Below are 288,358 nucleotides of genomic sequence, written 5' to 3'. Positions count from 1 at the left end.
CTGTGAATTCTTAAATGACTTTAGTTCATGCAGGAGAAAATATGTGTTGATTTGAAAAAAAAGACAACCTGTTAGCAGCTAAAGAGTTCAGCGTTTTAACCAAATAATTAGGTCTTACAGTTCATGTATTCAGGCAGTGATTTATATATACTGAGTATAGATTGTGTCATCCAGGCGTAAATAAAGTTGCAGATAGAATATAAAAAGATTATAAATGGTGAAAAAAAGACTATAGATAAATAAAAGATGTGACTAAACTGACATAGTCAAACAGGGAATCAGAGCTCCTGCTACCTTTGTTTGTTTCCCACTTTGCTCTGTCTTGTCTCATCAGACGACGTGACTGCTTTATTTCTCTTGGCAGTTAATTTACATCAAGACGAGTTCTGAAACTGGAGATATAGTGCACAAAGACCTCAACACCAAATGTTCCTTAGTAATGAAGAAATAAAGTAACCATTGTCCAACACTCACCTACTTCTGAAAGCATTCACAGCAAAGAATAATAAGATGGATAGAAAACGCAGTAGAACAGGATTTCTGGTTTTTTTATCCAGAAAAACCAAGTATTCTACGATGTTTGACTGGAACAAAATTCGATGTTTGGGAACCTCATTCTGTCAGTTGAAACACACAAAACTGATTCAAAATCTCATTGATGACCTGGAACAGGCTGTGGGCCCTGCTGGTGAAAAAACCCTTATGGTTGCTGCGTTTCCACTGACCCTATAATTGCGCAATTTGACATTTGAAAAATAAATGGAAACTAACCAATTTCAAAATAAAACACATTTTCAATAGAAAGCCTTGCCACTAGGATGAGGTGGTTCTTTGGCCATGTTGCAGTTGATTTATTTCACAAATCTGCAGTGGAAGTCTTTTTCTGCATCACAAGAAACACTCAATACACCACTGGATGTTACAACTGATGCAAACCACAAAGAAGAAGATGACAGGAAGTAGTTGGATGATCATGGCACGGCATGTTCTTTAACGACGTCTCGTAAACAACCTTATTCATGTGTGATTTTGATTGCATTTCTTATGTAATGCAAACATCACAATTGTCAAATTGTGTTTTTTTTACATTAGTGGAACATTTTATGCCTATTTGTAGTGGAAACACAGCTGCTGTAGTAGATGTATGTACAGAAATTTTAAAGGCCGGACCAAAACTGTATCAAAATTCATCAAAATATTCGGGAGAAAAAACTTCCATCAACAGTCAATAAACATCACAGATTGTCTAATGACCCATTAAGCTCTCATCCTGAAAAAAAGTGTTCCCTTGCCCTGGGAGCCATGCTCATTAAAACATATTACCATGAGGGGATCCATCACTAATAGGCCCACAACCTATTTAGAGTCTTAACTCACAAGAGACAACCAAAATGGAATTTCCCCGGAGAAATGCTGCACTTGCATGAATATCCAGATTCCTATTAGTTTTTTTTTTTTTTTTTAGTAATATGTTATTGATCATGAACAGGGAGCAGTTCAGATTAACCTGCCCTCCCTGTAGGAGGTCAGGGGTCGGGCTAAGCAACTCATGAGGTTAGGGATCTGGGCCGCAGAGGCCGTGAATGGAAATCCTTCTACTTCCAAATATTAACACTACAGGAGAATTAGTAAATCATGCCGGTGTCATTCTTAGGAGAGTGTGTATTTATAGTTGAGGGCATGATGTGTTCATAAAAGAGACTCTGGCTTAATGCAGATTTAGTGGAGCTGCATGCAAACGTCTGAGCTGAGAGCCTAGTTCCTCCTCTATCAGCTGTTTCCACACAGCAGAATTTCCAGTTTCACTCAATGATTGCTGTTTTGGAATCACACACTCTAGTCTACAGTGAGTTTAAATGAACATATTTTAAAAAGCATCATTATTGTATTCTTTTTGGAAGCTGTTTTTAGTTTTCCATAGGAAAATTGCAATATCTTTTTTAAAATATGTCAATAATTTGAAAAGTGCAGAATGTATTTTGACTTGTCAGACTGCATTGTGTGTTTTACCGTCAAGGAAACATGAATGTTACCTCTGGAACTATTTTGTCATGTGTTGTGACAGGAATGGCCTGCTGTGATCTCTGTTATGGTAAGCTCCTGAAACCTGCTGGCCTACCTCTCTGTGGAATGACAACTGGAATTTTACCCTTCATTTCGTTTGAGGGCGAAAGCAAAACTGTTTTTCTGTTTTCCGTTTGTTGATGTTGGATTGTTGCCGTTCGACTGAAAAGAACTATTATCAAGTCAAAAGATAAAATGTGGACGGATCTCAGCCTGGTTTGATTTAACACAACAGTTTTGGATTATTGATAATAATATTATTAGACAATTAACTTAAGTTAACTAATGTGTAAAGTTAAGGCTACCAAAAAGTAGATTGGAAAAAAAACTCCAAACATGAATCACTGAACTAGAATGATTGGGTTTCTTGTCTTAAGAGGCAAAATTCATACAGCACTGATTTTCTGACCAGGTCAAAATGTGAGTTGTGAACACAATTAGTACCAGAGTGCACTAGCTGCTTAGTATCTGAATGCTAATGTAAGCTTAAATTAATAAACTGATTCTCCAGGGTAACACTTTAAGGATTAAAGGGTAACACTTTATTTGAAGGGGGGGGGTGAATAAGACTGTCATATACATGACATAACACATGTCATGAACATCAATAAGTCTTCATGAATTTTTATGACTGCTGTCATAAAGTGTCATTCGGTAAATAATGACACTTTTAATACAAAGTTGACATTATTCAAAATGTCTTCGTTATGACAACTTGTCATTAACCTCAATAAAAATGTCTTCGTTATGACAACCTGTCATTAACCTCGCCAAAAATGTCTTCGTTATGACACCTTGTCATTAACCTAGACAAAATTGTCTTCATTATGACTTGTCATTTACCAAGAAATCATGATCTAACATAAATTTGTCATAATAGTAGTCAGAATGATTTAATTATTACACTAGCAAAAGCTTTAACAAAACAATGATTAATATTTCCACTCCCTGAAATAAAGCAAAACAAGTAGGACAAGCAATAAAGATTTCATTAAGCTTTATTACACTGTCAAATGATTTAATAACAGACTCATTAACAATTTATTTTACATCAACTAAAGTGGAACAAGTAGCACCAGTTATGAATATGTCATTAAGTGTTATTAGCGTGTGATTAATATTATCTCTTACCTCAAGTAAAGTGGAACAAGTAGCAAGTTATGAAAATGTCATTAAGTGTCATTACGGTGTCATTAATATTAACTTTTACCTCAAGTAAAGTGAAACAAGTAGCAACAGTTATGAAGGTGTCATTAAGTGTCATTAATATTAACTTTTACTGCAAGTAAAGTGAAACAAGTAACAACAGTTATGACGAAGTCATTAAGTGTCATTAATATTAACTTTTACCTCAAGTAAAGTGAAACAAGTAGCAACAGTTATGAAGATGTCATTAAGTGTCATTACAGTGTCATTAATATTAACTCTTACCTCAAGTAAAGTGAAACAAGTAACAACAGTTATGAAGATGTCATTAAGTGTCACTACAATGTCATTAATATTAACTCTTACCTCAAGTAAAGTGAAACAAGTAACAACAGTTATGAAGATGTCATTAAGTGTCATTACAGTGTCATTAATATTAGCTCTTACCTCAAGTAAATTGAAGCTAGTAGCAACAGTTATGAAAATGTTATTAAGTGTCAGTACAGTGTCATTAATATGAACTTTTACCTCAAGTAAATTGAAACTAGTAGCAACAATTATAAAGATGTAATTTAGTATTACAGTGTCAAATGCTATGCTAACAGAGTCATTGATATTAAGTCTTACCTCAAATGAAGTGAAACATCCTGGACTACTTATAACTACCTTCATAACTGTAGAACAAACCCTTTGTACATTGGAATATAACAGAAGATAACTTGTTCTGAGATAACAGAGGGTATAACGTCTGGTCAGTATATTGTTACTCTGAAATACTGATTGAAAACTAAAACATAATTACTTATTCTTTAACTTAAGAAAATAGGTTCTTTCAACAGTAAAATTTTTTGCTTTGATTATGTCAGCCATCTCCTTCGTAATAGCCTTCCTGTAATGCTCTGAAAACAGGAGATCTTCTTCTTGTCTTCATTTCCTGGAAGCAGCTCTTTGAAGGTGTCCAGAAAGGCTCAGAAATTACAGCTGTTCTTGCAATAGTTAATCATGGTGAAAGCCTTTTCATGAATTCAAACTTTTTGAATCTCTTCTGGACATTCTCTTAGTCGGTGATTACTCAATTCATTGTGGTCACTTAAAAAAAAAGAACAAAAACAAAAAATGTCATCATATTCCAGCATTTATTTAAATACCATTCCAAAAATGTCCCTTGCTGCACACTGTCAGAATGGTAGACTGGCAGACAAATGCCTAGTTAACATGACTGGTTGTTATAAAGTGCAATACAATTATTTCTTAACACAAGTAGCATAATAACTGGAACTGAACAAAATTATTCTGATCAAATATTTGTCTGGCAGAAGTTCAGACAGACTGTCACTGTTATTCAGAATGCATCATTTAATGTATAGTTGTAGGCACGTGAGTATAGTTTTAGTTTTACTTAATGAGCATAGTATAGTTTTATTTAATGAGCATTCTAAATTATTTCTAACCAGATACTCTAACTTATGGTTGTTTGCAAGAAACTTATTAATAAATAAATAGATTTAACACCAGTTTTTAGTTGTCTAAAACATAACTTATTAACTCAGCTGGTGATTGTTGATTCATGCTCCCCATTCCCCACTTACCTGGCTGTCCCACCCCACTTCACATGTCGAAAATATTAACACAAATACGACTTACCTAATTTTCTTGGGGAATATTTCATCTGCTTCTTTCTCTTTGGTCAAATAGGAACTTCTTTCTCTGGTGGCTGGTCCTTATTATCATCCTCCACACTCATAGCATGTCTTCATTAGCCAACTTTGTCCCCCCCACCATGTGTCCTTAGGCTAGCCTGGGTCTTCATGTGGCTAAAGTTGCCAAAGCAATGAACACAAGCACTGTGTCACATCAGCCAAGTTGCTAAATAATGCACATAAAGGATAACTTTGACTAACATATTAGCTTTTAATTTGCTAGATTAAAATTGGAGGGAAAAAACAATTTGCCTGTCTTTAAAATATGTTTAATGCCGTTATGCCGTTACTGAGTTGCAGTCTTGGGGCCGATTAAAATCATCTCATGGGTCACAAATGGCCCCTTGGCCACAGTTTGGATATCCTTGGCTAAAACCACTCAATTTATGTCCCAAAGACATAAACTCAGCATTTGGTTCAGAAATATTCCAAAAGATTTTGTATTTATTTTTTAAATGTTTTAGTCAAAAATAATTATTTCTAATAAAGATATTATGTTTGTGCATGTTGGAAAATGGAGCTGCGCCTTAATAGTAGAACATGATATTGCAGTGCTTTTGTTGATAACAATATTGATTAAAGCTTACCCACATGTCCATTAATACCAGCTGCTGGTCATAAAAGACAGTGGAAATCTCTCTGAGGGGCCAAAAACAAATATATACTAAAAAGAAGAGAATGGAAATACAGACTAGCTGATGTTGCATCCAAGCAGGCCAAATGATTGTGATAAGACATACTGCGAGGCGTTGTGAATTGCATACCTCTTTGACAAAAATAAATTGTTGCAATATTGTGCTGTGGAATAAAAATGCATTCATACAAACCTGCACTGAAAATCATAAAAATGTTCTGGATGATAATTTGTGTTTTAGCTGCTTTTCTCGATGGTCTTTTTGAACATGCTGCTCCCTAAACCCTTCAAAAGCTTCTCTTTTCCACTCTGAAATTGGACATTCTATAACTGGCTTTTTTTTTTTCTTTTTTGACTCATTCCTTGGTGGATTTCTAGCATGTCGAGGATCATTATCCCTCTCAGAGGTCACCTTCCGGGTCAGCTTCAGCTTTCAGAGCTTTGCCTTCTGATATGCTTTGATGTCTCGCAAATTTCACGGTTGGATCAATAGCTGCCTTTCTGCAGCTAAAGGGGGGGGACAAAAAAAACAATAAGATGTCCTTCAACCTGCTTTTTGAGTTGTCAGTGTTGTTCTGCTGCAGTGTTTACAGTCCACTCCTCCTGACTGCAGACACATGCACTTTGGCTTCAACAGCTGAGTGTCATGTGATGAATCCAGAAACAACAGTCACATATTTTTAGAGCACTTCCTCTTATCTAGTTAGTCCAATTTTCATCTTACAAAAAATCTGTCAACAGAAGATTTTCTCAAAGAGAAGCAGGATTTAAAACCCTTTAAAAGTTTTATCTGCAACAAAAAGGAGCACTGAGAGGAGCAACAAATGTTACTGGATACTTGAAGTGATGATTTTAAGCATTATAACAGACATGATGTTATTTGATATTCTTTGAAGTTTTACACATTTAAAAGGGGATTTAATATGTAAAATGATGGAACATAAAGCAATTAGTTCACTTTTAAAAAGCAGAAAAGAATTAATGCCTAAACTTTAAGCAGTTAAAGTTGTCTAAACAACAAGAACTCCACCTTCCTTCCTGATGGATCAATGATCCCAGGTTTCTACAAATGGTTTGAAGAGACATTCTGGGGAATGACCTCTCAAAGACAAGGTAGCAAAAAACACCAAATGGAAATGTACTTTGGACTTAAGTAACACTAAAAGGCCAGAATTACTGCTAAAAAAGATTACAAAGTCACTAGAAACATAGCAGAATAACAGAAGAAGGTTCTTTATGTGAAGTCTGGACTTCAGCTGCAGGGTCATCACAAGGACCAGGAATGTCTAAAGAACTGGTCAAAAGTGTGCATACACCATGCATTCTTTTTCCTCTGATACATTGTTATACAACAAACAACTTTATCAATATGGGTGTAAACATATTGATAAATGTCAAAAAAATGTTTACTCTATTATCACAAATGTCTAGTTTTCTTATCAGTGTTAAGTGAAGTAGACTAATTCAAACTGCTGGGTTTCCTGGAACCAATCCGACTTTTTAATATAGTGAATCATTTGTAGTATGAAAGATTATCGAATTGATTTCCGGGTCTATTAATTCCAAAGTCGGTTTGGCCGTGTGTGTGGGGTCATTATCTGTGTTTCCATTACAAAACTTTGTGGATAATGTTGGTAAAAGACAATTTTGCAATTGCAGTGTTTCCATTAAATAAGAAATTAAATTAAAATCACACATGAATAAGTTTGTTCACACGATAAGTCATTTAAAACATGCCACACTCATCCTCCAACTACTGCCTCTTTTTTTCTTCATGGTTTATGCCAGTGGCAAAAATATATGCATATTTTTTTAAACAAATATGCAAGCTTTTTCACTTGTAGTATAGAAAAATATTAGAAAATTTTAAGTGAACTTGTAAATTTTCATTAATTTTTACAAATTATTGAATTAAAACAAGCTACTTTACTTTGCCAAAGCATTACTTTTAAGTTAGTTTTGGCTTAATTCAAGTGTCTAAAGATGTTGTACTAAAAATGAGACCGAAAATATTTGGTAAGAGTTTGTGTTTTTGCAGTACCTGTTTTCCTTACGTCCCACTTATACACCATGGGTTTGTGTCTGGGTTGCCAAAGTAAGCTCATTTCAACAGGGTATTTTATAAATTACTTCTGCATTTGAGTCTTACATCACTTCAGAGTTTATACTTTTACACAAGTGTATTTTTACTTCATGCTTTCGCTTCTCTCTGCTCTATTTTTCCAGTCAGAAAGTCCCGTCCACATCCGACCTTGAATTTTATAATTTTCCATGTCTTCTTTTTTCCAATCAGGGTCATAACCAGTAATGTTTACAACGAATTCCCAAACATACGGGTAATTTACAACATAGGTGGTTTTAGGTGAGATGAAACCAGGAAAAACAGAGATGTTGGACGTTGGTAGGAAAATGTAGACTCCACATGGTCAGCCTGTGTTTGTGATTCAAACCTGTAACCTTCCTGCTGTAAAGTATCGGGTGTAAACCGAGTTCCTGCTTTATAACAATAACAAATGTTGAGCTCGCCAGAAATGTCTCGCCTCGGCTCACTGTGTTCCATACTCCCATCAGATGATTCAAGCCATTAAATGCTACACCAGAAGATGCCTGCGAGGAACGCTTTGCTCAAAACCGAGGGATCATGTTCTTCCATCCTCCTTTTTTCATCTTATCTAAAAAGAGTGTCTGTATTATTACTTTCAAAAGGGGACATGCTGTTCTAAACACTGTGTCTCCCCGCTCCAAGGTTTTAATTGTTATGGAGAACATCCAGTTTTTCGATGTGAGGGCATCGGGAAGGGACTGACTGCCTGACTGACGGCTGTGTTTGAGGGAAAAGTAGAAATGATTTAAAATAATCAGGGACAGTTATGGTGGTGTAGCAGAGAGCATCTGTTGTACAAACAAGGACAAGACATTGTTTTGTAGTCAAGACAAGACATTTGACTTTTGGAGCTGGTTTCTGTCAGCCTCGGAAACACAGCTTGTATTTTGAAGTCTTCCAATGGAGGAAACAAAACATTGTTTACATGTGCAACATGCTATGACAGATATTGTTATTTGCTTGTCCTGCTAACAGTAGTTAGCCTGGTCCTACTCGTGTCTCCACATGTAATAATTAGTTTTAATATCAGTTGTAGACAAGAGAGAAATGAACACAGCATGGAGTTCTGAGAAAAGGTATTTGCCTTCATTTTTTCATTTTTTGTTTTTTTTTTTGTGTGGTTTTTTTTCACATATAACCCAGACCCGATTCCTGCAAGATCTGTAAAACCAAGAATTTCCTTAAATAGAACCGGTTTGACAACATGAAGTAGACCTCCTTCAAAAGAACAGAGAAAAATCTAAGTCATTGCCAATGCACACAAAACCTTGTTGATATTCCACTAATGTCAAAAAACAAAAACTTCTCAATTAAATTAGAAATGCAGTTAAAATCACATGAATAAGTTGGTGGTCACGCCATGAGTCGTTAAAAAGAGTCAAGCAGTCAGTCCCTTCCGGATGCCCTCACATGGAAAACTCCTTTTACCACTTCCTGTTGTTTTCCTTGTCTTTTTTGAAAGCAGTAACATCTGATTGTTGACTACACATTTTTTGTGTGATGTCAAAAAAGTGTTTCCTCTAAAATAAGCTAATTTCGATATGGCTGAAAAACCACCTCACAAAAATTTTTTATCAAAAAATGCGAGTTGTTTCACAAATGATATGTTTCTACTGAGCAAATTAATTTTTGTAATTCCAATTTGCACAATTTTAATATCAATGGAAGCACAGCTGCTGACATTGAGCAGCCAGGAAATCATGACAATCATTTGTCAGACTTGAACTCCAGTGAACTTCCGTGAATGTAATTAACCACATATGGAGAAAACATTCCAACCTGAGAACCTTCCCATGCTTACCAGAGCTTCCACAACTCTGGCAAGCATCTACAACTCATCAAGCAGGTTTAAAAAAAAAAAAAAACAAGAAAAATATTTGATGTACTGCAGATGTCACTCGCTTAAGTTGGGAAGAGACTCTGCAGAAAGTAAAGGAACATGATCTCTCCAGTCGGACATGATGGTGGTGCTGTGATTATGAGGGACTGGTTTGCTGTTGATAATTTGCAGTAACTGATGGTACTATGATACCAATGATGCTCCCTAGATGGAAAATATCCACTCCTCAATTCTTAAGCTTAAGGCCAGGAACACTTGACCTACGTAGAAGGTCAATGAAATAAAGCAGGGCAGCAAGCAAACCTCTGAAAAAAGCAAAATTTTGGAATGGTCTAGTCAATGTTCTGAAATCTGATGGCGATCTTAATCAGGCTCACAAACCCTTTAATATGATTGAATTAGGAACTTCCACTATTAGGTAATTACCACTGTTTGGGTGGCATTCTTCCCTTAATATATGTAATCTTTTAAAACATGCATTTTGTGTTTACTCAGGTTATCTTAATTTAATATTTAACCTGTTTGATGTAACGAAGAAATTCAGAGTGATAAAGTGAAAACAGAACAAATCTGCAAAGGGGGGAAATTTTTTTTGTAGCCGATACAAAAATGACAAGACTGTAAATGTAATTGTGATTGTAATTTTATTAACTAGAGTCAACAGAATCATTTGAGCAAATCAGAACACTGGGATCCTAAATGATAAAATGCATGACATGCAGGGCCAAATGTTATCTATGAATCCCAACCAGTTTGGAAAGTATAAATGTGATTAGGAGATGAGGAGAAACGTTTGCTGAAATCTGCTGCCACTTTTGTTGATTTAAGAGTCACGGTGCATTTGCTCTTCTGTCACCAAGTCTTTTTTTATTTTCAAAATGGAAAAAAACTCCCTCAAGGAAGAGCAAAACCATCAGGGGAAGTTGTGTTCCATTCTTGTCGTTTTTGTTCACCTCCTCATAGTTGCCTCTTTCAGAAATAAATCCCAACAAACGTAATTTATTATCTCTAAGATGACATGTTTATTTATAATTCAAAGTCTTTAGGTGCCTCTTTGCACTCAAAAGCGACCAATTTTAATGGAACCTTTTCTATATTGAAATGAATAACTTGAGTTTATTTTTTATTTCTTCATAACCTGGTTATTACCAGAAGAGAAAAATGTGTGTGTTTCTATTGTAGAAGAATATTGGTGAAGATTCCCAGCATATTTTTACGGAAATAAAAATGTAACATGTAGAATTGTAACCCTGTGTACAGGGTTAGTTGTGTACTAACCCTGTACACAACTAACAAGGTTAGTTGTGTAAACTAACCCTGTTAATTTACACAACAGGGTTGAGTTGTGGGGATGACTCAGCCTCTGGCTCAGGTTTCAGCTACAAAAATGATCTAAAGTGACTAATCTCTAATGACAAAGAGCTGCATCCTGGATGGACCCAAACCCAGAAATGAACCAACGTTGGGTAGGAAGAAGCCCACAGTTTTTACCCAATTTCACCCAGAATGATGAAAGTGGATGTAGAGAAGAGCTGAACAGAAGAGACCTGAACAACAAGGAATAATGTCTGACCGGAGAAATAGAGGGTGACCACTGATTTAAGTTCAAGTTCAAGTTGATTCGTAAAACACCTTCAGCAACAAGGTAGTTCAAAGTGATTTCCATTATAAAAGCATCATACAATAGCCAATTATTAAACAATCCATAAACTACTTTTTGTAAAATGCCATCATCAGAATAATCTAATCACATTAAATATGTTGATCAATGATCCGGTTATTATCAAATAAAGGAAACTCTAAGCCTTGATTTAAAGGAACTCAGTGTTTCAGCAGTTTTGCAGTTTTCTGGAAATTTGTTCCAGATTTGTGGTGCATAGAAGCTGAATGCTACTTCTCCATGTTTGGTTCTGGTTCTGGGGATGCAGAGCAGAACCAGAAGACCTGAGAGGTCTGGAAGGTTGATACAACAGCAGCAGATCTTTAATGTATTTTGTTGCTAAGACATTTGGTGATCTATAAACTAACAAAAATACTATAAAGTTTAAAGTCAAACTTGTTGTCAACTGACCACCATCTGAAAGTACAACTGAATTTTCCCTCTCTGGGGCAATAAAGGATATTTCTATTGTATTATTTTCTGTACTTCACTGGCAACAGCAAGTGGTTTGCCATAATGAAGCTTTGGCGCAAATTCAATCTGGAAGACTCTTTAGCCTCACCTGCCTCATTAATCAGCGCCTCCTTCTCTGCACCGTGGACCTATCTGCGTTGGATCAAGCCTCGCTTCGGCCAATCATCGTTCGAGCTCCAGTTGAAAAGGACCTCCTGGCCATGGCCTCCTCCACTTACCAGCTGCGATCAACCCACCTCTGCCCCATCTCCACTTTCTGCTCCTGGCTCTCAGGCCACATCCTTCTTCGACTGCCGCCACTAGCACAGGCCCCGGGGGGATTACATTCCTATGCAGCATCAGGACTGTTTATCGAGTTTATCGAAGATCCAGCTCAACATCCCCGGCTGGGGCCTGAACGCCAAAGGACTTTAATGTTTATTTGTCATTAAACTTTCTTTAATCGCTTTCTTTCTCTGTCTGAGTCTCTCCAGATTGAATTGAAGTATGAAATGTCCGCTATGACCACTTATACTTTGGACAGCATTTTCTCTTTGGAATCTGGTGTGGATTGTTGTTGTTGGTTGAAATGACCCACATTTTGTCCACGCAGAGTGTGTTCGCAGGAGCTGGGTTAAAGCGGGCATGTCCTAATTAAGTTTTCAGTTTGTGTAGCAGAAACTATGTGAAATCGTACGTGCATCCTTCTGTTGTCTTATCCTTACATGCCATCTCCATCAGTCATTGGGCAAGAGGTGCAGTGCATAACTGAAGGCAATTTATAGAAACCAATTAATCAAAGTACCTGGTGAGAACCTAAGCATGAATGGGGAAAAACCTGCAAACTCTGTGCAGAAAGACCCCAGAGCTCTGGTTCAAACCCAGGACCTTCTTGCTGCAAGGCAATGGTGCCAACAGCTGCTCCACCCTGCAGATATGTGTGGGATCAGTAAACCGCTTTAGCTGAAGCTGTCGCCAGCAGATCTTCTGCTTCATCTGTCTGATGTTATATTTGTAGACAGATGATCAGAAGCTGTAAAAACAGCTCATTCCACTGGGATTCTTTAGGTACAATTTGAGCCGATACAGCCGTCCCCACCTGCCTGCACAGGATTCCTGTTTAAGAACTACTGACATGACAATGCATGACTGATGGCTCACAAGGAAATGTTTGGAATCTGTCCGAGCAAAGAGTTATGAAACGCTTGGGTGCGGCTCATGTCAAACCTTTCCTACAAGGTGAATAAAGGTAAACAGAAGCATCACTGAATGCCCCTCAGCCGGGAACATGTGTTGCCCAAGATGAGGCCCCGCTCATGAGAACTGGGCCAAAAGCCTGTCTTTCCACCACACCCAGAGGACAATACCTGTTGGCTAAAATCATAAATGTCACACTAGTCAGGAATACTGAATGAGCTGCGGCACTGCCGGAGCAAAGAAGCCCAAGTGGAAAAGTTATAAAATATGAAGTTGATGGATGAGCATGTGTAAAAACATTATAGAGATACAGTATGTGTGCAGACAGAAAGATGAGTGAGCTCTGACAAGAACCAAAATAAACTGTGACTTACACCAGGAGGAGTCCTTGAACGACTAAAGAGAGGGGCTTTAGCTAAGCTTGAAGTTTCAATATGGGGATCTCTTGGGGATCTCAGAGGTTGACGTGTGCAGGTGTCTCAGGTTGCAAGCCTTACTTTAGCAGATAGTTCTCTGACGAGGCCCTCTGATTTACTTAGCACTGGCCTACTGAGTTTCCAATGGAACTCTTTTTCTGCACCTTGCAAAAGTATTTACACCCTTTTAACTCACAAACAAGATGTTAAAGACCAACAAGATTTTTTGTAGGGTAAACAAAGACAAATGGATTTCTTTTATTTTATTGGAATGCGTGACTTGGCTTTGTATTCCTGAGCCTGTCTGTCAGTGCTGCAGGAAAGTATCCTTACAGCGTGATGCCACCACCGCCTTGTGTCAGTAGAGTTGGGATTTTCCATGGTTTCAAAACCATGCATACTCTGAATTGCCCTTGTGTGGTTGTTTATTGTGTGTGTCATTTTGTACCCTGCTTCGTCCCACTGATTGCCCCTTCAAACCAAAAAGAATAAGGGGATTTAGAGGATGGATTGATGGATGCACCACATTCCAACCCTAGTGACTGAAAGACATTGCTTACACAACTGGGCGAAATGAGTTTCCTCCACAGGGCATCTGGGTTCTCTTAGCACTGGCCTACTGAGTTTCTAGTAGGTCAGTTACCTTACGTACTCTGACGTACTTCACCCCATGGAGGTACGCACATACTCGAGGCGAATTCAGTGGGGATACATTTTTTCAACAGCATACACCTATTTGGTGTTGCACAGCAAGCAACTTAGCAGGAAACCAAACTGTTGTATGGCTGAACAGGCAGAGACGAAACTGAGCTAGGAGTCCAACTAAATCATCAAACCTGCTGGTATCTGTTTTGACTGTGGCAAATGAAGGAATTTATTACTAGATATGGGTATCTGGTTAGGACGCCTCCCTGGTGAGGTGTTCCAGGCACTGGAAGGAGACCCAGAGGAAGACCCAGAAAACCATGGTGAGATCTTTTTTTTTTACTGGGATCACCTTAGGATTCGCCGGAGGAGCTGACCTAAGAGGCTGGAGAGAGGGACGTCTGGGATGGATGGATGGATGGATGGATGGATGGATGGATGGATGGATGGATGGATGGATGGATGGATGGATGGATGGATGGATGGATGGATGGATGGATGGATGGATGGATGGATGGATGGATGGATGGATGGATGGATGGATGGATGGATGGATGGATGGATGGATGGATGGATGGATCTTTTTCCCTGTGTATCATCTCTGTTGTTCATGTGACATTCTTTCCTCTACATTGCTTATTCCTCCCTGCTCTCTCTGCTTCAACATTTCCTTCTTTCTGTTTGCTGAAGATGTAGCAAACATCCCTGATGACACATTCATCTTTTTTTCCCCCCAGGTAGGTAAACACGACTCTCCCGCATGGCCTATGTTGATCCACCAGGCCCCTTCACTCACTGCTGACGTCAGGGCTGGAGAATGTAAACAAAGGCTGGGTTCTCCAGAGCGAGCCTCTCCCACGTTCCTTCCCATCAGCCACTGTTTACAGCAGGGTTCCCTGTGCACATGCAGCAGCGGCGGGGTGTGACTGGTGTAGGAAAGGGAAAGTTACACATCCGCGTGCGTCGTTGAGATCTGGCTCTTCGGTGGCTCTTGTTTGACCTGTCCACAATGAGAAGGGTTGGGAGTTTGACAGGGAGTCATTTGCTGCAGGAAAGTAAACAACTGCTGTGACGTGCAATAAAGGTCACTTTCCTGGTAGGATAATTATTACTTTACACAAGCACCCTCATATATTGGCATAGAGATTATTGTTTACAGTAACTTAACATAATTTGTTTTATACCAAGATATTTGTTTTAGCAATACAAAGCCTGGCCACAACATAGAGGGTCGTTTCAGCAGCTTGACTCCATTTCCTCATCATTTAGGTCTCCATCTTTATCACATCACTATGGGTGGGCAAAGAGAGCTCAGAGTAAACCTATGGCTTTGCTGCTATCTGATTGGAATGCATCCAGGACTCCTCACTTTGGTTTTCCCAGGATGACCCAGGAGCAACCTTAGTACTCAATGGTTCTCTGGAAAAGCTCTGGGTTTGTCCAGAAAAACTGAAAAGTAGGAAGACAGTGTGTACCTGTTACTGCCGGAGCTGAACAGGATGCATGGATGATTACTAAATACTGCTGTCATTATAAAGTCAAACAATTATCAAGTGTTCAGTTAATCAATTATTTAACTAAAAAGTGTAGATTGTTTTTTTCTGAATTTAGTAAAATTGAATTCTCAAGTCCATGTTGATAATTGTCCAACGGCCATGAAACCTGGAAAGCACAAGATCGCATCATCTTTGATGCTGCTGTACAACTGATGTAACATTTTAAACTTTATTTCATACTAGTGAAACAAGGAAGGCAAGCAGGAAGGAATAAATTAAGAAAAAGGGAATGAAAGGAAGAAGGAAGGAGAGAAGAAAGGAAGGGAAGGAAAGGATAAAACACTTAATAGTTTGATCTGTGTTATAAGACCCTCTGCATGCTAGATGCACAAACAAATTTCTGCTGCAGTTTTTACATTTGGGACATTATTTTTTATTATTTTCTTCATCATGATAAAGAAAGTAATGATAAAGATACACATTTAATTTGCATTAATTCATCTATTTTATTTGGCATTACAGAGTATGTTTTTTCCAAATAAATAAAATTTTTGGAACTTTCCCATCTCATGCCAAGTGTTGGATAATTCTCTCATTCAGGAACAGCCTTACTGATCTCTAAGCAGCATCACCAGAGTTCCCCCCTCCGCTGACCCTCAGTGTCACCAGGGACAGGCGGTACATGGAGAGACACCATGTGCACTGAAGCAAACCCTGCATCTAAAAACAGTTTGTCTCCATGAGGACGGATGCTAAAATCTTTGAACGTTTGAGCCAGAGAAAAAGAAAAAAAAAACAGAAAGGAGCCGGATCAACACGTCCTTTGAGCCCGGCCACTAATTAAGCCGAAACGTTTATGTCCAGTGATAAAGTGGGTGGCTTTATTCATTCACTCTTATCACAAAGGAAACATCAAATGAGAAGAATGCAACGTCTGCCTTATCCTGTAATGGCACATTGACAGGAAGTGATAAGTGCAGAAGAGGAGACATGGGAGGACGGAGGTGAGGAGTGAAGACATTCTTCTGCGTTCCTGCCCCTCCCGCAGCCTGAAGACTCCACATTCTTAACGCCATGGCAAACACACACCCAGCGACATGCATTCAACACACACACATCAATGCAAAGGCATACATAAACACACAACTCGCACACATTACGTTCACAGCAGGCTTTCAGAAGCAAATCCGCTCGTTGGGAGTGAGAATAGTAAAGTAGATGCAAAACTCCCTCGCTGTTTCAAAGTAAACGAGTCAGGAGAATCATCATTTACATTGTTGAATGCTCATTTTTACCCAGAGGTGTTGCAGCTGGACAACAGAACATTCATCACTGCTGACCAGAGCGTCACTCAGCGCTCAGAAATTGAAATTCTCTGCCATTTATAATATTCTATAAATATTACATATTTATAGAACCAGTCTGGTTGATCCAGTTCTATACTTTTTGACAACGTCAATCAAGCTACCATTAGAATATTTCTTGTGACTTTTGCTTCGCTTTGTTTTGTTTTGCAGCCTCAATTATTAGATTATTTCTAAATAAAGTTACCAAGTGACAGCCGAGCTAAAATACCAAGAAGTTATAATATGAGAAAGAACAGAAAGCACAACTCAAACTGTAGGTAATGTGAAATCAACAAAACGGAAAACCAAACTGCAGTGGGACCCCAGTATTTGTGAAGGTTAATGATCAGGGGCAACTGTGGCTGTGTGGGTAGAGTGGTTGTCTTGCGATCGGAAGGTTGTAGGTTCAATTCCAGCTTTGAGTGGTAAAAAATGATTGAAAAGTGCTTTATAAATTCAGTCCATTTACCATTACCATCAGAGTCACCCATGAATAGTAAAAATATATAAATTAGTCAGAACCCCTCCATTTTTTAACATGTTATCAGCCCTACTGGCATTTATTCTCTGTTTGTTTGTCCACTTTATGATTTTTGTCTGCACCCCGTAAATAGCCACCAGACTTTTGGCTTTTCAATGATTTATTTGGACCACTCCTTTCGCTTGGTTACACAAAAGAAAAATTCAGTAACTTTGAAATGATGCAAAAGTTTGACAAAAAAAATCATATCACAATATAAGCATTTCATGTCAGTCGATATCAATAATTATTGTTTTATGTATATCTGAAATATTACCAAACTGTTTTATCCACAGTTTCCTCTTGGACTCATTTCCACTCCCACCCAATCTTTTTTTATTTTTAAGCAGTGATGAGACAAAACATGAAACTGCTGCTGTACATTTTACACAACAGGTTGTTGCTAGGTTACCATATATTGAGTTAGTCAATGCCATCCCCCCAGCTTAGATAGATTTGAGCAACTAAAGTCTTTCATCTGCCTACATCCCCCAGAATCCTGTGTAGTTCTGGATTGGACTTCAGTGAAATTATTGGATATTCTATTCAAAGTATCTTCTATTGCTATTGATCACATGTCTATCGCGATATATGAAGCTACTGATTTATTTCCCAACCCTACTTGATTGTGTTTTTTTTTGTATGAAGGGTTAAAAGTCTGGGGTCATTGACCTGAAGGGTCCAAGGTCAAGATCTGACTCAAGTTCAGATGCTGCACCACCAGCAACCACAGTGAAGTGATCCTAACATCCAACATCACCAGACACAGCTGTCCACATGGACGAGTCAAGCACCTTCTGGAAAAACATTTCATCATCATACGAGATAAAGATGGAGTCATTTGACCCTCAACAAATGCTGGAGTCAAGGTTCAAGCCTTAACACGAAAGAAGACTGTCTTGACTGCTAAGCATGGTGGTGGTGGCAGCATGCTGAGAGTTTTGTGCATTTCACAAAGGGGATGGAATAATGAAGTACAAATGAGTTAGTGATCACTGCTAGAGTTTATGAGAGCCGGAAGGCGAATTACTCAATAAATCGGGCAATAGTGATTCCTCTGCAGGAATTTTTAAAGCCCGTCTTGCAAAGGCCAGTTAATTTGAGTTCAGTAAGTTTAAGTTGGCTACCTCCACCAGCAGAAGGATGGGAACCTAATCAGAAACCTCAGTTCTTTCCAAGCTGCACTGCTAGAACAATCAAGGGGAGAGAAGAGGAGGGGAGCGGAGGGGTGGGTGTCTGGATTTCCTGATATGGGGTTTCCCATGGAAACAGCTTTGAGCGCTTTCTGGGACATGACATCACCGGCAGCAACACAGAGGTGTTTTGATTCAGCCGGATGAGAGGGAGAAACTGGTGGGAAACCCCCCTCTGCCAGCACCACGACAACAAAAACTGCTCACCCCTTCTTCCCAGGACACGATGCAAATCAACTGTAAACATGAGAGGGTGGGGGGGAGCAGAGAGAGTGAAAGAAAGAAAGGGAAAGTTAGAGCTGAAACTAGAGTGTGGTACATAACAAAACAGAGCGGTGGCAACCTTTAAATGCTTAAGCAGGACTAAACTTTACCTCCCTCGTGGGGATTTTGTTCAGTGTCCCACAACAGAGGAGACTATTAATAGGTGGAATCAGTTCAACCTGCCCCTAATGGGGTGTTTGTTTTTTTTGTTTTTTGTTTTTTCTCAGGACATTGCTGAAAATAAAAACAGAACAGCTGATTACCGAACAGAAAGGAAAGCAGAAATTCCCCCCCTCTCTCTCTTTCTCTCTCTCTCTCTCTCTCTCTCTCTCTCTCTCTCTCTCTCTCTCTCTCTCTCTCTCTCTCTCTCTCTCTCTCTCTCTCTCTCTCTCTCTGTGTGTCCCTGTGGGAAGTTGGAGATAATCCCAAAGGGCGCATTCCTCGGCAGTGACACTGGGTTGTTTGTGACGCCAGTTTAATATGTCACCGGTGCCGGTTTCTCACGTGGATGAATGCGCACGGGCCGCGCTCTACAACAACCCCCACCGCCAGCCCTCTCCCCTCCTCAGCCACCGTGGGAAGGTGACAACAGAGAGCTTTCTTCCTGGATCAGCATATTTTCCACAGAGGAACGTGGCCTCAGAGCCTCCCCCCCACCACCTTCCACTGGTTCTGAGTGTAACAACATTACAGCGGAGGAGCTGGAAATGATGCATCAGGAGTTCATCATCATTATCATCATCAGCAGCAGCTCTGCCTTTGCTCTAATACCACAAGTTGTGGTGTGGTGACTCCAGTCCTGTGGTTTCTAACAGCAGCATGTTTCTATTGTTAGTATATGTCTTCACAGTGACGTGTGGCATATTTTGTCAGGTTAAAACTCCAAACGTCCATGTATTTTATTCGGATTCAAAGTGACAGACCAACACAAATCTGCAAGTACATGTGAAACCAAAGGAAAAGAGTGGACCCCTGGTGTTCAAGGTGGTTAGGGTTAGGAACTACAGCTAACCAGCAAACACTTGAGACCCACTCTAAAGATGCCTATAACTACCTATTTTAATCATTCAAGTACCACCTACACCTTAAAATGCATTAAAGGTGACATACGCAAAATCCACCGTTTTAGCCCTTAAATTCATTGTGTGGTGTACCTGGAGCCTATTGGAGTGCACAACCCTTGAAGCTAGTCTGGTGTAGATATGTTAATTTGCTGTCTGGGTAATCTTTTCCAATCTGTCACAGTGGCATATCTGGAAACTTTTTAAAGGGGGGCAATGGAGTGGACCTCCTCAGTGAAGAATCTGAAAACCCTCCAAATAGAGACAACAAAATGTCCACAAAAAACTGTGTAGATGTCCTTCGTCATTTAGTTATTTCGTATCTATGTTATTTATTTGTATTATTTTTTTGAAGTTTTAGTCTAAAACAGCAGAATTTGCAAGTAACTTTCAACTTTTGACGTCATTGCTAAATTTTAAATCTGCTGTAAAGGTCAGGCAGTTACTCATTATCTCAGCAGCCTCTTTCTGACATTTACTTAAGTAATTTCTTGGATGTCAACACTTTATTTTTATTTGAGTAAAAAGTAAAATGTGCTTTACTTTTATGAGTAGAAAGCCAAATACAATTTTTGGGTTATCTAACCTCTTATGCCAGTTTGACATAGCAAGTTTATCAAACCCACTGGCTTTCAAATTATAATTATACTTTTTTTTCTTGAATTAATATTTAATTTGAAGGCTATAAGAAATTTTTTACAAAAAGATAATTTAGTTTTTATAAGTGGAACTGTTAAACAAGGTCATTAACCTCTGGTTTACCAATATCTACAATCCTCCATTTTTCTTTCCCACAGCAATTTTGTCATCTGAGTTCAAGGATGCCGAAGTTACAAGTGTACACTTCATAATGTTCAGTTGGGTGTTTTAATCCTGGGATTCATGATCCCGTCCCCAGCATCAGGTTTCTGGAGCATTCGACCTTTAAGTGCTTCAAGTAATCAAACAGAATTTTAAACACTGGTCTGGCACTTCGAAAAGGTTCTCTGCAAGTATCAAAAAGGATTTAGAAGACTTAGTCTGTTTGAGGGCTCAGTTCATTGTGTCTATGGAAACGACGGACTCCGCAAACCAGTGAGCTGCAAATAAAATAATGCTAAAATGACAACAAACTTTATTTTAGATGTTAATTTATTGTGTGTTGATACGATGTCCTGACTGTTGTTTTGATAGAAGTGCCATCTTGCCTCTTCATGTTAGCAGATTGTCAAAAATTAGGAAAGTCTTACACTGGAACCAGGCATATAACATAATAAACTAAAGATGAAGTACAAACTGAGCTGAAAAAGAGATTTAAATGATTGTCTAAAATAAGAGGTATTATAGCTTTTAGAAATGGTAAAATTATACTAAATGAAAATAGAAAACAAGCAAAGAACAAATAAGATCATTAAATAAGACAAACACATTACTAAATGAACACAAAAATATATAATGCTAAGTGAACTGAAATAACACCAGTGATGATTAGCCTTAACTCTACCAAACACGTTTCTATGGATTTTGACCCTACAGGGAGGCTTCTACATGCTTCCTAGGTATGTGCTGCTCAAGTTCTTAAATGTCAACAACATTTGGGCAAATCCGTTACTTGCTCATAAGTACGGTCAAATACCATCGAGCTAAGTCTCTCTGCAAGATGGTAATATTTTCTGTTTTTCTGCTTTTCGAGAATAGAGGATAATCCTTTCTGTCAACAGCGTCATTATCCCGACGGAATTCCCGGGATAAAGTAGGAAATGTTATTTCCTACCATCTAAACCCCACAACAGACACATCTGAAGCTGACAACAGCCTCGTCATTGTAACCAGTGGCAACCTTGAAAGCACCCTGCTTTATTTCACACACCGATTATCTACCACTTCCCCCTTTAACGAGCACAACAATGGCTGTAAACAAACCATAAATAGTCTCTCTTCGGTAATCAACTTCTTTAACTGGGGCAAGTGGGGCTAATTCCTCAGAGGAACAGTCTGAGTGGCGCTACACAGGTATGCCAATAACCTCTGACCCTAGACAAGGCCTGTGATGACATGAAAGTTGACCTCTGGTGACCTTAGGGGTAAGCTGCAAACCTTGCGTGGGGGCTGTTCCCACAAAGGTCTCCGTTTGATGTCAGTCAGAGGGTTTTCTCATGGCCCTGTCGGTCAGGGCTGTTGATGAGGAGGGGGGCAGGAAGCTAGCTGAGGAGAGGTTGACCACACCGCAGCAGCTCTGTCTTCCTTTAACTGACCCCTAAAAATAATTTCTCTTTTCCTCCTACCTCCCACACACACACACACACACACACACACACGTCAGACTGCAACACATGCGGAAGTTATCCTTATTTGGAGAGGATTAAAAACACTCTGCAGCTAAATAGGAAGTCTGACAGATTATGTTTCATCGTTTGTTTATTTGTGGGGTTTTAATCCTGGAAGACCCGGACATAGAAAAACATTTTTTTTTTAAGTTCAAACTTGTATATGATGTTGTAGGAGTACTTTGGAGTTTGACAAAAATGCACACTGAAAAAAATACCCTTCTCAAAACATATTTAAAAACATATGGAAAACAAGGTGTTTTTCTCCTTTACAAGTGAAAAACTTACCAATGGAAACAGATTTGATAAATATTAAGGAATTATTGAAGCTCATATAGCTTGAGAAAATTATTTGAAAGTTAGTTCTGTAACTGCACTAGAAATTAGTGTGAATTTGTATTTTTATAAATCTAATAAATATTTTATGTTTTTCTTTGTTTTGAAACCTAAGAACAGAAACAAAATGATTCTTCTTTAAAAAAAAAAACAGTAGCATATATCCAAGTTGGTTTTTTCACGAAAGGTTATATAAGATTTGTGGCTCTCAACAAGCTTTAATTAGCCGGACTGAGGGCAGAATCGGCTCTTCGGTTTGTAAAGGTTGTGGACCCCTAGGTCAGAAGGCGAGGAAGAGGAAGTGTGGTCCGAAAGCTGTACATCAGAGCCACCTCTTACTTTAACTATAAATTCCTTGCTGTCAAATCCAAAGTGGTTCAAAACGACATCCCTGAGGGCTTCATTGTCCAGCAAGCTGATGGGGCTAAATGACACGGGCCGGCTGTGTTTGTGTGAGGGAGGGGATGCTGCTCTTCCTGCTGGGCTGTGGGGCAGCTTTATGACCACCCTGTAATTATGTGCTAATCTTTGTCAATCGTGAAAAAACAGCATGAAGCACCTCACTTTGTTCTAGATCTGCAGGCAACCCCCCCGACCCCCAGCCACCGTCCACTGAGTCCCCAATTGCAAAAAATCTAAAGCTGGACCGGTCCAGCTTTAGATCTCCTCGTCGTTCAAAGAGCTGCTGCAGGAATAGCTGTCAGGTGAAGATATACTGACCTCCATTTAAACTCCTGCTGATTTTCCTGACTCGTGTAGAGTGGGAGCAGGTGGGATTTGCAGCGGCAGCTGAAGACGTGATTGACTCGTCATGATGACGTCTGAGCAAAACAAGTTCTCTGAGCCGAGCCAGCTGATTGGACCTGTTAGCTGAGATGAGGACAGGAATACAGAAACATTTTTCACATTCTTATGGGGGATAAGGGGAGGGGGGCAGGTTAAACACAAAACTCTGATTTATTTAATCTCATCTCCCTTTAGTCTGATCCAGTACATGCAACTGCCTTCAAAATTCAGCAAATTAGTAAATAGAGTAAATACAACCCACTGATACAACCTGAACTTAAAAGGTGGTGGGATCGATCTAAAATATCGATAATATCACTATCAAGCCAGTATCAGTATCGTATCGATAATAGCGTGGTATTGATACAATACCGATACCAGCTTGATATCAATATTTCAAGCCATCAAACATTATTTTTGTATTGCAATTGCAGTTTCTCAACTTAACTCAAAAAAGATAATTGGTTTGATTAGTTCTCACACAATGATTTTTTTACTCTTAGGGGAAAAAAATCACATAAATTTGTTCTGTTTTTCTCATTATTCTGTTAATATGTTATTAAAGTATTTTGTACTCACCCATAAACTTTGTCCAAATTACGTCCCAGGTTTTAAGAAAATAATTCAAAGACAAAACACAAAAAGATCTGAGGGTCAGAAGTTTGTCGATAAGATCAAACTTAAAAATTAAACGTGTCGGCATTTTACCAGGATTGCATCGGCATCAGCAATACTGGACATGTGTTTACTCAACATCGAACCGTTACCAAAATATGCAGAAGCCATATCACACACCTCTGCTGAACCTGCAGCCATACATACAATCATATTCAATAACATAGAATATGTGTTCATGAGGCCCGTTTGTATTTTTTTTAAATTAAGCAGATTTTAAATATAAGATTCATTAAGCCCACATTTCTGTTTTCTTTAGACAATGTCTTTTATTGGTCTGATGTAATATTCTAATTTTATATGTCATTTCTTTAATTACCTGTAAGTGGAAAATCATCATAATTAACAAAAATGAAGGTTTTCAAATATCTACACGAATATAATTAATTTAATTAACGCATTTCACTTATTGTTGAAGTCTCTGAAATAAATAGACTTTTCAGTAATATTTGAATTTATTGAGTAGATCTGTAGTAGTGGCAGCCCTATCCTGTGGAATTGTTTTTGTGCTAATCGCTGTAAGGTAGTTGACACGGGGGTGGAGTTTCGGTTTCCAGCAAATATAACGACTCTGACCACACAGCTGAAGATTCAGTGGAACAGTTCAGGTCAAAGAATATTCATTTTCTAGAGTGGCCTACTCAAAGTCCAAACCCATATTCAATTGAAACTCTGTTGGAAGACTTGAAATTTAATTTTCCAATTTAACCTGAGTTTGATTTATTTTATAAAAAAAAAAAAGAATGGGCAAAAATATGAATCAGAGGTCACATTTGAAAGAAAATCACTTTTTATTATCTTTCTGCTTCACAAACTTGCACCAATTCACACCAAATGTATAAAACTATAAAACTCGTTGAGCTCTGTGGCCATAGCGTGACAAAATACAATAAAAGTATAAGAAGTGTGAATACTTTTGCGAGGCACAGTAAAATGAAAAGACATAAAGAGGCTAAATGTAATTTTCCCTTAGTTAATGTGTCAGGCAGGAAGTATCGTAACTTTCTGAAGCAGGCTGAGGGTGGAGCGCCAGGTCAAGGATGCCTTGAAAGGGCGCAGAGATAAGGGAAGTTATGGGAAGCTCCAAGTTTGTAGTCAGTAAGGATACAACATTGCATAAGTTTACAATATCAAGATGGGGTGGAACATGTGCTGCCTCAGGTGGATACCGTGTAGCGTCCTCTGCAGAAGATTTACAGCAGCAGAATGAAAGAAATGTTAGTTTCTTCATCGATTTGAATATTTAAAAAAAAACTAATTTTTTTTCCAATCCAAGGGCCAAAGCATTCAAACTCTGACATATCCGAAATGTAAATACTTGTATTTTTTTAATAGGTTGCAACAAAGATGTTTGTTTTTATTATAATGTAATAAAAAATGCAATATGAAAAGGAAATATCAAAGAACTGTGCATATTTTTCATGCATTTGAATATAAAGAAAAACTTAATTTTTTTTTGCAATTTGAGAGAAAAACAAAGTTCCAACTTTGAAATGTAAATATATGTTTTTTAAGTAGGTTGCAACAAAGATGTTGGTTTTTAATAATAATGTAATTTAAAAAAGCAATTTGGAAAAAGAAATATCAAAGCAATCTGCACATTTTTTTCTGAAGAAACATAATCTGGTGTTGTGCAACGTTCCTCTGGTTATGGTTTCTATTTCTCTAGAAAGAGGAAGTAATTCATAGAAATACAGCGATTGCGTATGTAAACCAAATAATCAGCCACTGCGCTGTTTTTTTCCACTCATGGTCTCTAGAGTTCCAGCATACAGAGGACGTCATTGTTAATGACAAAGTAGGCAAAATTTAGAGATGATCAAGTGCGTGGCCACATAGATATGTCAGTCCTGATTTACTGTATGAACCTGCTGCCGTGGCAACCTCAGTAACTGAGACTTCCAGATATTGGTGTGAGCAGCTGGTCCCAAACTAATAATATGTCCTTCTGACGGATGAGGTTGGATGGCTGTCATTCGAACCCTGCTGATCTATGCAGGCAGGAATATCTGCAGCATGCACACACTCCCAAAAACGTTTTTACGTCACAGGTCATCTCCGTTTACACACACCTCTTCAGGGCATCTGGTTGAACATGAACTCACTTCTGACTGCAACTTCACCACCACTTCAACATGAGGATGCAGATAAAATCATTTTAACAATGCAAAATTGTTCAATGTATTGACAGAAAATCAGTGGCCTGCTAAGGTATCCATGCTACTTGACAATTTTCACATTTTGTCACATCACAACTTGAAATTGTATATGAGTGTGAGTATTTCAGCAAAATATTCCACATGTGGACTCAAGGAGCTAACTTGGCACAGATGTTTCCTTTTTGCCTGTTGAAGAAAAAATGTATAAATAAAACAGAAAAAAGAATAGCATTAATTTCTTATAAATTCAAGATGGCGGACATTTTTCCAGATGGCTACCTACCATGGTCGCCAAGGCAAATTTAATATTTGATAAATATTTGCCAAATTATACATAACTGGGTCCACAGAAATCATGTTTACTGATATGTTTTAGTTTTGTCAAGATGGCTATCATAGTTATCATAAAAAATTAATTTTTTGACTAACTGAATATTTCAGACATATCTTTCAAATGCGGATACAAGGATCTAACTGGGCGCTGATGTTGCCAGTTTGATTTTTTTGAAAATGGAAAAATTCAAGATGGCGGCCATTTTTCAAGCTGGCCGACGTGGTCGTCGAGGAAAATATATTTTTGCTCTGCATTTGTCAATTTCACAGATGAAATTGACAAATGACATGTTGTCATGACTGACATAATTGGGTCCACATAAACCACGTTTAATGATAATTGTTAGGTTTTTCAAAATGGCTGCCATAGTTAAGTAAATGTTTGTAATAAAATTGCCAATCAAATTACTGTATTTGGTCTCAAATCCAGAATGGAAATCTAAAAAGAATCCTGTGCTTATATATTCAGTCCACCTGAATCCAAAACACACACAGTAGCATAATTAGGCGAGGATAACTGGTTGCGCTGGACTTTATAAATCAGATTAAAGGGGCCTTAATACAAATTCTTGAAGCAGTTATTTAGTAAATTTTTTGAAACTATGAATGAAACCATGTTGAAAACACTGGTGTTTGTTAGTAAAAATACACACTGCACCGGAGAGAAAAAGGCAGGGTTTAGAATAGATTAATCGTGAAATAAGTAAGCACTAAAAATTAGGAGACTATCGACAAAAAGGCAGAGATTAAAGTGAGCCTAAACTACTCAGGCAGATCATCCAAAATTTCAATCTGGATTCAGAATCAGCAAGACGCCTCTTTGTCTCAGGACGTCATGCTGGATGCAGGCTGGTGACGAGAAAGATCTGAATGTAAACAAAACCTCTGCTTTTTTTTTTTCTTTCTTTCCTGAAAGGAAAAGAGGGGGAAATAAAGAGGACACAGATTGCTGTGATTTTGCTCAAAAATGAAACCAGGCAACAAACAAAACAAAAAAAGAAGAAATAAAAACGTATTAAGAGTGGAAATTCCATGTTATTTATTTGCGGCATGCTGAACGCCTCCCAAACACAAGCCGAGCAGCGCAAGAGATGATTTGCATATAAGCAAGTTTTCAACTCTCACACTTTCAGAAGCTATCTGAGGAATTTGCCCCGGGGGGGTTTTTTGTTCAAACTCGAGCAAGTTTCATTCCACATACCCAGAATCACCTGCAGACAACCAGAGAAACGCTCCACTGACTTTTCACATTCAATTCATGACGCACGTGGCTGGATGGTAATATTTTTAATAGCATTATCTTATTGCCTAATAAAGCTTAACGATTCTAATTTCTTTGCGTCTGATTTCGCAAGTAGTACAAATGCACTAAAAAAAAAAAAAAAAAATCCAAGGAAAACAAAAGGTGAGTTGAAGCAGGAGGCGCGAGCATGCCATTCAGACAATGACATGCGCGGGAAAAGCAGGGTGGAGAGACGAGGAGTGGAGAGGGAAGGCAGGGGAGGGTGACGGGTAAAAAAAGAGGGGGGATGGGGCGGGGTAAATGGAAGTCTTTTTATCTCCAGTTTCCCACATCCTGTGAACGACCCACAAACGTGGCCACCCAATTTGAAAGAATGAGCGGAATGCGCCTTTTCTCCTCCTGCGCCGCTTTGATGCGCGGCGGCGCAGTTTGAGAGAGGGAGGGAGGCTCCACTGCAGCCAGTAAACTATTTTGTTTCAATGCGAAAGCGATTAGGGTAAATGACGGCTCGAGGAGATGAAACCCGAAATGATGAACTGCTTTCGGGCTGTTTGCGCCTCTTTTGTGTGAAAACAACTCTCTGCGTCGGTTTGAGTGCAGGCTCCAATAGGAGCAAACTTCTTCCGATGCAGAAAAAAAACTAAACATTACAGAGCAAACTACTCAAAGAATGAAGCCATTATTATTAATCAAGACTTTAAAGTCTGTTTATTTTCAAAGAACTTTATTTCAAAAGTTGTATTCGTGTACAGTCAAAGTTTCAAATTATTATTATTCTAGTCTAAGTATTTATATTAATTCACATTTATAATTAAGTAAATATCTAGATTTAATAAAGGCACATACAAAATATGAAATAAAGCACTTTAGTGATACTATTTGACATGTTTCATGTGCTGAAGGAGGCAGAAGCTTTCGGCTTTTGAATTTGCATCTCCCTCCAACATGAATCCCTAATCACGCATTATTCCAGCCCTTTTTGGCGCGTTTTGATTCCCGCCACGTCTGTCTGGCCCCGTCGGTTACGAGGCTGTCTCTATTTTCATCCTGTGATTGACGTGCTTGTCTGCGTCCTCATTGGCTCACGGAGGCAAAGGGGCGGGCTATGAAAGACTAAGGAGCTTATCGCTACGCCTTCTACTACCGCCTTATAAACGTCCTACCCCCAGCTTTTTGTTTCCAGAAGCCGGTGTCTGGCCGAGGCGTTGGTGTTTCCAATTTTGTGATCCGTCTCGTCGTTACTCCTCTGTTTACAAATATCACGGGAAACAACTGCGCTTTCGCGTCGGTTTCCTTTTAAAGAGAACACATCTATACATCGAGTTGTTGTTTTTGCCTTTTTATTTTTTTTTACTTTCCTGGACCACAGACGGATTTTGCCTTCTGTCTGGATGAGAGGATCCTTGCCGCATTTTTTTTGTTCCTGCAACGTGGACACGCAGCCCCAACAAGCAGCGCCGGGAGGCTCCTGATATCGGAATAAAACATTTACAACCGTGTTCGCCGACCTTCGCCGTGCTGGATTTGATTTAAGGAATGCTGCTGTCCAAACTGAATTCTCTGGCTCACATCTCTGCCGTGGATATGCCGGCGAAAATGCAGCTGCAAGTTCAGCAAGGTTAGACGCCCTGTTTTTTTGTTGTTTTGTTGTATCCCTCTGCGTTAACTGCGCTGTCCATGGAGTGGCGGGGGCTACAGCAATGGCTGGCCGCCCATTTCTAAAGCTTCGCTTTAGGGACACGTAGAGCTTTTGGCCCGCTCTGGTGTTCACCGGTTATGTTTCTGTGTTACAGTGAAGGAGAAAGAAGCTTTCGAGAAGCTTTATCAGGTCGGCACAGTGCTGGGGAGCGGCGGCTTCGGCACCGTCTACTCCGGTACGAGGACATCCGACGGAGCTCCGGTTAGTCCACTTTTCACCTTTTATATTTACATATTGTCATTTTAAAATGGCGGTTTTACACATTTTGTTGTTGTATACGTCTTCTAAAGCGGTCTCCTCTTTGCCATGCTAGGTTGCTGTCAAACATGTAGCCAAGGACAGAGTGACTGAGTGGGCAGAACTGGTGAGAAACTATTCATATTGTTCCGAAGCTTTTCCTTCTGTCACATAGTTTTTATTATTTTATCTAATTATTATTATTTTTCTTCAGGCTAACGGCTCGCGCGTGCCGCTGGAAATAGTGCTCCTGAAGAAGGTCGGAACTGGCTTCCGCGGCGTCATCAAGATGCTGGACTGGTTCGAGCGGCCGGACAGCTTCATCATAGTCATGGAGAGGCCGGAGACCGTCAAGGATCTGTTCGACTTTATCACCGAGAAAGGCGCCCTGCCCGAGGAGCTGGCGCGGAGCTTCTTCCGCCAGGTGCTGGAGGCCGTGCGGCACTGCCACAGCTGCGGCGTGGTTCACCGAGACATCAAGGACGAGAACATCCTCATTGACCTCCGCACCGGCGAGATGAAGCTAATCGACTTCGGTTCCGGGGCTCTGCTCAAGGACACCGTCTACACTGACTTTGACGGTATGTTGATTTAAAAAAAAAAGGCTATTTTTGCCCCCTGGAGAAAGGTTACATAGTATGTAGACTTAAGAGTTATGTAGCAGAAATTCCTGGGTTGTGTCATCTTCCTGCGCTCGCTCCAGGGCTGTAGCCTTGTCGCCCCCTATCGGAGGGAAGCGGTATTTTTACAACTCAAAGTTTGTAAACAAAGTCACATGTCTGCTCCCTCCCTCCCTCACGCGCTCCTGTCTAAACACAAACACAGCAAGTCACGCTGCCTGGCAGCTGAGCTCTGATAAAAGTCTTTATAAAAAAAAAAAAAAAACAGGCTTAGCTGGAACTCTTAAATGCTTTCATTTTCAGTATTATAACATAAAAAAACATTTATTGGCTTAAGGATGTTGTGTATCTTATTTTAATTACATTCTTGTGCTTCTAATATTAATACTAATAACCTTTATTGCTTTTTTGTCTAACAGGTACAAGAGTGTACAGTCCACCAGAGTGGATCAAGTATCATCGCTATCACGGCCGCTCAGCCACCGTTTGGTCCCTGGGCGTCCTGCTGTACGACATGGTGTGTGGAGACATCCCGTTTGAACACGATGAGGAGATCACCAAGGCACAGGTTCTGTTCCGGAGGAAAATCTCCACAGGTGAGCTCGCGTGCCTCCGCAACGGTCACACGAGTTGATGCCGGCGGTCATCTAAACAGCTCTCCCTCCCCTTCTCTTCCTCCAGAGTGCCAGCAGCTGATCAAGTGGTGCTTATGCCTGAGGCCTGCTGACCGGCCGTCCCTTGAGGACATCATCAACCACTCGTGGATGCAGAACACGTCGCCGTCGGTGGTGCCCTCCACGGTGCAGACGGAGAAGTCGCCCGCCGAGATCAGGCTACACAGCATTGCCCACGAGCCCGCCGCCTTCATGGCCACCGCCGCAGCCCGGTGAATGGGCTCACCCAGTCCCAACCGAGCCAAGCTGAACTGAACTGACACGTAAAGGCTTCGCATGACAAAGCGACCGCGGAGGCCTTCGCCGAGCCTCAGTGCAGGCGTCCAGGAGGGCGAGCTGAGCGGCACTCGGACAGCCCAAGTTACGCCATCTCTCGCAGCGCTTCGCTGGTTTTCTTCCATAAAACCAAGAGCAGAAGCGTTGGCGGCGAGTTCCGAAGAGAAAAAACAAAGTGCCTTATGTGAGATTGTTTTAGGCAATGGGAGCCTGAAAATACTTGAATTTCTAAACACAAACAGAAAAAAGAAACCTTTTTGTTTACTTCCTCTTTACAAGGCTTGTTTTGGTTTCCCCTCTCATAGGCCTAGATCAGTAAAGCCTGTGTAATTTTTTTATTTTACAACCACTACTATCACCACTACTCCAATGTCATTAGCAACCAGATGACCTCATAGCGCCGGCAGCAACTTGTGCAAACAAAATCAAGAGAAGAAGAAAAAACACTGGACTTACCTCAGTCTGTTTACTTCAACATCCACCTCTACTTCACCTTCCTCCTCCTCCTCCCCTTCTTCTACTTCCTGTGTTGTACTGTATACAAACACAGGGCTTAACTCAAAGTGTTGAGTCTCTTCAACCTGAATGCACACAACAATGCAACGCAACACACACTGAGATACAAACATCTTCTGCTCTTTAAATGCTCAGATTTTTATTTTTTTTTCAAAAGAAAGAAAAAATGTGCCTCACACAGGTCTTAAAAATTCGTTGGGGACAAAAAAACGTGTAAATAAGATATTTATTATTGTTGTGACAGCTCTCCCACGCCTAATGAGCTATTTTTTTTCTTTCATGGCAGAATTTATTTATTTATTTATGAGAGAATTTCGGCTGTCTATGAATGTATATATTTCATTCCACAGTCACTGAAGGGCCCACGGATTATTTAAGAGAATAAACAAAGATGGAGTTTTTTTTTGTTTTTGACCATATTTATTATGGCTTGAAATATTCAAAGAGCAGATTAGTGTGTGTGTGTAAATAAAGTGTAAATAATCCTGAAAAGCACTTCCATTTTTAATGTATGTAAACGTTCAACGTCTACTGATGGTAACCAGTGTCCAACACACACTGGTGTTTGAGTGAATGATGTGTGTGTGAGTGTGTGTATGTATGAGAAAACTTAGATTGTTTTTTTTTTCACCCACTTGATTTAGAATTGTAAATTATGTTAGAAGCTATTTTTATATGATTTCAATAAATATTTTTTTTAACTACGACTCTCGACTCCTCTGCATCATTTTTAACTGTCGCCACACGCGGGCTGTGTTTGTTGTGAACGCCCACACGAGATTAGTAGGTTAGAAGGTTATACAACTTCCTGTTTGACACTTTTGTCAAAAAACAGTCGGTGCGGGAAGCTGATGGGGAGATAAGAGGCAGATGGCGGCGAAAAAGGCCCGGAGTGTTTATGCGGTCGCAGAGATGTGAAAACAAACTTTATTACTGGGTTTGTTGACACTGAGGTGTAAAAACCAGCTTCAGGGTCTTAAGCTTCTTCATTTAGTTGTATTCACAACTGTAGGGGTGTGCTCCTGGCTTTATTGCAGTTTCTCTGCATTTCTTGATTTTGCCTCATAAACAATATTTGATTTCACCCTACAAGTTCTCTGGATTAACCTGTTAATTATGACATGCAACTAGAGTCCCATTCGCATATCCTTTCTTGTAAATCAAGTCAAACTTATTTGTCTAGCGCATTCCAGCAACAACGCAGTTCAAAGAGCTTTACATAATGAATAAATAACCAATTATGTAGGGAAGAACAAACAAGCAAAAAATGTATTTAATGTCAAGAAACCAAACTTGCACAAACATAATAATGTACAATGTGGGACAAACAATCTACTTCTACTGACCAGAACACAAAGGTCAGAAAAAAAGAGAACATTTACCAAATAATAATAATTTAACCAGTCATGCTCTACAAGCTCTAAGATCTTTAGCAGATTATTTTGTCAAACCTCCATGTGGAAAACTTCTTTTTTCCCTGATTTATAGTCGTCTGTACAAGAATGGGAACGAGAGGGCAGGCAGAAAAAAGAGGTTCAGTTCCTGTTCAGTGGACACTTGCTGTCCTTCAGTCTCACTGTGGCCGGAAACAAAAGCGGTCCAACCTTTGATTCTGAAGACGTCAGCCTTTCAGGTCACACACAGACACCAAACCTCCTTCTCTTAAGTCTGGGAATATTGGCACAGAGTCCTTTTTGTTGGCCTTGGGGATCAGGTCATTTCTCTCAGCACAGGTATGTAACAGTCCAGGCAGCAGGTTTCTCTCTGGGATGGCAGTAATGAGAAGTAAAAATCCATCCATCCACCAATTTTCTTCCGCTTATCCGGGGTCTGGTCGCGGGGGCAGCAGCTTCAGAAGGGAGGCCCAGACTTTCCTCACCCCAGCCACCTCTTCCAGCTCCTCCGGGGGAATCCCAAGGCGTTTCCAGGCCAGCCGAGAGACGTAATCCCTCCAGCGTGTCCTGGGTCTTCCCCGAGGCCTCCCTGACGATATCTGATGGCAAAATATGACCATCAGATACCGTTCCCCCACTGTAAAACAAGGTGAACGGTATCTGATGGGTAATATTGAGCATTAAAATACATTGCCCTGTTTTTATTTTTTATTTCATATATATATATATATATATATATATATATGTGTAGCCCGGGTGTAAATTTCTAGCTTTCACCGGTCTCTCAAACTCGTCATTAAATCACGTGATAATCCTGGTAATAGTGTCGCTCTCACGAGACTATGAAGCAACCAATCACTGCCCAGTTTCTAAGGTCACATGTTGTATTGCAGCCTATTGGCTGGCTATATTAATTTGAGCAGGAAGTTTGAACACTAGATGCATTGGGGGGAGCTGAGCAGAGCAGAGCTGAGCTACAGGTTTGTTGAGCGTTATTCTTTATATTCTTCACCTTATTTTATTCTATATAAAAATCGTCTAACTATAATGGCGCCATAGGAGCCGATTACCACCAGACCAGCCAGGAGAGATGTCAGTTGTATGTAGAGCAACCGGCGGATCTGGTGAGTGTTTGACGTAGCGGTTAGCAATATGCTTGGTTGTGTGGGGTTGAGTGAACCAACACTGGGTTGAATAATGAAGTTTTAATGTCTCTAAATAGGATATTGATTGGATTGATAATGAACTTGATATTTATTGAATATAGATTTGTGTACACATCAGAATGATTGAATTGGATTTCAAAGTTTATTGGTCCTGTTTATTTGTACAGGCCAGAAGATGGCGAGCTAAATGTCCAGGCCTAGAGCCATAAGAAAAAGATTGCACTACGTGTGTGAAGACTTCCGCTCTCCTGCCAGGATGGTAGGAGGCTCCTTGTAGCCTGAGAACTTTTTCTGTCTCATCTTGATTTCGGATTTCCCACCTGGGACCTAAACCACATCAAGGCAAGCACCTTACCCAGAGTCAGCCTGTCTTGGGATTTGATTACCCCAGCTTGGGGTCAACGGACTGAAGGGTGTGGGCTTGGTCAACTGTGGGGATTAATTTACTTTGGTTTTGTTTGTTTGTTTTCTTCCCTAGTATTGCGCATGTTTTGTTTTGTATGGCCTTTTAAATGTCTGTTTTTCTTGTTGGATTTATATGTATTGTTGTCTTTCACCATCAATATAACACACTGGCACACTGCAAATCTTCAGACTCCGTGTCTCCTTCATGAGTCGAGTGCTAGTCTTCTGAGAAACCAGCCCAATTGATCCATTTATTCATATGGCATTCTTTAAATATACTACATTTATTTCTGGCGAGCTAGCCAGGAGGAGGCAGTAGAGAGCTGAAGAATTGCAGTTTTTTTGCCAGTATGGACATTTTGATGAAATATGAGGTTAAAATACCTAATGCAGTGTTGATTAGATATGCAACAAACACAGAAGCTGATAATGAAGTAGCTGACTTTTGACTGGTTATGGACCAATGGAAAAGTTCAAATTTGTAACTGATTCTGACTCAGATTTTCATGATTGTATAATTTTTGAGTTTGTGTCAGGAAATGCATTAGAGAGGTTGCGTAAAATCTTGCCATACTCGTATAAGTGTCAAACTGGAAACATTAGTTATGAAATTGAAGAACTTTCAGTGGTTTGTTCTGAGTTAGAAACCAAAGAAAAAACTCAAGCTTACTTGAATGAAATGAAAAATTTGGCTAAGCTCACAGGTCAGGATTACACAGATGTTCTTCAGAGTGTAATGTCTCTACTGGGCCGGTCAATTACTGAACTTGGTCCAGCTTCTTTGAAGTCTTTGCCGGATAAAGAGGAGTCAGTCATGGCTACTCCCAGTACAACACCGCAGATGACAACGAAGGATACTGATTTTCTCAAATTGGAAGAAGTCACTGCAGACAGGGAGCTGCCACAAGACAATCCTGAACCCGTAACGGGGAACACATCACAAGCCTCTGGAGCTTTGCCAGCCATGTCCTTCTCAGCCCTCAACCCGCCTGGAGTGCAAAGGTATGTGGTTGAACACATCATGAAAAGCGAAGACAATGCAATACATATGTCCTCATTAAAATTGAGATCATTTCTGGTCGAACCCCAAGACCTTCACACGAAACAGATTATGAAACTTGGCGATCTGTTGTAGACCTTTTGTTAAGAGACCCGGCTGTATCAGACCTGCAGCGTTCCAGAAAGATTTTGACAGTCTATTTCCACCAGCTGCTGACATGGTTAAACACCTTCAACCAGATGCACCTCCTGTAAGTTATCTTAAAATTCTTGATTCTGCCTATGGAACAGTCCAAGATGGAGACGAACTGTATGCAAAGTTTATGGAGTTGTTTCAAGATGCAGGTGAAAAGCCATCAGTTTATCTTCAACGCTTACAAGTGACTTTGAACCATGCTGTAAGGAGGGGTGGAGTATTGGCTGTTGATTTTGAAAAACATTTACTGAATCAATTCTGTCGTGGTTGCTGGAATAACTCTTTAATCTCTGAGCTCCAACTTAAGCAGCGTAAGGCAAACCCACCATCTTTTGCAGAGCTGTTACTGTTGCTGCGAACAGAAGAAGACAGAGAAGCTGCTAAAGCCCAGCGCATGAAACAGCATTTAGGTTCCAGTAAACCCAGAGTTAGCGTGCAGTCACATGTTTGTACATCAGCTGAAGAAAAGAGTGCTTATGATAACCTGACTAGCATCACCCAACAACTTGCTAAGCAGTTAGCTGATGTACAGAAACAGTTGGTTGCTCTTACAACAGCACAGGCTGGTCAGAAACAGTCCGTTTTGCCGAAATCTGTGCATGTTTCCAAGTTCAAGCAGCCTTCGCAGATTAGCAAAAGTTCATCTCAATCTTCTCAAAAAACTGCAGTTTTACCACCCAAGCCAGGTTACTGCTATAATTGTGGAGAAGATGGACATATAAGACCAAAATGTGACAATCCTCCTAATCCTTCACTTGTTGTTGCCAAGAAGAAGCAATTTGTGGAAAAACAGAAAAAATGGCAGAAAATGAACCCTCACAATGCTCTGCCGTTAAACTGAACCCAGTTCTTGTTGAGGGACAAACGGGAACTGCAGAGGACCAGAAAAGTCCCACCAAGCAGACACCTATAAGATGCACCAATCTGTTTCAAGTAACCTCAGAGGCTACAAAGTTGCCACAAGGGCTGATTGGCTCAAAATGTACTGGTCAAGTAACAATAGCTGGTCACTTAGTTCAATGCCTGTTAGATACTGGATCGCAAGTGACCACAATACCAGTTTCTTTCTATAATCAGTATTTTCTCATCAACCAGTGAAACCATTAAATGAGTTGTTGCAAATAGAAGGAGCCGCAGGCCAAGCTGTCCCATACTTGGGTTACATAGAAATGTCAGTCATTTTCCTAAAGAGTTTGTTGGTACAGATTTGGACGTTTGTACTTTGGCGCTTGTGGTTCCAGATGTTAAAAGTGGAACTCAGACTCAAGTTCTGATTGGAATGAACACCCTTGATTCCTTATATGACGAGCATTTTAAAGATGAAAATGCTAGCTTTAGCCCAGCTAAGTATGGCTACAAAGTAGTTCTTCAGCTGCTTCAGTTACGTCACCAGCAAACCCAAGAGTCCAGTGTATGTGATGTAGGACTAGGCAGTGAGTCACCTGTTATTTTTCCAGCAGGCCATACCATCGTTCTAGAAGGCTATGCCTGTACCAGCTTGCTGCCAGTTAGCAGTTGGGCATTAGTTGAACAGCCTTCTACCCCCTTGCCAGGAGGTTTATGTGTGAAAAGTTGTTTGGTGTCATTGCCTAAACATGCACCTCCCAAGATTCCAGTGGTTATCACAAATGAGTCGAACCACAGCATAACATTGTCACCATCTGCTTCTATTGCAGAAATCACAGTATCACCACAGCTTCTGTCTGAGGTTTCCTGCTGTAGTGCGCAGCTCAAGAACACTGACAAAGTTGATCTCCAATTTGAATTTGGAAATTCTCCAATTCCTCCTGATTGGAAAGAACGAGTGATTGCTAAACTCAGAGAAATTCCAGAAGTGTTTTCCCATCATGACCTCGACTTTGGATGTACTGATCGGGTGAAGCATCACATCCATCTTCATGATGAGACTCCATTTAAACATCGTGCTCGCCCTATCCATCCAAATGATATTGAGGCTGTTCGCAATCATTTGCGAGATCTTCTGGAGACGGGAGTAATAAGAGAATCAGAATCTCCATTCTCTTCACCGATCGTAGTCGTTCGAAAGAAGAATGGGGATGTTCGGCTTTGTATAGATTATAGAAAGTTGAACCTCCAAACGGTAAAGGATGCTTATGCATTACCAAATCTGGAAGAGTCATTTTCGGCTCTCACTGGTTCACGATGGTTCAGTGTTCTTGACTTGAAGTCAGGATATTATCAGATACAAATGGAGGAAAGTGATAAGCCTAAAACAGCATTTGTGACTCCACTTGGGTTCTGGGAATTCAATAGAATGCCCCAGGGTGTGACGAATGCACCTAGCACTTTCCAACGCCTTATGGAGAAGTGCATGGGTGATTTGCACTTAAAAGAAGTTTTGGTCTTCTTGGATGATTTGATCATTTTCTCTGACACCCTAGAGGAGCATGAGAGTAGGTTGATAAAAGTGTTGCATCGACTCAGAAATTATGGTCTTAAATTATCACCACAGAAATGCAAGTTTTTCCAAACATCTGTGCGTTATTTGGGTCATATAGTTTCTGAACATGGAGTTGAAACAGATCCGGAAAAGATTAGTGCCTTAAAATCCTGGCCAGTTCCGCAAACTTTAAAAGAACTACGATCGTTTCTTGGCTTCGCAGGTTATTACCGCAGGTTCATTAATGGCTACGCCGCTATTGCTAAACCTTTGAATGACCTGACAAAAGGGTACCCCTCTACCCGCAAACAGGGCCGCAAAGCAAACATTCTAGATAAAAGCTATGATGTAAAGCAACCTTTTAATGAAAGGTGGACTGCACAGTGTCAATCTGCTTTTGACATATTGATTGACAGATTGACGACAGCCCCAGTACTCGGTTTTGCCAACCCAAGTCAACCTTACATATTGCATACAGATGCTAGCACCATCGGGCTTGGAGCTGCTCTTTATCAAGAACAAGAGGGAAAGCTACGAGTTATAGCATATGCCAGTCGTGGGTTGTCTGCCAGTGAAGCCAGATATCCAGCCCATAAATTGGAATTTTTAGCTTTAAAATGGAGCGTAACTGAAAAATTCCATGACTATCTTTATGGCTCCAGATTCACTGTCATTACGGATAACAATCCATTAACATATGTCTTGACCTCTGCTAAACTTGATGCTGCTAGTCATCGATGGCTTGCTGCGCTGTCTACATATGATTTTAAATTGCAGTATCGTGCAGGCAGCCAAAACAGTGATGCTGATGCCCTCTCTAGGAGGCCACACCCCAGACACCTGATCCACAGAGAGAATGGGCTATGGTGCAACAGTTCATCACAGCACATATGGATAAACCAGAGGATACTGCAGAACTCACCCCTGATGTGGTTGGAGCCATTTGCCACAGCTGTCTGCTGAGAAGCCAAAGTCCTGATGGTCCTTTGGAAAGAAACATTACTCTGGTGGAAACGATGAGTATAACTCCTACAGTCCTTCCTGATTTGTATGTTGATGAGTTTCAAGGATTGTCGGTGCTTCCATCATTGTCCCTTCATGACATCAGGGAGAAACAGAGAGCTGATCCTGTTTTGAGAGAAGTTATTCATCAGCTTGAAACGGGAGAAAAGATCCCTCCAACAGCTAGAGCTGAACTTCCTGACCTTCCTCTTCTGATGAGAGAATGGAATCGTCTTGAATTAAGAGATGACATCTTGTACAGAAGAAGACAGGATGGTGAGATTTTATCATTTCAGCTTGTGTTGCCAGAGGAATGTCGTCCTGTTGTCCTTTCAAGTCTCCATGATGATATGGGCCACATGGGGATTGAAAGAACACTTGACCTTGTAAGATCGCGATTTTTTTGGCCCCGCATGTCTGTAAATGTTAAAAACAAGATTAAAACTTGCAATCGCTGCATTCGCCGGAAAGCCCTGCCAGAACGAGCTGCACCATTAGTGACCATCCAGACCAGCCGGCCACTTGAGCTCCTGTGCATGGATTTCTATCAGTTGAACCTGATAAAAGCAACACTAAAAACATCCTTGTCCTCACAGACCATTTCACCAAGTATGCTATGGCCTTTCCAACAGCCAATCAAAAAGCAAAGACTATCGCAAAATGTCTGTGGGAGAATTTTATTGTGCATTATGGGTTTCCAGAACGCCTGCACACAGACCAAGGGCCTGATTTTGAGTCTCACCTCATCAAAGAGCTCTGCAACATTGCTGGCATTAAAAAGTCGCACACCACGCCATACCATCCTCGTGGGAACCCTGTTGAACGGTTCAATAGAACTTTGCTCAGCATGTTGGGTACATTGGAGCCAGAGCAGAAAACTAGGTGGAAAGAGTACGTCAAACCACTTGTGCATGCGTACAATTGCACCCGAAATGAGGTCACAGGCTTTACTCCATATGAGTTGATGTTCGGTCGCTGCCCAAGACTTCCTGTTGACATTGCCTTTAACTTGCCTGTCAAAAGTCCCTCAGCTCAATCACATTCTCAGTATGTGCAGAATCTGCGTTCTCGGCTGAAGGAAAGTTTCCAGTTAGTTTCCAAAAATGCAGAAAAGATGGCAAGAAGAAACAAGATTCGTTTTGATCAAAGAGTGAAACCAGCCCATCTTGAAGAAGGTGACCGGGTATTAGTGAGAAATGTGAGGTTCAGAGGCAAGCATAAACTGGAGGATAAATGGGAGACAAATGTTTATGTGGTGGTTGGTAGTATGGGTGATCTTCCTGTGTATGTTGTAAGACCAGAAGCGGATCCCACTGGAGGGACCCGAACTCTGCACCGTGACCTTCTTCTCCCTTGTGGATTTCTTCCCCAGATTGAAGAAGTTGATCAGCCAATTTCTACACCTACTTGTAGACCTCATACCCGCAGTCTCCAGGAACCAACAGAGGACCTGGAAGAGAGCCTGGATGAGGAAGATGAGTGGAGTGTGCCTCGGTTCTCAGTTTTGTCACCTGTGAAGGTCAGTGTTGAGGGAACAATCCCTACCCAGCCCATGAGCAGGGTTACAGAAACTGAAACAGAGATGCGGATTCCTTCACCTGATGGCGAGTCGTCTCTACTGTTGGATGCTATGGACCCACCATCGGACCAGGAAAACGTTTCTTCAGGAGATGATCAGATGGACCCTAAAGATCTACTTGAACCTGAGCTGAGTCCCCCTGAGGAAATTTGGAGTCTCATGGCCCGGTAGAGACGTTACTTAATTCAACCACATCCTCATCGCATTCCGCTGAATCACCTATAGCCACTCGTGAGGTTACTGGAGAATTAGAAGCTGAACAGCCAATTCGTCGATCTAGTCGACAGCCAAAACCAGTCCAGCGTCTGCAGTATTCTGCTTTAGGCAAACCACTAGCTTCTGTAGTGAAAACCCTTTTGCATAGTATAGCAACTGCTTATGATGAAATGTTTATTGAACCTGCATCTGCTCCCATATATTCTAATATCCAGGTGGTATAGCATGCATCGGTGTTGCATGGATTTAAGGGGGGAGGGTGTAGCCCGGGTGTAAATTTCTAGCTTTCACCGGTCTCTCAAACTCGTCATTAAATCACGTGATAATCCTGGTAATAGTGTCGCTCTCACGAGACTATGAAGCAACCAATCACTGCCCAGTTTCTAAGGTCACATGTTGTATTGCAGCCTATTGGCTGGCTATATTAATTTGAGCAGGAAGTTTGAACACTAGATGCATTGGGGGAGCTGAGCAGAGCAGAGCTGAGCTACAGGTTTGTTGAGCGTTATTCTTTATATTCTTCACCTTATTTTATTCTATATAAAAATCGTCTAACTATAATGGCGCCATAGGAGCCGATTACCACCAGACCAGCCAGGAGAGATGTCAGTTGTATGTAGAGCAACCGGCGGATCTGGTGAGTGTTTGACGTAGCGGTTAGCAATATGCTTGGTTGTGTGGGGTTGAGTGAACCAACACTGGGTTGAATAATGAAGTTTTAATGTCTCTAAATAGGATATTGATTGGATTGATAATGAACTTGATATTTATTGAATATAGATTTGTGTACACATCAAAATGATTGAATTGGATTTCAAAGTTTATTGGTCCTGTTTATTTGTACAGGCCAGAAGATGGCGAGCTAAATGTCCAGGCCTAGAGCCATAAGAAAAAGATTGCACTACGTGTGTGAAGACTTCCGCTCTCCTGCCAGGATGGTAGGAGGCTCCTTGTAGCCTGAGAACTTTTTCTGTCTCATCTTGATTTCGGATTTCCCACCTGGGACCTAAACCACATCAAGGCAAGCACCTTACCCAGAGTCAGCCTGTCTTGGGATTTGATTACCCCAGCTTGGGGTCAACGGACTGAAGGGTGTGGGCTTGGTCAACTGTGGGGATTAATTTACTTTGGTTTTGTTTGTTTGTTTTCTTCCCTAGTATTGCGCATGTTTTGTTTTTGTATGGCCTTTTAAATGTCTGTTTTCTTGTTGGATTTATATGTATTGTTGTCTTTCACCATCAATATAACACACTGGCACACTGCAAATCTTCAGACTCCGTGTCTCCTTCATGAGTCGAGTGCTAGTCTTCTGAGAAACCAGCCCAATTGATCCATTTATTCATATGGCATTCTTTAAATATACTACATATATATATATATATAATGCACTGGGGACTTGATCGAACGCCTTCTCCAAGTCCACAAAACACATTTAGACTGGTTGGGCGAACTCCCATGCACCCTCCAGGACCCTGCTGAGGGTGTGGAGCTGGTCCAGTGTTCCACGACCAAGACGAAAACCACACTGCTCTTCCTGAATCCGAGGTTCTACTATCCGACAGACCCTCCTCTCCAGGGAGGCTTAAGGCTTAAAACCAACAAAAAGCAAATTTTCCATGGTGGCACATTGGGTGGTAGCATGATGGCGTTCCTTTGTGATGCTAGTTCTGATTTGTTCTTGTTGACATTTGTTTATAGTTTCTTAGGTCGCATGTTTGGACAATTATTTCCTTTGGAGTGTGGATGCTTTTTAAAAAAAAACATTCGGACAGTTGCTACGATGAGAAAATGTGGCAACAATGAATTGTTTTTACAACTGGAAGCAGCTGATTAGCTCAAATAATACCTGACCCCAAATCCCAGAGGAGTTGAGAAAAAGAGGATTCATGGATGTAGAACAGGACCAAGGAGCAAAGAGAGAGAAGGAAGTTCAAACCATAGATCATGATGTCTCCGACTCCAATGTCTCTCTGCCCAACTTTCTAACCATATGGCCAGATAGATTTAAAGGGGCAGTACTAAATAAAATCTAAATTTTTGAGTTTTACATCATGTCATAATGTTATTCCCTCATCAAAACCATACCTGGATTCTTGTCTTGATTCTCTCATGCATGTTTGAGAAATCCTTTAATCTCCCTTTGCAACCATTCAGCTGTACAGAGCGCCTGGGTGGACCAAGCTCCGCCTTCGAGGCAAGAAGCTCCTCCTCTGAGCTGCAATTTCTAAACTTCCCCCTCACTGAGTACCCCTCTCCCACTCAGCTCCTTCAGACTAGCTAGCAGCAATTAGCAAGCACCAGGTGGAACTGCACATATTCTGAGCTCATTATAGGAGATACTTCTCAGTGAAACTGGTAAAAACATTGTAAAAGGGTGAATAAAGGAGCCATGACTTCCTGAAGGCAGAGTTTCATAAAGAGCAGGAGTTTTGAAAGAAACTGAGGCCCAATTTCAAGGTGTTAAATTACAAATTAAAATATCTTTTAAGCCATATTTGATATGGCTTATATATATATTATATATATTGCATTTTTATAACAAAATGCAATATACTATAGCAACAAAAGCAAAATAAGTGGATTAGCAGAGCAACAACTGATGATATCACCCAGGAAATGTTACTGTGGAATATAATCTCTGCCACAGTCTTCAGTCAGAGGTCTCTTCAGATTTGTTGCAACATTACAGCAACACAACAATTCTCAAAGGTACTTGGATGATGAGCAAAGATGATACTTAACTTCCCTTTGGGATAAACAAAGCATTTTTTAAACAAATGTGATTGACTCTTGGAGGTTTCTTATGGTGGTGACTTGTATAACATCCGGAAGTACGCAAAAAGTTCATGTCAGTTTATTGTTTTCCCAGTGGGTCAGTTGGTCTGGGTGACATAACGTCCAGTGGTCCAAAGATCCCCTGTGGCATCTGCGGTGGAGCTTTGTGGCATTATAGTAGTTATGCATACTGTTTATATGTTTATGTGAGAAAAATAAAAGAGGTTACTCAAGTGTTTCCTTTTGATGCATTAAATAACTATATTAAAAAAACAAGTTCTCTGCCTTTCTTTAGCCTAGAAGCAAATAATTTCAACAATCCAAACAGTGCATTATAATTCTCTGCCATTTTGAAAGATGATTCAACTGCATGTCTTCCTCAATCCTCCAAACGGGCTGCAGATTTTCACACAAATTAATCTGGACACCAGGGTGGTGATGTTGACCTGCAGGCTGTGACCCATCAGGGCTCCTGTTGTCTTGGATTGATGAGAGTTGTGGCTTTAATCAGTTGTGAGGCTCCTTTAAAGGGGACGGGGGACGGTTCCTGGACTCGGTGCTAGTCTCTGGAGACAGCGCTGGACCCCACCTACAGCCAGGAAAAGATTTACAGCTGCAGCAAATGAGGCTGGGCGAAAAAAAAAAAACAAACTGCTGTTCCCTTCAGTCCCAGTTAGTGTCTGTCAGGATGAGACACTGTGTGTTTACCTGCTGGGGTCTGAGTACATGGAGGGGCAAGCGGGGTAATAAAAAGGTGGAAAAAACTCCACGAGTTTGCAAACTGCTTCAGCAATCTTAAGGACACGCTTTCATTTGTATCACAAGAAAACAGCACTCACTCAGGAAGGCTAATATTTTGTGAAATATTCTGAGATGCTTGGATATATAATTCTATCTGAGCATCCACCTGATATACCAGTAGACTCGGTTTGTCTGGGGATCAAAGTTGCAACATTTGTTACATTTTCAGCTGCCATGTCTCACTTTCACACTGCATTGTCTCAAAGCAAACACTTTGAAGGACTTGTTCCCCTGTTCGCCTATGGGGGCGCTGCACCAAGAACAACTGAAGGAAACAACACAAAAACCTCTGAAGAAGACACTGAGCCACAAAATGCAAACAAAAATGGAGTGGCGACAGATTTTAGCAGTTGTAGGATTTCTCTTTTGTCTTTGGTAAAAGACCACGAGTCATTTCTCCCGCTAAAATTAGCACATTTGTTTTGGTGGTTTTTACCCAGAATGCCTTGCACTATCATCTGATTCCAGCTTTTGGAGCACCATCTACAAAAACTCTTTAAAGAATATTTTTGAACAAGTATCAGTTACAACAACATTTAATTTCCGTTTGGGGTCAATAAAGTATTTTTGAGTTGTGTTAAACCAAATTGAATGAAAAGACAGAAAAAAGCTGAAACTAAAGTCCAAACACCATTGATTCATAATGAATTAAGATGATAACAGACTAAAATTATTTTCCTTTCTTGTGTCAGTTGCCATTATCATATAATTAAAATCTTAGTTAGATTGGGAGCCATTCATTTTAGATCAGCATTTAAACTGGGCAAACAGTTTTTTTTTCAAAACTTCACTTTGCTTCTAGTGTCACTTGGATGTTAATGAGCTGTAAATCAGTTGCTATGACGATGCTGCTGCGTCTTTGCACCATTTACTTAGAATTTGTCTCTGATTTTTGACCTAACCTATGGCAAAAGTGTTTCCTGTTCATTTTGTTCTTTTTAAGAACAGCAGCACACTGACGAGCAAAAAAGTTACAATCTAAGAAAGTCTTTATTTTTGTGTGAATTAAAAAGCAATCTTCCATTTATCTACTTTCAGCAGGAAAAGACAATTACATCTCAGTAATGTTTGTTTTATGATGCAGAATTTCTGAAGAAAGCAGGTAATGCCTCAAGGGCTTTTCTAATGCTCCCCCCCATTGTGTCCTAAATTACCGACCAAGTAAAGCTGCAAGCTCAAAACTCATGGAAACCTCTAATCTGTAGTTTATCAGTTCTGTTTAGTCTCACATCAGCTCATGCAAAGCTTTTAGTCCGTATGTCTGCCCATTTCCCTTCAAATTCAAAAGTCTTTCTGCATGGATTTAAAAAAAATAAAAAATCGGTTAAATATAGACGAGGATCACACACATCAAAAATACAAGCTAAAAATAAAATCCCATCTTTAACATGAAAACAAAATGTCAAATCTTTTGATCTGCTGCAGTTTTCTTCTGTCAAAGTAGTGTGAAAAACACACACACACATAGCATTTCTCTGAAAGAGACCACAGCTAGCTTTCCACGAATGACACCGCTGATGGCTTCCCCTGTCATTCTGAGAACCGCCTGCTTATTGGGTGCCTGCGCGTCAGCTAGCGCCGCTCTCAACATCTGAAAATTGCCGCCAAAAGAAATGAGTTCTGCTTTCCTTACTGAGCAGGCCAGTGGACTGCAGAGTGGACACTAAACAAACATTCATCCTCCTTGGTTTAGAGTGATAGAACACAGAGCAGAGGAATACAGCAAGGTGGAAGGAAAAATGATACAAACGATTGTCTATTAAAGTCAGTTTTTAGGTTTTGCAACAGATTCTTGATTGGATTTTGATCTGGACTTTGACTTGACCATTGGAACACATTAATACTAAGTTTTGGCACTCGATTTCAATTTTTTAATTGTATTAATTGCTGGGTCTGTAGTTAATTAATCACAAATAGTGACATTTTAATCAAAATACATATCTCAAAATAAACAATTCCAAAAACCACCTTTGCTGCGAGAGTATTAAATAGATAGACAAATGAGCTCAACAACAACGATTCTGATTGTTTTTAATTTGTTTTTTAGGTTACTCCACAATCAGACATTAGCAATGTGGACCTTAGCTTTGGGAAAGTCTGTGCTGAAGCATCATGTTTAGCATCGAGATGCTATGTTAGGCTAACTCCTTTAGCACAATTTGAACACAATGCTAATTGTTTCCGGTGTCCCCTGGGGTTGTTTTTTTGAAACAGAAATGAACCCCCATGGCTTCGTCTTTGATCGCTGTCTGTCTCTTCTGCGTCAGATTTACAGATCTACCACAATTAAAAATTAGCATAATTAATTGTGTTAAAAAAAATTATATGTTAAACCCTGTTTTATTAGTTAATCAAACTGAATTATGGTAAAGTCCTGGCCCTAATGAATGTACTTCGGGTTTTTTTTCTGTTGTTTTTTTGGGTACGTCTCTCAAACATTTGCCCTCCAGATATAAAACTGTTACCCATTATTCTTGGATAGAAAGCAAATGTGAACAACCTTCCCTGTCTTTGCATGATGCTGCCACTGCCATGTTTCATCTGTGGGACACTGTGTTCAGAGTTAGTTTTATTCTTTTGCATGCATTCCACATTTAATGGGTTCCTACAGGACTTCTTCTAGGTAGAATAGCAGAAGTCTTGTTTCAGGCTAACTTGTATTCTTTTTTCTTCTAATTTTTTTTAACCTGTCTGACCTCATTGAGTCAGCAGTGAGCAACCAACATCTCTAAATATCTTCCTATTTCTTCAAAATGTCAAGCTAGTTTATCCAAAATGTTCTCTGTGTCTGCATGCACATCTGCATACCTCTTCTGTGGTATTGTTCGTTTAAAGGACTGTCAAATGCAAATCCCCCTGAGTTAGAAACAGAGCACAGAGCCGGATATTTGCATGGTGAGTCATTGTTACCCTGCAGAGTTCATTTGACTGCCTCAGTCCGGCAGTGAGTCACCGCGAAGCTCGGGTCTGCAGAGTGAGCTAGCTTTCACATCTACACAGCAGCACTGTGTTTAGAAAAAGACACTTTCGATAACATGGTTTTTTTTCTTGCCCACAAGAAGACCCCATGTGCGATAATGAGTCAGTGTCATTTCTTCTAAATGCAGCTCAGTGGCAGGAACACCACTGGCCCACTCGCGGCCGAAAGCTGATTGGCTCGTCTTCGACTCGTTCCCGTAAGTCGAGAGCCGCGGCCTCATTTGTGTGATAGAGAAACAGAAATCAGAAGGGTTGTGTAATCGGCCCCCTGCGCTTGTTCCACTTGCTGGACGCAGATCTCTTGGTTAATGCTGCCAGGAACTTCCTCTCACTCTCTCTGTCACTGTCTCCATCTGTACAGGCTTGTCTTCTCCTTATCTGCCTGATATAGAGGAAGGCACACATTCCTGTTCACACTTACAGGAAGGATGAACCGGAACTCATGGACGCGCCGGTTAGGCCTATTACTTATGCTTTTGAGAAATGCAAACAATTTAGATTGATCAGCTATAAAATGTGGCCAAAGCAATATGCTTTGAAGAATGTATTAGATAATAACCTGGACGGATTTTTTTAGGTAGCTCCAACTTTATAGTTACAGTATAAAGTTAATAATTTATGTTTAAATGAATCCAAATTGATTAAAAGATTACAAGCTGAATAGCATTGAATCAACCTTATTTGTAAATAAAGTCAAGCTTTAAGTTAAGCTGTTGACTTACTTTAAGTTTTAATTACATTATTGCCTATATCCAATCAGAATAGTCCATGCAAACAGTGGTGTTAATTGTTTTAAAAAGTCTGAGTAAATATAGCCTATACATGCTAATGGACAGCAGAGGAAGTAGACAATCCAGTGGATGACCAGCCTTTTCCAAAGCTGATGTGAGTAGTATTCTTTTCATTTGCTAGCATCAACAGCTCAGGAAGCTGTGCTGGAATGTCATTAATCAGTAGCTAGCTTTGGAATGGATAAAGCATCATGTGATAAGAAAGCAACCTCTGGGAGCGCGATAGTCTTAATCTTAGCACTAAAACCACGCCATACACCACAACCAAGAGCTAAGTCTAATATTAAGGCTTACTGCATTTGTTAAAAATAATTAGTTATATAGAAAAGCTTGATTCAATGACAGTTCAGAGTAGCAGACAAATATTTCCAATTTCTTCTTTGATGCACCATGACATTTCTGTTTCTGAAAAAAATGATGCTGAAAGTGCTCTAAGTTTCCACATATCTGAGAAGTGAGTATGATGTTATCACAACTTCCAAATAAGTTAAAAGACGTTAAAAATATATACGCAAATGCATCTGCGCCAGAAACTGTATACATAGTTGAATCAGATAATGCATAACAAAAATAAACAAGCACCTACTGCAGGGCTTCACTTTTTTCCTTCTTATGTGCAACAGTGGGTCTTTTAGGGAAGCTGTTTTTCAACAGAGCAGCATTACATGGGTCAGTTGCATTGTTTTTCAGTAACCCTGGTTTAAAATCAAGATTTATCAACCATGCACCTTCTCAAAGCTTGTCTGAAATATCCAAGTGATTCATATCTAAGCTTTAATACCCATAAATAAAATAAAAGCCGGTCTCCGTGTTGAAAAAACAAACTGAATTGCCACAATCCTTAGCAAGCTGCCAGTTCAAATTAAAAGCATCAGTTTCCTCTATAATTTCTCTCTCAGCAAGGTCGGTTCAACCTCATAAAAGGCACACACAGGTACACACACACGCGCACACACACAGGTATTGGCGGCTGATGTTGCTGGTCAGCAGTCGTATCACTCGGTCCAACAGAACTGAGGGTATGATGCTCCAGAAAGGTCGAGACGAACTGCCTCCTCATAAAGTTACACGGTGTTCCTGATGTCCCTGCTCAGCTTCAGCCCACCTCTTCCTCATTGTTTGTCCAACTGATGATTCATCTTCTATATATGTGTGTGTGGGGCGTGGGGGTTGAGGAGGGGGGTCGTGCTGACCTGCCAGCGATAGTCATTCACAGTAAATGTCAGATTGAGAAACTTTCTACCAATCAAAACTTTTACCAAGTATTCAGTAAAAGGAGTATCACTTAGTCTAACTAGGGGATAATTTTTTTTATCTTTAAAGTAGACCAGAGCCAGTGCCTAGTCTTTAAAGTAGAGCTATTTGTAGCTCAGTACTTGAGGACTTGCATATTTGAGGATTTTTCTGTGGAATTATTTGTGCCCGTTTTCTATTTTTTCCAGAATTCTTTGTAAAGTTTATCTAAGATATTCAAAAAAGAAAAAGTTCAGCTATTGACCTCTCTGTTTATTTTACAATTAACACACTACTTTGTGTTCAAGTAAAAACTTAAATACATCAAAGTTTGGAAAGTGTAAAAATATAATTGCTACAAAATGCTTTACATGTTGACGTGGATTTGATACCACATATATTAAAAAATAATAACTGAGCAAGGAAAATACCTGCAGATGTCAAAATTAAAACCTTGTTGTTTGATGATGCATACATACAATAAAAGGTGATTAAATAGAAAATGAGTGCACATGTTTTGACCAGACACGGTGGGATGTAATGTTTGGGCAGATGCACAAAGCTGTTGCAGTTTCAAAACTGGGTTTCTCAACAGCACATAGACCTGACTTGACTGGTTCTGTTTCGCCTCAGTGATGAAATGCAGCTCGGTCCAATCCTACATAGCTTCTATTTGCACTGTCACACCTCAAACAGCCTCCAGTGATGCTGCGACACTGAACAGGATAAAGCGGTAGTAGTTAATTAAATCAAGAAATGTTTCTCAAATGAACACTTTTCACATTCATCTGGTATTTGTCGTTGAGGCAAACCGTTCAATATTTGGATATGGATTAAACACCTTCCTTCCACCGTTCTCTGCTTGATCTGATTACCTCTCATTTATAGCTGCATATTAAAGTGACTAGTTTTCTCATGTCTCATTATACCAAATGTGTCCGAATAACTATTAATTCATTGAACACACAAATTCAACAATCAACAACTAAAAACAAAATTGTCATTGAGCAGCTGACCGCTAGCTACTGGCGATGCCAAAGTTAGCATTTGTGTTTTTATTGAGTCTGCACTGCATTTGATCATTTACAGTTCAAAATTCATATTGATTTTATTAAAAATTTGAATTTTCTTTTTCATAAATAGTTTTTGTGCTAGAATGTTGCTGCCGTCAAAAACAACAAAGAAGACAGGCTCCACCAAGGCACTCACAGCAACACAGTTCATAAAAAGTTGTGTCTTTCCAACATGTTGAATCCATCGCTCTTCTATAGTCACTCTCAGGCATAAGGGGCTTGTCACTCCAACGCCTGAATAATGACTGATAGATGATGAGCGCTGGGCCATGGCTGGGATATTAATATATTTGAATACAACTGTCTGTTTGAATTTTGACTGATCTGCCATAATTTTTAATGACTTATGGCATAAACAAGCTTATTCACGTGGTATTTTAATTTCATTTCTCATATAATGGAAACACTACAAATAACTGCAAATTGATTGGATTTTTTTCAGTGTAGTAATGTAGACAAAGACTTGTGCACATTTGTAATGGATACACAGCTGGTAACCGGATAGCGTCATACTTGACAATGAAGAAATGTCTTATGAGGTACAACTACAAACCAATGCATCTCAGTGCAGCCTTGGTTTCTCTATAGAGAATATTTATTGTCCTGCACACTTTATACATACAATACCAGAGAAACAACAATGCACTGCAGTTTCACTGAGCCTCACCCATAGCTAACTGAAAGACCAAAAGAAAAACAACTTATAATTGGAAGTAGTCATCCTTTTATTAGTGTTGCTTCTTTTGTTGCAGTGTTGATAGACATGGATGCGCTACATCCAAAAATAAAACTTTCTTAGAGTAGCTCCAGTTTTTACCAACTATTTGTCCTGCAAAAAAAAGGAAAGCAGCAGAGCATAAAATGTACTAATAAAAAGATGATTCACACCTTTTCTTCATGAGCCGCTTTGCTTCACTGAATGGGAATGCTTTCCTGTGTTTTCATGTGTGAGTAAATCCATCTGTCATTCTTACTCAGCTTACAGTCCCACGAAGGCCGTTCTGTTGTTGACTTTGTTTTCACATTTTTGTGAATGACTCAGCTGTGTAATGGGAGAGGGAGGGCGAGGCAGGGCAGCTTTCTGCCCCACCTCAGTGCTCTCTCAACAGTCAGAGCGGATCCCACGGTTCCATGGCCTTCCGTGGTCGCATCGCTCCTGCAAGCCTGAACAGAGCGGGACAACGAGGCCTGTGTAAACACAGAGTACCACCATGTTGGGCAACTGAACCTGGTGCAATTTTTGTTTCCCGCATAGATCACTCCTTGCTGATAAAAGACATTACTGAGTAAAATAACTGTCATTTTGAACATTCGTGTGTGTGTGTGTGTGAGTGACTTCTCCTACTAGAATGAAAGCAAACCAAAAAGTTTTTGCAAAAGGTTTTAATTGTTGCTGTTACTGTTTCAGTGGTAAAATATAATACCAGACAAATGGAAGTTCTGACAATGAACAACTCATTAATTTGGCAGGTTTCAACCCTTTATATGTGAATTGTGACATCAACTTGAAATAAAAAATTCCCAAACAGAAAATAAGCATCAGGTAACAAGTTTATATAAACAGCAACTAGCTTGATCAACAACTGTCCTTATTTGTTTTAAGCTACATTAGTCATAGCAGTAAAACAAAATCATCATTATTCCTTCTCCTAACAGGTTTTGACAAACTTTGCGATCTCATAAAATCTTTACTACTTCTTCCAAACGCAGGGCAAGAAAGAAATTATTTGTGTTTGTGTTTTTTTCTTTGTTGTAACAATGTTTCATGGCAACAAATCTAAGGCAGAAAAGCTCATCTAATTCTCTTTAAATGGTGCCACGTTTGTAAGGAGAATATGTTTGCGGTTCAGCGAGAGAGTTTCATGTAAGGGCTGTGTCTTGGAGAAGGCTTCCCAAGATTTCTGCTAATGCCAAACTGCTATTGGCGAAGGTGGTTTGATGGTTGACATCATCGGACATAATTGGAGGAAGTTTCAGTGCACAGAGATATAAGATTCAGCATCTGGAGGAAGACCCATTTCCCCTCTCTGTGGGACTGGAAGCTGTTTGAGATGTTGTGTTTCGCCCCTAACTACAGGACTTTGGATTGGTGAGGATGGTTTGATCAGCTCTTGCAGCCTGGGTCTGCTGTTCAATCTAATGCTGGTTAGGTACCTTTGCCAGTATCTCTTATTCTTCATGCCATAGATTCAACATGGTTTCAGAAACTTTCCACATTGGCTTCATAGTATCACGCTGTTCTTGTAGGTTCTCCCATTCCACGAAATCTCAAAGACGCTTCAATGGGAAGAGCATTTGGGGATGATTCAAGCTCTGTCAGATGGCAAATGATCCTGCTGGAAATAAACATCAGCAGATGGGTCATAAAGGGATGGACATGTTTAGCAACAATATTCCAGTAGGCAGTAGGTTTTAATTGAAGCCTAACTGTTGCTAAGTAACTCAAAGTGTGCCAAGAACATCTCATTCCACACCAGTTTACCACCAGCAGCAGCCTGAGCCAGTTATACAAAGCCGGATGGATCCATGCTTTGATGTTCTTTGGACCAGATTCTGTCCTTCTAAATGTTGAAGCTGAGAATGAGACTCATCAAACCAGCTAATGTTTTCCACTTGTTTTGCTGCGCCTGTTTGAATTGTAGCCTTAGTTTCCTTGGATTCGCTGACAGGAGTGGTATCCGTTGTGGTCTTCTGCTGCTGCAGCCCATCTGCGTCGAGGTTTGATGGTATTCTCCACACTTTGGTTGTAGTAAATGTTTGTTTTTTTGAACTAGGGTTACCTTTCCATCATCTCAGACCTGTCTACCCATTCTCATCTGACCTCTATAACTCATTAAAAAAAATTGATTGGTCAGAGTTATGGAAGACAACCTTAATTTTAACACTACTTAAAGGTGGGTACTATGCATTTTTTATAGTACCCACCTTTTTAGCCATTTAGGCCATTTTTAGCACAATCAAGTAACTGTGTTATCTTCAGTGGTCATGAAAATGCTGTAGAGATTTGACTTTGCATCATATCCATATCTGACACTTTGAAATCTGCCTCTGTCTCTTTAAGAACCTCCTACTAGCCGCATGTGCTGCAAACAACCCAATGGTGAATAGGCCCACCACGTCTATGCCAGCAATAAAATGTCTTAAACATTTCTCTCTCTGACTTTCTTACTCACTATCTGGAGGCGTGGCTAACACAGTCTGAATTGACATTGTTCACTTCTTCCACTGCAATTGCCAAACTACAACCATAGGCAGATTGCAGATCTAAAATATTACAGAATGTTGACATTATTGTTCACAACTCCTTCTGTTTACTGAATGAAATTCAACTTGAGAAATTGAGCTCCATGAGTGACGGAGGAGTGAGGAGAGATGAGAGATGAGAATCAAGCAGAATTGCCCAGACAGGTAATGGCTTAGCTACGTAGCTGCCAACAAAGCCAAATGTGTTGTGAGGGTAGTAGGAAAAGAACTAGAAAAACATTTCAGCCATGTCTCTAGAACAGTGAACAAGTGCTGAGGAAATGTTGATTCAAATTTTTTTTTTTTTTTTTTTATAGAATTTATTCATTTCATTTAAAACAAAACAGATGCTATTCATACAAAAAAGAATATACAAAACACAAATAAAATGAAAGGTAGCAGAAGAAGAATAAAATTCTTATTAATATCTGCCCCTTTTTCCAAAATAAACAAATTCAAACAATGATAATTTTCAATTAATAAAACATAACAAAAGAAAAAAAGAAAACATCAACTCCTTCTTGTACAACAATTGTTATGATTGCACATTATACAATTGTATACGTCTTCAACAACTTAACTTTTATCATTCTCTTAAATATATCTTTCGAGCCAGCATTTTTATAATCACTTTCCAGATTATTCCACAATCTTATGCCTTGTACTGATGTACATCGGTCCTTCAAATTTGTTCGAATCTTGGGCTTTACAAACATTTCTATACCCTTAAGATTGTAATTACTTACTCTCTTAACGAAGTATAATTGCATATTAAGAGGTAATAAACTTTATGAGCTTTATACATAACCTGCAAAATATTGTAATCAACCAACTCATAAAATTTCAATAATTTCAACTGACAAAATAAAGCATTTGATGGGTGATTATAATGTTTCTGGTTATACATCTTATTGCTCTTTTCTGCAAAATATAAATGGGATTTGTAATTGTTGTACATGCTTTCCCCCAGACTTCAATACAGTAAGTCAGGTGTGGAGCAATTATTGCATTATATAACATAAATAAAGCTTTGTCATGAAATAAATCCCTTACTTTGTACAATACTGCCATGGATTTGGCTATTTTTGTTTTTAAATAATTTACATGGGGTTTCCATGTCAGCTTTTCATCAATGATAACACCCAAGAACTTAACCTCATTGACCCTACAGATCTCAACATCATCGACTTCAAAAGGAAGATCGATAGCTTTATGTCTTTTACTAAAAAGCATATAATTCGTCTTATTCAAATTTAATGATAATTTATTTAATTTAAACCAAGTTTGTATCTTAATAAATTCTGTTTGTATCATCTCCATCATTTGTTTTATGTCTTTTCCTAAACAGAAAAAGGTAGTATCATCTGCAAATAACACACATTTAAGAAGCCCTGACACATTTACTAAATCATTCAGATATAAAAGAAACAACTTTGGCCCAAGTACAGAACCCTGAGGAACCCCACATGTAATGTTGCGGAGTTCAGATCTTGCATCATTCACCTGCACAAACTGCTTCCTATTTTCCAGATAACTAGATACCCACTGTAAAGCTGTACCTCTTATGCCATATCTATTTAACTTTTCCAGAAGAATGGTGTGGTTAATGGTATCAAAGGCCTTCTTCAAATCAACAAAAACACTAACACAATACTGTTTTTGATCAACAGCTTCTGTTATTTGTTCAATCAAGTCCATGATAGCCATTGATGTAGAATTTCCAGACTTAAACCCATATTGATTGCTACTTAATATATTGTGTTTATCAATAAATAAATTTAATCTATTTACAAATAATTTTTCCAAAATCTTTGAGAACTGTGGTAACAAAGAAATTGGCCGATAATTTGCAAACAAATTTTTTTCTCCATTTTTGTAGATAGGGATTACCTTGGCTATCTTCATGCCGTCTGGAAATACACCATTTTGAAATTCTCAATGAGTTTAAAACCAGCAGCTTTTACTGCACTCGTAGGCAGCCGTCCAAACCCCAGCAGTGTGAACGGGCTTCATTTGGATCCGGGCCAGATTATCTCAAAGCCCTTGAGAAACACAGATGACCACAGTTCTCTGCTTTCTGCCAGAGGAAAACAAATAAAAAGGAACATTCAAACCCAGAATGAAATGAGGACTTTTATGACTGGAGCTTTTCATCAAACACCCTCCAACATCCTCTTCTCCATTATTTGTCTTTGTTATTTTCAGTGAGTATTTTTCCCAGGCCTGGCTGGGAACTGTGGGAGTCCAAAACCTGACCGTGGTTACTCAGCGGCTCAGTGTTTGTCTCCAGGATGCTTGCTGGGTTTCCAGGGTAGTGGGAGTAACTTGTCTGCACCGGGGGGGTGACCCTGACTTTCTCTGTGACGGTTCCCTGAGCAGCTGATAGGCTGCGGAAGGGGGAGGCAGCGGATCCTTGAAACTGAAAGGTTATGGGAAGGGAAGGTTTAGGGGGTTCAAATGAGTGGTTCCGAACAGAATTACCCCAAAAAAGGTTCTGCTCGCTAGTGTGGATGGTTTGTTTTTAGCTCATGTTGTGTCTCTGGGTTTTCATAGCAAATGTCCATTTATCTCACTATGTTACCAAAGAGTTTGAGAAATGTTTTCAATCTGGCATTGTTCACTGTACAATAAGCTAGTCAACTAACCCCTTTAAATTTCCTTTAAAGGGGCGGTATATATATTTGAGATTTCCATCATGTTATAACATTATCTAGCCGCTAAAAGAACATACCAGGAATGTTGCCTAAATTCTTTTATGCATGTGTGAGAAATCCTTTAATCCCCATGGCAACCATTAAGCTGTGCAAAACACCTGGATGGACCAAGCGCCGCCTTCAAGCTTCCACCTCATGGAGCACCCCTTCTCCACTCAGCTCCTTCAGACTAGCCAGCAGCAATTAGGAAACACCTGGTGGAGCTGTGTCTGCTGAGCTCATCTTACAAGCTACTTCTCAGAGCAACACTGGTAAAAATGTTGTTAAAGGGTTAATAGAGGAGTTGTGTTGTGATGACTTCCTGAAGGCAGAGTTTCAGAAAGAGCAGAAGCTTCTTAAAGAGACAGAGACCCAAATTCAAGGTGTTAAATCAATTTCTTTTAAGACTTGTTTGACATATACAGTGCTTTAATAAGTGAATGTAACAGAGTGTCTTGATTGTGCTACAAAATTGCACCAAGTGCCTGGAAAAAAACATAATACTGACCCTTTAAGGTACGTGTGATGTTTGAACCATTAAAACAGGAGGCTATCTGCATTTTTAGAGGGGATCTCAACATGTCATGGATTTTTTCTGTGAATACTGTTGGTTCATCATACCATTTACTTCCTCTTCACAACTAAAAGCTACTCTGTGTTTGTCTATTAAATAAACGTCCAATAAAACAATGAGTACTGCATACATTGGAAGGGTTGGTCTGCCTGGAACATTTGAGAAACTCCTGTGTTTTATTCTAGTACAAGAGTCTAATAAGTAGCTTCAGATCTAGAAGGGAACATTTAATTCTGATGAGACAGAACCACAAATAGCTTTGGACCACATCAAATGCATTCAGGTATGTCAGATCTGAGGAATAGTCAATAACCTGAGGGCTGAACCACCCACCAGGGGGAAACGGCCAGACTGGGTCAGCAGGGGGGATTTTTTTTGGAGCCCAGTCAGGATTTAGGCGTTAAACCAGATGGGATTAGGAAGAGAAATCTTGTGCAGGTCAGCCCCTCTTGCAGCGTCCATCCCTCTGTGAGAATCGTGGATGCTGTGGGAGTGCCGCATTCCTCCCAACCTGACTCACCACGCTGCACACCGCGCCGGCTTCTGCCAAGATCTGTTAGCCAAGGGACGCTAGCATGCTCCCACTCCCTGTCATCTGAGGACAAACAGTCCCAGCCAGAAGATGATCTGGACTTGAAGGGAAAAAAGTGACTATAAAGGGGAGGAGAACATGCAGTCTGGATCAATAATTTGCCCCAGGAAGGGTGAACTGTGATCAGGCTTCTGTGTGTTCTCCATGTGGTAATATTTGTCAGTTCTGCTGAAAAGTGGAGTATGTTTTCTTTTGATGGCATTGTGAAACGGAACACGGTGTAATATTGCCTCCAGCTACAGTAATTCCTACTCTGTACAGTTCCAGGCTTTTGCCAAATAGAATTACTTTCACAATAAGCAGTTGTTATTGCCTTGCCAAGAGCTTGCAAGTAGCAACAGCGACAATGATGATGATGGCGGTGATGAAAAGGCTGGGTGGGTGTACCAACGGCAAGGTGAGCAAGATGAGAAATGTGATTAGCCAGGCTCAAATGCAATTAAATCTTTCCACCTTTTGCACAGTTTTTTTTTTCGTTTGTTTTCTCTTCGTCCAGCTCTTCCTGTGTGTCATAACAAATATTTGTCATAACCTCTCCGCCCACGTGCATTCCCACTCGCCCCTCCCTCCCAGCCTGGCTGGCTTCCCGTAAAGACGCTGCCTCTCACACTTCCTCATTCCTGAAAACCCAATAAAGAGCAGTGGTGTGGCAACGCTCAAGCTTCTGCCTGCAACCGCCGCCTGCAGGGGCAATGATCTCCAACGTCTAGAGATGAGCTACTTGGGAAAGACGGATGACGAGCCGGAGGCTTTTTCAAGTTGTTTTTTGTTGATCATCGAGCTGATTCATGATTTATGGTCGACGACGCAGTGTGCAGAAAAAAAAAAGATACAGGTGCAATAAACAGGTTTCACATGAGCAAGTGCGTTATAATCCCCTTTATGAATCACGTAGAACAACACAGGCAGGTGCAATCTTGTTGCAGAGTAACAGAAAACGTATAGGAACGTATAGGAACACAACTATCGCTTTCTTTTCCATGGAATCCCACAATTCCACTTGGATGGTATTCCCACGATTCTCCGTTTTAACGGTTCCAGCATCTCTAAGGAACACACAAGGTGGAAATTGGCATTTGTTCAATTCAGTTGATCTATATAGTTCCAACTAAACATCTTGTTCAAGCACATGCATACTCACGTTTTTTTTTTTTTTTAATCAGCTCTCGTGGCCTTTATTTGATAGTTAGTTGACAGGAAAGTGGGTAATGAGAGAAGGGGAAGACATGCAGCAAGGGTCGCCAGGCCAGGAATCAAACCTGCGACAGCCATGCTGAGGACTGAGGCTTCTATATGTGGACTGTGCTTAACCCCTGCGCCATCACATCACACCCATGCACACTCACATTTGTATTTCTACCCATGTTACGACTTTGCATTGACCTCCATTCATTTTAGTAACTGCATTTATGCCTAAAACAGACATTTACCTTAACCCTAAACATTACTAGTCTATTCATAACCATAACCTTAACTAAAACTGAATTCACACCTTGCCTCTAAACCTGACCGGCCATTGGTTTCCATAAGGCCCATCGGTCTTCAGAAGGTTAGTAAATATGCCAGAAATAGTCCTAAGTAAAATAGCTACAGAAGTACACACACTCATACATACACAGTTCTCTATGTATGAAAACTTGCAGGGACTTTCCATTGACTTTAATTCATTAAATTATCCCTAACCTTGACCTCAGTTCACACCTTAGTCCTAAAACATCATTTTGTTGTAGAGTCTTTGGTCTCCATGTGTTAGGAAAATGGTTCTTGTAATGTATCAAATACCACTGATCACACACAGACACACACACTGTGGATATAAAAAGTTAAGCACTTTAGTAGAAACGTCAGTTTTGTGACATATAAGACAATGATTGCCTTACACCTTTTATGTGACCTATCTACTTTACATTCATTTGAAAACAAAACATTATTAAAAAATGGAAAAAAAGCTGTGGTGTCCAGTTTACATTAATGTGCACAACCTTAAACTAATAAGTTACTGTGTTGAAGCACCTTTTGGGGTTTTTCCAGCGTCGAGTTGTTGAGCAGACTCACACCTGCCTTCAGACTTTCCTCATTTGCCACAACTGTAAAGTTGCCACAACTGTCAAGTTAAAAATCGTCTCTTCTTATGACAAAAGCAAAAACAATTCTATTGTAAAAACTAAATACTCAAAATTAAAATGTATGCAAAAATGTGGTTATTAAAAGATGAAACGTTTTTATTGTTGCTTAAATTTTCCATTTTAAGATTAATTTAATTCCCTTTATTTTTTTCTGATCAGTGCTAATGTCCTTTTAATTTGTTTTAAAGATACATCACCATCAAGCTGGTGAAATAAATCTGTGCCATTCTTGAATTGTGCAGTAGGTCCAAATTAAATCATTCTAAGGACCACATATTGTCCCAGGGCCCGCACTTTGGACACCCCTGGGTTAATTAGTTTCTCTATTTCATCCAGGATGTCCAGTTGGAGAAATGTCCATATTTGGGCATAAGGAAGTTGCAAATCAAATTCAACTATATGGGTGAATTCAAGTTCTATGAATACCAGTAATTGAAGATGATAACTTCAAACTCTGCAAAATAAATCTGGTGACACTCCTACATTTATTTATTCATGGATGGATGGATGGATGGATGGATGGATGGATGGATGGATGGATGGATGGATGGATGGATGGATGGATGGATGGATGGATGGATGGATGGATGGATGGTTAATCAAACTGAGCTTGTGTGATGTGGTTTTTGTGTTTTTGCTCTTTTATACTTGAGTTCCTGTTTTCGTCTAAATGAAAGGGAGCTCTTGATTTAGAAATTGATGACCTTTTAGCGGTTTTAACTGTTTCAAAAAGAACCCTCACTTCCGGCCTTTTTTTCTAGGACTCATTTCCACAGAACTGGCCTCACTTTTCTTAGACTACAGGAAGTGACAACAACTCCAGGAAGCAGCGACAAAAATGTAACAAGAAGCTACTTATGCAAAACCTATGTTTATCTTTCAACTTACAAATAAACTGCATGTCATTCTACTATTTTTTGTATTTGCTTATTTCTATTTGCTATTTTACTAGTTTACTAGTTTACTAGTCTTTAGAAGAGTGGGTTTTTGATGCAACCCTTTTTCATTTAGTCTCACACAGATGTAAGAAAATGGATAAAACTGTAGTGATCTCAACCGATCTAAACCAGAAATGTAGAACAGGTTTTAATTCATAATTCTGTTTTAAAATATGAGTGTTTCAGTGTGGCTAATACTGAACCTTCCTTTTGTCAGGAATTTTGTCATTCTTGAAAAACAAGCTAATTTAGCTCTATTTTGAGTTGAACTTCTATTCAGTAGATCTGTTTGCAACGTTTCATTCTTTTGTTTTTGTGTTAAATAAAAATGAAAAGTTTAACAAAAATATTGCACAAATGTAAGAACGCCTGTTCCCATTAGAAATGTGAGCAAATCTGTGTAGATATTCTGCTAATGTCAGGAAGACAAATTCCACACAAATTGCAGAGTTTCTATTAAATGAAAAATGTAATTAAAATCAAATTTAGATAAGTTTGTAGATGCAATAAATGGCTAAAAATCATAGCGGCGTTGGATGTAAACAGATACATAGGACATATAATTCATGCATGCTGCTGGCGCTCATCCTTCAGAGAATGACGAGCCGTTTATACTTGGCAGTTTTAAGAAATTGTAGTCAGCGATTTTACAGAACGCTACAGATTCAACATGTTCAATTAAAACATAAAATTCTCAAAAAGTTCTCCTAAAAACAAACCAACATCCTCCTACTACTTCCTGTTGCCTTCTTAGTCATTTCTGCCCACGGTAATGTCCAGCTGTTGATCATGTGACTTGTATGATGTGAAGTAATTGTTTCCATTGCTGTTTTGTGAAATAAATCTCAATACAGCTGAAAAACCACCTTATCCTAGCGCAAAACCTTTTTATAGAAAACTGAGGGTTTTTTTTTTTTCTGAAATTGCTGTTTCTATTAAGCAAATTTATTTCAATTTGTGCAATTTCATGGTTCATGGAAATGCAGCTAGTGTCTGCATTGCTGCTATGTTTGGAATATTAGAAGCATACAATAAGCGTACAATAATACATCATTATTGTATTTAACAACTCAAGGACCTGCTGAGCACAGAGCATGAGTTCAAGCCACATTCCCCTGAGTGACCACTTCAGTCAGAATCTTAACGACTTAAATAAACTTGCAACCTGGAAACCCAGAAATAACTTGTGCCCTTTTCTCTGACTTATTTTTCACACTTTTGCATTCTCACTGCTGCTTCTAAACTTCCTGGCAGTAAATGAAAACAATGTGATGGATTTCCTGCTGACACACTGCCGGACAAACAGGCTTTCCGGCTTCAGGCCTGATAGTAACTGCTGACTACGGACGAGGCCGTCGGTGGATGCTGACCGTCAGTTATACACAAACCCCCCTCTCCTCACCCCTGACTGTACTCCATGAACTTTCCACAGAGCTGTTTGTGAATCGGTCGTTTTCAGCAGAGGAAACTGGGGATTATGAGACTGACGATTATACACTAATAAAGAACTGGAGAAGGTACAAAAACAGGAACCGACCTTGACTCTTCCTGTGGGGCTGTTTTTTTTATGTTTGCCAGTGCAGAGGAACATTTTTGCTTCCTCTCAGCCTATTCAGGTGGACAATACTTGTGCTGTAGCTGGAATGTACATGGCAGCTCTGCCGTGTTGACAGTGTGTCGGTCTCTGGAGTGTTCTTGGAATCCTTCAGAGCGGGAGGACATGAACATTACAGAGTGCTGACACACTAGGAGGCGATTATCATCTTCATACCAAGCGAACATGGCCCAGCAACGCTATCAACACGCGTGACTGTCTCCAGACGGCGCTATTGTCAGATTTTTAACTCGGAATGCAAACAGAAACACAAAACAGCGCCAAAGAGACGGATTAAAGACAAACGAAGCAACTGATAGACCAGAAACTGTTTTCCAGCAACAGTCATTCAGAAAGTTTGTGCATGGGGGTCACTAATGTGAAAATGAAACAGGGAACTAAGCTGTCTGTCTGGATGTGACTAAAATAAAGGTCATAGAGTCTTACAGTGACTCTTAACAGAGTCTTGTTTTATTTGCTGTTTGGCTTTCAGGGCCACATTTGCTTTGCAGACTTGACCCTGGCAGAGGAACGGTGAGGTTCAGCTGTAAGGACGGGTTTGTGTAGAGTTACATAATAAGTGGGTTTCAGTTCAACGTGAACAACAGTCAGAGTCCCTGTTCCCTGTGTGGTGGTTGATATGCACAAAGGAGTCAGATTCATACCCACATTAAATTATCGCCATTTTTTAATAGAATAGAATATACATTTTTGATCCCCAGGGGAAAACGGCTTATTCATTGGCAAGTTACTCCATCTAAGGTATTAAATATTAATAATACCAATATAACTAGGAGAGATCAAGTTTATTTAAAAAAAAAAAATATATATATATATATATATATAGGAGCACGAGAAACTGGAGAAATACCAGGGCCTCAGAGAGGAACTGGAAAAGACCTGGAAGGTGAAGATCACAGTGGTGCCTGTGGTCATCGGGGTCCTCGGGGCAGTCACCCCCAAACTGGAGCAGTGGCTAAAACAGATCCCAGGAACAACATCAGACATCTCAGTCCAGAAATGTGCAGTTCTAGGCACAGCCAAGATACTACGCAGAACCGTCAAGCTCCCAGGCCTCTGGTAGAGGACCTGAGCTCAGAGGATGAAAGAGAGAGAGAGAATGAGACCACCCGCGGAGGGTGAAAAGGGAATTATATATATATATATATAAAGAGTGATTTAAGTAATTCATCCATCCATCCATTTTCTATAGACCGTTGTCCCTTAGTGGGGTCAGGAGGGTTGCTGGTGCCCATCTCCAGCTAACGTTCCGGGCGAGAGGCGGGGTCACCCTGGACAGGTTGCCAGTCTGTCGCAGTTAAGTAATTCAATATGCCTGAAATAAATACATAACAAGCACACACATGCAAATGTGTTAATATAAAAATAATCTATAAAGTGCAGAGGAAGTTTGAATTAAGCTGCTCAGACTTGGGCGTTGTAGAGTCTAGTGGCTGCAGGCAGAAATGATTTCCTGTGTCACTCCGTCGTCCACTTTAGTAAAATGAGTCCCTGGCATAATAATACTGATATTTACAAAAGCTTGTTCTCATTAAAAGCTGGGAACTGGTTTTCTTTGCAGATTATTTAATTAAAAGATAATTCAGACTTTTCAAGGGAGGTTCTTTTAAATGTTAGCAGGTAGCTCTTCTGGTGACTTCATTTAGTATTAATCCAGATCAATTGGGCAGCTAGATTAAAGTTAGCTGTTATCTTAGGGTGCACTCACACCAGCAAAGGCCTTTGGTGCGCTTGTTTGGTCCGGATGATCATTGCTTCCATTGGACAGAAACGTCGGGAGCAGGACTGAAAACAAGCAGAAAATGGGGGATCCTGTAGTACGTCCAGCAGTAGTGTTATCAGCAACAAAGGGCTCATTTTTACCACAATGCCCAGCAACTCATAAAGACCAAAAAGACTTTTCCCGTAGTTGGTTCGGCTCGAGGTCAGACTGTATTCACACTAGAAAGGAAATGCATCAGAGTTTCATTGGTCCATTGGACGCGGTCCAAGACCACATCAAAAAGAGGCTCCGGTTGTTTGATCCACACCAGAATACGTGTGAGTGTATTCACACCTACACATGAGGTCTGGACCACAGGGGAAACAAGTTTTAAGAAAGCTCTGTATTTGTGTTTGTGCATACTCTTCATGAAACACACCAAAATCTACCTCAGGTAGTCCTGACACATTAGGTAAGCGCAAGACACAAAAAGCAAGAAAGTCCTTCCATGTTGAAACTCAGCATGACCTGGTAGCTTTTCACTACGCTGTGTTTCATCACAAGCTGATATTCCTTCACAACACTGGAGCTGAAAATGATTTGCAAAAAAATAAAAATAAAAAATGCATTACACAAATTTGTAATTGTGACCAGCAAAATGTGCCAATTCAGAAGGCAGGTTAGTACAAGCCAAAGTACATGTGGAGGCATGTGACATTACAGTCATCATCAACAAAGAATTAGAACAAATTTTATGGAGAAACAAAACCCTGCCGAGACGACGTATCAGAGAAATGTTGCATATGAAAAATGATTGAAATGACAACATCTTAAAAGAATTTAACATGTTTCCGTTTACATGTCATTATTAATACGTTAGCTGGAGATAGGCACCAGCACCTCTCCCGACCCCACTAAGGGTGTAAAGAAAATGGATGGATGGACATATAAAATGATGATGTGTTATTTTTTAACATACTGGTATCAGCTCAATAAATAAAAATGTGCCGATATTATTAACTGATATTTGCCACCACCGTTTTACTGTTTCTCTGTATATTTTGGGAGGGAGTTGGTCTTGTAGTTTTTGTTGGGCACGTGATGCTGCAGAGGAGTGGGGAGCATAAAGAAAATGTCTTTATGGCTGAAAGGGAAGGATTATATAAAATAAAAAATATCAGTAATTGGCCATAACAGCATTAATAATTTCAGATATCGAATGCGGCCCAAATCTTTCCATCAGTGCATTCCTGTTGAATACCACATTTTGTTAGGGTTCAGTTCAAAACTGTATCTTTTCATTTCCACTTCACAAATATATGCAAATTTGTATATATCTATCATGTAAGATGTCAATGAAACACATAACAAAAGGCAAGCAGTATGAATGCTTTGACAAAGAAACATTCCTAAATTTGTCCACAGCCTGGAAATGCAGCACACAGGAAGTAAAAACAACCTTTCTGGACACGCAGATCTAAAGGCAAGTGTGGCCAGAAGCTAAATGTATCTTTTGTCGTTCACTGAGAACAATCAGTACTGATCTCAAAATTGGAAACTGTGGCCGAGGTACATGGAGAACCCTGGAGGCCATGGCAGTTGTACTTTTACTTCCAGCAATTCTTTGTTTGTAGGATGTGGCAGAAAATAGCAGGGGCGAAGTGGTGGGCGCTAACCGTCGTCACTGTGTCTCCTAGGATAAACACACACACACATATATCACATTTTTACGAGAAGCTGACATTGATTAAGCGCACTCTCACACACTGAGATATTGGGATCTTGCTGACACTGTCGCTCCACCGCTCTTCCTCTCCGCAGAGCTGGAGCAGTGAGGAGAGCAGGGTGACTGTGACCCACTTCCATCCTGCTGCGTCCCACATCCTGACTCTCTTCCTCTGTCTGTTCGACAAACTAATCTACACGCTGTCTACTTACACTTTAGGCAAGACAGGTCACTGGCTAACTGGGCCAACGGTTGTGTAACTGGCTTATTACACTGCAAAGGTTTAGCTTCAGCTGACAGAGCTGTCCTTTTTAAAGCCTGAACAATAAAAAAGAGCTGGTTGTAAAGGAGGCTGATTGATCTGAGTGCAAATTGGAAATGGAGTCGCCACCATATATTTACAGCCACTATGTAAAAATACCAATGATACAATGATACACATTAAGGGTGTTTTTATACCTGATAACCTGGTAGACTCGGTTTGATTGGGGACCGAAATTACATTTGTTATATTTTCAGTTGCTGAGGTTCACTTTCACACTGCACTGTCAGACCAACCCAACTCTTTGAACAATCTGTTCCCCCCTCATCTGTAGTGGCGCTGCACCAAGACCCACTGACGGAAACGACACAAAAACCTCTGAAGAAAACTCTGAGCGCAAAGTCAGTCTTCACAAAATGTAAACAAGAAAGGAGTAGCGTCAGATTTCAGTAGTTGTAGGATTTTTCTTTCTCGTCTTTGGTAACAGACCATGAACCAGGTTTTCCCGAGAGCAAGAAACGCATGTTTGATTTGGTTGTATTTACCCAGAATGCCATGCTCTTTTTTGCTTTTGCCACAGTCTCCAGTTTGCTTGGCGTTCGCATATGGATTTGAACTCACCAGCATTCACTTCACCCAGACTGAGCCCCGAGTCTTTAGGTGGGCCAGAGTTTGCTTTGTTGGTCGGCATCAGAGTTTGATTCCACATTCACACCTCTCTGACCAAACCAGACTTTCTAGGTAAATAAACTGGAGTTCAATTAAACAGACTAAACAGGGCTGGTGTGACCGCATCCTTAGTCTTTGAGATTATACCTTAAAAATATCCAGATGTGCCTCCAGTTAACTCAGATCTGATGAATGAGTTTATCAGATGCTTAATAAGCCATGACATCATAACATGGACTTTTCAGTTTTCCCAGAGGATGGTTCTTCTAATGGATCTAAACATCACTGAGGAATGTAATGAAAAAGGAATCTTTCATTTACCTGGCATTTAGCAAACAGACATGCCTCTGGTTATACTAAGAGAGAAAGTTCAGCCTGAATTTATGTCCCACATTAACAGCTAAATTTTCCCTTTCTTTTTATACAAAAGCTGTGTAAGAATCTTACTCGTCTGGATTAAACTATGTATGTAAGACACTCAAACTAAATAGCAGAATTCATTTGAATTCTTGTGACATTTGATAGAGTAAGGAGACGGAGCCATTCTAATCTGACACATGCAGGGTGAGAATTAGTGCTGGTTTTACAGTAAGTGCAGCGGAGTTTCCTGTATGGGTTTTCTTTAGTACTGACAGACACCCTCCATTCTGCCGGGTGACCCTCGTGCACTTCAAGAACGTGTCACCCATGTCAGCACATTGACTTATTGTTGTCAGCAAGACACAAAAACAGGAGGCTGATAAAATGAGAAGAATGCATTTTATTTCTAAGCTGTTATGATGGAGGTGCAAATTAAGGATTATGGATAGGTTCTTCAAAATTTAAGGTCAATTTTCTTTATTTACCACAAAAAATACCTCAAACTTGAGAAGGTAACAGCTTTAAGGATGCGAAACCATGAGGATCGACCATGGGGCCGACAGATAAGATACAGCTGTAGTTTCTAAATGTTATTAATGACACACACTTATTTAAACAGAAAAACACACAATTTAATCCTGCATCAGATAAAATGTCAACATTTTACAGTGCATTTAAGGTCAACCTCGTCACACTGAATCTATGACTGACTGATTTTTCTTTGACCTTGTATAGCACATTGGTTTTTACAGATAAACAGGTGGAGATGTTGTCTTGTTATTAAACCTTTTGTTATTAAACCGTTTGTTTTCATACTGGATATACAAAAATAGTCACACTTTAGGAAAGTCAAGTGTCTCCAGCTGACATAACATACATGGTTCTGGGTTGTAGAGATCATTTTTTTATTCCAGGAGTGTAACCACACATGGACAATGAGGTTAACATGGGGTAAGGTAGATAGGTAGAAAGGTACGTAGATAGGGTGGATGAGAAGGAAGGAGAGTAAGGATAGATAGCAAGATTAATAGGTAGGTAAGGATGAGAAGGAAGGATGTAGGTAAGTAGAGAGTAATGGTGTGGGTGGATGGGAAGGACGGGTAGCTGGGTGGATAGAAGGTAGATCACTAAGGAAGGGAGGTAGGTAGGCAGGTAAGTACATAAGGTCAGACAGAAAGAATGTAAATAAGTAAGCAAGTAGGTAGGTAGGTAGGTAGGTAGGTAGGTAGGTAGGTAGGTAGGTAGGTAGGTAGGTAGGTAGGTAGGTAGGTAGGTAGGTAGGTAGGTAGGTAGGTAGGTAGGTAGGTAGGTAGGTAGGTAGGTAGGTAGGATGTGGGTGGATGGGCAGGAAGGAAGACTGGGTGGGTGGATTGATGGATGGTAGGTAAGTAGGTGAGTAAGGAAGGAGAGGTAGGCAAGTGAGTACATATGCATGGATGTGATGGACGAAAAAAGAAGAGTTAGGGTGGATTAGAAAGGAAAGAAGCTAGATAGGTAGTTAAGGATGGGGAGGAAGGATGCAGGTAGGGAGTAATGGAGGGTGGATTGGAAGGAAGTAAGTTTGGGTGGGTGAGTAGATGGATGGTATATTGGTAGGTAGGTTAATGAGTAAAGAAAGAAGCAAGGAAGGTGTGTGAGAATGGAAAAAAAAAAGAAAGAAAGCAAGGGAGGAAGGTAGGCAAATAGGGGTGTATGGTATGGAAGGAAGTAGCTAGGTAGGTGAACAGGTAGGTAGGAAAATGGTAGGTTGGTGTGTAAGGATGGATGGATTAATGGAAAAGTGATGGTCTGAAACATATTTCTCAAGATGAGCAGGACCAGGAAGTCTTGTGTCATCTTTCAGCTGTCACATGAGCTGAAAGATGCATCATCGTTCCGTTGATCATCTAATGTTCCCAGTCAAAGTTCACTGACAGGCTAAAGGAGCAGCTAAAGTCCAAGAAAAACTTTGAAAGACTTGCAGGAAAGTCTTACTCACAACACCTTAACACATATGAAGAAATGAGTGATTTCGCAAGTCTGTAGTACTGTACTGCATGTCCTTATTGATGCAACACATTTAAATGTCTCTTCCTCTCTCACAAACTGTTCAGAAATGGACATTTTGAAAAGACAAAAATCCCAGTCTTGCTTGATAGACTGGGACCTGTCCTGTAGTAGTTGTGTAAGTCCACAAATGTTGTGAGTGAGTGATATATTTGTTCTGCCAGTCAGTTCAGCACCTGATTGGCAGTGTGAGTCATCTTTTCTGTAGCAGAAAAGATCTCCTTTTCTGCCATCACCATCTACAATAACCCTTTGAATAATTTTGGAATGAATTAAAATGACATTTTATTTCCTTTAGGGATCATTAAAGTATTTTTCCATTTGAATTTTGAATTGAATTTGATCACAGTTAATACATAAAGCTGCTGTAGTACAAACGCAACACTGGTTCCTTCTGGAGAAAGAATGGCTGGAGAAGATGTTTGCAGCTTATGCACATCATAAATAACTTGTATGTAAGCATTTTCATTTATTTACATTATTTTTTCACAGCAGAAAGTACAAAAATATTAATATTTAAAAATGTATTTAGTAATTAATATAACAGAGACGCCAAGTAATTTGCTAGTCACGGGAAATGTCTCCATACAAGTTTTAAGGATGGTGAGATTAAACCAGGAAGGAGATGTGTTTGGTTTTGATGCCATCTAGGGTTTGATATATTGAACTGCAACTAGCTAAAAGTGGCAAATTTTGGAGTTGCATTTCTCTTTACACATACAATGTAACATTTACTCTTTACAGTTAAATAAATTTAAAAGAATTGTTGCAGGGGCGAGCTTTCTTTAGACCAGGAGGACCAAACTGTGGCCCTTAGGATGATTTTGTTTGGCCCTCCAATCACAATTCATAAATGACCTACAATTGGCAACATAAGCAATTAATACAGATGGATTAAAGGTGGAAATTATCCAAAGCTGATGGAGAATAGTTTGATGCTTTGGAGTGGAGCTGTTGCTCAACTAGGGAATCTTAAAGAACCTGCAAGACATGCTGCTGGGAGGAAGACCATCTGAGTCTGGAGTATGACCCGACCCTGCTTCATAAACGCCGTAAAAAAAACTAGAGTCAGAAGAATTTTCAACACAGCAGAATCCTTATTGGTTCATAGATTCTCAGCAGAGAATCAAAACAAACCAGCATAACAACTGACATAAACACCCGGACAGCTCTTGCTTTGAGATGTCTTCTGGGTCCACCAGAAGACGTCTGGTGGACCTAACCTACCTTTGATGGGTGGGACGGAACCCAGGCATCTTGAAGGGATCCTCAGCTGCTTGTAGTGATCGGTTCAGTGTCCATGGTCGATCTGATGGTGCTTCCAGATGTCATTTTTCTCCTTAGTTGTAGTAGGGACACCAGCAGCCAAACAAACTGCCGTTCCGAGGTTGTGGTTGGGTAGTTCCTTGTCTGGTGCCGTTTAGACATAAAAAATGGCTTCCATAACTTCATCAGGGTAAAAACAAAACTTAGAATAAGGTTTCTGAAAAGTAACTTACCAAAAAACAGAGGCAGCGATTTCAAAACATAGCGCTCCAGTGGCCTACTGGTTCACTCTATAGGCTCTGCAATCACCAGGTGGGTCAATGCGCCAAATTACTACACCTCATCACACCTAGAGCATTTCAGGTGGTTCTGCAAAAGTTTTTAGTCATTTAGGCCAAACAGTTTACAGTGCAATCACAATGTAAAACCTGCCCACCTGCAACACAATAAAAAAAGACAAATCCCAACCTATAATAAAACTGTTACTAGCAAGAGTTGAGAGAAAATATGTACATTATTTGCTGTTTTTCTAAATTATTCTAAAACTATATCAGGAATGAACTGACTTGTTCTTAGAAAAATGCTCATTTTCAATTCTTCAATCCTACATTTTGATACAGGAGCAGTTTAAATTCTGTATGTCCTTACTCTTATGGAGAGTGAAAAGTGCCAAATTACAACAAATAGCATGCAATAATTTTTAAATGTGTCAGTTTATTAAAACTCTTCACTCTCCATAGATTCTGAATCCATCTTTAAATAATACAAGTTTATCCATAAATTGCTTATTAAAAAAAGTTCTCAAATCAATTTTTGATTAATTTATCCAATGATAAGTCAACATATGTGAATTAATTGTTCAGTTTAGATTTTATTTCAGTTCAAATCATGAACTCTGTTGTTCTGATGTTTCTGCTGCAGTGGGCTGGACCAGGACTTTATTTTCTCATCAGGATCCACAATTCTGCAGATCATCACCAACTTCAACTGTTAGCTGTTGTCATTTCATGGATCTGAATCAATTCAATTCAAAAATACTTTATTGATCACAAAGAGAAATTAAATCCTAGTTGATCCACAGTAGATAAACAGCAGTTTGTGGACCTTCAGAACCAGAACCAGACTGCAACCCAAACAGCATTAGCTTCTGGCCCAGGATTTTCTTCTGAAACACACAGAAGATTCACTATTCAATCATTTTTATACTGTTTGGTGTTTCCCAACCCTGGTCCTGGAGGCTCACTGCCCTGCATGTTTTAGGTGTTTCCTTTCTTCAGCTCAGGTGATTTCAATAGACAGGTATGAGCTGAACTGCAATCAGCTGAAATAGACCTAATAAAGCAAGCAGGGAAACATCTAAAACATTAGAGTTGCTGATGGCTGTGGGAAATAATAATCTCCTGTAGCAGTCTATATTACAGGCTTGTGAAGAAGTCTCTGACTGAAAACTGTTGTAAAACACTCATGACGAGAATGATGAGGGTTTCAAAAGTTTAAAGATTTTATGAAGAATCCCTGAACACTACCACACTTTAAAAGAAAAGACATCTATAAATGAGGAAGTTTTGAAAGGCCCTTTTTAACATGTATGAAATAGTCAAAAAGATGTGAAAGCAGTATAAAAAAAATAAAAAAACAGACAATCCAACTTTACATTAGATCCATCCATTTTCTTTATGTCACTGGTGTCCAAAGTGGGTCCTGGAGGGCCGGCATCCTGCATGTTTTAGTTCTCTCCCTGGTTTAATGCAATAGATCAAATGATGGCTCATTAGAGGCCTAAGAGGAACATTCTCATGCTGAAGAGGTTGTTACCACCACCAGGGAGAGAACTAAAACATGCAGGATGCCGGCCCTCCAGGACCCACTTTGGACATCACTGCTTTATAATTTTGGTCCAAAGACATTTAGTCCTTAATTTACTTTTCAAACCATTTTAATCCTGGAACTACTCTCTATTCAATTTCTTTGATGAATCTCAGCTGATAAATAAAGCTATGTTTTAATGTTGACATGATCACATCAGAGATAACAAAAATAGATAGATTTCTTTAAATTGTAAACCAACATTTAATTTATTTTAAAAAAGTAGCTGTGGATTGTTTAATGTCATTCACTGTCATTGCACACAATGTTGAACTGTATAAATCACATTGTCCTTTGCCATGTAGAAAAAAAAACACACTCTTTCAACTAATACATTTCTCCAGTCATGATTATTTTCTTCAATGATTTCAGTTAAAGCTACAGAAATCGAAAATGTTGAAAATTTACAGTGAAGAATAACTTAAGGGTTGAGCTAACAGGAAGTGCTTTTTATTAAGGGAACTTTCCTCCTTTTCTGCCATTTTCTATGAAATCAAAATAAGTAATATATTTTTACAGGACTTTTGTGAATAAAAAGCAAGTTTCCTTCAACTTGAAGTATTGTTCATATTTGGAAGCAATCGCACATTAAACTCAAGGCAGTTTAAACTTCCAACAAAAGGGCTACAATGTGTTGAATGAACCATGTTCACTCAACATACTGTTTAGTGTCCCTGAAGACTGATGGGTACAATGGTGTGTTCAGGCCAATGTAGACAAAAAAAAAAAAGAGTAGTAGTAAATTTGTGCCAAAAAACTCAGAAACTGGTAAAAAAAAAAAAAAAAGTCAAGGAAATCTCTAAGTTCTAAACAGAAAATATGCGAGAGAAATAACAGGCATTAAGAAGCGTTTTTTTTTTTTTTTTTTAAGGAAATTTCTGAGTTTGAAAAGTTGAAAATTTGATACTCAGAAATTTTGAGATATCAGAAATTTTCTAGAAACAAAAAAAACAAACATTTCTGAAATTCAAAAGGCAATAATTTTCCACCTTTGAAACTCAAAAATATCCTTTTTTGTAGAGAATTTATGATAATCTCAAAATTTCTGAGTTTTGTCTTGCTAATTATCCAGCTTTTCAAACTCAGAAATCTTTTAGATTTTTCTAGAGAATTTCTGAGATTAAGTTTTTTGGCGGAAATGTACATTTCTAGTGGCTCTAGTCTAGCAGAACAGCTCCACTCAAACTTTAAATCAGTCAACTCTTCCAGTAGTGTAATTAGGCTCCCCTGCCACCAGAGGTCAGTATTCCTTCTGATAACAAGCTCTCTGTAAAACGAGGAATATACGTTTTGTTTTCTTTTTAAGAGGGATATTAAATATTATATAGAAGGATTTTATGATCTGAAATAGAAATGTATTAAACACAACTCTAACTTGCACAGAAATAGAATCTGATGTCTCTTTTTGTGGACTCAGGCTGAATCAGTGTGACATGTTTGTGTGCTTTAGACGAGTAGAGGATTGTCCAGAACGGCCACGCCCGCGGCCACCCCCCCGTCGGCATGCTCTGAGCTCTTGGTCCTCAGCAGGTGACCCACACACTCGTTCATCACCATGTGTGCCCCCTGCCTGCAAGGAAACAAGAACACAAGAGAGAAACATGTTTTACTGCGCACAAAAGATACACCTGCTTAAAGTGCTCCCTGGTGGAGGGGGGAAAGAAAGAATATGAAGGAATGTGATTCGCTATTTTTGAACACAAGTGCAGAAGACTAAATATTCATGTTGGTCCCACAACTCGTGGAGATGAAAAAGTTTGTTTTCTGGCAGAAATTATCTCTTTTAAGCTGCCGTAAGCCAGAGACTGAGAAGTAAACTACAGCCGTGTAAAATTCTGTCCAGAACTGACAGAGCATAGATTAGTGAAAGTTAAACGTTCGACAATAAAACATCTTTATTGTGTGAAAATAGCCATGCACTGAAGAGAACAAACATCGTCGTACCTTATGTAGGCTCCAAACACTCCCAGTTCACTCAGACAGTTACTGATGACGAGGGGAGAGTCTCTCCTCAGTAGGTAGTTCTGAATGGGAGCGGGATTAATTTTATCCATCAGGATGTATGCCGTCCGCTCCGTGCTCCCCCTCACCTCCCTGAGAACCTTGACGATCTCCGAACCATAGATATTGTTACCTAGAGCAACAGAATGGATTAAAGTTCAACAGAACTGGATTTGATTAGAGCGGTCGACTTAAAGATGGAAAAAACTAAACCAGGGTCAGAGATGGGACTGTACATGTCTGCTTAGGCGTTTATCTTCTTTAACAGAACATCTCTGATAGCTGAACTGTGACTTGCCCCATTGATTTTGACTGCAATGGTGGAAGAAATGTTCATAATGGAGAAACTGACACAGACTGAAACCACAAGAATCACAAATGGACAGAAAATGGACTAAATTGATAAGAAATTATGCTGGATGGTAAACTGTCTCAGAAACAATTGCAATCAATGATAACACTGTCATCTATGAAACAATTTTCAACTAATACAATAATAATAATTGCTTATTAATGCAAATAACACAATCAAAGAAAAAAAATTCTAAAGAAAATCTAACACTGGAACTGAAAAACATTTTAAATATCCCAAATAAACAAGCCAAACAACAATTACTAAAATGTATTATAAAGTTTCAGTAACCAAAAGTGCATTTCAAAAAATAATAATCATTCAGCTTAGACAGGGAAAACAGGCCAAAGTGGCAGGTAGTGCAAACTACTTCATAGTGGGGGTCAAATGTTTTCAGCTTTTCTCAAAATTATTAAATAAGTTACAAAAAGAAAAACAAAAAAATGACTTCAGTTCTGAGCTGCTATATCTAAAACCTGCAGCTTTCAGATATTCAATGTGGAAAATGTGGCTAACATTTTGTGCTAACTTCTGAATTAGTGCAAGAACCTAGTCTTAAGTATTTGTTGTCCACATTTGCAGTTTACTTAAAACATTACCCACAACATTTTAAACCATGCAGGAAGAGTTCACCTCCAGTACCTAAAACTTTCTGACTATAAGTTTGTCATACATTAAGAATGAAACTCCAACTTAGAAGATCATCAGGTTAAATACAAAGTAGCTGATATATAAGGAATTACTACATGCAGATCCATTTTTTTAAATATGTATATTTACCTCCTCCTTCTCGCTGAGGTTTCAGAACAAACCGGTTTGGTTCTGCCAAAGCCATTGCTACAGTTTTGTCACCTTCTGGTCCCTGTAGACAACCGAACCACAACAAAACAAAAAGAAATCAGGAAAACTTTTTTTGTTGTATTTTACTAGCAAAACAATTGGATAAAAATTCCCCTTTGGTCACCATGTCTAGAGTGTAGAGGCCAGCAAATGTTTCCCTCATCTGTTGCACTGCCTGAGGCTGATCAGGGAAGAACCTCTCCAGAACTCCGGGTCGGGCCAACACCTGCTGGACCTTCTTGGTTCCTGCCAGGTGAGTGCTGATGTCTGGGCATTTTACAGCCTGAGAGCGCTCCATCATGAGACGAACATCCCAGCACTGCAATTCACAAACCACAAATCTGATTTTAAACCTCTACCGTCTCCTCCATGCGCTCATAAATATGCTACCTTTTTTTATTGTTTGTTTCTTTGAGTCATCTTCAGTTTTGATGTGAATTAAAGTCGGAAATGTCCGAGAACCCGAGGCCCCTGTTCACGCAGAGACAAACACAGTACATTTTCAGAAACGACTACGTAAAAATGCGCGTTGACACGATAGAATGGAGCGACACAGAAAGGGCTGTAGTAGGCCTACCTGGCCAATCGGTGGCGATGTAGCATTAACATGCAGCTATGCAAAAAACACAGAACAGCAAACAGTGCCACGTTTGTTATTGAGGAGCATTCGGGTCACAGAAAGATGGAACGCGAAGCTAACGTTTTGAAATGTATCCACTCTGGAACTCTGGATCAAAAAATGATCATTTCTGGTTTCTCCAAACGCTGAATCAGACAAAGAAAAACCTAAAATTGTTTTAGGTTTCGTTTGGACACAAACGATATCGGGTGAAATACATGCCTATTTTCTTCTTTCTAATCTGTGCTTCCTACTCTGTGAGCTTCAGCATTTCTGGCAATGTTGTTTGTGTTTAGTGTAAACGTTTGCTCTCTACTGGCAACAGTTACTGCCCTTCAACCAGTCCTTTGTGATATGAATATTGCACACACGCTGATATCGTGGTGATGAGACATTGTGCAGCCGTATCTTGAAAAATGCTCATCCCACTTTGTTTTTTGATTTCCCTAAACAGTACTGTGAGGCTCCAAATTAGATTGAGACTTTTCCTTAAACTCCACAAAGAGCAGAAACTGCAGCTCAGTTTTTGTCTGAACCAGTTTTGGGCCGAGTGCTGCCTGTTTTCTCTGAACCTACATTCCTGACTGACCAGTGGACACACTGACCAGCAGAGCGTGAAAACCGTTTGTTCTTCTTTGTTCACAGGAAACAGGAACATGATCAGACGAATAACAAATCACTGGACACAACTTTACAAGTTGACTTTTTAAAACATATAACCCAGTTTTCCAGCATCTTTGGCCTGGGAGAAAATGATGAGATAACTTGGTTTCAGTGTAGTCTTAACATCAGCATGGGTAAGGATGTGAAAAAGTCCTGCCCTCATCCCCCTGTCAGTTTGGGAATAATTTACTTGGGTTATACATTTATTGTGCATTTCAGAGTTTAATCAGTGTGGCTCTCTTACGTGACTCACCACAAGAAAACCAGGAACAAATCGCCAAAGCAGAAATGGAGAAAAAATAAATAAAACCACCAATTTCTGAGAACTTAGTGATTTTTTAAATGGCCAAGTATGCTAGTTGAAGTCATGAAGAAGAAACTAACCTCTTTAAATTGCAGCTTTTGGATGTTTTATAATGGTAAACTCTGAGTCTGAATTCAGTTCGTTTGAGTCAGTCTGAGCTGTTCCCAGGTGGGTGGAATTACAGCTGCTTAACATGCCGAGCTCCATTGGCTATTCACACACTGGTTTCAGCCAATTAAATTAACATTCAGTGGCCATAGGTAAATTTTTTTATTTCTATGTTTGACAGCTGAGAATCCACTCTTTAAGACTATGTAAATAACTCACATACAGGTCCTTCTAAAAAAATTAGCATATTGTGATAAAGTTAATTATTTTCCATAATGTAATGATTAAAATTAAACTGTCATATTTTAGATTCATTGCACACCAACTGAAATATTTCAGGTCTTTTATTGTTTTAATACTGATGATTTTGGCAAACAGCTCATGAAAACCCAAAATCCCCGCCTCAAAAAATTAGCATATCATGAAAAGGTTCTCTGAACGAGCAGTTAACCTCATCATCTGAATCAACAAAGTAACTCTGAACACCTGCAAAAGATTCCTGAGGCTTTTAAAAACTCCCAGCCTGGTTTGTTACTCAAAACCGCAATCATGGGTAAGACTGCTGACCTGACTGCTGTCCAGAAGGCCATCATTGACACCCTCAAGCAAGAGGGTCAGACACAGAAAGAAATTTCTGAACGAATAGGCTGTTCCCAGAGTGCTGTATCAAGGCACCTCAGTGGGAAGGAAAAAGTGTGGCAGAAAACGCTGCACAACGAGAAGAGGTGACCGGACCCTGAGGAAGATTGTGGAGAAGGACCGATTCCAGACCTTGTGGGAAGCAGTGGACTGAGTCTGGAGTAGAAGGTCAAGCCACTTTTGAACCAGATACAGCGGCAGAAGTGCCTGACCTGGGCTACAGAGAAGCAGCACTGGACTGTTGCTCAGTGGTCCAAAGTACTTTTTTTGGATGAAAGCAAATTTTGCATGTCATTCGGAAATCAAGGTGCCAGAGTCTGGAGGAAGACTGGGGAGAAGGAAATGCCAAAAGGCCAGAAGTCCAGTGTCAAGTACCCACAGTCAGTGATGGTCTGAGGAGCCATGTCAGCTGCTGGTGTTGGTCCACTGTGTTTCATCAAGGGCAGGTCAATGCAGCAGCTATCAGGAGGTTTTGGAGTATTTCATGCTTCCATCTGCTGAAAAGCTTTATGGAGATGAAGATTTCATTTTTCAGCACAACCTGGCACCTGCTCACAGAGCCAAAACCACTGGTATTACTGACCATGGTGTTACTGTGCTCAATTGGCCTGCCAACGCTCCTGACCTGAACCCCATAGAGAATCTGTGGGATATTGTGAAGAGAAAGTTGAGAGACGCAAGACCCAAAACTCTGGATGAGCTTAAGGCCGTTATCAAAGCATCCTGGGCTCCATAACACCTCAGCAGAGCCACAGGCTGATGGCCTCCATGCCGCATTGAAGGCTAAAAAAGGATTCCTGACCAAGTATTGAGTGCATAACTGAACATAATTATTTGAAGGTTGACTTTTTTGGTATTATAAACACTTTTCTTTTATTGGTCGGATGAAATATGCTAATTTTTTGAGACAGGGATTTTGGATTTTCATGAGCTGTATGCCAAAATCACCAGTATTAAAACAATAAAATACCTGAAATATTTCAGTTGGTGTGCAATGAATCTAAAATATATGAGTTTAATTTTTATCATTACATTATGGAAAATAATGAACGTAATCACAATATGCTAATTTTTTGAGAAGGACCTGTAGAGGAATGATTGAGGAATGGAGATGTTTTGAAATACCTGTTCATTAGTGTAGTTCTGCGGCATGTAACCATTCCTGAAGTACACCACTGCCACCTCTTTTCCATCCCTGAAATTAAAGTCAATTATTATTACCTATCCTAACGTCCAGTGATTGGCCGGGGTGGGATTTAACACATCTCTAGAACTTGACTTACACAAAAAGCCTCTTGTCTGGATCAAGAGATCCTGTTTTATAGACGTCATCAAACCGTTTTCTTACTGTGGGAATGTTTCTGAAAAACAGAGTTTACAACACATCCAATTTCTCCATTTACGCAGATCAGGTTTATACTTAAGTATAAAGATGCTGAGGAATTGTCAGATTTTCAGTCTAATTGCCCTATGGCCCTAACACTGGTGATCCCTGGTCAGATAAGTTATCAGTGAGCGTATCACAACTAAAAGCTAACAAGACACAGCAACAACAACACTCTTCAGCGTTAAAAAGGACTGTATGATGTTAAGAAAACATAATTGGCTGTTGAATGTTGTGATAATGATCATATCAATAAGGGTGTGCAGAGAGGATCCTCAGGGCTGAAGTTGCTTGCAACTTATACAGGAAAACCCACACATCCTGGACACAAACTGTTGAAACTTTAACCTTCAGGTCAGAAGCCATGTTTTCTCTGGAGAGTTCATTCATGTTGAAAGAAGACAGATTAGGACATCTGCGGGTTCTAAATCATGTAATTCAGATAATTTTGTTTGGGGTTTTTTTTCAGTATTTGAAGGGACAGTATTATGTAAAATCAACTATGTTATTCCTTCTTCAAAAACATAACTTGAGTGTTGCTTTGATTCTTTCATACAGGTTTGACAAATCCTTTAATCTCCAAAGGTCATGTTGTGCAAAACGCTTGGGTGGATGTAGCTCCGCCTTCTAGGACGAATGACCCGACTCTTACCTCTTCCAGAGTTCGCTTTCAATGTATCGGTGATCAAAGATGTTCCTCTGGACTTCCTCCACCAAAAACATGACAACCGCCCTGAAACAACAACAACAACAAAAAAACAACACTCATGGTAACACCGTCAGCTTCCATCATAAAAAATAAAGTTCTCTGACTAGAAAGATAACAACATAAAGAGCTGAAACTGTTTGTTAACATGGAGTTGACTGAAATAGTATTTAGCTGAAAGCGTTTGTGTGTTATATTGTATTATACTGTTCACTCTGGGGTTTGATCCGCTTTAACCACAGGATGCAAACAGTCAGCCTTAAAGTTGTCTTATTTGGATGTCTGTGTGGGTTACCTCTCTGATCCATACAGCTCCCAGGCTTTGGCCAGTCCTCTGGCCAGACCAGCTGCAGGGTTGTTGTCCAGGATTCGTTGACTCTCCTCCAGCCTCCCAGCCACCTTCAGGATGTGTCTGTGGAGCCAGAGGGAACCTTCTGTAGTCTTTACACAAGTTTTGTCCTCTTTTAGATTTTTAAAATGTTATGTTTTTGTCTTGATTAAACAATGCACTAAATACATTCAAGCAGGAAATTTCTTTCAACAAAAATCAAAATTCCCCTTTTCACACCAGTCACTTTAAAACAGGTTTCATTTTGTTACTTTAGTTTTGATTTGATCCTTTTGTAGACATCTGTTCACATATTTTTGGTTGAGACATTGCTTTCTCCTCTACTCCAACAGCTCTGCCCGGCTACGGTATGGATGGAAATTAATTATTTCTATCTTTGTTCTGTAAAAATACAAATCTGTGCAATCTTTTGCTGAACAACTTACCTGTGTACCTCTGGGGTTTGTGAGGAGAGGCCACCAAAGCTGGCAGCAATAGTATTGATCTCTATCTGCTTCAGAGAAAACGTTTGGTCCTCTCTCTGGTCCAACATGTAGTCAGAACGATTAAGACCCAACACGATGGACTGCAAAAAAGAAAAACAAGAAGCCCATATATATGAAGGTACTAATTGAGGTCCGGTGATGAACATTCAGTGCAAACAAAGCAAAAATCTTAAGTTAGTAATACCTTAAACGCAAAAGGTTCATGGCTTTTAAGTTAAATAATGCAGAAAGAGCAGAGCTTCAGTGAGTATGTAAAATATTATGTATGTTCCAGGTACATAGTGCCATTTTATAGCATAATCAAGTAACTGTGGTGTCTTCAGTTGTTATAAAAATGCTATACATTAAAAATGACTGAAAATAGACTGTGTAATTTAATGCCTTGAAATTGTTCCTCCATCTCTTTTAAAACTCCTGCCCTTTCTGAAACTCCACCTTCAGGAAGTTATCACAACATGGCTGCTCTATTAACCCTTCAACAACATTTCACTGAGAAGTAATTGTGGCTACAAGAGATTAAAGAATTTTTCAACCATCGATGAAAGAATCCAGGCAACACTCCAGAAATGTTTTTGATGAGGGAAATGACATTACAACATGATGTAAAGCTCAAAATAGTCCATTTTACTGACCTTTAAAAAACCCATCAAAGCATCAAAGAAAGTCTTAGCTCACCTCTTTGTTTTCAATAGGTTTTAAGTTTTCAATTTTTAAGTGTCAAATTTGGATTTTATGGTTTATAAACCATATTTTTTTTATACATTTTGATTACAGAGAGAATTTTATGCCTTACTAAAACAATAAATCAATAGAAATATTAAAAGTTTTGAGAATGGCACAGATCTGGTTTTGCCATTTTAACATTTTTTAGTTGTTCAATTTTTCAGATGGCTGTCTTTGAATATACATGAAAATCAAATGTAGATTCAATATTTCCCCATTGAATTTTCTTTATAACATTTGGAATTCAAACTAGAGTACTCCATATTAACTTCTGGGTCATTCTTATTTTCAGAGATCTAACTCAAAAAAGTTAGAGGATTGTTCTGTCTGATGGTTAAAAAAAGCGTTAAAACAGATTTTTAGTTCTAATCTAAAACAAACATTTTAAGCTAATGTTTGTAGCACACGTCTGATCACTTTGACCTCATTATGTAAACAATGTGAACTCTGATTGTATAAACTGAACAACATTTCAGTCACTGCAAAAACTTTTGTCCAGAACTGCTCATGTAAACGTAACCGTACCTGAGATCTTCCTTCTTTTAGGATCTGCTGGTGGATCTTGAACAACCTGGCAGTGAAATCATCCACTTCTATTGTGCTGTAAACAAAAAACAAACTCTTAAAGTCCTGACAAGGTAGGGAAAACAACATATGAGGGACTGTATCGGATTACACTGGGTTTATAATAGCTTTGGATTTTTAATTAGAGTTTAGTTTTATTTCATTGTGCCTTTTTGTTTTCCTAATTCAGTTAGTTTAAATAATTTTTTTCAGAGTGGGTTTGCTAGAATTATTAGCTAATATTAGTTAAATATTGTTTAGTTTTAATAGTTATAGGAGTAGTTTTACTTTCATACTTTGGTCAAGTTTTAGGTGCAAAATTCAAAAAGGTCAAAATATTATATTGCGATTATGAATACATCAATTGGGTATTGAATACAAAACAGAAGATCCTATTTTCAAAAAAATCTATTTAATTATTGTTGTTAACTGACTAGTGTTTTCTCACAATCAACATCAATTTCAAAAGGCTATTAAAAACATAAATATATTCTTCCATCCATCCATTTTCTATACACCCTTGTCCCTTAGTAGAGTCTGGAGGGTTTATATACATTCTTATACACTAAAAAATATATATTATAATTTTAGTTCCAGTTAGTTGTAAATCTTTCCCAATTAATTGGCGTTTTATTTATTTCAGTTAAGGTCAATTTCAGTTTTTGTTAGTTTGTTTCAGTTAACTATAATAACCTTGTTTCCTAGCATCGCTTTGCACACAAAAACATATCCATTCCATGAATTGCAGGCAGTGCTGCTGCATCCTACCTGGCTAAAGCCTCCTGCAGGAAGTCCATATCCTGGCTGATCTTATCCACCAACGTGTTGAAGTGGGTCTGAACCGCCAGAGCCTGAAGGAACACGGACTTAGGCACAGGCGAAGGGAAGAGAGTGAATGGAGCATATGTCACCAACTGCAAAAAAAAATTTAAAAAAGTTGGGAAATGTAAGAAATATATGGAAAAAACAATTACTGGGTCTGAGAGGAATTAACACAGAAAACTAATTGTGCTGAAGAGCATATTCCTGAGACGATTTCTCGGTCTGTTTCACCTGCAGTAGATCAGACTTAAAAGGCTAGACATTCTGTCAGTGCTTTAATGCATCTACTGATTTGACCACAGCAAGCTGGGTTGATAATAACAGTCTGAATGACAACTAAAGTGACATTTTTAAAAAAGCACCTCAGATGAGTTTGGACTCTCCTTGGTCCTCATCAATACTCCCTGAAGAAGTGCTGCGTCCTTTGCAACTTCGGCTAATTCTTTTATCAGTGCAGCGTCCATCATCACCTCATCCGGGATGCCCGAGGCCATTCTAGGAAAAATACTACATTCAAAAATAAAACAGATGAAAGTTTTATTACATTTGCTAGGTGTTTCTATTGCCAATCCATGAAAAAATGTATCATTACTTAATTGACAAGAAAAATCAAGTTTTGTTGATGAACCGACTGTGAATCCTCACATATAATAGTCATAATTATATATGATTATATATAATCATATATATAATCGTAGTCACTAATATAATTAGTGACTGTAGTGACCGCTATGCATCCTCTGGTGCCCGTGCGCTGTAGTGACCACTATGCACCCTCTGGTGCATAGTGGTCACTACAGTGGACAGCTGTTTAAAAGTCATTGTTTCCTAAATGCGGTGGTTTCTATGGTGGAATTGCATATCAGTCCTTAGAATGCTCTCTACTGCTCCCCTCCATTGAGTTTAATTCAGTGGCAAGTTGTTGTAACTACAAGTTAATGTCATCGGAGTCCAAGATGGCTGGCAGACAGACACACTCAATGACCACTCCTGGAATATCCTCTCAATCCTTCTATTCTAGGAGAATCCTAGAGGTAAAAAAAAATATGCTGACCTGCAGGAGTATCTAAGTAACAATATTAACTTAGTTTGGAAAATTTTATTTCACATAAGTAGGAAATTGTGATTAACCATGTGTCCAACACAGTGGACATCATGCATCACTGACTATATTTTTAACATAAGTAATATAGTTTATTTATTTTTCATTATAACAGTTTTGCTTGTAATTTAATTCATTTTGAGTATATCTATAAGTTAGTTTTAAAAATATACTTTTTTATGCAGATCAGTTGTAGTTTGTGTTAGTAAAATTATCATTTTCTCATACTTTTAGACCACAAGTGCAGCAAAGAATAAGGAACACTATAGAATAGTCAAGAAAATTCCCTCTAGAGGAAACTGGAAATATAGGAGATCTGGATGATGAAGGAGTTGCAGACAGTCAGGATGCTGAAAGTCAAGATGATGAGGGCCAGGATGATGGAGGACAGGTTGCAGAGGGAGGTCAGCAAGATGAGGGAGTTGAGGAAAATGTCCACATGGTACCTACTGAGAGAAATGTTCACAAGGGCCATGCCTGCTCTCAACCCCGCAAATATGTCTGGAAAGTCCAAGACAATAACTTTGATGGAGACCTGCCACCTTTTCTAGGAGAAAGAAGGATAAATGCTGATGGAAGAGAACCAATTGATTTCTTTAGGTATTTGTTTCCCTTAGATCTCATTGATGAGATGGTGCATAACACCAACATGTATGCACTGCAGAAAGGGAAAGAAAATCTAGCCGTGACAAGCGAAGAAATGCACATTTTTCTAGGGATCAACATGCTCATGGGGTACATTCGGTATCCTAGGACACGGATGTATTGGTCCAGTGAGGATGGCCTTCGTCTTGGAATAATTGCAGATGCTATGTATGTAAACAGATATGAGCAAATTCTGAGTTATCTGCACTTAGTGGATAACTATACCTGCCAGCCAGCAAACCAAGACAGGTTCTTCAAAAATAGCACCAGTGCCAAGTACACTTCAGAAAACATTCCTGGCGGCAGCAAACCCTGAAGAACTCCAATCAATCGATGAGTAAATCATTCCCTTCAAAGGCCAACTATCAATCAAGCAATACATACCAAAAAAGCCCAAACTCTAGGGAATGAGAATGTGGGTCAGGGCAGGGTCCTCAGGTTATATGTACAAATTTGAAGTGTGTCCGGGCTCAGCAATTAGGGGTCAGAGCAGTGGTCTGGGAATGGCTGGAGATGTAGTGATGCGCCTTTGTGATGACATATAGCACAAAAACCACAAGGTGTTTTTTGACAACTTCTTCTGCAGCATTCCACTCCTTGAGGTCTTGAAAGACCTAGGCATCTATGGCACAGGTACATGCAGAGCAAACAGAGTGAAAGGAGTGAGTCAGAAACTTAAGAGTGAAAAACAACTGAGAAAAGAAGGCAGAGGAGCCTGCTCTGTTGTCAGCACAAACAGTAACATCACTGTCACACGTTGGCTTGACAGCTCAGTCATCCACATGGCATCGACCTGTGCAGGTCAGTCCCCTGAAGACACGGCCCAAAGATGGCTGAAGAAAGAACAAACCAAGATCAGTGTGCAAAGACCCTACTCGATGGCCTTTTATAAGTAACACATGGGTGGGTTGGATCTTGTTGACCAGTGTGTGGCAATGTATCCCCACAGACGTAGAAACAAGCGGCGGTACATCAGAGTGTTCTTTAATTTTTTGGATGCGACTGTTGTAAATGCCTGGCGACTCTACCTGATGTCTGGATTGGAAAAGATTAATCTCCTCATCTTCAAAGCTTCTGTGGCCCGTGCGCTGATAAATTCTGTTCAGCAAAACAGAAGAGGAAGACCCAGTGGAGGCCCCACCTCCAGCAAAATGCAGAGCAGTGACCGAAGTACCCAGTGAAGTCAGGTTCAGCGCAGGAAATCACTGGCCTGAGCTCACCAAAGTCAAAAATGCAAACAGATGCCACGATGCTGCATGCACAAGGAAGACCAAATACATCTACATGCAGTGCCATGTGACACTGTGCCCTGGATGCTTTGCCAATTTTCATGTAGCTTAGGAGTTAGGAAAATGAGTTAGGAGAGAAGTTAGAAGAGAAGTTCTGGAGATGCAGGTGTTTGATGAATATTGTTCTCTAGGTTTGGACTAAACAGAAGGGCTATAGAAGAGTGTATGAAAGTATGTTCAAGTGCTTTTCAAAGCCCACAATGGAATAAGTGCTCATGGATATATGATCAAACTCAGATTAAATTATTCTTCAATTAAATTCATACTGTTCTATGTTGAGTGCTGAAGCGCATATAGTCCACTGTAGTGGACATTTCTGTAACTTCCGGAAAAAATAAAATTTTTGAAAATAGTTCATATTTGGTTTTTTATGCTCCAAGAAGAGTAAAATCACATTTTAAAAAAATCTTGACTCAGGGATTCACAATTCATGCATCAGAGGGTTAAAAAAGTGAGAAAGTGCTTCTTTTAAAAGTTAAGATCCAAACTCATCCTTAAGCTTTTCTCTTGTACACAAGCTTTATGCTCTGATATAACAGAGCATACATCACATTTTTCCAGTTAAGAAATTAATAAGAAATATTTACAGCACGAGTATCCAACTGTCCGACATAATAGTAGAATTGGAAATATTCCAAAATATTACCAAATTACACATTAAAAACCAAGAACTTAGAATAACAAAACGACCAACGCTTCACTACTAACGGCGTTGCTGAGGTTTAAAATAAAATTAGAAGACAACTAAGTTACAAATAACAGAAAAATCTACATAACATATAAGCACATTTACATTTTCTCTTAAGTTTTGTTAGCGAGCTCTAGGATGAAGCCACTGGCAGGTGATTCTAGCTTGTTAGCTTCCTACCTTCGCTAGCTACAGCTAGAGCATCGATGTGTTCGGCTCAAAATATTCACAGGAACAGTATATGGATACTGATATACCTCTTACAGTCTTTTAAATCCGCATAAAAAACGACGTCTTTGAAATATGCGGTGCGTCTGTGTCCTAATGACGTTCTGAATGTGCTACTGTAGACAACAGGTCAGCGTTTGTAATATTGAAACTGAACACGTGACCTTTCAGGTGCCCTCAAACATCTTAATTTCCGTGTAAAAGCCAAACAAAGTTCTTACTTAGTTCAGCCAGTAGATTCGACACATATAGCCCCTTTGAAATAACTGAACAAACTGTAGAGTTCCTGATTCATGGGTGAAGCTCAACGGTGCGTTTAAAGTACCTCAGAATTTATATTCTAAACTGAAGTAATTTGGATTTTCTCGCTTGGCATTTTCGGACAATTCATTTACTATAAGCAACCAAAGGTCAGGGATAAATATGTGACAGCACAGTAGTTGAAACGTGCTACATATATCCTTACGCTAATGTAATGTTCAGGTAATAAAGAATGTTTCAATGTTTCGTTATAACAATAAGCCAAAATTACAGTCTCTTCCGAATGCAGCACCTCACATCTATGTTCCACTAGCCAATGGCGATGGGTCAACATAAAACTGAACAACCAATCGAGTCTTTACACTAACAAAAGTAGTGTAAAGTGTAATGTTCGGCTAAATATTGCTGACCAAAGGTGATACAGCAGTTTTGCTTGTTCTACATCGTACAAGAAGAAAAGTCGGTAACCTGTGACGTAAGTGACTCATTTTTGGTGCGTTATTAATTGCATTTCCACCATTCCAATAGTTACTCAAATAAAACCACAAACAAATATACACTGACGGGATAAAAAGACTCATTTCCGGCGTTTTCCCCTCTCTGACTGACTGAGAATCTACTGTTTTGGGTTGGGATTATCAAAATTATTTCTAATTGTTAAATGTCACAATGATGCAAATACACTTTCTAGAAAGCTTTTTTCACCACTTTCTTTAAATTCAGACTTTAGTACCAATATGTAGGCCAAACCCGAGTGAGTTCTAGCAGTTCTGTCATGAACTGCTAGAACTGGAATCAGAACTTCAGCTAACTATTGTGTCAAACATATGGAGATAAACCTAACACATTCGATTTACGTCATAGAGTTTAAAACACTTTAAAGAAAGTAAAATTTAAAAAAGTCATTATTCTGAAGTTCAGCAAACAGACAAATAAATTAATATTAATATTTTCAGTTCAATCATCAAAAATATTTGGTTTCAATATTTCGTTGGTACAACTAAAGTGGATGTGCAGAATACATTATAGTATTGTGCAGAATCGTAAAACTCAGTTATTTATCATCCTGGTGGAAGAATAAATTATTTACAGCATGAAAGAACATTATCTACTGTCAACTTTAATGAAATAACAAAGTGAATATGTTCTGAAGTAGAAATAATGCCCATTAAATATATTATTTACTTTTCTAGATAGTTGCTTATCTGAATTATGCAACTTCATGGATGATCTGCAGCCTTTCTATTATGGGGTTAGTTCAGATTTAAACATTAAACTGTGCTAAAAGTAGTACTTGTGAAATTATATTTCCATCAACAATGGTATATGTGAATATTTTTTGTGTATTGTAATACACAAAAACAAAACTATTTAACTGTAATAAAAAAATAAAAATTTAGAGAATTATAAACCTGCTCCACACAGACAGAGGGAGCCAAAGTGCTTACTATCAAGTAAGAAAAAAGCTCTACCTTCCTACTTCCTCCTTTCCATGACTTCTCCTAAATACAGAGGTTTCTCCAGGCTGGTCAGCTGCTTGCAGTCAGGACTTTTGACCCAGCACAGAAAAAAGGGAGAACAGATTAAAAAAGGAGCAAGTTCCCTTGTTTTGCAATTTACTCAAAACACGTTGATCAGGAGTCACTGATGCGTGACAGCATGTGACAATATTCTCTTTGTGTTTGTGGTTGTGCTTGTAGATGGCAAGTGGCCAGATGTCGAGGGACGAAGCACTGGAATGCACCCACTGCAGGCATGCATGTCATGTGTTGCTCTACTCTGAGACGGCATCTCATCTGTTTGGCAGGATTCCCATCCGGTACATTGTTCTGGTGAGCACAGTTTAGGTGGTGACTTCCTTTAACAGTCTTGTGCATGAACCAAAATGAGCTCCTTTATATCACATATAAACATTGGCATCACCTTATTTTAAGATAAACCTCCTCACATTTCCCTGTGTCTCTTTGAGTGGACATCATGAGTATTTGACAGGCCTCTGTCACCTTCAACAGATGCAGATGCGCTTTGATGGACTGCTGGGCTTCCCTGGTGGGTGAGTTTCACCTATGGTTGTTTATAAATTGCTTAATTTAACCTGAGTATAAATCAGCCTCTCAATCTGTCGTGTTAAACCGGAACGACTTTAGAGGAGATGCAGATATCCATGGCTCACCTGGGAGAATTTGTAGACTGGAAAATGACTAGAAGAATCAGAATCAGCTTCATGACCATGATTAGTTTCACAAATGAGGAATTTGACTTTGGTTTCAAGCACTCACAGCAAATAGACATTAAGTATAAATATGTCAACTTTAGAAGAGATAAAATAAAGGGGAAAAGGAACAGCATGTGTATGTGTTTATGTAGCCATTTTTTAAAATAAAGAAAGGAAAAATTAAAGGCAGACTGTGATAGTGCAGACATGTTTATTTTGCTTTACAGTAGAGTAGCTGACTACTCAGGCTGTAAGTGGTTGATTGTCTCTCTGGTGGCTGGTTTTTGCAGATTCTACTCTGTAGCACCGACCTGAAGCTAAAAGTGTTAACAGTTTGTGTACAGTGGTAGGACTTCTGTCTGGACAAAGTCCGTGGGCAAGACATTTAATCCACCTTGCCTGCTGGGGGGGGGGGCGGTGCTGCGTGGCAGCTGCCAGTCTGCCCCAGGGCAGCTGTGGCTGCTATCCAGTAGCTTGTCACCATCAGTGTGTGAATGTGTGCATGAATGAGTGAATGAATGTTGTATGAAGCACTTTGGGGTCCTCTGTACTTGATAAAGTGCTATACAAGCACAAAGCCATTTACTATTCCCACCCCTAATACTCATACAATTGAGTGGCCCAGTCAAAGTTCTATAAGTAGTAAGGAAGATTGGAAAATAAATGTAAGTTTTAGATTTCTACATATAATGTGAACAAGTTAGCTTATTCTAACCCATCTTTATGAGCCGCCACCACATACTAAAGATATCAATCTTTCACAGCAAAGCAATAACTTTCACACATTGTCTTTAGAACAGTGCTTTTCAACCACAGTGCCGCGGCACACTAGTGTACCGTGAGTGATCGTCAGGTGTGCCGTGGAAATTATCCAATTTCACCTACCATATTTTCCGGACTATAAGCTGCTACTCTTTTTCCTACACTTTGAACATGCAGCTTTTCTGTGGATTTTTATTCAACCACCAGGGTAGTGATGGGCAAATGAAGCCTCATAAAGCAATGAAGCTTTCCAGCCTTTTGCTTTGCTGAAAGGTTCGTTACCCGATGCTTCATTCATCACTCACTAGTGACATCTGCTGGTGAAACTGTAACAGCCTTGTCACTCAGTTGGATCATACTTCCAAAAATTACTAAATGCAATATTGTCACGAAGTTTTCATCAAACTCATGTTTAGTAACAGGAGAATCAATGAAACCATATTTAATTGTCATATGTTTTAATTATTAAAATGATTTGTCGCCAATCTAATACTGGTATATGTTGAAGGTCAGTGGATGTGTTGGGGTTTCTTTTATGTCATAGACGGATTTGACAATAAAGACATTTGATGTTTTAGTGTCTTGGAAGTGCAGTGCCTGTTGGAGCTTTCGCTTTTTCTTGGATGTCTAATTGGCTCTGATCCCTTATATTTGGCTAAATGTTGAATTTTAGTTTTGCAACAGCATTAAATCTGTTTCTGATGTGATATATCTTTGCTAATCAGACTACAAATAATAGTGGTACTTTCCAGAAGGTGAGAAATTGGGAGGTGGAGGTGTTAATTATTGTTATCTAAGAAGAATTTTATTGTGAGCGATAATCTCAAAGAATTCCCAGAAGTCAGAGATTTTCCTCTTGCTGGCTCCATTTCAGACAATCAATCAAGTTTATTTGTGCAGCACGTTTCAGCAACAATGCAGTTCAAAGAGATTTACATCATAAAATCACAAAAATATAGTTATAAAAAAACATAATCTACAATCGAGAAAACCAGTAACAAACATTACATTTTGATGAGTACCATCATCAATACACATCAAATATGTTGGTCAATGTTAATTTTATTTTGGCCACTGAAGACAAATGTTCTCCTCTGATGCGAGACCAAATGGACAACAACCCATGAAGCAGCACGGCTCATCGCGCTTTTATTTTGAAAATCGACACGCAAAATGAAGCAGTCATGTGACCCAGGCAATGTGAGGCATCGTTTGTTGCCAGTCACGTGGTTTTCAGCAAGAAGCTGGGCTTCATGGGACACGCCCCCTTTTTACTCGGTACACGCCTTGAACCCTGGCTTCAGATAGCCCATCACTACACCAGGGGGCTCTTTAGCAGGAAGTGAATTATTGGAAGTCAAAATTGGAAATCAAAGAACGCGCTAATTTTCATTTGGAACAAGCACATGCTAGCAGCAGGCACGATGAAGAAATGTTTTCAAACTCATATGATGCAGCTTCTAAGTTGAGGAGTATCGATCTGGCAGTACTGGAGGGAAATAAAGCCGCTGCGTGTAAACTCGGTGTGAACAAAACCGGATTTGGAGACGGAGAACTGCGTCCTTAATATATCCAGCAGTTATTAGGACACAGCCCTCTGCTTGAACCAGAATTGTTCTTTGTTTACATGCACGTTTTATGTAAAAATTTAAAGTGTTATTAGTATACTGCTAATGCAAGACAATATTTAATAGTGAAAATTAGGGGGGCTGAAGTTACCAGCACTATTGCTTTGCATCAACAAAGACACTTCTCATTGAGGAATTAGTGTAAAGCTGCAATAACCTGGTTTCAGATTGATTTTATGTCTGATTACCTTCCCTTAATAATCTGCACTCTATTTACTTTTTTAGTTACGATATTGTCATTGTTTCTTTCTATTCCTTGTATTATTATAAACACTTTCTTACCGATGAAGGACTAGGCTGTAGTCCTTTCTAGCTTTGTTGTTTAAGAATCATTCAGTTGTCTTGTGTACTAAGGAGTCTTTTGGAAGTACTGGATTGCATTATCATTTTGATTGAGTAATGTTGACCCTTGCTTTTTCGACACATTAGTTTTGTTAACCCCTCCGAGGAGACCCTGGAGGAGGGGCTTACCAGGGAATTACTGGAGGAGTTGGGCGTGGCTGTGCCAGTTTCTAAGGAAGATCACGTGGAGTCTTGTTTTAGCCCTCCTCGTTCAGGCACCTATTCCTCTTCCTCCCACCTCATCCTTCACTTCTACGTGAAGAAGATAGAAGAGGAGCAGATTCGGGAGATAGAGAAAGCAGCTGCATCCACCGCAGCCGATCACGGTCTGGAGGTAATGAGCGATGAAAGGCGAGCAACTTTAAGGATCAGGTGATGCGCTCAGCTCCCACATCACCTCTTCCTTTTCTTCTCTCTCCATCCAGGTGCTGGGAATGGTCCGAGTCCCTCTTTACACCACAAAATCCGGCGGAGGACTCTCATGCTTTTTGTCGCACTCTTTCATCGGCGTTGCTCGCTCCCAGCTGATGAACTCTCTGCTCCGACTGCACCTGGTGTCCCCTGGGGACCTCCAGGAAGCTCTCAGGGGCTCCCAGAGGACGCACGCGGAGTCCGCTCAGAACCTGCAGGCGGCCCTTAAACTTACAGGGGAGCAGCCCTAAAGCACGTCGGCACGTGCACATCCTGGCATAAACTCTCATCTGAGCAGTTTGACCCTGAAACTTGCAGTTGCTTCCACACACACACCGATGACTCATCATTGGTTTTCAGTGCGTTAGCTTTTAAGCAGCACTTCGTCATTTCCTTTACCATTTATGGAGACAAATTCGGTATCTGGTTTTCAATCTGTTTCTGATTTAACATTGAACAGGATTGTTTGTTTTTTTTATGAAGTGCCTTATAGCGGTACTGCTGCTCCTTGAACCTTTCCAGATTTAGTCATGTTGCCACCGCAGTATTCAGTGATCCTGTTGGAATTTCATGTGAAAAGGCTAACAGAAAGTAACATATATGACTTTGAAATGGACAGAAAGGAATATATGGTTTTACACATTGCTATCAATAAAAATCTAGTGAAACAAAATGTCTTGAAGAGTTGGCTGCTCCAACGGACCGATACCAAGTAAATTCAGGGCTCATGTCGCCAATACCAATATTGATACCAATATTTATTATTCAGTTTTGAGGTCTAATCAAACTTCTGACCTTTAGGTTACTTGGTTGTTTTTTCTTTGAATAATTTTGTTCAAACCTAGGACAGAATTTGGACAAAGTTTATATGTATCTACAAAATACTTTAACAATGTGTGCATTTTTCCTAAACTAAGTGAAAACCTTTTACTGACCTTGTTATCTAGTTCTCGTAGAGTTAAGTTGCAGCAAAGCATTGCGTCTCTTTTTCTTTTACATATCACACATACGTTTAAGATTTAGAGCCATATATTGACAACTTCACAGCTAAAACCAATGGTGGATATCATCAGTGGACAGTTTTTGTTCAGTCGCTATTTGTGAAAAGCTGCTAGAGGCCTAAAGCTACTGCACGCCACTTTGTTGCCATACCTCATACAATTCTAGTAAAATAAACTGAAGCTTGTGATTTAAATGTGATAAAACATGAAAAAAGGTTGGGGAACATTTGTGCCTGGCAATGCAGTATGATAGGGGTGAAATACCAATGTCTTCAATTCAGTAACATTAACAAAAAAAAAACAAATATGACAAACGGAAAGACTAACACAGAAGATGTGAGGCTTGTTACCCTATATGGTTGTGTGCAGAGAGCCTTGTGGCTTGTCTCTGTCTGCCAGCATCAGAGGGGCACATCAGCAGAAATGTTTGTCTGCTGACAAAAGGCCAGGTAGAGAAGCCTTTTGTCTTGCTTTCGTGTTTCACATATGAAGTTATTACACCACAGCGCTGCATGAACGCTAGGATTAATTTTGTCCGTGCCATGCCATACGGCCTTACAGGCAAAGATTTGATTTCGTCGAAGTGCACCCTCGGTGCACGTAACCAGATGTTGGTTAACCTCATTCCCTGGTTAGAAGCAGAAGACAGGATGCTGCTGATTGCACTGAGTTCACATTCTATCCACTGAACATTGGCACTTGTTTTTTAAAATTTTGCTTCCTCTTTCTTAAGTTGCTGTAAAGCAGCAGTAACATAGGCAACTATTAATAATGTGCACAGATTGGATTATATTTTGAGGAAGAAATGGTGAAATTTGTAAGGGCAGCTGTCGGGAGATAAAAAAAAAAAAAAAGGAACACGTCCGCTGTAACAGACAGGAAACCCGGGGAGACGGGCGGCTTGAAAAAAAAGAAACAACCAAGTCTGCAGAGAAACGTCGTTCTTTCTTTCTCCGCCGCCATCACTTGCATCTTGCTGTTGTGGTAACACAAGGTCATCGTCAGCAAGCAGGTTTTGAAGCAGAGATGGAGGAACGGTAGCGCAGGCGCGGGATGGAAGGAAGGAAGGATGAAGAGAAGGATGGATAGATGGATGGATGGAGGGAGAGTGGGAGATGCTGAGGGAGAAAGACGGTGTATTCATAGCAGCAGCGGTATTTATAGCCGCCCAGAGGAGAGGAGAGGAGAGAGGGGGACTGGAGAGGGGAGGGGGCGTGGCTTGGGCTCGGGTTGGGGCTTTCTCACTGATGCGTACGGCAGTGGGAGGAGAGACGCTGCTCTGGCGTGAGCGGAGAGGCTATCTGGCATATTTTGAAAGATGGAGGGGGAGGGCTGTTTGTGTGTGAGTGCGTGTGTGTGTGTGAGAAATGAGAGAGAAGAGTACTGAGCTGGGAGAAATCTGTCAGATTCAAACACACTCCGCTCTGTGTGAGCACGCCTGCCTTCCTGCCTGCGTGTGTGTGTGTGAATGTGTGTGTGTGTGTGTGTGCAACCGTAAGTGTGTGATACAAAAAAACAAGGGATGAGAAGAGAAGAGCAGAGGAACAGCTAGAAAGAGGCAGAGGAGGACCACAAAGTAAGGTATGTACAGCTGTCATGCTGCTTGGTTATGATAACAACCTGTGTGTGTGCGTGTGTGATCCACAGAGTATGAGTGAGAGATGTTTATTTGTAATAAAGTCCTTCTAAATGCACCCTATTTTCCACTTTTTTTTTAATCACTTATGTAATGCGTGTGCACCATTTTCAGGCTGTGTGTTTACATGCTTGTGTAATTATCCTGAGGTGTTTCCTGTGGCCTTTGTGTGAACACTGCCTTAACCATATGGTCACATTCACAGCAAACAAAAACTGCATATAGAACTCAACACGCTGCTGCTGCTGTTTTGTTGTTTTTGTTGTTGTTTTTCTGCGGAGCCCTTAATTCCCCAATAAATCCCTGCCCTCATCATCTACACTGTGCATGCAATCAAAAGATGCAGATAAGCAATGCATGCTGCGAATTGCTGCCTTTCCCTCGTGCAACAGTGACGATGAGGAGAAAAACTGCAATATTCAAAGATTAAACTAATTACTAGCTTTTTGGGTTTTTTTTTAGCTAATTTACAACTGAAGTCCCAGTTGTCAGATCATGGTGCTCCTTGATTTCATACATATGCTCTGTGGATAATAATGAGCAACCTTATTAAGATCTAAATCCCTGACCTGAAAGAGCAACAAGGCAAAAAGGTTGCAGGTTAACACCTTAAGTCCTCCTCCCTCCTCCTCCTTTTTTTTTTTCATGAGCCACATTTGTTGCGCTGCATGTGCCTCCTTTTTGCTGCACTCGCATGAAGTGCATCATGTGTTACTTATTGGGAGCTGCCCCACTTCCTTCATGTGGTGGTTAGCCTGCGAGCTGTTGTGGTGGCATCTGTGACATAACGGGAAACTCAAGATGTTGCTTTTTTATTTGTTTCCAGGGGTGCTGCCAGAAATCTTGGGCCCCCTGAAAAAAATTTGATTGGGCCCCACTGCGCAGCTGCTGTTCTATTCTATTTGACCCACAAAAAGCATCACAATTTTAAAGGCTTGCAACCGCCTTGCTTTCTGTGGTCCAAATACTGATAATTAGTACAATATTTACTGCTCATGAATTTAACATCAACAGTCCGCATCCAGTATGCAAGTAGGTTGCTTAAATTTTTTCTATTAGTTTTAGATACTGAAATGTCTCTCCCCATGAGCAACAGTCAAAAGCAACATGCAACTACACACAAAGCAAACCAGACTTCTCAAAAATGCTATGTAGTTGCATTTTATTCAAGCTGCCGTACATAACTTTAATAAAAATATGTTTTCTCCATATTTGTTAAAGCTGTCATGATGTCGTAGCAGTTTATGAGACAGATAATCTGTGAAAACAATCTCCTCCATCTCCTTCCTGAATTACTATTACTGGTTAAAGTAATGCACCGTTCTGACTAAAACAACCAATCAGAACCAGTAGGACGCTCTTAGCGTTGTCAATTAGCTTCATCACTCACTGCTAAATGTGCTAATGGTGAAGAAACAACTTATCATTACAAGAAACTGTCTATCTGCTGTCATTGGTAGCGATGCTAACTAAACTGAGCATTCACTGTTTGAATCTGCACAGCTCTTTGCTATGATAGCTGCAGCACAGCACAAAATTGAGAAGGAGGAAGGATGAGCAGCACCACATGAGATTGTGATTGACAGCACTACAGCTCTCCTACCACTGACTGGTTGTTTCTAGTACTGGGAGAAGGCAGAGGAAATAGATTTTTCACAGATTACCTCTCATACCATACGATACTGTCACAACATAATGACAGTTTTAAAAAATATGTGAAAAAAATATTGATAAAAAAGTGACATACTGCAGCTTTAATCTCACTCAGGAGAGAACAGGTTAGGAGGGATGTGTGTTAGAGCTTCTGCTCACTCACTAATCTGTTAAGTGGTAAAAGGCACAGGGAACAAGTTAAATATATGAATATGTTGGTAATTTCTTCCTTAATTCATTAAATGCTAGTGAAAAGGAGGCAAACAGTAGTCCGTAGCTAAGATAATTATGCTAAATGGTTGGTAATCTCACAGTCTATTCGCCTCTCTTGGAGAAAAACTGGGTTATAAATGAACACTTTTGCCTTTTTCTCTCTCTCCCTTTCTCTATTTTGTTTTTGAAAACCTGATTTTATAACTTTTCTTAACAGCATAGTTACTGCCACAATCGCCGCTGTATTCAGCTGCAGCTTCTACTGACTGTAGCTGCATACGTCACTGTTAAACGCTCCAAGTAGGAACGAACCATTTCATGCAGATCCAGGGGGGTTCAGGGCAAAAACGGATGTGTGTTTTTTGGTCTGGGAGGGGAAACATTAAATTTTTACTGCTAAAAACAATCTTTGAAAATACAATATGATTAATTTTGTATTTGACAGGACCCCAATTTTTTTATTTATTTTATTGTCTATGAACAAAATATAAATAATTAAATTGCGGAGGGCCCCCTGCTGGTCAGGGCCTCTAGAATCGTCATCGCTTTTCACCCCTTTACTGCGCCCCTGTTAGTCCCCAAATTTGGATCAGGAGTTGCAACCCAGCTTTGGTCATTTAGTGAAAAAAAAAATCCTCCTTTCACATTGTTTTTACTACATTACAACAACAAATCTACATGTGTTTTTCTGGAATTTTATGTGACGGACCAGTAGTGCATAACTGGCTAGAAGGAAAATGATGCATAGTAAATAAAAAATCAAATTAATTACCCATGGCAACCTCCAACAGATTTTCCTTGTATTTAGCTCCATTCATCGTCAAACCCCAAAGAAGGCATTCAAACAGCATGATACTGCCACTACCATGTTTTACTTCAGGGATGGTGTTCACAATGTTTTTAATCTAGACCAGAAATACAAGACTTCCCAAAAAAGTCTTGCAGCAACTTAAACTTTTTTTTTCCCAAGAACATGTTATGGTAAAAATAAAGCAAAAATAAATAAAATAAATACAAATCACAACTTTACCCGCAGCTTTTCTAAAATGTGCAGAACATCAGTTATTTTAAGTTGCAAAAATCACAACAAAAAAAAAAAAAACATTGCACAATCCTAGAGGGACTGCTCGAGCTCTTTCATCCCCACATGCTTGCTGGTTCCCTAAGTGGTGCATTGCGAACTGTAAATATTATATTGTTATGGCTTTGTTTCAACAGCTGTTTTTTCTTTTTTTTAGAAAAGATATTCGTCTTTTCAGTGCTCTTCATTCACTATTGCTGTCTGACAAACCTCTGTTGCCTTCACAGAACAACTGGATTTTTTTCTGTCACAGAAAACCCCAAACAGGTTTCTCAATTCACTTCAGCTCAATTAAAAAGTACTTAATTGATCCCCAGGAGAAAGTAAATGTTGTTACTCTTATTATGCAGTTTTCCTCATACGGTTGTTGTGGATGCTGATGGCTGTGGTTGGGAAGGATCTCCTGTAGCAGTCTGTATTACAGTAAATCTGAAATAGTCTCTGACTGAAGACACTCTTCTGTTGTATGTCAGTTTCTTAAAGTGCTGAGTGTTGTCTGTAATGTCCTTCATTTTTTGAAGGATACTTCTTTTGGTTGTAACTTGTGGTGGGTCTTGATCATTTTTTTAAATTGAGTTAATTGCAGGCCCTGTATTTATTTTTATTTTAATTAAAAACCATATCTTGACAAAATAAGCAATATTTTCAATTCAAAAACACTTTTGCGGCTAAATTATTGAATAAGCTCAACAATAAAGATATTTATTGTTTTATTGTTGTTGATTGGTGCAAAGTGCGGCCTATGTATGCTAACTTTAGCATTGGGTGCTAGCTGCTACATGTTTAGTATTGAGCTACTATTTTAGGCTTGAATAGCTTCACTGATAGGCTAATTCCTATTAGACAAGTTGAGCACAAAAATTGCCCTTTCCAGTGTCCAAACAGATCAAAGCAAAAATTAACCCCCAATGAACTGAGAGAAGCGGCTTTGTCGTCCATCGATGTTGTTAGCGGATGTTGCTTGTGCGTCTGATTCAGGGGCGTACCAGAAACCTAAATACAAAGGTTGCCGCTCTGGACCATTGAATGTACATTTTAAAAAGTTTGATTAACTGAATTAAAATTTTCAATGCCTTAAAATCTAAATAATTAATTCATCAGAATTTACACATTAAAGTCCAAACTGTATTTGTAACATTACAAAATGTAAAAAAAAATGTAAGAGGCATAAATACTTTTACAAGGCACCGAATGTTCCTAATGAAACACATGTATGGTTCAGTATTCCTTTAGTAAAAACATTAAAAAATTTGATTGACAATGGACCGATGAACTAGCTACCAGAAATCTAACTCTAAAGCAGCAAAAAAATAAAAAATAGAAACTGCATATTTGTAGTATTTATATCCTAATAGTACAGTGTGTGCATCACAGCTCTGAGAGATACTGACTCATTCTTCTACACGGTATAAATAAGGATCAAAACTGACAGTAGATTCAGATATCATCAAGCTCTGTGTTTCAGCTGACTTTGGGAGTGTTCCAATATTGAAGAAGAATCCAAGCTTTGAGCTGTACTCGAAAGATCGATGCGTCCAGTGGGCCTGCCTACTCTGGCACACTGACCCATCTGTTTCATTTCAGTTTTCTTTTCCCATGTTTGCTCTTTACTGAAACCATCAGGTATGCATTTCATAAACATTGCCTGTATTGCTCTGCATTAAAAGTCAAGCATGTCACGACAAACTGCCTGGCATCAACTGCTGCAGACAGGGAGCAAGTCCGAATCTAAGAGGCAGTTTATGCCTTGAGTATGATGCAATTCTTTGCAAATATTCAATGTTTTCCAATCCATATCAAGCTAACATCTTCAAAATTTATTACATGTTCTGTATTAAGCGCTTACTGTAACTACTTGTGCTGGCGGTGTGTGTTTTAGCAGAGATGAGAGGCCTAAGTAGCTTCTGAAAGCGTGAAGGAACAGAATAATTCTCTGCTGATTGCACAGGAGTGAAAGGCTGTGGTGCCACAAGATGACAGAGCTTCCTGTTTCCGGTGATAAATGTTGTTTATTCTTGTCTTCACACTGAAACAAAGTGAATCTAAAAATGCTGTCAATGAAACCTGCTGTGGGCCCAAATTTCAAGGTGCCCTGCCTTTTGAAGGGCAGTCTGGTGAACCTTTTAAGGTTCTTAAAGATTTACCATGCATTAGTCAATAAATGACCATAATGCCTCTGCTGGCATTGTGTAAGCATTTTTTACATGTTCAATCAAAACATGTTTTGATTGAACATCCTCTTCTGGTCTGGCGATTCTTTTTTTGTTCTTCTCATTTTAAGGGTCTCCATAGTGGCTCATTGGACTCAATTTCATCCAGTCAACTTGCACCAACTCTCTGCATATTATTACTCTTCCATCGTTACATCCATGAATCTTCTGGTCATCTCCAAACCATCTCAGCCTTTCCTCTCTAACTTTAACCTCTTCCTCAAAACACCAAAGGCTGGGACTTAAATTGTATTTTTACTGTGATCATTTTCTGAAAGGAAAGGGACAGTGTTTGGTAGAGCCTGTCCATTGCCTTCCTATGCAATTCTGCTTGATTCTTATCTCCCTTCAGTTGACCTATTGAGTTCATCCTGGCCAATCAGTTGGGCAAGTAGAGGAAGTAAATGAACCAATTGAGTCCATGTTGGCTAAAATGCGGAGCAGTTAAAGTTACTTCTTGACAGTGGAGAATGGTTGTTTACAGCACATGCAATTTACATTTCTTCTTATTCCAAAGCAAACCTCCACTTCTCCACATTACTGTTGTGGACTGAAAATGTGCAGATATGACCTGGTGGGCCAGTCTGTCAGTCAAACCTCTCTCAGGGAGAGCAGACAAGGACATTGACTGACTTTTAGACCTTTGCTGAGATACATATCAGCCGATTACCAAAAATTAAGGAAATGGGTGCTGATAAATCGACTTGAAAATAAATTGGTGCATAATTTTTTTATGCTACATTTTATAACACAGTGTCATCTGCAGACACTCATACATTTTGCCTGACCTTATATCTTCCCTTTACTGCTGTAGATCCTGCAGTTCTGCTTATTATATCAATACATGAACTGACATTGCCATCCAAGAACCAGCAGAAAGTAATTAGGCCCGAGCAGCTAAGCGCTGCGAAGGCCTATTGTAATTATCTTTCTTTTTCTTTAGATTTTTTTTTTTACATAATTTCTCTTGGTATAACATATTTACAAGCAAAGGTTTTTTTAATCTTAAATGCAAAATGCATATATTTGTTCAGTTTAGGCTTAATTACTTCTCTGAGTCGTTCTTTCAGCAAATGGCATGTTGTAGAGTCTGTATACTCCAGTTAACGAATTAACAGTTAAAAATGTTACTAAATGAGTTGACGTTTGTTTCAATAATCAATTCATCACAGTTAATCTGATTGATTGTTTCAGTCCTACATTTAAGTTTGTGGTTGTAATGGGACAATATATGAAACAGTGCAAATATATTTTGCTATGCTGTATCTTATTGATTCCCGAATCAGCTTTAAGTACAATAAGCTCACCGTGTTTAAGCTCTGCCTGTACCTACAGTATCCACTTCAGTCCATCCATCGGAGCAGCAGCCATCACACCTGTCTCCAGCTGAAGTGTGACTGACAGCACCGATTAGCATGACATCAAGTTCGACATCTTCATTCACATTTCAGTGCTCTCCTGTAACATCTGTCACCAAGACGATACGCAAGCACCTGCATGCATCGAGTCCTCTTCAGCAGGCAAACGCTTTATTTTCCCAAAAGTGTCCTGGCTTTTGGGAAACAAGATCATCTGACCGACAGAAATTTGTTTCCATCCTTTTTATTTTGTCACAGCCAAAGTTTGGCTTTATCTGAAGTTTGCAGGGCTCAGAGAGGATTTGCTTCTCACAGAAAGCTGCTTCTAAGAGACAACAGAGCTCTGGAAAAACTGAACAAATTTGCTAAATGTTCTTCAAAGATACCCACAGCATAAAATTACAGTAAGCAGTCAACAAAGCAGAGGGTTGTGTGCTGTCGCCAGCATCAGGAAATCCCCTCAGAGTATCAGGACGTAATATCTGACACAATGTCCTGTTTGTTGTTGCTTCTTCTTGGTATTCCTGTTTTCTTTTTCTGAAGAAATTGGTAGAAAATTCCATGGAAATAAAGATCTATTACTGTGCATGATGCAGCATTTCCTCTCGTCATCATTTTATTTCATATTCACTGTGGATATCACATTCTTTCATTAACCATGACTTGAAGCATGAAAAGCTGCTCTCCAATAACCTCCATTTCTCCATCCTCACTGGCCTTTTTTGCTTGAAGCTGTTTCTTTTCCCTCCTCCTGATCTCTTTCTCCTACAACCCCCTCCTATTTCTTTCTCATACCATTTACTTCCGCTTTGTTCTTTGCAGATTAGGGTCGCACGCTGACGAAGCCCCTCTGCAGACTTCGGGAGTCTCTGGGCCTCGCCGCCTGATTCACAGAAATCTCTTTTGCGCGTATTTGTCCCGCTTCTGCATTTACTCTCCACTTCAGAAACCGTCGCTGAAACATGTCTGACTCACATCCACCGCACTGTCCTAAAAGAGGAAACGAGAGTACAGTTCATGGAGCACTTAAAGAGAAGGTGGTCGACTCCAGTTATGTGAGGCTGACGTTTGAGGCCATCTTTGTTTTCCACTTTCTTGATGGATCTCTTCAACGCTCCTTCCTGGTCTTACAGCAGACAACTCTGAACCTGTTTGTTACGTGGGATGGTTTGGTTTGGTTTAGTTTGGTTTGGTTGTCCAAATCCTGCTTTAGAATCAGTGAAAGCAATATACTTTGACACCTATGACGCGCTGAGACACAGGATGTGAGAAGTGAAAATGTCTTTGCTTTGAAGCTTGTGTATTTATGTCTGCGCTTATGTGTTAATTCTAAAAGAAAGACCAACTCAAACCACACATTGTCAGTCTTTAAAAATGACAAATCTTTTACAACAAACCTGTTATCCTGGCTGGAACTTCATTCATGCAGTCTGAGGTACATGTGTGGATTTCACTGAGGACTTCCTCAGATGGTCCAAAATCATTGATGTTGCATGTCTTCTCTAACGAAATAGTTTTCAAGTGTGAGTGTATACACAAGTACGCTTCTGTTAAATAGACATGTGAAAGTAAGACTGAAAAAGGAATGATGTAAAGATTGTGGTTGACAGCTGGTTAGGGTTGATTCAATGGTCTCACACAGCCTGACTGTCATTGTTTTTGTTGAGGCCAAATGCGGATATTCTACAAAAGTCCAGTTTCCAAAGTAAACCACAATCCGCTGATTGTAACTAGAAGAAAATGTCCACGGTCACTAGATTTACTTTCATAAGTGGAGCGTTGCAGCTTTCGCTACAATGCTCAGTTAGATAAAGCAATGGAAAGAGCTTTGATGTAGATGAAAATCTTTATTTAAAATTGCTTTGGGTTTATTTCAAATACAATGGAAACAGGGAGGGAAAAAAGTACAAAGGAGAAAAAATAAAGGAAGAGAGGTGGGTTGAAAAGGAAAGAGGGAAACACAAAGTCTGCTTCTACACATGCAGAAAGAGAGAGAGAGAAATAATAACAACATCGTCACTGAAAAGCACACGGTTCTAATTAAAGCAAGATGTATTTAGTAACAACCACAGCTCAAGACAGAATGTAGATGATTCAGGGGAGCCCAGGCCAGACCATTTAACTTTGTATGTTTTTCGACTGTGGAAGGAAGTCAGAGAACCCACACAGGAACATGGAGAACATGCAAACTACATGCAGAAAGACCACAGGTAAGAATTCAAACCCAGGACGTTTTTGCTGCGAGGCAACTACCAACTGTTTCACAATGCAGCCTTTGAGTTGAATTGGTGCTATGTAAATAAACTAAACTGTATTGAGGCCTGCTTGGTGGATGGTTACACTCCATTGTCCTATTGGTCTCTGTGTCGCCCCGTGAAAGACTGATGAACTGTCCCACATATACACCACTGCACTGCTGGAGATAGCACTCCTCCCCCATTGACCCTGCAGGAATACAAAGTGAATGGCTGAATGACGTTAAAGCTGAACAGAAATTTGCAGAAGAAGAAAGTATGATAGATGTTGGTACTGTCGTAATACCCCAAACGTAGCAGGAGAAATAGGATTGTCTTTGCTATTTCTTCAGTGTAGAGTTTTTTGTTTAAGTGTGTCTGCTATTGATTTGATTTTCCTCAGTTTTTGTGCTACAAAATTTTATTTTAACAAGGAAAAGTGAAAGAACAAGTACTACGTATTAGGGGCACAACAGTTTATCAGCGCTGATTTTCTTAATTTTGGGAGATCGGATCTCGGCCAGTACTTTTATGTGAAGTCGATCTTATCCACCAATCTTGTCTACCTCAGCAAATGTCTAAATATCAACCACTGTCTCTGCTGTGGGAGGTTTGACTGACAGACCAGCCCACCAGGTCATGTCTGCACATGTCCAGTTAACAAAAGTCGCCCCACTGTCGCCAACTCATCAACTTTCTTTGTTATATTTATATTTCTGACAAAACAAATTAGTATCAGCCAAAATGGGAATCAGAAGGTCAGTTGTTTTAAAAATCGATAATCGACCAGAAAACTGTATTTGGTAAGTTTAATTGTTACATATAAAAAATAAACAATTTTATGAAATTTAGCTTGAATTTTGCAAATACACGTTTATGTTTACAATCATTTCATAGCTTATAGTTGCTTGGAAATGTTTAAACTGACGCCAGCTCATTAAAGCGGTGGGACTGCTACTAACCCAGGATGACCCAGAGTAGATCATTAATAAATTAAAACCATCGTTTGAAAATGAGAAAGAGGCCACCACAGTACTTATGACGTGTTAATGTATTCCACATAAAGGTCATCTGTCTTCCAGGAGACATTCCTTAGTCACAGAAAACTTTTTTTTCTCACTCCGAGAATCATATTTCACTCTGATTCAATTTTTGCATCATTAGTGGAGTAATGTGCTAAAACCACAGGCAAATCAGACCAAAGGCCTGTTTGTTTCAGGCTCTTTAGTTGGTAATTCTCTCATCTTACGTCCCAATAATACTAATTCCCAGATTTTTTTGAAGTGTTGCTTTGACGGGCATCCCCAGCCACCGACCTCGAGGCGGCAAATGCCCTTTTTATTACTGCTGTTATTCATCACCTCTCATCTCCTCCATCCCCCCATGCTTCATTTTCATCACTCTGCTCTCTTACTGTCTTTGCCGTCTCTCTTCCCTGGTGTCACTGTCCCTTTCCTTTCTTGTCACCCTGATCTCATTTGCCCTCTTCCTCTGACTCTTTTTCTTCGCTCTGATCTGAGTAACCCCCTGGCGTCCCTCGCGGCTCCTCTCGTCACCGTATCAGCTCTGTCTTTAATCGCACTCTCTGTTTCTTCTTCTTCTCAGGCCCATTCACCTATGGATCAGGGACCCCCCCACCCTGGAATTCCATGGATAAATCGACCCTGCTGAGAACCGTCTATCGACCCTGATGCCGACACAGCGCTTGGAGCTGTAAAGCAAGAAGGCAAAAGAGGGAGGGAGACCAAGGGGGCCAACGGGGAAAGGTCAAAGACTACAGGGCTGCAGCAGAAGCTGAGGTTGAGGAACAAGGGCTTTGGGAGGGAAGGTCAAGGGTCAACAGATCAAAGATGATGACTTCACATGGAAAGCTGAGGAGGGAGAAGGGCAGCCTGGCAGAGTACGAGTCGCAAATGAAAGGTAAGTGTCTGCGTACATGCGCCTCTCCCCATGCATGAGTGCATTAAAGACGCAGTGATGCGTGATTGTATGCATCCATGTAGATCCCTGCAAACAAATACATCTTTATCCAACATAAATAGCACTTTATGGAGCTGACATGTCACAGAAGGTGAAAGGGGCAGTATTATGTATTTTCCAGGAACGTAGTGCCTTTTTATAACACAATCAAATAACTATGTTTATTTCAGTTGTTAAAAAAGAGCCATTTATATCAAATATGACTTAGAAAAAACTTTACCTTCTAATTTAACGCCTTGAAATTGGGGCTCTGATTTTTTTTTAAACTCCTGCTCTTTATGAAACTCCGCCTTCAGGAAGGCGGAGCAGAATGGTTGCTCTTTTAACTCTTTAACAACATTTTTACCAGCATTTCACTGAGAAGAAGCTCCTATAATAAGCTCAGCAGATGTTGCATTACCACCAGGTGTTTGCTAATTGCTGCTGGCTAGTCTGAAGGAGCAGGGAGTAAGACGGGGGTTAGAAGGGGAGGGCTGCTCTGTGAGGCAGAAACTCGGAAGCTTGGTCTCCCTGGAGGAGCTGCGCATTGAAGGCGGGGCTAGGTCCTCCCAGGCGATTTGCAGAGCTGGATGGTTACCATGGTAGATTAAACAATTGCTCAAACATGCATGAAAGAATCAAGACAACACTCCAGGTGTGTTTTTGATGAAGAAATAACTTGATATAAAGCTCAAAAACGTAGATTTTACATAATACTGCCCCTTTAAAACAATTTTTGTCTGGTAATTTTGCAACTTTATTCTGTGTTAAAAAGCTTGTCCTGGCGATAAGACAACAGCTTGTTTATGTTTGCTACAGTCTGGAATGTGCGTGTCGCAGCCGGCTGCCTCTCTGTACTGTACTACAACGGGGGGTATTTATAACTAGTATTAGCAATGTTGTCTCCTCACATCGAGTCAGCCTGGAGCAGTGTACTCAGAGCAAGAGGGGAAGAAAAGAGTAAAGAGGAGGAGGGGCGATAAATGAGTAGGAGAGGATGATGATTAAGGGGTGAAATGAGAAAAAGTAGAAAGTAAGGAGGGAGAAACAGAATGAGGGGTGAAGGATCAAATTGAAAGCAGTGACATCTCAGACAGCGATGTTTGTCATAGTCATTTTATATTAAAAGTGCACCGTAGTGGATCTGCTGTGTTTGCTTACAAGCTTGTGCATATAATGTCATGTTATGCTGGATTACTGCAGGCGATGATCTATAAATTGTAAAGTAGACTGAAACACACCTCTCAGAGACAGCATTTTATTCAAGATTTTTACACAAAGAGTCTTTCATTATTCAGGAATAAGACAGTGCTTAACAGTGCCTTGGGGGTTTATGTGATTCAAAGGGGGGCACTGCTAGCTAAAAGGTCAGTTATGCTAACCATGAAGCACTAATCACAAAACATTAGTTCTGCTAATGCTAAGGCACAACATAAACACTGTGTTTAGTGGAAGCTAATGCTAAAGTGCTCTCCAATTCAAATTATATCTGCCCTTCAAAGACTTCAACCCCTGAGCACCAATTTAATTTTGACCTCGTAATGTACATTTTCTATAATGCCCTTTGATACTGTATTTGTGTTTGTCTTGATTTTTAGTGTTAATGTTTAATTTGTTCCTGTTTCCTGTTTGAAATGAAGTTAGTGAGGAGAGGAGAGGAGAGGAGAGGAGAGGAGAGGAGAGGAGAGGAGAGGAGAGGAGAGGAGAGGAGAGGAGAGGAGAGGAGAGGAGAGGAGAGGAGAGGAGAGGAGAGGAGAGGAGAGGAGAGGAGAGGAGAGGAGAGGAGAGGAGAGGAGAGGAGAGGAGAGGAGAGGAGAGGAGAGGAGAGGGAGGAGAGGAGAGGAGAGGAGAGGAGAGGAGAGGAGAGGAGAGGAGAGGAGAGGAGAGTTAATAACCTAAACCTCAAAGTTATCACATTTTATTCAATTGAAAGTTTACAAAACAGATCAGGTAAATTGGAGCGTCAGAATGTAAGTGGAAAAATTTGCTGAGGGGATGCAAAGTTCGCTAAACATTTCAAAGTTAAGAAATGCACTAATAGTGCTGAACAAAAAATTAGCTTTGCAATTAGCACATTAGAGGAAGTGTGTCAAAAACTATGACAGACCAACACAAAGTAGCAAGGTAATTTGGAACTCTAACACTGCACAAAACATTTAAACAGTGCTGTTAGCATCATGGTGTTGGGATGTTATTCTTAAACAGGGACTTTGAAGCTGTTCGGAACTAAATACAGGATTTCCTACAGGTTTCACAAAATCTTCTGTGGTTGAATAGCTGCTAACTCAATCACATTATGACATATTTTAAACAGAGGAGATAGCAATGTTTTAGATATCGTAAAAACTGGTAGAACTTTGTGTTCAGTTTTCATTGTCATCCTGATAAAGCTCTGCTACATTTTCCTACAAAAGCAACATACAGACGCTTGTAAAGCACAGTTCTTTCATTGAGGAATGCATATAAAACAGTAAATCTGCTCTTTTTTCATGAAGTGCAGTGGAACTCTGTTAACTGCACTACATATTAAGGTTCTGAACAAAATCATCATGCTATTGTAGTTTCACTCAGCTTTGCTTCTAAGGAAGCAGAGTGTTCTCACGCCATTTGGAATACTGCCCAGCAACATATTCCTCTGTTTTCGATGGTCTTTTAGTGTTTTCCTCTTGACATTTACTTCTTTTTAGTCCAGATCTATCACTGTTTGTGATAGATCACTGTTTGTGATAGATCTCCTCAGGATGTGCAAATCTATGAAGACTTGACTTGTGACAGACAGAGAAGCATGGGAAGGGTTTTAAAAATAATCAACTGGAGCAGACTGTTTCTGAGAAGTAAAAAAAATTAAAAGCTGAGCAAAGACCTGACTTGAAACTTGAGAGATGCATTTTTCATAGATATAAATAAAGAAATGGGAACTTGTACTATTCAACTGTGTAAGGGTCAACTTTAAAATAGATACTTCGCTAAATGCTTGTCAGGTCTGTCTAACTAAGTTTGCCCTTTGATTGATCACAATTATGTTGTCCCAATCAAGATTTCTTTTTTGTCAGATACATTAAATGTTAAGAATTTGGCAATACCTACGGCCAAATCAGTCAAAATTAATGCAACGGTGTTAAATGCAGTTCAACTTAAGCGCACTCTGCCCCTTTTTGGATTTCTTAGCTAGAAAACAAATTTTAATGTCAAAGATAACCCATGTACAAAATGTAGTTTTAAAAAGATGATTTCACTTATTAAGGGAGAAAAGCTACTGAAACCAACTTGGACCAGATGTGAAAAAGTAATTGCCCCTAAACGTATTAACAGACTATTTAACAGAGCATAAAGTAGCTGTGTTTCCATTAAATACAAAATTGCACAAATTGAAATTACAAAAATAAAATTGTTTAATGGAAACACATCAATTATAAAAAATAAAAAAAAAACACAGTTTTCAACAAAAGGTTTTTGCATTAGGATGAGGTAGTTTTTCAGCCGTATCGAAGCAGTTTTTTTTACGTCACACAAATCACGTGATGAACAGCCGGATTTTTACTACTGGTGGAAATGACAAAGAAGATGAGAGGAAGTGGTAGGAGGATGATGGTTTGTTTTGGGGGTGTAGTGGGGGCTGGGAGGTGGTTTCGGTCAATGTGCAGCTGGCTCCACCAGGGCTCCCACAGCATCGCACAGTTCATAAAAAGTTGTGTGTCATTTCAACATGCTGAATCCATCGCTCTTATGTAAAATCGTTAACTACAATTTCCCCCGCATATGTAGCCTCTCCCAAGCGGGCGGTGCTTGTCGCACAAACGCCTGAATAAAACGCCAATGTCTCCTCTGATTGGCTGATATTTGATGAGCACTAGCACCATGGCTGAATTATGACTATATCTCATGTAACTGTTTACATTCTTCACTGGCATGATTTTTAATTACTTGTCACATGGACAAACTTATTCACATGTGATTCAATTTAATCTCTTAGTTAATTGCAAAATTGTGTTTTTCCGACATTAGCAGAATAAAGATTTGCACACATATGTAATTGAAAAGCAACTGGTATGTATCTTTTATTAGTAAAGAATGTATATTAAAATCTAACACACTGCAAATAAGCATATTTATAACTAGTATTAACTAGTATTAGCTGTTTATATTTTTAGTTTAATGGAAAGATTAATGACACCTCGTTTCAAAATAGCATCCTATCTCTGTTCACTGTGTTTTCACATGTCAGCATGTGGGTCATTAATATGTATTTATTCTGTCTTTCTCTCTGTCTCTCTCTGACTTACCAGACTTGCGGGCCCAGCTGACAGACCAGATAAAGATTTTAGACTCCCAGGTGGAGGTGAAGCAGCAGCAGCTCTCAGACCTGTCTGAGTTTCTCAGGCGCCGAGGTGACATCGAGACTGAATATGCAAGAGCCCTCGATAAACTAACCGAGAGGTTCACTCACAAGACTAAAAAGTAAGGGATGAGGTTGCCTTTCTGGTCTCTGGAGAACAACCTATCGCGCCTGTTTTGTGTTGTCAAACAGGCGTCCATTTAAAGGACGGGGCAGTGATCATGTTATTGTCCATCCATCCACAGGAAGGAGCAGTGGGGTCAGTCTGTGTGTCAGGTCTGGTCCGTTCTGCTGACTCAGACCCGTCTAGAGAGCCGGGAACACGCAGCGCTGGGGGACACCTGCTTTAACACGCTCACATTGAGCCTGACACACAGTACCGAGGACGCACACCGCCTGCACAAAAAGGTGAAAGCAACGTCCACCATCGCATACGCAACTTTACGGAACAGCAGAGCTCCAAGAGCTTCTTCGTCAACCTTTGTTCATTTGTTCCAGTAGTGAGATCAGCAGCCTCATTCGTTTATAAAGTGCACAGGACGCTGTTTGAAACTACTGCTTGCCAATGACGTTCTCTGAACCTTTTTTGCACTTTGAAATTTGAGCTGAATCTTAATTAGGTTTCAAGAGTTGTTTTAGAGCTTTGTTATTTTGGACCAACCCCAATCAGAAGCCTTTCAGCTTCTAAACTCTGAGATGTTATTGCAACTGATCAAAAAAAAAAATGGTGCACAACTTTAAAAACAACAATACAATATTGACTCCTTTTAGAAAGATCACACAATACCTCAATTATTTTTCTCAAAAGAAACATACTTCTTTGAAAATGTATTCTTTACTTTTCATGATTTAAAAAAAACATCAAAGTAAGAAAAATTCAAGTAAGGTAAAAGAAAATACCTCAAAGCAATTGGATATCTTTGCAAAACAACAACTGTCATCTTTTCCTTCCATAAGTCGGTCTTTCTTCAGTTTTATTAATAAATATGAGTGAAATTCTTTTTAAATTCTTTTGTATACAAGACTTCAAAGTTCTAAAATTTAAATGAATTCATTTTGAGTTACAGAAAATATGATTATCACTATTAATTAGGTTAAAATTAAAATTATGACTTTATTTTATGACTATGCTGTGAGGTTGAATATAAAAAATTTTAGGCGCATTAAGACCAAAATTAAACATTTGTTCTTTCTGTCTGGCATTAAATCAGAGTAAACCTATTTATGTCAATGAGGATTATCAAAAATAATTTGTTTGGTAAACTGCAGAATCATGAGCGAGGTAACTTTCTTCAAACAGAATTTACATAGATTTCCTTAGAAATCAGTCTCATGTGTTTCCTACTTTTTTCAACGTGTCACAAATGTCATTAGATCCAAACACTTCAACTGGAGTTTCATCAGAACAGAGGACAGATCTCCTAGCAGAGTATCATTAACATTAACCTGTTTTTTTTTTGTTTTGGATTAATGGATTCTTCTTCTCTGGGTAGTCTGTCATCCTGTGTCAACTACAGCAGTGCCCAAGTTTAATTAAAACATTGCAAAATAACTCAGAAACTTACAAAGCAATGACATCATCATCTGGGCTTTACAAAATTTTTCACAGGAATAATATAAATGTGAAGGAAGTACAAATGTAACAATCCTCTCTCTTGTTGTTCTGGCAAATTCTTAGACGTTTGTTAATATAGCTGGCTAATGCTAGTTGTGATCCATGTTTTGATATTTCTCTTTGGTAAAGTTGGCTCAGTACATATGTTCTTATCTGGAGCAACGTCTATCTGGCTGTTAACCAACAGAAAGGTGTTTTTCTATCTATATAGAACAGCAAAGTGTTAGATTAGCGGTTCTCAACGTGGGCGGTACCACCCCCCAGGGGGCGTTCAGAGGACGGCAGGGGGCGCTGGCGGACATTTTTTACAAAAGGGGGGCACTGGGATGCCTTTGGGGGGCCTTTAGTCGAATGTAAACTTTACACCTTAAATGCACAACAATGCCAGTTTTGACTTTGAGCAACTTGGTAAAACTGTATTGTGTAACATTAAACCATGCTTGGCTGCAGCTGTATCGATGGCAGCTCTTCTTCTATTCAGTGTTTGTAGCTTCTGTTAGCTTCTTGGCGCAGCTTCGTTCTCCTGCTACTGGTAGCTAAAATCACGACACCCTCACTGTGTATCCCTCTGAAAAATGAACCCATTTAAATAAAGAAATAAAGAAATCCCTCCATGGGTGATACCACGAGCCTTCATTTTGTAGCGTTATCACCGGTGCTGTAAGTGGTCCGGTATCAAACGGGGGTGATAGAACAACACAGCACTTTTAAATTTCAACAATCAGAATGCAGAAATTGCTTCCGTTGTTTTAAAAGGTTTATGTCAGTCTGCCTTTTCCCCATCGATACGCTTCCCGACCGCCCTGCACCTTAGGGGCTTAAAAAAAGAAGACGTTCACATTGCGCAAAACTCTGAAACAGGAGAAGCGGGACATAAAACGGAGCGACGAACTAGATGTGAATTATGGCATAAAAACAGAGAATCCGACGCTGAACAGTGAAAAATCAACACATGATGTGAAAAACATGACGATTAGGCGGCGCAGCAGGTGATGAGATTACTGATGGTGAGCGTCAATAAATGATAAAATAAATTTAGCAACAGGAAAGAAACTAAAGTGGACATAGCAATAAACCAAGAGAGGATAATACTAATCAAATGAAACTAAATGAAAATTAATGAAGAACAAAATGCAAGAATAAACTAAGAAACTAAAGTAAATACAGAGGAATAAACTGGTATGGTAAGACCTTTCGAGCAATAATTAATACAGAGGACTTTATGGCAAGAATAAACAGACACTATTTCCACATAAAAGGTAAAATAATATTGTTGAAGTGCCATGGGTTTGTTGAGACCATATCTACTACTGAGAATAAATATATCTCACAGACCATAACAGTAAATAACTTATCACTTATTTATGTTTTTAATTAGATTTGATATATTTATTTCTTCAATATTATTTTTCATGTCAGTGTTAATGTCATGAGGCTGATGACTCCATGACACTTTCAATTTGATTCATTAGGATTTGATTAAGAACAGATTTGTTCTTTGTAATTTATGTCCAGTAAAACTATGAATCTATAAATCAATAGACAGGTCTATATAAAGATATAATCCATGTTTCTGTCTCATATTTGCATGGCATTAAAAGGATCTGGAACTTTTGTTTTTCCACTGAAAGCTCTGGTTTTCACAATAAATGCCATGTGGGTGAAGTTTTATGGATGATACTCTGATGTCCCATTCTCCTGAAGGCAGCACAGAGCTGCACCACCAGAAACTGACAAACACTGAAGAGAAGAAGAGCTATGATTAATGTAGTTACAGTTCTATCCATGTTTAAATGTTGCAGAGCTCAGTTGTTTTGCAAATAGCTCAAAGTTTAAACTGGCATGTTGTTCATCTTTTATCTGGTTATTTTGTGGAATATTTAACAACTAGAAAATGGCACAAAATAAGAATATTTTTTTCCACTCTGATTGGCTGCTGTTAGGCCTACCAATTTTAAGTTGAATGTTCATTGCATTTTTCGTAGACGCCTGTGAAAATAATTTCTATTCCCATGACTTTTTTGTTCTCTGGGAAATTATTTTTGATGATAAATACAGAAACAAGCATAAAAATCAAAACATCTACAATAGTGATAATTATATTAATAATAAAATAATGGTCAGTGCAAAGTAGCCTGCAAATTCTTTGGTGGGGGGCGGTGAGGGACCTGGATAAAGGCTAGGGGGCGCTGGCCCAAAAAAGGTTGAGAAATACTGTGTTAGATTAAATAGTTTTTAATCATAGTGCGTCAGTTCTGAGCTCTACTCTGGTCTCTCACACACAGATGTGATGTGGCTTAGAAGGAGATCTGAGCCTCAGACAAAGCTGAGGTGACCAACTGGGCTTCTCCTTATCTATTCTTACTTTGAAAATGTCATGTACTTTCACGGACAATGTGGAGTCCGTGAGAGTACAGACTCCACATTGTCCATACAATGTGAACAATTGTACGGACAATTGTTTGTTGTCTTTCTGGTGTGAAAGTGCCTTTAGATTACATCCATAATTTGAGGTTATGAAGCTGAAGGTAAACTGGAAACAAAATGTAGCAAGAATATGTTTTTGAGTGTTTTGTTTTTTGTTAATTACTACATACAGTATATTTTATGTTTGTGGGAAACAGAAACTGCATTTCTATATCATATCATTTGAACTGACATAGGCTAGATGTTGGAATGTATATCATGGACTTCTGCTTCCAACTTTGACTTGATGAGTAATTAAAGGCACAATTTTAGTTTTTAAATCCTGCATTCAGTTCTGCAGAGGACATAAATATACTGCTGTGCTCTGGAGCATAAGTCAATGTATTATTTATGAGAAAATGTCCTAGCCAAAAGTAGAAATGAGCAAGAGGAATATGCTGGGATAAATAAGTAGCCTTCCCTTTTCTCTACAGAAGAAACCGAGTTGTTTCTCTGGCATTGAACTTTTCCCTTCAATATTCAAGTAAACCAAATCACAATATGTGCCCTATATCTTTCAACTGAGCTATCTTAAATGTTGCTGAGGTATTTTAATTTCTGTCTTTTTCAGTAACTGTTTCTCTGTACTTTTTTACGAGCGTTTTCTGTTCAGGAAATACTATTGTTGTCTTTATTTACAGTATAGCTGTAAAGGTTTTGTTGAGGTAAATTGCTGCATCAGACACAAGTTATAACTTTTTGTTGTTATCCATATTTTAGGTTAATACAAATACAATATTTTTTTCACTTATACTGTACTGCCAGTTGCAACTTCTGTTTTGTTTCATTAGCTTCAGCAGAAAACAAATGTGTAAACTAAGACTAAAATAAGATTTCACAAGTCAAAACTTTGGGATGACTAAAAACGCACACCAAAGTCATTTTCTTAGTTAACTGGCCAAAGGGTGTTGAAAACATAATTTTGAACTGTGCAATTATAACCCACAGTGCCACACTCAGTATTGTGTATAAGGCACCATTTATAACCAGAGGAAATACTGAGAATATAACACTTACTTGAAATCTATCAAAACATTTTAGAAAATCATCAGCCATACATTCATAAAATGACAGACAAGACCACAAAAATAAAAACCTAGCTGGCCACTATAAAAATGTCTTAATATTTTTTACATATACACTTTTCACATTTTCCGTTAACAATCTACACTTGTGCACGTCGCAGAGCAAAGAGGTGGGAATCCAGATGCAGGACGAGCTGCTAAAGGTCACCACCGAACTGCAGACGGTACGTAACACCAGTTATTAGACGGCGTGTGCAGACGGAGTTCAAAATCTGGCACGTTAAAAGGACAACACTTTTGATTTTGCTCACGACACGTTTTGTTGTTCTGCATTTCAAGGCTCTAAAGACCTACAACCAGTACCACACAGACTGCCTGACAGCTGAGGGAAAACTGAAGGAAGCCGAGCGACTGGAAGAAAGGCACACTGGGAAGTCGGCCGAGCTCGGCCCCGGCCAACTGGCAGGGCAGAGGCGGAGCTCCGTCAAGAAGATGGAACGGTTGATGGAGAAGGTGAATGTGAACGTCTGTTGAAACAGAAACAGTGAACAAAACCACAGGAAGTCTTGAAGTGAGGTTACTGCAGCGGAAACCACTTCCTTTTCCTCTTTGAGCTAAATGAGTTCAGGTGTTTTCAACATCTGCAAATGGAAATTTCTGCTGAGTTTTAAAAGTGAGTTTCCTGTGTTTTTTAAAAATATGATTTTTCCTATTTGTGTGAACAGAGACATGGAAAAATGCAGGAGACCCAGCTGAAGTGTACAAAGGCACGAAATGACTACCTGTTGAATCTAGCTGCGGCTAATGCAGCCATGAACAAATACTACCTGCAGGATGTCAGCACTCTCATTGACGTAAGGAACATTTCTGGGGATTTTGAAAACTACTCAGAAGTTTGTTTGCTTTTAAGTGCAGTTATGCTGCTGTTATGATGAAGGGTTAGGTTTGTGGTCAGTTTTGTAAATAATAAGCTCTATCAATTTAGTTTCATTAATTTAAGAGATTAAAGGATGTGGAGATGTCTTTTGTTTGCCAACTGTCCGGTGTGACCACTTTTTGAACATGTAGGGTCAGATTAAGTTAGCTTTCGTTTCTGTCTAAGTTGCACAACATTTTTAGTTATTGATGTGTCTATATTTTTGTTTAAAATATATTACATATAATCATCAAATTATCAAGTCAGATGTTCATCCAAAAACAAATCATCTGCTGTCACCCAAAAAAAAAAAACTTTCACTACCCATGGCCATTTTTGGAATAGTTTTTGGTTTTTGGATCTTAGAAAGCAGTAACAGTTAGTACATAGCAAAGATTTCTCAAAAACCTTCCACAAGACCTACATAATTTTCTCTTTGCTTGTTTCTCCTGGCAGTGCTGTGACCTTGGTTTCCATCTGTCCGTGGAGAGAGTGATGAAGTGCTACCTGGCCAGCAGGTGGCGCATTCAGAAGACGGAGGAGACCGGGCTGAAGCAGCTGGAAACTGCTGTGACATCCCTGGACCAGAGTGGAGACAGGGATGCGTTGCTACAGCAACATGATGCCGCCTTCTGCCTTCCGTTCAGATTCAACTATCACCCACACGAGGGTGACCAGGTACTGTGACTCTTTGTTGCTATGGTGTCCAGTGCCAAGATGAAACATCCTGGATGTCCAACATGAGCTAAAAGTATTTCAACCCACTTGAGGGTTTTCACTTTTAGTTGCGTTTGAGCCATAAGGTTTGGTGTAGAAGCATAATTGTGAAATGGAAGTAAAATGATTCATGAGTTTCAACATTTTACAGATGAAAATCTTAAAAGTGTGGTGTGCTTTTGAATTCAACTCACTCAAACCTTTGAAGAAGTCTTTTATGGGTGCGTCTCTAGAACTTTACACATTGTCAGACAGCAGATTTTGCTGATTTATTTCCGACATAGCTCCAGTTGTGATAGAGAGTGCCTGTAAACATCAACTTTCAAGTATAATTCACAATTAGATTTATGTCTGGAATTTGACTGGACCCTTTGAATACATGACAATCCTGTGATCTAAACCAGGGGTGTCCAAACCTTTATTACGTGGGCCAAAATAATCAGCTCGAAAGTACTTGCAGAGCTAAAAAAATTATTTTAAAAAACTAAAATCTCAAATGAGATTTCTTTTTTCTTTTCAACCACTCAACAATAAATTAAACATAAACTATTCAGGAGGGGAGGCAATGAATACAAATGCACAACATAGTTTTCTGTTTTGCGCTTCACAGTAATGTGATATGTTAACTTTATTACATAAAGTAATTTAGAAATATATGGAAGTCTGTGGAGATGCTTCATAGGACCATTGTCCCACAGTCCTAAATTTTACATTTAACTGTCCTCAGAGATATTGGCATGTTTTTGTGTGCTAAAGTTGTTTTTTCCTGTTTTGCCCTGTAAACTCAGCGCCTCTCGCCCAATGATGGCTGGAAATGGATCTAAAGGATTCCTCTAACCAAACCAAACCAAACCAAACAAACCATATTTTTTGGGTCACATTATTTTTTTGTAACTTTTTAGGTGTGTGAGGTGAGTGCGGAGAGCCAGGTGAGGTATGAGCTCGAAACCAGGTTCCAACAGCTTCAGTCTCGACTCGCCGCCGTCACCTTGGAAACAGAGGAGGTCAGTTAATACTGTGTTTTTTGCGTTATGAACAGCATCACTGCAGGCAACTTGTGTTTTTTTGGTCAAGAATTGCTCGATGGAAACACGCAAAACACAACTCGATCACTCCTTCCGTCTTTCCAGATCAGTAAAACGCTTAAAGCCACGCTTGCTGCCCTGCTGGACTCCATGTGTGACAGCGAGTGCAACCCCTCCCCCGACGTGTCCGCCAGCCTACCACACGAGCCACCTGGAGGAATCACAACCACGGCGAAACTCTCCCTCGCCAAGCGTCGAGCCAATCAGCAGGAGACAGAGACTTACTACTTAACAGTGAGTTGGACACATTTCACTAAATAAAGAATATTGAACTATTTTCCTAATGAGAAACCCCCTTTTTGAGTGATCTAGTTGTTGATATCTCTCTTTTTTTATTAATTTAGAAAGTAAAAGAATTCCTCAACAGCAGCTCTCTGGCCTCCAAACTTCAAGCCAAACACGATCTTCTACAAGATGCCATACAGAAAGGTGCTCTTCATATGTTTGTGCAGCGTATTAGAAACAGCTTAAACCCAACATTACTAATAATCAGCGTGGAGAATTGTGCAAAAGCATTACCAAGAATCTGTCTGCTTTCATGAGGCCCTTCAGGCTAACAGAGCATGATGGGCAGAAATGATGAAATAGCCGAACACTAATGGTTTTTACACAGTTCTGTGGAAAATTTATGTGAAACAAAAGATCATGACTAATCTTTCCTCTCATGGTGTTTCATCCTGTTTTAAAGTTATTTTTACTGTGCCAGTACATGACTAAGCTGCACTCTCTCTTGGAAACGGCTTGATTTTGATAAAAGATTTGAGTCCACCACTGCTTATTGAATTATTTGTTATATATATATATATATATATATATATATATATATATATATATATATATATGTCACAGAATATTTAAATTTTTTTCATTGTAGATCTCAGTCAAATTCCGACATTTTCCGTAAAATCTGACCATTATAGTTATTTTACAAAGAGGAGGGCATAAATGTTTCTATTTCTACAAATAGGAACATTTCAGCTGTAATTGCATCAAATAGTGATTCAATAAAGCATTGATTTGTTGAATCACTGGACATACTTTTGGTTTTATTTCTAAATATTTATTTCTAGAAATTAAATCATATGTGATGTTCCTTCCACTTTATTCTTGCTTCTCACCCAGATTTGACCTTTTTCCATAAAATGTCACTCAAATTATTGAACTTTGTTTTAATTAATGTGACAAAGTGTAAAAAATGTACATTGAGAGTGAGATTGTAGTTGCTTAGGCACTTTACTAGCATTCATATTGCATTGGTTTACTGCTACACTTGTTAGTCTTCCCTGTTTCACACTTCTTCTGTATCTTCCTTCCAGCGGAAGCCGTGGACAGTGACCCCTCCAGGTAAATGGGCTCCATGCGCATTTTCAAAAACAAAAGTGTGCCTGAGAGACGACAGCTGAGAAGTCGAGGGGAGAGGCAGAGGAAAGACATGGAGCAAATTTTTAAAAATTGATCATCATAACGATAAAAAAACAAACAAACATGACATTACAATGCATAAGTATTTATTTATTCTCAGTTTCTTTATTACATTTTACTTCCAATCATTCTAATTGTTGGAAAGACTTTCAGAAACACTGGGAAAACTGTGGATACATGCCACTTTACTAAAAAATTTCAAGAAAGTTAATTGGAAGGACAAAGTACATAAATTAGTGGTGTTTTAAAAACGTTTGCACAAATCTGTTAGACATCATTATGTCTTGATTACCAGCATTTCATTTGTTATATTTCCCAGAATGCAATGTACTACTCGGTCAGTCCGGGTTCGGAAGTCCAGGCCAGTTTCCCAATTCTGCCACACACTCTTCACCACAGACATACTCTCCTACATAGAGGTAACACACTCCGACGGCGCGCACACATGCTTTACTGCCCCCCTTTTTTTTTTCAGTTTGCTGCACTGCTGCTCAGTCCTCTAAAATAAAATCACAGAGAAAATCCCGGTGCTGAAGAACTGAAGGTGGACATGCACGCTGCCGTCATGTGTGCCGTCATGCTTACAGCTTATTGCTGCCTTTCTCTCCTTTCAATCCAAACTCCTCTTATCTTCCCCCACAACCCCCCCGCCGCCCCTTCGCTTATGAAAAGGATATGAAACGCTGCCCTCTTTGCTTCCTCCTCTCGACTACTCTATCAAGTGTGTTTGTGTGTGTGCCTCTTCCCTCTGCCTTTAAATCTTTACTTTCCATATTCTCGTTCCCCTCTCTCTCTCTCTCTCTTCTAATCTCTGCTTTTTTTATGTGTCCCTGCTTTGCTGTTGGCATGGTGCAGAAGAAGAAGGAGAATGTCTCGGACCCAGGTACACAGCCATGTCTTGTGTGTCGCTTCTGTCGGCCGTTTTTGTAGTTCAAATCCTACGGGGAAAGTTTTAAGCCGAAATTGACGGTGGTGTAGGAAGGCACAGAAAATGTCTCCCTCAAGAACTCCTTATGACTAGAAAGATTTGAACTGTGACTGAATATTAGAGCTAAGAGATTGTCTTTTTTGGGGGGGGAGGGTTATTACAAGAATAAAGACATTATATTATGACACTAAAGTCATAATATTAGTAGGATAAAGGCATATTATTACCAGAAGAAAGACATAAAATTAGTTGAGTGTTGCTTGGATTCTTCTCTGCATATTTGGAAAATGCTTTCATCTCCATGGCAACCATTCAACTGTGCAAAACGCCCGCTTGGACCTAGCACTGCCTTCAAGACACAGCTCCTCCTCTGAGCTGCAGTTCACAAGCTAACGAGCTTCACCCTCGCAGACTCCCCCACTCAGCTCCTTCAGACTAGCCAGGAGCAATTAGTACCTGCTGGAACTGCGCATCAGCTGAGCTCATTATAAAAACTACTTCTCAATGCAGCACTGGTAAAAATGTTAATAGAGGAAAAATCCTATTAGATAATAGCAGCATTATATCACTCTTCTGCTTCAACTTCCTCCTGTTTCTTTGCTGTTTTTGCTTCATTTTTGTTACACATTTTAACATTTCCTTCTCCTCTATATTTGACTGTATCTTCACTCTCCATCTGCATGCCTATCTTTCCTCTCCAGAGCTCTGGGCAGCAGATTCCTGTGGTGGTTGAGAGCTGCATTCGTTTCATAAACCTCCATGGTGAGTCAGTTTTTTCTGCTACAGCAGGCAGACAGAGAGAGAGAAAGAGCTTTGGATGATGGGGGTCATGAGTAGGTGGAACTGCTCTTAGCTTGGGTACATGTCTGTCCAGACCTTTAGCTTCAGTGAAGATAGACTTTGATGTCAGGGTGTGTGTTGCAGGCCTCCACCATGAAGGAATTTTCAGAGTCCCTGGTTCCCAGAGGGAGGTGAACCTCATCAGAGATGCATTTGAGAGAGGTAAGTGATCCAACCAGTCCACCACAGGACAACAAAGAGACACACAGTAAACAACCGTGCACACACTTATACCGAAGGGCAATTTAGAGAGACCGGTTACCCTAACGGTCATGCTTTTGGACAGTGGATGGAAGTCAGGGAACCTTGAGAGAACCTACGTATGCACAGGAAAACTCCATGCAGAAAGACCCCAGGCTGGGACTTCTTCTTGCATTGACATAGAACCTTGCAAAATTATTTATACACTTTGAACTTTTTCACTTTTTGTCAACAGCAACCACAAACGGGTATTTTATCGAGATTTAGTGTGATAGACCAAACATAAAGAAACACATAATTGTGAACCTTTTGCATTCATTTAGCCAGAATTGTAGATTAAGGGAGCATTCACAGAAAGTTTGGTTTACCGGGGGAGGTGTGAATGTGTAATCGAATTGTGATGCAGACCAATAAAGTAAACTCTGGTCAGCCTAAAGACCTACGTTTGGTTTGATTTGAAGGGAACGCTGGTGAGGTTCAAATGCTTATGAGGTTGCAAACGGACCAGAGATCGCTCCAAAAGTATGAAGTGGATTATAGTCAGAGCATTCTGGGTAAATACAACCAAAATAGATAGGTCTAGTCTAGCGCTAGCAGGAGAAATGGCTTGTGATCTTTAGCCAGAGAAAAGAGAAATCCTATAACTGCTACAATCTGACATCACTCCATTTTTGATTGTAAAGAATGAAGTTGTGCGCAGTGCCTTTATTAGAGGTTTTTGTGTGGTTTACTACAGTGGTTTTTGGTGCAGCGCCACTACAGACGAAGAGGAGAACAAGTTTTTCAAAGAGTTTGGTTTGTTTGACACAATGCAGTGTGAAAGTGAACCACACCAGCTGAAAATGTCTGTAACAAAAGTTTCAACTTTGGTCCCCAAACAAACTGAGTCCACAGGACTGTCAGGTGTGAAAACTCTCTTAGACTGACTTCTTTGCTTAATAACTCAAGCCCTCTGAAGAATGTCTCTGAAAAGCAATGTTTACGTCCTGTCACTAAATTAACTCCCAATATATTTAGCTATGGAATTTGAATAATTCTAACACATGAATCTACTTTTATCTAAACTACCACATTGTAGCTTTGGCTGTGTGTTTAGTTTTGATGCCCTTCAAATGTCACCTTGTACTCTTATTGTTCCACAATTATGTTCTACTTTAAATTTATTGTTGCAGCTTGACAAAATGTGGCATAAGGGCTATAAATTTACCAGTACCATATATTATTTTTAAGCCTAGGCCACGCTTTGCTGGATATCTGGGAAAATGAATAAATTTTTATGTGAGTTGGTCTTTCATCAACATGGAAAGTCTGTTTAATATTAGTAAAAACATTTATTTGTACAGAAATCCTCAGACTTGAGTTTAGACTTGAGAAAATTCCATATTTGTGTTGCTGTGTGTGCATGAGAAAACAGAGTTTTAGGGTCTCTCTGATTACAGTCTGTGACAAATAATACGCCAACATATCCACATACTTGCTTTGACATGACTCCCAATTGACATAGTCTTGTGTTATATTAACTTTGTATTCTGATACAATATTTAAAAGTAGTTCAACCAATGCATCTGTCCACACAAATGAACCCCCATGGCGCCAAGTCATTGTTGTTTTCAAGCAATTTGATTGGCTGACGTAGGTTTTAGCTTTGCGCTACACTGCCCCCTATGGGTTTGGTATGTTTAAAGCAACACACAGTCATGTATTTGTGCTGGTTCATGTGGATGAAAACTTTTATGAAACCAATCCCCCTGTCTACAATATTATTTTTTCAAACAATGTGACGGACACATTCGAATTTATAAAGACCTGGCTACATGTGTAGCTTTCTAAGCCCATACATGTAGCCAGGCCTCGGTCACATCATAGAAGTCAGCTGGTTTTAGACTTGTTTAGGCTTTCTTGTCATAATGAGCGATCTTTTTTTTCCCATGCACTTCTTCTAATTTCCTGCAGGGGAGGATCCTCTGTCAGACAGTGAGTGTGACCTGGACTCTGTGGCCGGCGTGCTGAAGCTGTACTTCAGGGGGCTTGAGCCTCCTCTGTTCCCCTACGAAAGCTACTCTCCGCTGCTGGAATGTGTCCGTAAGATGCCTTTATGTGACCTCAGTGTCTTTGTTTTGGTGGTACCTGTTTTAAAACCATGCAACAGCTTGCATTCACAGATATCTGCTTTCAAAGCCCATACAGTCGTGATACAAAAACTTTGTTCTTGAGCTGAATATTACTTACATTTAAGTGACTATCTCACACACATAGTCATTAATTTAAGTCACATTTTCTGGGGTTTCTGGCTCTCAGCAAAGCTGTAACTTAATAACGCATAACAATCTTTTGTCAACATGTTTCTCTTCTGATTCCTCTTCATGTTGCCCAGAAATGGAAGATGAGACTGAGAAAGCTGCCCAGATTAGAGTCATTTTTTCTACTTTCCCACGGCCTCTCCTCATCGTGATGCGATACCTTTTCGCTTTCCTCAACCAGTAAGCTGAAACCGAGTGTTGGATGTTCTCCTCTTACTAATATCCACCGATGTTTTGAAACTACTGGTCACTGTGCTTGGGTTTGTTTGTTTGTTTGTTTTTTGGTCACAGTGTGTCTCAGTACAGCGATGAGAACATGATGCAGCCCTACAACTTGGCTGTTTGCTTCGGTCCGAGCCTGCTGAGGGGGATGGAATCTGACGACGCCGTTGCTAGGCAACCACAGGTCAATGATCTTGTTAAAACCATGATCCTTCAGCATGACAGCATCTTCCCCGGCCAATCGGAACTGCCAGGTCCGGTCTACGAGAAGCACATGGCACTGGAGCAGGAGTACTGGTGAGCCCTGAGTGACAATATGACGATGGGTCGTCGCTCTGCATTTAAATACAGAAAGAAAAAAAAAAACTTTTGTTTGATTTTACAAGTCTACGAATTACACATCATTACCTGCTTTAAAGGATGTGTCCAGGTTAGAATATTTCTCTCAAGTTTAATTAGTTCATATAGTGTGCTTTTTATTACTGTATAATTTATGTGTAGTGTGACATAATCCAGTTCAGGCTTGATTGATTTAAGTATTTTAGTATTTAATTTGATCAAACACGTAGTAAACTCATTTAAAAAGCTAACTCTTAGTGTTATAGGGTAAATGGACTGACCATTGTAAGTGAAAAATTTGCATATTGATTATCTGATTGCATATTATCCGTTTAATCCTCTCCTGTTGTCTTTGCTTCCACAAACTGTTTTATAATGGCTGCATTTTCAAACCAGCTGCTCTCACTCACATTTTTTAATACTTTCACCAACAAAAAAGACTAAAAGTGGTCCATGCAGTGATCGGTATCTGCCTCCCCAGTTACAGTTTTGTTATTTTATTTTGAAGTTAGAGACACTGGGTAGAACAGTTCCAAATATATAAAGCAGCTTTCCTCTCCGTCCCTTTTTCATAGTTCATCGTCTTAAAACAAGATTTCACAGTGAAGCTAAAAGGCATATTGGTGGCGCTCACATGCTTTGTGTAAATACAAATAAGCTTGTTACTCACTTAAGCTGAACACAAGCCTGCAGCCTCTCAACTATGTGTGCTGTGCCAAAATGGAGAAATCACTAAATCATTCTTTCTAATTCTAAGTCTTGCATGTGGCGCTGCATAAGCACATTGTCACAAGTTTGGACTGTGGTGTTGCAGTTCTGGTTTGCGTCTCAACCAGTGGAGGAATTGAGTTTGAACACCAACTTTCTCTTTTTCTGCTTGTGTGCAGTGAGCCAATCACAGAGGAGGGAGACGGAGAGACCGAGCATCTGCCCAGTGAGGACGGTCGGTGCACACGCTAACAGCACGCCAGGCATCAAAAGAGCTTTCACATAAATACAACACAAATGATTATCTCAATCAAATTTGTTGTGATTTCTTTTGCCCTGTAGAGTGGGAGGCAGTAGCTCTGTTTGACTATGCGGCCAGATCTCCAGCAGAGCTTTCCTTCAAGCAGGGAGATCCTATCATCCTTTACAGCAAGGCCTCGTGTGATTGGTGGAGAGGCGAAGTTGGAGGAGTTAAGGGTCTAGTCCCACACAAGTACATCAGCATACTTGAAGTGTAAGTGATCTTTATGTGTCAACAATTCTGGCTGGCATTGCAAAGATGATATTTGATAAAAGAGATTGTGTTTCCGCACGGCATTTAATGCAAACCAAATGAAAAGCTGGTAGCCTACATGTGCCAGAGCAGCTTTACTTTAGTGGAGAGATACTGGAGATGGCATCCTAAATGCTTGATTGGGTTGCATTTGGCATAAAAGTAGTCAGGTTAATAAAATACAAAGCAGGGTTTATATGGCATTCAGGCTGTTGGGTGTGTGTGCAGGTTTAGATTGTCTGTAGCATTTCCAATCACGTTGTTCTTTTCACACCAGTATATTTACTTTGTCAGTTTTTATCCCACACCCAAACTTTTGTTGTTTCATCTATTTCTCTTAAAACATGAAACAATATGCTTTATATATATGTATATATCCCTCTGCTTCTCCTCCTCTAGGTCAGAGCGAGGGAAAAGAGATGAAGGTAGAGTAGGCGGAGGCAGCACTGGAAACCTATCGGCAGAAGATCCACATACGGAAAACACAACAAGGTATACACACGAATGCAAAATACTCATGCTCAAGCACACACTCTCACTCTAACACACCTACCAATGCAATCACAGACAACTTAACAGTTGTAATGTGAATAGATTTGTCAAGTCAAGGAATCTGAGGCTGACCAAAACTCTTACACAGACAAAAAAATTAGCAAAATAAAGAACTCCTTCAGTTCTCATCATTGTACATCCATACAAGTCTTCAAGCCTACAAACGCTAGCAGACACTAACCATAGTCTTACCATTTTGGCGTGTCTCGACAGGATGCGGGTAAACAGTGATAGTGCTTCGTTGCCAGGGAGACAGAGAGGAAGTGAGGGGAGCCCGAGTCAAAAACCACAAGCTTCCCCTGCCACAAGACAACAAATACCAGTGTAAGACTGCACACCTCAGGCACACACCAAACTCTGCGTGTGCTTAGCACAGTTCAAATATTTGCAGAAGGATGACACTGAGATAGATTCAAGTGAATTCAGAGAGAAAAAAACAGAAAGTCAAGAGACATTTAGCCAATCTGGTCAGACTCAGTCACATCTGTGCAAAGCAACAGAGAGTGCCAGGATTACATAATAGCCTGAATTTAAGTGGATGGGACAAAGCAGAGCATCGATCTAACAACGGCGCAGTATGTAAGAAAAGGAAGAGCCAACTTCTGTCCACAAACTACAGAGTCACAGCTGTGACCTGAAATACCACACAGATTACTGGATGAAAAGGCAGAGGGCAGGAATGGTAAATTGGATTAAGTGGAGACTGTGTTGTAATTTCTAGTTTGACCACGTGGTGGCAGAGATGTCTCACCTTCCCGACTCCAGACAAAATGATCATTTAGAATTACATGAATTTGAGGATTTGGGATTCATTTGTTAATTTACATGCAGATGGTAGTCGTTTGACAGGTTTTGAAGGTCATTCTAAGTCATAGTGAACCTTATTAACCATTGTGAGATGCTAAATTTGCGTTTTATCAAAAAGTACTTCTGTTTTTTTGTACCTCAACATTAAACTAAACAAGTAATATTTTAATTAAGCAAATAGATTTGTGAGAATTTTGGTGGGACAGTGATGTCTTAATCATTGTAGATTTAAAAACTTTAAATATTTGTTCATGTATATATTTGATTTATTAAATGAATGGCCTCCTGTTTAGAAATTCTTCTAGAAAACATTAGAAAGTATTCTCTTCTCATTAACGCTAACTAAAAAGTTAGCTACTTAACCCTAAAGCACTAATTAGTTCCATTAGTACTAAAGCACTATGCCAACATTTTAGTTAGTGGAAGCTAATGCTAAAGTGGTAAAATGCTAAAGGTTGATAACCACCATGTCACAAGGAGAATGTGAGGAGGCTCTAAACAATTCATATTTTTGCATACATTTGTTTAATTAATACCTCCTGGTTGCACACTTATTTGCTCAATAAAGTTTATTCACCCACTTCAAAATAAGAGCATGAATATAAACACCAAAGTGAAGAATTCTTAACCTTCATCAACCAAAACTTTGACACAGATGTTAAATTGTATTCAACCGAAAGATGCCAAGTAAAGTAATGCTGTAGAATTTATCTAGAGAACTTAATTTAGAGGAAGCTAACAGTGCTAAATGCTTTTAAAGTGAGCAAATATGCTAATACGCTAAACAAACAAAATTAGCTCCTCTATTAGTGAATTAACTTTTAGCTGCTGCTCCTCTGAATGTTAGATTCAGCACTCAAAAAACAAACAGACAAGAAGCTCTGTGCTGGGATGACTTGGGTTATTTTTCACTTCTCCTCCAGGTCTCAGGAACGGAGACACACTTTGGACACTGTAAGGCAGGCCAGCTGCAGAATCCCAGACAAGCCTCCATTTGTTACAGCAGAAAGACCAACAGTTGACAAGGTAATGGTCCTGCTTATCTAGATGTTATCAACATCTACATCCTGCCTGCTGCATAAATGAACATGTTCTAGAAATGCTTTTAAACATGAAGGTTAAAAAACCTATATCTAGCAAATCTATCTTCAGTGCTTTATTTTTTTTTCACAAAATGTCCACAACAGAAAGACACTTTTATGTTACCAAACAAATATTTGTTTTGTTATTAGGCAGCAAATTACATGTTCTTTCTTAATTATTAATTAATTTGGAGTGCATCATAGTAGAAAATATCGTTAAAGACAATATATTATCTGCTTCCTCCCTCTTGTTCTCACACAGGACATGATTAGCCGGCAGATGAACTCTGTATTTAAGGAGCTCCTGTCCCGTCAGCCTCCTGTGCAGTCGTCTCCCTTCCCTCCTTCTGTCTCCGCCAATCCTTCCTCCTCCTCGTCTTCCTCGATTGCTCCAGCTGCGCCCTCGGCTAAGAAAGTATTCGGCCTGAGAAGGGCAGGCCCTTTTCAGTCCGGACTGAGATGAAAGCATGAAGAACTGTGGAATAATAGGTTCATTGTTTGAAAGTGAAGATCTTGAATTTTTTTCCCCTTTTTTCTGTTTTATGGACAACAATAATTGCGTGTGCCATCTCATAGTGCCACTAGTCTTGGTGCCGTGTAGGTGTATGTCCAGTGTGTCTGTTTTTTTATCTGGTTTTTGTTCAGCTTTGTTTTGCTCTCTTGGCTTTTGCACCTTTTTTTTTTTTTTTTTTTTGAGAATCAGGGATGTGGATTCACCAGTGATATCACCAGAAAAACTGTTTGGTACGGTACTGAGTGTACGTGAACAACAAGAAAATACTTAAGCTGCCCCCTAGTGGCAGGTCTGAGATCAGCACACCCTAATGATTTGCTCTAGAAAACTGATCTGGGTCCTGTGCCTAGGAGTGCCTTTACGTCTTTTTTGACGTTTTTCACTTGAAAACACCAGACAAGTTTAGACTTTGTTTATGAAATTAAAATGTGTACTGGTATGATGTCAATGAGCCCAAAAGTGTTCCGAATAATAATAAATAAAAAAAACAAAAAAACAAAAGTAATTTGAACCTTTGCCAACAACTCTATTACTTTTTCATAGTACATTCAAGATCACCTTTTAAAATTAATTGAAAACTATCTTTAGTCCTTCATGACTTATTGCTGGTAAGCCATTGGGCTCATGCTACTTTTGCAAAACTTTGGTTTTAAGTGGTGCCTTCAAATGGAGCCATGCTTGTATTATTCACGAGTTCTTTTATTTCTACACATTATTTTTCATGAGCATAAAAATACATAAAATGTGTTTAGTTATGCAGAATTTTGTGAAACTGAAAAAAGAGTAAAGTTTAGCTTTAAGAGATAGAACACATAAAAGTGTGGACAGACACAAATGTCAACCAGACCTGAGCAGTTCTTCCATTGAGAAAAAGGTTTTCCTTTACACTTATTTATGTTTGAAATGTTGGGTATATTCTTTTAATCATTTCTTTTGGTAGTCTAGAGATCAGGTTGAGGCATGAACTAGGTAATAAGGATGTGATATTAAAAATTATATCTCTACTGATATACTACTTATATTGCTTCTGAAAAACCTACAAAATCAATTTAATGTAAGGAAACTTTTCACCTGAATGACTTTTGCCAGGTTTGTGTGATTTTCTGCTCCTTGTATAGTAAAATGTTATCCAGCTCAATTTCTGGAGTCAAATTTGCATGCTTTGATTGTAGATTCATAATAGAGGCAAGCTAAGATGGTTTCCCACTTTGCTTACACTCAACCAGTTAGCTCCTGTAAACCAGTACATGATACTAAAAACCAAAACGTTAAATAAACCCACTGGATTTGCCAATAAATACAGGACACAGGCACAGGAAGTACCATTCTTATTCTTTTAATCTGTGCTTTACAGTTAACAAGCTGTTGAACAAGCTATGCTAGCGTAGTTAATGGTAAAGCAAAGTGTAGAATCAACGATAATAAGTAGCATATTTGGCTTTAGAATCATAAACATTATTGTATTCTTTAGAGCATTTTTATCATCATCCAATGCAAAAGTAGCTAGCTAGCTACCTTGTTGTTAGCATAGTATCTTTACATTTTTGCTGTGCAGTTCCCCTTGCATCACATTCATATCAAGTTTAATATCTGAAATATATATATTTTTTGCAACATTACACGGGGTACACAAATCAAAGGCTCTTATTTTATTCCTGTTGCTCAGAGCAAAAATTTTGTTTGGGGCTATTGGGTTTGCTAAATTAGGAAGCTAACACTGGGGACTGACCACATTACTGTCATTTAACATCAGCTACATAATGCATCACAAATTATTTTACGTATTTTATTCAAATGAGTCTGTTGATAGCGTTGTTCTTTAAGGTTCCATTTTAAAATGAGGAAAATAGTATTGTTTTTAAATACGGTGGAACATACAGACTGAAAACACATTCCCCTCTATATGTGACTAAAGGCCTAAATATGAGGCCAAAACTCAGGGCTTTTGCAGAGTTAAAGATGGGCTAACTCAGGTTTAGCTTTGATAGAATAAGTATGAGTTTCTTTCTCAGGTCTTTGGTTGACTTATGGTGACTTCCATTTGAACTTCAAAGTCGGATTTACTCTGTTACCCAAATTTTGCCTGGAACGCCCTCTGCTTTGATTGGGTTTCTGATGGGAATTTGTTGAAATCTAACAGCTCTCTAACACAATGTCCAGGAAGGGAGCTCTGTGCATGAAAACCAGTGAACACTGATTTATTTACTAGGGTCACTTATGTTCATAAACATCTTTTACAGAATATTGACCAGTTTTTTCTTGCAGTCCTCTCATTACCTAAAATGTTTACCTTACATGGCTTGGAAACGCCATTGATTTTTCAGGCTTGTTTGGCTTGCTGTGGAGTCAGGTCAGATGTTTTGCGTTTATCTGCCATCTCTTCCAACCTTTAAGTCAAATGGAATGCACTGTTACCCTTCAACTTGAAACTGTGCCCCTTGCCTGAAGAGCCAAAATGGTCCCTATATCAGAGGTGTCAGTGACTTGCTCTGGTTTAAACTGTGAAACCAATATTGGCATCTTGGAGCCATAATAGAAACTTGTTTTTTTCTTTTATCTGCCACTCGTTTTGGTCCCTGTTGGCATTTGAAACAGTCTAATGCACTGGTCCAATTCTAATGTACTTCTGAATTAGATTTTTAAAACATATATAATTGAATCATTTTTACATGTGTAATTTCTTCACTGTCCTTTTACACTCATGTAGAAGTAGGGTCTTTGTTTTGAAATGATTCTTCTTCTGTGGTTAAAACATCTTGATATTTTGGATCACTGTTTGATGATGTTATTAAGTTTACTGTGTTCAACTGTATATGTGGGTAAGAATTATGAATTCAATAAAGATGACAAAGAAATTGATGATTCAAGTTTTGGTGTGTTTATACAGCATAGAGTGTTTTCTTAAGCAGGCACAATGTGATAAGTTTGAACATGTAGATATAAATTACACAACAACTTAAAACCTAGCAAGACATTAATTTTAGCATGATTCTTTCATACTTCAATTTTAGTATGAAAATGTTTATATTATTTATATAAAAAATATAAAATACCACGATCTTTGCTGTTTTCTGTATTTTTAACCAATTCTTTAAACAGAAAGGGAAGATGGTTTGAAGAAGTTAATTTCCACTTTGCTCATGTCTTAAATCACAGAATGCTTTCTCTAATATTTCACTTTTGCCCTGTTTCTACATTGTATTTAAAATGAGACAGTAGGTGTGACATTGTTTCAGTTTCTGTGTTAAGACCGCTCCCCCACTGAAATGTGATCTTTTGGACCCATCCACTCCTCCTCCTAAAATAACCCCTTTCCCCTACAGCCAACCAAGACCCAGACACAAGAAATAAGTCATACAGTACCACATTAGCACTTACAGTATATCACTCTAAAGACAGAGTAGAGCACTGTTGATGCTGGTGTGCTTGGTGAATATGGCATATAATCTCTGAAGGGCTTGGTAATGAATCTGATGATCTTTGTGACATTTTTGATTAACTTGCTGCAGTCTGTCCCGTCTCTCTGCAAAAAAATCTGTCTTTACTGATACAGGACTAGGAAAGCGTTTTAAGTGAGGTAAGTAAAAAATGGTTTAAACATATTAAAGATTTAACAGAACTACTTTGATGGTTACTCAACAAGTCAAGAAGTTGTATCATCTCATCTTGTATCCTGTTGTGTTTTTGTAAACATATATTTTAATTGTTGGTACGTTCAAGAAACCCCAGCTTTGACACTGCTATTCAAAACTACAATGAGATATGGGATCTGAATTCTATGCAACTTTCCTAATGATACAAAATGACTGCAGCATATGCAGTCATCTAAAGAAATCCATCCTAAAATCACCAGCTGCTATTTACAGATTTTGGTATGACATCTTTTTGGGGGGCTAAAACAGGTGGTAGTACAGGGCTGAGCTTGCTTGAGAAGTGTGTGTGTGCGTGTGCATGTGTGCGTGCGTGCATGCGTGCGTACGTGCATGCGTGTGCGTGTGTGTGTGTGTGTGTGCGTGCGTGCGTGCGTGCGTGCGTGCGTGCATGCGTGTGCGTGTGTGTGTGTGTGTGTGTGTGTGTGTGCGTGTGTGTGTGTGTGTGTGTGTGTGTGTGTGTGTGTGCACACTTACAGTTCTGCTTATTCTCTCAACCCATCCAAGTAATAAACAGTTGCTTAGAACAGATAAATGTGTGGATGTGTCATAACTTTGTCCTGCTGAATAGAAACAAAACTGAAGTTATTATCTTTGAACCTAAAGAGGAGCGATCTAGAGTCAACACACAGCTTCTGTTATTACAGCTGGAAACTAGAGATCAGGCCTGAAATCTGGGTGTAGAGATGGATTCTGACCTGAACCTTCAGAGCCACATAATGTATGTTTTTTCTCTAGCAAAGATGATGATGGTGAGCGATGACTGTCTGGTGGAGTGTAAGATTGATGACAGTGATGAGGAACAGGTGATCACTCCTCCTCCTCCACCAGAATTTGCATCGAAAGTTTCAACTCCAGCTCCAAAAGACCCAACTCCTCCTGCGAATTCTCAGAGTCCCGCTCCAACCCGACCTGTCAACAGAGACCCGCGTGGCATCAACCAACACCTTAAGGTCAATTGGTCAGTCGGTCGGCTCTTCTTTCCTTCCGACTCTCCTTTCTTTAACATAGCAGTGAACCTGTTTTGTCATAAATTTCTCAGTTCATTTGTCTCATGTGGAGTACCTCAAAGTTTGTCCTTCGTTCTACTTAAATTGGAATTACAAGCTGTGTTTCCATTACAAATGTGCACAAATCTTTGTTGCTTTCTGCTTTCCTTTCATCCTATTGCAAAATCTCTTTATAGAAAAACTTAATTGTTTTTTAAAGTTGGTGTGCTTCTGTTAAGCATTTTTTGGCATTTCAATTTTCACAATTTTATGGTTAATGGAAACACAGCTGCTGTCATGTTTTGGTTGAGTTGTCTCGAAAAACAGAGCATTTCTCAGTCTCATGCATTTGTTACACTTCTGTTTCCATCAGTTGTTGAGCCTATCCAATGTGGTGTAACTTCAAAACTCTACACTTTGTCTCATGCCAATTTTAAATGTACTCAGCTCGGTTTATTTTAACAAACTAAGCAGGTTGCACTAGAGTTATTTGGGGGAATCTCCCTAAATCTGACTGAACTCCTGAGTCCTCATGCAGCCTGTCCAAACGCAGTGAGTGCTTAAAATACAGTAACTTTTTCATGCTATGCTCAACGTTGTGTTGTCAGAGTAAAACAATATCGATGTATTTCTCGGATCGTATGGACTCCAGAAGGCTTCCTGCTGTCTACTATGCTTTTTTCTTTGAGACATTACTGTCACCCCTTACAGCTCTTAAGAGTTCACTGGATTACTGGAGCATGTTTATGTTATGATGTAGCTTCATCTATACTTAAAACTAGGCTTTTGGCAGGTTTCTTTTAGTATATCAGATGAGCTACTTTTGCAGATTAAAAATTTTCAGCAAGTGTCCAGTCTGAGGTGGCTAATTCCAGTTGTCAAGAAATGTCCTTCATGTTTTAGATGTTTCCCTTATCCCCACCTGACTCAAAAGAATGGTTCCAAAACATACGTACAATCAGAATATCATCAAGCAATTTAATTTCAGAATCAGTTCACATTAAAATAATGAAAAAGAAAGTACATAAAAGACTGAGATATATTTTTCTAATAGAATACATTTTTTGTTCGTCTTCTGTAGGTGGAGGTCAGTGATGTTCTGGCTGAACCTGCCACTCCTCATAGCATAAGTGGTGTGTGGACTTACAGTCTGGTTGGCTTTGAGAGGACTCGCATCTGGACCTATCGCTGCCTCTCCTTGCTGTTTGCTGTGCCTCTTGCTTTCCTGTGCGGACTCTTCCTTGCCATCCTCGCCTGCCTACGCGTCTGGTATGTTCTGACCAAATCAGTCATTCAGTGACACATTCGATTCCTCACTCACTTAACATGCAGCTATTAAAAATACAAGTGACAACAGTCTAAAAATATATATTTAGTTAGATGATCAGCTTGTTGCTCAGGAAATTTAAATGGCAACAATCTGACTCCATGCTTGTTTGGATCACTTTTACATTGAACTGAAGTATTTTAAGGATTTAAAAATATTTAGATCTTATATATGTCTGTAAATCACATGTACAGCAGACATATACCTTCTTCTCTTTGATGCAATTAATACTCCAATTCCAGTTTGCCACTGTAAGCATATTCCACATCCTCAAGCAGACCAGAGTTCCAACTTTGGGTCGGTACCAGAGTATCTACCTGACCTAACAAAGCAGACTATCCTAACAAAATGTCATCCATTTAGACTAATTAGACCATCTGTTACTTATGATTTATTTTCTGATGTCTTTTTTCCTCTCTCCAGGTTCCTGGTTCCCTGCATACAGCTGAGCAACACCTTCCTGCCCTGCTTGAGCTCCTTGTTTATATGTGCTGTGAACGTCTTCATCTCCCCCTTCTGTATGTCTCTGGCGCTCTGCTGCACTCAGATCTCCATCTCACTGTCCAACAAAGATTTGGATCGAAAGAGAGACAAAGACATTGTGTGAATGTAAAGAAAAAACAAGGAATCTTGATTGAGAAAGTGTGCGAATGGGAAGTAGAGTGCTTTTATTTAAATGCACATGTTTTTTTTTTTATTTTAAGTTTTAAAATGTTTGCAGTTATTTTATTTAAATAAATTATTTTGATAAGTCTTGTGAAGAAATCTGTTCTTAATGTATTGACCCATTTTATTCTTTTTGTTAACTCACTGATAAATGTATAATTATAGGCTTTGTATGCTCTCGATAGTATGCATTTTGATTTTGTATTGGTTTAAGGGAAATAAATTTTAGCTCCGGTCAATTTGTATACACAAACCAACTAGGAGAACTCTCTTTTTGAACAAAATACTAAACCAGGAAAAAGCTACTCCGGCTGTGTTTTACTTGCATATGAAGTTCGAACTTCAGATGTGACATAAAAATAACATCAAACTTAACTCAACCATGTTCCAGCTCCTAGTAATGCGACTGACTGCTATTAGCAAAGCACGGTAATAGTTTCTGTGTTATACATTTTATCAACATGTTCACTAGTTTGTGACTTTTAAAAAGTTTCTTAACTCTTGGCTGGCCTTACAATTTTTAACGTTTTAACTAAAGCTTTATTGGAAGTGTACTGTATCATAGTAAATGTCACTGATTAAAAACCAACGTTTAATTTGAAGGCATAAATCCACTTCTTCAGCCATCCTGGGGTTGGGAATGGCGACTTCTCCCTGACCAATATGGCATGTGCGACAACGCGTCTCGTCGTCTTTCTAAACTACCCAGCATGCCCTGCGCAGTTGCCATTTTTCTTGTTATGGTGGACTGTCAGAAGAGTCTTCGCAGTTCTGGAACACTCTTTAGTTAAATTCGTATATTGAACGCTTTTATTCGCTGTTTGTTTGTTATTATTCATTCCGAGGGAGCTTCGAAGATAAAGATACCGACATGGCGCAGTACAAAGGAGCTGCCAGCGAGGCGGGCAGAGCCATGCAGCTAATGAAAAAACGAGAGAAAGAGAGGGAGCAACTTGAACAGCTCAAACAGAAGATAGCAGAGGTTTGGAACATCTTAGATGCACGTGCTTATGGAGAAATGCTACAGTCATTGTTGGCGTGATTTACTTCTGCTCACTCAAGTAACTAATAGGTGTCACCTATCAGTTACTTGTTTGTTCGTAGTTACTTTTGGAATAGTTTTCTACCACAGAATTATGCTTCATACCTGGTTTTACGTCCTATTCAAAATAGTATCGAATATTCTACATATAATTTAGCCATGGAAGGATATTATGTTAAGTGTTCAAAAAATGATATACAGCCGGATTAAATCAAAAATATACGTGCAAGTTGGGCATTTTCAAGACTGTACATCCAACAAAAAATAAAGATGCACATGAATATTCAGTTCTTTATTGCAGTGACGTATGGTGAGGCTCTGACTACTCTGGAGTCTGATGTACAAATATAGAAAACTCAAAATGTTACAATTTTGACCTTAATTGAAATATTTAGTTGTTTCGACTCTATACTGTCTAGCTATACAGTGTCAATAAAATTAAAAGTCAAATTTGATTGTTTTTATTTAAATATTTTTGGTGAATCTCAGTATTTTGAAACTTATTATTAAAAATTGTGTATGATCTTTATTTACCTTCGCAGTGTTGTAAAAGTCATCCTTGTTGAATGTTTTCAGTCCTTTCAATGCGTAGAAGAAGATCTCCAGTTGGCCCTTGTCCTTCTTGAGCTCAGCACTGCCCCCTCTCAGTGCAGTTTGCTATGCCAAGAGCATTTTCACAGCATATTTATGACAGATCAGAAAGGCCATATATCACCCACATTCTGTCAATTAGACAGTCAATTAGATTTCATAAATAATTAATCATGTGCAGCACACATGTTGATGTGAGTGAGTAAATTAGTGCTTTAAGTTTTGGAATTTTTGGGTCAATCAATGTTTGATTTTTATCTCTTTGTCTCTGTCTTGGTGCATTTTGGTTGTTGCAGGACAATATGGTCAAATCCAACATTGACAAGAAATTCTCTGCTCACTATGATGCTGTGGAGGCAGAGCTGAAGTCCAGTACTGTTGGTAAGTATGTTTGACAGTTTTACTGACGTTATCTAAAGAGCCTTAGTAATAATAAGCAATTGTGTTTATTGTTTTCTTCTTTCCAAACGTTTTCTTTCCCAATGTCTGAAACAGGCCTGGTGACCTTGAATGACATGAAAGCCAAGCAGGAGGCGCTGGTAAAGGAGAGAGAGAAGCAGCTGGCCAAGAAGGAGCAGTCCAAAGAGCTTCAGCTGTGAGTGAAAACAGTTTGATTTAAAAGATACCAGTCTCTTCTGATCAGTCTGACGTCCGAGCCAAAAATAACTTCACTCAGGTATCAAATGGACTTAATTAACTGGCCATCAACAATTCCAAGTTGGAAAGATCTCAGCAATGACTGAAGAGAAACAAACGTTGCTACCCATCAAACTTGGCAAATGTTCCAAACAATCAAAAGTCCATAATTTCACTAAAGGTTATCCACAAGGGATGGACAATAAATCATTAATAATATATATAGCAATAGACACTTGATCACTAACAATGATATTGATCATTGATAACTTTAGCCGCTTATTCTCTCGGTCATTCTCTCACTGGCTAAGCAAGGTGGGTGGCATCAGCAAGATCTTGTTTTTATGATAGTAGAGTGCCACCATTTTGTAAAGATTCCCAGAGCATCCCAAAAATTCTCGATGGGGTTTAATATCCGGACCGCGTTCTGACTGATCGCGGTCTTCTCCATTGACAGAAGAACAAGAATCTTTTTGCTGCTAGGCAACAGTGCTACTAACTATATTCATTCTGCTTCTGCTGTTTTTGGGTTCTCTCGCCCACAGCAGGAACACAAACACTTCATACGTCTGTTATGAAGTGTTTGCTGCTGTTTGATCAGCAGAAAACACTTCATACCAGCTATGTTGAAGTGTCTGTCTTTATGGAGTGGTTGAGAAAATCCACCGCAATGTTAGACCCATAAACAACAATCAGCAAGCCTTCAACAGAATGACTGACTGAAAAACAAGAATCAAAGTGTTGAAATGGTTCAAAGTCCAAACCCTAACTCAGTTAAAAAAAAGTTTTGCTGTGACCCCAAAGTGGCTCCATGGAAACAGATGTCTGAAACTATGTGAGAAACTGATGAAGTCTAACAGAAAATCTACATGTTTTGCTGCTAATGATGGGTCTACAAGCTATGGAGGGAATGCACTTAGTGTCTTCCACACAGCTTATCTTTTCCATTTTGACTTTATCTTTATTTAAAATGTAGTTATAACATGTAAATTCTACATTGTTTTAGCCATATCCTGGTGTATTCTGCAGAGGTCGTCAAATTTTCGTTTGTGCTTGTTTTCCACCTTCAGTCTGCAGATTTCTAAAAATCATCCAGGGTGAATACTAACAAACTTATATACTGATTAATTATTTCCCTTCCCAAAAAGAGGTGACAAATATTTAATCAAACAACTAAATAACTTTTGAACAATAACATTTTTCCAGTAGACAGAATAGCTTAGAGTCTTTTGTTTCCTGTTGCACAGATCTGCATACACTCATCCACTTTTTTCACTTCTGATACCGATACCTTAGGTTTAGTATCGGCTAATACTGATCCGATACAGAAAAACAGTTCTAAATTGACTTAAAACAATTTTTTTTAGCACAGATGTAAATGTACTGAATTACAAATTTATTTGATAACTCTGCACCAGTACAGCACACATGAATACATCAACAGCTTCATAAGCTTGACATTGTCAGCGATACCCAATCTGCAATTTCTTTCAATATTGGGACCAATACAGATATTAATATTGGATTGGTGCATCTTTTGTGTAGAGTTAGAATCATACTCAAAATAACAGTGAAAAAAATCACATTACAGGCTGATCCAAAGTCAGCAGAAATTCCTCTAGACAAGTCAGAACAAGGCTCAGCGGTGTGTGTGGCCTCCATGTATGAGCTCTGTACAAGGCCTGACCAAGCTCCTGATGTTCTCCTGAGGAATGTCCTTGGTTACAGCATCAGTCGACTGCAGGACAGTCTGTGGTGGACGGACTGAGATATAATGTTCCAGCTGTGCTCATACAGGTCTGGAGTGCCACCACAGGCCGATCAATAGCATCAACGCCTTCATCATGCAGGAACAGCTGACACACTTCAGCCCAGTGAGATATAGCGTTGACAGGCAGCAGGAGGAATCCAGGGCCTCAGCGATTCATTGATTTTATTGATTAATAAAATTTTTGAAGATTTAATTTTTAGAAAATCTGGATTTTTTTTTCCTTTACCAATGCTCTACTTGAGTTTCTATAGTTCACAGTGACATCACGGCCACGGCGGCCATCTTGTCTGGCAGAAGTGTTATTGACTTCAAGTTACATTGTGTTGTTTAGGTGTTCCCTTTATTTTTTGAGTAGTCTATTTAAACAAGATATAGATTTAACATTCTGTAATAACCAAAGCACTCTCCTGGTTTTGCTGCTTGTTTATTGAGCTTTAGAGGAGCAAATTAACTTACATTTTTTAGAATTATTACCTTCTCTCTAATATAGACCTGTTTTTAAATGCAGTTTTCTTTAGATTGCTTTGAATTTAATTTTGAATTTATTTATTCATAATAGCATTTCTGTAAAACAGTATTTTAGTTGTCGCCTTTGGCTGACTTTGCTGGAGTTTACAACCAGAGGAAAACATTTCAGTCTCTTTAGCATCTTCTTTCCCCGAAATAGTTCCCCTCAAATCATTTGAAGATATTTCTCAAAATCCAGGCTCAGGATGTTCCTGCATGTTCTTTTGGAGTCCTTGGAGAGCTTTTTAGGTCTGGGCTGGATTTCAACCCATCTTTCATCTGCTTGAAAGAAGTCATGATTTACCTTCTACCTCATAACAATGTAGTAATTCTTGGCTTTAAATATGAAGCCCTACATTTATACACTTCTGAAATTATATGTGCAACATGATGGATGACTGCTAAAAGAATTATTGCCATTCATTGAGTTTGTTTTATCCAATAATATATCTGCTTTGACAAAACCACTGGATTTTTAGTAGAAGTAGAAAAGTTAAGGGATTTAAATTGGAAGCAGACTCACAGGAAGTCTGTGGTTTTTTTCCAAAGGCAGACCATTTGTTTTACTCAGCTATCAGAAAGGCTTCAATACAAACATAACCTAAACAGCAGATATATGCATTTGATAGGACTGTTTTCAATCTGAACTGTTCCTCCAACAGCAGTTGTAAATTAAAAAAGCTGAAATTGGACACATTCCCTACACCTTATTTGTTTTTGTATTCCCCTTGGAACTTTTGCCCCCAATAAAAAACAATCTAAAGACCACCCACACAACCAGTGTGTTTGCTCTAATCAACCTCTTCTTTTTTTCTAGCTGATTTAGTGCTGTGATTTCACACCTTCCTGTTCCTTTAGCATGAGCTCCAGCTGTGTTCAACTACAACCTTTTACTGGTACTTTGGAGTTACCAACTTATAGCCTTTGTAATTAAAAATTATAGCAAACTGGTCTTGTCTAAGGAACTAATTTTAAGAACTCTTAACATTATTTATAAATTTATACTGTGTTAATCCTGGATACATGCAAACTGCGATGTCTCCCACTGTAATAAATTAACCCAAATTTACTGTTTATAGCTCTCTATTCTTTACTGGAATGTCTAATAAACCAATATTCTATTCTTTAGTTTTATTTATTTATTTATTTTTGTTCTGTTTCCAGCAAGCTGGAAAAACAGAAAGAGAAAAAGAGGAAGGAGGAACAAAAGAGAAAAATTGCCAGTTTATCTTTTAATCCTGATGAAGAAGAGGAGGAAGATGATGATTATGACGATGACGACGATGACGACGATGATAAAAATTACGAGGAAGATCAGGATTGTGAGTATTTTGATCGTCATGACATCTGAAGCTAAATTGTAGCTTCAGATGTTTTTTTTTTTTTTTTCCTTCCTCTTGAATCAGTGGGAAAACTTTCCTAAAACACACCTAAATATAAATTTCACATTTGCATCATTTCAAGAAAACTCCTTAGTGTTGCAGATTTGGGCAATTTCAAACTTCCAGCTTTGTAGGAACGGTTTTGAGGTGTTTTTGTTGTTTGCAAAACAAGGTCAGAAGAACTTGACTGACTTTCACACAGAGTTCTGACCCCTGCCTTGTTAAATTTTGAATTAAACAAAGCAGATAAAAACATGCCATTCCCTATATTATTTTATGTCTATTGCAGATTTTCCAGTCAAGAAGAAGAAATTGGGCAAAAATCCAGATGTGGATACGAGTTTCCTTCCTGATCGAGACAGAGAGGTCAGGTCCACTCAAACCTCCAACTTGGAAAACCAAATTGTGGTTTTCCTCACAACCTACTCTGCCTTATGGAGCTGGAATATTGTTTGTTTAAATGACATTTTGAATTACATTGGTGCGAACATTTTTTCATTTCTTTTATTGCAGGAGGAGGAAAACCGCCTCCGAGAGGAGCTGAGACAGGAGTGGGAGCTGAAGCAGGAAAAGATCAAGAGTGAGTGGTAAAACTTTTATTTTTATTTTAAACCTAAATCATGTAGCACTCTTTTACGGCATATTAGGGCCATTGTAGGTAGAAACAAAAAGAGTAAATGTCTGCTAAAAAGACATTTCTGGGCTCCGAAAATTGAAAATTTGTAAAAGCTCTGAAATATTGAGAGCTATCTCAAAATCTGAGTTTTTTTGGCAGAAATCTACTTCTCCTTTTTCTTTTTATATGCCATCATACTCTTTGATGTGTGTAACCCACACCTTTTCATGAATTTCTGTCCTTAGATGAAGAAATTGAAATTACCTTCAGCTACTGGGACGGTTCAGGCCACCGGAAAACTGTCAAGGTAAACAGGAGGCCAAGTTTGATGGCAGCAGCCGTTTTCTGGAGTTCTAAAATGAGAAAACAGGAAGTCTGGATTGGCACAATGTTTGTGTTCTCATCGGACCTTTATGGACAATGCTGTGAATTTACATTATGTACAAACTGTAATTGCTATAACAGAATTTAAGATAAAGTATAAATTTAAAGAAAACAATCTCACAGAGAAGAATAAAGTGTGCCTTAATAATTAAGTATATCTACATAAATCATATAGTTTACCAAGTGTGACTTTTGTGCTCAGCACTAATTTGTTCTTTTGTTTTTTACAAAGGCGTATTAGGGCATTTGTCGATAGAAAAAAAGAAGAGTAATACATTTTTACTAAGAAATTCAGAATTTTTTTAAATTAATCTCAAAAGATTTTATGAGATTGAAAAGTTGAAAATTTGCTAGAAAAAAAGTCAGAAAATGTGAGATCAATTTCAGAAAATTTATAGAAAAAGTAGGGACATTTTTGAGTTTGAAAGGTCCAAAATTTGCTAGTAAAACCCAGAAATTGTCAAATGAATCTCAGAAATGTTCTATAAGAATGTAGAAACATTTATTTTTAAAGTTCAAAATTTGCTTGAAAATTTCTGAAATTAATCTAAAAATGTAAAATTTTGGGGGGGAGAAAGTTTATTTAAGTATTGTGTTTTTCTAATTATAACAGCCCCAATACAGCATGGTAGTTTTTTGTTGTTGTTGTTTTTTTTCCATGTAGCACTATGATATTTATTCTGTGTGCCTGTGCTGCAGATGAAGAAGGGTAACACCATCCAAAACTTCCTGCAGAAGGCCCTGGAGGTCCTCAGGAAGGACTTCAGTGAGCTCAGGTCAGACTTCAGTCAAATATTTTATTTGCAGATTGTATTCAGACTTTCCTTTGGGATTGTGTTTCTGAGATGGGGTTGACAATAACGCTTTAATATGTTTTGCAGCCCTAATTTAAAACCGATGTTTCCTCTCATATTTTCCACATGCTCAGTCCAGCCTCAGATCCACAGGGCGGCTGCTCCAGAGGCATTTGGGACTAGAATAGTACTCGGTTTGTAGGTAGTTTAAAAAAAGAAAACCTGCTACCAGAAGGCTTTTGGGTTCTGGAGGGACTCATAAAATAAGAACTTCATCAAATTTAGATATGAGGTTGTTAAGTGCTTTTCTGGCTGTTGTTAAAACTTGTTCAACTGGTTTTAAATGTTTTATTCAGATATGTCAGACAAAAAAATCAGCAGATAATCAAAGTGCCTTGGTGTTTAGGTAGGCCATTATGCAAAAAGTAGTCTGAGATGTATTTTCTTCTCTATTTTAAGCATTCATTGTTTCAAACCTTCATTCTTTGAATAAAAAGTATTTTTTTTAATTCTATATCACTCTTATTTCCAATGTGGAATCATCCAATTTACTATGAAGCAGGAAACATATTTCCTCACTATTTTCCTATTTTTTATTCTTTTGTGCTCGCTTTGGTTTTTACCACTAATAGAAAAGTGTTGATGTTTGACTTCTGTGCGTACTTTTGAAGTCAACACATCTTTTCTTCAGGTCTGCTGGGGTGGAACAACTGATGTACATCAAGGAAGATCTCATAATCCCACATGTGAGTCCAGTTTTTTTCTTAATTACAGTTATTAATGACTAAGAATTAAAACATCTCTTTCTTGTGTATTGAAAGGAATGCTTTGTGCGAATGTTGAATTAAACTGGTCCTCATTTTCTTGTGTTATGTAGCACCACAGTTTTTATGACTTCATTGTTACCAAAGCCAGAGGAAAGTCTGGTAAGTTGACTACAGTCAAATTGAACAACTTTATGTGTACCATTCATCTTCAAGATAAACTATCTTCACTCTACCTTATGGTTGTTAATTATACTTTCACACCACCGCTGACAGGACTTTAAGATTTATATTTAAAAGGGTCAGTTCTGATTATTTATTATTTTATTTTAAATTGTAGCTTTTGTAAGAGTTCCTTGTCTTGGAGGGGATAGATGCTGAATCACTGCGAGCTTAACTGGTGTACCTCCACATAAAATGCAGACGTTGTTGGGCGACAATAACAAACACAACAGTTTTAATCTACTAGCTAGCAAAAATAGACAACATACTTCTGACTAGCTGTCATTATGGACCACATAACAACTGATGATTAAGAGGCATATTAACTCCACGGGTAAGGAAACCATTATAGTAAAATAATGTCATATAACCACGCTCTTAAAAACATCAGAGCTAACTCTTTAGTTCTGATTAGCTTCAGCTTAAAGTTTTCAGCAATAAACCTTAAAGCTAACTTTTACTGTTTTTGCCACTGTTGGTTCTCTGAGAGCATAAATAACAAAAAGATTAAGTTAAATACAGTTACTATGTTCAGTTCAGTGATTAAAATCACTTTTTTTCTGCAACCAGACATGTGTCGCCGTTTCTCCCGTTAGCTGCAGGACCTCACGCCAACTATGGAAAAATCTGCATCATTTAAGAACATCTTGGCTAGAAATTGCAGCTGCTAATGAGACAAAGTCTCGAAACTGATGCATTTTTGTTCGGGGGTTTTTTCCTGACTCTTGTTTTAGTAGAAAATGCCTTTAATGGATATCAGAATTTTTTCCCCTGAGAATAAAATGTACTCTGTTTTCAATTTGATGGTCTAGTTTTGCATTTTTGAACTAAGTCATACCAGCCCTTTGTCCTTCAACTCTAATTGACGTTAATTTACACTGAAACAAAAAATACCCTTGATTTGAAAAATTGAAAGACACACCACATTTAAAAATATATATTGCCATCTGTTGTTATGTTCAGGAATCGTTTATTTTCTGACGTGAAATTTTCTTTTACAGGCCCTTTGTTCAGCTTTGACGTCCACGATGATATTCGACTGGTGAACGATGCAACTGTGGAAAAAGATGAGGTAAGGAGCGTACGGAATAAACAGGATATGAGTAAGGGTGTAATAAATAATAAAACTCCAAAATCCCAGTTGCATTCCATTGAAACCACATGTGGTTGTTGGTACAAAGCTACACACAGGAGGAAGTTATTTATCAGGTCAGTAGACGGACACGTGTTTGGATCCACAAAAGCCTATTGTATCACTGATCATCTCTTTAACCCATAAAGCAATAGGCAAAAAAGGATTTACTTCTCAAATTTTGTTGTCATGCCATCAGCATCTCTCTGCCGTGTTCAGTGAGGTAACAATAACCCACTAAAAAAACTGTAAAAGAAACTTAATTTTTTGAAATATATTTTATCAAATTGCTTCAACTGATTACCAAAGACCAGCACTATTTAGTCTAAAATATCACCTCATGAAAGGCTAGAAAAGAGTAGAAAACTTTATTTATGCCACCAAAGATAACAGAGATACGTCTTTAACGGTGCTCTACATACACATGTGAAATATTCAAAAAAGACATCTACACAAGATAAGACAGACGCTCAAAGTCTGTCAGAGGTCACTCTGGCAGAGCGCCTCCACTTAATGCAAGCGGGTGCAACTTTTGATATGAGAAGAAGCCGTTATTCATAAATGTTGCATATAGTTATGCAACATTTTAACAAACTGCTTCACATCCAGGGTTCTCTAAATTAGCCTCCCTGCACTTTTCAGATTTCTTCAGAACAACCACAACTTCCTGTTAGAAATTAAACATGGTGCCAGGAGATTCATTCTTTTTGGACAGATATACACGTTGAATTAGTTTTAAATAGTGTATTAGAGTACAAAGTTAATAAAACACAAGACATTGTCGATTGGGAATTGTGTCAAAGCAAGTATATACTGGCAAATTATCAGACTGTAATGTGTGTGACCCTAAGTCTCCATTTCCCGATGCAAGAAAACACATAAAAATTTATTTGTTTTTATGTAACGCATAAAAATTTATTGTATGCCCAGATATCTGGCTACATGTGGACTAGCCCTAGCATTCCTTTGCATTTGGCTCTACCCAGTATTTTTGAACATGAGAGTTCCTTCAGTGGCAGATTGTTGCATCCTAAGTGAACAGAATTGCATTATATGAGATGCTTCCTCCCAGCAACTGTAAATAAGTGTTTACAACCATGCTGATATTGCACATTTATTTTTCTGCATTGTTTTTATTCTGTGCATTTTATTCTTAATGTATAGAATACATGTGTAAATGAATGTACACATGTACATTAAGAAAACATTGCTTTTGATGCTTTGTTAGTTAACCCTCTCCTCCAACAGGCGGTGCAAGCACTGTGCAGCACGTTTCTCATACATGCAGCAAAAATGTTTAAGATGTTGCCTCATCTTTGGAGTCAGCTCTTGACAGGACATGGGAGATTGTTGGAAAAAAGCTTGTTCTCCTTGGAGTTGTTAACTGCTTCACATCAGAACCTTTTATCGTTCTGTGATAAATGTTGGCCTTTATTCCAGCCGCAGTCTCTATCCAGCTCACAGTGAAGCAGCACATTAATTCCCAAACTTCACAATGAAACAGCACGATGAAGACTTATTCCAGCAAATGGAATGTACGTAATCTAAGAAAATAGAATTAAATGCATACAGATGTATTCATTCTTAGCATTATGTGAACAATATGCTTTTCACATGTGAGCTAATTGGGGTAATCAAACATTTTCAAACAACAGTAATCTGAGAGGCATTTGTTACTCTATCTGCCCTCCAAAAACAGAAACATGCAACTGATTCAGTAATTTCCCTGTATTACTGTTCTGTTTGTCGAAGTCAGTGTTGGATAGTAAGAGGGACTCTAGGTTTTGTCTTCAAAGTGAGACAATAGAAAGTGAGTGCTTACTGACTGTGCTGACCAAAGAAAGTTATACAGCATGAATGACCTGAGGTTCAGATCACCAGGGTCTAGACCTTTGGCCACTGTCAGGGATGAAAGTTAACCCTATTTTAAAGTTGACAAGAAAATATCACTATAAGACATTATTAACAATACCTAAACACCAACTACAAAGTGTTAAAAAAGGCAAACATAAAAAAATTTAATTAAATATGAACTTTTTTGTACTTCAGTTTCATCCAATTAAAGTGTACAAAAAAATTAAATTTTTTTATTTGTGACTTGTCACTTAATTTGCCGAAGTTATTAGTGTGTAGCCTAGTGGGGGTGCAACTAAAGCTTGGTGGATTATAATACACTGAGGAAGACCCTGAGTCAGGTACTTCTGTTCAGTTGCCAGTTAACACAAATCAGGGTTCGGTGAATGCGCATATGTAACTGGGGGGTTCGGTACCTCAAAAAAGGTTAAGAACCACTGATTTAGACGGTCTTTGGATTTTCTCATGTTTTGCAATAACAAGCTTTACAGAATACCCATCTGTAAAGCCATTTCCAGATTCAATACACATGTTGAACCTGAAAACAGGTGGGCTGCAGCTGTTGAAGTCATCTTAGGAAAGGATAGGAAAGCTACAAGTTCCCCAAATCTGGAGAATAACAGATTAGAAAAATGTTAACTGGTCTAACCAGTCTTTGATTTCAACTGCTGTGCATTCAGACTGGGTCAACATCAGGAAATAAACAAAATAAAAGTATGGATCCACTCCACAAACCTTGGGCAGCCCAGAAAGAAAGTGATGCCAAGAAGTGATGCAAAGAAAGTGAGAGGGCTTTGTAGATGGAAGATTATAGCTAATGGTGTAGTATTTCTCTTTGTGTAAAGTCCCATGCAGGAAAAGTGGTGCTAAGGAGCTGGTATGAGAAGAACAAGCACATCTTTCCTGCAAGTCGCTGGGAGCCATACGATCCTGAGAAGAAATGGGACAAATACACGGTAAGAAAAAAAGACCTTAATTTTAGTCTTATAGCCTCCATTCATTCTAACTGAATACTCAGTATTAAAATGTTTCTTCATGCAACATTTCAGTATAATATAAGCTTTTCGAGTATGTCTCTACCGTTTGTGCAAATCTATAGATTGAAATTTGTTGTCTAGTCTTTGTTGCTACTTAGCTGTATTCACCAAAAGATCCAAATAATTGAATTCAGGTGTTGCAATTACTTTACCAGTCACAGGTTCATAAATTCTACCACCGTTGCATGCAAAGTTATTCTACAAAGATCTTTTAAACAATGAGTTACTCAGAAGCTTAATGAATTCCATTCTGGTACCACCATAGGATAGTTGACTGTTAGTGGTATTATGATAAAGTGGAAACACTTAGAAATGACAGTAACTGAGCTATAAAATGGTCGTCCCCCTAAATCACATAGAAGTGTCATCAAAATCTGAGACACATGGCATACAGAGGTCGCCGACTTTATGCAGAGTGGATAGCTAAAGACTGTTATCCATTCTGCAATGGATAACAGTCTGCTTCACCTGAAGAGCATGTTTCATGTCCACAGACACGTTTTCTGGAATGATGTACAATACGCTGTTCAGCTAATGTGTGACATGCTTTATATTGTCTTTATTTTCTTTTTTGCAGATCCGGTGATTACCAACATATACCTCCGGAATCTTGCTGGAAATATTATGTTGAAAAAACTCCTCTTACTTTACTGTTTTTCTCCATCAACCTCTGTTCAATAGCTGATACTTAACGTATTTAACCTTAGTTTTTGTAAATCTGGTTTTTCTGCAGCCTGTAAATAACCACATCCTGTAAATGGTTAACAAATAAAAACCAACATGATTTAACATCAGTGCTGAATAAAAAAGGATATTAACCCTGACGGACTTGTGATTAACGTTAGTCTGCTTTAACGTCCCTGCTGAAATGCGCTCTTTTGGAGCATATTTAAACAGCCTGCTAAGAAGCAGAAAGCAGTGTTTTCGTCTTTCTAACCAGTGCCCTTTAGAATTGGCCTCGGCCCTTGTGCTGAAGAGGCAATACAGTCAGTTTCTTATATGTGTTACATAGAAATGGTAACTAACTGATACATTGGACCGATCTCTTTTTTTTTTTTACTTTCACAGTTTCACTTTTGCAATTAATTAAAAATGAAGCTGTTGCACTTGATAGAATCGCAGTTTTTATTAATAGCTTCCGAGTTTTCATTCTTTTTTTTTTTTCTGTGCCCGCATGAAAAAGAATTGTTCTATAACCGCCATCGGAACTAAGCGTCTCGCATGTTTTCGGCTCCGACAGGACATCCAGGTGGACCACACCACGTCTGGCAGCGTCACGGCACAAGCACGCGCTGCCAGCACAGTGACTGCTCCACCTGTGGCCTCGGGACACCACTCCCCTTCTTGCCGTTTTCCCTCCTCCTGGCTTCTTGTGCTTTCACAGCAACTGCCCTTAAAAGTAGGGGCTTCTGACAAAGCTCCTTAGTTTTTTTTGCCGCCTGTAAACAATGTCGTGGCTGTGGTAGCAGTATGTGGAGGTCGGCGCTAACTCTGTACCTGGTGTTGGCTGCGTGCCAGCCATTGTGGGCTCAGACGGAAGTCTCGGTTTCAGCCGTCGTCCCTCAGAACTGCAGCCTGGAATGTATCCGACAGGTAGGTTTCGCCTGTCTGTGAGGCTTAATTCATGTGACGGTCACCCCACTAGCTGAGGAAAAGCATACAGCAGAAACACTGGTGCCGTTTGATTGTTTGGGGTTTACAGTGTAAAATAAAGACATACAAACTTCGAGTTGTACGACGCAAGGTCACATTTCCAAATTGTACTCTTATTAAAGGCTATATCTAGCTCGGAACGCATGACTGGCAGCGGAGAATTTAGCAGAAGGAAAAACTTCTCACCTAAACCAGCCAGCAGCTCTGATACAGAGGAAGACATTAAATGATCAAAAGAAAACTCAATTTGCACATTACTTTAACCACAGCGTGGGTAACTCGTTTTTTGCAGTTTTACTATACCATATTTTGAGTAATATTACACAATTTATTGTCTAATGTTCTATCACCTGAGCCCTCTGTACTATTTGGATATCAAAACAGAAGTAAAGATTGCCACTGGATGTACTTAATTGTGTTCTAACAATGTTTGCTACAATATTATATGGGTGTAGAGTGTAGACTTTTCAGGAAAGAGATTAATACAATTTGGAATGAGGCTGAAATATAAAATGTGGAAAAAGTGAAGTGCCATGAGTATTATTACCTACTATATTATTTTCATGGTTTTCTAACAATAACAAATGAATTGGATAACTTTGTTTGCTGATTTGTAGTTATGTGATTTATTTGTATGAATCTTTTATTTTGGAGTTTAAAAAGAAAAATGTTTAAAATCCCAGAATTTCCACATATAATTATGTTTCTCCATCTGATAATCAAACCAGTTCCTGAAATAGTATTTTTACAAATTACTTTTTCACTTTTACTTGACTCTTTCCTTGGAAGATTATTTTTACTTCAGTAAAAATGTTAATGTACTGCTGTTTCAACCCAGCAGTATATTAATTTCAACCCACTTCAGGTTTTCATTTTATTTAATATCTGACTTCCAAATGTATAAAATGGTAAGTGTACATAATCTCAAAGCGTAAAGTTAGCAAGAAACATTTGTTTCACATTAAAACTAGAAATCATCTCTAAAAGATTTTTCAAGATGCAAGAACATTGTTGATGGTTAGAAAAAGTGGTCCAGATTTTGTCAAAAAAACACTGATTTTTGTTCCACTTAAGCATACAGTGACTTGTTTAGCAGTGTTTGGAGCATGTTTTGCTTCCTGCAGCCTCCCCCATTACGTATTTTTGCATCAGGTTTGTCGAGATTGTTGCTTCTCATCAGCTCGCCTGCCAGTTCACAGCTTAGAAGGAAGGTTAGAAGGTATGTATTTATGCTCAAGGCAAATACTTTCTATTTACACAGTGGTGGGTTGGACAGCATGAAGGGAGAAGCACTCGCATTTATTGCTGCCAGAGCGTGAATCTTTAATAGTATGAATAGAAACTAATATGGTCACAATTTTGGAAGCCCTTTAATAAAATGGAGCCTTTTCAAAACAAATGAAGAATTCAAAAGAAACCTTGCTTAAAATTAAAATAGGTTGAAGGGATCATTTGACTTCATAAATCTACTCTATTAGTAAAAGCTTTACACTTATTTAATAAAAACATAATATTAAAACTTGACCCGCACCTCATATCTTCCAACTAACTGTACTTTCTTTGTTGCAACAAAATAATAAAAAAAGTCAGTCTATGGAAATGTTCTCAAAATTGATTCTCCTCTTAACTAAATATTTTCTCTGGGGTTGGAATAGGAAGGGTTCGGTGAATGCGCATATGCAACTGGGGGGTTCGGTACCTCAAAAAAGGTTAATAACCACTGCACTAGAGTAACAGATTTTTAAAATCTGTCAGACCTAATTTCAGACAGTAATTACTCCTTATTTAGAATGAGCTAAATAGGAGAGAATGTAAAACAATTCCATCCTGTTTGTACTGCATTATAGTGATAAATAAAACCATTGCAATCTGCCAAAACTACGCTCCCAGTGCTCTTACTGAGATGACTACGCACAGATGTTTGGAAAACTAACACTACTAATTTTTGGTCCTTCTCGCAGCTTGAAAATTTTAAATTCCAACCAAAGCAGTTTCAACAAAATTAATTCACTTCTGTCTCTTCTGTCTGAAGATCACGTTGCTCCTAATGAACTAAAATACTGAAAACAAACCAGGGCCTAACTGAGAGGTTTTAAATGGAAACATTTAAGACTCAACAAATATTATGTTTTACTTTATTATTCAAATAATCTAAACATTGTTGTTTTAAATAGTTAAAACAATTTTTAATAATTTGTATTAAAAAAATGTCAGTCCAGAATCAGCTCCCTTTAAATAAATTTGAAACCTGCAAGTTGAGATTGGTTAACATAAAAATAAATAAATAAACACTGATAATTGAACATGGCTGTGGACAAGTATTATGAGAAACAAAATCACAAATATGATCTTATTTGACAGTAAAGCATAAAATCTGACTTAAGGAGTGTTAAATGTTTCACAGGTATAACAACTTGAAACCATTTCTCCCCAGACAAATCATCTGCCTCAAGATGAATCATCACAGCTTGCTAGCAGGTTGCGAACTAGCTTTAGCTAAATATGGAAACAAGCCTAAATTTTTGATTTTTATAAAAAAAAATTTCAACCACAAATCTTGTTAAAGCTTTTAACTTTTAGTAATTATGTATATATTCTTAATGAAATTTCCACAAACGTGGGCTAACTGAACGCTGTGCACAATATGAGAATAGCCAACGGGTAACTGAACCATCATATTTCTTACACTCCAATCTAAACGGAGTTCATCTGTGAACATTTTTAAGCAGGTTGATAAAAATGAGGGATGCTAAACTACTATAAATACAAAGGTTATACAATAGCAATTATAATAGCAATATAACTATAGTGGAATCTGGTGAGTAATAGAGAACAAGTCAAAATTTTAATAGTGCAATTGGATAAAATTGTACTGCATTGTTTGTTGAGCATCATTTCAGAAGAAGGACATATAAGGCAATAGAATGTTCTAATTATTAAGAAGGCTCTAGACTGAAGAAATGACCATCTGGTTGGAAGTGGAAGATTAAACTGTATAATCGAAAGCAGATGAGCCTCGCAAAAAGAGAAGGGCTTAACAAGAAACTGCTGGGACTAAATGTGAACTGAATTAACTTAATGTTCAACAGTCACAAGAAAAACAAAAAACGTGTAAGTTCTGATTCACCAACCTAATAAGTTCAGTACTTTATCATTTACAGTGCCTTGTGAAAGTTTTCATAGCCCATGAATTCCACATTTTCCATGGTTATACCACAGGCTTCTATCTACTTTGTTGGTCTGTTTGGGTCATAAACACACACAAATCAGGGAAAGGATCCATAACTCTATGCTTTCTTTTTATATAAAAGATGGGGTATAAATATGAGATTTGTATTAATCTTCCAGGAATTACTTTGTAGAACCACAAATTAAGGTCTTTTGGGGTTTGTTTTTACAGGATTTTCACATCCAGAGACTGGGCTGCTTTTCTTTTTTAATTAAGGCTCTCCTTCCTGGGTTAGGGTTTGAAGTTGTGCCAGACTCTTTCCAATTTTACATGGATTGAGCAGTTCTCTGTGAGTTGGTTCTGAAAGCTTCAGATGAAGGTCATTTATATCCTAAATTATCTTTCAGACTGAAAGCAGTACCAGATACATTGAGCTCTGAATGTTTTGCATTTGCCTTGTAACAACAACAAAGGCAAATGAAACACAAAGGTCAGTGGAGCTTGCATTGTACTCTTAAGTTAAAAACTGTTGAACTTTGACCACAGTCAATGATACATGCGTAGGTATCTGTGTTGGATATCTATGCAGCTAAGACAGACAGCATAGCTGGACTTAGCAGATCATTGGTCCAAAGACCTATTTTCAGATGAATGGAAAGTTTGTATTTCATTGGGAGTCAAAGTCCCAAAATGTGAAGAAAAAATCCAGAAGTCCAGAGTGAAGTTTCCACAGTCAGTGATGGTTTGGGGTGCCATGTCATCTGCTGGTATTGGTCCACTGGGTTTTCTGAATTCAACTACCTGGCAATTTTAGAGCGCTTGATGCTTCCATCTGCTGCCAAGCTTTATTGAGATTTTGATTTCATTTTTCAACAGGACTTGGCACCTGCCCACACTGGCAAAGGTATCAAAAGCTGAGTCAGTGACCATGTAGGTACTATGTTTGATTGGCCAGCAAACTGACTGCATTGTTGGATGAAGGCTGCTCTCAAAGCAGCTTGGGGAACCATAGGCTGATCCCCTTAATGCTGCCTTACATGTTATAGCTAATGTTACTTTAGCTGTAATAATACATCACATTATTTTAGAGGCATTTGAAACAATTGCTACTTTTTCATTTTCTTTCTGTTCCTTATTTCTGTGTAAATACCATCAAACTTTGGTTCCAAGGTTATCGTATAGAATGTCATTAGGCCGCCAGTATAAACACAATGGTTGTATGTGTGGTCCTTGGATTGATTCCACTGAAAGCAAAAGTTCCAGGGGAGTAGAAGAACTCAAACAAGGTGTAGACAATATGTCCTATTCCACATTTTTAGTTTACAACTGCTGCTAGGTGAACTGGTCAGACTGAAAACAATCCAGATGTAATAATCTACTGTTTAAGTTACATTTTTGTTTTACTGTTAGCTCAGGGAAACAAATGGTCCTGCTTATGGATGACAAAGCCCAGTCTTCCTGTAAGTCTGCTTCCTATTTAAATCCCATTGAACCTTTCACTGTTAATTAGATCTGCTGGCTTTGTCAAAGCAGATATATGATGTAAAACTCTATGCCTGTAGGTAAACCATGTGCTGATTACCGTAATGTCTCTTCAGTTTTGTTGTCATCCATCATGTTTACTGCGCACATGATTTTGAAAGATGGGAGCCAAGGGTTACAACATCCTTCTGCAGTAGAAGGATGTTGTGATTTCTTGTTTGACAAAGATGAAACATGCAGTGAAAAGAAAATCTGTCTCAAAGCACGCCAATACTACAGAAAACATAATTCTGTAAAATGTATACAAGAGGTTGCTGCTTTTAAAGCTCAATAAATCATCAGTAAAAACCAGGACTGTGCATTGTTTCATATGGAATATTAAATCTAGATCTGTTTTACACATAAGACTGAAACTACTGATTAGTTTGCAGATTTGTCCAACAGGAACAAGAAACATGCAAAACTATTTCTTAACTTGTCCACTATAATTGTGAAACATCTGAACTAATCTTTCGGTGATAAAAATATTTTGTCCGCAGAATTATGATGTTTCTACCTGTTTAATTCCAAGGATATACAATGTCTCGTTCTCCAGAACTACAAGAACTAACTTTGAACATACAGATGAGAAATCTTCACAATTAGAACCTAAACTGGTTGTATCAGATCCACTCTTTTTCTTTTGCATTTGGTTGGATTGTTTTTATTGGCCTGCTAGGTATTTGTGTATGGAAATGTTTTCAATTGTTATGCAAAATAGTCTTTCAAACCGCTTACGGTTCAGTTGTTTTTACTAAAGCGAGGGGCTGCCATGCAAATATATAACACCTCGTAAAGGATGAAAATAGAGTCCAGCCAATTATTTAGAACTTGGTCTATCACACCACTTCCCAAAAAACACATCCAAGTTAGTGGTTGAATGAACAAAGCTGAAAGGAAAACAAGGAAATTGGGAGTTGATAGGGTTAGGGATTTTTGAACGAGGTAAGTCTCCAGAACTGCTTTCTTTGCTCACCTTTGTTTCTCAAACAAAAATGTAAAAGTTTTGTTTGATGCAGTAAAAAAGATGATTGTTTCTCTTCAAGTTCATCTCATGCCTGTATTTTTAAAGTCTGACTGAACCAACTTTGTAACGCTCTTGTAGATGGATAGTATCAAAGCATTATTAAGTAATGCTGTATTAAGGAATGCCTCTGCTTTCCTTAAAGTTTGAAAGTGGAGGCATAAAAGTGTCGGGAAGTTGAGATTTTCCAGCTGAGCTCCATTAAACAGCTGGAGATTCATTGTTGGCCTCTTTTTTTCTTTATGTTGGTCTGCGGAGATTCGTTAGGAATTCAAAGAAAAATAAGGAGGCTGAAACTGAATCTGACTACAAACCTTCTGCTCTGTAGGGAAGACCTGAATGTGAATACTGCAGAGTGACCGGAGATGACATTAAGAAGAAAGTGGGTCTTAGCTCCAACCATGGTAAATCACATTCAACCTGGCAGCACAGACTTTTGCTGTTTTAGTCAACACTGTGGCAAATTGAATGTTTGAATGGTTTTTTTATTTAATATTTAATTCAATGTGTTAATTTGTAATTGTAATTTATTTATTTATTTCAAACAGACAAAAAGCAAAAGACAAGAAAAAATAACATGTAAAACAAATGATTGATTGGCATGCAAATTGACATTATTTGTTGGAAAAGGAGCAGGCAGAAGATACAAGATCTTATTATTTCCTGCTCCTCTCATACTCATAACCTACAAACATTTAAATCTCCCCACACCAGATAAGTTTACTGTGGATTTTCTCTGAACCCCAGACTTCAGATTATCCACAAAACCTTAAATACATTTACTTATATTTCCTAAATCTTTAATATGCATTGCTGAATAATCTAAAACAGTGGTCCCCAAACTACGGCCTGCGGGCCAGATCCGGCCCGCCTCCACATTTGGTCTGGCCCCCTGAACAATACCAGAGAGCATTTAGATTTTTTTTCATATACCGTATTTTCCGGACTATAAGCCGCTTATATGTGGATTTTTCTCCAACCACCAGGGGGCTCTTTAGCAGGAAATGAATCATTGGAAGTCAAAATTGGAAATAAAAGAAGAAAGTGCCCATTAAAACGGAATTAGGTTTTAATAGGGAAAAAATTTTTTGAGAATGTTGTTGATCAGTTAAATAGCATTGAGGGGAAAAAGAAGATTTTTCGTCTTTTTTAAATAATACTGGGATCATTATGAGAATTTCCATCCATCCATCCATTTTCTTTACACCCTTGTCCCTTGGTGGCGTCGGGAGGGGTGCTAGTGCCCATCTCCTGCCAACGTTCCGGGCGAGAGGCGGGGTACACCTTGGACAGGTCGCCAGTCTGTCGCAGGGCAACACAGAGACACACAGGACAAACAACTATGCACACACACACACACTCACCCCTAGGGACAATTTGGAGAGGTCAATTAACCTAACAGTCATGTTTTTGGACTGTGGGAGGAAACCAATCGAACCCAGAACCTTCTTGCTGCAAGGCAACAGCTCTACTAACGGTGCCACTGTGCAGCCCCATTATGAGAATTTGAGGTATATATATCAGGATCCAGTAGATGGCAGTAGTGCAACAATAATGGATGCAAGCTGCCGTTGAGATCTTAAGAAGAAGAAGACAACGGAGCCCATTTTCATTTAGCACATGCTAGTAGCAGACAAGAAGGATCAGCACTTTTACTGTTACAGTTACCGTTCGGAAACTACTGTAATCAGTTCAGTTAAATCTAATCTTGGCAACTTTTTCTTTTTCAACGTAATGTATGTGATACTCAATTGACCTGTTATGACTCAAATTTTGGGTGTCCGCCCCCCTCTGCTGCTGCTGCATCGCTGTGGAAAACCTGGAGCGGCAGATATCTGCGGTTTATATGTGTATGTTTACTGGTTTAAAAAAAAACTTTGGAGTTGTGGCTTATAGTCCGGTGCGATTCATAGTTCGGAAAATACGGACTATAATCCTTCCTGGATTTTTTCTGTGAAGAACCCAGAGAGGGTTATTTGATTGTGCTTTCAATAATTATTTACATTTAGGCACTCCTGCAATCGTCACACTTTTTCTGTTACAAACTGACTCCGGCCCCCCACCAGAGAAGGGAAAAGTTATGTGGCCCTCACAGGAAAAAGTTTGGGGACCCCTGATCTAAAAGGTCCTATGACTTTAGAAATTAACAAGGTTCACTGACTTCTTGTCAATTATTGGCTGCAGTGTTTAATCTCTCTTTGCCAGCACTAATATTTGCTTGACAGCTCTCATTGGAGTAACAATTTACACAAACACTCTGCATTTCAAAATCCAAATAATTTTTTTATTTGATGTTCCTGTGAGGTTATAGGTGAGGGCCAAAAAATTAGATCAGCCCTGTATACAGTGCCTATCAAAAGTATTCAAGTCCTTGAATACTTTTAGTAGATACGCCTTTGGCTGCAGTCAGCAGGGAGTCTGTGTGGACACGTCTCAATCAGGCCGCACATCCTTAGATCCCCTGATTTATACTTTTAAACCCCTTTTTGTCTGATTAGCTTTCAGTGATCTTTTATCTCCATGCTGTAATGGTAGCCAGGAATATCGATTTACCATCGATTTTGACGTTCTAGGCCAAAATGTCACACGCAGATGAAATATGAAATTTTAATAAAAATGACCAGAAAGTGAATACAAAAAAATCGTCACTTTCCAAAAGCATGTTGCTACTAATTTGTTGCGCTATACCGTCACATTGTCACCCTGTAATAAAAAAAATAAATAATTTTGATCCTCCCCAGGCTGTATCCCATGGCCTTGCTTGGAGCTGCTCGGGGATGAAGACCCATCAATCTGTGAGCATTACGTCCAAGCACCGGACGACGTGAAGGTCGAGTTCGTACACGAGTCCAACCCTAAATCTGACTCCGTCATCGTCTCCTGGAAGCCCAGCCACTACGGTATGTTCACTCACACTCTTCACCTAAAAACACCTTCTGAAGGGTAATGCTTTGTGAGTCATTTTGGGTAATTTTCTTTCTAGTTCTTTTTGCAAAACTCAATAAGTTTTATGTCATCTTTTGGCTAAGTGCTAGTTCAGACTTCTTCTCTGTCAGTCACCATTTTAATGCTTGTTTTGAACAAATCTGCAAAGCGTGCCAACTTGGAGAGCTTGTCAGAAAACCAGGCACCCGTCCAGAGGAGTAGTAACTTTAAGCTCTTCCAAACAACAACAGGAGGAGAAAAAGGTTTTCTATAAATCAGTTTTGCTGCCTAAAAGAGAGTTGTTAAACTAGGAGGTGATGCAACTCTGTGGCAAAGACATTCCTCTTAAATGTCTTGCTTTTATTTTATATCAACTTACAAAAGTATTTATGCAGCTTGAACTTTTCCTAATTTTGTTGTATTACAGCCACAGACTTAACTGAGTTTAACTGAGTTTTTTTGTGCCATGAAGTTGTGCAGAAAACAAAGCAAAAAAAAAAAAAATAGAACCATTACATTCCAGCAGCAAAATAAGGAGATGTAATAAAAAGTTATCAAGACGAGAGTTAATCTATGTTCCTATTATTATTATTATTATTATTATTATTATTATTAGTCTTGATGTTCTTTCATAAATAATCACTAGAATAAAAAATGTATTCATATATAAACATATAGAAAATGAGACAATACGTGTGTTAAAGAAAATATAAAATAAATAAATATAAATATAAACTAGTTTTGGACAGCAAAAAACAGTCTGAAATCAGCTACAGAGTCTATATAAAATACTTATAACCACAAATGAAACAAACTGCTGTGGTTCAGCAGAGCATTAGCTTTCAGGATGTTACAATGTGTTTCCCCTCTCATGTTTTCTTTAATAATAGCAATAAACCCTTAGTTTCACCATAAGAACAGGGAATGTATTCACACAAAACAACACAGTGGAAGCTAAAAGACCATATTCTTACAACATTACATTTAAAACTTAAATTATCGATTAGAATCCTAAAAACAACTGTAGTTTTACTATGTGATAAAACAAATACGCAGTTTTATTTTCTCAATATTGAAAACATGCTTATTTACAAACATACTTATCTACAAACTAAGCATACCTCGTGCCTCTTGGCTAATAATTAATAATTGTTGTCTTTAAGATGTTGTTCATTAACTCATAAACCAGAAGTTTCCCTTTCAGAATAAAGGCCACAAACCTAAAACTGTAGGTTTATCATAGATAAAACAGATAAACAAAGTAAAGGCAATAAACGCTGAACAAATAAAGAACTTTAATTGGGCATTATTTACACATCATGTGTAAAACTAAGAATCTTGTTTTAATATAAAAGGAAATCCTCCTTTTAAAAAGGCTCAACACCAAAATATGCCATAAATTCAACAAAATCTAAAGGCTTGTGCACACTTAATAATGGTCAAGAACTTTGATCATTTTAATTTCTTCCATCTGTTACTGGCATCTCTATTGACAAGATGACAGAACACACCTAATGAGTTAGGTGAGATATGAGTTACCTTGATGCTCTCTAAAGACTTCCTGAAAAACAAGAACTAAACATTTGCCATTTACTCACAGCAGGTAATGACAGAATCTTGGGTCCAACTGAACTGTAATTATCGCACATCTGTGACACAGACTGTTTATCATAGATTGAACACAGTGAATTCCTTATATTTTGTCAATGCAATTTTCTGCATTGACAAATAGCTGTCTGTATATAGCATTGTACATAATTATGTTTAATAACGATGTTTTCTTGTTGTTTTGTTTTGTGCTTTCTGCAGGAATTGCCTTCTTGCGAGGCTTTCAAGTTTCTGTGCAGGCTTTGGGAGGGACTGCTGTTGCCTGTCAGTTGTTGCTCTTCAGCCGTAACGTCTCCCTCTCTGCCACTCATGCTCAAATGGTATAACAGGTTACATTCCCTTTGTTTCTCTTCAAACCGTCCAGCTGCACGCTGAAAGCTCACACTGATTTATGCCGAAGGCTCCTTTACTTTAGCTTTTTATAGAAAGAGAAAAGTGAAAGATTTATGACAAATCACTTTTCAACACTTTAGAGTTTTAATGAATGCTTAGGAACTGATTGGCAACTTGACTGCGAGTTGGAGAAAATCCCTGAGGATAAAACAATGTAAAAGTTTCAGTTTTCAGTTAAAAAATAATAATTTCATTTAAAATGTTTAAAAATCCACCTGAGCCTCTCCAAAACATCAATATTATTTTTAGTCAGAAAAAAAACTTTGGTGAAATTAAAAAATTACTCTACCTGAAACCTGCCTGGGCATTTCATTCCTAACTGTAAATTCGTTTTCATAATGGCTGGTTTAATTCCCATTTGTAGCTCATTGATGAGACAAATTTCTAAATTTTAAATCAAATTTTTAGTCGTTTAGTTTTCAGCTGTAACTTTTCTATCTTTCTAGCACCTAGTTTGCTGAGCAAATGCTGGAAGCTTGTATATTGACCCTTTGCAACTGCATCAGCTAATCGGGTTGTGGGACTTTGATGGACGTCAGCAGTGAGGGACGGGTGTATTGACTGTGATTGTTTTTCCAAGTTTCTCTTCAAAGCATCAAGCTGGTTTGTGCAACTTGGACTTAGCTAACCTAGAAACCACCCCATGTCTTCTCCCTCCTGATGTGTTTGTTGTTTGATTTAATCGCTGACTTTGCTTGAATTCACACCAGGTTATTTTTATCACTATATCACAAACAGCGCTGCCCCTGGAGCAGACTTGAAAGCATACAAAAGTCTAGATGTTCAACAGTTTTTTTGTACATGATGATGGGGCATTTTCTCCATGGTTACTAATGATTAGGTACATATCTAACTTGCTGTAAGATTGTAACTTACTGATCTCACTTATGAAATATGTAAACATTAGTCTTCTTCACTGCAAATCGGAGAATACACCAAGAGCTGCCGGTCATTATGGTTGATGGCTGCTTTCCATCTCTGTCTTCTTTCATCATCAAAAGGTTTACGATAAAATGAGAAGTTTGGTTTGCATAATTTTTCAGTCAGCAAAGCCAATAAACCTGGGCACAATACAGTCATTGCAATATTTTTAAACGAGTCCCATTGTGCTGGATTTAAAAGAACATATATGTATATATTATTTTTTACAGTTCTACAAGTCGGACCCATTTCCCGGCCTCTCCTTGGGATCCCAATATGCCGTTACTGTCATGGCCTTGCCAGTTCCTGAGCAATGGGACAAGTTTTACCAAAGTTTCTACTTCAAAACTCGCTGTAAGAAGCTCTAGGCTTGGTATTCCATCACAATGTGAAACCTCGACGCACACAGATGAGAACCTAACTAGTTGCTTCACAGCAACGTTTATTGTTGTTTATTTATTATTTATTGTGTAAATCCATTTTAGATTGTATCAGTCATGACTTCTCATCTTGTGCGTGCTCATAAAACTTAGCCCACCTCTTTCTATATTGGGTTACATAGTTCTCTGTCTTCCCAGCATGTGCAGAGAAGAATGGTTTGGAGCAGTGTAAGCAAGGTAAGAAACACAAGTTAATAAAACTTGAGAGGAACATTTCCTCTTAAGATCAACTCTGCATGCAAGTATTTTGGGAAATGGTTGCAGACTGGTACCCGCAGCAGGTTGAGGTCAAGCAGGACGGCTCTGTCATCATTGTGACTTTTAACTTGGCTCCACCAACCATGGGGATCAGAAGGTACTTCTGTCTTTGCCGTGGAGACGGAGAAGTGAAATACACAGACATAATTCTGGTGAGTGTTTCATTTTTCTTTTCAATTTGTAATAATTTGGCTTTAGTTTTAACCCAATTTTAAAGAATGAACATCCTTTCATTCCATTTGAAAAAAGTTTCTGCAGACTTTGATGCCCTGTTTCCGCTTACACGATGCTAATTTCATTTCCAGGCTGCCCCCGTTTAGAAAATGCATTTATGTTTGGTTGGACAAAACATTCCCTTAGTTATTGCCAGGGTAGTTGTGGCAGTTTTCCTTGCTAATTTTGTAGAGAAAGTGAAAGAAAGTACACCAACATATTCACACTAACAATGCAAGTATATATAGTTGTCCTAATTTGGAGAGATAACCTTAAAGATCCTGTTGCATTGTTTCATTTTAAAACAAAATGCAATAGTTTTATTTATTTTTTTGGAGAGGATGACTTTTTCAACAAATGTACATATTTTGGAAGGCTTTATTAAGAATTAGAACAAATAGATTTAATTTTTTTCAAATATAGGGCAGTATTTATCTTTAAATGTTGCCCACCAAAATGAATAAATATGTGTAAAGATAAAAAAGTTTTTTCCTCTCTCTTTCTAGTTTTTTGACAACGATGTGACTTGTTGAATTTTTTTAACATCCTTCCCCATGACAATCCTCAGATATTCTGGGCCTGTTCATCGTGTTTGCATTAGTTGGTCTGTTTTATTTTGATGCTTTGAATATGTATAATGAATGAAAGAAAAACAAAGCACTGTTGTGATTTTTCTTAGGATTCCTTAGAAAACAAAACCCACCACAGTTTCCAGCTGAATGGCCTTCATAAAGGAACCAACTACACCTGCGAGGTAAGACTCTGCTGATTTTTGACATTTAAAAAAATATATATATTGTTTTGTTTTTTCAGAACAGCAGCAACATTAATCCAGTTAGTGTTTCAGATAATTCCAGGTACTGTTAACAAACAAGAGTTTGTTCCCTAGCCAGTGTCGTGTAATGTCTGTCATGTTTAGGCTGGATAAAAAGCATTTGTACACCTGGAGTTTGTTTTTCTTTGGGTTTTTTTTTTTTACAGTTTATTACATTAAATCACACTATAAATGGATTTTATTATGAATGGTAGTTTTATAGATTATTCAGATTCATGCATGATTGTCAAAAATCTGACATCATGAAGACTTAATAAAAATGAAGGAAAAAAACATAAAAAATCTTGTATTTTAGGCAAATAAATATTTATTTTTTTAATTAAAAAAGGAATTGAATCATACCGAGCCCCTAGGGAACATGGAGGATTTTTTTTTCTTTTGCATTCCCTCGCAAAAGGTTTTGCGTTTTCTCGCAATAATGTACTGTTTAGTTCATACGGCATAACTGAATACTGTGAGCCTTTCTGACGGTGGTCATCATACTTTCTGCTTTAATATAAGGTTTTCGTAAGGTTTTTCCTTATATGTTAATATTCCTTCGTGAAATATCTGAAGTTTTATATCTTTTTCTCTAGCATGGAAATGCACCACAAACCTATGACATAAACAGAAACTTTCAGTAAGAAGGAAAGAAAGAAAAAATACATCCAAACTATTTGGACTATTTCCGAGTTATTGCGTGGTAACAAAGTCATCTGACAGTTTTGATTGTGTCTCTTTTGTGTTTGTAGTCTGAATGGTTTAAAGGGCGGTTTTTATGTGCAGTTCCATCTCAACTTTACACCAACAGACATAAACATGCAGTGAATAAATCGATTTTCAAAAATAAATTTGTACCAAAGAGTTAATAATAAAGATGCTTTCACTGAGGATGTTTAAATGTGTATACATTTGAAAATTTAAATTGACAATTGACTATATACAAAATAGACCAGCAATTACATTAAGCACATTGCGAGGTAACACAAAAGAACATTTATTCCCTGTGTCCTCTTAGTAGAATCATTTGTTTATTTGCATTTTTTATGTATTTCTAATTGTGTATAAAAAAACTTAACAAATGAAAAATCTGCAGAATGTGGTAATTTGTTTTTATCCGATTAATTCATTAATTGCCAGACTAATCCATAGATTAATCAGCAGCGAAAACAACCGCCCTAGTCATGTGATCAAATGTAAACACACAGCAAAACCCTGTGTCAGTGTTGGTTTTATAGTGGGAAGAATCAGACTGATCGCTGCTCCTGTGTCAGATTCTGAAACCTGAAATGAACTTTAATGCTAAACTTTCTTGCTTCTGTCACAGATTGCTGCTAAGGAAGTGGACGCAGTAAGAAAGCGCTTCAAGATTTCTGTCCAGAAAGGTATGGAAGGCTTTAAGATGCTTCAGTTCTAAATTGTCAGATGCGCCCAGGCTTTAGGAGGTTTAACAAGGCAGAGTGGTGAAGTATTACCAAGTCAATATGTGGGAATCAAAAGGCCCACACTTAAAAAAGCAGGATGATGCAACATTTTACATCTATTTGTAAATATTTTTAACATTGTATTATCGTCACAGTTTTTAATGGGGTGTGTACACTTTTGAGATCAATTGTATATCCAAAGAGATCTAAATTTACATTAGTTGTGCTTACTAAGGCTGATCAGTGTGAATAATTGACTGGCAGAACTGATTGCAAAAGGGTACCTTAGTTCACACTGCAGCCTAATTCCGATTTTTGGCAATTCCGATTTTTTTGCCGGGGCCGTTCACACTGCCAGTAAATGCGACCTGTATGCGTTTTGCAGTGTGAACGGGCAAATGACCTGAAAGTGTCCCGCATGCGCAGTAGAGGGCGCAATAGCATCAGCGTTCTCAGTGTTCTGCCAACTGCCATGAAAAGAAGAAGTGCTCAGTGTTTGCGGAAGTAAACATGGAGGCTAACGGTGGAGCTTAGCTTACATATTTGAAGTTGTTGCCGGCCGGAGTAGCATATTAACAACTTAATCCTCATATTGTACATCATGGTTGTTGTTGTTCTTCCCGCTTGCGCGTATCAGGACACAGAATAGTGAGATTGGTTGAGAATCAGTGACGTTCAGTTCCAATGAAGGCGAGCTGAACGTTAGGTCGCATTTGAATCGGATACAGGTCACATTCGAAAAAGAATCCGACCTGTGCTGTTCACACTGCCATGAAAAGATCGGATACAGGTCGCATTACGTCAAAAAAATCAGAATTGGGTCACTTCAGGCTGCAGTATGAACGCACCCTTACACTTCTTTATAAAAAAAATCTCACTTTCACTTTTTAATGTTTTTTTTATTATTCTCTTTTTCTTGTGGTTCTGAAATTTGAACTGTCTTAAGTAAAGTGTTTTTAGAAAGCGTGGACGTTAACTTCCCCGTTTAACCTCCTCCCTCACCAGAGATTCTTCCCTCTACTCCTCCATCCTCGGCTGTGGTGTTAGCTGTGTGTCTGGCTGTGGTTGCTGTTTTTGGAGTTCTACTCGCTGCTCTCATGTGTTGGTACAAGAAGAAACTCGATGCAAACCCAGGTGCAAATACATGCTAATTAAACCATGCAAAAACACACTTTGGCTTGACACAAATGTGTAACATGTTATTTTTGTTTGTCATCCAGAAATCGATAAACTGAATGAAGAGAAAGATACCCTTAAAGAACCGGTGGTGTTACCTTTAAACAGGCCGACCCCTCCGCGTCTACTGATATGCTACAGTCGCTATGACGGAGAGGCTCATGTCAAAGCCGTCATGCAGTTGGGAGCCTTCATACAGCAGCACATGGCGACCCAGGTAAACTTTGCACACACACACACATACATGCACACACACACAAACAAACACAAGTGCTTAGATTGAAGTGTTTTTCAGATACATTATATCAAAATACATCTTGTATTAACTTGCACTGTGTACTTTTCAGTGAATTTGTATTCCTTCTTGTTACATATGGATATCTTGGTTGTTGCTATGGTTTGTTTTTTCTCTCTTTCTGTGGGTGTAGAAGCAGACTTCTGGGCTGCTGGCTTCTTTCTCTCCTCTGCTCTCATCTCCTTTTTTAAACATTTTCTACACTTTGCTCCCTTACATTTCCCCCCCTTTTTTCCATTTGAAAGTATCCCAAAGCAGTTTCTAAAATTTTGGTATATATGTCAAGTGGAGCAGCATAGCAAAAGCTGTAATGCTCCACTTGTGAAGGTAAATGTGTTGCAAATAATACAGACATGTGTACTGACAAAACAATTCTTAGTAGGGGTGGGCGATATGGACTTGTAATTTTATTGTAATATTTTGTGCTACTGTTGTGATAATGATAAAGATTTTGATTTTAAAAAGTATTCATTACTTATTTGTTGGGTAACTGTATGGCTGTAACTGCATAGCGTAGCATTCATAGCACCACAAACACAAATATTGTTGTTGAAAAACATTCCCAATTGAAACTGGCTCCTTCAGTACGCCACTTACTTAAAAAAGAGTGATTTATATCACTAAGCTGAGCAAATTAACTGCATTCAATCATATTTTAGAATTTACTAATATTTATTGGCATTATCTTGGAACAAACAGTGGAGAAAATAACAAAAAAAATATGATTTCCGATCATACTGTCAGTTTTTTTATTTACCACCAATAGCTGAAAATTAACAAGACAACAATAAATGAAAATTCTTATCCTGATAATAAATTTTTCACGATAAATGATAAACGATACGATAAATGCCCACCAATAATTCTGAGTCTCACACTGTCAAACAGGACACGTTGCAAACATTAAAATATCTCCACTCTTTGAATCTTGTCTGTATTATCTGCAGTAACTCCAGCAAAATATTTTCTTTTTCATAATGTGGAAGGATGTGCTCTGCTCCATTCAGACAAATATATGACCTTATAGAAACAGTGTTTTGGTTAAAAACTTAAACCAGACATTTTGAGTCTTGGATATGCAAAACTGAGAGGCATTCCCTAGAGACGTATTGGTCAAACCCCAAAAATACACTATAGTTAGGGGTTGCCATGCAACAAAACGTAGGAAAACCGTAACTGCTATGAATATCTTTGTGAGGCACTTGAATACGCATGTCTTCACAGGTGTGTCTGGACCTTTGGGACTATCTGAGCATTGCCGAGGAGGGAATTATGGCCTGGTACTGTCGGCAGATCCGGGAGAGTGACTTTGTTCTGGTGATCTGTTCTCCGGGACTCAGGCAGAGATACGATCCAGAGGTGACTTACGACGACAGTGTGGATTTAATGTCGAACGCCTGCAGTTGCTCAGCCGTCGTCCAACTTATCGGCGAGGAGGTGGGACGGGCCAAGGCCCGGGGAGAAGACATGTCTAAATACATGGCGGCTGTTTTCAAGTACTGCAAGGAAACGGACATCCCCACTGAGCTGAGGCTGGCATCTCACTACACGTTACCGCGCGACCTGCCGCTGCTCTTCTCACACCTGCAAGGAGTGGCTCTGCACAGACCCGGCAGTTACCTGAAGATAAACAACATCACAGAGGAAGGTTACACCGGTGTCCCAACGGGAGCTGCTCTGCAGCTGGCGATCCAGGAGGCAGGGTCGGCACTGAATGGAAAGCAGCAGCAGATGGAGGAGCAGAAGTATGATAGAGTGGATGCCTGAACACAGTCGCAGTGGGGAAAAATATACATTATCATTTTGTATTAAGTAGGTGTTATAAAGGCTGGAAATTCACACCAGATGTCAGTAACAACCCAAGTGAGAAGTTCAAGGCATCTCTTGTATGGCAAAGCTAGTGTACAACTTAGGCAGCAGTAGAAGTAATAAATACTGCCCCCTGCAGGTGTAAGTTAGAAGTATCTTATCCCCAATGTTTATGACTTTTTTTGATGAAAACTCAGAATTATGCAGTAGCTCTAAAAAATAGGGGTGATCTGTTGATTTTGCATGAATTTCTATAATCACAGAATTTCAAAAAACTGGAGGGACTGCTTAATGTTAACTGATGTTTGGCAAATTTTGGATGGTTTCTCGGCTTTCTTTGCCTTTTTGTAGTTTGTTTTCCCATCATTTCACTTTTTTTAACTCATAACTAATTTAATGGGCTCATTTATCTTGATTTCCTGTTATGTGGAGATCTCTTGGGTTTTTACTTATACATGGAGTGAATTTCATATCAATAGCCTCATGAAAAACATTTTTTACTGAAAAAAACTATCTTTCCCCACTAAATATTATGCATACATTATATTCCAGTTGGATCTCAGATACACACGATTTTGCACTATGACTTATGACTTTATGCATGCAGTAACATGCATAAACATGCATAGTAACATGCGGTGTCAGTACAAAATATAAGTACTGACACTGCTATGTAAAACCTGTATGATGTTTTATAAAATGCTGCTATAATTTGAAACACTTTGAAAATAAGTGTTAGATCAGTGTTTACATTTATGCTTTATTTATCCTCATCCTTATCTCAAATTGTCCAAGAATGAATGAAAGAATGTATTGCTTTCTTTCCCATTTTGAGAACATTTTCAGTTGAATGGAAGATTTATAATGTCGATTGTAAATTGTTGCATCATCGAAATATTTTTGTAAATCATAGTTTTACTACGCACTAAATTTATAATTAACAATAGTTGGAACCAAGTCTGCCTTTCCAAATGTAACTAATCAAGTTTTGATGCCCATGCTGTGATTTTGTCTGACTTTTGAAATATAGCAATGCGTGATTTAGTATCAGCAGACAACTATTCACGTCATGTTGAACTGCTTTTATGATTTGCTTAATTGACTAAATAAAATAGCCTGTAGAGGACAATAGTCATTTGCATTTTGACACTGGACTTTACACCGGTGATTCTGTGGTGCATTCAGGTTTGTTCGTACACCGCATTATGGCCTGGAAATAGAACAACTCATCAAATAAGGTAGGTCTTAGTCAACAGTTGGTGAATAACACCCTTAAATGGTTTTATTAAATGATTTCAATGATTTATTGAAATCATCATTTAATAAAATGACAATCCCAGTCCACAAGCACACACAAAGAAATCAATTTGATATTTACACTATTACCCTACATATTCTTGGAAGTGAAATGAACGATTAGGAATGCAAAGTATAAGCACCTATTATGACTTTTTTTCTTTTTAGCAAATATGCATAACTTCTTCCTCTAATCCTTTATTGTCAGTATCTCTTCTGAATGATCACTAGTCCTAAAATGTGAAGAAAGGTAACTGAATATGATGGAACATTTTATATGACTTGTAAATTTCTGCTTAAGAAAATGTATTTCTTTTACAAATGTGGGCTAAAATGTTTTGTTGATGCCAATAAACTGTCCATACTGTACATCTGAACTTTTTCAATGAAAACTCCACTATGATATTGATGCTGTCTGTGGCAGCAAAGAGTCAGTTTGGTTTTGGTGTTGATAAAAAAAAAAAAGTTGAAGGAGGAGAGTGAGAAGAGTTATTCAAATATGTTCCAGTTGAATAATCTTACAAATAAATATGCATCACGTATCAAAAGCTGAAATTTAGATTTTATTTAAATTCAAAAGTGCTTTAATAGACCCAGGGAAAATAAATGTTATTTTTACTCATAAAATTTTCTATGAATAGTTGTTCTAGATGCTGATGTCTGGAAGTTTGAAACACTTTCAGGTTGAAACCATTTTAAAAGCTGGTCTAGTAGTAAATAAAATAAACCCAAATAATTCATACAATTAAAAACACGTCAGAAATTCATCTTAACATGCGCAAGGATGTTGTTTGTGAAAATTCCAGTTTGATATTGGTGATATTTTATGATAATAAAGGTTGAATAAATAATTTTTGAATTTTTCAAAGCCTTTATTCAGCACCTCCTGCACCTAAAAGCCCCACAACTTTGCGCCATACCCATAAAACAATGTTTAGAAGTGCAACTTACGTGACGGCGTGGTGATGCGGAAACACCGGTCGGATCTGGCAACCCGGTTAGCAGCTGGCTCTCTGGTGCTGCTTCATTCAGTCTCTCTCTGACAGGCAGGCAACGTGGAAACATGGTGCTCGACTTGGACTTGTTTCGGACCGACAAAGGCGGTGATCCTGAAATCATCCGCGAAACTCAGAGGAAGAGGTTTAAAGACGTTGCGTTGGTGGATAAACTGGTGGCCGCTGACACGGAGTGGAGAAAATGTAAGTGCGAGAAACACCGGTACTGTTTGAGTCATGACAACTAACGTTAGCAATAAGGCTAAATTTGCTAAGGTTAGCCTCGCTCCCACAGAGAAGAGCACCTTACCAAAGCCAATTTTATGGGGAGTAAATAGATACAATATCATGAGAAGAGTTGAAATTTTCTGCTGCAGCACAGTAAACAGCTAGAAGCGGATATAAAACAAGTTTCTGTGGGTTATTCAGAAGGAAGCTAAAGCTAGCTTAGCTAGTGTAATATTAGGACTACAAATAAGCCATATGGTTACCATTCAAAAAGAAATTAAACATTATACATGAAGAGGTTTAATGGTAAACTAAATATAGAGAGATTAATCTTTTTTTAAATTAGATAAGTGTAAAATTACGTTTAATTCTGAGTAAGCTTGACAATGTGGAATCTGATGCAATCCCCGGCAGCATCAGGTCAACCTCACCCTGCAGAGCAGCTGCTGCCACTTTCTTTTTGGTTCACTTATGCATATTATAAAATGCCAAAATCCAAATCATTACTGAAGTCATGAAAGATTCTGTAGATTATCGATTTTAACACAATGCACTGACTGACTGATGTAACCTCTGACAGGCCGCTTCACTGCAGACAACCTGAACAAAGCCAAGAACCTCTGCAGCAAGAGCATCGGGGAGAAGATGAAGGTATGGATAATGCAGAACTAAATGCAGGTCCTTGCTAAAGTATTCACACGCTTTGGGTTTTCCCCAAAGTTTTCCAGGTTAAAACTGCAAACTTCACTGTGGTAAAACAACACTAAATATTTCACGCTTTTTGCGATGGCTCGTATGAAAACAGGAGTCGACCCTCAGAACTGGAAAGATTTTTGGATTAGAAGCAAAATAACAACAGAAAACACTTTTTTCTCTCTTCTGCTTTTAATATTGAATGGAGATTTTCAATCATAATTCTGTCATTGCAGAAAAAGGAACCAGTAGGAGACGATGAGTCTGTACCAGAGGAAGCCCAGAACCTGGAGGACCTAACAGCTGAAACGCTATCGGTGGATGTTATGGACACATCTGTGCATGTTCTTCTCTCTTTTTTCGCTCTATGTCTTACTTTTCTTTTTTTGACTCTCCTTCTTGGGTCAGGCGCTGACAGTAACACAGATCAAAAAGGTGCGTTTGCTTGTGGACGAGGCAGTGGAGAAAACTGACCGGGAGAGGGTGAAGCTGGAGGCGGAGAGGTTCGAGTATCTGAGGGAGATCGGCAACCTCCTGCATCCATCTGTACCGGTCAGCAATGACGAGGTAGGCAGTGGATCACACCAAATGGATCTAGTAATAATAGTGTTTAAATCTGCAGGTGCATCTTTCTCATCTATATTCATGATTTAGCACATGATGGTACCAACAAAATGAGGTGGGGAAAAGATACCTGCCAATTTAATGAAAATGCAGTAAGAGACCCTTCAACATGCAGCAACATTATGAGTGGGTCACTGGCTTGATAGACTTGGATGAGCAAAATAAGAATATATTGAAAACTGGCTGAAATGATTAACCGCGATGAATCAATTATTGAAATAATCGTCAATAATAATTCGGTAGATAAGGCTTCTGCATGTTGGTGTTCCCGCTAAAGCCTGTGGGTTTTTCCCTGACTGAGAACAATAATGCAACCTGCTAAATGTGACAGGTAGCCAATCAGAACGCGCGGTGACGTAAGAACAGAGGGGAATCCCAAACAGCTGACATGTCGTGCAACTGTGAGTCCGGTGGATATCGGAGATGATATGTGGAAATGCTTATTAAAGGTCATTATTATATATTATTATGTTTATTCAGTTAAAAATGTTAACTATGAAAAAACATAGTCACCTCTAAATCATAGTGCAGCAGATAGAGCTGCTCCCGTTGTCTTTTATCCACCGCCTTTTCTTTTTGTTACGTCTTTTATTGCTTTAAAATGACTCCACAAACTATTACTATTGTTTCTACATCGTCATCCGTGTTTGGTTATTCTAAATTCCCGTATGCTATGTTGGGGGTTTTACTGGATTATCCTCGGGAATCAAGATGTTTGTGACTGGAATCGGCTCGAGTGTGTTGCTCCTGCCTTGAGGCTGGACAAACAAACCGATCGAACCTGTTGTTCTTTCACCAGCTCTGTGGTCACAGAGGTTTGGAGAATCCGCCGACAATTCCTAAATCTTTCCGTCTAAACCAGACTTAAGACTCACAAGCTCTACTCCTCTCCTCTGGTCTCTACCACTGCCCAAACGCTCTCTTACTCTGGTCGCTGTTGTAACATTTACATATCCCTTCAAAATAAGATACAGATGCGCCCCAAAAACGAACATTTTACTTTCGTAAAAAATTTAACTCGCGATAATGACTAACGGAAGCCCTGAGCTTGTTTCTCTGCAACGGGACCGTCCCATCTGGGAGTGATGAGAAACAATAAAACCCGAAGTGTTGCTTACTGCAAGAAAATGAAGTCTCTTACTGCATTTTCTTTAAACTGGTAGACATCTTTCCCCCACTTCGATTTGTTGGTACCATCATGTGCTAAATCATGAATATAGATGAGGATGAGTAACCGAGAGAATCCGGTTAAAGGATTTACAAAATAAAAGGTCCTCCAGACTCAAATAATACATAAAACTGAAATATTTAATTATTTCTTGCGCAACCTGGTACCAATTGGTCCACGAACCGGTACCGATCCGCGGCCCGGTGGTTGGGGACCACTGAGTAGATGGAAACATTAGCTGAACACTTAGTGATTTTGTACTCTTCCATCAGGATGCAGACAACAAGGTGGAGCGTACCTGGGGCGACTGCAGCGTCCAGAAGAAGTACTCTCACGTTGACCTGGTGGTCATGATCGACGGCTTTGACGGAGAGAGAGGAGCCGTTGTGGCTGGGAGCAGAGGTTACTTTTTAAAGGTGAGCTCCTCTGTGTGTACCAAGACAGGATTGCTCTGTTCCTCCTCTACGATAAAAATGTTGCGGTAAGTTATGTGCAGACTTAATAAAATTGAAACTTAAATTTCAATTTTATTGAAATTTAAGTTATGTGCAGACATAACTTACCAAGAAGAACATTTCTGACCGAAGTTTTAATCCTTCACATGTACGTTCCTGAAGTGGCTGTTAACGTTTTGCTCTCCTGTTATGCTCCCAGGGGCCCCTGGTGTTCCTGGAGCAGGCTCTGATCAACTACGCCTTAAGAATCCTCCACAGCAAGAACTACACCATGCTGTACACGCCGTTCTTCATGAGAAAAGAGGTCATGCAGGAAGTGGCCCAGCTCAGCCAGTTTGACGAGGAACTTTATAAGGTTTGTGAATCTTGGCTGACTTCTGTAGTCTGTTTGTTTCAGTAGAGACTTCCTGTCCTGCAGGCTGTTCTTAATGGGAGATTTAAAAAACTGTTTAAAATTCAATCTGATAAATTAAACAAAAAATGGACCAGTAGGGAGATAAATTGAATCAGTTCACTGCAGTTGCAGTGGTGCCCTCTGGTGGCCATAACTAATAACTGCATTTGCTACATAAATTAGGACATTATCACTGGCTAGCTTTTTAAATAACTGATTTTTGTTAGGTTAGGTTTTAATATTCCTTTCTCAAGATGTCTGCATTCTTAAGAACTCTTAAATTAAGGCCTTAACTCCTCATGTAGCACAAATTAAGGCCTTAAAGTGCATTTTGATAGAAAATGAAGCCTAATAAAGTAACCAAGAGTAACCAAAGCTGACCAGGTTTTCTCCAAATAAAAAAATATTTTGAGTAATATTGTTTTGTTTTTAAGTCTGAGGTCCTAAACATCATGGATAGTAAGAGAAAACTAACACAATCGAAAGGTTAAAGTGTCTCTTAGATTCTCTTTAAAAAGTAAGTTGGCTATAAAAACATAAATCACAGGTCTTAAGTTTTGTCTTGGCAGGTCTATTTAATCTTGTATATTTTAAGTATTTTTGCCTGACTTTCTGTAAGACGATAGTTTAAGTCACACTCAGAGGCCTCATTGAGTTTTGAGACTCAAGACGCTTGAAGTCTACCGCTAACTAGCTGTTAATATGTCGTTGCTGGCGAGTTAGCCAGCTGATGCCAACGTGCAAATTCATCACCAGTTGACTAGACGACATTCGGATATTTTTGTTGTCTTAAATTCCATTCATATTGGATTTAAAATGACAATAAAATTCTTACATCTGACTTGGTGAAACCTCCAGAAACTCTGCTTTCATTTATGTCCCAAAATCCATATATGTATTAGAAGTAAAATATGTCACATGTATATTAAAAAAACTAAATTAAATAAGCATTTGTCTCTTCCCATTGTCTTTGAGACATGTTATGTTGACATTACTCTTTTTTGTTGTTGGAATATTTTGATTGTAGCTCTAGTTTATTTTTATTGAAATTTAAAATATCTGAGTCAGACAGTAATCTTTTCTTCCAACAGCAGGACAAAAGGAACAAGTCCTGCAATTTTTTCCCCCACGTTCCGTATTTTTCGCACTATAAGGCGCACCGGATTATAAGGCGCACCTTCAATGAATGGTCTATTTTAAAACTTTTTTCATATATAAGGTGGACCGCATTATAAGGCGCATAGAATAGACGCTACAGTAGAGGCTGGAGTTACGTTATGCATCCACTAGATGGAGCTGCACTAAAGTGAATATTAACAAAACAGTCCGACTCCGGTTGGCAAGGAGAGCCTTCCGCGACTGGGCCGGGGCGTGGCCGGACGATGGTCACCATTCTCCGTTCGCACACAGTATGTTAGTGGAGAACGTGGTGGAAAATGACCTGCAAACCACCTGACTATAGACGGTCGGTAGGTAGATAGGTCAGTCAAACTTTATTAATAGATTACAAACAAAGTGCGTACAACTATCCCAGCATGCAACGCGCGCTTCTTCTTCTACGAGCGAAAATGAAGTCAGCGGCTTCTTATCCTTAGTTGCTAGACCTGTTGTGTCTCAATATTGGTCCATATATAAGGCACACCGGATTACAAGGCGTACTGTCGGCTTTTGAGGAAATTGAAGGTTTTTAGGTGCACCTTATAGTGCGGAAAATACGGTAATCCAACAGTGAAAGCACAATGCATCTTAAATCTGTTGTAATTGTCGTCGACTTCCTGCCTCCCTTTCCACCTTTCCTCCAGGTGATCGGTAAGAGCAGCGAGAAATCAGACGACAGCTCCATCGATGAGAAGTACCTCATCGCCACCTCGGAGCAGCCAATCGCCGCCTTCCTGAGGGAAGAGTGGCTGAAGCCTGAGGACCTGCCCATCCGCTACGCCGGCTTCTCCACCTGCTTCAGGCAGGAAGTGGGCTCCCACGGAAGGGACACCCGCGGCATGTTCAGGGTGCACCAGTTCGAAAAGGTCAATGATAGAAATGCAAATCTTTAAGTCTCTGGCAGTTCTGATTTTTGGGGCAATGATTCAATTCAGAAAGTACTTTTTCCTATTCAGTCCATTTAGAGATTCTGTTTAAATTATGTGACTGAGAGGAAAAGAGAGTGCAAACCAAGGGTGTCCAAAGTGTGGCCTCTTTCACACCACATCTCCCGCGTGCAGTGGTGTAAAAATCATGTTCTACATCGACGTCGATGCAAACATCATGTGAAATGACAGCTCAGACTGATTCTGGTGTGTCTGCGTGCAGATAGAGCAGTTCGTCTACGCCTCCCCTTACGATGGAAAGTCGTGGGAGATGTTTGACGAGATGATCGGAACAGCAGAGGAGTTCTACCAGTCACTGGGAATTCCTTACCGCATCGTCAACATCGTCTCCGGTAAGGTCTCCAGCGACAGAGCCTGGAGCTGACTCGTTGGCTTCATGGAGTGTCTACTTCACGGTTGTCGTCTTTGCAGGGGCCCTGAACCACGCGGCCAGTAAGAAGCTGGACCTGGAGGCCTGGTTCCCCGGATCGGGGGCCTTCAGAGAGCTGGTCTCCTGCTCCAACTGCACAGACTACCAGGCCAGGAGGCTCCGCATCCGCTACGGACAGACCAAAAAGATGATGGATAAGGTGAGTTCCTCCCTTCTATTATACTCCCTCTTTTACTTCCTTATTTTCCTCCTTTCCTCTGTTTTGTCCTTCCTTTTATGCTTTTTCCCCCCTCATGTTCCTTCCTTTTTTCTGTTTCCTTTACTTCTTTGTGTCTCTTTCCATGTTTTTCCTTCCTTGCTTTTGCTTCTTTTTTGCTTTTTCTTTCATTTGTGCTTTCTTTGTTTTTTGCTCCTTTTTTGTTTTGTTCTTTCTTTCATGTTTTCCTGCTTTCTTTCATTTGTGCCTTTTTTAAACCTTCTACATCAGTCTATAGTTTAGATTAACTGAGCTGGTCTAAGATGTCATATTAATCCAACCATATTATCATCATGTATCTATTTAAATATGGCGACATGTATAAAGCTTATGTTTTAAAATGAGGACAAGCTAACTGCTTTTTCTCCATTAGCAGCCAACAGATGAGGATACATTAATTTATAAGAATTTCCTTAATTTGACATTTCCATTCTTAAACTGTTTTGACATAAATGACAACCAGAATGTGGGTGGTCACAACTTCCTCCATCAAGATAACCATTTAGTTGCCAGGTTTTTATTAATTTTCATTAAAAAAAAGTTGATTCTATAGTTTTAGTTCTGATTTATTTTAGACATATAGAATTTTTACTTCACATTTTCTAGACCATCTGATATTTTTAAGTTAAGCTCAGTAAGTTCTGTTATGAATGCTGCCTTGGTAACACTAGCACTTTGAGCAGTTGAACCTCTTCCAGGCAGATCAAAGTGCTGAACACTCGTCTTGCTCTTGTTTTCTTACAGGCAGAGTTTGTGCACATGTTAAATGCGACCATGTGCGCAACGACACGCGTCATGTGCGCCATCCTGGAGAACTACCAGACGGATGAAGGCATCGTCGTTCCAGAGAAGCTCAGGGAGTTCATGCCTCCTGGTAAGACTGGGCATCAACTGGACACACAGATCATGTCTCTGTTCTGGACGTAGTCCATGAGTGACTTCATTTCATTCTTTTTTATTGTCCACTTGCCAGGTTTGACAGAAATTATTAAGTTCGTTAAGCCGGCCCCCATCGATCAGGAGATGTCCAAGAAAGCAAAGAAGCAGCAGGATGGAGGGAAGAAAAAGAAGAAGATGGAAGGAGGAGACCAAAACCTCCCCAACGCCATGGAAAGCATGTCTGTCAACGACTCGTAGAACCCGTCGGCCTCCACCCACCACCAACCTCACCGCCCCAAACCCATAGAACAGTCTCTCCTGAACTGGGTTGGTTTAGACTAGAAAAGCAGGAAACGGCTATTTTCAATCGTGTTAAACATCATTTAAAGGTGACTTTCCTGTTCCGTCAGTTTCTGCCTAAACTTGGCAAGAAAAATTTCTCACAACCAGTTCATGCATTCTGATTCACATCCGTATTCATTTTCTTAGCAGTTGCTTTCTGTGATCGATTAAATTCAGATGAGCCGATAGTGTTTGGCATATGGGCAGATCTAATCATTTGTTATGCAGTTTTAACATGTTTGGCATATGTCATTAAATCCACTTGGTGTCTGTGTTGGACTTTCCTTCCTGTCATCTCATCGCAATCATCATTGCTGTTGCTGCTTCACGTCAATTATGTCTGATATTGACGAACCCTGTATGGACTTTGATTTAAAAATAAATGTATATGAATGCATGTTGATGAAATGGAACTTACTGTTCACAATAAATGCAGCGGATATGGTTATTTATGGGGGAGGTTTCTGATGTTGCCAGAGTGTTATTAGAGGCACAGTTGTCTACATCAAAGTTTACTAAAAAAAAAAAATTCGGTAAACTTTTTTTATGACACACAATTAGTTATTTTTTGCCAAAATCTTTAGTGAAAATGTGGCTATGCCATAGAAACAATGCTTTTAATTCAGGGAAATAGAAATGTTTAATTTTATGCAATTTATTCTTAAAGGTATTTCATGATATAAATAAACGATAATCGACTTCATCGTTTATCGTATGATAAACGATACGATAAATGCCCACCAATAATTCTGAGTCTCACACTGTCAAACAGGACATGTTGCAAACATTAAAATATCTCCACTCTTTGAATCTTGTCTGTATTATCTGCAGTAACTCCAGCAAAATATTTTATTTTTCATAATGTGGAAGGATGTGCTCTGCTCCATTCAGACAAATATATGACCTTATAGAAACAGTGTTTTGGTTAAAAACTTAAACCAGACATTTTGAGTCTTGGATATGCAAAACTGAGAGGCATTCCCTAGAGACGTATTGGTCAAACCCCAAAAATACACTATAGTTAGGGGTTGCCATGCAACAAAACGTAGGAAAACCGTAACTACTATGAATATCTTTGTGAGGCACTTGAATACGCATGTCTTCACAGGTGTGTCTGGACCTTTGGGACTATCTGAGCATTGCCGAGGAGGGAATTATGGCCTGGTACTGTCGGCAGATCCGGGAGAGTGACTTTGTTCTGGTGATCTGTTCTCCGGGACTCAGGCAGAGATACGATCCAGAGGTGACTTACGACGACAGTGTGGATTTAATGTCGAACGCCTTTTTTCCGCATCCACCTGAATAATGTGTAGTTGCGCCACTGGAGAAGATGAAGGTATGGATAATGCAGAACTAAATGCAGGTCCTTGCTAAAGTATTCACACGCTTTGGGTTTTCCCCAAAGTTTTCCAGGTTAAAACTGCAAACTTCACTGTGGTAAAACAACACTAAATATTTCACGCTTTTTGCGATGGCTCGTATGAAAACAGGAGTCGACCCTCAGAACTGGAAAGATTTTTGGATTAGAAGCAAAATAACAACAGAAAACACTTTTTTCTCTCTTCTGCTTTTAATATTGAATGGAGATTTTCAATCATAATTCTGTCATTGCAGAAAAAGGAACCAGTAGGAGACGATGAGTCTGTACCAGAGGAAGCCCAGAACCTGGAGGACCTAACAGCTGAAACGCTATCGGTGGATGTTATGGACACATCTATGCATGTTCTCCTCTCTTTTTTCGCTCTATGTCTTACTTTTCTTTTTTTGACTCTCCTTCTTGGGTCAGGCGCTGACAGTAACACAGATCAAAAAGGTGCATTTGCTTGTGGACGAGGCAGTGGAGAAAACTGACCGGGAGAGGGTGAAGCTGGAGGCGGAGAGGTTCGAGTATCTGAGGGAGATCGGCAACCTCCTGCATCCATCTGTACCGGTCAGCAATGACGAGGTAGGCAGTGGATCACACCAAATGGATCTAGTAATAATAGTGTTTAAATCTGCAGGTGCATCTTTCTCATCTATATTCATGATTTAGCACATGATGGTACCAACAAAATGAGGTGGGGAAAAGATACCTGCCAATTTAATGAAAATGCAGTAAGAGACCCTTCAACATGCAGCAACATTATGAGTGGGTCACTGGCTTGATAGACTTGGATGAGCAAAATAAGAATATATTGTAAACTGGCTGATATGATTAATTGTGACAAATCAATTATTGAAATAATCGTCAACTAGAAAATGCTGCAACAAGCTTTACAGAAGATACACCTGCATCCACAGGCTGTTCCACTCATCCAATAGGAGAGATGTCTCTTTCTCTTCATAAAGACACATAAACAAAGCCAACTTTAACTTTGACTTTCAGATGCACCTGCATAAACATGCTAAGGCACACATCAGCCTTTCCTGTGATGGAGAAAACATAAACAAAGGCTGCTTGGCTTTGACTCTTCAAATCACACACACGCACACATACACACACACCTACAGGTCAATTATTTTCTCAATCGCATCCACACCACTCCTTTACATATTGCCAACACACCAAAACTATTTTTGTGGTGTTCAGTCTTTTTATTGCCATATATTTTGATTTTGGAAGGTAATGGAACCATTTAACCATTGAATCTGTGGTAATATTAGGAGGGGTCACCACAAAAACAATTATTTATTGTATATTGAAGACAGAAGCTTAGATTAGTTTGGTTTTAATGGGAAAGTTATTTTTAAATGGTAGGATAAGTGTCCATTGAAAATATGTGGTTATAATGGGAGCTATAACTACACTTCAAGACCAAGATCGGTCTTGAAGTGTACACAAAGTGCATATCTATATTGTTCCACATACCTTGCAATAAAAGGGACAAAGAGAGTTTAAAAAGGACATTAAACAGTCCTGGCCAAGTTTCATAGAATTAACCTTTAATCTCACTGAGTTATTGAGAGTGAAAAAAGCAGTAAGACAGGATGTCAGCCAAGGTGTCCAAAGGGCTATTAGGTAGTGTACTGAAAACATCAGAAGAGGAAGTTTACAGTACATCACAAACTGATTGACTGAAAACAGCAAATCAGTATCTGTTTACAGGTAATATACACTGATTTACTGCCAACAGTAAATCAGTGTATATTCTTTGGAGAATTGAGATCCTTACCTTAACTTACCTTTCCTTGACTGACATTTTAAAAAAAAAGCCAATATTTCCAAATTTAGATAAAAGATACATACAACTTGGCTGTGATATGCTTAGCCTTCCTGTTATCTGCTGACTCTCCTGCTCTCTCTCTCTCTTGTAACAGAAGTGAGATTTTAGCTGACATAGCTTCCTTACGCTGACTTAATGTCTCCCATAAAATCAGCGTAAACTCTTCTCTGGAGAGTAGCCATTTCCAGCTACTGAAGAGTTTAGGTACGCATTAAAAGATAGTATGAATTTTAAACTTCCAACTTGCTAAGTCACTGCCCATCAGGCTGAAAGTTGTCTAATTTCAGTCAGAGCATCACTACTATAACCTCACTGTTACATTTCGATTGGACAAAATGTAATAAATGGATAGGAGCATTAGCTGAACACTTGGTGATTTTGAACTCTTCCATCAGGATGCAGACAACAAGGTGGAGCGTACCTGGGGCGACTGCAGCGTCCAGAAGAAGTACTCTCACGTTGACCTGGTGGTCATGATCGACGGCTTTGACGGAGAGAGAGGAGCCGTTGTGGCTGGGAGCAGAGGTTACTTTTTAAAGGTGAGCTCCATCTTTCCGTTTTTGAGAATCGAAACCACAAAAAAATAAAAAAAAAAAAAAAAATAATAAAAAAAAAAAAATATATATATATATATATATATATATATATATATATATATATATATATATATATATAATATATATATGACATATATATAATATATATGACATATATATATTTATTTATTATTATTATTAGTTTCACGCAAAAACGTGAAGAAAGTGTGACAACTTTGCCGAAGCATGTTATTTGAGCTTTCACGGTGTCCGTAGTTCCCCAGATAAGCGCGCCGAACAAGCACGTGCTTGCTACGCGCGTGTTTTCTCAGTGCTCATCACGAGCACGCGCGTATTTTGCCAGGTGCGTGACGAGCGCAGGGGGAACCGTATCTGATGGGGAAACGCGCGCGGATTAACTAACCACCCCTCAGCTTCTAGTGAACAGCCAATCAGCATTCAGTATTCAAACGAGCCTTTCGCGAGCGAGGTCCCGCTCCCTGCTAGCCAAACTGCTTGCCATAGATGGCGACTTTCTCTGTCAAGTTGTCTAAATCTTAAATGTTCAGGAAAGGAACACAATGTTTTGCTAACACTACAACTACAAAACAAGCCCCAAAGTTTCACAGGTCAGTAAAAGGTTTTAATTAAAAATAAAAATATCTAGAGTTGGAAGTAGGTCAGTTATGTTCGCTTGACTTAAACAACCTTAGCATGTTGTGCTGCGCAGTTCGGTGTGTTTCGGTTCAGTTTATAAGGCGACCCTCACACCAACCCTGTGACAGAGCATCTGTCGAGCAAGTTTTTAATTATGAACCCCGCTCCCCGCAGTGTTTACTTATAATAATCGCAAAATAAACATTTTGCGATCTTCTTTCATTTTCAAAGAAAATGAAAGATGAACTAGGTGAGTTCCTGAGACAGTTCGAATTGTGTAAAAATTTTAATAATTCATCAAAGGGAAACTGCAAACTTCTGCAAATGCTACCGGAATAGGTGCGTTGCGTGGCGCAGTGGTTAGCGCAGCGCGGTGCCCCTGTTACGTCAATCCGCGTTTCCCCATCAGATACGGTTCCCCCTGCGTCTTCTTGCCGCTCCGCCCCGCCCACGCGGCAAAATACGCGCGTGCTCGTGGTGAGCACTGAGAAAGCACGCGCATAGGGAACTACGGCCACCGTGAAAGCTCAAGCAACATGTTTCGGCAAAGTTGTCACTTTCTTCACGTTTTAGCGGGAAACTAATTATAATAACAATAACAACAATAATAACACTAGTAATAATAATAATAATAATAAATAATAATAGTGATGATAAATACAAAAATGTCACATAGATATTATAATTATTATATATATATTTATGAAATAAAAACGGCAATGTATTTTAATGCTCGATATTACCCATCAGATACCGTTTCCCTTGTTTTACAGTCGGGGAACGGTATCTGATGGTCATATTTCATCCATCAGATACCGTTCCCCCTATGTTAAAATCACCCATCAGATACCGTTCCCCTTGTTTTACAGTGGGGGAACGGTATCTGATGGCCATATTTCACCCATCAGATACCGTTCCCCTTGTTTTACAGTGGGGGAACGGTATCTGATGGGTAATATTAAGCATTAAAATGCATTGCCCTGTTTTTATATATATATACATTTATAATAATTATAATATATGTGACATATATGTATTTATCATTATTATTTTTTTTTATTGTTATTGTTATTAGTATTATTACTATTGGTTTCCCGCAAAAACGTGAAGAAATAGACAACTTTGCCGAAACACTGTTTGAGCTTTCACGGTGTCCGTAGTTCCCAACGCGCGTGCTTTCTTGGTGCTCATCACGAGCACGCGCGTATTTTGCCGCGTGGGCGGGGCGGAGCGGCAAGAAGACGCAAGGGGAACCGTATCTGATGGGGAAACGCGGATTGACGTAACACCGGCAGTTACCTGAAGATAAACAACATCACAGAGGAAGGTTACACCGGCGTCCCAAAGGGAGCTGCTTTCCAAATGTATCTAATCAAGTTTTGATGCCCATGCTGTGATTCTCTGTCTGACTTTTGAAATATAGCAAAGAGTGATTTAGTATCAGCAGACAACTATTCTACACGTCATGTTGAACTGCTTTTATGAGTTGTTTAATTGACTAAATAAAATAGCCTGTAGAGGACAATAGTCATTTGCATTTTGACACTTTACACCGGTGATTCTGTGGTGCATTCAGAGAGGGTGCATTCAGTTTAAACTTCTGTCCAGGGTAGGAGTGTCTGACTGGACTACAGACTAATGCACATACTGTATATGGGATGGACAAGGCTGTAACAAAAAAAAATAACGTCAAATATAATTTATATTGACGGCGATAGCCCATTGGTTGATTTTATTGACGGACATTGGGCTTATCCAATGAAATCCCTCAGTTTTCCTATGCCCGCCCCTCTCCACCGAGGTTATAAATATCGACATTCAGGTAACCGTAGTGAGAAAAGTCAGCGGATAGGAGACGAGGCGGCCTGAAAAACTACGACAACAAAAGTTAAAAAGCGCGTAAGTCCATAAAGAAAAATGTCTCAAACTAAATGATTGCAAGAATATTAGGGTTGTGGTTGTGTAGTTAAAGTTTGCTGTTAGTAATTACTTCAAATGAACTTATAAACTTCTGTTAAGGTGTCCATGCTTTATGTTAAATTAGTACGTACGGTAAATTGGTTTTCATACTCATTGTATGTGACTCATTTGCTTGTACCGGTGGGGTTTGTAATTGAAAGAAGAAAAAAAAAATACTGGTGAAACGTCTAAGTGGCTGGTAAAAATTGTTCTCCTCCAGCCACGGTGGCTGGTGGAAATTTATTTTTAATTTCCACCCCTGATTACTCTACGTATTCTTGGAAGCGAAATGAAAGATTAGGAATGCAAAGGATAAGCAACTATTATGACATTTTAATGTTTTTTTTTTAATATGCATAACTTCTTCCTCTTATCCCTTTTTGTCAGTATCTCTAATGAATTATCACTGTCTAGTCCTAAAATACGAAGAAAGGGATATGATGTAACATTTTATATAACTTGTACATTTCTGCTTAAGAAAATGTTTCTTTTAGAAATGTGGGCTAAAAAAATTATTGATGTCAGCAAACTGTCCATACTGTACATGTGAACATTATCAATGAAAACTCCACTCTGATATTGATGCTGTGTGTGGTAAAGATTCAGTTCGGCTTTAGTGTTGATTTAAAAATAGTTGAAGGAGGAGAGTGTGAAGAGTTATTCAAATATGTTCCAGGTGAGTAATCTTACAAATAAATATGCATCACGTATCAAAAGCTGAAATTTAGTTTTTCTTTAAATTCAAAAGTGCTTTATTAGACCCAAGAAAATGAAATGTTATTTTTATTCATACAGTTTTCTATGAATAGTTGTTCTAGATGCTGATGTCTGGAAGTTTGAAACACTTTCAGGTTGAAACCATTTTAAAAGCTGGTCTAGTAGTAAATAAAATAAACCCAAGTAATTCATACAATTAAAAACACGTCAGAAATTCATCTTAACATGCGCAAGGATGTTGTTTGTGAAAATTCCAGTTTGATATTGGTGATATTTTATGATAATAAAGGTTGAATAAATAATTTTTGAATTTTTCAAAGCCTTTATTCAGCACCTCCTGCACCTAAAAGCCCCACAACTTTGCGCCATACCCATAAAACAATGTTTAGAAGTGCAACTTACGTGACGACGTGGTGATGCGGAAACACCGGTCGGATCTGGCAACCCGGTTAGCAGCTGGCTCTCTGGTGCTGCTTCATTCAGTCTCTCTCTGACAGGCAGGCAGCGTGGAAACATGGTGCTCGACTTGGACTTGTTTCGGACCGACAAAGGCGGTGATCCTGAAATCATCCGCGAAACTCAGAGGAAGAGGTTTAAGGACGTTGCGTTGGTGGATAAACTGGTGGCCGCTGACACGGAGTGGAGAAAATGTAAGTGCGAAAAACACTGGTGCTGTTTGAGTCATGACAACTAACGTTAGCAGAGCAGCTACTGACTATTTCATTTGGTTCAGCATAACACTGATATTTATGCATAAAATAAAATTCCAAATGTAATAAATAAAATTCCAAATGTAATATTTAAAAAATTCTTACTAATGTCATGAAAGATTTTATAGATTACAGAATTTTCCACAATGCACTGACTGACTGATGTAACCTCTGACAGGCCGCTTCACTGCAGACAACCTGAACAAAGCCAAGAACCTCTGCAGCAAGAGCATCGGGGAGAAGATGAAGGTATGGATAATGCAGAACTAAATGCAGGTCCTTGCTAAAGTATTCACACGCTTTGGGTTTTCCCCAAAGTTTTCCAGGTTAAAACTGCAAACTTCACTGTGGTAAAACAACACTAAATATTTCACGCTTTTTGCGATGGCTCGTATGAAAACAGGAGTCGACCCTCAGAACTGGAAAGATTTTTGGATTAGAAGCAAAATAACAACAGAAAACACTTTTTTCTCTCTTCTGCTTTTAATATTGAATGGAGATTTTCAATCATAATTCTGTCATTGCAGAAAAAGGAACCAGTAGGAGACGATGAGTCTGTACCAGAGGAAGCCCAGAACCTGGAGGACCTAACAGCTGAAACGCTATCGGTGGATGTTATGGACACATCTATGCATGTTCTCCTCTCTTTTTTCGCTCTATGTCTTACTTTTCTTTTTTTGACTCTCCTTCTTGGGTCAGGCGCTGACAGTAACACAGATCAAAAAGGTGCATTTGCTTGTGGACGAGGCAGTGGAGAAAACTGACCGGGAGATAATGAAACTGGAGGCGGAGAGGTTCGAGTATCTGAGGGAGATCGGCAACCTCCTGCATCCGTCTGTACCGGTCAGCAATGACGAGGTAGGCAGTGGATCACACCAAATGGATCTAGTAATAATAGTGTTTAAATCTGCAGGTGCATCTTTCTCATCTATATTCTCATCTATACATGATGGTACCAACAAAATGAGGTGGGGAAAAGATACCTGCCAATTTAATGAAATGCAGTAAGAGACCCTTCAACATGCAGCAACATTATGAGTGGGTCACTGGCTTGATAGAATTTTAACGAGCACAATAAGAATATATGGTAAACTGGCTGAAATGATTAATTGTGACAAATCAATTATTGAAATAATCGTCAACTAGAAAATGCTGCAACAAGCTTTACAGAAGATACACCTGCATCCACAGGCTGTTCCACTCATCCAATAGGAGAGATGTCTCTTTCTCTTCATAAAGACACATAAACAAAGCCAACTTTAACTTTGACTTTCAGATGCACCTGCATAAACATGCTAAGGCACACATCAGCCTTTCCTGTGATGGAGAAAACATAAACAAAGGCTGCTTGGCTTTGACTCTTCAAATCACACACACGCACACCCACACACACCCACACACACACACACACACCTACAGGTCAATTATTTTCTCAATCGCATCCACACCACTCCTTTACATATTGCCAACACACCAAAACTATTTTTGTGGTGTTCAGTCTTTTTATTGCCATATATTTTGATTTTGGAAGGTAATGGAACCATTTAACCATTGAATCTGTGGTAATATTAGGAGGGGTCACCACAAAAACAATTATTTATTGTATATTGAAGACAGAAGCTTAGATTAGTTTGGTTTTAATGGGAAAGTTATTTTTAGATGGTAGGATAAGTGTCCATTGAAAATATGTGGTTATAATGGGAGCTATAACCACAGTTCAAGACCAAGATCGGTCTTGAAGTGTACACAAAGTGCATATCTATATTGTTCCACATACCTTGCAATAAAAGGGACAAAGAGAGTTTAAAAAGGACATTAAACAGTCCTGGCCAAGTTTCATAGAATTAACCTTTAATCTCACTGAGTTATTGAGAGTGAAAAAAGCAGTAAGACAGGATGTCAGCCAAGGTGTCCAAAGGGCTATTAGGTAGTGTACTGAAAACATCAGAAGAGGAAGTTTACAGTACATCACATACTGATTGACTGAAAACAGCAAATCAGTATCTGTTTACAGGTAATATACACTGATTTACTGCCAACAGTAAATCAGTGTATATTCTTTGGAGAATTGAGATCCTTACCTTAACTTGCCTTTCCTTGACTGACATTTTAAAAAAATGCCACTATTTTCAAATTTAGATAAAAGATACATACAACTTGGTTGTGATATGCTTAGCCTTCCTGTTATCTGCTGACTCTCCTGCTCTCTCTCTCTCTTGTAACAGAAGTGAGATTTTAGCTGACATAGCTTCCTTACGCTGACTTAATGTCTCCCATAAAATCAGCGTAAACTCTTCTCTGGAGAGTAGCCATTTCCAGCTACTGAAGAGTTTAGGTACGCATTAAAAGATAGTATGATTTTTAAACTTCCAACTTGCTAAGTCACTGCCCTTCAGGCTGAAAGTTGTCTAATTTCAGTCAGAGCATCACTACTATAACCTCACTGTTACATTTCGATTGGACAAAATGTAATAGATGGATAGGAGCATTAGCTGAACACTTGGTGATTTTGAACTCTTCCATCAGGATGCAGACAACAAGGTGGAGCGTACCTGGGGCGACTGCAGCGTCCAGAAGAAGTACTCTCACGTTGACCTGGTGGTCATGATCGACGGCTTTGACGGAGAGAGAGGAGCCGTTGTGGCTGGGAGCAGAGGTTACTTTTTAAAGGTGAGCTCCTCTGTGTGTGCCAAGACAGGATTGCTCTGTTCCTCTTCCACAATAAAAATGCTGCGGCCCCAACTGTGCAGACATAACTTACCAAGAAGAACATTTCTGACCGAAGTTTTAATCCTTCACATGTACGTTCCTGAAGTGGCTGTTAACGTTTTGCTCTCCTGTTATGCTCCCAGGGGCCCCTGGTGTTCCTGGAGCAGGCTCTGATCAACTACTCCTTAAGAATCCTCCACAGCAAGAACTACATCGTTCTATACACGCCGTTCTTCATGAGAAAAGAGGTCATGCAGGAAGTGGCCCAGCTCAGCCAGTTTGACGAGGAACTTTATAAGGTTTGTGAATCTTGGCTGACTTCTGTAGTCTGTTTGTTTCAGTAGAGACTTCCTGTCCTGCAGGCTGTTCTTAATGGGAGATTAAAAAAACTGTTTAAAATTCAATCTGATGAACAAAAAACGGACCAGTAGGGAGACGTTTTTACCGTTGATGAAACTAGTGCACTACAGTTACAGTGGTGCCCTCTGGTGGCCATAATTAATAACTGCATTTTCTACATAAATTATAACATCACCGGCTAGCTTTTTTAATAACTGTGATTTTTACTCTATGTATATATATTCTATGTATATAATGAAAATGGTTCATTTTACACATTTGCAGCCCCCCCTGGGTCTATTTGTTACATCGATACTGTTCGGGTCAATTTGACCCAGCAGTCAAGTTGAAGGGTAAAAAGGTTAAAAAAATGTCCAATTCTATTTGTTTCCTTGCACCTATGAGACATATTTTACCACACACAATCACCACACCACACATGCATGCACACACACACCCACACACCTAAACACGCACACAAACCCACTCTTTCACTATTCTCTTTACTTCACTAGGAAGCTGCCAGAAAGCAGGTGGTCATACAACTTTTGACAGGAACCTTTTCGGTTCCCCTGGACAAACTCCACCCACACTGAGTGGACACTCAGTAGAAGTGGGGAGGGGGGGGGGGGACATAAATACTCTCTGTAAGGGAGTCCTAAACACATTACACACTGAAGGTACATGTAATATTGTCACTGTCAGAGATCAGGAAATGAGCCACAGGGAAATAAAAAGATGACAACCCTGGAAGTGCTGGAACTTCTTGTTGATCATTCCAGGGTCGAGTAGGATGGCAGAAACTCACATTACAGACATCAAGTCAGTCTTTGAGCTACTCAGGCCTAGTGCAATACAGGAAATCATTGTTGAAATGACAAATCTAAAAGGAAGGTGAGTTTTTGGAGAGAACTGAAAGGAGCTGGACCAGATGCATTTATATGCATATTTGAAGGTCCTCATTCTGACCAGAGTTTTCAAGTCAAAGAATGAATCAACAGCCAGTCTAAGGGATGCAGAGACAGACATGGTAATATTTTGGGCCATAATGTTTCTGGAGACTTTTCTCCAGAGTAATCTGAATTGATTTGAAAATTGATGGACAAGACAAACTAGCAACTAATAGAAGAGTGTGGAACATGTGGGTTGTAACTTCCCCTGTTCTATAACCCAGGCCCTAATGTCACAGTGGCATTCATAAATATCACCGCTGGCATTCAGAGGTCGCTAGTCATTTATGCAATATATGCCTTCCACACCAGCTAAATATGGCATAAAAATCTGGGCAGCATGTGATGAAAAACCCAGTTATGTTTTGGACATGCAGGTTTAAACTGGAAATGCAGCTGGAGGATCATCTTCAGGACTCATTTGTAATCAGCGCGTCAATTTGACCCAGAGCAGAATAGTGTCTCAAGTTCAATTATAAACATCACCCCTTCAAAAAGAAAAAAAAATCTAAATGTAATATAAAATTTTTTTTACAAAAAATCACTTTCAAGGATAGTTAGTGTAATTTTGTGTTTAGGTTTTTTCAGTGGGCATAAAAAATGTAAATCACATTTTACATTTGTAAATGTAAATTTGAATATAAATTTACTCATTTATATTCAAATGAGTAAATTGACGTCATTAATCCTTTATTTGTGAGAATTAAAAAACCATCATTGCACAAATATTGATTGAAATGGTTAGTATTGGTATTAACAATCAGATACAAAAAAGTTTTGGAGGATTTTTTTGGTTTCTGACACTATAGCATGACTAAACACTCTCCGGGTCAAATTGACCCACGAACATTATTGCTGTACCTCAGAAACGAACATAACAGGAGGGTTAAGTCCTCATGTAGCACAAATTAAGGCCTTAAAGTGCATTTTGATAGAAAATGAAGCCTAATAAAGAAACCAAGGTAACCAAAGCTGACCAGGTTTTCTCCAAATAGAAAAATATTTTGAGTAATAAATTTTTGCTTTTAAGGCTGAGGTTCTAAACATCATGGATAGTAAGAGAAAACTAACACAATCGGAAGGTTAAAGTGTCTCTTAGATGCGCTTAAAAAAGTAAGTTGGGCTATAAAACCAGAAAACACAGGTCTTAAGTTTTGTCTTGGCAGGTCTATTTAATCTTGTATATTCTAAGTATTTTTGCCTGACTTTCTTCCAACAGCAGGACAAAAGAAACAAATCCTGCAATTTTTCCCCCACTTAATCCATCAGTGAAAGCACAATGCATCTTAAATCTGTTGTAATTGTCGTCGACTTCCTGCCTCCCTTTCCACCTTTCCTCCAGGTGATCGGTAAGAGCAGCGAGAAATCAGACGACAGCTCCATCGATGAGAAGTACCTCATCGCCACCTCGGAGCAGCCAATCGCCGCCTTCCTGAGGGAAGAGTGGCTGAAGCCTGAGGACCTGCCCATCCGCTACGCCGGCTTCTCCACCTGCTTCAGGCAGGAAGTGGGCTCCCACGGAAGGGACACCCGCGGCATGTTCAGGGTGCACCAGTTCGAAAAGGTCAATGATAGAAATGCAAATCTTTAAGTCTCTGGCAGTTCTGATTTTTGGGGCAATGATTCAATTCAGAAAGTACTTTTTCCTATTGAGGCCATTTAGAGATTCTGTTTAAATTATGTGACTGAGAGGAAAAGAGAGTGCAAACCAATCGTGTTCAAAGTGTGGCCTTTTTCACACCACATCTCCCGCGTGCAGTGGTGTAAAAATCATGTTCTACATCGACGTCGATGCAAACATCATGTGAAATGACAGCTCAGACTGATTCTGGTGTGTCTGCGTGCAGATAGAGCAGTTCGTCTACGCCTCCCCTTACGATGGAAAGTCGTGGGAGATGTTTGACGAGATGATCGGAACAGCAGAGGAGTTCTACCAGTCACTGGGAATTCCTTACCGCATCATCAACATCGTCTCCGGTAAGGTCTCCAGCGGCAGAGCCTGGAGCTGACTCGTTGGCTTCATGGAGTGTCTACTTCACGGTTGTCGTCTTTGCAGGTTCCCTGAACCACGCGGCCAGTAAGAAGCTGGACCTGGAGGCCTGGTTCCCCGGATCGGGGGCCTTCAGAGAGCTGGTCTCCTGCTCCAACTGCACAGACTACCAGGCCAGGAGGCTCCGCATCCGCTACGGACAGACCAAAAAGATGATGGATAAGGTGAGTGCTCGGGTTCAGCACAGCACACACGGTTTGGATTGTTTCACGTAAATAGCATTTTTTTAGGTTTTCCTTCAAGTTCTATAACAACGTTAAATTACCTAGATCCTTCTGGCTAGCAAAGAAGAGCAATAATGTCTCTGGTTGCAAATATGTTCAACTAGTTTATAAGAAATCTATAAAAAAACTCTGGGTGTCATTCTATTGGAAGGAAAAAGACGTGATTGACAGATCATGGAAAATAATTATTTAGAAAAAAGGCACAACTTCTGTTAAATCAGTTAAAGTTGCTGTCTGCAGATCTGGATTAATATGGAGAAAGAAAATAAGATTAAGGAGAAAAGTTTGTTTTTCCTGATCTAATTTCCTCCCTTCTATTATACTCCCTCTTTTACTTCCTTATTTTCCTCCTTTCCTCTGTTTTGTCCTTCCTTTTATGCTTTTTCCCCCCTCATGTTCCTTCCTTTTTTCTGTTTCCTTTACTTCTTTGTGTCTCTTTCCATGTTTTTCCTTCCTTGCTTTTCCTTATTTTTTGCTTTTTCTATCATTTGTGCTTTCTTTGTTTTTTGCTCCTTTTTTGTTTTGTTCTTTCTTTCATGTTTTCCTGCTTTCTTTCATTTGTGCCTTTTTTAAACCTTCTACATCAGTCTATAGTTTAGATTAACTGAGCTGGTCTAAGATGTCATATTAATCCAACCATATTATCATCATGTATCTATTTAAATATGGCGACATGTATAAAGCTTATGTTTTAAAATGAGGACAAGCTAACTGCTTTTTCTCCATTAGCAGCCAACAGATGAGGATACATTAATTTATAAGAATTTCCTTAAGTTTTGACATTTCCATTCTTAAACTGTTTTGACATAAATGACAACCAGAATGTGGGTGGTCACAACTTCCTCCATCAAGACAACCATTTAGTTGCCAGGTTTTTATTAATTTTCATAAAAAAAAGTTGATTCTATAGTTTTAGTTCTGATTTATTTTAGACATATAGAATTTTTACTTCACATTTTCTAGACCATCTGATATTTTTAAGTTAAGCTCAGTAAGTTCTGTTATGAATGCTGCCTTGGTAACACTAGCACTTTGAGCAGTTGAACCTCTTCCAGGCAGATCAAAGTGCTGAACACTCGTCTTGCTCTTGTGTTCTTACAGGCAGAGTTTGTGCACATGTTAAATGCGACCATGTGCGCAACGACACGCGTCATGTGCGCCATCCTGGAGAACTACCAGACGGATGAAGGCATCGTCGTTCCAGAGAAGCTCAGGGATTTCATGCCTCCTGGTAAGACTGGGCATCAACTGGACACACAGATCATGTCTCTGTTCTGGACGCAGTCCATGAGTGACTTCATTTCATTCTTTTTTATTGTCCACCTGCCAGGTTTGACAGAAATCATTAAGTTCGTTCAGCCGGCCCCCATCGATCAGGAGATGTCCAAGGGAGACTTTCCTGTTCCGTCAGTCTCTGCCTAAACTTAGCAGGAAAAACTTCTCACAACTGATTCACATCCATATTCATTTTCTTAGCAGTTACTTTCTGTGATCGATTAAATTCAGATGAGCCGATAGTGTTTGGCATATGGACAGATCTAATCATTTGTTATGCAGTTTTAACATGTTTGGCATATGTCATTAAATCCACTTGGTGTCTGTGTTGGACTTTCCTTCCTGTCATCTCATCGCAATCATCATTGCTGTTGCTGCTTCACGTCAATTATGTCTGATATTGACGAACCCTGTATGGACTTTGATTTAAAAATAAATGTATATGAATGCATGTTGATGAAATGTTACTGTTCACAATAAATGCAGCGGATATGGTTATTTATGGGGGAGGTTTCTGATGTTGCCAGAGTGTTATTAGAGGCACAGTTGTCTACAACATCAAAGTTTACTAAAAAATTAATAATAATTTCTTATGACACAAAAATAGTTATTTTTTGCCAAAATCTTTAGTGAAAATGTGGCTTTGCCATAGAAACACCGCTTTTAATTTAAGGACATAGAATGTTTTTAATTTTATGCAATTTATCTTAATTTTTGTTATTTGGGGCTGGAGGTTCTACACTGTAATAATGCACCTTGTGCTCATCAAACAGAAACGCCACTGATGAAAGTGACAGTAGAAATATTTTCACTTGTAGAGTCATTAATGGTAATGATTGATCGTTCTGTGTTCCTGCAGTTCCACAAGGCTCAGTTCTTAGGCCAATACTTTTATAAATCTTTTTGCTCCATGGGATAAATTTCCAATATGATAAGGATATCCAGCTATGTTTATATAACCAGTCTGATGATTCAATTTGCATCCTAACGAACAGACATGTCGAATTGGCTCTAAAAGCTCGGACAAAAGTACGATTTTTGCCACTTCAGAAATGCGCTGAAATATTTTATCCGAAATGGAAATTAAATGGTGCAACTCTTATCATCTGTTGTGAAAATTTTCCTATAACAAAGAGTGAGGAAAAACTGTTTCAAGACCCAGAGAAAGAATATATTCTTCATAAGTATTTATTCAAAGGCTCTACAGGGTTCAAAGTCTGCTCACTGATCGCAATCAGGAGAAAGAGCCTCGAGCAGAACACAACTTACAGCTTTATCAGGAGAGTTTCATTCTATTTACATAGTTTGATAATCTACTTGATTACAGAACAAACAGCAGAACAGAGCAAGCACACATGTATTCTTTATTTCATAGATAAAGGTTAATAACGAACCTTTTTAATTTCAAGGACATAAAAACCAGATAACAGTTCCTAAAGAACCTTTATCTGGTTAAAGGTTCCTAATGAACCTTTATCTGGGTTGAGATAAAGAAACAGCCCACTGAAATGCTAAGGCCAGAGAAATTTAAGTCCTTCAGAAGTTTTTTCATGAGCCTCATGCATCACACAAGGATCTTAATACTGCTATGTAATGATGCAGCTAATAATCATAGTAGCCTTAAATTTTCCCACTACACATTTAAGAATTTTCAGTTGTGGATGGCAATGAATTTCAAGACACTAGCCATTAGAAAAGGTTGACTGAAACAACAAAATTCCAAAATAACGTCTTAAAAATGTAATGCTGGCTTGAGGTGATTTTTGGCTTTTCTTAAAAAAAAAGTTAATGTGCTTAAAGGGGGGATGAAATACATTTGCTGAATAGGTTTTGACTTGGCAAACTTTATTATCTACTGCTGGGGTCCAAACCTCCAGCACAGAGGAGTGTCCGCCTGAAGTAACCAATGAAAGGTGTTCTACGCTCGAATGGGAGCAGTGGATCGCCCCCATCCTCTGGTGTCCCCATCCTAACCACAGCACACAGAAACACAGAAACGTTTCTCTACATGTTCAAAGGTAAAAAGGTAAGCGCAAAAATCCTTCCAGCTGCACAGCATCCAAAACCAGTGGAAATAATTATCAAAAATACTTAAAAACAAAAAAATATTTATTATATTACTATTTATACTATGTACATATATATATATATATATATATATATATATATATATATATATATATATATATATATATATATATATATATATATATGGGAAGTACACAAGTACTTCGTTACTGTACTTAAGTACAATTTTCGTGTATCTGTACTTTACTTAAGTAAATTTAATAATGGGTACTTTCTACTTTTACTCCACTACATTTTACAGTAAGTATCTACTTTCTACTTCACTACATTTCTACAAAAGTGTCGCGTTACTCTTTTTGTCCGTTAAAATGTGAAGTTCAGGAACTTAAGGTGGCGCCGTAAAATCCGAGCAATAACGTGATTTAAGTGTCTGTTGTCACCCATCGCCTCCACCTTTACTCGCACGCGGCTCTGAGACATGCGCAGTGGTTTCCTTTGAGCGGGAGGCCATGTCTGTCTAACCGTCAGTAATATAATAGCGCTGCATAAATTGATATGGCGACATGTAAAACCAGCAGCGCTTCGCTTTCACAGACGGTGGGGACTTTGTCTAACTTTTAGCATCACTTGGAAGGAAAGCTTAAAGAAAGGTAAGCTCTGTGGACGTGTTGCTAGCAAAGCTAGCTGTACTGAGACACATGTTGCATCTGCAATGAAAAAAAGTTTGTCACTCACGTGCTAAATTATTTTGTGGAGGTGTTGACTGAGGTGTTGCATATATGGGACAACGCTGGTACCAAAGTGCAATAAAGTGGTATAATATTCAGGAACGATCCGATTCTTCTGGACGGATCTTTACTGATTAAATGTATTTAAGCTCTAAGTAATTAATATCTAGGTGTTTTATGGGAATGTGGATCTTTCAGATCAATTTGAGAAGCAATTTTGAAAGGTAAAAGATTTTTTTGTGTCATGTAGTACGGGGTGCTGGTCTTGACTTGGTCTTGGGTAGGTGGTCTTTACAACTCTGCTACTGGCTCCTTGGTTGCCTGTCCTCTCCCACTCACCTTCTTTCCATCCCCTTTCTGTTGGATTTCTTTAAAAATAAATGCCACTAGTGGCAAAAAAAGTTCATGTTGTTTGGACAGGAGACGAGATGTTTCCATTCCTGAAATTATGATGCATAGAATTACATATCTGAATCTAAACTATATTACAGAGTAAACACAATAAAAACATGCTTTATCTGTGGCATTGTTCATTAAACTGGCACATTTCCAACGTATTAAAATTAAATAGATCGGTACACTTAATGATATTAGTGATTAGGTAATCCATTCAGCAAGTACTTTTACTTTTAATACTTGAGTATTTTTAAAAGCCAGTACTTTTTTACTTTTACTTAAGTACAAATGTTAATGTGGTAGTTTTACTTTTACTTGAGTACATTTTTGTCTGTGTATTTGTACTTCTATTTCAGTAACTTTTTTGAGTACTTTCTCCACCATTGTATATATATAATATTACCAACGAAACTTTCGGAACAGTCTGTCCCAGATTGATTTAATAAAAAACTGGTTCGTGAATTTATTAGTGTTGATGCTGTTGCTAACTCTGAGGCATCATTAAAATGGTCAGCAAAGCTTCCCAACAGCCCCAGTTATCAGCTGGAGAGCAATAAGGAAGACATGTTTGTTACTCATTAACTCCAGCAGACTTTATATGCTTCAGTCAGGACGGCAACAAGAAACCTGAACACTTCCGTAAATTAATCAAAGGTAAGATCAAATCTTTAGCTTTTCAGTTTGTCTGACAATCTTGTACTTATTTTCATATGTACTTGCTGCTGGTTTCAGGTTTTCCTTTGGGTACAAGCCAAAAGATGAGTGACATTTTAGAGGATGAAAGTGATATCTCTTTCACTGTAAAGGTAATTTTTTTTGTGTGTGTGTTTAAAAAAATAAGCACAACAAGCCTCAGCATTGGTGAATATAATACTCTATGAAACTGAGATAAGGAGGTTAATTTAGAGGAAAAGCTGTTTCTTAAACGCCACTTTCTGCTTCTAACCAGTTTCTTGGCCGGGTCGAGGTGGTCCGGTCCTCTGGACAGCAGATCCTGGAGGAAGCTGCTCAGAGTCTGAAGGTCAGGAATTACTGTCACACTGTTTCAGATCGTATCTCCACAAACTGTGTGTCTGAATCGTTAACTTCAATCAATCTCTTTTTAAATGTTTTTGTTGTTGTTATTTTTAAAGGTCAAATGTGTTTCAATTTTCAATCCATTTTGTTATTAGCTCAACCTGTGAGTTGATATTTTATTTATTCCTCTTTCAAGATGCCTGATAGATTCAACTCAGAAAAAGCAGCGAAGAAGAGCAAAGTCCTCATCTTCTTGTCCATGAGCGGGATCGACATTTTGGAATACAAAACCAAGGTGTGTGAAAGAAGCATTCTGATTGGCTACTGCAATGACAGTACGGCCCTATGGAGAAGTTTTGTCTGATTTAACTTCAGACAGTGAGAAAAAAAATATATGCATCCTTTTATTCAGTGTATGTAAACTTCTGGTTTCAACTGTACATTTAGTGCCTTCGTTTCAAAGTTCTCATGTTTGCTGCCCTCAGTTCCTCCTGTACTCCTGCCCTCTCCCCACCGTCTCCTTTTGTGCCGTCCTGCGCGACTCACCCAAAGTCTTTGGATTTATAGCGCAGCATCCTGCGGCTGACATGTACCACTGCTACCTGTTCCAGAGCCAGAAGCTTGTGAGTATTCCCTCCATTGTAAATGGAAAAGAACAAGTTAGACAACCTTGAAAACTTTTTTTGGTGTTGGTAGAGGGATTTTTGTGTCTATTCTTCCAAATGGAATTATTTTCAAACCTTTTCAGGGTCCTGTCCTGGTGTCGGCTATCGGCGATGCTTTTCGAGCTTCAAAAAAGGAGCAGAACGTCAGAGGGGGAAGAGACCTGGTAGTGGAGGCACTCAGACACAAGGTTAAGATAAACTGATTTTTTTTGCCTGGGCAAAGTTACAGTTCAGAACCATCCATCCATTTTCTTTCACCCTTGTCCCTTAGTGGGGTCGGGAGAGGTGCTGGTGCCTATCTCCAGCTATCATTCCGGGCGAGAGGCGGGGTCACCCTGGACAGGTCACCAGTCTGTCGCAGGGCAACACAGAGACACACAGGACAAACAACCATGCACACACACACACTCACACCTAGGGGCAATTTAGAGAGGCCAATTAACCTGACAGTCATGTTTTTGGACTGTGGGAGGAAACCGGAGTACCCGGAGAAAACCCACCATGCACAGGGAGAACATGGAGACTCCATGCAGAAAGAAATCGAACCTCGCTACAAAATTCAATGTTTAATATGATTCTGACTGTTGTGTCAGTGCTGTAAGCATTAGCTTTCACATGGGTTTTTCTCATACTGGATGGAGTTTGTTACTGTAGGTCAACATAGCCTACATGCTATCATCAATATTAGTTAGTTTTAGCTTTTACGTGGGTTTTGCATATTGAATTAGGCTATCACATGATAGCTCCCTTAACTGTTTAGCTCATTTCAGCTTATAAACTGCTGTGACTTTACAGTTTATTTTTGTAAGCAGTGCTTCTAATACTCCTTAGCTGGGATTTTGACATTGACTGAAAGTTTTCACTCCTTTTCAATGGTTGTTCTATGCATGTTTTGCAGATTTATGCTTTTTTTCCCCTGCTGCTTCTGCCTATTTCTTAATATATGCTAGTCTTCTGCAGCTGACTTCAGACGCTTCTGCAATCTTCACCAAAAGCATTCAGCTTACAGAATTCACACAGGATATGCAATTTTTTTTTAAGTTTGCATCTTTGTTTCTTTCTTAGAATAAAGTGCTGCAGAGAGAAAACGACGAGCTGAGAAAGAAGCTTGGAGGACATATCTATGAGGCCATGTCGTAGTGTCTGGACACACGGATTAAATTAAAGGACAGTTTCATATATATATATATTTAATTTTTGAAAAAAGGACTATGATCATGACAGAAGGCCATAATTAAAATTTTTAAGATGCGTTTCTCAAATCTTTTCTTTCCACATTTATTTCAACACTTTTACTGCAACCAGTAATATAATAAACTTGATTTTTATAGTTTTATGCTCGCATCTTGGTGTGGATCAGCCCGGGTCTTGTCTCTTTCATCAGATGGAACACATTTTTATTACTTTTACAAATCAATCACAATCAACAAAATGTGGTATTTTTTTTTTGGCAAGAAAAAAAATATTTGAGTGTTAAAGTAGACACTGTATTTGGCAGGTTCTGTGTATTTTCCAGCAGTTTGTTTGAAACAAAAAGTGAAAACGGATTCTTTTTTTTTTTTTGCGTTTATTAAACCCAAATGAGAAATTGGAGATTGAACCGGTCTGTGTATTTTCAGGCAGTTCGTTTTATCGTTTGAAACAAAAAATGAAAAAAGTGCACAAAACGAAAATGGAAAAACTGGATAACGAGCGCTCAATTTCAATTTTCATATGATTTCGTTTTTGACAAGCGGTCTAACCGGGATGTGCTTCTCTGTCCGGCTGACACAGAGGCCGTTTCACACATGGATGTTATATAGGCTGCAGACACACAAGCTTGATCGTTTCACCCTGTTGTGTTTTCTGCAAACTGCAAGTCGGTTTAAATAATGCTCCTGTGAGAAACAGATCATACCGGACATGGCAGACACCAAACAGTGAACATCACCACCAATGCTCCATCCCCATTGTGCAGCATGCTGGTGGCAGCATCATGCTGTGGGGATCTTTCTCAGCAGCAGCTGGAAAGCTTGTAAAGGTAGAAGGTGAAATAAACCACAATTTCAGAAAATATAATACCTGAATCATCCGGCTAAAGCTACACAGAGATGGTTTGAAAACAAACACGGCAGACGTTCTAGAATGGCCTAGTAAAAGCTCAGACTTTAATCCCAAAGAGAATTTATGGCCGATGCCCACACAACCTGACTTTGACTCACTTTCACATGAAGAGGTTTGTTTTGTATATTATTTGTTAAAGAGCTAATTTTGTTGATGATGATTGATTTTTTTTAAAGCAATGGAAGCATCCAAGGGGATGAATACTTTTAATAGAAATTACATACTTTTTGACATGTAAAAAATCTTAAATTAAAACATGTTTTCTTCCAAACTGAGACTCCTCTTACGTTGTAGTTATGATCCTCTGGTGGTGCCTGTCTCATTTCTTACCCAGGGTTTCCCCCAGTGTATTATAAGCCTAGAAGCTGGCGGCCTGCGGGCCAGGCAGGGCCGGTCCAAGGCTGTATGAGGCCTCGAGTGTCCCCAAGTCAATTACAGGCCTTTCTTCCTGATAAGAACATCAGCACCACTAGCAGCATTTCAATATGGATTTAGTGAATTCTGGGAGAAAGGGATAGTTGAACTGGCCAACCTAAAACACAATCTGTGATAATTGTATTTTATAGAGATAGATTTGTGAACTAACAGAGCTCAAACGCTCATTAATCTTTGAGTTTAATGTAGAAACTGTTTAATCTAGAAAGATTAAACTCACAGCAACAAAACAATCTAACCATGACGATTGTTCTTTGAACTTCTACAAAGTAAACTGGCCAGTTCCTTAAAACCTTACATTTAAATGTTAAACAATTTTATAAATTTTAATTTATGTATGCTGAAACCATTAAATCAGATTTAGCAGCATTGATGTTCACAATAAATAAATGTTACATTTAAATGTCTCTGGTCTGTGTTACAATATTAGCATTTATGGGGCCCCTGAAGGTCTGGGGACCTTTTAGAGCTGCTAACTTCATTTGGATTAAACAGAAGTGCAAATAATTGATATTCATTTTAATTGTTTTATTTGGATTTGTTGTTTTAAGACTCGATAGTTGTGGATTTAAGTAACATTTCACTGGCGATGTTTTCCCATAACATACATCTACCCAGTAATATTTTACAGTTCCTGTCAACTAAATCTTTGAATACGAAAACACAGCTGACCGCAGGTGGACCGTCTTGGCGCCCTGAGCAGGCTTGGCAAGTTTTCTGGGGGAAACCCTGTTGTCAGAACCAACATTCTTGGCCTGTCAGGGGTATGAATAATTTTAGATGTAGCTAAGTTTTACTGATCCATTTTAACAGATCAGTAAAATACAACTAGCATCCTAACTTAAGATAAAATCAACCTCACTCAATTACTAGAGCAAATATTTTGGAAACTACAAATAATGTATTTCACAGGACAATATGTTTTTCTTTTTCTGTTTCAAATTTAACATTCACCTTGAATGGCAAAACTATATCTAAACACTAGAGGGCGGTAGTGAGCATCCCAATTATCAATAAAATGTTGCAGTACTGAATACTATTCTTGCATATGAAGTCTACATATCCGCGATAAAGGATGTCTCAGAATAAAAAAATAATTTAATATCGATCAGTTGACATTGAACTAGTTATAACTTTTGTATGGTGAAGGCAACTTTTCACATAAGTGCCCTAAACGCATCACTGCACCACGTTGTTAATAGAAAATACCACAATACGGCAGAAACCTGAATGCAACAAAACAGTAAAGTTTCAAATGGAACAGGATGAGGAGGAGCGGTACACAGCATATGGTACACAGGAAATATGGCTGTTTGAAGGTAGCTTTAAACTGAAATGTTATCGTTAATTATTAAACAAAGTTAAATAAACTTGTTTTTACCAATTTACAGACATTTAAAATCGAAGTTTGAAAATGCACAGGACACCATTACTTTCGAAATAGCTGAAGCACGCCACACTAGAACATACTGACGCTATGGATTAACAAGGTCCCTCTCTGAGTACCAACTGCTCTGCTTCCCCCCGGACACGGCGCTAACTTTCGGGACAGAATGACGGTAGATATATTTCAAAACATCCGCGGTTGTATCCTTCGCTCCGTTTTTTTTTTTTATCCCTCTGCGCCGTTTACAACAGGGCTGTTTAGATACTTCTGCTGGCTTAACCGGGCAGTCTGTTGATTAGTTTGAACACTGCTTCCTTCCACCTAGAGACCGGAGGCTTGTTTATCAGTTAAGCTTGAATAAAGACAATTATAAGTCCTGCTTCTCGCGCCCCCCCTGACACTTCGTCAAGCCCCCCTTGGAGGGACAAGCCCCACTATTTGACAAGTACTGTAAGTCTGTAGTCTGGAAAGACAACTCCTCTTTGCGCCACTCCCGCTTCAGTCATGGGGACGCGCTGGTCTCGGAGCGGCAGCTGCCTGCCGCTTCTCCCGGAGGCAAAGCCAGAGGGTCGGCTAGCAGGACACAGAGAACCCGATAACGACTCTCTAGACGGGCTTGACAGGCGAGAGGATATCGCTCAGTTTCCGTACGTGGAGTTCACCGGCAGGGACAGCATAACCTGTCCGACATGTCAGGGCACCGGGAGAATCCCTTCAGGTGAGTAGGAGCCGATAAACGACGAGATATTACATTTTAGTTTTTTGTTTTTTCATACACGGTGACTTTTACTTTATTTAGCTTTGTTTCCCTCCAGAATTGTCTTGCTATAGTTTTAACTTCTTTCTTTTTTTTCTTTTCTTTTTTTTTAATCGTAATAGAACAAGTGAACGAGCTGGTAGCGCTGATCCCCTACAGCGACCAAAGGCTGCAGCCACAAAGGACGTGAGTAACCACGACTTTAAATCTTCATTTACTGTATTTCATATTAATTTAATTCGTTTAACATTATTTACACTGAAGAGAGATGCATAAACAAGAAAACACTGCTCTGATTTCTGACCAGTATCCAGTATTCCTCCTCGCTATAACTGAAAAGGTTTTATTCAGTGTTGATTTTTTTAAGAATAAGACAAAAATAGCCTACTTATGCAAAATTAGATTAAAAAAACAACAACAAAGGAAAGCATAATACAGCGGATTATGACGTTAAAAGGCAAAATATATTATGCAATTACATTTGTTTCCCTTGTTAAAATAATTTTGAAGAATTTTTAGTAATGATAGATAAAAATACATCTATTTTTAAAAATAATAATTGTATCTGCAACACAGTAATGTTAAGAACAATGCAAATCCAGTTTATTATCAGAGACATCCATATTTGTGGGATTTGAAAGCAGGTTGCGTGTGTGTCTGTCTGTGTGCGTGCGTGTGCGTGTGCGTGTGTGTGTGTGTGTGTGTGTGTGTGTGTGTGTGTGTGTGTGTGTGTGTGTGTGTGTGTGTGTGTAGGAAGCTGTACGTTGTCCTGTCGGTGGTGGCCTGTCTCCTGGCCTCCATTCTGGTCGCCTTCTTCCTCTTCCCTCGCTCGGTGGTGGTGGTGGACGCAGGGATCCGCTCAGTGACTGTACACTTCGATCACACAGACAAGAAAGTCCTGATGAACATGACGGTAGGTTTCTTCTCATTTCCATAATAATATCAGCTTTGATAAATATCCTGAAAAATTACTATAATTTAGGCTTCTCAAGCTCTAAATATTGTAATTACCACATTTTGCAATAAGCAAATGCAAAGTAGTTGGCAGCTCTGACCAATAGGTGTTCTCCTTTGCTGTTTTAGTTATATTCCCTATATGTTTTATGTTGATAATGTGATTAAAAAAAAGTCTGTGGTGATTATGATGCATGCAACATGTTCTGATCTGAGAATGTATTTGCTACTTCTTGTTTATCTAAAGAAAAAAAAAGTTCCTGTCAAGAGTTGCAATGATCAGAATTATGCGGCAGATGTTTTCATGAACTTTGACCTGCTGGTTCTGCCTTGAGACAGATTCAAATTTCTTTAAAAAGTTTAATATAGGAAGGGCATTCCTAGCTCTGCATGGTGTAAAGCATAGTTTTAATTGGTCAATCTGGCTTTTTATGCTCTTTGTAGATTTCAGATATTCTGTAATTTGAAAAAAGGGATCAAACAACAAAAATACTAAAGCTAAATTATTATAGAGGAGTTTAGGCAATATACATAATGCTTTTCTAGGATTACTGAGAAAAGAAGCTTATTCCTAGAGAATAGTATGGTGCACTCTATTTGAAAGTTCCCAGTGGGAAATAAAACAAGAAAACCTGAAGCCATAGTTCAGACTTTAGGTCGGTCAATATGCAGCCAGGTCAATATGCTGCCATATTGACCTGGCTGCAATATGGCTGCTGCAGGTCTAATTGACTTGTCAGTCCTTTTACAATTTGTATCTAAAAAACTTCAGCCACTTGAAGTTCTGTACAACCATCTCTGATCATAGTCTTTTGGTGTCTGAATGCTTAAAATGGAGACAAATGTGTTGCTATATTAACTTTGATTGATTGTAGCAGCAAAAACCGCAACAGCTGCTAAAACAATCTAGATGTCTAATTGGACAATGAAACGTCTTTTCCAGATTTGCGCTGACATCTGCGAAAAAGTCAGAACATATGGATCTGTCAAAATTCAGAAGATGCATACTTGAAAGAACTTGGCCGACCCAGTGAACTTGGGGTGGATTCACACCAATCCTGTTTGGTCCGCTTCAATCAAGTTTGTTTTCTTATAAAGTCGTATTTGTTTGGGGAGATGTGAATGCACAATCACATTTTGATTCAGACCAGAAAAGTGAATCCATGTCTCCGCTCAGTTGAAGTGAACTCTGCTGCGGTTTGAATACATTATGTGAACACCAAGCAGGCCTGAGACCACTCCAAGTGCAGGGCATTCTGGGTAAATACAACCAAAAGAAATGTTGTATTTACCAAGTAGGAGAAATGACTTGTGGTCTTTTACCAACAACACATGAGACATCTTACAAACGCTAAAATCTGACTCCATGTTTTTTTGCATTTCATGAAGAAGGAAGTTGAGCTCATTGTCGTTTTCACAGGTTTCTGTGGTCATTTCCTTCAGTTTACAAATTCCAATTAGAAAATTCCAATTTATCCATTCCATTTCATAAATTCAAAATTGCCAAATCCAGTTCATAAATTCCAACTTGCAAATTCTAATTGGAAAATTTTAATTTACAAATTCCAATTTGTATATTTAAATAACCTATTATTTTTCATAAAATAAAAATGTCCAATTAATTCAAATGTACTAATCCCAATGTGGAAATTCAAATGTACAAATTCCAGTTTGTAAATTCACATCTACAAGATTCCAATTGTTACTTTCTATCGAGGGGAACCATGTCTAGTGTTCCTGAATTTAGCTAACTACTTTCCTCTAGTAAGTCCTTCCTCACTTGACCTAGTCGTGGTTTAATATGGTCCAATTACGGATTGGATAAAAGTCTGTCTCTAATTATAACATTAGCTGCTCCTGATATTACTTCAGTTTATTTTTCCAGCCTGCCTTTCAAACCGTACGGATTGTTTTTCCTTTCCAGAGCACGCTGAACTTCAGCAATCCAAACTTCTTCACCGTGCTGGTGCAGAGCGTGAGCTGCCAGGTCCTCTACATGAAGACGGTGGTGGGAACTCGGCAGCTGGACAACCCCACCACCATCCAGCCACTCAGCCACAGCCAGGTGTGGAAAACAAGCAACCTTCTCTCACACAAGCACATTCTGGGTTTGAAATGATCAAATCCTTTGCTTAATTCAACTTAGCGCTGATTCACAAATTTTTTTTTTGTCTAAATAAAACATGGATTTATATACAGAAATTTGCATTCAGTTCAGTCTAATCATAACACGTCAGTACCCACCACACCGATGGTGTGTTGGATGAAAACAAAAAGCTTTGTCAGAATACGCTGCAGGTCTGACTGCCAAATGATCCGACTGGTCAGGATTTATGTAACTCAACAAAGAACACAAACTCCTTACATCAGCACTGTTCACATATCTATCCCTTCATGTTCCCACATCAGCATAAACACACACACACACGCACACACACACACACACACACACACACACACACACACACACACACACACACACACACACACACACACACACACACACACACACACACACACAGTCTCTCAGTATTGAGCATTAAACCATCAGCTGAAAACAAAATATTCCAAAAAATACTCAGCATTTGCTATTATTTTCTTCTTGAGTTTCATTTGTCACTTGCTCAGTTGCTGAAACAGGAAGCGTTCTTGATTTTTATCAGTTAACGTTTCTGCACAATTAGTAGAAACTTTATTGCGACATGTGTGCATACACTTCAAGGTTCTTGCTCTAGAGGTTAAACATTAGTTACGTGTTTTGGTAACTATATTTAAACAAAAATAAAATAAAGCTGAATGTCAGCCCTTTATTGTAACCCTGGAAGAAATGTATGTTTCAGTGTCTTGCCACAACTTGCACGAAGTCACCCAAACATTGTCTCGCTGTTTTCCTTTTCAGGATTCTTTGGAAAACAATAAAGATAAAGCTTGAAAACTGAACATGTACAGACGTGGCTAAAAGATTAGGCACAAACCTCATGTTTCCTGGTTTGGGGATTTTTCATTTTCTACTTGATGTTAATCAGATTTTTGAAAATGAGATGCATCTCAAAACTGAATCTCAAACAGTCCTGAATTTGTACTTGAAGAGGTGCTGAATTTATTTTAACAGCTTATTAAATGGAATGACTGTCTATGGTGAGATGCAAGTAGAGAGAAACAAACTTTAAGCTTCAAATTGCACCCATGTTGTCAAAATGTGCAGATATGGGGTCATTTAAAATGTTCATCAAAATTTTTATCAACCAACATCGGTCTGAAAAATTGCATGCTTCTGGGGGTTTTTTGCCTGCATTTTATCACAGGTACTACACAGTAGTTTTCTGCAGAACATTTAACACCGGAACTGAAAACATTTTAAATATCCATAGTAAAATAACCAAAACTACAATTAATTCAGCTTTGACAGGGAAAATAGGCAAAAGTGTCAGGTTTAGCAAACTGACTACTTCAGTTTTAGATGATTTTTGTCCACATGGAAATGGCCAATCTCATTTTAACTCCTCATGCAATTAGTTAATTTAGTTTCTTATTATTACAGGATTCAGATAATAAAGTGCACTTTTTACGCAGAAATTATTGTTGTTTTTACAGCTGTGTAAGTCTTATTTGATTTTTTTAGACATATGACATTTTCACTGGAGTCATACGTTTTCTTTGATGCCAGAGCAATTCAAGTAAACATAATTGTTCCTGAGTTATATTAAGTTCATTTAGGGCATGTCATTTATGAGTAAAACCAAACCTTTGTACTGTACATGGTGCAAAGGTTTAAGAGGCTGGAAACAGATTGTGTGTTTTAATTTATTTTTTGATGCCTGAACCTTTTCACAGGTGAACTACACGGTCAGTGTGGAGATCGGCAGCAATGCACCTTATGTCTAGTAAGTGGCGCCCAAACTGTGTCTAAACAACTTGTACTGAAAAATAAATGTGACATTTTTCTCTCTTTTATGTCTTGCAGTGCCTTCTGTACAATGCCCAGGATCAAGGTCCACAACATTGTCATATTTATGCAGTAAGTTGTAGTTGCAGTGATAAGAGCACTAGAAATACATTGATTTGTATTTATTAATTCATTTTATTTATTTTTTAAGTAAAACCTGCTTTAAAAAATGACACTAGACACTGAGTTGGTCTTTTATACATGTTAATCTCTTTTGTATGTTAAAGTGAAGTCTGTCAGGGTTAGTTTTGACCTTTCATCTGGCAAGGTGCGTCACTTTTCTTCAGCTGTAACATTATTAACACTGATAATGATGTTTACTGCTGTGTCACTCAGTCTTATCTTTCTACTAATCCTGATGTTTCATGGCTGTCAGTAAGATTTGCACACAAATACTGAGTAGAACCAGTCCAGCTGATAAATGCATGATACTTTGGATATTTAAGAGTTCTCAATGAAGTACTTAAATTTGCCAATCAAATTAGAATTTAAATAAAATTCAGGGTAAAATCATTGAAACCCTTCACGAGACCAACCACTGTGTCTATGGAGCATTAGCTGCACCCGTGGTGATCACAGTGGGTCCTGGAGCGCCGGCGTCCTGCATGCTGTAGTTCTGTTCCTCTAACGATGGCTCATTAGAGGCCTAAGAACATTGACCTGCTGAGGAGGTTGTTACTGCCTCCAGGGAGAGAACTAGAGAACTAGAACATGCAGGATGCCGGCCCTCCAGGACCCACTGAGCTACATCACCATAACGGTGTATTACAAGCCTGGCGGGCCACCAGGCTTTCCTTGCGCCCCCACCAGGTTAAGCATTGTTTATTTGTTTATTTTAGGTCTTTTTAATGTTTGCCTTTTTTAAGACATTGCAGTTGGTGCTTAGGTATTGCTAAAAATATCTTGCAATAGCACATAATTAACTAATAATATTTTCACATTTTCTTTCAACTTGAGACATTTTTTTAAACTCTAAAACACTGTAGACTGCTGGATGAAAGCCCCGGCACCCCAAACACCAGACTTAACAAGTTTTCTGGGGGAAATCCTGCAAGAAGTAAAATATGTGTGAAACAATTTAAATATAGTAAATATTTATTTTTTTAAATTCATTTATTTGAGATAAAAATAAATTTATTTGATGGCTACTTCTCCAGTTTTATAAAATAAATTCTTCTGTATAAGTTTGAGGCATTTTAAATTTTTTATTTTTTTTTAATAGATTTTATTCATTTCATTTAAAACAAAACAGATGCTATTCATACAAAAAAGAATATACAAAACACAAATAAAATGAAAGGTAGCAGAAGAAGAATAAAATTCTTATTAATATCTGCCCCTTTTTCCAAAATAAACAAATTCAAACAATGATAATTTTCAATTAATAAAACATAACAAAAGAAAAAAAGAAAACATCAACTCCTTCTTGTACAACAATTGTTATGATTGCACATTATACAATTGTATACGTCTTCAACAACTTAACTTTTATCATTCTCTTAAATATATCTTTCGAGCCAGCATTTTTATAATCACTTTCCAGATTATTCCACAATCTTATGCCTTGTACTGATGTACATCGGTCCTTCAAATTTGTTCGAATCTTGGGCTTTACAAACATTTCTATACCCTTAAGATTGTAATTACTTACTCTCTTAACGAAGTATAATTGCATATTAAGAGGTAATAAACTTTTATGAGCTTTATACATAACCTGCAAAATATTGTAATCAACCAACTCATAAAATTTCAATAATTTCAACTGACAAAATAAAGCATTTGATGGGTGATTATAATGTTTTCTGGTGATACATCTTATTGCTCGTTTCTGTAAAATATAAATGGGATTTGTAATTGTTTTACATGCTTTCCCCCAGACTTCAATACAGTAAGTCAGGTGTGGAGCAATTATTGCGTTATATAACATAAATAAAGCTTTGTCATGAAATAAATCCCTTACTTTGTACAATACTGCCATGGATTTGGCTATTTTTGTTTTTAAATAATTTACATGGGGTTTCCATGTCAGCTTTTCATCAATGATAACACCCAAGAACTTAACCTCATTGACCCTACAGATCTCAACATCATCGACTTCAAAAGGAAGATCGATAGCTTTATGTCTTTTACTAAAAAGCATATAATTCGTCTTATTCAAATTTAATGATAATTTATTTAATTTAAACCAAGTTTGTATCTTAATAAATTCTGTTTGTATCATCTCCATCATTTGTTTTATGTCTTTTCCTAAACAGAAAAAGGTAGTATCATCTGCAAATAACACACATTTAAGAAGCCCTGACACATTTACCAAATCATTCAAATACAAAAGAAACAACTTTGGCCCAAGTACAGAACCCTGAGGAACCCCACATGTAATGTTGCGGAGTTCAGATCTTGCATCATTCACCTGCACAAACTGCTTCCTATTTTCCAGATAACTAGATACCCACTGTAAAGCTGTACCTCTTATGCCATATCTATTTAACTTTTCCAGAAGAAATGTATTGCATTATGGCACGTTTGGCTTTGCAAACTTGGCCTGCAACTCAAAATGTTGCAGGCCAAACCTTTACGTCTACACTCTACTGTAGCAGTTTAAGCGAACTCAGTCAGAAGTTGTCAATGGCCAATACAAAAATATGGCAAGGACAATAAGATAAAGTCATGTAAGTTGAGTTTTAGAAATGTATTTTTTTTTTTCAAACAGACCTAATTTAAGAGGAATAGAGTCTTAATTGCTCCCTGCTGTTTTAGCCAGCAGCGGGTGTCATATTTAATTTTTTTTTTTCTTTTTAAACCTCTGTGATGATTCTGCAGGTGCCGTCTCCGGCTGCAGCTTGTTGCATGTTACAGTAACCATGGAGATTTGTGATGAAATATCTTGTGGCCACGTCCTGCTCTTGACAGTGTTATTGAAAAACTTGCCTGTGTTTTCAGAACCTCGGTGAAAACGTCATACATGGTGCGAACGTCCCAGAACAGCCTGGAGGACTACCACTACATAGACTGTGGCTCCAACACCACCCACCCTGCTCTCACCAGTAGCACAACCACGCCCCCTTCAGGAAGGAAGCAACAAAATAGATTTTTTTGATTAGAAATCTGCTACACAAAAACAAACAAAAAAAGCCCTTCAAACAAAGTGTTTTGGTTGCTAAGCCAAGTTGAACATTCATTTTTGATGAAGTGAGTTGACTTTATGGCCTTTTTCAGGAATATTTATTTTTCTCTTGCTATGTTTTCACATAAATGTCTGTAAGTTCAGGAAGGGGATTTGTTTGTTCACAGACATGGTGGCTCACATGTTGCTGACAACGGAGTGAATAACTCACTGATTCACTACCAGACAGCATTCTCTATTAAAAGTCACACAAAGCTCTTTCTCTTGTGAGGAACATGGCCGACGTTCTCAGACAAAAACTTGAACTGTTTCTGCTGATGTGAACTTCTTCCACTGCCGACTTCTCTTTTCAGGAAGGAAATGCAAAAAGAAGAAAAAGGGGTAATTGTTGTTTCTGCTTTTGGTACCATGCAGTAATGCTGTTTTTGCACATTTTCTGTTGTTCTTGCTTGCATTTAAATGTGTTTAAAAGGCATTGAAATGCTTGCTGGATTTTTTTTTAATTACTTTGATGTCAGTAAGTCTTTGCACACCAATTTTATTGACTCAAAGAAATGATTTTCATATCAAATGTAAAAAGTATTGGAATTTTTTTAAAGGGGCATTTGTCTATTTCTGAATTCTGGGAAATTTATTAAGGGGCAAAATATCTACTTTGGGTTACACTGTTGTAAAAAGATTGAAGGAGATTGTGAATAAATAAGCTAAATAAATGTCTTGAGTTTTTTTAGACATATAATTTAATTTTTTCTTGCACCACTTAAGATGGTAAAGTAAAAATGCTGGAAATCTGGTCGGGATGCTCCCTGGATCTTAACCCCTCTTAAGAATCTGTTAGTTTCCAAACCAATGAGACGTGATGACTGGCTCATCATTAGGCAGCATTTGTAATGTTTTTTCTCCGGTCTGAAGAAATTACAAAATTTAAGACAAAAAAAGATCAACAGCAGAAACACGGACCACGTGACTGACTTATTTCTTAATAGAAGTATTTAAAATGTTACTGTAACCATAACACTTTATAAACTTGAAGCTAAAAAAAAAATATCTAAAGATAAATTGCACCGAGCAAGCTAGGAGCAGCAGGGAGCGCGGCCCCTTTAAGAGCTGCTGATTGTGTTAGAGCGTGAGACCAGCGAACACATCTGCACGTGAAGGCAGCACTGGAAACAGATCGACATAAGTAGGAGGACTAAAGGCTTTTTAATGAAACAGCCTTTTTAAAGTTACAGGAAATACCGATATTGCTCTTTAAACTAACAGCTGTTATGGTAGTGAAGAAATATGTTTACTCTTGCCATAACTATGAAAGATGCATGAATCATCAGAGGCATTGTGAGCAGTAAACACACGGAGTTAAAAGAAAAAGTCTAAGCTGTTATGGGTCTTGTTGAAATCATTTCTGCTGCAGTATAATTTAGGGGCTGTAATTGTAGTCTAAGGCAGCGTTTTTCAACCCTGGTCCTGATCAAGGTTCTCTGCCCTGCAAGTTTTACTCATTCCCCTGCTTCAGTACACATGATTTCAATAGATGGCTGATTAACAGGGTTTTGCTGAATTGCAATGATCTGAATGGGGTGTTGAAGCAAGGCAATGCCTAAAACATCCAGGTCAGTGTGGCTTGAGAACTAGAGTTGGGAAAAACTGGCCTAACGAACACTGCACTGGACGTTAGATGTTTCTCTGCTTCAGCGCACAGGATTTCTATTAATGGCTGAGGTTTTGGTGAACTTCAATAATCTGAATCAGCCAGGTGTGTTTAAAGCATCCAGAATACATTGAAAACCAAGGCTGGGAAACATCGGTCTAAGGGCCAAAGCAGATCCAGGATAATACAAGTCTAAGGTAGCTACACTTCCGTTCACAAATGATCAAATTAGCAACTCAAAATACATACAATTCTGGGTTATTATCCAAAATGTTCTATATAATGTGTGTGCCACAATTTAAAATGACATTTCTGTCTTGGCTGAATTCTGCCACTGATCACAGAAAGTTTTAAGACTTTCCATCCAAGTCTCAATTAAAGTCCAAAGACGAATCAAAGTCCTGAACTTTTAATTTCAAATCTTAAACATCATTTGGCCCATTGTGTCATCAGAGTAATAACTTTAAATTCCTAAATTATTTTAAAAGATATTTTTCTCTACCAACCTAATCACCAAGGTGAAGTAAACTTCTAATATACCGATAAAATTAACCTAAAATATTCAGTAAATGTAAAAAATGAGCAAACTGATTCATCATTAGATTTAAACATCTATCTTTACTATTTTATTGGAACTGGGATCTTTGGCTGCAGGCTCCTTTATTGAATTAGCAAGCACAGAAAAGTTACCTGACCGCTGGAGATGGGCAGCAGCACCTCTCACAACCCCACTATAGTGGACAAGCGTGTAAGATAACAGATGGATGGAGAAAACTTAGCTGCTACGATAACAGAAGCAGACATTAGTTTTCATCTTTTTTTCACAGATTTAAATGTGGGAATGAGGTTTAAAAGTTTGTGCCCCTCTACTTAGTTTTGAGAACACATTAAATTCAGTTTGGTCAGATCTGAAGATAAAAAAAAAATTGATTCAAGAAAAATGTATGTGGCAAAAATAATATGGACAGTCTGAAAAAATGTTTTATACAAGCAAAGTTACAAATTTAAATGTGGAAAAATAAAGAAAAGCGTTCTTTTATCATAATAGTGTTTTTAATCCATTCATATTATTGTCTAAATGTTAAAGACACATTATGGCACCTCTGGCATTCCGTATATAATGTAAGAACAGTTGCTGCATTCAAACTTTTACTGATCACACGCTTGGCACAATTCCATTGTGGGGCAGCTGCGGTTCCGTTGAAACACTATTGTGTAAGACATCAATTCAAAAGATTCAATTACAAGAGAAATCATGTGTCATTGGTATGAAAGTCCCATCAAATCTAACGTCATTAAATTTGAAACTTGAGGCTTACTCTATTCTGGGCTACATCACTGGAGTCTACACTTCTGCCTACCAAATACATACTGCAGAACTTCAACACCTATTATTCAGCAAAATGATCCCCCAGGTGCCCACACCTGACACAAAACGCTACACAAGACTTGTCAAGATAGAATTGACCTTTAACCTGTTTCTCATTTCGTCACTATACATCTGCAAATTCCAAAGTGTATGATGTGTTCGACCGATGTAAAATGCTTTTCAGATATTTTTTGTTTCAAATTACTTTCTATCACTTCACGATTATGTGCTACTTTCTGTTGATCTATCACACAAATGCTAATAAAATCCTTTAAAATTTGATAAAGGGTGGAAAAAGTTGCTTGTTACAGAGGAAACAAAGTGATTTATTATCAGGGGAAATTCCTGAGTTTAAATGGAATGTTTGTTATAATTATCCAACTAATAACTCACTTTCCAAAAAAAACACAAAACAACAGTTTTTCACTTTGATTCTTTATTGGCTTGCATACAAAATAGGCTCCCATCTTTCCAAATAAACAAACTGTTTCCTTTTTTTTTCTTCTTACACTTGCCCCATAGCTGCATGTGAAAATATATTACTACATGATAACATCATAACCACAATATATTATTGTTGTAATACAAGTAGTGTTTTTCTACCAACTAAGACAACACTAAATGAATGCATAATAAAAATACAAGAAGGAATAAGTACAAAAATATAGCTTGATAAAAAGCTTATTAATACAGGAGTGCTTCATCTTTTGTCTTTTGGCCACTGGCTAACTCGTGTGTGTGTGTGTGTGTGTGTGTGTGTGTGTGTGTGTGTGTGTGTGTGTGTGTGTGTGTGTGTGTGTGTGTGTGTGTGTGCGTGTGTGTGTGTGTGTGTGTGCGTTTTTAAAAACTCTAACATTGGTGTCATTTATGTTTTCATTTTGTTCAAACAATAGCTGCAAACATTTTCCCACCATGCCGCCCTGTAGAAGAGTCCGTTTTACAGTTTAGCTTCAGCCCTGATTCACATGCATTACTTTGGGAAAAACCAGACATGGCTAAACCTTTACTGGACGAGTTTAACCATCTCACCCCACGTTCACCTTCAGCACGCGCACAACTCTCATCGCAAGATCAAAAAAACTCACGTTCGGGTTTGCCTCCCCTGGCTCGCTCTGAGTGAACGGACAAATGTGAGTTTAACCCAAACATGATTGTCGGTTCTGATTATAAATGTGGTAAATGCAGGTGAAAGGTGCCGATGTGGATGTGCTTTACGTACATTAGAATACTTAATGTCTCTACATACAGGAAGTTAATTACATCACTTTGGTTACTCTTAAACATAAAAATAAGAATATTTTTTTTAGACTGGTACAAAATATACAAATCTGCTGTCATTTAAGGCAGCCATGTTTCAAATGTTCAAACCTCACAAGAGCTGTTTGTTCATTTCTGTCTGTGTTGAAGGCAACTGTATGGCACATCGCGTTGTCATTTAATCAGGGGTGTTTATCAAAAGGCAAGATTAGTTCATCAGTCAGATAAAACATAAAAGTACTTCACCATCGATTAGTGACGGCTTCACAAGTAATATGATGTTATCCCACAGTTTATGTTTTATCAGGACAGATTGGGTAATGTTAACACATTACACAGAAATGATATTAAGTTCAATAAATGAATTGGGGCTGTACATTGAGGCTGACCTGGAGAAGAATATCCATCCCCGTCTATAAAAACCGATTAGTCAGCAGAATTTGGAATGATAGTGAACACAATCACAACTTGGGCTGAAATGATTATTCAGATTAATTGCGATGAATCCTTATTGAAGTAATTAACTAATTGATTGTTTAAAGGATTATACATTCAGAGCAGTGATTAAACCAAAACTGTACTAAACTGCAAAAAACAATTTTGTCTGTCAAATTCACAAAATTAATGCTATATTAAGCATTTTTAGGCCATAAAATGTTTTCTTTTTTAAAGAAATTAATTGCAATATTTATTTGCATCTTTCAATATATCTGTAACGTATAAAAAGGCTTAAGTAGTTAAATACAAAATCTGTAACCTGTGTCAGATTAACTGATTAATCGTTGGAGTAATTGATAAAATAATCCCTTACTAAAATAATTGTTAGCTGCAGGCTTAATGATAGCACTAATACATGTGTAATATTATCTCACATCAGATGCATGACGTTGATTTTTAATCACATATCGGATAGGGAGTTTTTATTGACATTCGCATTGGGGGACTGAAAAATCCTGATCAGGACAATCCTGTTACCATAGTTACATTTAACAAATCGTTTTTATTTACTGACAATAAAATCAGAGGAGCACAGTGGCGTTATTGAATCAAGGGGAAAGAACAGACATTGGGTAATAAAACTTTTACCTGAAAAATAGTTTCAGCTGATGCAATAGAAACATTTTAAAAAGAAAAATAGACAAGATATCTGATTTATAGTTAAAATAAACTTTTTTTTCCTCCAGCCAATAGTTGGCACATCACAGGCCATTCCATCTTCAGTAGATCCACACTGACGGAGATGATCAGATTTCGATTCAAAATGCCAACTATATCTAGAGTAGGTCATTTAATCCTCCATCTTGCCTCTTGGTAACAGCCCCTGATGAACGCTGGCTCCGCTCTGTCAAGAAGCCTCCTCATTCCAGGAGGAGTTGTGATAGGAAAAAACGAACAAATACTGAACGGTCTGCCGGTTTGATTGACGGACTCTGGGTTTCTTCATCTGCGCTGTGCTAGCATGACCTTGTTGATGAAGTTGACTATGGCAGAAGCGGGCTGCTCGGGGTCCAGCTCCGCGAAAAGGTGGCACACGTTCTCCGCTGTGCTGCCTGGTTTCCTGGCAACAAAACCAAACACCCTGCAGGGGAAACGAAACAGGAAGTGGGGGGGGGGGGGGGGGGGGGGATTATTTAATTTTGAAGAGGCAAATATTTTGTCTAGTGAGTAGGGGGAGCTTAAGGACCTGCTGTTAATTAAAACACAGTCAGCTCTATGTAAAACTAGCCACATTTCCATTGACAACATAACTGCACAAATTTGCTTAATGGACACTAATCTGAGCCCAATTTCTAAAAAATGTTTTGGCACTAGAATGAGATGGTTTGTGTTGTAGAATTTGTTTTCTTTAGCAAAATTGCATTGAAACAGTCTTCACATCACGAGTCACTGGATGTTCCCACTGGAGCAAACCACAAAGAAGCAGATGACAGGAAGTTGGGGGAATATGATGGCACAGATTATTTTTTAATGACTTGTCGCATGAACAAAATTATTCACTTGTGATTGTTAAGATTTTTAATTGTTTCATAGTTAATGGAAACATGGTATTTGCTTTTTTCCCCTTTTTTTCGATATTAGTGGAATATTGACAAAATTTTTTGAATATTTGTAATGGAATTGCAGCTAATGGGTCACATAAGACTTGATTCCATAATTAAATCTGGTCCGCTGACAGATTTCTTCCCTCCCAGGTTTCCATGCTGTCTGATGCCATGCAGAGGCTGTAATAGCACTCGTTTCTCAGCCCCCAAATCTACTTCCTCAGAGCTCCTACAGACTGACAGCAGAGCACTTACTGAACCATTGCGTTGTCAGAGTTAGTCCACCTGGAGTCCAGAGAGAGACAGAGACAGAAAGTGGACTCAGACATGCACTGAAACACAGGCAGAGCTGCTCAACAAACTGATGCAGTTGCTGCAGCCAGCATGCCTATTAAAAACAAATCAACCATATGTTCATGCTAACAGGCCAAAGAGACAAAAAACAGACCTCCATGCATTAAAACAACGCCACATAAAACAGGAAAGCTACAGATTTCCTGTCAGGTTAGAAATGTAAACACCAGCCCTCGCTCTAACTCTCTTTCTGTTTGAATTTCCCACCTCCTGTCCTTTGGATCAACGCTGCTGAAGGTGACACTGTTAACAGGGTAATGTCTCCTGAAGAAAACTCTGGGGAAGGAAAAAAAATGCAAACGTTGAAAGCGGGAAATTTATTCAAGATATTTTTTCAGTGGGAGTTGGCAGCCTTTACCTCCGCTGGCTGTCGGTCAGTGTGATGCCCTGCGATGTCACCTTGAACTGGACCACGGTGGCAGACGGCCGAGGGTTCCGACCCAGTGTGGCGTCCGTTGCTTTGGCGATCGCTTGGGGGCCGGTCAGCGACTCGGTTTCCACAGAGTTCAGGTAGAGAACATTGCAGGCTGTGGAAGACAAAGAACTCATAAAACATCTTCCCACTGCATCCGTCAAACTTCTGCTGGGATGTGGTTCATAAAAACAGACAAATTGGCATAGATCCACGCAGTGACATGCAGAAGTCATTGTATGGATACAAAAGTAGTTATATTCTTTGGACGTTTTATAAATACAGTATTTTTTCTTTTTTGTCATTCGTGTTAGCAAGTACGGGGAAGCTGGTAAGTTGGGCAAATGAGCGAACGTCAAAGACTTGAGACTCTTCCAGCAGGACAACATCTCTGACCTTCTAACCAGAGCAACAGCTGTAATGTAGATTGACTCGTGTCTTAGATTAATCCAAGGCATAATCTGAGACATAAATACGAATGCTTGTTTTGCTGTGGAAATATTTGAACATTTACACTATGTTCTCACAGCAGGCAAATGTCTAAACGACCCATTTCTGATCTTTTCACCCCTCCAAAAAAATCCAGTCTGTGGCATTTCCATATGTTGTGGTATCTGACTGCTTCCAACGTGTCTGCAGTTTGAACAGTCATATTGCATTTTATATGATTTTTATGTCACTGATGTGAGACGTGTCATAATTGTGTACCTGAAGAAGCCATCTGCAGTAAACTCAGACTTAAACAATGGCTGAAATTTTTAATTATGAAAGATGTCTCTCAGTGAAGAGCATAACATTACAGTCCCATTACTCTTGGTTCTGACAACACATCCAAACAGACTTCTCTACAGAAGTTGCAGTCAATGTTCCACCAAAGGTCACTGCTATTAGTGGTGCTTTCTTTCTATTGGCTTCCTTCATTTTCTGATTTTGTGACGATACTACCAGCTCCAATTGTTGAATAAACTTTAAAATCGATCCATAAGCGGCTTCGTCCGTTATTACTTCTGTAAACAATGACCTTCTATATGGAAATCTACACTTTTCTTCTGTGCATACGGAGCACTCTGGGTCATAAACCATTCACACAGAAGTTTGATTGCAGTCGCATTTAATTACAAGCATGAACGACCCCGCAGGAAAAAATCTGAATTCAGCATCAAGACCTGCTGTGTGAACAAAAGCACAGACTCTCCATCCAATGTCAGATTCTATATTTATTTGTGAAAATATTTTATAAACACGGATCTTTTTCCTTTCACCTTGCTATTAGGCACTACTTTGCAGTGGTCTGTCACATAAAAAACCTAATAAAACATTGAAGTTGATGGTTGCAAAATAATGTGAAAAACAGCCCGGCATATTTTTTGTTCATAAGATCCTTATAATGGTAAATTCAGTTTGAAACAACTTAAAAATAACATTTAGACCAGATTTAGATATTTCACTTATCCATAATGACAAATCAAGGTATTTCTTTACAAATCCTCTTGATCTAATTTTGACCTCTAAATAACACAATAATATTTTCACTGGATTTAATCCTTCATTTATTCACTGAACATCTTCTGAAAAGGTCCTCACACTTTTAAGACCTCAGATTTGTAGCATGAAGTTGAACATGGTAAAACAGTGAATTACTGCAGTAATACTGCCATCTTTTGATTTGGTAATGTCATTTCTGGTAAGCAAACTAGATGCACAATGAATACCTAATTACTTCCATGAGAAATTTAACTGGCTGTAGCACAGATTCTGCACAGATACAGCCAGTTTTTCACTGATGTTTTGGTAATAATACAATGCCCAGGGTTTCTCTCTCCACCGCCATGCTGACGGCAGGATGAAGAACTCACCTGCTCCTTGTTTCAGCAGGTCTGCTGCTGTGCTGATGTTGGTGACTGGTTGAACCTCCTGCACTTCTCCTACAAGATCTGAGAGCATGGAAGGAAACATCATGTACACTAAGAGAAAATACTTCAGGAAATGAGCAAACATGTTCAACATGAAGAATCTGACAAAAAATATTATCCCTTGCACTCTGTAAATATTAAAGCACAGGGTTGGACCAACCTTTCTCTGGGATTTTAAGAGCGCAGGGCAGAGAAATGGGTGTGATAGAATGCTGATAGACTAGTGCAGAGAGGCTCCCTGTTGATAAAATATGACAGAAAAATACATTTTTAAGAAACAGTGTTCAAAACAATCACGTTAATTTAAAGCATAGAGCAAAGGAAAATATTCATTCCAGATCTTTTCACACAGCCTCCTCAGCTAGTGAGCTTAATGCCAGGTGTAATAAAACTAATGAGGCCCCATGCACCAAACATGTTCTCCTTGAATCATTAACATGAATTTTGGCTGAAAGTGGAGGGAAAAACCTACCAAAGTGTGGCTCATTCTGACACCCTTTGATCTTCACTCCCCGAGGGCCTGTTTCTATCAGAAAGTGTCTCACCAGCTGCTCCAGGGGGTCGCTTGCTGTGAAAAACAGGTTATTACTGTCAAAAATGTCATATTCTCCTCATTTTAGAAATCTCAGCAAGGCAAGGTGGATTTATGAGGATAAATTATGGAAAATGGAGAGATAAAGAGAGTCCTTCGTACCTTTGCTGCTGAGGCTTGCATTGGGCGGAGGCGTGGCCACCTTCAGAGCCAGGCCATAGGCTCCCTGGAAGGAGTTGCTGTCCCTGACCAGGAAAGTTCCTGGCTCTCTCTCCTTCAGAGCAGCGATGGCTACAGCCAAACACAACTAAATGTTTCAAACTGATCCTTTGTTTCAAAAGCTTTGATTCTTTCAAACTACAATGGTGGTTAGTTGGTGACTTTACCTTGCTCTCTAGAGATGCCTGGTTTGTACCAGAACCTTGAACTATCTTGGACGAACTTGACACTGACTCGGTTTGTGGTCTCACCCTCCACTTCTTCGTTGTGTCCTGCAAGCGGTGCAATTTCCCCCACCATGGGAGAAAACGTAACATGGTGCTGATGCTGGGCAGAAGGAGGTGCCTGGCCCACATTTGGCCTCACCCCCTCACAGGGGGAGCCCGGCTGGGCAGGATGATGTCGCTTCTCTGGCAGAGGTGGTTGTGGGTGGGGGAGAGGGATGGAAATAGTGGAGTAGTTGGAGTAGGAGGCCGGGGGCAGGTGCGGGGCAGGACCAAAATAGCCATTTCTCTTACTAGCGTCTAGAGGAGCACTGTGGTCCAGGATGGCGTAGTGGTGGTGGGGGGGTCCATGGTGCTGCAGGTAGTTAGGGTGGTGGGATTCTGACCCACTCAACATTAACCTCCTGCCCAGGGTGGCAAAACCAGGAACTGGGACATCTGAGACCGGAGAGCCATCCATGCTGCTGGACCCAGGCTGTGAGGATGGGGATGATGCAGGGGCCGATGGAGGGTTGGAAGTGGGGGATTTGGGGCCCTCTGGGTGAGACTTTGTTGGTGACAATCCATTCACATGTGCTGAACTCAGTCCATTGGCTTGGGTTTGGGTCTGAGAAGGGGTGACTGTCTGGACCACGGTGGAAGGGACAGCAGCAGCTTCTGAAGGATTGAGAGGGAGAGTCTGGGGATGTGTGTTTGGTGCTGATGATGAGGGAACCTGGCAGTGCTCCCGGCTTGTTGTGGTCGGTGTCACAGAGTCAAGAGGGGAAGCAGAGGGTGCATCTATGGTGCAGTTTTGGTGAGGCGCTGTGGCTTTGGGGGGATCTACCCGTGGGGAATCTGGTTTGGTGGGTGATAAAGGGTCCTCCTGTTTGGTGCTTGTTTTTGGGTGTGCTGATGATTCCTGAATGACGTTAGCATTACTAAAGTGTCCGTCTTGTGATGGGGAACCCTCGTTGTCACTGCTGATGATATCTGTGGTCCGGATCTCATAATCTCTGCCTGCGGGACTGGGACTTTAAAAGACAGACACAATGAGAAACACAAAACAGCTGAGTGTGTGCAGTTATTAAAAATATCGACATAAGGGAATGTGATCCAACAAAATTTTGGTTAATTTAATAGAGTTAATTAGGGCCAGTTTGCAGTGGAACAAAAGCAACAAACTCCCGAAATAAGAAACATGCTTACAGTGTTGAGCAAAAGTTATATTTCTGAAACATTTTCACATTTTGTCATGTACAATCATAAGCATTAATATACTTTACTGGCTTCTTATTCAGTAAAAAGCAGTGTATCTTTTTGAAGTGGAAGGGAAATCAACCATCAGAACTTGCCAAGACTCTCTGGACTGACTGGGCCAATCTGACAAAAGAAAATGAAATAATCTAAACTAGTATTACAAATGATTGCATTACAATGCAATCATGGCATCAAATGATTCAGAAGCCTGTTCATCACCTATTCATAGTCAGGTCTGTAGCTGGAAGGGAAACATGCCAGACAGCTTCACTAGCTCTGCTGAAGAGAAGCCTGTTCCTTTGTGTGGGTATGATGAACACACATGTTCAGGGTGATATTGGTGTTCTTCCATATGTGGGATTTTGCATGTAGATTCTACATATAGATGTGCAAACACAACAGTCATCCTACTAGAGCAGCTTCTTCCACATTTTTGCTGTGTTCCCTATATGACTTGTGACAAACGGGACTACCTATAACTTTCTTTTGACGTAAACTTTCTTCTGGCTATGATTTAATAAAGATCAGATATGCAGAGTATGACTAACATTTGTCCTATCAATAGATTTCTCACCAACTCTGTGGTTCTCTGCTGCTCCTCCAGACTGCTAAACATGTATAATTTTGTTGGCCTGTCACGTAAAATTTTCATAAAATACTTTAGTGTTGGTGTTTGTAACATGAGGTCCAATGCAAGGCACTATAAGGGTGCATTCACACCAACCGTGTTTAGTCCACTTTAATCAAACGCTACTTTGTTTGTCTAGACAGTCCAGTTTGTTTGGGAAGTGTGGATGTGTAATCGAACTGTGATGCAGGTCAAAAAAATTAACTAACTCTATTCCGCCTAAAAGCCTCCGTTTTGGTTCGGTTGAAATTAACTCTGTGTGATTCGAATACATATGTGAACAGTAACCAGACAGTAACCAAAAATGGGAAACAGACTACAGTGCAACCAAAACAAACACGTGGTATAAATGGCTCGTGTTCTTTTGCCAAAGACAAATCACAGTAATATCTTGCCATTCCATTTTTGTTTATATTTCATTAGGGAAGAAGTTGTGTTCAGAAGTTTCCGTGTCATTTCTTTCAGCGTTTCTTGTGTAGCGTTACCAAAGGGGATGGGGTAAACAGGTTTTTCAAAGAGCAAGGGTTAGGTACCTTTGACAGTGCAGTGTGAAAATGTAACAAATGTTGGAATTTTGGTTCCTAATCAAACCAAATCTACAGGACTATCAAGTTTGAAAACACTCTAAACTTAATCTTCAAATTCAAAGAGCTGATATGGAGTACCTCTCCTGTGTGCGTAGTGGGCTACTGGTGTGGACTGGTGTCGATGGTCCAGACATATCGGATGGTGTGGAGCAGGCCACATGAGCATCTCTGTGGACCCTCCTGAAAGACCCATGAGTGATGTGATCCCTCCAGCCCACGCTTTCACCGGAGCTACGAAGGCCATCTGAGAAAAGATGGGAACAGTAGAACATGTTAAATGGTTATTTAAATAAACAGTATCAACACAGATCCTGTGTGACAAGAGGACACTTTTGCCACACAGGGCAAAAGCTTGTTGGCTGTGAAACTCCACAGCCAACAAGAAGGAGTTTGTGAGTAATGCAAAAGGATTCTGGCATGTGGAGTAAACCTTTCAATGCATGCTGTTGTTGATTAGGGATGACTTATTCCCTCAGCATTCCTGTTAAGTAGTAACATACGACTGAAAGTGTGTGTTTACTGTGACTCACCAGTGTGTGAATCAGAGCTGTATGACTGTTGTGAATCCGCATGGTGGTGGTGGTGGTTAGGGATATGGTCTGCTGGCCCGTTGCTGTGGCTGCAAGTCCCCACCATGGAGGAAGGAGGAGGCAGAGGAGATGTGGACTCTGACTGGTAGCCCGAGGCATAGCCTCTGCTTTCAGATGGCGAGGGCTGATACGGTGAGCAGGGGCATGCCTGACGTGGTGTTTGGTACCCGCTGCTACTGCTGCTGTACTTCAGATCCAGGTGGGAATGAGCGTGGGACCTTGACGCCTCTGGATAAGCTGGGTGACCTGACGGTAAAGGGTCAAAACTGAAGGCTGGCAGATCGTGTCCCTGTGGGCCGTAGGAGGCTACGGTGGCCCGTCTGTGCCAGTATTCTGCTTCTCTGTCCCTTTCCCACTGCAGTTCCGCCTCCCTGTCCCGCTCCCAGTGGAGTGACAGCTCTCTGCCTCGTCTGAGCCCAGGATCCCTCTCCCAGTGAAGTTCTGGCCCTCTGGTTAATTCCGTCTCCCTCGTTCTCCTGAGTCCTGCCTCTCGTTGTTGAAGCTCTGCCTCTCTGTCCCAATGAAAGCTGTCACCGCGCTCTAGCCTCAGGGTGTGATAGGCAGCTGAATCTTCTCTTCTAATGCTGCAGTCCCTACAAGGACAGCTAGAGGGCGGTAGGTTATCCATCAGCATTATGTCATGGTAAGTTGGACTGGTGGAGGGTTTTGGGTGGTGTGAGTGGGTGTGGTGGTGACTGAGAGGTGGAGGAGGATAATGGAAGGGAACATCTTCACGACAGTAAAGTCGACCAGCAGCAGGTACGGGATGGTGGTGTGGCGGATTATGAGAATGAGGGGTGAGGTCTGGTGATGGGTACGGACAAATATGTCTAGATGAGGGCGCCTCTGAACAGGAGCGGTGTAAGTAGTGGGGTGGGCCACTCTGACGGTCCCACACTAGATCTGGTGGAGGAAGGGACTGGTGGGTATGTGGGCTGTAATGTTGACACATATCCATGTGTGATGGAGGACCAGCTGGGTTTGGACTGGTGGAAGGGGTCGCCCCATGGTGCCCATTAGTGCCGGGAGCTCTATCAAGACAGTAGCCATTTGGCATGAGGAGGGTGCGGTCACACCCCGGTTCAGCACAGCGCTGAGACCGGTAATCATCCCTGCAAGAACATGACCGATTGAGCCTCAATGTCCCAATTCTCTCCGGGGGCCAGGAATCGCCATCATCTAAAATGGCAGTCTCTCGCTCTCCATCCTTGTTTCCCTCAATCCCACCAAGGAGACGTTCCAGCTCCTCCCTTTCCTGTCTGGTCGGTGGTGGTGGGCGAACAAGTTCCTCTGGGTGATCAGGATGGACTGATGATTGGTTCAAGTGGAGGGAATGGGCTGAAAGGCCTGAGTCGGAACCTTGAGGGATCAGATGATCAGGTCTGTCTTCTGCAGGGCCTCCCGCTGGGCTGCTGCCATTGGTTGAGGTCAGAGAACCAGAGCTGGGACCTCGTCGCTTCTTTATCTGAGCGTAAAGACTTCCATCTAAAGGACCTCGGGTATGTGCAATGTCTGAAACAAAATAAAAGAGACAGCTCAGTTTAATATTGTGGTAATGTCCTTCACTGTTTTTCAGTAATCAGAGATTATGTTGTGGAGGTTAACAAAATCCAGAAGGGAAACCAAGAAATCCTTCTCAGCATCCCTCTGTCCTGCTCATTCAGGTTGGACCCCAAAGCATTTCATAATGCTTTGAGGTCCACATGGGTTCTACTATCAGTGGGACATACCAAGAAAACCTTCAAACGAAGGTGCCTAGGAGACATCCTGTTCAGATTACCTAACCACCTCGATTAATTTCTTTTGATGTGGAGGAGCAGTGGCTCTACAATGATCTCCCCACTGAATGACAGAAATCTTCAACCTATGAGGTTGTTAATTTTCAAATCAACAATTATATTGTTGATTTATAAAATGCTCACTCTAAATGTGAAGCTTTTTAGAGTCTTTTTTTGTACCATGGTACACTACAGCAAAAACAAACGAACAAACAAACAAAACAACTCCAATGAAGTCCCATTCTGTCTATTCACCATCAAACAAGACACCAAGAAATTTAACCATTGCCCCTGACCTAGCATGGTAAAAACCAGCCCCTTGTTCTACGCTTTGCTTTGTACACATGATTTGTTCATTTCCTCTGCAGCCATTGCCAAACTACAACCCTATAAAGGTGCACTACAATTATAAAGCAGCAAAAAAAATGTGCCTAATTTCTCACAACTCCTCCTCCCGCTCACTTATTGGCCCGGTTGAAAGTCGGGCCAATCAGTGGAGGAAATCTCCTACAGAGGACTGAAGAGAGATGAGAACTGAGTGGAATGGCTACTTAAGAACCAGAGGCACTGACTCTTGGATGTGAAATGATTCAGATCAAAGCATGAAGATCTCAACATAACCACATCATCTGTAAACAGTATTATTTAGTTGTGTGATGAACTGACTTACAAACTCTTATCAGCCCTGTTGTACTTTAGTTATTTTATGATTGTGTGCCTCTGATTGTCTAGGCTGGGTGAAATTTGAGAAATGGTGCATTAAGACAACAGTTACCCTCCAGGCTGTCCTGATATCGCTGGTTAAAGTTCTCATAGGAGTCCCAGCGAACCACTGGATCTGAAGTGTTGTAGTCGACGATGACAGCTGGGTCGTTTTTGTGGTATTCACGGCCTGTGGAAAAGCACACATTGGGTTTCCAATTCTTTCTTTCTTTGAATAAGTGAATAACATAAAAGTCCAGAAATGTACTTGAGCAAAATCTAAAGTTGGGCATACTGACCTTTGACCCTTTCAGGACCCGAGGAGAAGACGAACTCTACAGTGGCATCGGATGGAAATCGTTCATCTGGGGATAAGAGTACAAATGTTCATTTAAAAGGAAAACGTCATAGAAACCGGATTCTTGGCTATAGAAAAGCCAATCTGTTTTTGAATGTAAATCATTTTATTATATTTAGATATATAAAAGGGAAATGTATATTTAGCATGCTGGAAAACCCTCGAAAGCTCAAATACTTATTCCACCGATGTATTTTGAGGTGCGTGACCGATAATCACACACTTTAATGCTTCATCTCATCTATGGAATAAAAACCACACTGTTCCTACAAACATGCAGTCTGTTATTTCAGAGAAAGTGAAACTGAGGAAGACCTGAAGTAAGAAACACATTCATTACAGACTTAAGTAATGCATGTCTACCAACCGTGTATCATCACATCTAATTCTCACTGTACTCTACACCAGGGAACTGTTATTACTTCCAAGATGGGGATTAAATCACTACTATTTAAGGATTTATTTGACCACAATATCATGAGGCCAAACCACTGCAGATATATTCCCACAATGCCAGTTTCAAAGGCTGCTATTATGTCAGTCAGTGCCGAGATGACGATATACCATAACAGGACCCAAAGAAATTAGGTATTTGGGGGATAATACCATTTTCTTTCCAACAATTTATAAGATATAAAAGGACTGCTCTTCAATAACGCAAATGAAGCGCAGTTCTTCATAGTAATACGGTTTTATAGCTGCTGATTAAAACCATTTTCTGTGAAAATGAAATGTAAACTTTATTTAATTCATATTGGAAAGAGAAATATCATAGTTCCACAGTAGGGAAATTCAGGGGCAACAACAGCAAAGTGACAGGCAGTTGAGCCACGTAGGCAGTGACATGTGCAAAGGCTGACCAGGGGGAGGCCATGGCTCCACCCTAAAAAATGCTTCTTGTTGGCTGTGGAGTTTCAGACTATGTTCAAAAGTGTCCTTTTGCCACACAGGATCTGTGTTGATACTGTTTATTGAAATAACCATTTAACATATTCTACTGTTCCCATCTTTTCTCAGATGGCCTTCGTAGCTCTGGTGAGAGCGTGGGCTGGAGGGATCACATCACTCATGGGTCTCTCAGGAGGGTCCACAGAGATGCTCATGTGGCCTGCTCCACACCATCCGATATGTCTGGACCATCGACACCAGAGAATCATGTTCAGTTCATACAAAGGCATACACAACAGGGTTTCAATCAAGACCTAAATGAACAATCCAATAAATAAATACATAGAAATACATACAGTATGTTAGTGGTGGGACTCGATCAAATTTTTTAATCAAGTTAATTGCAGGATCTGTAATTAATCACATTTTGATCAGAAACTATATCCCAACAAAGTAAGCTACTGTTACGACTGACGGCGTAAAGTTAATTATGAATGATGAGTGTGCAGGTGCCCATCCCTGATTGGTTCAAAGAAGACGACGGAGATGTCCTATTGGCTGCTTTCCGGAAGTGACGGGCATAAAAGCTGGTGAAGCGGACTTCCTGTGTCCCATCCTCGACTCATCTCCACCGGCCACACCCCTTTCCTTTGTTCATCTTAGAATTCTGGAGTGTAGGAGTGAGCTGCCGTTTATGTTTCCTCAGTTTTCTCATGTTTTTCTTAAGTTAGGAAGGTAAGTTTTTGTCCTTTGGTTTATTTACTTTCGATTAGGTAAGTTTCTGTTACTATTTAGGTAGTTTCCTTTTGTTTGTTGTTTTCGGCGATATCTCACTCTGAAGCCAAGTACTCCATTTGTAACACATTTATCAAAAATGCATCTTTTTAAAATAAATAATAATTATCAACTGTTCAACTTTGTGTGTGTCGGTTGTTGAGATCAGAGGAGGATGGATCCTTCATGTTGCGACCTGGCCCCCCCTAGACTGGTCGTAACAGTTACATTTTCAATTCAAAGCCCATTTTTGCTGCTAAATTATTGCATAAATAGATATATGAGCTCAAAAACAGACATTTATTGTTTTTAATCTGCTATTCAGGTTATTCAACAATCAGACTGGTTTAAAGTGTTAATCTACCCATTCAGCTTTCCAGTGTTTTGGAAACCCCTGATCATGATACTTTAGAAATGAAGGAGTTCATACCTTTAGGGGACTGCGGACGCTTAGCGTTAGGGACATTTATACTGCAACATGTTTAAGCATTGACATGCTATTTTAGGCTTCAATAGCTTTGCTGATGGGCTAATTCCTTTTAGCACAGCTTGAACACAATAATCTTTTCCAGCATCCCATCAGATCATTTAGTTTCTAAACAAAACTGAACCACCAGTGGGCTGAGAGAAGCAACTTCCTCGTCCATTGCTGCTGTTTGCGGATGTCGCTTGTGCATCAGATTTATGTTCATACCAGAAACGCAATAGAAAGGGTCACGGTCGGGACTTCTGCATGTTAATAAAAATCAATTAACTGCTGTAAATTTTTAGCATGTTTAGATCTATGTAAGCAAAACATATCATAGAGTATGGGCAAAACTATAATTTAAAATACTATTCTGAAATAAAAAATAGCATACTCCATATGGATGTGTATGTATCAGGCATATTCTGTTTTTTTTTTTTTAAAGTCTGTCTTTATTAAACTGTCTAACAAAGCAAAAGAAAACGGTAAAAAAGTAGCCAAATCCCAAGAAGAAACTTTGAAAAAAACAAAAAAAACAAAAACAAAAAAAAAACAAAGACAAAAACAAAACAAAACAAAACAAAGCAAAAAAAACAACCAAAAACTGGTAAGCTACTCATTAAGACGACTTTGCATGAAAACCTCTCTTCCATTCGCGAACGGATTAAAAAAAGTACACAATAAAACAAACTTGTAAACCCAAACCCTCATTCTTCATATCTGTTACCTATGGTTCCTTAACTCCTGTCAGCTGCATCTACCCAAGTGGATAAACTCACCGGTGAAAGCTTCATCCAGTTCCCCCTTTCCAAACCAGAGCTGGGATCCATGGATGGTGCAGGTGTGGAACTGCAGCCTGAACACCGTGTCTCTGTCGGCACCGTGGGCCCGCCTGTGGTAGCATTTCACCTGTAGGGGGCAACAGAAGGTGAGGGAAACAATGGAGTTTTGGAGCAGATGTGGGATAATTGCATGCCTGTGGAGTTAATGGGAGGCCTTATATTCCCTGAAGAGTGACACCTACACTTTTGAAATGTCAGACTGCACACACAGACAAATTAGGATATCTGGTTAACAAGCTGCTCTTATTCCCCGTCTGAACTAGAGGGCCTTGCTAAATTATTCACAACCCTTGAGCTTTTCCACATTTTGTAATTTTTTTCGCCACAGGCTTTAATGCATTCTGTTAAGCATGTTTTTCCTAAGTTCTTCCAAATGAAGTCTGAAAATTGCAATGTGCATTTGTATTTTGTTGTCTTTATTCTGATTCTAACTAAAAATCCTTTGTGACCAGTTGCCCTCACATGTCACAAAATAAGTAAATAAAACTCAGGGAGAGATAACAAGCATGTAGAAGAGTGTTCTGGTCAAATGAGACTAAAACCAAACATTTTTGCTGATTGGAACTGGTGGTTTATGATATGGGCAGTCACCCAGGGTGGCAAAAGAACAGATGGGGAGATTTTGTACAGGAACACCATATAAAAAAAGTACATTTACCCATCAGCTGAGTTTTGAAGGACATTTTTATTCCTCTCATGTGTGTGCAGTTAAAGGGGAGCTGGAACCCCTTGCTTGTGGGTTGGAAAATAGACAATTTTACATGTTTTGTGAAGAATTTCACTGCATTTTGACCTGCTCCAGAATTCATAATATTTCCTGCATTTTAATTGGGTAGGAGGCAGCAGAAGGAGACAGTTACCCAGATTGCCACTGCCTAACAATGCACACCACTATAAACACATCATCGCCATGGTGAAATGTTGACAGCATCATGCTTTTCCTCTACAACACAAGTGTCAAACAGCTACGGCGGTGCAGATTTGGCCCCAAGGCCTTGAGTTTATGTGGCCCTCAACACCCTAAAGGGCAAAATAGAACTACAAGTTAAGAATTGTGCACTTAAATGTTATTTTATTAGTCAAATCAATGTGAAATTATGTTAAATATTAATTTTACTCATTAAATAAGGTGTGAGCAATATTGTTTAAACAGTTTAATAGGTAATTTTATTAATACGGTCTGCCACAACTGGCTCTTTAAGGAAATTCATGATCTCAATGTAGACTGAACAGAACATGAGTTTGACACCCTCGCTCTATGAGTACAGGGAAGCTGCTCAGTGCTCAGGAAAGAATCATGGACTATCCTGGAGGAAAACCTCTAAAAAACTGCAAAATAAACCCCCATAAAATGTTCACAGTTCAGCAGAACAACCTAAACATGACGACCAGAACTAAAATAAGTTTAAATCAAAGCAAAGCATTATTATTGTGTTAAAATGGTCCTGTCAAAGCTCAGACCTGAATCCACTGAGAATCCGTGTCAAAAAATAAAAACTGAGAAACTCTTCATCCAATCAGATGGAGTTTAAGCTATTTAGCAAAGAAGAATGGGTGAAATTTTAAATGTGCAAAGCTGGCAGGAAGATAAAAAAAAACTCAAGACAAATAACCCCCAAAATACTCAAGTTGGTCCAAAATATTCCAAATGCAAGCAACATGCAAGCAAAATGAAAAGATTCGTTTAAACCCTAAATTGTGTTGGGGTGTTAATAATTTGAGTCTGATAAAATCCTCTGCTTTTATCAGACTCGAATTAGAGGTCTGTGGCTGTGAAAGGACAAAATGAGAAACAGTTCAAGAGGTGTGAATATGTTGATCCGAAGGTCAAAGTTTTGACTCATGTAAAGCATATTTCTCGTTCTGATATTTTTTGTTTTTTCTATATCAGATGTTGCAGACAAACTGTGTGATTTATCCCACATTTTTTAATCAATATTAAGAAATTATTGACTTAAAACAAGCTCATATATTTTGCAAAAGTTACTTGTAAGTTTGTTTTGTCTTATTTCAAGTGTACTAAGATATTTGCTTTAGAAACTAGACCAAAAATAAAAGATGTATGTTTTGCAGCACAGGCCTTTAGTGTGGGATTTCCTTCACATTCGACTCACCATGATGTCACCTTTCAGCAACAAGGCCGGTTCGACGGACACACACAGTCGCCTCCCACCAGTGCCTTGAAGGTCACTGCGAACAACAATGGCTTCAGAAACAAGACGGTGTACGCAACACTTCTTTTACTGCTTAACTTTAGAACAAATTGGTCAAATGTCAATGCTTATCTGGTCCATCAGTTTGCCTTTCAATAGGAAAGTAGACTCACTATATGCCTGAAGTGTAGACCAGCTGCATGGACTGATAGATCTTCAAGAAGGGGTGGTAACCTAGGAAGAGGAGAGATAATTTTAGACTTTGCGAGCATTATCAGCATCAGGACGGAGGAATGCGCTGACTTCCATCCACTCCTTCTGGACCCGATCATCAGATTAAAGACAAACAGACGGACATGTGTGTGGGTAGAGAGCGAATTCAGCCGACTATGGCGTCTGCATTGAAAACACTGCTGCAATTTGACTGGGAAGGCCTGTCAGGGCCAAGACAAACATCACATCCAATTATAGGATGTGTCTTTATATGAAGGGACAGCAGATCAGGGACAGGAGGTACTTCTGGGTTCCGTTAAGAATTTCCTTACAACAACTGAACGTGGAAGCATAGTTTCATAGAAAAACATCAGGATCTTCAGGACATCAGACATCAAAACATAAAGTCTCTCCCTCTTTGCCCTGAATCACAGTGTCAAATTATATTATGATGTAGCATTTTATTTTGGCAGCGAAAAAACGTCCAATACATTTCCTGCTTTTATTTCTCCTGACTTTGAGGCTTTTTGCTGATGTTCTGTCTGATACAGGATTTTTATCAGGGTGGCCCCAAATGCCCCAACACACTTAATAAGCCTGGTGGGCCATCAGGCTACACTTGGACCCCCCACCAGGCTAAGTGTCATTTGTTTATTTTAAAAAAGGGGTTTTTGTACACCAGTAATATGAGCAAAATTTAAGGATTAAGCTGGATTTGTAGTTTACCCATTGAACTGGGAGCAAAACGGTGCCTAATTGCATGGTTCCTGCACCTGCCCCTTGGCCTCGCATCTCATATTATGATGCCTGCTTGTGCAACTCTAAATTTTTGTAACTTTAAACATTTTTTAATACAAAGAGATGATAGCCCAGTAGTGGACTGCCCTAGTACCCCCCAGCACTAAGCGTGGCAGGTTTTTTCCCAGTTCATGATTATTGAACAGATTTTCCAGAAACAAAGAAAATCTATTTTTAATAGTTTGGCTCCATACTAATGAAGAAATGTACCTCCTTCACCCTGGAAGTTGGGAAGTGATGGGATAAGAACTTGGTGGAGGAAGAGAGGGCTGCTGTTCATCTTTATCGCCCCAGAGAGAAGGCCTCCAAAGTAATAAATATACCTGGGAAAAAGAAGTGGACATAAGAATCAGGAAGAAGTAGGAAAAACATGTATTGTTGTTGCCAGGTAACCACTAGTATTTAAATGTTTGGTAGAGGAAAAAAAATGCTGAGCTTAGTTTAAATGTTTTCTCAGTTCTTGGGCTACAGGCATGAGGAAACAGCTGCTTCTATGACCGTCAAAAACTACTTTCAATGTATTTAGATGGAAAAGTATGATCTGCTGATTTGGTTTAGCCTATGTGAAAATCTCTTCAAAAGCATGGGGTTTGGAGTGTGCAAGTGTGTGTGTTAAAACCATGCCAAGGCAGAAAAACATCAACAATAATTTTAGGAAAGCCATCACTGATGCCTGTCAAACTGGGAAGAGTTAAAAGCTATTTGTAAGCAATTTGAAGTCTTTCCTACAGTAGGAAAGATTATTCATTGGTGAATATATGGACTTGTTTTGCAATCATGGGGAGTTTGGGGTCATTGAACTCATCTATATGGTGTCTGACACCTGAAGCTTGTCTGAAATTTGGTCATGTTAGCAATAAAGTAATGTTGGGCCATAAATTCTGCTCAACACGAGAAAGGAAAATATTTTAGCTTTCTCTAGTAAGAAAGATTTCAGCATGGATTGACAGATTTTTTTTAGCCTTCAGTGGTCAGCACACTTGACAAAATTTTTGATTAGCACTTCAGCTAACCCTCCTTATGTCCACATTTTACTGCTTTAGCAATAGCTCCCCCTAAATGCTGTTTGTTAGCAGAACTAATGTTTATGATTAGTGCGTTAGGGTTAGCACAGCTAACATTTTAGCTAGCTGTACCCAGTTAGTATTTATAACCCAAGGAGGGTAAAAGAAACAAACAGATAACAAAGTGATGACATTACTGTCAAATGACACAACCAACTGTAAGTTGAAAATATTAATATTAATCAAAAATCTTTCTGATATTTTTCAAACTAAAGATACCACAGTCAAACAAAAAACTGAAGGTCAGAAGTGGTTTCCGTTTCCCTTTTCCGCCAATCGGATGCATTCATTAATTTAACGTATGCTGTTGGACACCAACACCCCCTGCCTCACTGCATCCTCCCTACTTATTTCCTCTCAGATCATCCTGCGGCCACTACCTGTTTTGGGACGGCTGGAGGGAAGAGGACACCTTATCTTCACAGAACTTCCTCATGGCCAGAGTACTGAGAGCCTGGTCCGCTCTGTACACAGATGTACACACACACACAGACACACACACACACACACACAGAGACACACACACACGCAAACACACAAGTGCTTTGAGTTAACGGTTTCCATCATGGAGCTCCAAAAAGTACATGGAAAGGATACAGCTGGCATAGAGAACAGGATAAACTGGTTTCCACTGTTCCTAAAAGGAATCCAACACACTTAATTTATTAAAGGGGACCTATTATTCTTCCTTAAACAGGTTAGGATAAATCTATGGGCTACGCAAAACATGTTCATTCTATTTTTTGCAAAAAATCCTTCTTAGATCATGAGATTTCATTCTGGTTTCTGCTTTTTAGAGCTCCTTTCAGAATAAGTTGTTTTAGGGCCAGCAGCTACTTATTTAAGTCCAAATAATCAGCCACTGGCCACGCCCCCTGCCCTCAATTCAATGTTTTTACAATCGCACGTGAAAATGTCTAAAAACAGAGGCATAATTATACAACTGTACTTCTTTGAAAAGTAGAAGTAGAACAACACAACCAATAAGAATGCAGAAAACATGGATAGTAACAAGTTAACAACATTGGTGATACTAGCTGAAAAAACCATCTGTAGGTCGGATCTGGTTGCTAGGTAATAGACTCAGCTTTGCTGGGGTTGCTAGGTGAAGGACTTTCTGATTTGTGGCGTTACATTCTAAAGGTTTTTGAAATGGCACATATAACAGACACCAAAACAACATTAACTTATTGCCAAAAACCAGCCAGGATGATTTTCTTTTTATGCACTTAGGCTATTTTCAGAATCAGCAGAGACCCAAATAGAAGCACAAAAACATTCAAAATTAGTTTTCTTTTTATAGGTCCCCTTTAACAAAATAACAAAAAAGTCAACAGGAACCTCCCCCCCCAAAAAAACATTAATATCTGTAATAAGTCCTTAAATGTATTGTGTACATTCCCCCATTTAAAAAGTTTTGAATCATTTCAAAACTCTTTATATGAATAATCTGGCATGTATCTGCAGTAATCTGGTTGCATTAATTTCAGCACTTTAATGCTTTGATGAAAAATATTTATGATTCCTTTTGATTCTCCTTCAGTCTTCTGGGGCTTCAAGTATAAAAGAGTGCACAGTTTTTACACAAAAAATTGTCGCACAAACAAATTTTGAAAAGTGCGGCGCAAAAAATAATTCAAATGTATAAAGCTGTGAGTACGTGTATACCTGCGCACCTGTCCTTTATAAGTCCTACTTTTGCCACACATTTTCACAGCAGGTAAAAAGTTAGCTTATATTTATTCAAACTTTTATGTAATGTTCATTTTTATACATGCCGGTTTGTGCGCAAAACATGGCGCTGCATAATTTTTGTGCATACGCACATATTATACATTATCGATTATGTTGAATCTGATTTATGAATATAAGATTCTCTAACTGGATTTTCTGACTGAGATGTTCTCACAGTCTGATAGATTTGGACAACTCTGCAAGGTAGAATGATCAGATATTACCAAATCATGATGTGGGATGCTGATAGATTAATTTTAAAGATGACTGAATGCTGAAAATGAACCAGTGTGCTTCAGCAATACATCAGTTTAAGGGTGTGCATTACTTATATAACTGGAGTATCAAACTTTTTTCAATGTATTTATTTTCCTCTTAAAAGGTTTATTGCTTTAGTTGAATGTCATGTCATCTGTCATTGTCCCAGGGGTGTGTAACTATAACTAGATATGCACAGTTCAATCCTATATATTTTGACATTCTGTTGACTTAAAGCGTAGACATTTTAATGAACCAGAAATTCAGCAGTGATGTTGCACCTCCTCTCTGCTCACACTCACCCTGCAGAGATCTTGCTGTAGTGCATGTAGGCTGCAATAATCACACCCGTTTTCCCTTTGTTGCCCTGTTGGGGGAGAAAAGAGAGAGAAATACATAAAAAATCATCATGAACTGATCTGACCGAGGGCGGTTTAGCTTCCTCGTGACTGAAACGGCTTATAGGATCTGAAAATTTGAGGTATGACCTTGATTCTTAGATTCAGGGATGCAAAGAAAAGGGAGAGCAGACCAGATACACTACAACATGGAGAAATGTGCAAAGGCTGCTGAGCTGGAATTAAAAAGCTCCCTGTGGCGTCTTTTTCACAGCAAGAGCTCCACACTTCCTGACACATTCCAAAGACATTCCAGCTCCAAATTCCAATTGGGACCCCCTCCATATACCAGCATAAGGGCCCCTTTAGCACAATGAGCACAAATTAAAGCTCATTTTGCTGCGTGCCTCTCTCTTGGTGGAGAACTTTTATTTTTTTACTTTTTGTATTGACAGCAACTCGGTTTTCTTTGTCGCTGGTGTGGTCTGCAGCTGATAGATAATTTCCTGCAGCTGGAATGTTCTGCAAAGTCGGCAAGGCTCAGGAGTTGTCTGGTTTTTACTATTTCAATTCTTCAGACCAAAATCAACAAGTAATAAAAATAAATAAATAACAAAACTTGCAGAAGCCCAGTCGTCAGCACCAGAATGAACTGGTTCTTTTGAGGACAAGGATTTTTGTTTTTTAGAGGAAAAATGGTGACGATTAATTCAATGTCCAGTTAGTTTAATCCAAACTGACTTCATATGTAACATTTTTACACCAGGATTAGCAGCCAGAGAAATTAAGCCGTATTAATGCTTTGTGAGAACGAAAGTAAAGGCACATAGCCATATCACAGGTTGGAAATCAGGAACTTTTTCAAGGGTTTGACCAAAAACTTAACTGTTATCTAGGTAACTTTTCAGAATACATAAACCTTCCAAAAATCTTTCCAACTTTGTAATATGCACAATCACTCATCCCAGGGCCAGAATTATAAGAATGTGGGCCCCTGGGCTGGAGCTGGTTTGGTGCCCTATCCATGACAGCAAAATCCTTCTAATAATGCAAGTTACAATACATCAGTAGGTAATCCTATACATGAATTGATGCCTGGTAGGTTTACTACATCCCCTGACCAGTACATCCATGTTGTTCCCCAAAAATGACTGTAACGTCATCATTTTCAAATAACTGAGGATTGTTTGTATATAAAAATTGGAGCTCTGGGCAATTATCTCAATAAGCCCTTTCTAAAGCCTGGCCCAGACTCATCCAAGCTTTCCTGATTCATTTTCAAAAACGACCATATATCTTCATCTGCAAGATATATATGGTACAAAGCTTGCATATGTACAGCTGCAAAGCAGTTACTTTGTTCCAATCTGACAAAATCAGATGAAGTTTCCCTTATTGTTGGGTCGTGCCGATTGAGCTTGGCAGGTGTACCGATTAGATGCTAATCAGCTGCGACTCATCAGTTCGCTGCAGCTCCACCAAGAATTCATTAAAGATTTGGATTTTGAATCAGACGTAGTGTTCCTGCGATCTCCAGATGTTCCTGCGATCTCCAGATGTTCCTGCGATCTCCAGCTGGTTGAACAATTGTCCAACCAGCTGATCAGGCTCATCAATTTATATAGGAACTCTGCGCCAAACAAAGCAACAGCCACTACCCACAAACATATCTGAATCTCTAACTTTCAACCTCATATTCACAGATTGTTACTGTGGAATGTAACTCCAAATTATTTGGGAACATTTTGCCAATTCAAGAATTTTTCTATGGGGCATATAGAAAAATATTCTTTTGGATATATATATTTTTAATTATCAAAAAAAAAATATCAGCTTCGGAACCTGACACACAGTTGCTTCAATGCTACTTGACAGGCTATTGTAGCCTTGGAAAACTGCAGATATCAGCTTCTGCAGTAGAGATATGACATCTTTATTGATGATAACGTCACAGAACCTCACTTCAATAAATCCAAACAAACCTTTTAAAACTGGGATATGTAACTTTTATTGAAAAAGGTTTTCTGTTAAAACTTTCACTTTGTCATGGCAGTATGGTAACATACAGATAATCTGTGAAAAATTGAACTCCAGTGCCTTCTCTCAGTGCTAACTACAGAAATACACCAACTTGGTCAGAAATAACTAATTAAAGCCAGAGGAGGTTCTTAGTGCTCTCAATCAATCACAGTTACTTAGCATGGCCACAGATGATGCCGGATAAACGGGTTTTCTGGAATGCTAAGTTATTTCTTTGACATTAGCATAGGAGCGTGATTGACAGTGCTAAGACTCTCCTCCTGGTTCTGATTGGTTGTTTTTTAATCAGCAATGGCGCATTAGTAGGGCTGGGAGAAGGTGGAGGAGCTTAATTTTTTTTTTTCACAGATTATCTGCCTCACATTATGCTGTCAGAAGATGGTGGGTCTTAACAAATGGGTAAAACATATATTTTTTAAAAAGTTCCCTACCCCAGATTTAAGAGTTAAAGAAAATGAAAGAAAAATTATCCTGATTTTAAACTACCTGCGTAGAGAGACATAGGAATTTTCACATTTTTATTTCAGTGTTTTCTCTGTTCAGTTCAAGCTGCTTCCTATGTGTTATATATACAAATGCATTGTTCCGGTGACCTTCAGTCAGCCTTTCAACATGCAGTTGATTTATCAGTTCCTGTGAAAGCAAATCAGTATGAAGCATGCTCTTTAAATCAACCTTCAGCATCTGTGTTAAGAGCCTGGGAAACATTGGCATGTCTGTCTGAGAGAAACCGTCCCTGAACTCTGACCTTGCAGTGAAGGACCACCACGTGCTGGGGGTCAGAGGTCAGCCAGTTCTCCATGGCCTTACATATGGCACAGATCTTATCCAGCGGCGGGGCATGGAGGTCAGGCCAGCCAAAGTCGTGGACCTGTGGCACGGTGGAAACATGATGAACGACAAAGTGCGAATTGAGAAAATTAAGCGAACGATTGTTGGACTATTGGAGAAATACATGAAGAAGAGATCTACCTTTGGGTTTAGTCGGGTGATGTCATGGCGTCTTTCAGAGAGGTTCAGGAGCTGGAACAGAAGAGAGGGTGTGACGGAAAAAAACAGTGGACCATCCTGGATCACCTGGAGCCAGCTGGGGGCCCGCTGAGGGCCCGCTGGGGGCCAACTGGGGCCCCGCTGAGGGCCCACTGGGGGTCTGCTGGGGGCCCACTGGGGGTCTGCTGGGGGCCCACTGGGGGTCTCCTGGGGGCCCGCTGGGGGCCTGGTGAGGGCCTGCTGAGGGCCTGTTGAGGGCCTGCTGAGGGCCTGCCTCATGTTGGCTGCTATGTGTGGTCGTGACCTATATATTTTTTTATCTGCTGTAGCTGCAGCGTACATGCCAAACTCTATTGTACAACAAGCTGCATAAGCTTGAACATCTGTTCAGACCCCACATTTGTTAGATGAAAGGTCTGAACAACTCGCTGGTGTTCCTCACCAGAAACTTGTCCTGATGTTTGGATTTGAGCATGGCGGCCACTTCCTTCAGATTGAGCCGGTATCTTTGCTCTTCCAGCTTTGGAGGGAAGAAGACAGAAATGATCCTCTCAGTGATGTACGTCAGGTCGAAGTCGTAGTGGCGCTCCATCACGCGCTCCATCACACGGTCCACACTGAAGCTCCTGTGAAGACCAGACCCGTTTGATTATTTCAAGGCTCTTTATTTGCATTAATTCTCTTTGTATGAGCTGACTTGGTCAAATAAGCTTGTACAAATCCTCAGTTCGCATGGTGGTCAGACATGAATTTTAATAATTCATACATAGGAGCTTCATACTCTATCAAAATGTACACAAGTCATCAAAGTTTTGATGTCCTCTAACCAACTACAGCTTAAAATAAAGTACAAAATATATATTTACAGTGACTTTAAATGGTCTCTAGGAAGAGTGGAGATGTAATTGTGGATATACGGTACAGTGAAAAAGTATTTTCACCTCCCAAAATCATTAATGACTGAAAAATACCCACACATTTGTCAAAGATTACCTTGATGTTTGCACGGTGTACTTCTCAATACATTTAGCATGAATTATGGGAAACTGGATTCTATGTGTAACATAAATCAGATCCAACTGCTGCATCACTTTGTGACATTAAACTTTCATCTGTGAACACACAGAAGGTGGTTTGAAACAGGAACAAATGGAAAAAGCACAGTTTGGGCAGCCAGGGAGCAATGAAGGCACATGTGAGAGACCCTTGACTTTACCTATTAGGTATAATATGTAGATATAGTTGTAACACAATGTATTTTAGTACATTGAATGAAATCAATGAGACTGATTTTACCTCGGTAGGGTGTTCCTCTGTTTGGTGTAGGTTAGAGACTTGGTTGATCCCTGTAAAGACAATGAACACACATGGCCTTTCCATCAGTGGTTCCCAACATCAATGATTACAGTGCTAATTTAGGCTTTTTGGATATAATGGTTGCAAAGTTTTAATGAAAACTTAGGCCTAAGTCCAAATGCCACAAAGGGGAAAAAAACTTTCCAGTCAGAAACTACAACTCAGGCTGCTAGTAGAGTAGTAATAGTAATGGAAGTTGTTTAAACGGGATCCAAGAAAACTGTATTTAGCTGAATATTTTACTCTTCTTTTGCAGTTGCTATCTGTTGATGTATTAAGAGTTCTGTACTGGTGCAGAGGTATCAAATAAATTAGTAATTTAGTAAATTTACGTCTGTATTTAAAAATAAATAAAAGAAACATTAAGTAAATTCAGCACTGTTTTTCTGATCAGTATTGGATGAAACTAAACCTCAGGTATTGATATTAAAATTGGAAGTGAAAATAATCCCCCCATGATCCAGTTGTAAATATTTAGTTCACATCTGGACAGTGGGAACAGAGAAACTGAGGTGAAAGAATAAATGTTAAAATGTGCTCACCATGTGTTGGTTGTGTCGAGAAGGAGCTGTTCCTCTACGCTGCTAGGAGGTACAGAAGATGAGGTGATTGGATAAAATGAGAAAATGGGAGTAAGAGTTAGGAAACAGGGTAAAGAGAGGCAAAAGAGAGGAGGAAAGGGGTTAGAGGAAGAGGCAAAACAGAGGAAGGAAAGCAGAGTTAATTAAACAAATAGACTCCCTAATGGATAAACACAACTACTTCCTACAGCAACATCAACTGCTTCCCCCACCTCCCAAGCTGGAACTTTTACTGCTCTCCAGAAATGAACCGAGCTCCAACCGAGCTGAGGGCTCGGCTTCCCAGAAGTAATTCGCCTCTAAACAAAACCATGCAGTGGTTTTGGAGAGCCACACTTCCCAACTGTGGATAGACGGAGTGGGAAAACCTCTCCTGTACATATAATGCTCTTGAAGAAAAGAAAGTATGCACAAAGGAGACTCACCAGATCATTGGAGGGAGGTGGGATGCATGCAGACGTCACCTGGAACACGCAAAAACAAACACATGAAAAAAAAAGAAAAGATCTTTGGCACTCTACACTAGAACACATATGGTTGAAAGCTTAGAAATAATTTAAGACAAGTGTTTCCCTTCAGAATAAACAGAAAATATTTTTAAAAAATGGTGTGAAATTTTTATAAATGTGACTAGGTTTTTATTCTTGAGGTTTAATAAGGGCACCAGTCAGGCTAAATTACTACATTTGAAATAGAAGGAAAAAAACTTTAAAGTTAGCCTGATGTTTTGGAGGAGTGTTACAAAATTATAAAGGACGAGACAAATTGTGTATGTTTTATTTCATTTCTCTAAACTGAAATGAATGGTAGCCACATTTCGAAACAAAAGCTGTTTTACAACAAGCTAACCTGTGCTAATGAGCTAGCTTGTGCTAACGGGCAATCTTAATTCTTCACAATTTGTCACCTTTATATTTTGGTTTATTGGATTATTTCAGAAAAATAAAGTTTAGGATTAGGATTATTTTACACAATAAATGTCAAAATTTGGAAACTCGTCCAATATAATGCAACTACAAAAATAACTGAGTGAATTTGCAAAGCACAACATGGCAAAAATAATTCTAATCTAGTTCAGAATTTGTGTATCACAATAAAATAGCTTAGTGGTCATTCGAAGCAGAAATGGAAACATAAACATGTGGAGCATTCAATAAATTAGAATAGAAAAGATAATGTGTTTCAGTAACTCCATCACCAAGTGAGTCACATGACATATTAGACAAAGACTGATGTTTTAACACCTTTATTTCTCTTAATCACAATGATTTTCTGCTAACAGCTAATGAAAACATGACTTAAGATTAGAACATTACATCAAACCAATAAAAAAATATTAAAAGCAGAATTATGTGCTTAAGGAAATTCATCTTTAATACCTGCTTAAAGGTTATTTTCAAAAGGTATTTTTAATCCAACAAATTACATTCATCGGGACGAATATTCAAATTTATTAAATCTGACTGTAATTAACTGGACCAATCTTAAGAGTTTAGATATAGAGTTAAAAATCATATTTACAGATCACTACAGTAACGACTTTTTACAAATCAAACATTTTAAATTAAATCAGACATTTTGAATGTACTACTTTGTGGTAGCTAAGTTCTATAGAGATTGTTTTTAAAATGCTTTGCAAATAAAGTAGTAGTAATAAAGAACAAGTGGTTTCTTAATAACTTCATTAAATATATTTAGCTTAATAAGTTTAAATCATTCACCCAGTTTTACAGCACAGGATTATTTGACTGTCAAATAATTAAGACACTTAAAATGTCACCATCTACATTTCTCAACCACTTTGAAAATTGAAAGAATACTGAGCACAACTGAAAAAGAGCAAGAGTGTCAAATACAAGTATAAATTATGTTGAATAGCCTGTTTGCTAAATGTGAAGTATGTGCAAAAATGGAGGCAGATATAGGGAAACACAGCTGGAGAGGAGACCTACAAGCAGAGAGACGTGTCTGATTCCCATGTTCTGTACGGCCCGACAGGTCAGTGAACCGTAACCAAAGGAAGCCAGAGCTGGACAGCTAGCTCTAATATACAGGGGTTGACACCCACAATCACACTTATGTAACTCATGCACACTCAGTCTCACTTGTGCATGCGCACACAAACACATGTGTGCAAGTTTCAGCCAAAGAGCCCGTTTTGGACTGTTTATTTGGATACAGGAAAAGGGCAAGGGTTTGTCTAGATTTCATTGTGCACAGAGGGGAAGTTCCTGCGGCCCTGATCCTGGGGGTGTGTCGCCACGCAGGCAATCTGAGTTAGCCTCTCTGTTCTCCTTTCTTTCAGCGTGGGGCTCAGTTGCTCACTGCCGCCCCTACGAAATATCGGACATCAACAGGAAAGCTGAGGAACTGATAAAGAGCTAAATTCAGAGACGTGCCTTGTTTGATGAAAGTTGAAGCAAGACTGTTTGTCTATCAAATGATTAATTTGACTACGTTTCTGTATGAGTGACTATGAGAATAGATGCTCCTCTTCAGCAACCACATGGGGCCGAAGTTAAAATCCATCTATCGTTTGTACTCAGGATCAAGCCTGGGTCCTTAGGATGGGCACAGATTGGCACCTATCTGTACCCATCTGGTGAAGACAGGTACAGAGTTGGGATGCACTGATATGAAAATTTCAGCAATATTTCTGTCAAGGCAGACAACCAATATTTTGGTTTATATATATATTACCCTTTTGGCACCTTGAAAAATTCAAGCACACCTCTGACTTCACTGCTGCTTCACTGTTTGTAAGATAGTCCAACACCTCACTTTTCACTGACATAGACAAGTTTCTTTTCATAGTCTACATTATGTCAGAGCTCCAATTATTGTCTCATGTAACCGATCAGACTAGTTTCGTTGGAATTAATGAGTTTTTATCGACACTGCTGAGCTTGAAAACATATTGGTCTCATTTTCTCTTTATTACCAGCTTTCCTTTATTTCTCTCCTCCATTTCTTCCTCTTCATCCTTCTCTCTCAGTGCCCAGTCAAGGGGCCTAGTAAGGGTGGCTACAGAGAGCCAGAAAAAACACCCCCCACCGCAACAGATTCCATCCCCACCGGCCAACACTTACGCACAAACTTCCTGTTCACTGAACCTCCACCCACCCACATCTCTTTAACGCTGCTCTTTTATCCTCACCTCTGTCTGCATCCATAAATATCATTTCTCTTTTCCTGTTTCTTATCCTGATCACAACATTTTCCATTTCTGTCTACGTCCCAGCTGGCATGTGTGTTCTTTAATGTTTCTGGATGTTTTGGGTTTATGTTGCCTTATCTTCTTTTTTTCAGGTTTCTCCAATGCTTTCTTCCCCAAATACCCAAGAATTCTGCACATTTTTCTTGTCGAAGAAGTCTGTAAATTGCATTTACAGACTTTAAGTGCAATTTTGGCAAATATTTCTACAATGGTTGGGATTTAAATATGGAACTTGCTAGAATTGCAGTTCTTAGGGTGGCAGCATGTTGGAGTAGCTCAATTTAATTTCCATTTGGCATGAATGAAGTATTTATGAACTGAATTTTAAATCAGAGAATGGATAGATGGAAAGTTAAAAGGATGATAGCAAGACAGAAGGATGGATGGATGGATGGATGGATGGATGGATGGATGGATGGATGGATGGATGGATGGATGGATGGATGGATGGATGGATGGATGGATGGATGGATGGATGGATGGATGGATGGATGGATGGATGGATGGATGGATGGATGGATGGATGGATGGATGGATGGATGGACGGACTTTTCCAGACTAGAGAACCCTGAATACCTCTTTTAATTTCCTTCTTCATATCCTCTATTTTGTTTTTTTGGGTCACTAAGTGGAAAATTCTCCTATCTTAGACTTTCTTCCGCTGCTTTTCATCTTCAGATTCCAATATTTCCTTCCCCTTTCCTCACTTCATTTCTCGTCTAATCTGCTTCAAACAAAATGCTTCCCGTTTGTCAACTCTCCAAACTTGGATCCGCCTTCTTCCAACATTCTCTTTAGGTTTTCATTAAGAGTCAAAACTTACTCCAACCTGCTCTGGATTTACTTTATCAGATACTTCAATCCAATTTCAAGTAATGTGATCCAAAGTACATTTATTCATTTACTTCAATCTTTGCACACTCAAATATTCATCCTACCTTCCTCCAATCAGGTTAGTCCAGGTGGATAAATCTCTGGAGACCTTGACCCTCTCCTCCCCTGTCCTCTCCTCTCCATTCAGCTCCATCCTTGCTCTCCTCCTTCTCCCATTACCAGCCCTCTGTCATCTTACTCTCTCATCATTTCGTTTTGCTACAGTTGCCCTAACTCTTCTGGTTTCCCAACACACTCTTTGATCCATCAAAGCTGAAAGAAGCATAGCAAATGGATAATGCACAGCTAACACTCCCTTTAAAGCAGGGCTTAGGAGCTGTGGGCTCTGAAAGGGATAACTACAGCGTGAGGTAGCAGCCTTGGTATGTTGTTGCTGTGAGAAATGTTGGGGAAACGTTTGTGAGACCTTGTTAGTTCGTTTGTGAGGGAATACCAACAAAATATGGGGTACATGTACACTAAAGACACAGAACATTTAAACAAAACCCAAAGTTTTAATAGCAAAGACAATTTTCTATCTTAGATTCTGCAAATGCTCGCATTCTAGTTCAAGATCAGCAGAATGCCCAACATTCTCTCGAACAGTTTGATGAAGTTGTCAGCTGGAGCTTTTCCCAGAGGTCCCAGAGGAGCTTCAGGCTGAGAAATGGTTGGTGGTTTTTCCTTCAATTTGTGGTTAAGCCTCATCTGGGGTCCAGTCTCATCTCAACCGTTGATCTTGAGATTTGGCTCCTGGATGAACTCTGGGAAGAAGTAGGTTTTGTAACGTTGTACCTTCTTACTGTGTAATGTTTTTGGTTCTAAAAGAACTTGTAGTTGATTTTTAAGATGCTATGAGTCATAGTAGCCCTTGGGAGAAGTAACTGAGAATAAGTCTGTCCACAGAACTCTTGATGCTTGTTGACAGACCATAAGGATCTCTTCTAGGTTCTGCCTTTGTGTAGGGAGCTGAAGGCACGTTTCCACTAGACCACCTCTAACCAGTACGGTCTCGGTCCGCCTCGGCCAGATTCATTTTCCATTAGCAAACAGCCTGGCTGTTCTCAGGTCTTCATACCAACTTCTACGTCGTTTTATGTCAACTGTGTGAAACACCAGAACTACATAATATTAACTTTGGATGTGAATTTAATTTTTCATTTGGACTGAAAAATAAAAAATAACGTGTATGTGTGGCTATCTTTTGACTGCTTTACCTGAATCCAAAAGGCTGCACATTTTAAAAAACAAAGTGCCAGAATGTAATTATATAGCAAAATTATCAGCGTATCTGAATCTTTATCATTATGTTTAGGGCCAGCAATGGATTTCTACAAGATAAAATGAAGTTTCTGGGTTTATTTTAGTCCATCAGAACCAGAACCTCAAGGTTCTCCATTGCTCCATGACTCTTGTGTTCCTTTCTTCCTCATGCCTAGAAGCTCCATCTCCACCATCTTCTCTCCAATGTATCCAGTATCACCAAATTAGTCCTAGTACAAACAGAAGTCTCTGTTCTCTTACGTGCATCTTAATTATAAAGTCAGTCCAGTGAAGCTTTCAACTTTGTGCCAGTTAAAAATCTTTTCCTTTGCATTCTCTCATCTGTTCAAGAATAGTTGGTTCTCTAAGGTTAGTGCTGATATTTTACAATGTAGGTATTTTTGTTGACACATTACGGAAGCGCATTGCTATCACGCAAGAAAAAAAAAATTCAAGCGCTATCACGTTATAACGTGATACGTATCTTGTTAAAACGTGATACATATCACGTTAAAACGTGATTCTATCTTGTTAAAACGTGATACATATCTTGTTAAAACGTGATATGTATCTTGTTAAAACGTGATAAGTATCTTGTTAAAACGTGATAAGTATCTTGTTAAAACGTGTTACGTATCTTGTTAAAACGTGTTATGTATCTTGTTAAAACGTGATAGTTATCTTGTTAAAACGTGATACGTATCTTGTTAAAACGTGATAATTCTATGTCCAGGAAGTGGCGGTATTATGCTAGGCTAGTACAGTGGCTGACATGAATTGGTCAGGTTTCCCTTCATGTTTGGTCTACATGGATATGGATGCTGCTTTGCACTGTGGTTAAAACCATTAATAGCATGCTACTCTGAGCAGGATCCTAAATAGAACGGGGCTGCACAGAAGGAAACGTCAGTTTGGTTCTCTAGCTGTGGCGGCGTTCCTGACTGTCTGGATCGGAGCTGAAGTTGGCTTCCGTTTGTAGCTTCTCATTCGGGAAATGGCTAAAGAGCGATTAGAACGGAGGCTCAGATGTATTTGCTGAACATTTTCTGTAAAACATTTTATTGAACAGTACAATAGGTGCATAACGGCAACGGCTGTTCGTAACCAAGCAACCAAAATAAACAGAAGGGTAGATAGTGGCAAAAGACAAAAAATTAGATCCTGTTAAGCATTCTTCAAAATAAAAGACTTCCTCTCTCTTCCCTTTTGTCAAAATAAATCATAAATAAAGCTTTGAATTTAATTATTTTTCACATTACCTTTTTGTAATTATGTACAATCAAGTTACATTCAGTAAATAATAATAAGCATTTAAATTATACTTAACATATGACTGTAATTAAGTAACTCCGTCCATTTTCTTTACACCCTTGTACGTTAGTGGGCTCGGGAGGGGTGTTGGTGCCTATCTCCAGCTGACATTCTGGGCGAGAGACGAGGTACACCCTGGACAGGTCGCCAGTCTGTCGCGGGGCAACAAAGAGATACACAACAACACACACACACACCTAGGGACAATTTGGAGAGGCCATTTAACCTGACAGTCATGTTTTTGGACTGTGGGAGGAAACCGGAGTACCCGAAGAAAACCCACGCATGCACAGGGAGAACATGCAAACTCCATACAGAAAGACCCGTGCCAGGAATCGAACCCAGAACCTTCTTGCTGCAAGGCATCAGCTCTACCAACTACACCACTGTGCAGCCCTGTAAATAAGTAACTAATCATGGAATTAGATTTAATATGCAAGTGTTAAGAAATCACCTGATATGCTTTAAAAACAAACATACATCGACACTTCAAATCTGGAGTAGATTATTCTACGCCAATGGCAGAATATTTCAAACCTAGTTTGTGATTTGTGAAACCTTTATCTGAATTGTGAAACTTCAAACATGAGAGATTTAAAACCTTTTCGTATCTGGAATGCATTATAAATGAACTATCACATTTACAATATTTGCTATTATTTTAGCCTTCTGTTTTCTTTCATTTTTTTGTCCTAGAGCACCTGCCTTTCTGTTTGGCTGTTGTGGTTTACAGGGATGCATTTTAACTTGAAAGGAAGTCTTTTATTTTGAAGAATGCTTAACAGGATCTAGTTTTGTCTTTTGCCACTATCTAGCCTTCTGTTGATTTCGGTTGCTTGGTTACGAACAGCCGTTGCCGTTGTTCAGCAAGTGTACTGTTAAAAAAAAGAAATCTGAACAGAAAATGTTCAGCAAATACATCTGAGCCTCCGTTCTAATCGCTCTTTAGCCATTTCCCGAATCAGAAGCTAAAATCGGAAGCCAACTTGACGTTTCCTTCTGTGCACCCCCGTTCTATTTAGGATCCTGCTCAGAGTAGCATGCTATTAATGGTTTTAACCACAGTGCAAAGCAGCATCCGTATCCGTAGACCAAACATGAAGGGAAACCTGACCAATTCATGTTAGCCACTGTAAAAGCCTAGCATAATATCGCCACTTCCTGGACATAAAATTATCACGTTTTAACAAGATACGTATCACGTTTTAACAAGATACATAACACGTTTTAACAAGATACATATCACGTTTTAACAAGATACATAACACGTTTTAACAAGATACATATCACGTTTTAACAAGATACATAACACGTTTTAACAAGATACATATCACGTTTTAACAAGATACTTATCACGTTTTAACAAGATACATATCACGTTTTAACAAGATACATATCACGTTTTAACAAGATAGTATCACGTTATAACGTGATATGTATCACGTTTTAACAAGATAGTATCACGTTTTAACGTGATATGTATCACGTTTTAACAAGATACGTATCACGTTATAACGTGATAGCGCTTGAATTTTTTTTTTTCTTGCGTGATAGCAATGCGCTTCCGTAACACATACCTATAAGCAAATTAAGAACTTTAGTTCTGTCATACTGCCACTAGACCACCAACAACGTGTGCTAAAAATTACACTGCAGAATCTGCCAAGACCCCTCTCAGATGTTTTACATTTGATGAAAACATTTTTTGTGCGCAATGTCAGTAAATAAAACAAAGTTTTGAAAGACTGTACAAAACGCACAATGGACAAAGACTGAGTCAAACAACAAGTAGAGAAAATAAAAGAACAAGGACACTTGTTTTGAAAAAAACACCAGATGAAGTTCCACATGTGGAAGATTTGTCCCACATTGACACACACACACACACACGCACACACACGCACACACACACACATACGCACACACACACACACACACACACACACACACACACACACACACACACACACACACACACAAAAAAAACTCCAGACAAGAAGTCACATTTTCATCTCCGTTGTATATGCAGCTAAAATACGTCAACCGTTAGGCCCCGGTGAACGATGATCTTTTTACTTGCAGAGTCTAAGTCTTATGATGACACACATTCTAACAAGGTTCCCACAGCATCACAGATCCTCCACTTCAGAATATCAACATGTTCTTTGTTTCACACCAAACCCACCTGGAGTGTTTGTTGCCAAAAAGCAATTTAATCTCATCTGACCAATGACCACAGGTCAAGTTAAGGTCCCGTTAATGTCTAGCTAACTCCTCATGTTTACACCCGTAATAGCAGGCGAGAAAATATCTAATGGTTGTTATAGAGACCGGTTGATCACAAGATTTCACTTTCTGTGGCAGTTCTTCAAGAGTGCACTTTGGAGATTTTTTTCAGTAGTTCCTCAATATTCTACTTGCTGTGTGTGGTTTCAAGATAAATATAGATCCAATTCTAGCCTGCTGAAAAAGTGGCTAAAGGAAGCAGGCCTCTACAGTATAATACAGCCAAAGAAAAAAGGAAATCATGGAATGCTAATTAGAATTTCCTGGAAACTCCAATTAACTTGAATGAGTAAAAAGTGTCAGACTGTAGTCCAGCTGACCCTGATAAGCTATACATTTGTAATGGTTTGCATTTAAAGGTTTGTTGGAGACCTAAGTGATTCGGTGAATAGTGAAAACTTCAGTATTTGTACATTTTTTCAAACCTCCTGCTGAACGTTTTGCTTGGGAAATTCTTCTTGCACTGTAAAGTGCAAAAACCATATTAAATGTTATGGAATGCATTGATTTGAATCAGCTGACTGTTGCTCGTCAACTAAATTACTTTAAAAACTGTAAGGTTTTAAAGAGCCAGTAGAAATTGACTTTTTACACACACAACTCTACTCTCAGCATCAAGTCACCCACTTTTACCATAGTGCTCTTGTTCTTCTAACAAAAACAGCAAGGCAGAGTCTGTCGAATCATGTTGGACAGGAAAACGCCACACAAAGCCAAACCAGTGGTGTAATAAAAGACTGTGGGTCTGACACCACAGGGGAGCAAACCTTAGACAAAGCTATCTAACTCTGGAAGCCAAACCAACTTCCTACAACACCAGCTTGTCACACAAGAGGAGGAACTTAGAATCTGAAGCCATGAAAAAACAGTCGCAACCAGATCCAGATCCTCAAACCACGTGACACATTTCTGCAGTTAGTGGGAATTTTCTTTTAATATTTAAACTTGAGCCTAAAATTCCCCACAGGAGATCCAATCAGAGGGAATTAAAAAAAGCTGCGAGGAATCAGTGAAAGTTGATGCTGGCTCTGACCTTTCGTGCTTCATCATCGCTGTGATCCGAGACTTAACTTTCGGGGCCATGAAAGTAAAACAAAACTGAAACATTTCAGCGTCCACAGATAAACAGAAAACAGCAGAGAGATGTTAGCAAAAAAACAGAGATCATCGCCTCCTATGGCTACAAATTGAAGAGGATAATTCCAAGTTACCCTAGTTGCTTTCAGACAGGCATTCTTGTTGGCGTACCAAAGTCCTTCACGGTTTTCCCCACAACAACACAGGCTCCATTACTTCCCTGAAGGGAATATTGCTCCAGCTTGTCAGCACTTTGAACTTAATGCTGGTTCTTTGTGTTGTACACCTGTTTTCTGTAAGAGTTCAAACAGCTGTCTGAGATGATTAAAGTCATTTAATGTTTTAAATGTTTTAAAAAATCCATAATTACAGTTATAAAGTGAAAAGTCAAGGCTCCCATCTGTAGATTGTCCTTCTGGCAGAATTTCACATCCACCTGTTGAATTAAGTCATTGTGGGTGAGAAATAGCTGCTTTACTAACATATCACAGCATGTAAAATTCCATTCAGGGACGTAAGGAGAGCAATTTTGGACTAGATGATAGAAATCCTTCAAAATTAACTGTAGTTCTATGGTTGTTGTCAAATAAGTTTCAAAATAAAAAAAACTACAAGAGACTTCATGCAACAACAATCTATAATATTCTTCTAATTGCATTTCTTTGTGAAAAGCATTCAAATGATCTCATCCAAAGCAAATTTTGAACAGTTTAAGGCACTTTAACTTTTTAAAATGAGGTCTCTGAAGCTCAGATGTAGATGTATGCATTTGCACAAACTTGTAGGACTTTTCTTATGGCATCTCTGAGGGTGGTTTGCATGGCTTGGTCATAAAACACTCCCTAAAATCCAACTCAAATGTCTACAGCCTCGTCCACATAGGAATATTTTTTTCTAAAACGGGTTGTCAGTTTGGAAAAACACCCACAACCTCAATGGACCAGTTCCAGAAATGTTTTCATTCACACGGAAACACGGAGAAATCCTATGCCTAACACAAAATGGTATTTTTTACCCGCCCAGACCTGTAAGTCTCTTTAAACATAGCGTACAGAACAGCCGCATAAAGCCCCCACACGAGCTCAGCGGTAAACACAACAAGAAAACAAGAATTGCAAACAGCAAAGAGTAAGTGGAGTCCTCTGTGTGGAGTAATGATGAAGTTAAGCCTCTTCTCTGTGTTAAATTGGTTTATAAACTAATAAATTACAAGACAAGTATGTAATCAGCCATTGCTGCTGCAATGTACTACACATACTACACATTTGGGTTATAGGTCAGCTTAGTACATCACCAATTTTTTTCTTTTAATAACAAAAGAGGTATTTTTGCTGTCACTATGAATACAAATTGGTGAAATTTTCTGTAACCCATTTAAAAACATTTAAGGTCCCCTAAAATTCCATTTCCATTTGAGTGTGAGGCACAAATTGCTAAACACTTTCCCGTTTTAGAAAAAGTTCCAGTGTAGATGGAGCCCAGAGTATCTTTAAACACATTCACACCAGTTCTGTTCAGTCTGCATTAGTAAAACTCTAGTTTGTTTACTTTTAAAGTCCGACTAATTTGGGGAGATGTGAATGTGTAATCAAACTCTGATGCGGACCAAAAAAGCGAGCTCTTACGTCACAGTTAGGTTGAAGTGAACTCTGGTACGGTTCCAATGCATATTTGAATGCCAAGTGGTCCAGAGAATGTTACAAAAACAAGAAGCAGACTATAGAGTATTCTGGGTTAGAACAACCTAAACAAACATCTGTGTCTAGCATTAGAAGGAGAAATAGCTCGTGGTATTTTGCCAAGAAAAAAAGAAATCCTACCATTGCTAAAATCTGACATCACTCTGTTTTGTTTTTGCTTACAATTCATGAAGAAGGAAGTTGCACTCGGTGTTTTCTTCAGGAGTTTTCATGTTCATGTCATCAAGAAAGATGACCTAAAGAGTGCCGCGCCACCACAGTGGTAAACAGATTGCTCAGAGGGTTTGGTTTGTTGGCCACAATGCAAATCGCACAAGCTGAAAATGTAGCAAATGTTGCAACTTTGGTCCCCATTCGAACCAAGGCTACTGGACTATCAGGTGTAAAAATATCCTTATTCACTACAAGCTGAACACTAATGAGAAAACTAGAAAAATATCCAACCTAATTCAAGAAAGATGACCTAATGTTAAAGTGAAAAAATACTGCTGTAGTGTTTGTGAGAGCAAATATTGTTTTTTAGATTTTTCACTGTACGCCAAATGTTCCATTCCAACTCCTTTCCTTGGGTTCCCACAGTCTGTGTTAAGCAAAAAGGTCATCCCCTCATTTTATTTTTGCTCCAAGCAGCTGGAAGGACACATTGCTCCCTGTAGAGAGGTTTTCACAACCAAGCAAGAACCAGCTTCCTGCTGCATAGCTCTGAATGTTCACTACACATCTACAGGGGTCTGCAAAAATTCCAAATTGCCACAAATTGATTATGTTGAACTAGGGAGACAGATTTTCTTGTAATCTCTTAATGAGACCGGGATAAAGAGTTTTGTGATGGAAAAGCATCCTGTCCATTGTGTATCTAGACTCTCACATTGTTGTGAAATTTTGTTCTCCATTTCTTAACATAATTTCTTGTGACCTTAAATTTAGTGTTTGATAACTTCAGGACAGAAAGGAATTCTGTGTAGAATGCCACGTGTCCAAATCAATTGCTATGAGATTTATGTGTTGTGTTGGGATTGTGCTTTATGAGCAGACATCTCCACTTTGGTTTCAGCTGATCAAAGGAAGTTGTCTTATGATTCACTCAATTCAGCAAATATTGGTATTATTGACAAATTCTTTTTAGTATGATTCGGTATTGGGGACAAAATTAAGACTACCACACAGCAGTGGCTACTTCCTTGTTACAGGAGGCTATACCCATTACAAGGCTAGCTACTTATTGTGACTGATAGATCAGCATTAGCAACTCAACAGCCGGCGCTGGCAAATGAGAAAGAGACTATTCACTTATGTTAGCATTGGAGAGACTAGTAGCTACTATGTCTGGGCTGATTCTGCAGTGACTCTCCTACTCCCTCTGCTGTCCATTGGCACAAATGGGGTGGTATTAGCACAAGAGAGGCTAACTATTAGCAAGTCTTGGCTGGTCACTCGCTGGATTAAACAGATATGTTTTAAACAAACTTTTATCAAGTGAAATTGTTGGCATAAAATATGTGCAAGTGACATGCATTAGAGCCTATCCATGCTAATGGACAGCAGACGAAGTAGCTAATCCAGTGGGTGACCACCAGCCTAGTTATGCTACTCACTAGCCTTTCCTGTGCCAACACAAGTGAACTGTCTCCTCCTCAATTGCCATTGGATGCTCAAATATTAGTGTCAGCCAATCATATCAGCAGTTAGCTTCAGAATGGATATAGCCTTCTGCTACAAGTAGCCACTGCTGGGTTTGCAGTAGTGTGCCATATTTTGGAGTGAAAAGGCCCTCTCTGTCAGTTCTTCCAAACAAGCCATTATTGTTCTGTCTTTTTTGAAATACTTTAATACTTTAGTTTAATCAATTAGCATGATAACTGAGTTTTTGTTTGTTTTTTAGTTTCTCTAACCTTGGAATGAATTAGCTAGGACATCACTTCCTCGAATGATTGCTTAGAATCTGAGATGGTTTACACTAATGATCTTTGCTGATTCATTTTCTGCTCTGTACTGTTTACATACAGATGTATGCTTCAGACCAGAACTCTGCAAAGACTCCTGCTTTTACAGATGTGGTCAAGTATGTTTGCTTACCAACATACTTTCCTTCATAAATGATATTGTTTTGCTGTACACGTGGGGTAAGCTTTAGATTATTTTAGAACCTTTTGAGGTTCTTTATTCAAGAACCCTAGAGTTAAAAGTGTCCAAAATGGAATGCAAATGGAAAACACAACCACAGCCATGCATGTTGCTTGTGTGAGGGTTTCTCAGTACATCCCCGAAGCCAAAGTGAAAAAAACAAACCACACCATAGCATTCTCATCCAACTATCTTTATCTTCCTCCCGAGCCAAACAAGCGTTGAAAGTTGGATGGCAGATAAAAATAAATGTGGGTAAACAAACAAAGCAGGAAGACATCAACAATGGAAAAAGTTCCTGCGAGCCAACCGATACCGGCTGTTATTACAGAGCTTCACTCCTTGCCTCCATGTCTACATTTTGTGGTTGAGGTCCATCTCTGCCATTCATCCTGTTGATGAGCACACAAGCACACAATTCCCGAAAGCCCACCATTTCCTCCTGTTTCTATATTTGCAGATCTTTACAATGTAAACAGTGTTTAGCATATGTATGGGTGCGCTCAGATTCACCAGACGGGCTTTGTCAACAACTGCTTCAGGAGCTGTCTCAGTTTGCAGCACACCGCAGTTCTCAAACAAAACATGTCAGTGGTCAAAATTGTCATTCTCTTCTTGTGATGTCTTCTTTATCTGATGGTTGACTATCGTGATGAGCCTGAGGCAGAACAGAACCTGATTCTTCACACAAAGAAAAAAAAACAAGTCTTCCATACAGAGACTGATGTTTATCAAATGATATCATGACCTAAAATCTGTGGGTGACTCATGCATAGTGGATGTCGACGTATCCAACAGATCTGCTAAAGAGATCAAACCAGTTGACAAAAAGTATTCACACCCTTCAAACTTCTTATATGTTCTCACCTTTACCTCTTTGTATGGTTATGAAATTGAAGGGAAATGAAAGATAATTATTTAAAAATTTTATTTTTACATATTTATTAAAACTATCACTGTATCTTGACAGTTGAATATGAGACTTATAGTCTATGAAAACACAAGCTTCCCAGGCTCCTTTTGGCAGTCCTACCATCATCTGGAGAAATGCACCGCTCCTGGCTGGAAACAACCAATCAGAGCTAGGAGTGTCAATCAGCTCATGTATGTGCTGCTCATAGCCTTCTTCTGCTCAGCACATACCATTGTTAAAGCTGAAGATTGTCATGTGCTACAGCAGTTATAAAGACGGAGAAACAACCTAACATCACAGGAGAACTGCCAGTTTTGTGGGAAGGGTTTTGGAGGGAGTGATGAAGTGCAGCAGAGAGCAGGGAAAGGAACTTTCTGAGAACTCTTTACTTCAGCGATAAGGCCAATCTTAGTCACACCCATGATAAATTAAGTTTAAAAAAAAAAATCAATAACTGTGCTGTGTTGGGGCATTGCATGGTGCAGTGGTCAGAGCATGTGTCCCTTATATAAACCTATAAACCTTGATGCAAATCCTGTCCGCAGAATGTTTGCCACATGTCTTTTCCTCCCTTGGGTTTGGCACTCTGGTGTTGGGCTGCAGAGGTCATAGGGAGGCACTTGGCTTGGAGCTGAATCAATCTGGTTTAGGACCAGCTTCTTCACTATTTTTCAAATTACATTGGTGGCTGTGGTGGCATCCAAACATCTCTTCTTAGATCAACGAGTGACGATGATTCTCTTCTCTGAAATACTGGGCGCCCAAAACCTACACATTTGGGAGAAGAATCCAGGCTGGGTGTCTTTGTTGCTGTTTGCGAAGTGATTCCTGGATTCCACAAAGAATGGAAACATGTCTTAACATGACACTATGTGAGTATGTTTTGTTTTATTATTAAGATATAACAAGTAATAATCAGTCCTTCCCCAGGCAGCCGGGAAGTTAGGACTGTAGGCAGGTAATTTGGGATTAGCACTCTGGTACTGGGATCCAGTGGTAATAGGGAGGCGTGCAGCTGAAGTGACCTGGTTAAGGACCAACTTTGTTACTATTCTTAATATTGCACTGTATGACTCTTCCTGTCAGATTACTAACAAATAAAAGCCACAATGACTAAAAAGTTAAAACATCCATCCATCCATCCATCCATCCATCCATCCATCCATCCATCCATCCATCCATCCATCCATCCATCCATCCATCCATCCATCCATCCATTTTCTATACACCCTTGTCCCTAGTGGGGTCAGGAGTGGTGCTGGTGCCCATCTCCAGAAAACATTTCAGGTGAGAGGTAGGGTACACCCTGGACAGGTCACCAGTCTGTCGCAGAAGTTAAAACAACAACAAAAAATAATTGTCATTCTCTTTAGAAATCAAAGAAAATAACAGACATTTGAATTGTGTAGCATGTTTATGCTGTTTCTGTTTTTTATTTGTGTTGTTGCACCCATTTTTACATGCTGCTGTAGAATTGCTTAAATATGTAACCAAAAGTATCTGTCATTATCTTAAGAGTCTGAAGTCTATTGAATGCACTGAATTTTATTTAGGGCTGTCAAAGCAAAGGGAACTGATTACAAATGTGTGCCATATTTTCTAGAGTTTTATTAGTAAATCAAATATGAAGAGTTTATGATGAATGAATGTTCTTAATTGGTTCCCACAGACTCACACTCAGAGTGAACTTGTTAAGTCCTATCTTGGCTGCATTTCTTGTCCCGCTTATGGTTTTAAGTCTCATCAACTCTGATCACGCACTTGGTTCTTCACTTACTTGGCAACACACACACACACACACACACACACATACACACACAGACAGACATAGAGCTTGAAGTTAAAACACACTGCCCTATTTCAGCAATTACCAGAGCTGTCTGTGATAATAAGGGGTCTGCTTTGGTCAGAAGAGACAATCATGGTCGCTGTAACACTGAAAGATCCACTTGCTTCCTGTTATCCACAATGACTCACGCTGACTTACATGAGGATTGGGTGAAGGTCTGGGTTTGTGGGGAGGGAAACCAGAGGTCTGGGCTCAAGGCCACAAAGATTACTTGTTATTGGCGTCACTGAGAACCCTTTGACCCCTCCCCCATTCAAAAAACAACCTTCTAAAAACAATTAGTACAGCTATGTACCATAGAACTTCTGGGATGGAGCTATGCCTAAAAGCTAACAAGCTTGCTGCGGCTGACATGTTTTTAACAGAAATCTGTGACATGTTCACATTTGTTGAGCAATTGCTTTCAGTTTGACAGGAAGTCTGCCGCATAACTGGAATTCTGGGATCAGCTGCATGCTTGTCGGGAAATCATGCCATTACTCCATCTCTCCAGCTCCTCGTCGCTTCTATCGCTCCGTTCCTTTGGTATGCTTTGGGTCTGAAGGAGATTGGATACATGAGTTTTAGAATCTTCTGGAAGACTCAAACAGAAAACAACGATAAGTAGGTCGGAGGAGGTCTGTGTGTTTTCTTTCCTTTACAGAAAGAAAAAAGAAAATGGTGAGCCTGGGGGATTCGACTGTAACCACAACTGTCCTGATGAAAGGGTTTTATGTTAGGGAAACATGAGGCGGGTCATGTTGCTTTGCACCACCACTATGTCCTCCCCCACTTCCACCGTATCTGGACTTGATTGCACATCCTCTTCTTGTAAAGAGATGAGCCATCACCAGAACCCATACACAGCATGTAGTCTGTCATATTTAGAGGATAAGAGAACTGACGATGGGGAGGACTCCTTAGGGGACGGAAGGATTGCAATCACTGAAACACACAGAATCTGCAGTGCCAAGACACAACATCTGTAGGACGACTCATTGCTCAAACTTCTTTCCAGGAGCAACTGTGAACTCCTAAGTTTATAAATTCAGCTCTGAGGCACAAACTAAACCTGCAGTCCCATTACATTCATTGCTTTATGATTGTAGATAAACGCTTCACTGTGAAAGTGATTGAAGATTCTTGGGCTGTGAGCAGAAACCATGACACTTAACAGTGGCTTACTCAGCTGTAGTTGAATTTTGAATCAAGTTATTCTTCACATGGAAACTACCTTGATTTCTAAATACTGGTGTGCTTTCGTAAAGAAAATCAGCAACGTTTGAATTGATCTAGTCTTTGCACCTATTTGGTTGTTCCTTGTCTTTGTTTAAAGAAATCTGCTAGTGAATGAAGCTAAAAGAATGTCAGCTTGATAATGACTGACTAGTGACTGGCTGGTCAGAAAGTTTTGATCTTTTTCTGATCGGTGAATGCACCACACATACAGTAAGTCCACAGTGACCACAACACTCATCGGTGTACCTCTACACAATGCAATCAAAGTATTTTTGTCATTGTAGCATCACAATCCCAAAAATGGATGTTTCATCTGTTTAAATGAAATACCATCTTGAAGGCGGTTCCTATTTCATTGGGGAAATTTTGATGATGACCCCTAATGACATTAAACCAGGGTAAAAGAGGTGAGGTATTACATGGACTCAAGTCTTCTGATCAGGTCTCAGTCACGCAGCCAGTCAGATCCAGTTTAATCATTATTTAATTACTGTTCTGACTCAGACTTTAACCTGAGCAGACACTAAAACATCCAGTCGTTTTCCCCCCCAGGCCAGCGGAAATGCCTCTTCTTGCTTAATTAAACAGGCTAGTCAACTCGTCATGGGCTGAATTTCACTCATTTTAATCCTTCCTCTTTCCACTGTTCCTCTATGAGTCCTCCCCCCATCCTCCTCTGCCAATGGGGCCTCAGTCACTCTCCCTACCATCCCTTCATCTGCTCCCTGTGGACTAAATTTTCCACTTGGGATCAAAGATGCAGGGGAAACTGTTCTCTGAGAGAAAACACACAGAAACAAAACTGTTTACAGCATTCTGTTGGTCTCTGTGAAAGAGTCTGGGTGTTTTTAATGGAACCGAGTTGGGTCAGCTAGAGGCAGTTGGCCCTGTGGGCAAAGATTAGGAACCAGAATGACAGGGGAGAAAGAAGAGAAAAGAAAAGCTGTAAACTGGCTACCTATTACCACCAACCACTCTCAAGGGGAGGAAGTTTACAAAAAGTGTGTGTAGGTGGTGGTAAGTGATTCCAAAGAGATGGAGCAGATGTACAGACAGGATGCTGACTGGTGTTGTAATGAGACGATTTGTCATCATGCTTACAGACGCAAATAGAAGTCTGGGGAGAAACGAGTTGCCTCAAACACCACACATGTTGCTCAAAGATGAAGATTGAGTTAGTTTAAAAAGTGAATGAATGCACTTTTCTATAATCCAGTACCATCCATCCCTTCTCTATCATTACCCAAATTCCCAAATCATACAAGGTTAGATAACAGCAATGACAGGCATGGCAACCATGCTTTCCCCACCCCGCCTTATCTAACCTCTCCCTTCCTGGCTAGCAGCGATGGATATCACTGTTTGACTCCCAGACAACAAACTCTCATCAGACCATTCCTGGACAACATCCCAATCTTCCTCTCTGAAACCAAGTCTTTCCATTCAACTATGTATATTTTATCTGCATATGATAATGCCAAAGTATTCACACCCATTGAACTTCTTCAAAATTTGTCATGTCGCTACCACAGACATTAATGTATTTTATTTTATGACACAGGGATGCACACAATTGTAAGGGGCAGGAAAATGTTACAGATTTACTAATCTGCAAGTTGTTGCTTTTTTGTGTTCAGTCTCCCTTCATTGCAACTTACTGCTGCAGTTATGTCAGGAATAATAGCTTTCCTTCTGGTTCTGCTGTGTCAAAATGTGGGAAAATTCATGTAGTCTTCAGAGAGGGTGTCGTAAGACAATTCATCTTTGAACAGTTTTTGTCAGTAAGTTTGCTTGAGGGGTCTAAGTTAAAAGATTTAAAACTTGCACAAAATAAGTGTTTTTTCCGTGTGTGGTTATTTGAGTCTGTTTAGATAAAATGTAATAAAAGTTAAACAATGTAAGATCTTGTGCAAAGAAAATGTTCTCCTTGATTATAGCAACCAGAGAGTTTGTCCTTAACGTCCGGTTTTACTTGTTATATACTTGTGCTATCTCTGAGCCTCCTTTGATCCCCGAACTTCTCAAGGTTTTGCTCCTCTGATATAGGAGGAAGTCTTTGCCACATGCCTTCGCCCTTGGCTCTTTCTCCTTCGCCCGCTGCTCGCCAAGGCTCCAAGCTTCCACTGCCATGCCTGGCATTCTTCCCTCTGCATCCTTCTGTCTATTCATTATACCATCTCTCCATCAATGGCTCTTTCACACGAGCGGTGGTGTGGGGTTCTAGACAGGCTCAGAGCTCTTTCTGAGGAATGTGGCTCAGCAGCCTTTTTATTGGCAGCGATCTGGAGACTTCTGGCTTTACAGACCTTCTGTCATTTGTTGTTACACACATCCCCCCAATATTAATAGTTTACTTAACCATCCCAACGTGTATGTCTGTGTTATTTCTGAAGCTCAGAGTTGCTAAAGATGTACATTAAGTACAAGGACAACTATCTGCTAAGGGTTCAAACTCATCAAGCTAAATACGAGTGTCTGCATTTTGGGTTAACAGTGAATCAGAGGGGTCGAGGTGCTCTGGGACGCCTTGATATTTGTTTTACTCCCACAGCGTTTCCTTTATCCCAATGTTCTTGAGAGACAGCCCTTAAGGCACTCATTTGCTGAGACCAAATGAGTGGGGCAACGGTGGTGTCTGTGGCTCTGTGGGTAGAGTAATCGTCTTGTGATCAGAAGGTTGTAGGTTTGATTCCAGCTTCCTCCTGCCATGTGTTGATGTGCCCTTGGACAAGGCACTTAGCCCCAAATTCCCTACCAATCTGCATATCAGTGTGTGAATGGATGAATGTGACTCTAGTGTAAAGCGCTTTGAGTGGTAAGTACTATATAAGTTCAGTCCATTTACCATCATGCCTTTAATTTGGAGCTCTGAGAAGTAGATCTCCTTTTAAGCTGGCAAACATTCTTTTATATGTGTCAACATGGGAAGGTAATCAAAGCTTCAACACAAATGTAAAGTTTTACTCAAATGAAATTGTACAAAACAGCCAAGTAATTTAGTGCTTCAAAATTCATCTGAAAAAATGTATTTGGGGGAAGTTTGCTAAATGTTTTCAAAAATGGCAAAAAGCTAAAGTGCTGACTGAAAAACTAGTCCTGCTACTAGCGCATTAGCGGAGTTGAACTGAGTGCATTTTCAAAGTTAGCAAAAACACTAAGATGCTAAATGAAAAATTAGAGGAGTAATGGAAGTGTGCCCACTACTATGAAGATGTTTTGACTCACACCACTTCTAACCACCAAAATAAACCATAATCTTTATTTTTTTTGTAAAATAATTGAAATCAATATAGAGTAAGTGCAATCAATAGAGTAGAATGAGTGCATAGATATCATACAACATGCCATTTCAATGACTCTATTCACTATAGTGGATTCCTCTATGCAGATTTTTCAAAATTACTAATAATACCAAATTATTCCTGGAAAAGAAATCTGCCTGTTGCTAGATTTTTTTTCATACACCATGTCTAAAATGCAGCTTTTGAAGCTAAATAGACACTTTGTTCTTGGCATGGCATTTTGCGTATATTGCGTTCTTCATTTTCCTTGGTGCTGATTGGCTGAAACCCCAAAGTGAAAACCAAGTGCAAGTATAATTTTGATTTTGTGGAGATTAGAGAACACTAACAACAAAATCAAACTTGTGAACATGATATTAGGTTTTAGAAATCAATATAAGGATTCCAAATATGGCATCCACACCCCTTTGTGAGTGAATGTAGATTTCTGACTACAAGTGGAAGCTTGCATAAGAAATACATTATATGCTTCATGTGTAGCATATTTACTCACTGACATTTAAATCTTCAACCATTTTGCCAAGTCTTTGTGGATGACTCTTACCTTGCCCTCACACTTCCTGTGGGTGCCTGTCTTGCATACTGAAAGAAACATAAAAATGACAGAATTTTTTTTTTAATTTAGTCAAGTAGAAACTTCACAGTCTTTTTTTTATGTCCACAGACAATCACCAAACTGTTGGAACTTATTTAAACTTACATTGATTCTTTTGTCCAAACTATTCATCCCGACAGCCTAGTAACACTCTTACCTCTGCAGAAGGAGCCCACGTTGTCGATGTTCTGTCGACACACGCTGCACTGCCGTTTCTTCTTGAACGTCTTTTCCTTGAAGACATGGGGCTCTCCCTTCCCTGCCTGTTAAACAACACACGCACACACACGCACACACACACGCACGCACACCCCCACACATGCACGCACACGCACACACACACACAAAACACACACACACACACCACTGCTGAATGACTGAGTACAGACACCTGATCCTGGCTAGAGTGCAGCAATATGTGGATGCCTGCTCACAGAAACACTGAAAGAATCCTGTTTTGACCTCAAATGTCTAACAGGAGCCACATAGACACTGGAAACAGAGCTATTTTACAAAACCAAAGCAATGAGGCAATGCATGAGTGACCGAGAGGACTGTAATTATGACAGGAGCTCTGAGAGACCAGCTTTAACCTGTTCGTCTGACTGAGTTTTTTTCGTGCATGAAAGCTCTGTATGTCCACAACAATAGCAGCATCAGTTCTCTGCACCTTTTGCCTCTTGAACTTCTTCTGGTTGTGTAACAGTCTTCCAGTAATGATCATCGTGGTTCCCGCCCATGCCTCACCTATAATCCCATCTCTGTTTGTGTTTTTGTGTGTTAACTGTGTGTGTGCAAGACAAGAGAAAATATGAATAGATTTTTACAGGTAAAAAAAAAAAAGAAAAGAAAATTCAGCTAATTTAACGGCTGAAAGGACAGCTGGACAATGTGAAACCATGAGAAACGAACTGGGTCCTTTTCTCATGTGAACATGTGTGTCAGTGTGGACAGCAGTACATGTGCTGCAGTCATCCCTCCAGAGACTCTTTGGTGAATTTGAACGCTACAACACCAACAAACAAGGACTCATCTGAAGATAAATAATTGAAGAAGTTCACAAAAGAAAGAAAAAATATGGGCACGTCTTTAGGAAAATTGCAAGTAATCAGCAGCAAATTTTAATGTAGTAAATTTAGTGCTACAAACTACATTGTATTTATCTGGGAATTCATGTTGCATATAAACACATGACATATCTACGGAAAAGGATTAGGTCGACTAAAAAAAATATTCTCATAATTCTGATTTTAAACTTAGCATCATCAGACAAATCTAGTCTTGAAACTCAAATCTACCAACTAATTTTGGAGAAAGACTCAGTGTGGATTAAGTACAGGTTTACAAATCCTATAGCAAATAACAATCAGTTATGTGATAATTTTCCATATTTTCCATATTATGTATTTCTGTGTTATTATGGTAACACATAACCGATGAATGAAGGGTTATTCATTTGGATATTGACATAGATTGACACAATTTGAATTGTGAATTTAAAGTCAGAATTCTGAGAAAAAACTTTTGATTTCTGAGATTAAACTCATATATGTTTTTAATGGCCCTAATTCTCTTCCACAGACATAAACAATAACATGATTTTAAGATTTTTACAGTGAAGACCAAGGAATAAAAACAATAGACAATTCCCAGGTGTGAATATCTCATAGATATGCCAGTATAATGGATCACTTGGAAAAACATAAAAAGAGTTTGTTTATTTATTGCACACACATTTCAAGACTGAAGATGAAAGAAGAAGAAACAAGTTGAAATGTGAAAAAAGTAAAAGTGGCAAGAACCAGATAGAAATGAGAAGAAATTGTGAAAAGCATTCAAAGTTGAAATGACAGTGGTGAAAATATTTGTTTTAGAATGAGATTTAATACCAAAGATCATGAAAACACACGTAACATATTTGACACATAATAACATGCTTAGAAAGAGCACATGAATTATAGCATTGCCTCAAGTTTCAATTGAAAAATGCCCCAAGATTTTCCTTCTCCTTCTACCAGAGATAAAGAGACTGCTAGAAATTCTGGGAATTAGGCCACAATGACATGTGTCTAATTGGACATAACTCTGGTCACTGATATTTTGTTCTGTTATACCAAGTACAGAAGTGCAAAACTATAAAGACTGAATTAAACTCCGTAGTCATCTTCCCTGTGAGCTAAACCAGAGTCACAGTAAATCCATAGAGCTTTCTCTTGGGGTGTTTGGCAGCCTGATAAGTTCCTTCTAACCCTTTGTTTTTCATTATTTGTTGGTTGTTTTGTTCCTTATGTAGAATCAGCAAATTCTAGTACTATATATTAGGTTGATTAACAGTACATTGAAACTTTAATTCCATTATTAGCTCAAGCTGATTTTCTCAATCTTTTTAGTTGGCATGTCTATGACTGATTACATAAAGAGTCATCTTTCCTCCACTTCACCTAAACTTTGTGTTTGCCATAAAAAAATCCAATAATATACACTGAACTTTACTGTTGAAGGGTATAAATACATCTGTAAGGCACTTTGTATGGGTTCTCCATTTGCTGGATAGGCTTTTTTCCTTAGCAACAGCAGACCGTTTGGACATGTTTTCTATTATCCTTCCTTTTCTGACTGTGTTCTGGGAATTGACTGTGTTTAGGCAGCTGCCTGCCTAGTGTCACCTCACCTAACCCAGCTGTGTTCAACAGCTTCTGGCCCACTCCGGTACAAGTGTACTCTGACCACAGCAACCTGGACAGTGAAGGTGCACACAGTGGGTCGCTCAGGGGGGCTGATACCAGTTATGTCATTTGATATTGTTGGGTGATAAGTTGCCCTTTTACCATTACACTTAGAAACAACCAAGGTAGATGTTTTACAGACTTAACCACCCCCCCACTGCAGTTAGCTTAACTTAAAAATGTGTTATCGTTAGACATATCTAAAGGGAAATGCAATGGGAATGAGTTTAACTGGGCTTTATTGATTTATTTCAGACTTAAGCAGTTGTGTTTCAAAAGAACGGCTGGTTTAAATTAACGTTCATAAATTGGATCAACCTTGAGCTAAACGCCGCTTACTCCATGGAGCGCCAATATCTAATATCCAACTTGAAACTAACTTCACTGCGCCATCTGATCTCCAAATTATGCCCCGCCACTTCAGTGACAACTCTCACACAGACAATACAAGTCTCATCCCCATTCATTCATTCATTCATTCATTCATTCATTCATTCATTCATTCATTCATTCATTCATTCATTCATTCAGACTAGTGTTAGTTCACACACACACACACATACATTTTCGACCTATCATTGAGAATAGTACGTCTGTATGCTTTGTGTGTATGTATGTGATATTTTAGTAGTGTATATGTGCAATTTTAGTCTTGTGTGTGTGCGGGAGAGTAAAAGAGATGCATGCGCGTGCTATATTTTATTAGTGTATATTTGCAGTCTTAGTCTTTTATGTATGCATGTGAGGAAGAAAAATTGTATGTGCGTGTGATATTTTAATAGTGAATATGCGCAATCTTAGTCTTTTGTATGTGTGAGAGGGAAAAATGGTTCTCAGTATAAAAGCAAACACCAGCTGAAAATGTAGCAAAGGTTGCAAATTTGGTCCCCAATTGAACAGAACATACTGGCCTATGAGGTGTGAAAATGCTCTAAGAGAAATTAGAAACCCTTAAAAGTGGTTTTGACAGGTCAAAACAAAACAAAAAAAGACACGAAAAGAGAACAGGCATGTGTAATCGGTCAAAAAATTCTGATCGGTGCACTAGAAAGTTATGAATTTATCCTGAAGCAGTGGTCCGTCCTCAAACTTTCCACATTTCAGCCAGCAAGATGAGTTTTGCGGCATCAACCATTGCTGCTTCAGTGATACATACAGCAGATTACAGCAATACAGCAAATTAACTGATGAGTTAATTAAAGCAAGGCTGTATTGAGAACACAAACAGCTTTTGCAACCGTCCTACAGTATTTATATCCATTTTCAGAGAGCATGCAATCAGTTTCCTCCATAAAATTTTGCAATCGTTTTGTGAAGTGTCCACAAACACAGGCATTAGCATCCTCATGGGGCCGCGGCGAGTTTAAAAAAGCAACCAGTTACTGTCAGCTGGGGCCACAGTGGTGATGTGGGCTGAGATATAAACACACAGAGGAGAGGCTGGCAGCATTCTTCCTGCTTCAGACACAATCACGATCACTATATAATCCAACCACACGCAATCATGGTCAGACAGTGATACACGACTCAGCCACTGAGTGCTCTATAAGGTGCTGTAAAGTTGCTCTATGCTGGTTCATGTAAGGCAACTGCAGGGGGAAACCACAACTAAATGTGGTTGAGGTTCCACTCAATGAACCTCCATTTCCAACTCTGCTAAACACCAATCTTTAAAATGTTAAGAGCTAAAACTCATTTCAGTTTGAAAAATTCACTTTCTTATGAAGGCCTTGCAGTTAAAAAATAAAACATTTATGCACAAGGTTTATTTAGGAGGAAACTTGTTTTCAGCCCCACACGAAGCCTTCCCAGTGCAATAAAAAAATGGAGGACTGGAAAGTCATCCAGACCACCAGCTGAATGCACCACATCGAGAGGTGCTTTGGCTAGCTACGATTGCCCTAGGGTTGTAATGAAATGTCACCAAATTTAAACAGTATGCTATATCAACCCAAGTTGTAAGCCATCTTTTGAATTCCTAAGATGCAGTTAGTATGACTGCGATGAAGCCGACACCACATTTAAATCATTTTTTGTGGCAACATTTGGGTGTCATGGTCGAAATAATAAATGTTGAAAGATCACAAGACAAGAAACAAACCATTTATATTTACTATTAGGAAATATTCTGCTACAACAAGAATCTTCCAAACATGATGCTAATTCCTAGCTTCTTGTAAGAATAAAACTGAAGGGCTATTTTACCTGTATGTCCCCTACTTGTAGTGATTTGTCTAGTATTTGGCCTCAGAACAAAATGAGTGGAATAAAAAGTGGATGATGAGTCCAGAAAATGATCAAAGCATGATTGTCAGATCATACAATCACTTCTGCAATGTGACTAAGTGGCTAAAAGTTTAGAATGAAAAGCTGCTCCTCATATCGACTTGGGAGTCCAGCAGAGGAAACCAGAATGGAGGACGTTTACAGCTTTGTGGAGGATTACAACACAGAAACAGCTGGTGGAGTCACTAAAAACAACCTGTAATGCCGAGCTCAATCCCCAGGATGGTAATTACTGTCACTGCTGCACTGAATAAAAAAAAACCTTTTCCTCTGCAAGAGCAAATCTGTATGAATCACTAGAAGCTTCTTCTGCAGCCTAAAAATAAATAACAAAGAATATTCCAAACACTTCTAAAGTAGCATGAACTATTTTACCTTCAAGTATCCTGTTCTACTCCCTCAGGAACCGAGGCATCCTGGACAAACCACTGCCAGCACACAACATGTGACCACTCATAGGCTCCGCCAGTCAGGGCCTGCCCACATTTCCACAGAAGTAACACGAGTTGTAAACAACAACCTGAACCCTCGCAGAAAGTAGCTGCACTTCCAAACACGCTCACGTGCAGATGTGCGTATCCCTGCAGACAGATGGTGAAAACAGACTGCAGTCCCTTTTTCCTTTTCCTGTCCCTATGTGCTCCAGGACAGACACCCCCACCCCACCAACACACCCCTACTTCCCAGGATAACATCTGCGACACACAACAAGCTCCTTTTTCTGATATTTTTAGCCTCTCAACGGGGAAAAAGGGAATCAGAGATTTCTGGAGTCAAAGAGTTGCTTTCTAACAAGACTGCCCACCCCTCGTCCCAAACCCTCTCGGCCTGCCGTCACACAACAGAAGCTGGATTCAACATTCGGTTAGCCGGACACAAACATGAAATTCACGAATGTGAAAAAACAAATAGAGAGAGCGCGAGTCATTCGAGGCCAGCATATCTGGAAACTCTAAAAATAGCACTGATTTTTGGACAGTGATGGACATTGTCTCTGACCAGACCGTTCTGACAACAGGATGAGGTACTGTGACCAGATGGTCTGATGCCATAGACCCCTCTTTCACTTATTGTGATATGATTCCCTTTGTCAGATCATTAGTTTCATTAGTTTCCATTGATCACATAATTGCGCAGTTTGACATTTCTAAAATAAATTTGCTGAATGGAAACACTGCAAACTCTCCTTTTCTCGATAAAAAGTTTTGCTGTCTGGATGAGGTGCTTAATTGGCTTAATTGAAATATAATTTCACAAAACTGCAATAGAAAAATTTGTTCACATCACGTGAGTCACATAATCAACAAACGGGTGTTGCCACTGTCGCAAACCACATGTGATTAAAATTGAATTTGTTATTTTATGGAAACATCACAACTGTGAAATTGTGTGTTTTTTTTTAACATTAGCAGAATATTGGCAAAGTTTTGCGCACATTTCTAATGTGAACGCAGCTTCCGTCTAAGCAAAGCCACGTTCCTTCACATGGCAGTCAGAGGGGCAGGAGCTTACAGTCTGTTCTGTAAAAGAGCTGCTGCTTAATTGCAGTTAATCACATGAACTTCTCTTGAAGATGATAAAATAATCAATTAAGGCTTCTTTCCTGACTAACTCTTAACCTAAATTGCACAAAATTTAACAAAATCTGATTTGTGCTACTTCCTTTTTCATACACCGGCTCCCTCAATTGACATTTAATTAAAAATAATGGCTGTCACATATGAAGTATAAAATTGCTTATTTTTTCAATAAACCCTATCTTCTGTTATCTAGCTGTCTTAGAAATGCTACTCCAGTCGTAAATCTGACACAGTATCTACAAAAAATAATAGATAAAACAAGGTGTTCTTTAGCCTCTACACTGCAGCTCAGCACGCTGAATGAAAGCTACAACACTTTTCCATTGATTCATTTGATTCTGTTTCAATCAATGGCTGTTTCAAAACTGTTTCAAAATGAGCAGCATGACCAAACTAATACTTAATCCATCCAATCTTGTTCTATTGGTGTAGAACAGCCAGAAAGAATACTTCTGAAACTATTGTTGAATATAACAGGTGTTCATCAAAATTGGAGACAACTTTAACATACACCATGAACATCTTACAGGAGAGCAACCAAGTTTTATGCCTTTGATCTGTAGCCCTCTTCTTTAAAGAAAGAAAAAACGTATGAAACATGTTTCATTTGAAAATGGTATCTTTAAGTGTTTATTCAGATATGTTTGTTAATTCCCATATTTTGCCTGTTCTTGAACTGCTCACTGGAAAGTTTCCCTTTTCTCTTAATGGACCTTACCAAGCTCCGCCCAGAAACGCCCCTCGAAAGTCCCACGTGACTTCATGTCTCACATTAACAGCCTCGCAGAGCTTAGCCTCTATGGCATTTTTCCGTTTCGACTGACTCTGCAGAGTATTTCTGAGTCGATTAGTGTAGCATTTCTGCCGGATTTTCACAAAATATCAGCCACGACAATGGACAGGGGAACCAACAAGTTCAATGTTGGAGGCATCGAGTGGCTCAAACACCTTGATGTCGTCCAAAAAAGATGACATGAACTTGTTGGTTCCCTTCTTTATGAAATAAAAACAGGGCAATGTATTTTAATGCTCGATATTACCCATCAGATACCGTTCCCGCTATGTTAAAATCACCCATCAGATACCGTTCCCCTTGTTTTACAGTGGGGGAACGGTATCTGATGGCCATATTTTACCCATCAGATATCGTTCCCCTTGTTTTAAAGTGGGGAACGGTATCTGATAGCCATATTTCACCCATCAGAAACCGTTCCCCCTATGTTAAAATCACCCATCAGATACCGTTCCCCTTGTTTTACAGTGGGGGAACGATATCTGATGGGCGAAATATGGCCATCAGATAGGGTTCCCCCACTGTAAAACAAGGGGAACGGTATCTGATGGGTAATATTGAGCATTAAAATGCATTGCCCTGTTTATATATATATATATATATATATATATATATATATATATATATATATAATTAAACATATATACATTTATAATAAATATAATATATGTGACATATATGTATTTATCATTACTATTATTTTTTTATTATTATTGTTATTAGTATTATTACTATTGGTTTCCTGCAAAAACGTGAAGAAAGTGACTACTTTGCCGAAACATATCGTTTGAACTTTCACGGTGTCCGTAGTTCCCTACGCGCGTGCTTTCTGGGTGCTCATCACGAGCACGCGCGTATTTTGCCGCGTGGGCGGGGCGGAGCGGCAAGAAGACGCAAGGGGAACCGTATCTGATGGGGATACGCTGATTGACGTAACACCGGCGCTTCACGGAAGATTCTTGTTGTAAGTTTGAGCTCTTAGTAATTGGTTTTAATGTTAGTATTTTTTATGTTATGTTTTGCTAAGCAGAAATTAGTGTAAGATGGAGAAAGAAATTATTCAATGACTGGCGCAGAAGTTTAATTGTGTCTGTATTCTATTAGGGATGAAACATGGACGCTGTTCCTTTAGCTTGAGCGGAAGCGTTGTGCTCATAATGGCCTTATGTTTCTGCACCGAAGTCTTGAGTAAGTGGAATTATTGCATTCAAATTTATTTAGGTCTTTGTAATATGTGCTATGAGCTAATTTGGGATTTGTATACTGTCTAAATAGTAGGCTTTGATGGGCTGCCAAGTACCGCTGCACCAGAAGCCTGGTAGACTTCACTCATTGCATGAGGTTCATCTCCATCCCATGTGCAGACAACAGAATGAAGAAGCCTGAAACTTCATTGGTCTGGACAAAAGGGTGTTTGCGTCGGATCATCTATCATGACTGTGGGTTTCTAAGGTAACTGAGAGTACACATTAGGAAAACCACACCTATGAGCTACAACAAGCGCACCTATAAAGTAGTACCATCAACTAGTCATAAAGGACTAAAAATCCCGGGTATTTCTGTTTAACATTAAGTGGTATGATTGGGCAATATGTCTTTTTTCTTTGATCATAAATATCATGTTCTCATGAGTTTAACATTTAGGTTTGGTTGATTTTTAAAGCAAAACTGCAAGTTATAGGTTACACTTTGATTTTATTGCATTTATGGGAGGTTGTCATCTCCGTAAATATCGACTAGCTAAACCAACTATTCTAAGCATCTCCTTTTGTTAAAGGAAAACTTTAGGTTGGTTGATATATATATATCAAGACACCATGCATAACATAGTTTATCTGGCCAAAGATATTTTAGTAAAGTAAAATAAATTTTAACTTCAGTGGGTGAGCTGTAGATCTTTTTCACTCTGGAAATCTCAGTTTCCCTAATTCATACATCTTTCTGCTCCATTGTTTGCTTGTTTACGAGAACCATGTAGAAGAGAAGAAAAGGATAACAAAGTTAGTTTTTAATAAAGTAAAGATAGATCTACTGTTTGGGTGCTTTATCACTCAGGGATAAGAAGAATATACGTATTTTGGGCACTGTTAATATATAGTTCTTATAGGGAAATTGGAAGTGGCTGAATCAGTATCTGCAGGTCAGAGATTCTGAGGTGGCGATGAAAAATATGACCTCAAAGCTTTAAGAAGAATGTTTTAAAGGTGCTCAACCACCCAAAGTTATCCATTCTCAACCAGTCTCCAAGTATATGCACTACAACACGCCCGGCCATTCACTGACATGTTTGTTGATTCTTGCAAGCTTGAATTCCACCCTCCATTGAGAGTCTTCCACCAGCATCTGGGTCCCTGCATCATTTGTTGGCATTACCTCTTGCATGTGCGTGTTAATAAATGGAAGTCAGCCTGCGTGTTTGTGTGTGTGTGCGTGTGTTTGCATTTATTCAAAGGGTGGGACAGGCAGTGCGGGAAACAGAGACTGCCTGTTCCTGTAGTGAGGTCAGCATGTTGCCATGATCCACTTCCGCTCCCCCAGTAGGACTTCTGGTCCAAACACGGCTGGGACATACAGAGAATTTCTTATTACAGCAACACCGACACTTCATTCTCTATACATATGATGTTAAATATAAATGTGCTAGGGTTAGAAATATTCCAGCTGTGCTATGATGTGTAGCATTTGACTTTACCCAGGGTAATGCTGTTGTCCGAACAATCTGAAATTCTTCTCTTAGCTTCTACTAAGTTCGAAGGAAATCCTTCTCATTCACGCCGTTTTAAAGCCGCAGATGGGAGTGAATAGCCACTAGTGTTGACCTGCAACCAGAGTAACTGCATGCGCCTCAAGGGAACATCAACCAGCCTCTGTTTCAGCTTCCTGGCTTGGCAGTGACCAGAGGGTGTCCCAAGTAAACACAACCATCATGTGCCATCAAACCTCTCAGTTACACCTCGTAATTACAAATATAGACTACCGACTGTACGCCGAACACAAGCCCCGGCATTGTATTTCTGGTCACCAAGTATCTCCATGGGACCAGCTGCCCACAAGCCTGGCTGGAAGGTGACACGCTTCTTTGAATTTCCTGCCCAGGTTTTCTCAGAAAGTGGGACTTTTCTACCTCAAGGCCACTTTCCAATCTGATTAAAATGCGCGTTGACGTCCGTTCATCCACATGGGTTCACACGAAAGAAAAATGACCGAACTGCTATCAGAAAAGGAAAGGTTGGAGAGGTTGGACAATGTTATCTAGCTGTTAATCCGAATCTGTTTTTCCTCTTGTTGCAAGTAGGATGGAAGCCAAAATTTATTGGTGGACATATTAGTAAAGGAGTCTGTTATTATTCGTTACAGTGGACCCCCGGTATTCGATAAGAGTAAGAGATCACAACCTCTTGAAATACTTGAGACCCTCCGATAAAAATACTTAGAACTGCCTACTTTAATGGTTTAAACACCAAATGTACCTTAATATGCATTAAAAACGCAGTAGAAGCCATTTTGGGACCACAACAGAAGCCAACATTCATAATATTTATATATATGCTGTTGGGGTAACAGCCAATCAGTGCCAAGGAAAGTGATTGGTGCTTCTGGATTTTCTGCTTTTATATATGGCAATCATTAGCATATCAGGTGGCTTTGTGCCTAGATATTTCAGCTTCTCGAGATGCATTTTGTTTTGAATATTGTAGATATGAGCTACTAAAAAATCTTTAAATAGCCAAAGTTGGAGTCACGTGCCACAGAGGAATACACAAATAGGTGATAAGTGAACCATGAAAAATCAGAGGTCTGGTGTGGTTCACTGTAGTTTTTTTTTAGGATCCCTATGTTTTTTTTTATGTACAAATTCTCTCTTTTAATCTTTTGGACAATTTTTAAATGTCTATAGTAAATCTACACCATCTTGTATAACAAGATCTTGCAATATTCAAACACCACGAAGTGAATTCTGTCTTTGCACCATGCAGTTGCTTAATGCATTTGATGTCATTCTTTTATGAGGCTTGGATGTGAAAGTCAGTGCTTTAATCTTGACAACCTGACATTATGTTTTGATGCTTTTTTTTTACGTTGGCAGTATAGAAATTCTTTGAAACGACCTTGTGTTGACGGAATGGATTAAGGCCTAATTCATACCTCCAAGTCTGTGCTACTCTCTGCTCGACTGCTAAGCTTGTATGGCGTGAATTTTAAATTTGCAGCTGTACCTGCCCACCAGGATCTGCTGAGACTCTTTTCATCCAACCCAGATGTTTTTGACTGTATTGGCTGTGCCAACTAAGACAACACAACTCCCATTCATAGGGTGGCACCAAACTAAATGGCAAATCGCTTGAAAACCAACTTTAATCAGTATGAGCTGATTAAAGTTATTTGCTAGTAGCAGACACTAACTACAGTTGAAATGTGAGCTATGAATATTTCATACTTGCATTAATATAACAGCAAAACCTTGGGCTGGCTGTTGCCTTCCTAAGCATTTCCTCTTGATTCTCCTGTGCCTCCTGTTCTCTGTCTCGGAGTTGTGAACATTGATGTTGCTATTTCACGTCGTTTTAGTTGTAGTTCGTCAATGGCAGTGGAAGGTGTGGGCAAAACAATTCAGTACGTGTTAACCACACTTCCAAATATTGACCAATTACAGCTGAAGCTAGAGGAGTGCTTAACCCTCCCGTGTTCTTAAGAGATGGGGTCATTTGAACTCTGCAACCTTTTCACTCTGTGCGCAGTCTGAGTTGGTTGCTTATGAGTTTTCATTAAATGTGGTTTTGGGAACTGATGGTATGACGGGACAACCCCCTCCACTTTCCACTGTCCAACTATGACATTTGCTGGGCTCTTCCTGAGCGTCGCGCTAAGACTATGGGAAGGTTAAGACATTTTACTGCTGGCAAAGATGTTGTAGCCCTACTCACCACAGGGTTGTTTACAGCACACACAGTACCCGGTAAGCTTAATCAAACAGGCATTACATTTGTCACAGCCATAGGTTAGTGATTGGGTAAAATAAGATCCAGTTGTTAAAACTTCAAGAGAGGCTATTTCTCCAGCAAGTAATCGCTTCTCAATAGCCGAGGATCCAGACCCACTGTACAAAGTAAAGCACAGACCAAGGGACTGATGTTTACCAGGCAAGTAACAGTGACTCTCTGACTGTGTGACGTAACCTCTCCATCTAATATAATTCGGAAGACTGAAAGGTACCTTTTTCTCCACTGTTGTAGAGATTTAGCAAAAAGAAACTGTGCTCAATTTAAATCTGTCTTGGAAGCTTTATAAAAACTGAGATCAGAAATCTGCAAAAAAAAAGATTTTCAGTGCATCTATGTGCATCACTTTTTTTTAAATAAATGAAGTTAAATAAATTAGTAAACATTTAATTTCCTTGTGTTTAACTTTAAAAATCAATACTTGTGGCAAAGACACAAACACACACAACTTGTGTTGTTGCTCTTGGGAAACCTTTGCACCATAGCTGTACATGCAAACACACGGAGTGTTGTCACAATTGTGCACCAACCTAGAGTACTACAGTAATGCTGGCCTATCTTTTAAAAATGACCCTCTAATTACTTTAACTCATCTGTGATTACACATGATTGGTCAAATTAGTTACAAATCAAAGACTTAACTCCTCCAACTTCATTATATAATGGTCACCCTGGTAATGACGAGAAACCTGCCTTCTATCCAAGTAGTGCAGCTGTTGCCCTTGGAAAGGAAATGTTGACCCAGATGGAAAAACATCGTAATTTAAAAGCAGAAATCATTAGAAAGCTACACCCAAATTTTACACTTTCAAAATAATCAGAACCAACTAGTTTGCCTTTAAAATAACCAGTTTCACAAATATTTCCAATGTAGTCTTAAAATTGCTCATGAGCAATAGCTGAAACATTGTGAGTGTGTGTGAGAATGTTGAACATGTCACATGACCCTCTGTTCATAACGTCTAATGTCAGCTTAATGAAGTGCGACACTTTGAGCAAGTTCCCAGAGAGGGGCGGCAAGAAGTCAATGCTTCTCCCATACAAATACAATGAGAGAGAGGAAAAGACAAGGTAAAATATCTGTAAATGAAAAATGGAGTCTAGAATTTGGTATGCAGATCCAGTTTTAACCCCCAAAAATCCTGTATGATAGTTTTGTAAAACCACTAAAGAGCCCAACTCTGAAGAAGCACTGCTACACATAAAAACTCCTCATCCTACATCCGTCTTCAACTCTGTTAACACGCATTCAGACCTACAAGTCAGTCATAGATAACTTAAAACCAAACCCTCCAAACTTCCCGACTTGTCTGACCCCCTCTCCCAATCTTACCTTGCTCATTTTCCCGCTCATCGTGTCCCCTAGTTTCAGACGCAGCGCCTCATTCCCAGTGAAGCCATCTGTAACATGCTCTGCTACAGATTGTGTGAGGTAACTTGTTTTCTTTGCTCTGGTTCTCCCTGGGATCTGGGACTGCGAGGTGGAGCTAAATCCATGTGTGGAGTACTATTACTGTGAGCTAAAAGCCTGATTGGTCGCTTCCAGGAGGGGAGCGTTAGGGTCTGGATTTCAGATTGGCTGAATTGCCCAATAATATAGTCAGCGGAGAAACTTCTTAGTTTCAAGCCTTCAAGCCCTGTTTTTGTGCTTGAAAGGGTGATTTTTATTCATCATGTTTTGTGATTCAAATTTAAAAAATGAAACCTATTTAACTCACAACTTTGACTTTTAGACACATGGATGCCAAATTTATAAGGATGAATATATTTAGCTATATTCATCTTTACTTGTATTAAGAGACTGATAGTTGAATCACCGTAGAAGTTTATGTAATGATAAACGGCTTGTAACACTGAATGCACTAAAATCGCAAAGTTCCAGTCAACAGTTCAAATTAGATACTTAAAAATCTATTTAAAAAAATTATTTTAGTGCTGTGGTACATTATTTAACCAGACTGAAACTTCTCATATATGAAATTGTCTTCTGAAAAACTTCAAAGCTGTATATTTAAAAAATAGTATTTCACTGTGTGGTCACATCTCCATCTGATTTAATGTTTGTTTGCTGATAGGTTTTATGCAAATGAATGGTTTAAGTCTAAGTCATAATCATATGCCGTCTGCCTTTCACAGTGAGGATTATTGTGACTACATGTTCAATATATTACATCTTCATTTTATCATCTTAACAATATCAATTTTATGGAGCATTAGAGATCTAAACATTGAGAAAATCTCTCTTTATCCAACTCTTTTTTTCTTTTCTTTTTTTTTTGCTCTGTAAAAAGTTCTCTGTAGTCCGTTCTATGCATAAACATCCCAGCAGAGGCAGCAATTCTTCACTGTGGGTCAGTAGCATGTCCTAGTGGTGAAATAGAAAATTGCAACTGGGAAAAAAATTAATAGTAATTTATCAACTTTATCCAGTTTTTAATTAGAACTTCTCTGCATCCAAGAGCTTGAACTGTTTAACTGAATCTTTTAACTGTAACTTTAGATTTCAGTGTTTGAAAATTGAACTAATCTTTCCAAATTTCTTTCTGCAATAGTAAAAGCATTTATTTTTTTAATACATAGTTCAATATAATTAAAGCAAAAAAGTGCTTATGGTCAACATCACCTTATACTCATGGATGAATGCACATACATTCCTTTCAAGTTGCCCGTCTCTAACTGTAAGCTCTTAATATTCTCCAGTCTGAGACTTTTGTCTACTGCTACAGTCTTAGTCACTTCCATATGTGTTGCACTCATGAGAAGGCTGCACAGTATAGTAGTGCCAAAAGGCAGTTTGAGTTATGACATGTGTAGTAAGCCCCCCCGACCTCCACTTACCAAAAAGCATGTGCAGTAATGCACTCTGTTCTTTCTTCTCAAAGATTTCCAGTTCATGACTAAAAAATGGAGAACTACAGAGCCCTGCTAAAGGATTCATATGCCTTAAACTTCTACACATTCCTTCATATCAAAAGCACAAGCTTTAATGTATATTATTGGGATTTTATGTATCAAAAGGACACAGGATAACACTTAAATGTGCAACAGAAAAAAATATTTTACAAGTATATACTGGAAGTGTGGTGGACATTCGCAGGCCTCAGATGTTTGTTAATGAGATTGAAAAGTAACAAAGATGGAAGAACAACACAACAGACAGGTCAGGGAGGAAGTTGTCGAGAAGATTAAAGCATATCTGGATTCTTAAAATAATGTCCAAACCTACATGGTCCTGTGTAAAAAAAGAAAAAATAAATAAGTAAATAAATAAATAAAATTAAATAAAATTTAAAAAAGTGATTGCCTCCTAACCATAATAACTGGTTGGGAAACCCTTAACAGCAACAACTGCCATCAAGCATTTGCAATAACTTGCAGTCTTTTCAAGCTGTGGAGGAATTTTGGCTCAGTCATCTTTGCAGAATTGTTGTAGTTCATCCACATTGGACGATTTAACATGAACAGCCTTTTTAATCTCATGCCACAGCATTTTGATAGAATTCAGGTCAAGACTTTGACTAAGCCACTCCGAAGTCTTAATTTAGTTTTTCTTCAGCCATCCAGATGTGGACTTGCCTGTGTATTGTGGATAATTGACCTGCTTCGGAATGCAAGTTGGTTTCAACTCTTTCAGAATGTTTTGGCGGAAATCATGGTTCTATTGATCACAGCATGACTTCCAGGTCCTGAAGCAGTAAAGCAGCCCAGACCACCACACTACCACCGCCATGTTTTACTGTTGGTATATGTTTTTTTTCCCCAGTGTTACTGTTATGCCAAATGGGACACAAACCTTCCAAAGAGTTCAGATTTTGTCTCGTCAGTCCACAGAATGTTTTCACACCACTGTATCCCTCCAGCACTGTGCTGTAAGAAATATTTCTGTATTTGAAAAACGGTAAAATTGACGGGAAAATTTCATAAACTATGAAACAATTTAAAAATGTTAACTTGATGCAAAATGGTAATTTGCACATATCACATTTGTACATTTACTTTATAGGTAAAACATGTTCATTTCTTAACTATAAATTCTGCAATCACAATGCCATCTAACAATGGAAAACAATGTTTACCATTCAGTCACACTGAATCCCCATAAAATGCATTTCAAATTGTGGCTCTATTGTGGTAGAATGTGTATAAAGTTCAGTTGGTATGCATGAGCAGAAATAACCAGAGAGGAGGAGTGGATAAAGAGGTGAAAAAAGGTGGACTAACAAAATACGAGGGGATCAAGTGAGACAGGAAGTCGGTGCTTGGTCTGGAATGAGGGGTTAACTTGTGGGTAAAGTGGGGGAGGGTCATTTTGGAAGAAAGTTGTGGTTACTGTGTATGGAATATGAGTCCAGGATGATAAATTTAGACATTTTATACTCTTTTGGTAAACACAAAGACTGAATCATGAATCTAAATGTCACTGCACAGCAAATGGTCCCAGCTGACGACAAACTGCGAGATATTCCGTGTTGCTTGACAAATTACAGGGAACAACAGGTGGGCTTCTGCTCTGTCTGCAAGACGGAATTTACTGTCCAGAAGAAAAGGAAGGCCTTGGACCCCTCTTGAAGGTAAATGGGAAAGAGTTGGTCAGAGAAGGAACCCCTGGCCAAGAGGAAATGAGGCTGGAAAGGGTGGGTTGAGACAGGGGCAGGGGGCTTTGTAGCTTGACAATGATGGATTGTACAAGACGGCACTAAGCCAAACCTGATCAGGTACTGCTGTTTAAATGTGCAAAAAACCTGGGGAAGAGCACATGAGATACAGAAAGGATACAACTGACCACTTGTTCGCATTTGATAAAATCCTCTCTGTGAAGACCTCGGTGGGTCCAGCTCAACATTTTTGCGTGTCAGAAGAAAATATTTTGGTGCATAGTTTCCCGGGAGAGGGTGTTTCTTTTCAGGGCGGAGCTGGGATTTGTTGGAGACGTACTGAGGGAGGAAATGGTTTGTGTCTTTCCCCCTCTTTTCCCTCGATCAGCTTTCATCTGTGTGACTGCTACATGAAAACAAGCAGCATTCCTCAAATCCATCTTGGAGTTTGGGACAGATCTTTATTTGCAAGCCACAGGAATCCAGTCTACAACAGTCTTCCCAAAGGCACGGGCTTTATTGGGGGAATTTACCTCCTTTTTTCTTCCCCACACATCAAGGAGTGTCAGGGTTGCATCTATTTTCATTCTGTTGAGTTCTTTGCCGTTCTTAGGGAACGCGGCGTGTGTCTGTATTTAAGTCTCACTGGTCACTGTTCCTTCCTCTGACGGATCTGTGTTTGCTCTGAATGCTTGTGGCTAAAGGCGCCTATGTTGGTCATCTAAACTTAATCTTGAAAATAAATTACAGGAATATATAAAACTCTTGACACAAAGCCAGGTTTCTATATGACTTGAAAGTTAACAGCATGTGCAAGTAAAGGCAAGAGAGTATGTGTGCAGTTTTAAGTTCCTGCTTACTAGAAGAATCAGCAAATATTTTATGTCCAAATGACACCCTATTTCAGATTATGAAGTTTGAGTATGTTTTTCTGATGCAAAAAGAGCCTTTTGAGTCATCTCATCAAATACATAATGATCAAGACATGACCAAAAAAGGTCTTTCTAATGAGAATGTATCAAATGGATTTATTTACTGGTAATACTGAAAACTTTTGTCATAAGTTTTCAATATGGATAACAAATATCATCCATGAAGAAAATATGGATCTGCTTGTAAGCAACAATAAGGAGCGTAAAACACATTTTGAACCAGGGTTAGTCAACAATTTGAATCTTAGCTTCACAAGATGGACCAACCCAAAGTCAGCAGCCAGACCATTGAGGTGTTGTCTGTGAGCATAACATTTCTTAAAAAATGCTTTTGTTTACTATGTTTCCTTTTGTCATCTGTCAGTACAAAACATCTGCTGATCTCCACAGATATGATTATGCTAAAATGGAAACTTCTCTCTGCTAATGAACCTTCAACATGTTTGCTCAATATACAGAGCTGCTTCTCCAGCTATTTGTTTCTTGGTGTCAGTATTTGTGTTTCCATTAACCATAGAAATGCAAAAATTAAAATGATAAAAATTTGCTTGATGAAAAGACGGCAATTTCTAAAAAAAAAAAAAAAAAAAGTCATGTTTTTCAATATGTGTTTGCGTTGGGATGAGGTGGTTTTTTGGACATATCGAAACAGATGCATTTCACTTAACTGCAATGGAAACACTCTTCGAATTACACAAGTTGTGTGATCAACAGTTGGCTATTCTACGGGAGAAAACCACAAAGACGACGACAGGAAGGAGTAATATGATTTTTTTTTTTCTTACAACAGTGTGCAGCTGGCTCTACACAGCTGCACACAATTCATAAAAAGTTGTTATCCCAAAGTATTGAATCCATCGCTTTTCGGTAAAATTGCCGACTACAATTTCCCCAAAATGACGCACGTGTAGCTACTCCCAAGTACAAAGGGTTTGTCGCTCCAACGTCTGAATAAGATTCCGACATCTCCGTTTTAAATGCTGAAATATTTAAAATAAAATCAATAGATATTTTTCAGGATTAAAGTTCAACATACAAATATTAAGAATTGAATGGTGTTTCAAACAAACTCAGTCTGTTAGGCATTAGTCTGAATTGCTCAGGCTTAGAACCATGATGAAAACATTTTCAGAATATTCCATTCAAGTGTCTCTGAAATTTAAATTAAATTTCCAGAACCAACACTTAAAACGTTCTGACTTCAAGGAACATTGTGACTTTAGGAAGTTCTATCCTCCTGCCATCATACATATCTACACTAGGGAAACTGACAGCTCTCCTAGTTAGTGTTACTGTGAAAGCTTTAGAACAAAGCTGCAGGCACACTGCTCTCCTCCCTCTGCCAAATGAAGTTGGCAGACTAACTTCTGTATTTATGTTTGACTTGCATGTGAGTCCGCCAATGACTCTCTGACTTGTGCCCTTTGGAGCACAAGTCAGATGTCTGCTTGCCTGTAAAAATGTAACTCTCAGATCAACAGAGGTGAGTTAATAAAAAGAAGTCATAGCTAGTGAGTGTTGAGGACGAAGCCCAAAATGTGACCGTTTTCAATCTTTTTTCCAAAACTCAAAACATTTAGACCCGAACATGTATCCCCTCTGATCTATGACTCAACCACCTGAGCAGAGCATGTGGACCTTATTTATTTATTTTTTTTAAAGGGGCAATGTTATATGTTGTCCAGGCACACTGTGTCATTTTATAGCACAATCAAGAAACTGTTACCTTCAGTTGCTGCGTGTATCAAATATGGCATAAAATAAATTTTACTTCCTAATTTTACTCCCTGAAATTGGGCCTCTGTCTCTTTCAAAACTGATACCTCTGTAACTCTTCCTTCAGGAAGTCATCACAACATTGCTCCTCTATTAACCCTTTCACAACATTTTTCACTGATTATACCACATGATTATACCACATAATGAGCTCAGATAGTGAGCTCATTATATGGCTCATTAATTAGCTAACATCAGCTCCACCAGATGTTAGCTAATTACTTCTGACTAGTCTTAAGGAGATGAGTGAGGGAGACATGGGGGAGAGCTGCTGTGTGAGTCGGAAGAGGAGCGTCATACTCGGAGGTGGAGCTAGGTCCCCCAAGGAATCAAGATAGTACTCTTAGTATGGTTTTGATGACAGAATGATATTATTACAAGCTGTAAAGCTCCAAAAGTCGATTTTACAGAATACTGCCCCTTTAAAGCTATTGACTCTTGCTGCCATGTGGTGTTCAGATCCAGAATCCAACTGTAAAAATGTTTCTTTTTTTACTGACGCTCTGCTATGCAAGAGTCCTGGCATAAGGAAGCGTAATTGTTGAAAAGAATCCCGTTATGAGTTTTCTGATACTTCTACTCACTGGATCTTTAATTATTTCTTCCTGAGGCCTTGTAAAAATAAATAAGAATTTAATGTGAGGAACCTATTTATATTCTGAGAAACATCTCTTTCCCAATATTGTTGGCATGTCTTCAGTTCATTATGCAATCATGTTGAGAAATGTTTTTTTTCTTGTTAGTCTAGAAAGATCTTGGTTTGGTCTACAAATATATACATGTGGTTCATGCCAGAAAAATACAAACAAATCATCAAGTTCACGTTTCTGAGCCGCAACATGCCTCACGTGTCTTCTAAGACATTAACAAATTATAACTTTAAAAGAATGTATCGTTAGAAAAACGACCATAAATAGATACATGTTTGTCTCCTCTTGCTCAGGATAATTTGGATCCGACCAGTTCCCACACCCCTAGTCGTCCGGGTCAGTCACCACAGGATGACGTAGTCCAGAAAGCTTCACATTCCCACGCTGCTCTGCATGTGATACAGAGCCACTGGGACCAAATACACACACAGGCGCACACACATACATGTAGAATGTTCATAGAACACGATGAAATGGAGCCACGCTCCAGAGCATTGTGACTGTGGGTCAGAGGTCGGAGTTCTGAGTGTTCTACTGGTGGCTCCAGGGCAGGCGGCCGGCCTGCCTGTGTTTACATGACGATAGCTTTGCGGCATCGCTATGGTCGCCACAACAGAGCCATTGTAGCTGCGCAGATGTGCTATGATGCCATGATTATCCACATCTTTTAAACAAAGAAAATACATTCTCGCATTACTTGGAAAGGGAATTTTGTATTGTGGAATCCAATACTTTCCTGTACTCAAATCTTTCAATTTATAGTTTAGTTTTCCTTCTCTATATAGGGCGAGGTTGCAGAGGAGGTCTGCAGTCTATTACAAAAGCAATCGGGTCCGACTGCTTTTGCACACCACCAGCACGTTAAAGCTACAGTATGTAACTTTTATAAAAAAAATTATTTACATATTTGTTAAAGCTGTCACTATATTGTGACAGTGTAGTGTGAGATGATCTGTGAAAAGATCAATCTCCTCCACTTACCCCATGAGCTGCTATTGCTGTCTTCAGAAAAGCAAGGCTTCTGGTTAAAAATAACCAATCAGAGCCAGGAGCTGGGTCTTAGTGTTGTCAATCAACATCATGTACTTTGTGCTAAATGTGCTAATGGTGAAGAAACAACTTGCAGTGACAGAGAAACAGTTTATCCGCCATCATCAGTGGGCAAGGTATCTAGCTTGAGCATCCACAACAAGCTCTGCTAGCTGCAGTGTATCAAAGAGCAAGAATAGGATCTCCTTAAAGAGGCCGTAATTCAAGACATCAAATTGCAAAGTCAAATTTCTTTTTAAATTAAGTAGTGTTTGGCATATACAGCATTTTTACAACAACTGCAGGTAACTGTTTCTTGATTATGCTATAAAATGACACGATGTGCATGAAAAATACTTAATATTGCCCCTTTTAAAGATTACAAAGCAGGAGCGAAGACTACAGCCTGGTGTGAGATGTTTAGTGAATTGAAATCCATTTAGAGCTCATTAGCAAACTAAAACCAGATGAGACATGGCAAGTAAAACTGAAGAGTACTTTAAAAGATAATTACTAATCTACAACCAGGTGTGAGATGATTAGTGAACTCAAACCAGGTGGGACATGGCTAAAATAGGACTAGATGTGAGATCATTGACATTTTTAGCTCATATTTTATTAACTCATTTAATTGAGTCAAATGCTTTAATTACTTGTTCTGTTGCTGTGTTTGTAATATTTAGTTTTTATCAAACATGTCTCTGTCTTGTAAATGTGATCATAGATCTCAATGAGACAGCTCCGCATAAATAAAGGTTAAATAAAAAACAAATGTTTAAAACCAAATGAAACAATTTTTAGTATCAAACAGCGTAACAGAGAACACCTTGAACTAGTATCAGGTGGGAGATAATTATCAAAATAATGTCAAGTAGGAATACGGTAGAAACGAAATTTGTCCTACGATAGAGATCTGCAGTCTACCGGCTAACCACGGTAATGTTTGTTGATGATGTAACCATCTGGAATTAAAACAGAGCATGCAGGAAGCAGCCTGGCTGAGAGTACCAGGGAAGAGCACATTAAAAAGGCAGATGCGAAAACATCAATTATCTGGACCTGGTTCGTGTTTAACTCCCGCAGTCTTAGCACGATGCTCAGGAGGAGTGCTGCATATGTCACGGTCAGACAGCTGGGAAGCGATTTGTAAAAACACACGCAGGATTGGTGCATTCTCCGCCGGGACATGCACGAGATTAGATCACAGGAGGGTTAAACAGTCAAACCAGGAGCAGAAAAATTTAATTTGCAAAGTGTGTGAAAGAGAAAATACAAGCAATTTGCTTTACCACCTTAAAACGGCAAATGAAGTCAAATGAATATCAGCAATGATGCTAACTACAAGTTCCAGTCACAATACCTGGAATAAAAAACAGGATTTAATGCAGACATCCATTACATTAAGGTTATTGTGTTCTATATAGAAATAGATTTTTTATTTTTTTATTTAACAATAATTAAGCCACTTAATCATTGTTATGCTGCTGCTCAAGATTGCCAGGTCTCACTTAAAATTTGAATAATTTTTAAGGAAGACTTGGTAATGATGGGAAGCAACATAAAACAAAAGTTACAAACAAATAACATCGATGAAAATGAGTGTTAATACAAATATATACATTACTCTCAATTAGTATGGGATTTTGTTTCCCTTTCTATTGTAAGTTACCATATTTTTCAGACTATAAGCCGCTACTTTTTACCCACACTTTGAACCGTGCGGCTTATAGCCAGGTGCAGCTTTTCTGCTGATTTTTCTTCAACCACCAGGGGGCTCTTTAGCAGGAAATGAATCATTGGAAGTCAAAATTGAAAATAAATGAATGCAAATTTTCATTTAGAACAAGCACATGCTAGCAGAATGGAAAAATGTCTTCAAACTCATATCCCCTCATTATGGAAACAACATGAAGAAAAAGATGCAGCTTTTAAGTTGAGGAGTATCGATCTGGCAGTACAGGAGGGAAATAGAGCCGCTGCATGTAACCTCGGCGTGAACGAATCCATAGTTTGGCGTTGAAGACGCAGAGCTGCATCCTTAATAGCAGATTTATTAAGGATGCAGCCCTCTGCTGTGACCTTGTGGAAAACCAGAGATACCAGCTTATAGCCCGGTGCAGCTAATATATGTGTTTCCATTTTTTTTTTTTTTTAATTTGTAGGTGCAGCTTATAGTACGGTGCGCTTTATCGTCCAGAATATACGGTATACAAATCGTATTGTGATGCACATTGTTACCACCACCCATTGTAATATATATAGTGATATGAATTTTATGCCATATCGCACATCCCTAAAGCCAAGTGTGAGAGAGTCATTTATTTCAGGTGCGAAATAAGTAAATGAGAACCAGGTGTGAGACAAAAACAGAAGAAATTACAACCAGAAAACAAGCTTGTGGACAGAAATTGGATACATCACAATATTAGCCCTAAAATATAAACCTTCACGATGATCCTACGAACAGATACAGAACCATACAACTGCAGTCATATATTGAGCAATAACAATCCCAGAGATTTTGACAATATCTACACCGTATCCTCAGGATTCCTCAGCCATGTGCTACAAATGGTTGGAATAACATGCTTTTTCAAGACTAAAATCAGAGTGTAAGCAAATCTCAAAAGTAGCATGTGAGGCCTTATGGTGCAAAACATAATAAACAGACCTGTGAAGATCTAAATAAAGTCTCCTCCCACACACACGCACACACACCTAGTCCACATGTACCAACCTTAGTGAGCCTCATCCTGCTGCTGTCACTCCTCTCCAGACTCCTTCTCTTCAGAGACGAACTTTGGACCACCGGCACCGGTTGCACCTCTCCTTCTCCACACCAATCTGAGCTCAGGACACAACCCATATAGGTGATCGGGGTCCAGTAGTTTCTCTCTCTTTCCGTCCGTTCACCCTGCGAGTCTTCTTCTCCACCTCTGTCCTCCTGGGCAGCTGTTTTTGTCAGCTGGAGAGGAGGAGACCAAGGCCCTTCCCCTTTTCCTGTCTCTCTTTCTGGAGTATACACTTTCTCTGCCCTTCTCTACAACTTTTATCAAAACACGCTCTTTTAAAAACACCTCGCTTGCTACCTCAAGAATCCCCCAACTTTGTATCGTAAAACACGATTTTTGTTGATTGGCCGCCTCCTTTTCTCCCTACATCCCTGGTTCCTCTTTCAAAGCATCAAAACTCAGATTCATGTCCTCATCCTGCACTTCCTTCATCTCCGTCTCCTTTCCCGGTGCCCCCATCCCGAAGACAACGTGCGTCTCTCCTTTTCCCCCCTTCGTCTCACTCTCCTTCTGCGTCTGCCCCTTCTGCTACGGTTGCCTCACTCTTACATATACAATTACTTCTCTGTTCTTACCTCCCCACCCATCTCTCCTCCTCAGCTCCCCTCCGTTTCCTGCTCCCAGATACAGGCAGTCACTCCTTAGCCCCAGCAACAACACATTGTTGGTATTGTGCGGGGGACGACCAAGAAAAACTCGGCAGCTGTTGGGATGCTGCGGGAGGATCCAGTGACTCAGGGTGGACTGAGGGCCTCTCTTGTTTACCCTGCAGTGGTCTCTTTGTTGCAGACAGAAAACGACTTTCTTGTCCCGAAGATTACCCACCTATTCAGTGAAATAACGTACATGTTATAAGATAGGGATGCCATGTGTGCTTTTGACTTTTTCTTTTTTTCTTTTTGAAAAGGTAGGCATGTTGATTAAAATGACGTGTGAAAATTGATTTTGCTCCTCACAAGCTCTTTTCTGTTGTTGATTGCTTTTCCCTCGAGTGTTTTGGCTAGTACGCAAGAGCTTGTAAGGCTTGGAAGTAGGAGAACTGTACCCCTTAAAAGGCAAATTCTTGATGATCCTCCAAAATCCTCCTCCTTTTCCTCCTCCTCTTTCTCATAACTTTGGATTGACTTTCTACATCTCCCCTGTTTCTCCCCTGTTGTTTTCCTTTCACTCAATGTCCCCCCTCATGCCTTTCTTTACTGCATTCAGACTAAACACCAAGGCACGCTCACCTAAAGTTAGCCCATCATATCCCTTTTACATTGCATCTTATATCCATACACTGGGCCATCCTTTGGTTGACACACTTATTTCGCTTTCCTTCAATCCCTCATTTTTCTGTGCATTTCGGTTTCAGACATGAGCTCAGGCTGCAGACGGTGTTTACAACAAGCCCCCTCCTGGTTTTACTTGCCATGAAATTAACTCCTTCTAATCATCTCCTGCCAGTTTTAAAAGGATTTTCTCCAACTTACACATGGTGGTACACGCAGCTTTAAATATAAAAATAAACCTTTAAAGTTTAAGCAAATGTTCCTCATGATATTCCATGGGAAGCAACGTCATGCACAACATGTAGTTGTGAATGAGTCACTTGCGTCACCCTGGCTGGATGTGCTACCGCTCTTATCAAGAATGAAAGAGGTAATTTGATTGGTGTCCAGGCTAAGCGTCTTAACTTTAAAACAAACTCCATGAGTTTCAAATAGGGTTGTGGTCAGACCATGCCAGAAAACTTGGTGGAAACCCACTTTATCCAAGCCTGATAAAAATGATAATTTGTACAGAGAGCATGGGCTCCTTTCTGTATAGATAAATGATTGCTTCCTAGAGGTGTGGACTTTGTTGAAGTTTGAAATTCTAGCTAATTGCTAACTTTTGGCCTTGATGTATGTAATGTGTCAGTTCGATGCTATGAAGCTTATCAAAAATTGTCTGCGGTATAAACGACCATCCTCCACTTCCACTGGAAAAAAATCCAGCTCAATGGGAGAAAGCCAAGACAGAGCACTGAAGGGAGATGAGAATCGGGCACAATTACACAGGATGGCAATGG

The 288,358-nt window shown here is 39.1% G+C and overlaps 12 protein-coding genes and 2 long non-coding RNA genes across 34 annotated transcripts in view; 11 read left to right on the top strand and 3 right to left on the bottom strand.

Moving 5' to 3' along the window:
* The first annotated feature begins 28,744 nt into the window (after positions 1-28,744).
* On the top strand, positions 28,745-32,306 carry pim1 (Pim-1 proto-oncogene, serine/threonine kinase). The gene is made up of 6 exons (XM_008412790.3): positions 28,745-29,195; positions 29,371-29,477; positions 29,590-29,640; positions 29,728-30,094; positions 30,553-30,729; positions 30,815-32,306. Exons 1-6 carry the CDS (start codon positions 29,114-29,116, stop codon positions 31,021-31,023), a joined length of 993 nt encoding a protein of 330 aa, XP_008411012.1. The 5' UTR covers positions 28,745-29,113; the 3' UTR covers positions 31,024-32,306.
* A 39,137-nt stretch (positions 32,307-71,443) lies between these two features.
* Positions 71,444-87,131, bottom strand: gss (glutathione synthetase). 3 transcript variants are annotated; one of them, XM_008412787.3, is made up of 13 exons: positions 87,020-87,131; positions 83,209-83,353; positions 82,793-82,938; positions 81,986-82,061; positions 80,678-80,817; positions 80,199-80,315; positions 79,850-79,930; positions 79,097-79,174; positions 78,939-79,008; positions 75,605-75,799; positions 75,421-75,502; positions 74,232-74,421; positions 71,444-73,857 (listed from the first exon to the last, which is right to left on the bottom strand). In XM_008412787.3, the coding sequence occupies exons 2-13, from the start codon at positions 83,338-83,340 to the stop codon at positions 73,734-73,736; spliced, it is 1,431 nt and encodes a 476-aa protein (XP_008411009.1). In that variant the 5' UTR covers positions 83,341-83,353; positions 87,020-87,131; the 3' UTR covers positions 71,444-73,733. The 3 variants fall into 3 exon arrangements, with proteins under 3 accessions (XP_008411009.1, XP_008411010.1, XP_008411011.1); XM_008412788.3 differs by lacking the exon at positions 87,020-87,131 and adding an exon at positions 86,828-87,002; XM_008412789.2 differs by lacking the exon at positions 87,020-87,131 and adding an exon at positions 86,751-86,832.
* A 261-nt stretch (positions 87,132-87,392) lies between these two features.
* Positions 87,393-93,090, top strand: LOC103466890 (U8 snoRNA-decapping enzyme). Of its 2 annotated transcripts, none has more exons than XM_008412785.2 (5): positions 87,393-87,534; positions 88,760-88,891; positions 89,072-89,112; positions 92,094-92,340; positions 92,432-93,090. In XM_008412785.2, exons 2-5 carry the CDS (start codon positions 88,760-88,762, stop codon positions 92,666-92,668), a joined length of 657 nt encoding a protein of 218 aa, XP_008411007.1. In that variant the 5' UTR covers positions 87,393-87,534; the 3' UTR covers positions 92,669-93,090. The 2 variants fall into 2 exon arrangements, with proteins under 2 accessions (XP_008411007.1, XP_008411006.1); XM_008412784.2 differs by lacking the exon at positions 87,393-87,534 and adding an exon at positions 88,505-88,653.
* Positions 93,091-94,668: 1,578 nt separating this feature from the next.
* Positions 94,669-131,249, top strand: arhgap4b (Rho GTPase activating protein 4b). 3 transcript variants are annotated; one of them, XM_008412781.3, is made up of 24 exons: positions 94,671-94,999; positions 105,409-105,723; positions 110,049-110,220; positions 110,344-110,506; positions 115,366-115,428; positions 115,544-115,717; positions 115,930-116,058; positions 116,577-116,798; positions 117,740-117,841; positions 117,968-118,156; positions 118,267-118,351; positions 119,239-119,266; positions 119,664-119,763; positions 120,974-121,034; positions 121,197-121,274; positions 123,267-123,395; positions 123,688-123,793; positions 123,905-124,132; positions 125,062-125,117; positions 125,225-125,396; positions 125,835-125,927; positions 126,201-126,311; positions 127,718-127,820; positions 128,139-131,249. In XM_008412781.3, exons 2-24 carry the CDS (start codon positions 105,654-105,656, stop codon positions 128,337-128,339), a joined length of 2,835 nt encoding a protein of 944 aa, XP_008411003.2. In that variant the 5' UTR covers positions 94,671-94,999; positions 105,409-105,653; the 3' UTR covers positions 128,340-131,249. The 3 variants fall into 3 exon arrangements, with proteins under 3 accessions (XP_081464733.1, XP_008411003.2, XP_008411004.2); XM_008412782.3 differs by lacking the exon at positions 119,664-119,763 and adding an exon at positions 120,200-120,227 and having other exon boundaries at positions 94,672-94,999; XM_081608607.1 differs by lacking the exon at positions 126,201-126,311 and having other exon boundaries at positions 94,669-94,999.
* On the bottom strand, positions 119,137-120,545 carry LOC145552164 (uncharacterized). The gene is made up of 2 exons (XR_014088113.1): positions 120,500-120,545; positions 119,137-119,321 (listed from the first exon to the last, which is right to left on the bottom strand). It is a non-coding gene; the product is annotated as an uncharacterized LOC145552164 (long non-coding RNA).
* A 78-nt stretch (positions 131,250-131,327) lies between the features above and the next one.
* Positions 131,328-135,671, top strand: cav4b (caveolin 4b). 2 transcript variants are annotated; one of them, XM_017305588.2, is made up of 4 exons: positions 131,328-131,967; positions 132,779-132,993; positions 134,111-134,298; positions 134,780-135,671. In XM_017305588.2, the coding sequence occupies exons 2-4, from the start codon at positions 132,784-132,786 to the stop codon at positions 134,961-134,963; spliced, it is 582 nt and encodes a 193-aa protein (XP_017161077.1). In that variant the 5' UTR covers positions 131,328-131,967; positions 132,779-132,783; the 3' UTR covers positions 134,964-135,671. The 2 variants fall into 2 exon arrangements, with proteins under 2 accessions (XP_017161077.1, XP_081464741.1); XM_081608615.1 differs by lacking the exon at positions 131,328-131,967 and having other exon boundaries at positions 132,497-132,993.
* An 85-nt stretch (positions 135,672-135,756) lies between these two features.
* fam50a (family with sequence similarity 50 member A) lies at positions 135,757-148,578 on the top strand. Its single transcript, XM_008412779.3, has 13 exons — positions 135,757-136,004; positions 136,952-137,036; positions 137,151-137,250; positions 140,734-140,891; positions 141,241-141,317; positions 141,465-141,531; positions 141,813-141,874; positions 142,651-142,727; positions 143,437-143,491; positions 143,623-143,671; positions 144,733-144,803; positions 147,563-147,673; positions 148,332-148,578. The coding sequence occupies exons 1-13, from the start codon at positions 135,894-135,896 to the stop codon at positions 148,338-148,340; spliced, it is 1,032 nt and encodes a 343-aa protein (XP_008411001.1). The 5' UTR covers positions 135,757-135,893; the 3' UTR covers positions 148,341-148,578.
* A 419-nt stretch (positions 148,579-148,997) lies between these two features.
* LOC103467056 (interleukin-17 receptor D) lies at positions 148,998-169,062 on the top strand. Of its 3 annotated transcripts, XM_008413110.3 has the most exons (12): positions 148,998-149,347; positions 155,450-155,525; positions 157,863-158,021; positions 159,856-159,974; positions 161,199-161,322; positions 161,547-161,585; positions 161,673-161,818; positions 162,559-162,633; positions 164,021-164,078; positions 165,123-165,251; positions 165,338-165,510; positions 166,813-169,062. In XM_008413110.3, exons 1-12 carry the CDS (start codon positions 149,225-149,227, stop codon positions 167,353-167,355), a joined length of 1,764 nt encoding a protein of 587 aa, XP_008411332.2. In that variant the 5' UTR covers positions 148,998-149,224; the 3' UTR covers positions 167,356-169,062. The 3 variants fall into 3 exon arrangements, with proteins under 3 accessions (XP_008411332.2, XP_081464734.1, XP_081464735.1); XM_081608608.1 differs by lacking the exon at positions 155,450-155,525; XM_081608609.1 differs by lacking the exons at positions 148,998-149,347; positions 155,450-155,525 and adding an exon at positions 156,753-156,971.
* A 609-nt stretch (positions 169,063-169,671) lies between these two features.
* LOC145552163 (serine--tRNA ligase, cytoplasmic) lies at positions 169,672-177,650 on the top strand. The gene is made up of 11 exons (XM_081608610.1): positions 169,672-169,892; positions 170,497-170,567; positions 170,846-170,926; positions 171,018-171,176; positions 172,674-172,817; positions 173,056-173,211; positions 175,053-175,274; positions 175,558-175,687; positions 175,767-175,924; positions 176,726-176,855; positions 176,955-177,650. Exons 1-11 carry the CDS (start codon positions 169,757-169,759, stop codon positions 177,116-177,118), a joined length of 1,551 nt encoding a protein of 516 aa, XP_081464736.1. The 5' UTR covers positions 169,672-169,756; the 3' UTR covers positions 177,119-177,650.
* Positions 177,651-180,855: 3,205 nt separating this feature from the next.
* Positions 180,856-192,982, top strand: LOC103467055 (serine--tRNA ligase, cytoplasmic-like). Of its 4 annotated transcripts, none has more exons than XM_081608612.1 (12): positions 180,856-180,944; positions 184,772-184,924; positions 185,163-185,233; positions 185,512-185,592; positions 185,684-185,842; positions 187,511-187,654; positions 187,837-187,992; positions 190,325-190,546; positions 190,830-190,959; positions 191,039-191,196; positions 192,358-192,487; positions 192,587-192,982. In XM_081608612.1, the coding sequence occupies exons 2-12, from the start codon at positions 184,789-184,791 to the stop codon at positions 192,676-192,678; spliced, it is 1,479 nt and encodes a 492-aa protein (XP_081464738.1). In that variant the 5' UTR covers positions 180,856-180,944; positions 184,772-184,788; the 3' UTR covers positions 192,679-192,982. The 4 variants fall into 4 exon arrangements, with proteins under 4 accessions (XP_081464738.1, XP_081464740.1, XP_081464737.1 ...); XM_081608614.1 differs by lacking the exon at positions 180,856-180,944 and adding an exon at positions 181,433-181,570; XM_081608611.1 differs by lacking the exon at positions 180,856-180,944 and adding an exon at positions 183,414-183,497.
* A 1,785-nt stretch (positions 192,983-194,767) lies between these two features.
* LOC103466886 (PTB domain-containing engulfment adapter protein 1) lies at positions 194,768-199,739 on the top strand. Of its 7 annotated transcripts, none has more exons than XM_081608606.1 (8): positions 194,768-195,209; positions 196,295-196,337; positions 196,416-196,489; positions 196,633-196,704; positions 196,897-196,995; positions 197,186-197,323; positions 197,449-197,553; positions 198,431-199,739. In XM_081608606.1, the coding sequence occupies exons 3-8, from the start codon at positions 196,442-196,444 to the stop codon at positions 198,503-198,505; spliced, it is 537 nt and encodes a 178-aa protein (XP_081464732.1). In that variant the 5' UTR covers positions 194,768-195,209; positions 196,295-196,337; positions 196,416-196,441; the 3' UTR covers positions 198,506-199,739. The 7 variants fall into 7 exon arrangements, with proteins under 7 accessions (XP_081464732.1, XP_081464730.1, XP_081464731.1 ...); XM_081608604.1 differs by having other exon boundaries at positions 196,291-196,337; XM_081608605.1 differs by having other exon boundaries at positions 196,275-196,337.
* Positions 199,740-200,900: 1,161 nt separating this feature from the next.
* Positions 200,901-210,784, top strand: tmem106c (transmembrane protein 106C). Its single transcript, XM_081608600.1, has 7 exons — positions 200,901-202,008; positions 202,170-202,233; positions 202,801-202,960; positions 204,926-205,066; positions 206,836-206,885; positions 206,966-207,019; positions 209,888-210,784. Exons 1-7 carry the CDS (start codon positions 201,795-201,797, stop codon positions 210,042-210,044), a joined length of 840 nt encoding a protein of 279 aa, XP_081464726.1. The 5' UTR covers positions 200,901-201,794; the 3' UTR covers positions 210,045-210,784.
* A 2,723-nt stretch (positions 210,785-213,507) lies between these two features.
* Positions 213,508-286,851, bottom strand: tns2a (tensin 2a). 4 transcript variants are annotated; one of them, XM_008412772.3, is made up of 28 exons: positions 286,251-286,851; positions 262,304-262,409; positions 262,096-262,133; positions 240,844-240,882; positions 240,380-240,421; positions 239,778-239,827; positions 238,924-239,107; positions 238,464-238,514; positions 238,240-238,362; positions 235,416-235,480; positions 233,502-233,585; positions 232,268-232,380; positions 231,220-231,280; positions 231,008-231,083; positions 228,831-228,960; positions 225,865-225,930; positions 225,639-225,755; positions 223,026-224,597; positions 222,574-222,739; positions 219,985-221,054; positions 219,761-219,889; positions 219,539-219,634; positions 219,227-219,304; positions 219,010-219,087; positions 217,100-217,268; positions 216,949-217,017; positions 216,643-216,672; positions 213,508-215,924 (listed from the first exon to the last, which is right to left on the bottom strand). In XM_008412772.3, the coding sequence occupies exons 1-28, from the start codon at positions 286,377-286,379 to the stop codon at positions 215,786-215,788; spliced, it is 5,070 nt and encodes a 1,689-aa protein (XP_008410994.2). In that variant the 5' UTR covers positions 286,380-286,851; the 3' UTR covers positions 213,508-215,785. The 4 variants fall into 4 exon arrangements, with proteins under 4 accessions (XP_008410994.2, XP_017161298.2, XP_008410996.2 ...); XM_017305809.2 differs by having other exon boundaries at positions 240,380-240,418; XM_008412774.3 differs by lacking the exon at positions 286,251-286,851 and adding an exon at positions 275,865-276,015.
* LOC103466883 (uncharacterized) overlaps positions 270,347-288,358 on the top strand; it is a 60,520-nt gene continuing 42,508 nt past the window's right edge. Inside the window, exons 1-3 of the long non-coding RNA XR_014088112.1 lie at positions 270,347-270,495; positions 270,636-270,719; positions 270,807-270,983. This is a non-coding gene — a long non-coding RNA (uncharacterized LOC103466883). The remainder of the gene's footprint in view (positions 270,496-270,635; positions 270,720-270,806; positions 270,984-288,358) is intronic.

Source organism: Poecilia reticulata, chromosome 7, assembly GCF_904066995.2.
Source record: "Poecilia reticulata chromosome 7, P_reticulata-male-v2, whole genome shotgun sequence".
Classification (NCBI taxonomy): Eukaryota; Metazoa; Chordata; class Actinopteri; order Cyprinodontiformes; family Poeciliidae; genus Poecilia; species Poecilia reticulata.
The sequence above is the reverse complement of the archived record's forward strand: the minus strand, read 5'-3'. Positions and strand labels throughout refer to the sequence as shown.

What these genes read in the sequence shown, in the direction of transcription:
- LOC145552163 (XM_081608610.1), top strand. Translation starts at nt 169,757, where the DNA reads ATGGTGCTCGACTTGGACTTGTTTCGGACCGACAAAGGCGGTGATCCT. An exon ending in GGGTGCACCAGTTCGAAAAG is followed by an intron (nt 175,275 to 175,557) that starts GTCAATGATAGA and finishes GTCTGCGTGCAG; the next exon opens with ATAGAGCAGTTCGTCTACGC. An exon ending in CAGGGAGTTCATGCCTCCTG is followed by an intron (nt 176,856 to 176,954) that starts GTAAGACTGGGC and finishes TCCACTTGCCAG; the next exon opens with GTTTGACAGAAATTATTAAG.
- LOC103466890 (XM_008412784.2), top strand. Translation starts at nt 88,552, where the DNA reads ATGACTTCTCCTAAATACAGAGGTTTCTCCAGGCTGGTCAGCTGCTTG. An exon ending in CTGCTGGGCTTCCCTGGTGG is followed by an intron (nt 89,113 to 92,093) that starts GTGAGTTTCACC and finishes TCGACACATTAG; the next exon opens with TTTTGTTAACCCCTCCGAGG. An exon ending in CAGCCGATCACGGTCTGGAG is followed by an intron (nt 92,341 to 92,431) that starts GTAATGAGCGAT and finishes CTCTCCATCCAG; the next exon opens with GTGCTGGGAATGGTCCGAGT.
- LOC103467056 (XM_008413110.3), top strand. Translation starts at nt 149,225, where the DNA reads ATGTGGAGGTCGGCGCTAACTCTGTACCTGGTGTTGGCTGCGTGCCAG. An exon ending in CTGGAAGCCCAGCCACTACG is followed by an intron (nt 158,022 to 159,855) that starts GTATGTTCACTC and finishes TGCTTTCTGCAG; the next exon opens with GAATTGCCTTCTTGCGAGGC. An exon ending in TTTGGAGCAGTGTAAGCAAG is followed by an intron (nt 161,586 to 161,672) that starts GTAAGAAACACA and finishes AAATGGTTGCAG; the next exon opens with ACTGGTACCCGCAGCAGGTT.
- fam50a (XM_008412779.3), top strand. Translation starts at nt 135,894, where the DNA reads ATGGCGCAGTACAAAGGAGCTGCCAGCGAGGCGGGCAGAGCCATGCAG. An exon ending in TCAAACAGAAGATAGCAGAG is followed by an intron (nt 136,005 to 136,951) that starts GTTTGGAACATC and finishes TGGTTGTTGCAG; the next exon opens with GACAATATGGTCAAATCCAA. An exon ending in GCCACCGGAAAACTGTCAAG is followed by an intron (nt 141,875 to 142,650) that starts GTAAACAGGAGG and finishes CCTGTGCTGCAG; the next exon opens with ATGAAGAAGGGTAACACCAT.
- LOC103466886 (XM_081608603.1), top strand. Translation starts at nt 196,394, where the DNA reads ATGTACTTGCTGCTGGTTTCAGGTTTTCCTTTGGGTACAAGCCAAAAG. An exon ending in ATATCTCTTTCACTGTAAAG is followed by an intron (nt 196,490 to 196,632) that starts GTAATTTTTTTT and finishes GCTTCTAACCAG; the next exon opens with TTTCTTGGCCGGGTCGAGGT. An exon ending in TGGAGGCACTCAGACACAAG is followed by an intron (nt 197,554 to 198,430) that starts GTTAAGATAAAC and finishes TTTCTTTCTTAG; the next exon opens with AATAAAGTGCTGCAGAGAGA.
- LOC103467055 (XM_081608612.1), top strand. Translation starts at nt 184,789, where the DNA reads ATGGTGCTCGACTTGGACTTGTTTCGGACCGACAAAGGCGGTGATCCT. An exon ending in TGACACGGAGTGGAGAAAAT is followed by an intron (nt 184,925 to 185,162) that starts GTAAGTGCGAAA and finishes AACCTCTGACAG; the next exon opens with GCCGCTTCACTGCAGACAAC. An exon ending in TACCGGTCAGCAATGACGAG is followed by an intron (nt 185,843 to 187,510) that starts GTAGGCAGTGGA and finishes CTCTTCCATCAG; the next exon opens with GATGCAGACAACAAGGTGGA.
- tmem106c (XM_081608600.1), top strand. Translation starts at nt 201,795, where the DNA reads ATGGGGACGCGCTGGTCTCGGAGCGGCAGCTGCCTGCCGCTTCTCCCG. An exon ending in CACCGGGAGAATCCCTTCAG is followed by an intron (nt 202,009 to 202,169) that starts GTGAGTAGGAGC and finishes TAATCGTAATAG; the next exon opens with AACAAGTGAACGAGCTGGTA. An exon ending in AAGTCCTGATGAACATGACG is followed by an intron (nt 202,961 to 204,925) that starts GTAGGTTTCTTC and finishes TTTCCTTTCCAG; the next exon opens with AGCACGCTGAACTTCAGCAA.
- gss (XM_008412787.3), bottom strand. Translation starts at nt 83,340, where the DNA reads ATGGCCTCGGGCATCCCGGATGAGGTGATGATGGACGCTGCACTGATA. An exon ending in GAGCTGTATGGATCAGAGAG is followed by an intron (nt 79,931 to 80,198) that starts GTAACCCACACA and finishes TTGTTGTTTCAG; the next exon opens with GGCGGTTGTCATGTTTTTGG. An exon ending in ACCTCAGCGAGAAGGAGGAG is followed by an intron (nt 74,422 to 75,420) that starts GTAAATATACAT and finishes CTGTTGCTCTAG; the next exon opens with GTAACAATATCTATGGTTCG.
- cav4b (XM_081608615.1), top strand. Translation starts at nt 132,727, where the DNA reads ATGGATTCTGACCTGAACCTTCAGAGCCACATAATGTATGTTTTTTCT. An exon ending in GCATCAACCAACACCTTAAG is followed by an intron (nt 132,994 to 134,110) that starts GTCAATTGGTCA and finishes CGTCTTCTGTAG; the next exon opens with GTGGAGGTCAGTGATGTTCT. An exon ending in CTCGCCTGCCTACGCGTCTG is followed by an intron (nt 134,299 to 134,779) that starts GTATGTTCTGAC and finishes TCCTCTCTCCAG; the next exon opens with GTTCCTGGTTCCCTGCATAC.
- pim1 (XM_008412790.3), top strand. Translation starts at nt 29,114, where the DNA reads ATGCTGCTGTCCAAACTGAATTCTCTGGCTCACATCTCTGCCGTGGAT. An exon ending in GGACATCCGACGGAGCTCCG is followed by an intron (nt 29,478 to 29,589) that starts GTTAGTCCACTT and finishes TTGCCATGCTAG; the next exon opens with GTTGCTGTCAAACATGTAGC. An exon ending in CCGGAGGAAAATCTCCACAG is followed by an intron (nt 30,730 to 30,814) that starts GTGAGCTCGCGT and finishes CTCTTCCTCCAG; the next exon opens with AGTGCCAGCAGCTGATCAAG.
- tns2a (XM_008412772.3), bottom strand. Translation starts at nt 286,379, where the DNA reads ATGGGTTGTGTCCTGAGCTCAGATTGGTGTGGAGAAGGAGAGGTGCAA. An exon ending in CACCTCCCTCCAATGATCTG is followed by an intron (nt 240,422 to 240,843) that starts GTGAGTCTCCTT and finishes TGTACCTCCTAG; the next exon opens with CAGCGTAGAGGAACAGCTCC. An exon ending in TCAGAATGAGCCACACTTTG is followed by an intron (nt 219,305 to 219,538) that starts GTAGGTTTTTCC and finishes TTTTATCAACAG; the next exon opens with GGAGCCTCTCTGCACTAGTC.
- arhgap4b (XM_008412781.3), top strand. Translation starts at nt 105,654, where the DNA reads ATGATGACTTCACATGGAAAGCTGAGGAGGGAGAAGGGCAGCCTGGCA. An exon ending in GCATCTGCCCAGTGAGGACG is followed by an intron (nt 125,118 to 125,224) that starts GTCGGTGCACAC and finishes TTTGCCCTGTAG; the next exon opens with AGTGGGAGGCAGTAGCTCTG. An exon ending in AAAGACCAACAGTTGACAAG is followed by an intron (nt 127,821 to 128,138) that starts GTAATGGTCCTG and finishes GTTCTCACACAG; the next exon opens with GACATGATTAGCCGGCAGAT.